The 288,358-nt window shown below is 39.7% G+C and overlaps 9 protein-coding genes across 13 annotated transcripts in view; 1 reads left to right on the top strand and 8 right to left on the bottom strand.

Moving 5' to 3' along the window:
* The window catches only part of tprg1 (tumor protein p63 regulated 1), a 17,361-nt gene extending 14,037 nt beyond the window's left edge, over positions 1–3,324 (bottom strand). The window contains exons 1-3 of the mRNA XM_030049522.1: positions 3,184–3,324; positions 2,692–2,875; positions 1,713–1,804 (exon numbers count right to left, since the gene is read on the bottom strand). Of these exons, the coding sequence (XP_029905382.1) occupies positions 1,713–1,804; positions 2,692–2,871 (272 nt within the window). The 5' untranslated portion in view covers positions 2,872–2,875; positions 3,184–3,324. The remainder of the gene's footprint in view (positions 1–1,712; positions 1,805–2,691; positions 2,876–3,183) is intronic.
* Positions 3,325–28,577: 25,253 nt separating this feature from the next.
* On the bottom strand, positions 28,578–207,908 carry lpp (LIM domain containing preferred translocation partner in lipoma). 3 transcript variants are annotated; one of them, XM_030048859.1, is made up of 13 exons: positions 207,268–207,908; positions 197,638–197,859; positions 180,510–180,604; positions 156,154–156,200; positions 127,172–127,371; positions 108,245–108,348; positions 104,309–104,431; positions 82,078–82,671; positions 66,813–66,918; positions 55,526–55,695; positions 36,847–37,025; positions 34,111–34,231; positions 28,578–33,261 (listed from the first exon to the last, which is right to left on the bottom strand). In XM_030048859.1, exons 5-13 carry the CDS (start codon positions 127,365–127,367, stop codon positions 33,133–33,135), a joined length of 1,722 nt encoding a protein of 573 aa, XP_029904719.1. In that variant the 5' UTR covers positions 127,368–127,371; positions 156,154–156,200; positions 180,510–180,604; positions 197,638–197,859; positions 207,268–207,908; the 3' UTR covers positions 28,578–33,132. The 3 variants fall into 3 exon arrangements, with proteins under 3 accessions (XP_029904719.1, XP_029904718.1, XP_029904720.1); XM_030048858.1 differs by lacking the exons at positions 197,638–197,859; positions 207,268–207,908 and adding an exon at positions 186,205–186,276; XM_030048860.1 differs by lacking the exons at positions 180,510–180,604; positions 197,638–197,859; positions 207,268–207,908 and adding an exon at positions 178,331–178,420.
* Positions 197,961–214,911, top strand: bcl6aa (BCL6A transcription repressor a). Of its 3 annotated transcripts, XM_030048854.1 has the most exons (10): positions 197,961–198,146; positions 206,260–206,352; positions 210,681–210,852; positions 210,959–211,180; positions 211,273–212,238; positions 212,781–212,962; positions 213,089–213,256; positions 213,382–213,512; positions 213,717–213,854; positions 213,980–214,911. In XM_030048854.1, exons 1-10 carry the CDS (start codon positions 198,119–198,121, stop codon positions 214,121–214,123), a joined length of 2,244 nt encoding a protein of 747 aa, XP_029904714.1. In that variant the 5' UTR covers positions 197,961–198,118; the 3' UTR covers positions 214,124–214,911. The 3 variants fall into 3 exon arrangements, with proteins under 3 accessions (XP_029904714.1, XP_029904716.1, XP_029904717.1); XM_030048856.1 differs by lacking the exons at positions 197,961–198,146; positions 206,260–206,352 and adding an exon at positions 208,264–208,300; XM_030048857.1 differs by lacking the exons at positions 197,961–198,146; positions 206,260–206,352 and adding an exon at positions 210,331–210,534.
* Positions 214,912–216,309: 1,398 nt separating this feature from the next.
* On the bottom strand, positions 216,310–218,382 carry smx5. Its single transcript, XM_030050553.1, has 5 exons — positions 218,269–218,382; positions 217,928–217,995; positions 217,546–217,576; positions 217,371–217,430; positions 216,310–217,159 (listed from the first exon to the last, which is right to left on the bottom strand). The coding sequence occupies exons 1-5, from the start codon at positions 218,269–218,271 to the stop codon at positions 217,034–217,036; spliced, it is 288 nt and encodes a 95-aa protein (XP_029906413.1). The 5' UTR covers positions 218,272–218,382; the 3' UTR covers positions 216,310–217,033.
* A 1,413-nt stretch (positions 218,383–219,795) lies between these two features.
* Positions 219,796–235,253, bottom strand: inpp5d (inositol polyphosphate-5-phosphatase D). The gene is made up of 27 exons (XM_030050170.1): positions 234,972–235,253; positions 233,329–233,392; positions 229,999–230,134; positions 229,751–229,895; positions 228,970–229,110; positions 228,763–228,853; positions 228,446–228,523; positions 228,165–228,242; positions 227,925–228,048; positions 227,713–227,819; positions 227,117–227,219; positions 226,362–226,558; positions 226,159–226,276; positions 225,958–226,054; positions 225,360–225,498; positions 224,839–224,947; positions 224,566–224,654; positions 223,614–223,695; positions 223,436–223,525; positions 223,216–223,326; positions 223,030–223,109; positions 222,846–222,933; positions 222,615–222,761; positions 221,351–221,417; positions 221,049–221,264; positions 220,473–220,918; positions 219,796–220,177 (listed from the first exon to the last, which is right to left on the bottom strand). Exons 1-27 carry the CDS (start codon positions 235,109–235,111, stop codon positions 220,131–220,133), a joined length of 3,330 nt encoding a protein of 1,109 aa, XP_029906030.1. The 5' UTR covers positions 235,112–235,253; the 3' UTR covers positions 219,796–220,130.
* A 1,611-nt stretch (positions 235,254–236,864) lies between these two features.
* Positions 236,865–239,985, bottom strand: gpr17 (G protein-coupled receptor 17). The gene is made up of 2 exons (XM_030050171.1): positions 239,906–239,985; positions 236,865–238,191 (listed from the first exon to the last, which is right to left on the bottom strand). Exon 2 carries the CDS (start codon positions 238,181–238,183, stop codon positions 237,164–237,166), a length of 1,020 nt encoding a protein of 339 aa, XP_029906031.1. The 5' UTR covers positions 238,184–238,191; positions 239,906–239,985; the 3' UTR covers positions 236,865–237,163.
* A 1,640-nt stretch (positions 239,986–241,625) lies between these two features.
* myo7ba (myosin VIIBa) lies at positions 241,626–263,301 on the bottom strand. Its single transcript, XM_030049449.1, has 47 exons — positions 263,284–263,301; positions 263,055–263,156; positions 262,803–262,955; positions 261,995–262,179; positions 261,448–261,569; positions 261,176–261,318; positions 260,958–261,071; positions 260,640–260,793; positions 260,456–260,532; positions 260,254–260,373; positions 259,641–259,783; positions 259,301–259,511; positions 258,127–258,262; positions 257,856–258,025; positions 257,594–257,734; positions 257,279–257,437; positions 257,080–257,172; positions 256,664–256,758; positions 256,483–256,567; positions 256,182–256,400; positions 255,603–255,812; positions 255,249–255,461; positions 254,980–255,144; positions 254,573–254,854; positions 254,254–254,414; positions 254,013–254,139; positions 253,809–253,928; positions 253,523–253,696; positions 252,969–253,196; positions 252,675–252,842; positions 252,424–252,541; positions 250,478–250,604; positions 250,170–250,336; positions 249,068–249,246; positions 248,853–248,974; positions 248,517–248,671; positions 247,544–247,697; positions 246,644–246,799; positions 244,304–244,409; positions 243,982–244,095; positions 243,781–243,868; positions 243,570–243,676; positions 242,736–242,921; positions 242,360–242,476; positions 242,126–242,209; positions 241,891–242,010; positions 241,626–241,775 (listed from the first exon to the last, which is right to left on the bottom strand). Exons 1-47 carry the CDS (start codon positions 263,299–263,301, stop codon positions 241,680–241,682), a joined length of 6,684 nt encoding a protein of 2,227 aa, XP_029905309.1. The 3' UTR covers positions 241,626–241,679.
* A 2,494-nt stretch (positions 263,302–265,795) lies between these two features.
* sap130a (Sin3A-associated protein a) lies at positions 265,796–278,628 on the bottom strand. Its single transcript, XM_030049450.1, has 21 exons — positions 278,512–278,628; positions 277,654–277,781; positions 277,269–277,534; positions 276,323–276,490; positions 276,081–276,207; positions 275,850–275,965; positions 275,624–275,748; positions 274,747–274,894; positions 274,544–274,634; positions 274,092–274,196; positions 273,814–273,955; positions 272,013–272,131; positions 271,120–271,419; positions 270,842–271,013; positions 270,483–270,581; positions 270,014–270,375; positions 269,652–269,897; positions 269,441–269,566; positions 269,204–269,307; positions 268,339–268,452; positions 265,796–267,333 (listed from the first exon to the last, which is right to left on the bottom strand). Exons 2-21 carry the CDS (start codon positions 277,763–277,765, stop codon positions 267,175–267,177), a joined length of 3,201 nt encoding a protein of 1,066 aa, XP_029905310.1. The 5' UTR covers positions 277,766–277,781; positions 278,512–278,628; the 3' UTR covers positions 265,796–267,174.
* Positions 278,629–284,581: 5,953 nt separating this feature from the next.
* The window catches only part of amotl2a (angiomotin like 2a), a 9,012-nt gene continuing 5,235 nt past the window's right edge, over positions 284,582–288,358 (bottom strand). Inside the window, exons 6-11 of the mRNA XM_030050275.1 lie at positions 288,319–288,358; positions 288,022–288,218; positions 287,787–287,888; positions 287,488–287,663; positions 287,027–287,209; positions 284,582–286,798 (exon numbers count right to left, since the gene is read on the bottom strand). The exon at positions 288,319–288,358 is cut by the window's right edge and continues 256 nt beyond it. Coding sequence (XP_029906135.1) covers positions 286,713–286,798; positions 287,027–287,209; positions 287,488–287,663; positions 287,787–287,888; positions 288,022–288,218; positions 288,319–288,358 — 784 coding nt within the window. The 3' untranslated portion in view covers positions 284,582–286,712. The remainder of the gene's footprint in view (positions 286,799–287,026; positions 287,210–287,487; positions 287,664–287,786; positions 287,889–288,021; positions 288,219–288,318) is intronic.

The raw sequence follows: 288,358 nt of genomic DNA on the forward strand, positions 1-288,358 counted from the left end.
AACTTTCATTAAGTTTCAATAAAACATCAATAACCTTCCCATTCAGTTTATTTCTTAAATAATGCTAAATAAATGCTAATGCACTATTACTGCAAACATGGACACCAAAGGACAAATATCACTGAATGATTTACAGAAATATTACTGTTTATTGTATTTTTAATGCAGATGAAGTGAGCTCATCTACTAAATATCTTATCCTCCAAAAGCAAGCTACCATGTTCAGCAAAGAAAGCTTTGAGGAATTTCTCATCCAGTTGACTTGTACGACATTACTCACTCGTCTCCCTCAGGGAAATTCAGCAGTGTCACAGAATTTCCATATAATGCACTCTTTTTGTTGCAAAAACCCAGCCCTAGCTTCTGTAACCACAATAACTGTGGGCCCAATGTAGGACAAATGTTAACGTGTGTTGAACAGAGCTGCATAAATGGGATGTATTATTTATTATCACATGGCCAGCCTTTTAAATGTTTCCTGAAAGCTTGTGCAGGAGTGATATAACCTGACATCTGCAAGTACACTTGGTAAATGTCTTCCAGTCACTTCATTTTGCTTTGTGTTCAGTTCAGTTATATCATTTCCTCTGCCTCGACTGCTTTAACTGAACATCAGGCCCAGACTGATATGGTTGCTTTGGGTTTGATGAGGGCATTGATGTTTGGGTTAAGGGTTAATTCAAGAGGATTTTTCATGAACTTAGCTGTCCGCCTGAAATTATTTGACAAAATACTCCTCATGTCTGTCTCATTGCCTTACTTCTATAAATCATTACAGCTGAGATTGTTTTGTCCTAAAATAGTAAATATCTTGCAAACTAGAGTTCCATGGTTACACAGACATTTCCTGCAGTAACTTTGTTGCTTTGATATCCTACGTCTCTTCAATTTGGCCAAATATGTTGCCAAATGTGTTGATTCATTATGTGCCTGAATTTAATGACTCCATCATAAGGAACTGCCCTTTGATCAGAAACTCCCCCCTCAAAAAAAAAGGCTTTTGCTGATCATTACATGAGTAGAGAGTGACAAAATTCCTATTCCCCTCCTCCCAGTCAAACAAATGCCACATACAAGAAGCACTCTGAAAAAGTGGACTTCAGACAGGATATACTTCTGAAGGAGTGGAAAATCAAAGCAACGGCTAATTGTGAGGCTTGTTCCCAGTAAAAAAAAATACATATCCTTCAACTCCATGGCGAATAAAAGAGACTATAACTAAAGGCAGCAAGTGGCTGTTGCAACTTGTAGTCATGCACATGTTAGAAACATGACAGATGAATAACTCATGACGCTGTCACTCACTCTGCATTTGCAGTTACATGCTGCACACACTGGGGCTGAATGACATGATGAAAGACTCACACTGCAATATATTGTGATGGTGATGTGGTTCATAATGCTTGTCTAATGCATCATAGTTTTCATTCTCACTAAAAAATGTCTAAAATGATGATGTGGAGTTTTTTTTTTTTTTTTGCTGCATATTATTGAAACGACACAAGTTTTCTTACGTCTCTGTAGCACCACAATACCTCATTTATGATAGTCAAGTGTAAAGCATTTTTTACCTTTATCAAAAAAATGCAGCTCCTGTGACTTGGTTATAGCACCTGGTCATATTGCAGTTTCAATAATATTTTGAATAATTGCCCTACTGCACACTGATATGAAAATTAAGCAGTGTATGGATCATGCCGTCATGAACTCACTCTGCCATGAGCCAAAGACTGCAGATGCTGCCATCTATCTCTTCATCCACCAGAGCTTTAATGTCTTCAATGGCCTGATTGAGTGTGCCAGGCTGGGGAAAAAAAAACAGAGACACGAGTGTCACCATCTCATTTTCCATTGTCACAATCACAGCACATAAACAGCAAGCCTTAGGTGTGATCTTTCAGGTAGATGCAGCTGAGAAACAATGCTCGAGCAAAAGCTCAAAGCTGCTGTGTGTCTAACAAAATAACAATAAACAAAAAAAGGCCTGGTTTACTAAAACAAGTACAAATGAAAAAGCTGCATCTGCACCTTCCATGCATAAATCCAGGGGTAACTTGCTTATTTGAAAATACAACAGCAAGCTTCGGTACATAATATTAAACACACCCCACACTTATTGTCATCAACCAAAGCCTTGCCTGTTACAGACAAAATAATTTAGACTTTTATTTTTATAACAAGCTGTTCTAAACCTATACAGCATTTTAACCTTTTGATACCCAGTTCAAGAATTCAAAGGGGGCGAGGGTGGGGGCTCATACCAGGGGGTCCTGACAGTCTTACTGAAACTTGAGCCTGGCTGCTGAGCTGGCTTGGCAGTATGGGATGTTTGACAAAGTTCCCATTGCTGATCTCCAAACATGCATGTAGGTCTAGAGTAAATAGGCGGTGGCATATCTGGCTGACAAATTGATATTAAATCTATTACTTGCTTTTCGGTTAACAATTTCATTGGCTTGGCAGCTGCAGTGCTCTGATTTGTTTTACTGTGGGCATGGCATGGCTATGATAAGAGTTATTAACTGCAGCAGTCCTACTGTTGTAACAAGCCTACATTAGGGATGCAACTGACTGAATTTCACACACAGGCTTGGCAAAGTGAGTTTTTATCTTATTATCATTATTATTTACACAAAGACACTATAGCAGCTTGGGTGTCCTGTTGTCAAGTGACAATGTGGAGGTTTTTACCCGCAGGACGAAGAACCTCCTGAGCTTGAACTGGTCCAGCACTGACACCCCGCTGCTGTCCTGGGGCGGGGCGCTGGGTGGTGGAGCGGGGCCGGAAGGCAGGGGCTCCTCCTGGGCCTTGGAGGGGCTCTGTTGATGCTCCTGCTCCACGGGGAGCACTCCCACCTCAGCCTCAATCATGGTGCTGCAACACAAAAATCAAAGCAAAATCGAAACCATGAGGTGAACGACACCTTCTGACACATTTTGAGGGGTAAACCAGCCAAGTAAAGCCAGCGTTAAAGTGAAATGCTACGTCGAAAAGCTTTAGGCCTACGTATTTTAATAAGGAACTTCAACTTCCCCACTGTCGACACTTCTCTCTTTGCATGTGTCGCGTTTTCTCGTTTCCACACCGGAAAGCGACACCCGAATCAAAATACTGTGCTGCAGGTGAGCATTTCGCTTGACTTTGACGCCTCTAGTTAAGTGAAAAAGGGAAAGTTTACTCACCATAAATCGTCGAGGGCGCACGAAATGATGGAAGCACGGCAGTAGCAACAGGTGCATAACTTCCTTGTTCCGTCAGATTTGTTTAGTCAGGCGTAGAGGGAGCAGGGCTCAGCTAAACACGCGGGCTTTTCCTTTACTGTCATCTGACAGGCAGGAGGCCAGGCCACAAAATCAGCCGATAACACACACTGTTATCTTAAAAAGACAGCTGGTGGTTTGGGACTGGCTTATTAACAGTATTCACCTATTCATGTCCATTTCTATGACCTCTTTGTAAAACTTTATATGTTTTTTATGTGTCACAAAACACTGTCTGTATCCAAATAGGAAGAAAGATGCTCTCTGAAATTCGTCAGGCAACATTTGAAAATTGTGTCCTCAATATGGTGTAAAGTGAAAAATGAACTATTTTGTAATGCCTTCAAATGACTACAATAATAATCCGCAGTCTAATGTGCTTAACTTTAATACCAGCATTCAATATAGAGGAGTAGGAGTCTTTTTTTTTTTTTTTTTTTTTTTTTTTTTCTTTTGGGTGCATCTAATTTTGGAACAAAACCCCTCATTTCTAACTTCTAAAACAGAAGAAACTTGGTAACGCCTGGGACTGTTGCAAATTTAGGCAGAGCAATCTGACATTCCTCCGTCAATGTCAGATATTAAAATAGTGCCAAATGTGGGCTATATTACTTTTGTGTCCCAGCCCTGGATTAGCTAGTGCTTTCTCAATTATGTGTCAAGTTATTTTGCCCAGTTTTAGTTATGGCAGGGACGAGACACTGTCAGTGCAGTTTTAGTTCCATTTAGGCAGATATTTTACAGCACCTGCTTCATAATAACTGCAGAATTCATCATTTTAATCTTCCAATAGTCCTGTTTAACGTAGAGCTACATTTGCAAACAAGATCATTATTGAATATCTAGATCTTGGTTTGGGTTGTGCTCCTAACCTCTTGTTAAACATAATGAAATAGAATAATAAAAATATGCAAGGTTAAATCATAATTGTGTGTACCCAACTTCACCAGTTTTCTTTCATCCTGGAGGTCATGAACTCGATGACCCTCAAACACCAAGACTGACCAATTTAGTGCCATTCATTCACCATTTATGAAGGATAAATTCAAAAATGTTAATGTGAGGTGACCAGAGATGGTGTATCAGTATTCCCATGAATATTATGTTGAGTTTCAGTGTGGGCCTGCAATTATTTTAGTTCAGAATAACAACAACCACAGCTTAATCCCAAAGAAATGGTTCACCATTGAAGGTTGGGGATAGGAGTACCCAAGTGACTTCGAAATGTTGAATCCACAGTCAGGGATTTATAATCTGAGTGAGATATAATAGAAATAATAATAATAAGATGTAATAAATGCAATTACTCTGGCCAATGGGTAATGCTGCATTCAAATAAAAAATAAATGTCATCTAGGTTGTATTTTAAATCGAAGTGAGTGCTGTGGAGAACATGGTTAACTTCACCAACAAATGGGTCTTGTGCAACCCACTATTCATAGTTGTTCATGACAGCTTCAGCTCGCTTCAGTGTTCCTTTCTCCAGATTATGCTCCTGCTTTGACGTCTTTTCCTAAAATACCAGTGCATGATGTTCGTGATTTAACCGGACAATAACATAATCAACCAATTGTGGGATGAACTGGATCGTTGAAAGCGAATTAGACTCTTCCTCCCACAAATCCTTGAATAGCATCACCATTTAAACGTCAGTCTGCGTGTATGCTAATGGTTTCTGACATAGCATGCTGCAAGGCCACTCGTTCCCAATCGCAACTCTTTCAGGGAGCTATTCCTATGGCTTGTTGGAAGTTCAAAACCAATCCAGTTGTAATCTGCAGCCATCAAAGAAATGCTGACAGAATTCAAAAGGCATTCTTTTAGCACGGTTGCTTAGCTACTCCCACGGACTGCGGGCTGAGATTTTTCATGGTCTTTAGTGTTGTGTGAATGGCCAGTAGCTTTCAGTCCAGATTTCATTCGCTTTTTGGTACGCAGTCAAGTAATTACCGGTACTTCTAATCAATCTAGAACTGCTTTTCTTCAGCGATTTGTACTTAGTAATGAATTTTCTGAAAATTCTCTTCCCTCCCAAGAAGGACCATCACTGCAAGACACTGGGAATTTGACAAATTCTCCAGGAAATCTACAAATGACCTATATAGGCTTTCTTCTGTGGCACTCTAATGTCTAAAATCTTGCAGGCAAAGTCAAACATCACAGACAAAACAATAAATAAGAGCATTATTTAATCACAGTTATGGTGTTAGTTTAATATAAATATGCCAGCACGATAGCACCATATAGCGCTGGATTCCTGCCACTACCTACTTTACGTAAACCAGTGAACTTACAAACCCTATGCCCCATGATGCATCACATCATTCGGAGAAGCGAGGATAAGAATAATCCATATTGTTGTATCTAGGCCAAGTAATCAACACTGCATAACTGCAAATTTTCACCGTTGCCAAGCTGTGGGGTTTGAGTTGGTATACCCTATTTTCAAAGCTTATGCATCAATCTCCCCAGCACATTTTTGAGCTCTCCAATGTGCAGGTTTGTCACCAATGGCATTTATCATTAAATAATAATAGACTAAATAATTCATGTCATATAGTTGGTCTTTGTTTGAGATGAAAGTGCATTATAATCACGTGGTAAGTGGTGCTTCTCCCTTCTCGCAAAGTGCAGATAATGCTCACAAGTAGCTTATTATTATCTTAAGACCTTTTAAGTCCTGGCTTATGTTAGTCTGTTTTGTGTGCATGTTTGCTGCGGTAGCATATCCCTATGATGTTACGCTCTCCCCAGATACAAGCTCTCGCTCTGTAGCTGACCGTGCTCTGACCTCACTGTGGAGGGGGCAAGGGCAAAGAGTTTCCTTCTGGGATCTATAAAATATTCTATGTCATTATTTTATCTGTGCATCAAACTGCACATCCAGTGTGCACGAGATTTTCTAGTGGGTGTTTAGCGAAACGCAAAGCAATTATTTTTCTTGAATTCAGGTTCATTGCACTCTTCTGAAAATGCAACCTCAATGAATTCGGGCCACGGATTCCTCTGTGAGATGACATCAGTTAACTTTATAGCTCAAACATACACACAAACATGTCCAGGGGCATCCAACCTTCATCTCCAATGTTCTTGGTGGATGGAAGTAATTCAATTATGTCCCAGCACGTTTATGTTTGTTTATCCATATCACAGTGAAGCCTGATTTAACTCTCCTGAGATATCACACAGGATCAGCAGATGTTGCATAGACCCCTGTGACCCCGTAAGTTCCACAGTCATGATCTGTATGTGTGTGTGCTGTTGGTTGCTGAGGCGTAGCAGCACTGGCAGCTTCTTTTTCCCCTGCTTAGCCCGTGAGTAATGCTCAGACCAGAGCGTGGGGGGGTTGGGCCATGAGGGTTCATTAACTCAGCAGAAGCCTGATGAGCTGGAAAACTCCTAACCTTCAGTGTTTTAGCCCAGCAGAAGCTCCACAGTTAGAGTATGCTGGAGAGGACTATCATTTTAACCATTGTGACACTGGCAATTTGTGTGTGTGTATGGTAGGATGTGGTCAGGGTTGCACTTCAGTCTCGACCAGTGACTTATCGGTGTAAATACGTTTAGACATGAGTGTGTAGAATAAATGTGCATTGTCCTTCAGTACATCTGTATGATTCTCCAGCTTTGACAATGATGCCTGTCAGCCTATATGATAAGAATAGACTCATTGCACATATGAAACACTGTAGAATGAAAGGAAAAAAAACCCTTTCTTGTTTAAGTGTTCAAAAAGCAGTGACATAAAACGATATTTTTGGAACAGTCAAAATGATTTTCGTACTTTCACTCATTGCATTTCAGTAGCCATCAGAAGTTAACTTCTTGCAGGAAATTTGAATCACACTTAATTCTTTCAGACAGTAGAGTGCGTTTTATGACGTTCTTGGGTTGACAGTGATGTGGCGTGGGGAGGCTGCACATATTGACCGTGAGCTGACCATAGTGTTTACTGCCCAGAGGATCCACTTCCAGATGATTGCAAACAACTGTTTGACTTGACCTTGGCCAGTATGACCAGCAGTCCAAGAGCTGACCTCCCAGGTTTGGTTCACAGGCATGTTTTAGGTCAGTGATGGAGTTTCAGGTGAATATGTTGGATGCCTGCTGAACCTTAAGTGATATTACACACATAAATCAGTGTGACAGGTGGCTTTTAGACCTCAAAGATGAGATGTTCAAGTCCCTGACCCTCTCCGTCCAGGTCCAAGTTTGAACTTGACTTGAAGAACATGGCCTCTTATTTTGGAGTTCAGAGATGGCACGTAAACCACAGCAGAGCGCCACCGTGACAGCTGATATTACACCTTAAAAGGCAGGGTCTAGGAAATAAAAATATTAATAGTATTTTAAATGATTGCTTTGTAAAGAAGGTTATTTGACATATCCTCAAGAATCATGTGATTAATTTCCAATTATCAGTGTGCTTTAGTTTGATTAAATAACAAATTTGATAAAAACAAACAAACAAACAAACAAAAAAAAACAGCAATTAATCAACATGACTATCATTGTCCTCGGAGTTCTGCTCGGTGGAATCGTTCAGTATTGATTTACAGTATATAGTATCAGATTAGTGTATAGTTAGTTATACTATATCACTATATAGTATGAGATTATTTACATTTACAGCACAGAGCATGTAGGGTCTCTCAGATAGTGCAAAAAGACACAGTAAGCAGTATGATAAGTAGGTTTATGAGGCAGAAAACTATGCAAAGTCTGAAGTTACGCTGTTTTTTCAGGCATTGTGAGTGGTGCAAGATTGTGTAAATACCACTTAGATAATAATAAGATAAAATGGCATTAAATTGTAACAGTGGTAGGGATGCAGAGAGTTCAAACAACATTTTGCCCCAAATTTCTTCCTTGTGCCCCACATTTAAGCATGCAAAGTGTTTTTCCCCACGGTGCTAAACCTCAAGTGATCTCCATGAGTTCAGTTTTGGTGCAAATATCACACAGGGCTAAGAGCTGTATGAGTGTGTTGCATTCAACCTTGCTTTTGAGTTTTGCCTAGAGGGAGAGATGATGCAGCCACTAAGTGGCAGTGTTGTTTCAGTGATAATAAAACAAGCAGAACATGGAGATCAGGGCCACAGGGAGCAAACTCATGTTCTACATGTGTGATTACAACGTGTTTAACTCAGAAGCCAACCTTTGACATGCTCACATTGTTAGCCAACATTAAGCAACCTGATGGAAAATATTCCAACAGGAGTAATGTAGAAGATCCTATCATTTCATTTTATTCTCACTTGTGAATAGAAATAGGTTCACATCAACATGCTTGTATGAGTTGCTCTCTTTCTCTCGTGCCATCCTGATTCTGTCTCATCTTTATCACATCACGTCTGGCAGTAAAATATACAAGCACTCCTGTCAGATGTCATTACCAATCCAAACTGTTTGTCCTGAGCATCTGTTTTCAGCTTCTCCCCGACATGATATGTCACCCTGGACACGACGACTGCCCCTGCTTGGCTCATCCATGCAGCAGAAGGCACTGATCAGATATAATATGAATAATCTTAAGTTGTGACATTTCTGACTCATTTGAAAAGCAGTTTGTCCTTGAGCTGAGTGAGGTTGACACTGAAAAGTAGCCAGAAATGTATTTCTTTGAAACCTGGCAGTAGTTGGATGATAAAAGCCAGATTTGAGGGAATGCATGACACGTGGAAAGTATTACATCTACTCTGCCCTTTGCCATCAAGGTGCCTATGAGCAAGATTCGTGTGCTTTTTTTTTTTTTTTTTCAAAATAGTAATTATCTGTTTTTCTGCCACCAGCCACCTCTGCAACAGTTTTAAGCTATATAGCACAGTGTACATGTTAGTAGATTATGGGAGCTTTACGTAAGGTGAGTAACATTGCCAAGTTTTCCTGGATGAATGAACATATTCAGGCTGTTCTGGGCTGCCGTTTTGATGTGTTGCAACGTGGCTATACGTGATGCTGAGGTATCACTTGGATGTATGTGGAGTCCTCAGGGAATCTGTCTTACATAATAAATACAGTCACTCCCCAACATCAAGAGCTCTGCTACAAAAGCATGTGATACAAACATGTACATCATCTCTAGGCGTCAGCAATTTTTCATCTTAATTTGATTTAAAACTAAAATCTCGAGTGGAGCAGCAAGATGAGCCATACTTTGCCTGATTCCAATGATTGTTTTGTCTTTGGTTTGCCTGAAGTGAAACAGCCATTCAGGAATCCTATAAACAATGCTCCACCTCCAGTTATACAAGTTCATGACTACTAGAAGAAATTCACGTATTTGTCATGCAATGCCTGTAGGAATACAGTGCATTTTCTGCTCTGCCGCAACATCGCTTTCTGCTCCAGTGACATTCCCTTGCCTGTTTGTAGGGGGAGAGCGCAGCCTTGTGATTTATTGAGCTTGATTACAAGACGGGCAGTAATTCACTGCTTCACTGCCATCATTAAGTATATAATCCTGAAATCCTGGGGAAAAAAGCCCTGAATAATTTTTATTGTTCATTTCCTTGCATTCTGTCATTGCATATAGACATTAAATAAACAGGGTTTGTCTGCCACTCACAGGGCCCAGCTGGTGCGTTTGCTTGCAGGGCCTATGGTAGGCCCAGGCTCCGTTATTTGACAAACTTTTGTGTGTAATTGCGGAATATTAAATCAGCCATGTGTATGTGGGGATGATATCTCTCATATGCCTCCATGTCTCCATCACATCATCGCCCACAGTGTCACTTCTAAAAGAGGAGAAGGCAGCAAACACTTCCTTTTCAAGTGATGCCTTTGGAACGAAAGACAATATGAGAGAGAAACGGAGAAAATGAGGGGAAATTACAACAAGGTAACCATGCAAAAGGCGCCGGGACTTGCGGATGATGAAACAGAAGCCCACTTTAGAATAGAGAGCCTGACAAATCTTACAAGTCCCCAGTTCATCAAAGACGATCCACGAGGCAAAGCCCCCTCCCCCTCATTTTTATGCCCTCACGCAGTCTCTCATCCCTGCAGGAAGGCAAAGTTTGAAACCAGATAAGTAGTTCACCCCATTTACCAGCAAGGAAACACCTTGATTCCCCGTGTATTTGTTCAATGTATCTGGGTGATGTTTCATCCAGAATTTGTGTCTTTGCTTGTTTTTAAAAAGGGTGCGCAATGGCTACTAAAAATAGCTCCATTGACCCACTTTTTCAATAGGACTCACTAGCATTGTTGAAAAAGGATAGACCACATCACTTGAGACCTTTAAAAGATACATCCAGTCACGCTGCTGTCAATAAGAATATAATTTTGAAGTTATAGTGACACTACTTGCATCATGCTTTTTAGCTGAAATGGTCAGTCTCTGTCTGGTTTCAGTCACTGTAAGAAGGCTGTGGATTGCTGTGGCTTCTCTGCTGCCCTTGATGCTTTTTTCATGGTTTGGGCTAATTTGGCCGATGCTGCTTCTAGGAGCACATAAGGAGAGCCTCAGAGAGAGTGTGCTTGGCTGTGGCAAGGGGAAGACCTCTAGATTTTCTGGCTTTTAACCGGACTGACACACAAGTGAGCCCAAGTCTCCTAACATGTGAACTTGCCTCTGTCTGAGCTGGTTGGGTGACCAGCAGCTCTGCCCGAGGAAGCGGCCAAAGAAATGGATGGTGTACAGTGACCTGTGTCCCCTGTGCTTGACTGGGTATTCATTTAGGGCACTTTTTGTGGAACACTTTTGTTTATGTGTTGTAGTGTTTTACTGCAAACTCTTCACAGGTGAACAAGCAAAATCTTATAATAGAAATTAAATCACAAGGAAAATTAAGTGGACTGTGCTTTATTATATGTTTGTTTTATTTCTATTAAACCCATTAAAGGTTCATCTTCAAATGCCTCTTATGATTCCAATATGCAGCAGTGCATTAATGTGGTAAATAAATCTGTTAAGTCTGTATTACTGAGTAATCAACATAAATGAATGGCTTTTCAATAATAAAGAAATACTGAATTAAACCTTTTTTTTTCCCAAAGTGAGCTGCAAGTCATCTAATGGAAGCTGATAATAATAAGTGTGAAATCCTGGACAACTCCCCTGACACCTTCTTGTAGATCTGAATCCAGACAGTGCGCTCTGAAGTGCTGCACTTTCATGGGAGAAAAAAAGAGGCCTGCTCCTATGGCAACAGAAAATCAGTTAAATGAAGACAAACAGGAGGCCTCTGAACCTCCACCTACGCGTGTACTAAAAAACACAACCTCCTTTCACAAATCCATCAACGCGGTAACTTTGTGGAGTCGCTGAATTCTAATGGCGGGTAGCACGCACTGCTTAAATAGGTCACGACTGGGGAATAATTGTATTAACCGCTGTAAATAGAAATAAACAGGCAAAGTGAAGAACAGTAATGGTTTGTCATAATCTATTCAGAAGCTTTCTTAGAAAATGGTGGAATCGTCTTTAGGGAGGCACTCACTGTCACAGTTTAGCTTTTTGTTAAAAGTGCCATCTGCTTAAGAACGCCAATTATCAACAGAGAGAGATGATGTGCAAGCATATAGAGATGGCAAAAAATATGTATACATATTCATATACATACTTACTTCAACATCAGCACAGATATGTATAGTTATGTCTCTCTCTTTCTGTATATATACATAGATAGATATAGATATAGATATAGATATTGATGTAGCTATAGATATAGATATAGATATAGATATGGGTGTAGACATAGATATGGCTTGAGGACTAGAAGTTTAAATCTGATAACTTTTTTCAGAAAATGAGCCATAATGTTGTACTTTCTTATTGGAATAACAGATAATCAGACTTTTTTTTGTCTTTGTCTGCTACATAATATGCATAAAACAGACATTATGTGTCCTCCTTAAAATCAGACAAATAAAGAGTGGCACATAGGGGAAATAAGGAGGGGTGGGGGGGTTCATTCCTAAAGCAAAGGCAACTGCAGAAAGTTATTTAGTGAGAGCAGTCCAGTTCACTCTCTCTATGTTTGGCAGGATGAGCCTCCCCACTGTGCATGAATGTCATGACTGGGTCCGAGACACAATGCCAAGAACAAGCTGTTCTCCAGGCGGCCCACAAATATGTGTAGCAGAGCTTTTTACAATGAAAACAGCAGGGAGTTGATCAATTCTTCAACAGGCCACAAGTGAATCCAGCTGGTCACAAGCACATCCACGCACACACACACACGTATACACAAATGTACACACATATTGCTTGGCAGTGTTATTGTTGATCTGTGTTCTTCCCAAGTATCACGTGAATGCTAAAGCTGCTAGAGTAAACTGTTTGACTCCAATTTCCTGGTTTAGTCTCAAACAAATCCCTTCCCTCTCCTATCTTGGGAGATACATTTACTCGACAGCACACTCCTGTTTGCCGGTCAAGCTGCTCTTCTCTGGCTGGCGTGTGCAAGGTATTCTTTAAATGTTTGAACAGATGGCTCCCAAGAAGTCTGGAGGTAAAAATAAAAACATGTGCGTGAGGCTTGAGAGCACAGAATGCCATCTATTCTTCATCCCTTATCTCCACTGGGATCTGAGCCTGGGGGCTGATGGTTTTGGAAGCAACACAGACGTGTCCAAAAACAACAGCCAAACGGTAATATATAATTTTGAGGTCCTCTACAATATGAGAGCATTCCACTGTAAGTGCAGAATTGTCTGTGTAAAATCCTCACTGACAAAAAATGAGCCTCAATTGCTTTCTTAAGAGTTTACAATGCAAAAAATAAACCATATTAAAGCTGTCATGCACTAAAACTGAAAAACTGACGGTGAAAACGTGGCTGCAGTGGTGTTCTCTGACATGCACAAATACATTATAAGTTGTCTAATTCTGTATATGAGGACAAACACATTTTGTGTATTGTAGAGCATTTTCAGTGCCGCTCCTCAGCTTTAGAATTAGCCACAGCCGTGCACAGCATCAGTACGGGCTTGGGAAGAAATATCGCTGGCTGCGCTTGAGGACCAGGCTTTTCTTCCATAACCAACATCAATTGGCTGCCCAAAATCCACCCTGGAGAAAATCATTTGACAGAAACGAAACATAGATCTCTCCAGTTTTTTTTTGAATGAACGCCTGGGGAACATGCAGGATGAAGACACAGAGCGAGGGGTGACATGTATAAAACATGAGGAGAGTGAGGAAAAAGAGGGCTGTAATGAAAGGTGAGCGCGGAGCACAGTCAACCTTAGAGAGCAGTCTAAATATAAAGTACATGTCTGATTTATGACCTGTTAACCTTTTAACCTGATGAGCTTAAGCTTCCATAATTCAAACAAAAAGTCAAGGGAGACTTCGGTTTGCCACTACACACACACACACACACACACACACACACTCAATTCATTGCTTTCTTGTCCTCAGAGAAGATTTATTAGCTCACATTCTTTCAACTGTACACAGAAAATAACACCTGCAGTGCATCTGACTCTGTTAACCAGATGATAACATTTCTACGGTCCAAGATATGCCTTGAAAAATGCACCTGCCTTCCATTCACTGTCAACAGAGCATTTACGTCTTATGTTTTGTCATCACAGATCCACAAAGGCTTTGTTCTTTGGATTCTAGTTTTGGGGATACAGTTATTCACAAAAATCGATTCAGCTGTCTAAAACTGTAAGAAAAACATGTGAAATCTGTGTCAGGATGGATTTTCCCATTAACTATTTCTGAGAGCAAGAGCAGGGCATTTATAGTCATTGTTGGAATTCCACGTCAAACCCTTTGCCACTCATGAGATAAGAGAGCTGACAGCTACATAGGAAAACACATTACTATTTCAGCCAGCATCGCCGCTTCCGTGCAGCTCCGTAGCCATTTTGAGTCGTTCTTTATTCCTGCTCTTAATTGTTAATGATTTCTTCAAATGCAAGCCGGTATCACTCACAGTTTCCCTCACAAGGTGCCACATTCCAAGATGTAAATCTAAGATTAATCCACAACTTAGGTTTCCACCGGCAGTCTGCACGGATATTGCGAGAGCAGGAGCGTGCCCAGAGCATGAGAGCGTGCCGTCTACCATGCAAACCTGAACCACATACGATATCTTCAAATGACTTTGATCATGTAGTTCTGAATCATTTACCAGCAAGTTGGGGAGCATGTGAAACACGCATGGCCAGTGAGAGATGAGATGGTATGTGCCAAAAACACAGAAGCCAAGGCTTACTCTGAAAAGACTCATCAAAATTTAAGAGGAGGCGGTGGGGGCTTCAAATCGGTGGAAGCACACAAAGACATGTCAAACCCTCAAAATGCACATGAAATAATCTTTAAGAACTTCATAAAACTGTGGCAGCAACAAAGGCCAGTTATTATCTTGCTCATAACAGGGATTAAATGTATTGATTTGAATATATACAAGCATGCTAACTATTATCCAAAAATTCTGATATCTATGTTGATTTAACAAGGGGGAAATAGAAATTGTGTGTGTGTGAGAGAAAACGCTCTCTGCTTGAAAGTTGAGCTATCAGCACAAACATATGCTTTTGCAGGACACTTGAATTCGTGCTTTAGGTGACCAAATACACAATTTATGTTTCTTCAATGAAGATTGCTCGCACTACAATGTCAGACACCTACAAAAGTCAACAAAACTCATGTAACAGGCAGGATTACAGCTGGAGATAAACAGTAGGAATTTATGCTAATATTTAAGTTATTGGTATGTGTCGCAGATGCTGAGTTTTTACACTTAAAAATAAATATCTCACATGGCTCACAGAAATCATAACTGTGTTTCTGGCCCCATGTGGAGATCGTCTAATAATGCAAAGAACAGTAGGGTACCTATCAGCTGGTGACAACACCTTCTTCACTATAATTACCTAGAATAAGGACAGTTAAAGAACTATATGTTGCTAGGAGACTGTTGCTGAAGGAGCCCAAAGAAGGCATTAATACTGACCTTTCGAGCGGGACAAGGCACATGAAAATTATCGAGCATGTTGTTCATGTCATGCATCATGGATTTACATAAAGTGAGAACACCATGCACTATATGGACAAAAGTATTGGGACATACTTCTTAATCACTGAGTTCAGATGTTTCATTCAGTCCCATTGCCACAGGTGTATAAAATTAAGCACCTAGCCATGCAGTCTGCTTTTACAAACATTTGTGAAAGAATGAGTCGTACTAAAGAGCTCACTTAATTCCGGTGTGGTACTGTAATAGTAATGTAATAGTAATGTAATAGGATGCCACTGTTGCAAAAAGTCAGTTGGTGAAATTTCTTCCCTACTAGATATTCCATGATCAACTGGCACACAATAACTGTGTGCTGGGAGCTTCATGCCATGGGTTTCCATGACCGAGCAGCCACATGCAAGCCTTACATCACCAAACATAATGCCAAGTGTCGGATGGAGTGGTGTAAAGCATGCTGCCACTGGACTCTGGAGCGGAGGAAACCTGTTCTGTGAAGTGACCAATTCCGCTTCTCTATCTGGAGGTCTGATGGATGAGTCTGGGTCTTGTGAATGCCAGGAGAACGTTCCCTGCCTGACTGCACTGTGCCAACTCTAAAGTTTAGTGAAGGAGGGATAATGCTGTGGGCTTGTTTTTTCTGTTCCAGCACGACTGTGCCACAGTGCACAAAGCAGGGTCCATAGAGGCATGGTTGGATGAGTGTGGTTTGGAAGAACTTGACTGGCCCGCACAGAGCCCTGACCTCAACCCCATCCAACACCTTTGGGATGAACCACAACGGAGATTGTGAGCCAGAGCCTCTCGTCCGACATCAGTGTCTGACCTCACAAATGCTCTGCTGGCAAAAAAAAAATTCCCACGGACACACTCCAAAATCTTGTAGAAAGCCTTCCCAGAGGAGTGGAAGCTGTTCTAGCTGCAAAGGGGGGACCAACTCCATATTAATGCCTATGGATTTAGAATGGGAGGTCATAAAAGCTCCTGTAGGTGTAATGTAGAGGTAGCCCAATACTTTTTTCCATATACTGTAGTGTAGAATCAAATGGGTCATTTATGTTTTTGACAAAAAATGAAAATCAAAGTCAGCAGGTCATTGTCTGGTATCAGCTCCTGGATCACTCTGACTCAAGGTAGATAAAAACAAAGCACAATGTGGGTCTGGCTCACAAGTGTTGACATGAGTGCATTATTTCACAACTGTTGATGCTGGAAGGTTGATTTAACGTACCAGCATGAAATTTGAAGTGCAGTGTGACGCAAATTTGAATCAGTGTCTACTGTAAGCATTCAGTGTTTACGTATTGTATTATATTTAGTGTTGTAGTGTTCAGCACCTTCCTTCTAGTCTGTAGGCGTCACCTGAATGAATGTTTGTGTGTTGTGTGCAGGTCCTTCTGTAGCTCTGTTTCCACGGCTAGTCTGCTATTAGCCTAATCCCTACTAATGCCTTGCCAGGGATACTTTTAAGTTGAAATGTGGTGTTGGCACTTGTATGGCTCATTTGCACATGCGCAAATATTCTTCATTTGACACTTTATACTTGAGTCTCTATACTGTTAACTAAGCTACCAGTGACAAAGGCAATCTTTGTGCAGAGAAAATGTATATACTGTTTTGCCAACCAGAACAAACATGGCACACGGTGAATGAGCCGTGTTCAAATTCAGGTTTAAGTTTATTTAAAGCTCAATATCACAGCTTACAAAGAGGCTCAAAGGGCTTCACATGCTGACAAGTTTACAACAAACAGGACACCATTCCCTGACTTAATCCTCATAGCGGGCAACCAAACACTCCTTCATGTCCAGACAGGTGTGCAATAGGTATCGACTCAGTGGGAAAATTACCAAAGCAATACGGTCATATTACAGAGGGAAACATACAAGCAGACAAAAATAAGACAACAAAAGCAGCAGGGGCAACCTCAACTGAGGCAGGCGACAGCTACAGCAACGCAGGACCATTATCGTCCACAGAGCCACTGATGAACCCATGTCAACTCTGAAAGCGCTAATGTCTCATATTGTGTTAAAATGTCCTTTTTAGGGCAGCACTGGAGTGTTAGTATTGCAGCAGCAAGAAGATCCTGGGTTTGAGCCCCGGCTGACTCGGGTCCTATCTGAGTGTGGTTTGCATGTTCTCCCTGTGCTCCTGTGGGTTTCCGCCTGCTAGTCTGGTTTCTTCCCACAGTCCAAAGACATGCACGATAGGTGAATCTGAGATACTAAATTGAATGAATATGCTTTTTGAAGACCATAGTCAGACTAAACAAAAGTCTTTCATGATTCCAAAAAAAGCATTTATTTCCGAATACCTTAACTATTTTAAAGCCAGTCACTGAAGTAGAGGGAGTAGTGAGAATTTGGTCAGTGGCATTTACATGGTCAGGGCTAACAACAGAAAAGCCATGGACACTACCATCCTGGACCAGAGCTGCAGGTAATGTTGCTGCCGCTGTGCTCCAGAGATGTGTCAGCTGTGTCCTGGGATTATGGGAGTTTGGCCGTATCCATGTGAGCATTTTCAAACCAGGTCACTTACTTGTCTCAGTGACTAATACTGATGCTAGAAGATCATGCCTTTGGCCTGAGGCTGCTTGTGAGTGAGTGCCACAGGCTTGCCTGGTGGAACTGATGTGAACATGAGAGAAAAATGCAGTCAACTTTCCTTGTCACTCTCAGATGGATTTCTTGATGGATTAATAAACAAGGTGAGGTAGACGCAGTGAATAAGTAAGACAGTATCATTCTATTTGTGAGGGATGTCAGGTTGGTAGTTTACTGACAATAGTCTAACTATTTCATACTGATGTAACTGATGTGGGGCAAAAATATTTACAGCTACTTTTCCAAAGCTCATTTCCCAAATCAGTGAATTTGTGACATCCAGCGACATGAGATATTGTAAAACTGCTTTACCTCTCCTTGGTCACATGGCTGAAACACAAAAGTGGGTTCACATACTAGAAAACCTACATTCCTGTCAAATAACATCAGAGTAGAAGAAAAAAATTGGTATATATTTTTAAGTGCAGTATGATCTAAAGAAAACGGGCAGAATCCTCCAAAGCTGACAAATATCTGAGAGCAATAAGTTCAAAAAGACAGAAATAAATACAAATTGAAGTAAAGTTTGAAATGGCATACGAAGTCATGACATCTGGGTTAATATATTAAACTATGAATAATCTACAAACTACTGATAGATTATGTTAGCTGGATAGTGTCCACAGGGCAAGTGTGAGGTGGGAAAAACATATGATGAAAGATATTCACATTCAAACATGATCCCTGATGTAAAGGAAGCTACTTAAAATATTCAAAAATGTATCCATATTTATAAGAAACAATGTATGGGTTTCATAACTTGGCTGTAAAACCAAGTGTTTTGAAACATGAGAAAATGATAGAGTCCAAAATACAGACTGTCAATATTGGTAAGAGGAACCTCAACATATTTTTGGAAAACAGGCTGACAGAATAATGAATTTCTCTGCTGAAGATCCATGACCACGTCTAATGTCCTCTTTCAGTCGTGATTCATTCAGAGAGAATGGCCGGATGGTCAAACACAGCTGCTATAAAAAGCCTTTGAGGCAGCTGTTTTTCTTTACATAATCATTCATCTTGCCCACACCTTTGAACACAATTGAACGGGAAAAGAGGGAAAGCAGCCCCAAGCCTGGAAAACTCAACAGAAAAACAGCTATGACGCAATTCACCGTAAAATTGCTATTGCTAAATTGATATTTTCTATCTTTGCAAAACATGTTAAAATCTGATTGTTAGGAAATCCTCTGCAACAAATCTTTGATCATTTCTTTCACTTTGCTGGACGGTCTCAAGGCTGTCTTTTCGCTAAAACGTAGGAATAAAAATTCATAGAAATGTGAGGTCAATCTTAGAGAACTATAAGAGGAATGCACCCATATGCACCCATAATGCTGTGATTCATAATAATACATCAGAAGATCTACAGTATCAGCCAAAGACTGAATAAAACACTGGGAGGTTACCTCTGTTTTGATTACTCATCTTGTTAAAGAATATGCTCAATATTTTTTCTCAGACGAAAGCCAGGCATCTGTGTGACAATTATTTTGCTTCGATAATAGCACACTGCCAATGCCTTTTCACTTAATCCACCCGGTGAATTGAATTGACTCAGTCGTGATACCACACACAACCTGTGACATTCAACTGTTTACACACATATGTTTGAGTGGTAATCCACAAAATCCTCTCCCAATCCCCTTAATCAGAGCTGGGTGATCCTGAGCAAAATCCTCAACAAAACACGTTTGTCTAAATCACTCAGAAGCACTCGATGTCTCGTCAACCACAGAGCTGCCAAGGTGAAGATGCCATGGGAGCCTTCTGGTTTCAGTTTTACCATTAGCTGTCAATCATGCATTACACAACGCCACTGGGAAGAACAGGCTTGTGGAAGTCATACAATATACAATATACTGTACATACAATATTAGACTCCATGCAAGCTGAAGGCCTCACATGTACTTTAAGAGTTTAACCATGCATTATTACAGCACACAGGTTTGAAAATGTGCAATTAGACAGACGGTCATGATATGATATTTGAACATAATAGATCAGGGTGAGTGGTGCCACTGAAAAGTATAGCCTCACTTATTTATTTTATGGTTTGATGGGCAAAATGTTCATTTGCAGGCTTAATTCTTCACAAAAGAATAGCGGAAGTAAAGCTGCTTCTTGCGTTGGCATCCTTGGGCCAAGTAATTCAAATTTTAGTGTCAGTTTTCAGAGGTGGAAGTAACAAATTACACTTACTCACTGTGATTGAGTTTCTTTTTGTGTATTTTTTGAGTGTTTTTTTCTTTTTCTTTTAAAGCCACTACTTTTAGTTTTACCTAAGTACGTTTTTGGGTATTGTAGTTTTATTTCCATTAAAAAGTTGCACTATAGAAACTGCAGATGAATTTTAGACTCATCGGGCAAAAATGTGGAATAAGTGTGGGGAAAAAAGGTGAATAATATCAGACAATGAGAACCATGTAGACTCAGCCGTCTTATTATACTTGATGTTTATTCCACATTTGTCAGTTGAGTCTATGGGGTCCTCACTTCAGTCAACCCTCTGCTGTTTTGTACAATGCTTATTTAAAACAATGTAGTTTGAAGTGTGTACTTTCAACGTTTTAAACTGCATGATACAGATCACACCTCACAGTTACAGTTTTGGAAAAGTTCGCTCATTAACTGTCATTCTGAGTGGATTTTAAACGAGCTACATTTACCTCAGTAGATTTTACAGCAGTACCTTTACTTTTACATAAGTAAAATATCAGTAAAGTAACCGTGCTTCTATTGCAGTAGTCTTTCCACCACAGTCAATTTTGTAATTAAATTAAATCACATTTTGTTTGCAGCAAGCACATCAGTGAGACTGGCCAAAAACGTAAGCTGTTTGTGTAGGCCACTGCACTGGGTTACCATTCACCTGGTACCACTGAAGATTTGGGTGCAGTGCAGAGATGCAGAGTCCATGTTTGACATTGGGCTCCATACATTAAAATGTGTGGAGCCCAATGTCAACATGTCCATTGACAGAGTATCACAGTTGTTTGTTAAAGGGGGTGCTGGGAACAGCGTGTGAACTCTGTGACGGAGCAGAGGTGGAGAAGTTCAGGCATTAAAACTCTCTCTTCTCTAGAAATTCAAGCCAAAGAGGAGGAGTTGGATGAGTTTGGAGTGTCTTTGAGCAAAACAGCGATGGGGAAGGGAGGGGCGACAAGTTTGATCTGAATAATTTATCACTGATGTTTCGACTGCCTTTGTTCTAGATCCAAAGGATCCATGTTTTAAGCTTTAATAGCATTTGTGGCTGGACTTATTATGTGTGATCAAATAATTCTCAGTCCTGGGATTAAAAAATAAGTATTCTTTCCTTCTTTCTTTTTAGCAATGTAAGTTATTGTGGCCACATGGGTACACCCCATTTCCTTCTACCCTTCACCCTCTGATTTCATATTACAAAAATACATAGATGCCTCTTGGGTATTTCAGTGACTACACACTCAACAAAGTCGTTCAATCATTCATTGGTTTAAACATTTACTTTGGTAAAAATTCACATTGTTAAGGCTAGCTGTTTGGAAACAACAGATGGTTCCAGTAAGATAGTGAATTTTCCTTGTTAATTCTTAATCTGTGCAAAATTTCTGAGTTGAATACAGAATGGTGAAGGGTGTTTTACAGCAGGTTGAAAGGATATAATCTAAAGATGCGTCTTCATCTGCATGATGTCAATATGTTTTTCCCCAGCGTATTAAGATGCAGAATGACAGCAGCTGCAATTAAAAGCAATAAGATGACATTAGCTTGGGGCTTTGAGATAACTGTGGAAATTAATGTAAGACGTGTTCAGGTGAAGTTATTGCATGGGTGATATGTCAGAGAGAGAAACTGAGATAAATAAATGAAGCAAAACCCAAACTGATCAAGGGACCTTTCACTTCATTTTTTCAGGGACCAGTGAAACTCTGTGATGAAGGGACTTTCCAGCACTAATTATAGGACTCTGAGAGAGAATGTGGGGCCGATGAACGCAGCTTCATTAACAGCTTATGAGCTAAGAGTTAAGAGAAAGATTACTAGATGGAAATATATGGACATCACTGAAGGGACCGGTTGTCTTGAGCTTTGACCTCAGTGCAAAGGGCTGGTGAAAGGTCTGCTATCAAGACATGGATTTGCATCTCTATCAGTTTGTATGTAGGTACAATTGATAAAAAGATCCCTCACATGCAGGTTTGTCAAGAAACAGATGCATCTACGCCACAACCCTCGTTTAAAAATGGTTGTAATGCACTTCCTCTGAGCTGGCTGATTCCCAAGTCTGAAGCATCATTGTTGAATCCTGTATCACACAATGCTTTTCAGCTAAGAGCTAATGCACCTGATTGTTTATTCAGTACCAGAATATTTTATCCATGTATAATAATTATTTTTGCAGGCTTTGGTTGATTGCCACAGCACACTGACGGAGGGCGTCTTGCCTGAAACGTCTGTGCAGCAATGAATATATTATTATTATTGTCCCGAACCTATTTCTATTTCATAATTTGAGGATTCAGCACTCAATATTCAAAATATTTGAGTGTGGGCTGAGGGTGCTTTTGAACTGTTTATGTTTGCACCACGGCATAATTTATGTCAGTAGCATCAAAAAGGAATATGACTCAATGCCAACTGTAAACCCTCGACTTTTATTATTACAGGAATATCTTGGCACCACTCAATGACCCCAGAAACTGTCAAGGAAACTAGAAAGTGGTGTTTCATTTGGCACCCTCTGTCTTAGCATCGGGGTATATCCTCAGCTGGCTTAATCAGTTGGCTTGCCTTAGTGTGAGAATGAGAGTTCACATTGAAACACAAGGTTTTGCATTAAATCCATTGACGAATCTCTGCCTCTTACCCTTAGGTCAAAAGGTGACAGCTCAAAGAGCGTTTTAAATCATGAGAACTGCTTTACCTTTCAGTGTAGTGGAAGCTACGCACCTACACTAAGTCGCTAAAATCTGTGGATTTATCGGGATCTTAAAGTTTTCCCTGCGTTGCATATAAATCAGCCATCATTTGGTCAGACTCAGTGGTTTCAGTGTGAGCTTGACTGTCAGGCTGTGGCAAGCAGGGGTGTGGCTGTGTAAAGCGGCAAGGGGCAGCCTGATCAGACAATGAACAGCACCTGATCCCTATTAACTTCACCACGGATATGCCCTGTGAGTAAAACAGCTCCTGCTCACATGTCTGAGGAGTTGAGTCATGATTAGTGTGAGTCAAGAGTAATGTGCTGACTGACAATAAACTCTCATGCGTTTTTTGTTAAATGGATGAATGAACTGGAAGAAGCAGTCTTAAAGTAATGCTGAAAATGGTTTGGCTTCTGTGGGTAGCATTTCAAGTTAGCTTAGCATAATGACTTGAAGTCTATGGGAGCCATTAGCCTAGCTCCATCAAAGTGAAAAAATAAACCTTACAGCAACTCCAAAGCTGTCTTATTTACACAATGTGTCCCATGACATGTATTTCAAATACACATAATGCACTAAGTAAATAAGACAGCTTTAGAGTAGCTGTAAGATTTATTTTTTCCACTTTTTTCATGGAGCTAGGCTAATGATTCCCATAGACTTCAAGTCTTTATGCTAAGCTAACACAGAATGCTACCCATTAGAACTGAACCACTGTACGTACAGAGGTGAAAAGGGTATCAAGCATGTTGTCTCAGTCTGGGTGAGTCGGAAAAAGGGTATTTTGCCAGAAATATTGGAGTATTTCTTTAACCATTATTAGTGGGTTTCCAGCATAACAGCAATGCCCAAGAGCCAAATTTTAATACTTAATTGCTACATACCATCTCAGCTGATAAGAATCTGTCTCTCGTGTCGCGTGCTCATATCGAGAGTGTGCAGCTTTGCATCTACTTTGATTGGCTACTGTTCAGTAGCTCAATATCCTTGCATAAGAAAACGCTTCCTTGTTATTTACTATTACTAATTTAAGAAAACAAATAATTTATTCAATATTTGCATTCATTATTATTACCATGGCTTTTTATCGCTGGTCTACAATAGTGCAGCTGTGCATTTTGTTTAGCAGTGGCTCTCAGCTGTTCCAAAATCACGGTAAAACATGGCCTTTAGTGTCTCATTGCGTAGTGGGGGTGGGGGTGGGGGGTGTCCTGAGGGGAGGGAATCCAAACAGCATCAGTTTGCATAAAGAGCAGACTCTGGGAACGCAGAGAGAGAAGCACCCAACATGTCATCCAAATGGGAAAAATTGAATTAGAGTAATTAAGGCTGCAGCGTCACCATTGTCTGTGTTGTGTGTGTGTGAGGGTGCACAGTATCAGCCTTGTCACAAACACACTGGCAGAGATTTTGTGCATACATTGTATAAATATAATTTAATTAATTACTGTTACTGGATCTCATAAATATTAAAGGTGGACCTTTTGCAAAGCATCCAAATTAAAAGGCGCTCTTCAATTTAGTTAGTAATTAAAATTTAAATACCTTTATTTTAATATTTGTGATGAAGAACTTTGATTTTGGTGTAACACTGTTATTTTATATTTTCAGATAACACATGTGTTGATTTAAAATATTTAAAATATTTGGCTTAAACAACCTGCTGTGATTCACAGTGTAATTGTGAGGATCTCTGCCAATCTGGAGTGAACGGTATGGTATCCAGATGCTCCAGAGCCCTCACCACTGCTGGCAGTGGTGCTCACACACTCGCACATATGCCCCGTATTAAATCAATTACCATTAATTTATTTATCTCTGCCAGACAGTAGATAGTGGCTTCTGCTTGAAGTGGCTCTGTGATAAGACATGTCAGCACGGCCAGCACAGTTCCATAGTTGCAGCTGGCTCTTACATAAATGATGATCAAATGGCATGACGGCCCAAATTTCAACTGTACAAGCTAAGCTCTTTGTTGAATAACCTATGTGACAGCATAACTCATCCTCTTTACACTCAGGACAGCTGCTCTCACTGATGAATGACACTTAAGCAACAGAACATGGCAGCAGATATGTTTGTGCTAATAACCCCGTAGCTGAGCTAGCTTAATTTTTGTCACAAGCACAAGTCATAGATCATCGTAGTCATGATGTTACAACATATTGTGTTTCATTGCCTTACGACAACAAGAAATCCTCGAAATGCGATTCCAAGCGTCATTACTCACTTGTATTTTCACCTTTCTATTCTAAAATAGGTCTCTAAAAGTCATTTGTACAGTAGCTGTCACACTATTATCTTGAATCTGGAGAGCTACAGTTACTGACTTGTACCTGAACTGTCGCTGGACTTAAAACAACACAGCACTCTCTAGTTAACTAAATTAAGCAAAAATGAAAAAGGTCTCAGACAGAACTCTCCTAGTCAATGATACACACACTGCAAAACTGGACAGGAGGCATTAATTCCCCATAAAACCTCACTTTTATAGTTCTACAGTCAAACATCACACCCTGTGCATTTTCCACAAGGTTTGAAGGTTGCATGAATGCAACTGAGAGCAGCTCTAATCCACAGTCCATTTACAATACAAGCACATAAGGCAGAGCACAGTAAAAGCACTTTCCCTGTGTGACTACAAGTGCATGATTACATGTGTGAAATCATGGCTTGGACTATTCTGTTAAATGCTGTGCTAGCCTGTGGCCATTATTTCTTCAAGATTATTATTTCCACTGACTATAGAGCATGGACCATTAACAGTGGCAAACAGTTTGGAGGTAGGAGAGGAAATGGCATTCAAGACGCCGAGACGCTCAGCTGGGACTTCACCTCAGTCAGTTACCAGCTCTGTCCTATGGTGGCTATGAAGAGCAGCTAGAGCCATGAACCGTGAGCGGGGGCCTGGATTAGCACTGCTGACTGTGTTTTTGTACCAGTGGATGAGATATGAGTGTAGTACATTTATCATAGACCCTTTTTGCTAAGGGAATGTCCTCTGGAAACCCAACATTTCATGCCAAACTGTAGGATTTCTCTTAATTTCAAGTACATTTGTGAAGGCTTAATTTTTTCAGCCAATAAATGAACTTTTGAACAAGTAGGAGGTTGCATAGTAATTGCGTAATGCCACCCTTAACATTTAAATTGCCCTGTTTCTGCAGCTTAAATGAATAATGACCAGGCTTTCAGTATGACAGGCCCACTATAGCGCCAAAGATATTAATGAGAGCGTTTGATAGGAGGGAAAAGGAAACTTGTCTTTGTCATTATTGCTTTTCACATGCTTGATTAACCACCTGACAAGAGCCAATTTCTTTATACATCGCAACAAGTGAGCAGGGGAAGACCAAGTAGGGAAATTCCAGATGGTGTGTGACTGAAGTAAGGCATATCGTGTTGAGTGAACGTTAGAAGACGCACGTGTGGTGGCATATGGTCGTGACATAAATCAGCCACAACGGTGCAAATATAATACAGCCTGACAGCTACTGATTGTCAGTCAAGAAGCACATCCACTACAAGTGAAAGTTGGACAGATCCTAATTTTGAAATCTGCCGTGTAATCATGTCACATAAATGTTACATTAATAGATAATGACACTGTTAACAATGTTGATTGTTCATTCATGAATGTGTCATTAAACATTCAGCATTGTATGTCAATCTGTAAGTGCAACATTAACCCCGCACAAAGAAAAGTGGGAGCAACAGAGTAATCTGCCAGTTTGGAAAAAGCTCATCGTATTTGGGCCTTCTGGGTCAAGGTCAGTGGACAAAGTTGCAAACCAGTCTCTGAATAATGTAGTCAAAACCAGCTTACAGTGTGTTGCATGCCAGCTCCTGTCTCTCTCACAATTTTATAGTTTCTTCCATTGTATATACTGTAGTATTAAACCATACATGTTAATGTTTTAGTAATAGTAACACTTAAAGCAAGCTAGAGACAGCAAAGCCTAGTGAAGGCCTGGCTCGGAACCTTGAACTGCACGGGCGCCTTAGCTGGTGCATGGGCGCTTACAGCTAATTGTAGAACAAGAAACACTAATAATGGTTTCGAGGTCTAATGCAACGTGAGCACTGGGACGGCGTGGATTTATGTCTCAGAGCTATCTGTCTAAGTTCTACCGAGGCAACACTGACTCAGTGATTACATCACTGCCTTTAGCCTACTCAAGGACGCGCAAAATCAATGCTCTTGATGCAAATGCACAGCGGGAATTCACTTTAAAGCTAATAACATTAAGCTCAGAGCATTGCAATGTCGGCCCATATTGTAATGTTATGTAAATCTGACCATATGACAGCTTCATTTAAATTGGAGTGCACAAGATTATGCATGATAGTGGCCCATTTTACTCCCTCATGCTCATCTGCTTCCTGGTAAATAATTCAGGCCATAATTCTGTGTATTAGAACAAGACATTCAAAAATGCCAAAGCAGGCCCCGAGAGACTTTACACTGGAGTTTTATGCAGAGGAAGAAATTGGAAGGTACATCTTGTTGGCTGGAGGGCCCATCACTCATCAATTTGTTTGTAAACACCAGATTTATGTGCAGTAAAGCAAGTCCCCGGCTGAACTGCTGCAGGGGCTCTCTCTCTCTCCATCTCTATCTCTCTCTCAGACACACACACATGCACCGATGCACACACATGCAAAAATACACTCACACACGCATAAACACGCACACACAGCATAGCCTCCAGTAGATTTTGAAAAAAAAAAAAAAAAAAAAAAAAAAAAATTACTAGGAAATCTCCACATAGCTGGCCTGCCAAAACCTTCAGTTTACTACCAGAGAAAAAAAGGGGTAAATATGTAAAAAGCAACGCTCTGCAGTCCAAAGTTCATATTAGAGGTTGAACAGCAGCATAGCTATGTTTAAATGTTGAGAACATAATCACTGGTTGTATTTACTTTAAGCATCAGGTTGGCAGAGTGTGTTCCCCTCCAGTTTGAAATTCTAATAGGGATCACTTGTCAGTGATTGAAGTGATTGTGACAAACAGTCTTCTCCCTCTTAATTTTTGATATCAAGTGTACATATAGACATTTTAGTTTTGTCCGCAGGGATCACTTTGCCCACTTTTACATTTTGGATTGCTATTTCAATTTCGCAATCTGCAGAGAGGAAATGAAATGCTCAGTGACTTACTGCTGAGTTGCAGCACACAAGTAAAGATGACAAATGGAAAAGATTAAATCAAGCGGCTCTTAGAAGGCGACAGTAAAAAAGACTTTCAGGAGGCCTTTAAATTATTCTAACAACTCCATCAAGCTGATCCCAGCAGTAAGCATACTTCATAGTTGAGTGCATTTGCTGATCGTGTCCACAAAAAGGGGGTGACTGCGCACTGTATCTCAGTGTAATTAGACCGTTGTCCCAGATGTGTGCTAAATAGACTATTGCAAGTGTAGGATTTCTATTAACCAGGTGATTCAAATTCGTCTGAGGAGCAGTGGGGACTCACAGCATGAGACAGGAGGAAATGAATTGGAGCTGCGTAAGCACGGGGCATCTGTTTGCACTGAAGAGCTTTTTAAATGACTCTTGAAGAGATTGAAGTGGCCCTGGGTTACAGTTGTGCAGGGAAAAAAAATCACTTTCATGTGCAGGTATCTGCTCAGGAGATCACTCTGAGGTTGTAAGGTAGAATATGGAGAAGACAGAGAAAAGGAGCTCATTACCTGGGCAATCTGCCAAAGGGCAGTGTTAACTGGCAGCAAGGGATGGGGCATGCGGAGGCGTGGGTTTGGGCAGAGTGGGAAAGACAGGTTGATTTTCATATTCTCTTACCTAAAATCACCAACAACACGGCAAAAGATTCAGAGCAGACAAGACCGCTGAGACATGATGCTATTGCAAAGCTTTTATTGAGGAAAGGGGAAACCAGCAGTTGACTAAATGTCCCCTCCAAAGATCAAAAAACAGCTGAGATGAGGCGGTTTACCACAGCAGCAAATGGCCAAGATCTTTCAGGTGAATTTCACACTCAACACCTTTTAAGACACTCTGCTGCAAGGTAAAGCACCATACCTGACAGAAATATCTAATATTTGGACATATGGTTGGCCTCAATGGCAAAAAAAAGTATCCTCTTTGTCTACTTTGGTAAAAACAAGTAAACAAGGCAAAATCATTGGGTGAGGCACGCTGAAATATGTTGAAATGTTTAGCCAAAGGCACTTTTACAAGGATAGGTAAAATAAAGACAGTAGACAACACAAATAACAATGAACAAATGAACAAATCATAAAAAGGTCTTAAGTCTCATTATTTTGAACAGACTTATGTCAAATATACTCAAAGATGTGTGAAGTTGTTGATGTCCGTATATTATTTGGATGGTCCATAGGAATACTGAGAGTTGAGGATTGACAATAAAGCCTACAGCAGAAGTAACTCCGTTTTCAAGGGTATGCTTTGTAAAAAGGTGTTAATAAGCCATTTGTGAAACAGTGTGAAACCGTAACTTTGACATTTTTGCAAGACATTCATGAATATTTGTAAATGACTCATAACCCATTTGAATGCCTACTAGTGCTGTGCAATGTTAAACACAATTCACTGACTGACTCATATTTACCATGTTTCTGCTTGCTGTTTAGCCTACTGAGCAGTTTGCAGCTGCTAATCTAAAAAGTGAATTAGGAATTGTAAATCAATGAGCATTGACATGCTAACCTGCTAACCCGTTTTCTGAGGACATGGGCAACAGCTAGTATGTCTCCGTACATGCCTACATTATGCCTCACAAAAAGAAGTTTATTTTTTGATATTTCAGTAGAACATTAAATGAGCAACACGTTGTATTTTGGATTTGGCAACATCTCATTATTGAGGCGAGCTACAACTTGAAGACCTCTGGTTCAGAAATGTTTTTTCCTGAAGGCGAGAGGCTACTATGGAAAGATCTTAGAAAGCATTTTCAAAGTGATTTCTGCAATATATGTGCTCTACATTGTTATGTAGATGTTGTAAATCCATAATACAACTCAAAATATTTCCCCACTCTGTCACTACATAAACTCAATGAAATGCAGTACTAGAAAGATTTTCCTGTGCAGCGGTCATGCACTACCAATCTGACAACACGGTGAATATCGCTGCTAGCACAATATTACAATGGCATGTTTTCTTTTCCTGCAGAGTAAGAACTAACATCAACATTGGAGATGTAGCTGTGAATAATGGATAAAACCCTGACTACAGTCAACTTGGAGACGACTGCCTCGGAAAAGTACCTGCATTGGAATTTTAAATGAGTATTACTGTACTACTGCTGTTCAGACACTCTGCACACCTAGTCACTTTGACAGCTTGATTTGTGTCTTTTTATTTGTGTTCAAATTTAGGCGCACCTTTATCACCATAATCCAATTGACCAAGTACGTGAGCTGGCCCTTTACCAGCCCTCAACAGAGAGCGAACATGAACACGAGAACTCAGCCACATCAGGAGCAGCATCAGCGACCTAGTGATGCTGCAAAAAGATATTTTTAACTATTATCTGTTACAATAGTGAGTGCTGACTTTTTATGTTGCTAACAGCCACTGGAAATCATCTGTCTAATACCAAGACTAACACTTTATTTTACATGCACTCCCCAATCCCCCAAGTGAAGCATGTATAAACAGCGTATAAACAGTTAAATAACACTCAATACCACACTGTAACATACCAAAGCACATATAAGGATATTATTAACAAATTTAGAAACATGTATTTAACAGTGATTTCACAATTTCCGCATGCATGAGAACCAAGGCACTCCAGGAACTGTGAATTCACTGTATGTATATATTACTATTATCCTTCTATGTGCTTAGTATTGGACTACAATGTGACAGAGAGCATCTGCTCACTGTTTAGCTGAACTGGGAGTCATGAAGAATATTAGCTGCATTCAGATCTGTCCTGAAGAAAAGATATACTCTGTACTGTTTAGGCTGCCTGACCAGGTGAAGGTACATACATTATGCCTGCAAAGGTAGCAGTGCCATAGCAACCAGATTAAAAGGTATTGAACAAATGGCCCACCCATTCACCTCCAGCTTGGACACCTTGTCAAAATCAAATGGAAAGACCTTGTACTGTACTTTCACTGGGATTTGATAAATGCCAATTATGGTTATATTAAACACTTTACTATAGCTTGATTAAACAGTTCCCTCCATTTTCATGTTGAAAAGCTGCACCAGTGAAGGTCTTGTCAATGTCAAATTACTATTCACTCATAATTCATTAATGGGCTTATTAGCACACCTCATTTTACCATCTTACTCTGCTCATTACATTGCCATGGTCAACTTGAAAACAAAGACTCTGCTGTAATTGGTCTAACATTCAGATCACAATGGGTGATTTTTTTTGCTGTTACTTTTTACTCACTTTCTTTAATGCAAATGGCACTGAAGGCCAAAACCATTTTAGCAAAAAAACATAACAGTAAAAAATAATAGATCTGTGCTTCATTGCTCCTTTAGTTTGGTGATATCACGATTTCACATAATATTGCCCAAAGTTCCAGTTAGCTGTGCTGTTCATAATATACCACATATTCCACATGTAAGAAACTACTATAGTAGGGACTTGCAAAATAATTTGTCTTGCAAGATGTGATCCATTGTCTCTGCCAGGCCAACGAATCGGCCAGCAAACGCTCTCTTAACTATATTGTGGTAAATTAAAAAAAAAAAAAAAAATCTTGTGTTACTGATTTCTGCTGTTGTAAGAAATTAATATATAAATCAAACTTGTGCTGTTATTATGAACAAAACAACCAAAAGAAGGGTTTGAGATTCTTTTGTGAACCAAACAATTAAATCAGAGTAATTTTGGGGAAACAGTCGTGGTCCCTTCTTTGCCCATCAATTCTAGGACATACACTTAAATGTAAACTGCATATATAAAAATAAAAGATGAGTGTCAATGGGCAAAATCAATACTGACATACAGCATAGTGACATACAAAGTCACAAACAGTATCAGCGGCATGATACTTTTTTTTTGATAAAGGACACTTATGCTTGAATCTGTACAGTTAAAATATTTCCTTATTCATAAAAATTCCACATATTCTTATAAAGTGTCGATGCAATTAATATTAAAATTGCATAGCCATCTCATATCTATTTTCTCTAAGAAAGATTGCTTAGAATACAATAAATGATCTAATCTATGTAATGGTAAATGGAGAAAAAAAAATGATATGACAAGAAATTAAAAAATCCATCAAGCCAAATGGTTCACTTATGTGGACATGGTGTTTACCTGTTAAAGAAAAGAAAAATCCTTCGCCAAAATAAAGAGTGATTACACTCAAAAATTTGGCTGTATCTACTGTATGTTTATGGAGTGTCATAATTAGTCTGGAACTGACATAAAATAAACAAACAAACAATGTCCATCAGAGCAAATTGTATTAGAGGATACAGCGGGTTTATCATAAAGGGAATTGCATTCAACAGCTGCCTACTAACGGATTTTGTCTTTTGACTCTGAGGATCACCGCATGCAGCTCCCGTAGTCCCAATCAATAGAAGTAATTTTAATGATTAAACACAAAATAAGTATACACTGTAAATGGCGTTTTAAATTAAACTCTTTGGTGTTCAGTTGGAGCACTCGGAGACGTTTCGCTGAGCGCCTCTCAGCTCTGTTGTGCAAGAATGAGCTTCAGTGTGTGCTTCTGCGTGTTTTGCGCATACATATATACATTTATATTGACTGACTTTGTGTAGTGTATGTGTATAGGCGCTGTATGAACACTAAAGAATAAAATGAACTGCATATTCTAAACAATATACGCTCGCAATTTTTCTAAATACTGCTAAAGCTACAGTCTCACACACATCCGTTTTTACTTTACTGTACCTCTTGGCTAGATGTGTCGAACATATTGCATGGTTTGATGGAATCAAACTCCATTTTAGATCATAATAGCTGATGAGCAGGCAAGATCCGGGCCTCGTACGGGTTCATACCATTTTCACCCCGCCTGGAACATGCAGTCTGAAGACGGTTAATATGCCATGGAATGAGATATAAGGCCACTGACTGATTATGCATATTGGCTCTGTTAACTGATGGAATAGAAGTGATTTCACACGAAAGCAGTCAAAATACAGTCAGCCTCTATAGCAAGCCGCTGTGATTGTACCAGATCTGCAAATACATACGTATGTGCATACACAATGCTGCATCTCGTTATTGCAGCTATATATATATGTGTATTTGGGTATGCTCAGGAATGCATGTTTTGTGTGTATGCTTGAATGCTTGAGAGAGAGAGAGAGACAGAAACAGAGAGGGAGAGAGAGAGAGGGAGAGGGAGAGAGAGACAGAGAGAGAGAGATGGGGAGGTCATGGGGTTAACACAGTGGAGGTGACCAGGCGCTGGGGTTGTTCAGAGGTCAGTGGTAGCCTTGGCGGTGAGAGCCTGGATGCGGCTGGTGTTACAGTTTTTGCAAAGGACATGGCCATCCAGAGGGTAGCAGCCCTGGTTATCCCCCTCAGAGAGCAGAGAGCCACAGTCCTGCAGGACACAGAGACTTTGTGAGGCTACGCATACAAACAAAGTCATTAGCCACGCTCACGGATCATGTAATCATAAGCTCACTGTGCTTACGCCCTAAATGAGACATTTAAAGCTGTTTGAGAACTATCATCATATGTCAAGTTTCAGGGAGCTCGCAACGGAGAAGCCTATGAGGATGAGGTAAGTGTTTTGTTTACATACCAGCTGATGAGAATAAAGGGGCCCAATAATCTTACTAGTTTATGTGACCTCTGATTGTCAGACATCAACATGCACATGTACAAATATACACACATTCTGTCATAGTAACACTGATATAGGCATCGCTTGCCATTTGCTCATTTTACAGTGGGATGACACACGTGCACATGCACACACACACACACACACACACACACACACACACGTATGTGCGCACACTGAATTACAACTACATCTACTCGTGCTACCCTAGTGACAAAATTCTTCTCTTGTTGAGCCTTTCAGCTGAACTAATCTGCTTTGCTTTCCTTTGCCCTTTACGTCTGCCAAACACTGTGTACTCATATTGGCATGGCTCTTTGACAGAGTGACACGTTACTTCTCTTTTAGCCAGGCACGTAATGTCTCTGCACTGCTTATCGTCCAACAAGCAACGGGCTGACAGACTGGTTACTATGTAAGTCCATGAACTCCACAGAGGAGAGATGGGTTGCTATTTTGAGCAGATAATAGGGAGATCACACATCTCTCTGCAAAACTGACTGGAGGAATGGGTGTGTCTGCCTCGGTGCCATGCCGTAAGTTTGATGATGCAGTGCGCAACCGCTTGAAGTTCAGTTTGGCTTTTAGTGAAACCACACGTACCTCACAGCGGTAGCACTGCACGTGGAAGTCACGATCCAGGGCCACAATACGCACAGTCTCTTCCTGGCCTGGCGCTGGCATTATAGGCTCAGAGCACACACAGCAGCGCGGAGCAAACTTCCTGCGAGAGAAAGAACCAAAGAACAACAGGAATCATCTTTAGAAATTCAGTGTTACGGCAAGATACTTTGAAAATGACCTTCAGAGACATCAAAGTGATTTTTTTGTATTGAACTATTTTAAAAGGAAGTTTAGTGGTTCACTGTTATTCAGTATGTTGTTGGCTTTTGAGACGGTCTGCCAAAAAATTATTTTGGCAGAATAACATGATCTGTGATTTGAACCCTTGCATTCATGTGTGTTTTTTTCCGTAGGTTAGTGAATAAACCACTCAAACATCAATATGGCCCCATGATCTCAGTTTATTATTGTCTTAAACATTTCACTTTGCGCGATGAAAATTGTATTTGTAAGTGCAGACCTTTTCGACTCAAAACATGGAATAAGCACGATATTTGATGGTTGACTCTCCATTATTTACACAGAGGTAGTGTAAAAAGATGTGATGGTAATTCCCCTCTAGCACATCATTTTCATGAAGAGGAATCATGAAGAGAGAAGATGTGAAATGCTTAGGTATTGATATGATTATGCCCAGAAGGAGGAGTCATAATGTTGATAATGCATTGAATCTAAAAGTTAAATGAATCCATGTCTCCTCATGGCATGAATAAAGAGCTAGAGAGCCTTTTTGTTCAGTTTCTGAGTCTCCACAATTCTCATCTTTAGACACATGATAAGGAACCTTTAGACAAACTGATCAAAACAAACAACCTAATTAATTTCATGCTTAATCATTCAACATTTTTTTCTCCACTGAATCTAAACAGTCCTTACTTCAGTCAACCTTCAATTTTGCACACAGCATGTTTAAGTTTAATATACTTTAGGAACAGCTAAAGTAGCATGGGGCTCTATTAGTGGGGGTGACAAACACAAAATATCATTAGTGGTCCTAACTGTAAAGTTTTCATGGCTTTAAATCTGGTAATTTTGGAAATACCTGAGAGGGAAGAGGTCTCTCTAACAATGGGGTCAATAAGGATATGAGAAGGACACTGAGGTTTCAGGTCCTGTCAGGTGACTGTAGGTGGGGTCGACACTTCTTGAAATGACATACTCAGTGAATGGCTGGGAATTAGGAAGTGAGGGATCTGTGACTCAGGGAAGCCACAGCCATAGTAGCCAGAACAGGCTGGGTCAGACGGAGCTGTTCCTCGACACAAAAGGGCTGCATTGTTGAGGTCACACTTGTCATGTGGAATTAAACAACAGCCCAGTACAGCTATTCCACAAAGCTATGCACTTGCCAGCAGCAGGCTGTTTACTTCTGTTTCCCTTCTGGTCACTGAGTAAAGTAAGGTGACTGTTATGCAATCGGTAAAATGTAACACAATGACAGAAATTCCTGTGAAATGCAGTTTGGGGCGCAGTTAGATCCCAGAAGGTTACTGTGCTTGTGAAAGTGTTTTCACAACATTTCCTGAATAAAAAGTAAGACCCCATATTGAAAACATCTGCACATTCTCTCACTGTGTCTTACTCTAGCTGGTGTTTCAAGGTTTGGACTGAATATGAAGTCTGAGGTGAACCCAATGATCTTAGTGCTCATGTATGGATTGTAAAGCTTTGGGCACTTTTGTGTAGTGGAATCTATAGATCTGTAGATTAGGATGTTCTGTTTGTTGCAATGAGGAAATAAAATTAACCAGTGACCCTGTATTTCATTATTTTTATCTTTTAAAATGTATTTACTGGTATTTACATATTGATTTGTTTAATTGTTTATGTAATGTCAACTTCTTTTTCTTTTCAGATGCAAAGCACCTCTATGAGCTCCCGCTGTACAGATTAAACACACTCTCAGGATCACAGTTAGCTATAGTTGCACTCCATTTCGATGTGCCAGCTTGCTGCGTCTTGCACAGCAGTGAGGAGAAAACAAACCGTTTAGAAGGAGTGTGAGCGGAGCTGAACATGCTATTGGCTATTGAATTTCATATTGAGTGAAAACAAACAATAAATCTACCTGAAAATTTCACCAATTTAAAAATTTGAAACATTTTCAACCGAGGCTATTAGGCTACTTCCATAACAGTTTAATAAACAAACAAACAAACAAAAAAAAAAACACCTACACATAATAGGCACAAACAACAACAGGTGTTTTGCAATAACACTGTGTGTCTTCTTCACTTTTTGAAAAACTGGTGTAGCAGCAACAGTTGGGAAAAAGAAGAGCAGATACATTTTGGCATGTAATCTAGTACATTGGCACCTTCAGTAAAAGTTAGTTAAGTTAATTAAGTTAAGTAAAAAATGTAAAATAAAATAAAACTGTAATGATAAGAACATAATAAGACCAGTGAAACAAAACATAGCAAAGGTAAATAACCCGACAAAGAAAACATACATAAAAAATTAAGCACAGGCTAATCTGAGCAGCTGTGTCTTTCACTGCTGTTTAAAAGTGGAGACAGGTGAGTCCACAGGTGAGAAGACCGAGGTAATCTGCTGCCGGTGTGAGGCTGGCTCTGACCGCGCAACGCTTTAAAGGTTACAACAAGAATTTTGAGGTGAATTCTGAATTTGATTGGAAGCCAATGCAGAGGAATCGAAACAGCTGCGATGTGAGGAAGATAAAAAAAAAAAAAATGAATAAAATATACATCTTACTTGTGAAAGTCCTCGATGCAGTGGATGTGGTTGGCAGCATCCACGGTGAAAGGGATGCCATCCAGGCTGCGCTGGCACACCACGCAGGTGAAGCAGTGAGGGTGGTAGGCCTTCCCTGTAGCCCGCAGGATGCGCTCCATGATGGGCTTACTGCAGATGGTGCAGGTCTCCAGGGTGTTCTGTGGACACAAACATACAAAGAAACACAACAACAATTACTGACCTTGAAAGTAATGATTCTGATGCACTAACTGCACTTGTTGATTATTACTATTTGTGTGCATCAACAAGCATAAATTAGCATTAAAGCTTGTTTTTTCTGCATTGTATTATTTGATCCTGTGTTAAATCACCTTTAAAAACACATTTTTGTAAAAGACTTTTTTTTAGGTGTTTAATGCAGTGTAGGGATTTTCAGTGCCCAACACATCACATACACATAACCATTTTAAAAAATCTTTCTGTGGTCGGGGGCTTTTCTGTTTTAGTACATGTATATTTTAGCTCCCTCAGTTGACCACACTTGTACTGCATGCTTTGATGTTTTTTTCCCTTCTTTTTAACTAGTGTTTTACTGTTTTATTTGGTGTTTTATTTTTTTATTTTATTGCAGAACACCTTATAACCTTGTTCAGAGAGATGCTCCATAAATAAAATATATCACTGTTATTATTACCATTACTCCACTCAGAGTTTGTAACGGCAGTCTTTAAAACTTTCTGTTGCCAGCATTAGAGCTCAGGTGGCTCAGCTCCCATACTGTGTGGGTCCAGCCTATACAACAAATACACTGACACTAAAAACCTTTCGCTAGGCTGTCCTCAAATGCCTCTGAAGCTGAAGGAATCTGATTAGCAGTTCTCTCGAAACACAAACACAGTCATTTTTCAACTGCCCTCACCCGCACTCCATCCACGCATACGTAAGAGTGTGAGCAGTAAATATTTCCACTTTGTGATGACTGCAGGTTTTTTGCAGCCAGGCAACTGGGCAGCCGGCCCGCAGGGGGACGTGGCGGCCGCCTGCCTCTGACTTATCTGTGGCATCCCTCTTCTTAATATCTACTGGGAGACGCTATTTGTTATTTCAATATTTCATAAATAACGATTGCCTCTCTAAACAGCAATGCAATTACAGGGGGATGGATATATCATGTGTGGGTGATCAATGCGAGGCCTGATGTTGCTGTGTGCAAGCTGTTCAGGCATTTCCTGGATCTCTGAGTCTCTCTGCTCTCTGTTCTCTCTCTCTCTCTCTCTCTCTCTCTCTCTCTCTCTCTCTCTCTCTTTCACTCTCTCTGCGCTTGACTGGGCTAAGAAGTGCATGGTTCAGCTGTTCCCATTGGCTCCCACAGTAGTAGCAAGCCGCCTCAGTGTTTCCAAACACAGCTCGGGGTGTGTAGCAACACTGTGCTGCGTCATCTACCGCCTCCCAGATGCACTGCTAGGCCCTGTCGTTTAAAATGACACTTCTGTGACCGCTCAGCCGAGGTAAACACCCAACCATTCCCTGTCCAGCAGTATGGCTGGGGAGCATAAGCACTGACATTTATAGTCTATATGGTAATGAGTGGAGCGGCTTTACAAGCTGAGGTTCATTGCGACTGCAATGCAAAAACGCGCTTACATAATTCTGTGTGTTGTCTGAGTGTCAGACCTCTGCTTCTCAGGCCTCCTCACCACACTATTATGTGTCACGGGGCCATGGAGGGTGAGAGGCCAACAGATGAGAGCAGCTGATGTATGACTTGGGGCAAGCTACTGTAAAAAGTGGTTTTAAAAACGGCCATTTCTTCAAAGCACTCCTGGAGAGGCATTATTTCATGAAAAGCAATGTGTGCAGACAAGCTAGACTTTCTTATTTTTTCTCCAAGACGATAATAGAAATAAACATTATTCCCAGGGCAACATTTGTGTATAAACAATGTCCATACTGCAATCCTCCTCGATCCTGGAAGTGGAATAAAGCCTTTAATGAGCTTGCTACACTGAGCCCTTGAGGTTTGCCTCACACACACACACACACACACACACACACACTCAAATATACAAAGATACAGAGGAAGAGTGAGAGTGAAAGAGAGAGAGCATGTGAGGGATAGAGAGAGAGAGAGAGAGAGAGAGAGAGAGAGAGAGAGAGAGAGAGAGAGAGAGAGAGAGAGAGAGAGAGAATATGTTTGCAGCCTGTGATTCTGAACAAGAGGTTCGGGCCATAAAGTGCTATATCGCCCTCGACTCTTACTCATCTGTCTGCATTTCCACTTACTCACTTATTCTCATCTGCCCTTCATCTGGGAATACCTTGCCCTTGTTTAGCTTAACTAGAGCATGTGATTTCACAGCACACACTTCCTCCAGGCCATTGTAATGAGTACAGTACTCAAAAGACAAAATTTCTGTCTCTTTCTGGTGGTGAAATTCTGTGACCTCAATATCTCTTCATTCTGGTCAGATTCTGTTATAGCAACATTAATTAATTTAAGTGTGTGCTGCTTTTGGCACAGGGTGACTCATTTTGTTTAGTATTAGGTAACACTGAACACTGAATTAGCTGAGTTACACAAACTAAGGTCTGACATCAAAACAGCCAGAGACGTTTTTACCGAGCTGCAATTTGTGGTTGGTTAAAACTCCCAAAGATGGTTTAAATATTCTGCAGGAATCACTTTCTGTGCCCTCTCTGTAAGAGATCTAGGACCCTTGCAATCTGCCACTAGAGGGCTGTATATGTCTGTAGATGTCCGGGTTTTGCTTTTCCCCTGACTAAATGTGATGTATTCAAGCATATGTATTCCTTTTTTTTTCTCCCTCATACATTTCTCTAAGTGTTTGCCCAGAAGGCTAAACAAATGTCTAGGCAGATGAGGTAAAGTGAATTTAGGTCAGACAGCCTCTTGCTGAACTGGGGGTGAGTGGAGTGCGTTAAAGTCAATTGTAACCCCTTTTTTTCATTGTAAGCTTTCTCAATTCTCCACGAAGTGCTCTCATGATCTCTCTTTGCGCACCGACAGCAAACACATTGTGGCCCGCACAGTCCTGCCCAGCATCCCCTTGATTTATCAGCTGGCTCCAAAACAACGTTTGACACAGCTGTCTGTTGGAATGAGGAGTGTGATGGCAAACAAAGCACGGAGCAGTGAGTTAAGAGGGCCCCCATGCTCTGCTCTTTACATGAGAAACTGGCCTGATAGACTGTGTTTCTCAGATAGAGACAGAAACGCAAAAAAGGAAGAGTTAAGCTACAAAAAATGCACCTCAAAAACTCATTGAGTGTTACAATGCAATTTCTTAAAAAAAAAAAAAAAAAAAGATAGTAGAGAGATAATTTTACTCGTTTCCATTGCAAATCATCTTGTTTCAAGAATGTGGGTGAATCAAGAGATATTACCTTGAGAGTTGAGTGGTTTGCAATTCTATGATTTTTTTTTTAAACAAGAGAAACTGAGTTAGAAACAACTGATTTTAATTGACCCATTAGGCATATTTTCTCATTCATTTTTATAAAAGAAAACACATTTTTCATTCAAGCACATTTTTTTTCAGTGCCCTGCCTGTTATCACCAATGACAGTAAAACAATGCTATAGAGAAAGACAATACCACTGTAATCAACCAGGTCCACTGTTATGTCAACTTCTGTCCACGTAATCAAGTAGAATCATTCGAGACTTGTAACAGTAGTGTACACACTAGAAGGCCTAGGCCTAGATGGTCTCTGTCCTGTTTCCTCTCCTGCAGTGTCCTCAATAAAAGATGTCTGAAGTAATCTAGTCTCTGGACTGTGTTTTTTAGTGTGAACCACTGCTGCAAGTTTCAAGTAAAACAATTCTGGAACAAAAGTGTATTTTAGATGTCGGCAGATTGAACAGTTAACAGCTGGAAATCTGTGTTGGCATACTGCAAACTTCAAGCTGTTCTCAACACTAGCTTTACACCTACTGCATCTGTTCTGACTTCACATGGCTTAGTGGGACTGACAGGAGGGAGGCTTGGGTTCAGTAAGAATGCATGCAATTTTTGTCCTGGCATGCCGAACTCTGAATGGGCCAAGTTTGTAGATAATTTGATAAAAACTGCGCCCTGACTCTCCCAGAATGTGCTGGTCTGTGCCCTGGCCATGCCATGTGATTAAATCAAGTATACCAAATTCCCGGAAGTCAACTGATATTCAACAAGTGCTTATTTCAAAGATCTTAATTTCTTCTGCAGTGCATCAGTGACTAAGAGACAATGACTTGGTCATGAACCATGAATCAAATAACTTACCCTCCTACTTCCTGAGGGAAGGTGTCTTTTTGACTTAATGAACCTTGAGAAACAGCTCTCTGTCTTTTGTTTAAAAAAGATAAACAAGTAGAAAAAAAAAAAACAAAAGAAATCATATTAACAGTTACCAGCAAAAAAAATAAAATTAGCTGCTAGGTTGACAGTGAATTTTCAATGGAGAAGTGATATGAAATAGGGGAACCACATAAGGGAGATAAGGGAACTACATAAGGGAGAGGAAATTCTGACATAGGTTGTAGTGCTTTTACTCTGAGAGTTCAAAGGTCACAAAGTATAACACCATACTATACACTGTAATCTTTCACTGTGAAACCCATGTGACACTTGTGGTCAGTTTATCTTTAGGTGGTTTTGAAAGATTGATTCAGTCCCACTTAAACAATATAAGGATGCACTGAGTGGACCACAAAGGATTTTTTGAGTTTTTTTTTTTAAACCATCACCAGTATTCATGTCTTTCCTTACAAGGCCAAACAATTAAGTATTTCAGCTTACTTATTAGTCAGCATAATAGTAATAACAGTTGGGGGTGGCAGGTACAGTGGTGGCCTGGTAAGCGGAGGGTTCCTGATTTTATCCCCAGCTCCTCCACACAGTGTGTCCAAGTGTTCTTGAGCAGGACACTGAACCTCTCGCCACTCCTTATGGACAGCTTGGCACCTTGGTAGCCTCTGCCATCAGTGTGGAAAAGTGTGTGTGAACGGGTCAATGTGAGGCAAACACTGTAAAGCGCTTTTAGTGGTTGGTAGACTAGAATAACACTATAGAAATGCAGCCCATTTAGTATTTAGTATTGATGATTCCACATTGTGCTTTGACTGCAAAGTTCAAGAGTCAATCTGACAAACCATCTGAGCCATTATTTCAAACATTCTCCATGAGGAAGCAGCAGACTTTCAGCTAGTTACAGCTGGCTTGGCATCAGCTTGTGTTCATACATATTTAATAAGTAGATTTGGCAAAACTGTCGCGAGGTCAATGTTTAGGGACATCTATGCCCAAGTCTGGGCCTTAATTCTAGAAACAACTTCCAAGTAAGTATTATACATGAGAGCAACAACACTGTCACAATGATATATAACTTACACAGCTGAAATGTAAATTTAAGCCTGCAGAAAATATACTGACTGGAACTTGGAGGCTTTGGGAGCTATCAGATGAGTCAATTGAAATTCTATGTTTCTGACAAGGCAGAGTGGTGTTGTTAGGGGTTCAAAAACAAAAACAACAACAACAAAAAAGATTAATTTGTTTCACACATTCTTAAGCCATGATTTGGCTTAAGAATGAGGTCTTGGGCTGTGAAAAATGCCAGAATTCTGCTGTGGCTAAGGAAATTTGGGAGCTCATTAAAATCTTTGGACAGTCACAGAGACACTGTGGGAGCACCACCCTTCCCTGTTCTATGGTGTGTTCAGGGCGCGGAGGTGGAAAGGTGTGTTTGTAAGTGAGTGTGTGCCTGTGTGCACATGTAGAGTACTGAGCTCCTTTAACATTGGTTAGGTTCAGCGATCATGGTCCTCCAGCAACGTTCCAACTCATAGCATGAAGGTTAACAAGTGACCAGCCCCTGCCATTTCCCTCCCTGCAGTCTGACTCTAACCCTGGACACCCAGGAGGAAACCCCAGCCACGTCTCTTGACCTTCAATTTCGATTTAAATTTAATTTCATGTCATATCGGTAATTGCTTTCCAGTGACCAGCATTCCCTGGCATTCTGACTGTCCATCTGTCTGTGTAGATGTTCACATGTTACGTATTATAGTAGAAGCATATTAAGTTGGACTTGACATGACTGTCTGACTCCCTTTTAAAAAAATTCTCAGTCATTCATAAAAACGTTATATAAGTCACTGAGACGCCCACTCAAATTTCCATAACATTGAGTGCCTGGGTCAAAACAATGCTGCCTAGATGGAGATGATCGAGGTGTGTGTGTGTTTGTTTGTGTGTGGGTGTGAGAGTGCATGTCATGCAGAGGAAAGTGACTCTCCTAATGCTTTGGTAACTCCCAGCCTATTCACTCCAGGGACCAGTGACCTTGAAAGTATCTGCTGTATAATTCACAGACAGAGCATTTGTGACAGTCATCTCTGTGCATGCCAGTCAGCCAGGATGAGTGTGCTGAGGTTTGGTGTCTCTGACCTGGAACAGCCCTGCTTCCTCTGAGTGTAAGGTGCTGGTCCCCCACTCAGCTCAGCTGGAGAGTCTGACTGTCTGTATAATAAATTCACAGTGGGTTATGGATGACCAGTGCATGCTGGAATGGGTTGGCACCTTGCCAGAACCTCCTATCTTGATTTGTTTTTTACATTTAGTTTATATCTCCGGCTGGACAGTTTATTACCAAGCCTGCCCCTGACTCAGCCTTAGACCTGCAATACTTTTTAGCAGCAATGACTGTTACTGGCTCTGCCTGTGTAGCTTTCTATTCAGTTCCACTGAAACTTAAGATTGCAACATTTTGACAAACTAACAAAATGACACAAATGTCAAATGAAATTTAACTATTTATGAATAACACTATTCTCTTTTGTGCAGTTGCTATAATTGCTCACACAGATGTATATTATTATAGTCCCCAAAATAACTTCATACTGAAGCCAACATGAAGAGACAAGGCCGACACGCAGATCACATCTTACTCAGACCTATCTTTTACCAATAAAAGGTGGCATTGGAGCTCTGATCTCTCTCCAGCTTAGGCAAAGTGGCTGGCCTGCCTGTCTGCCTCTCTGCCTTAAATTCAGCTCCACAGCAGAATGTGACCCCTCTGGACTTTGGGCAATGTCTCCTACTCTGGTTACAGAGAGAAACTGACAAAGACCCAGGCAGTAGTTCTCTCATGCCATGAGTTAGAGTGACATTGTGGTGGGTCAGCATTGGGTCACACATATTTTTCTCCTGCTTGCTCCTAGGGGGAGGAAATGTGCTTAGACAAAAAACATGAGGAAGGTTTAGAGGGCCCTGTATTTGGAATCACTTTCTCCACTCTTGTCCAAACAGTGTATTCTAATAACAAGGCTCCTGCGATTCATTTACTTGCTTGTAATGGATAAGACAGCTGTATATACTGTAGTACAGGCCAGTAATAAGAAATAATGACCTGCTTGAGTATAGTGGGTTCACACCCACTGTACAGTACAATTATACACACACATAATTGTCTTGGCAAGTCTGGAGAAGTTCTAAGATGTGAAATCCTATTCAGGCAAGTGCTATCTAATTGGCTCACTCCTTTGAGGAATTAGACCGAGTTAATCATGTCTGAATATACAGAACTCAATTAGAACTCTGCAAGCTAATGCAGACAGCCATGAATATTTGATGACGGAGTCAGCAGAAAGCCGGGCCTCTATGTGTTCATAAACGTGCTTCAGACGACAAGTAAAATGAGGGTGGGTGTACCTGCCACCGCCACTCATTGTTGTTCCCAACACGGCATGTGCATGGCAGCTCTCCCACCATGAACAGCAGCTGTGCAGCAGCTCACAGACCTCCACAACCACAGCAGCATGCTGCAGTGCCACTACAATGAACATATGGGGGCCCTGATCTCACCACTCTGGCTGCAAGCCTCTGGATCTGACTACCTGGATATCCATCATGCAGAAATGACAGGTGTGTGGGTGTTGTGCAGTCATCTCTAATTATAACCATACCATTGTCAGGGAAGCAACCTTATAATCTTTATCTTCCTGCATTCTGTGACTGGCTGCACACAGCATTGTGAGAGCTGAGGATCCCAGACTCTGGCTGAATGTACAGTATTGTATCCTATATCCCCTCTCTCAATGACAGCAAAAGCTCTAGGGAAGTTCTTAAGGGGTCCCCCACTGCTAAGTGGGAGAATACTAGCCTGGCAAGTTGTGCTGCAGAGGACATCCATCACCAGGAGCCCCCAATACAGCTGGCATCATGCCTATCGCTTCTGGCTCCTCTGCCACCCTTGGAAATATCCCTTTGCTGTTTACATTGTAGGATTATGGTGATGTTAAACTCACTTATGCAGGCACATTTGCAGCAAAATTTAGAAAAACTCAGTTGCATGCAAAAAAAAAAATCATGAAGACTAGGGAGCCTGTTTATCTCATTCTGAATGGTTTGGAGTGGGATAAGTGTAAAACAGTCAAATATTTGTAGGAACCCTACATTTTGCACTTATGAATCATAGCTTGAAACATCAAATGAAAATTCAGGTCTAATTTTTATACATGGTAACTTCACTGGACTTGGCATGTGGAAAACAGATTGTTTTATTCTACAGCCTTTGACATTCTGTGAATTTGCACCAAAATGTAGTGAAGATCTCACACATGCTGTATTGCATATGAAACTATCCTCCAGTCCTGTAGACATAATCCCCAGCAAGAAAGACTGCCCCTTGTCTACTAAGCATTGTCAATTCATCTATCTGGCCTTTGCTGAAGAAACCTGGTTTTACTTATCCCTGCCACAAAACTACAAGCCAATATCTAAATTACCCTTAATTTTGAAGATCACAAAAAAATCTTCGCCAAAAGCTTCTCAGAATAGTTGAGGCTCCAGTCTACTGCTGAAATAGCCCTCCTCAGAGTGATTAATTATATTTTAATGTTTATGGATGAGGGTGAATACTCCATTTTAGTGTTGTTAGATTTGCAGCCTTTGACACAACTGACCACACCACTATGATTGACAGGCTTACACAGTGAGTGGTCATCTCCAGTTTGGCTATAAATCGGCTCTCTTCCTGTCTTACTAACAGGAAATTTACAGTTTCAGTTGGTCCTTTTATATTTTCATTGTACATGCTCCCCCTGGGGCATGTTATTTGCTGCTTTGGTTCCATACTTTATCAATGATGCACAACTCTTTGTGTCTGTCAAGCCCAGCGACATCACCAGAGAAACCTCTCTGTGTGACTGCCCGGCCACAACAAAGGAGTGGATCGCTCACAATTTACAGCAATTAAACTCTGACAAAAATTGAGAACAGTGTTCGTTCAGGAAGGCCATGAAGTCAAGCTCAGCTCACAATCCCAGATACATCAGCTGATAACAGCTAATCTCAAGCCAGCCAACACCAGCTGATGGCTCATCTGATTCCCTTCAATGCATTCAACTAGCAAATCTCATCCAGGGTGCCTTTTTTAAGCTGCTTCAGCCTGCCTACCCCTGCTGCCTCCTCTGCAAACCCTTTTGTAACCCACCTCCACCCCAGCAACTCCTTTATTTGCTCTGTCTGACTTAGTCAGTCTCATTGCTGTTGTCATTGATGCTTGCTCTGTTCTGTACCCTATGGGGGAGGTCTTTGCTGCTGCTCTCCCCACCTAAAGGATTCCCATGTAGGCTCATGGGAGGGCAGAAAGGTCCCAGAACAGAGTCATACCGCCAAATATAATTTAATGCAGATGGCAGTCAACACCAATTAACACCACCTCAATCAGTCAGTGTCCTTGCCAGTCTCGTAACACTTTTGGTGTAATTTTTAAGCTACAACTTAAGTGTGATAAACCTGTCAAATCACTGGTCAGTCAGTCTTGCTTCCCCCAAAGCAGAAAAATTGCAAGAATACATTCATTTTCATGCTTTCATGTTCATTCATGTTTTTATCTCAGTCTTGAGTACTGCATCGCTTTATCCTCGTATCTCAATAACCCATTTAGAAACAGTTTAAATGCAGCTCTAAGGTTACTAATAAAAAGCCAGCGAGGATCTAACATTTCTCTAGTACCAGCCTTGGCACTGGTTGCCTATCAAATGAAAACAGATATATGCCATTCCTGGGGGAAAAAGAAAAAACTAACAAACAAACAACAAAAAGGTTGTTGCATATAATGCTTCACATAACATAGTGTCTGAATCCAAATCCAAAGCCATGCTGCCAATGCATTTGCCTAGCTGTGATTTTTTGATTGGTATTACCTGAAAAATATGGTTTACAGAAATTAATACAAATGGAGATATCTGTTTTTGAAAATGAGCTCTTTAAATACAGCATTGATTTTAAGATTCTTGTAATCACAGAGAAGGAATTAAATGGTCTTGCTCCAAGCCACATTACTGATCTTTTAACTCCACTAAACACTGCAAGGCCACTTTGGTCCCCTGACCAAGGGCACCCACTTACTCCGTGCTCCAAATCAAAGTCCAGAGGACACTATGTGTTTGGCATAATGGCACCCAAACTTCAGAGTAGCCTTCTTTTCATTCTCAGAGCTGTAACCTCAGATTTAACCTTTCACATGCATGTTAATACCCATCTATTTTCCCTTTTTTATCCTGGCCGTTAATTGATTTTATAGTTTCTTAACTTTTTATTCCGTTTGTATTTATTTGTATGTCATTTTATTCATTGTTATTGCTCTTTGGTAGCACATCCACAACTTTTGCTGTTACTCTATTATACTCCATTTGTAAGGCACTTTGTAACCACTGGTTTAGAAAAGTGCTGTATAAATAAAGATTTACTCATTCATTTACTGTGTGTTTTGTGTTGTACTGAAAATGCCTGGCAATGGATTGGTAAAACGAATACAACACAAAAGGCTGTTTTCTCAAGTCAAGTACTGGCTGTTGGGCTATTATGCAAAGTGAAATTCACAGTTTGGACTGAAATTGGGTCTGCATCTGAAAATTAATTACACAAAAGGCAGGTAGCCCAATGATAAGTGAATAGAGATAAAGATGGCTATTTAAATGGGTGACCAGCTTGACTACCATCAGTACTTTGTGAGACAGACAAACTGACAGAATGGGTGAAGCTCATCAGCCATACTGCCAATCATGATCTTTTCCTGGTGACTGGCAGGTCAGGCTTTGCTATGTGCAGTTCTTCCTTTACAATAGCAGAATGGGAAATAATTTGAGGAGTCTAGTCAATGAGACCAAAAGCCATTTATTTTAAATAGCAGAGCAGCTATAGTACAACACTAGATAATGAACGTAATTACATTCAAGCAACTTGGCGTCCATGACCTTGGTGATCTCTGAAATTCTGTCAAAAGAGGCAGAAGCAGATTAGGTTTTTTGTGTGGACAAATCCCTATCTCTTTATTACTGCTCTTTCAATATAAGGTTCCGCTTCTGACGTGACCTTGTGTTACTTACAATGGTCTTATTACAGTACACTTAAAGGCCAACTATGCAGTTTCAAAGGGGAGGGCACCCCACCTTGTTATGATGTGGTAAAGAATGATGAATGCCACTCAATTATCAAAAGAATATAACTCAGAAATGCCTCGGGAGTTCAGGACAACTCGTTTACCCCACCATAACCCAAAATATAAGAACATTTCACTTCATTGTTTATGTTTTTGTAAGATTAAAGACAGGCAATTAAAAGTGTTATATTAATTCTGTGGGCTATTTATGTTGGCATGAACCTGAGGGGTTTTATGCCTCCTCTACCTCATCCTTAACATCAGTGAACGAAGTGGTGTGCCCTTCCATTGGAAACTGCATATAGTCTGCCTTTAAACGGGCTGTGCAATGGATGATCTATATTCACTGGCAAACAGGAATGTGGGCTTGTGATTCTGGCTAAGACGGTGAGCCAAACGTGTCTGCAACTCATATGGGTCTCAGTTAGGCAGACTGGAAATATCTGTTACCAGAAAATTACCTGAAGTGAAGGGCACCTAAAATGACCATTTAAAATAAAATAACTGGGTAACAACCTGATTGCAGAAATGCACAGAGCTTTGCGAGAAATGAATAAGGAAGGGTAGATACAGGCAACAGAGAATGGACTTAAGAACAGTAAGCATGATACCCTCTGTAAGTAATTAACCCCAATGACATAGAATCCCATTGCCTAACTTCTTCAAAGACCAGCTGGGCTATCAGCAAGATGAAGGGTCTCTCTTGCTCTCTCCACTGTTAACTAGGGGATAATATGCTCTTCTTGTTAGAAGCAGACTTCCTGAAGTGAAAGGAGAGAGAAAATTACTCTTCATTTCTAAGACTACAATTTCAAATAGATGTGCTGGCTTCTATAATCCCACTGATTGGGAAAAATTCCATCTTGAACTCTCTAGAAGGTGGAATGACTGCTGCACCACACTGTAATGACTTCTGTTTGCTCCATGCACCTTTTTTGTTGCAAATTTGTGAAAAATATCTTTCTGTGTCACAGACACCAGATATTTGCTTCAGGCAGAAACTATATCCATCACTGCCTTGAAAAGCTGACATGAAGACAGAGTAAGTTTTTCAGAACTGATAAATCTAAATATTTTGTGATATAAAAGTTTGCTGAGAGGACCTTGACCAAAGAATCGAATGAAATAAATTCTACATTAACTCCAGTCAATGTTCCTAAATGCCTATGTGGATGAATCCGGATAAAAGCATGCCAATTTTTATTTTTGTTTTTATGGCAAATATACCGTAATCAGGTGCTGCATGAAGCCGTATCACATGCACCATTCATGATGCATTCTCAACAGATCAAATGTGGAATAATGGATTTTCACATTTGAGATATTCTAAAATAGAGAAATTATTATCAGAGGAAAGGGGCTAGGAACAAACAATCATATATTAGAAGTTATTTTACGCTGCATGCGTTTTGTTTTTAAGTATGTACATACACATTGCTACAAATCCAGTAAAAGCCATTTTTAGTTTGGCGAGTGCAGTACCTGGTCAATGTGTTAAGACTGTTGTTACTAAAACCACATAAATGAATGTCCTAGACAAACTCACTTGAGTGAAAATGCATTTTACATTTTAAGGTTTCAAGAGCTTCCTCTGCTTTATTCCAAACTACTATGTGCTCGCCTCTTACCTGGACTTATTCATCAACACACGTACATCTGATACGTCTCTAGCTGGTGAATTGATAGCAATAGCTGACACATCCTACACTGAGTGTACTCTCTGCTTGACGAATTAAGGCACTTTCCGTCTAAAGTGGAGCACTCTGCCTAAATGTTTTACATCTCAAACTGCCTCTCTCAGCAGGCTTTGTCTGTGATTGCATCCTTCCAGAATGTAAAAGCCCCAAGCCTTGAACTTTCTGCACCCTCTTATGCATTTAAAGGAGTGACTCAATTAACAAGGGATTAAGGTAGCAAACAGTGGCTGTGTTTACATGTATAGAAAATTTTTGGACGTAACCAAGTAACTAAACTGCCATGGTTTTGGGTCAATGCATAAAAACACTATAATTTGGTTAGAATAACTTTTATAAGCTTGTACTACAATTATAAGACACATAATTATGATAATACTTTTACTCTGATAACAAACAATTTCCTATACAGTTTACTATAACATATAAACATCTTATTCATTGACTTGCAGGTTTAGAAGGTACATTTTGATTTCGGAGATAACCATAGTGTCAGTGAGTACTTACTATTGCTACTGGATCATTTCTTCTCCATGTATCAGAAGTGGCCTACTGCTCTGTCAGAGAGGACAGGGCGGCAGGCAGCTTCATTTTTTCTTACTAGTTTACTGGAGGACTGTTCTGTCTGCGGGCAGCAGACCACATGTGGACAGGAGTGTTCTGTGAACCAGTTTATTCCAGGCAACAGGGACACTCATTTGCAAGGTATCAAAAGTGCATGTGAACTGCCCAACGTGAGTGAGACTTTAATGATGGTATGGCTAATAATACAGTTACTCTCTGCACAGCAATGCTGTAAATCCTCAGAAGAAAATGTGTCTCTTTATAGTTTTCTTGGAAAACAGATGCTAAACATTGTCAGACTGCTGTCTTTCAGTAAGAATGACACTGTGATGGACAAACTCATTCACTGGGTCATGTTTGTCTGCATAAAAACTTTCAGTCTTGTTAGCAGTATAAACATGGAAAGGAGTCTGAGGTAGGCAGTGGGACAACCCCGGGCTATTGCTTTACATCAGGCAGTAAAAAAAACAACGGTGGCATGACGCTGATGTCACATTAACACGATTACAAACCACTTCATGCAAAACGGGACATTAATTGAGCAGCTATAGAGTTTATATCTATCACGTTGTATTCAAAGAGGCAGAGATAAGTCCTCTGTGGGGGCAAGCCAGGGAAGTGGAGAGGACAAAGGCCGATTGGTGCCCCGCAATTTGCAGGCAAGTGATGTGACTGAGGTCGGAGGACAGAGAGATAGCAAGGTATAGAATAAGGAAAAAAGATTGGTAAAGATAACTGAGTGACTTCCTGTACATTACTAAAAGGAATTATACACAAACAGTTTGAATGGTGCAAATCACCCAGAGGAAGAGACGGAACTTGCAAATGTAAGTGCCGCTATTGTTCTACAGAATATGTAAAGTCCTTGCCAAGATAAAGGACTACTGATTGTCTAGCTTGATACACGCCGGAAACATTACTGGATGACAATCTCTGTGGCATACAAACTGTATTCCTGCAATTCCTAGCTATTAGATTAATATTTTGCATACTATCATTATGTAGATTCTATAGACAATATGTTTTTTTTTTTTTTCAGGCAACTGCTCTGCCTCTGTAAAACATGCCTAAGGATGTTACATACAAACCATTACAAAAAGTACGTCTCCACTGACATAACAGTGATAAGTTATTTACTAATAATATATTGGCAATACAAATATAAACAAGGTAAAAACAGCTATTGTGGTGCAAGTTTGTAAAGATGTAAAAGGTATATCTGGCTTATGTTTTCAGTAATGTACTGTATATCTGTGTTACTGTTTTTAATCAAGTATGCATGTCAAAATTTAACCAGCTTCTTTCAAGAAGGAAAACAAGTGGTGTTTGAGTTTCTATCAATCAGCTTTGACTGGGTGCATTATGCAGCTAGGAAAGTGAAGAATATTATTGAGTGTTACTGTAACAGCCAAACACTGATGAGATCAGTACAGGAATCTAAAGCGAATAAACAAACAATGCATCGTTAATGTTAATTTGCTCTTAGAGATTCCTAGACTGACTGACTTGCAGCCTAACTTGAAGTTTTCCTCTTTCTCACTGGGATATGACATTTCTCTTCAGAGACTCAAGTCTCGCGTTCATTCTCTAATCGTACAGAGGCGTATGACCCTGAGGATGGGAATAAAAGAAGAAGAAATTACTTTCATTAAGAAATTCAGATTTCCCCCATCCTTTTGATCTTGTGCCAGAAGAACATTTATGCTGATGAAATGCATAAATAAAGTTCTTAAATTATCCCGTTCCTCTTTAGCGCATGTATCAGAGTTGGAGAACTTCCAGACAAGACAACTACAATCACCGTGAGTGCCTCTGAAAAGAGATGATTTAGGGGATGGCCTGCCACAGATTTAATGTCATGTAGCTCAGCTTTAAGACTTTACAAGTAAAGTGCACACGAAGTCATTTCTTGCAAATGATGTGAAAGAAAACTTGACTGTACATGTGTGTGCCAGAAGAATTAATTGTACCAAAATGGGCAGCAGTCTCACCACCTGAAATCACTTCATTTTCACTGATCAGGCATTTGTTATAGAGATGATTTAATTGTACTCAGATATTAGTTAGCCTAATCAGTTTCTTCATTTACTGTACTATGACAGAGTGGTTTTCGACAATCACTATTGTAAATGTCTGTTTTCTGGTCAACAAACCAGGAGTTTGTGTAAATACTCAGATGTGTATGACTTATTTTTAAGCTGCCCAGGTCACCATGAGCCTCCTTCCTCCACCCACCAAAAAAGAAGCTCTAACCTCCTCATTAACTAGCAAGCTGCACCGGCACATGCCCCCAAAGTCCAATCATTCTCTCTTCAAAAGCCTCTAATCTACAATCTGGAAAGTGGAACGTGTGTGTTCAGTAGGCAAATAACTACCTGACAACATTTGTTTTAGTGTGGCTCCTATGTGTCTCTGAGGGCCTGAGGAAAAACCCTGACGATTTGCATATCCTGTAGGCACGGAGCAAAGATATTAACATGGACGCTAGGTTGGCACATTTTGTCTGCTACAGTCAATTGCCTATTGTTAATGTTATTTTCTCCAAGTGACCGGCATAAGTAAATACTATGGCAAGAGGTAACAACAAATATTTGAAAATGACACCATCTACATTTTTAAAAGTACTTTTAAAGGAGTATCAAAAAAGGTCATTATCTATATTTTGTGCATTCAAAAGATTTCAATCAATACATGCATTATGGTTACACTGAAGACTAATGTTCAGCTGAAACTCAAATCTACAAGCCCAGGCATGCGTCCAACTAAGATACTAAAAAAATTTTCCTGTAAGTTTAGCACCCCTGCTGCTGACATTATATGCTGTAAATATATCATTCTGAGAGGGCGTTTGTCCCTTCTCGATGGAAAAAGGCAGTTGTTGTTCCCAATCTTAGAACAACTTCCTCCAATGCTGATGAACTGAGACCAATCTCTCTAATTGCTCAACCCTGCAAGCTTTGTGAGCAGTTTGGAACAGACTGGAAGCAGACTGAGAGACATTAGTCCCAAACATGACCCTGTGCAGTTTGGCAGCAGAAGCCAAGACTCTGCAACCTTCTCAGTGGGCTACATGTACTGTACAGGGTCCAAAGTTAACAAGCACCAAATGTGGGTAAATTTTAGGTTTGGCAAAAAAAAAAATATGTTTTTTCTAAATTCCATCACTCTGTCTCCAACCCCCCTAACCCTAACCCTTTTTTTAGTCAAATAATGTATGATGCAGTTTTATGGCTGGTAAAAAAAAATATTTTTGGCTGGTAAATTTTCTCAGTTTGCGTGCCATTGACAGATGAGCCAAAAAGTTAATTCTAATGCCATGGATCTGCAGCTTCATGACAAAAAGTTTGGTACTTGACTAATTTTTGTGTCTGAGAGGACATGTGGTGTCCAAACTGTCTTCCTACAGTAGCACTAATTAACAGCACTCTTGACTTCAAGGGCCATGTCAGCTCGATGGATAACATGACTGTACCCAAAGACTTACACCACCGCAACAACAGACCCTAAAGAATTTGGAGATGAGGGTGGAAAACACACCATAATGTTCTTCAAAAATGTGACATCATCAAAATCTTAGAGGTCATCATAAGAAAACAGGTTAACATGAGTTGGCATACTCCCAACTTGAACGCCATCAAGAAGCTTTTGTAATGATAATATTTATAATAATAATGTAATGATAATATTTATAATTCTGTAAGAGTTTAGCCTTCCAGATCTCAAAATGATCTGTACGTGCATGAAATGTTTGGTTTAGGTCTCTCACACCCTAGCAGTGTACACATGCGCGCACACACACACACACACACACACACACACACACACACACACACACACACACACAAAAAGTCTGTGGAATTACCCTACACAGAAGATACCAGAGAAATCCAGAGGTTTGCTCAAGCATTCAGCCTTTGGACAGGGAGGCATGCACAGCAAAACCTGGATTTTACCAAAGTCTTTTCAAATCCCCTTTTAAAGACTACCTGCCCTGACAGTTATAAGGACAACTATGACCACTGAACTAGAAAATGTAAAAAATAAATAAATAAATAAAAAATAAAAAATAATGAAAAAAGGCAATCCCAAGTCTCAACACTCCGCAACAGTATATAACAGTAAAACTAGTAATACAAACACTATCTGTTTTACTCCTTCTAATGTCACGACACAGTCCTATGTTGTTTAAACAGTGTACTGTCTGAGCATTAACGTTGCTGAAAATAAACTGCTACAACTACTGTGATGCCGCCATATCCTACAGTTGAAATAATGACAAAATCATTTTCTCAAGAAACGGAGGGAAACATTTCTGCAAAAAGAAGTTATCTTTGAGGTTTTGCAATATGATGGGTCATCCCTGTCGTCTAATAGAGCGAGGAAACATTTTCATGTCTCTTTTGCAATACGGCAACAGGAAAACATGCCACAGAGTTGTGTAAGAAGAAAAGAAAAAGAAGAAAAAGAAGTTCCTGAACTTAAAATATCTTGCAGAGTTCCCTGGGGCTCTTACTGTCATTCATTTCCTGTAACTGGTCAGATTCATGATAGAAAGTGTGAAATATTTTTACTGTAAGAAAGCTATAAAAAGGAGGAGAGAAGGAAAATGCTTATTTGTCATCCAATCCACAAAAGAGTATTAATATCATTGTATAATCCCACATAATTTTAATAACTCAAGTTCATAAAAACTGGCTGTCTGCTAAACTAATGTATCTGCAGATGAAGTTATGGATCAGCCTGCTGAATATTCTGCAAGTGAAAACAATGTTCCTCTAATCATAATCCAATTTACAGATGACAAGAAGCGATATCTGAAAACCCTCATTTATAATAAGGGAATGAATGCATCCCTGATGGCTTATTAATATGCAGTTTTTAAATATGACAGTGTAAATAACTCTGAGCCTTCAATTCGGACCCTTGGCTGAAAGCGTGTCGGCTGTAAGGAAGGTGAGCAGCAAAGTGGATGTGAGGAGACATATGACTTACAATATAGCACGGCTCACAGTACGCCTTCTTCTCCACAGCGTAGAAGGGCTTGCCACGCAGCTTGGTGCTGCAGGTCATGCAGACGAAGCAGTCAACATGGAAGACCTGGTCCATGGCGGTGCATCCGGTGCCTTCACCCACTACATTCTCTCCACAGCTGGCACAGCGCCCTGGGGAGGGGAGGGGGAGAGGGAGAGGGAGGAAGCGGGAGAGCGGATGGTGAACCCAGCTTCTCAGTGTCAACAAATCTATATGGTCATATCGCATACATCAGTAAAACAATGATCAAATTGTACAGACACAGTGGTGGCTGAGTGACTGAGTCTAATGCCTAAACATATTATAAAGAGATTCTCCAAACAAGTTGACCATCTATTAATTCATATTTTGTAAAGAGAGCAAGATGAATATCAGGTGTGACACTATCCTATCCAGTGAGACATGCCTGGTGATGACAAACTGCTCACCCTGATGAATACAACTTACAGCATCAGTCGTATAAGGCACTACAGCAATAGACCAGTAACGCTCAGAATCCATCCACTTCAAAAGTATTGGGCCTCCACAAACGGATGCACATTTCCAAGTCAAGTCTTCCTTTTTCATCTGAATGAAAATTATTAACCACAAGGAGACAGATCTCATCTACAATCAACAAACATGAAATAAACCCGTTAACCTCTGTCAGACACAAAGAGCACTTCGAGTTCTGAGTTTATGGCATTTTAAAGAAAATCCTTTCGCTCAGATCGTTGTGTCACACTCAAGATAAAAATTGGGAAAAAAATGTAGATAAGCTTTCACCATTTTTATTGTCATGAATAGATGTGTGGCTATATATTTGCCACTAGCGCTGTTGATTACGATGAGCCGTGCGATCACCTTGCGACTTCTGAGTCAGTTGCAGTTAAATGCTACTTTTCCAAATGTTAGAGCTGCGTTAATCCTCATTTCTATTTCAAACACTGGATAAGGATGGATTAAATACTATAATTATGCCACATTAAAGAAACTATATACATCACAAAAGTGTGACATGGACGACATCTATTTCAAAAAGTCAGGCTTTTAATGATAAAAAGAAAACTTTAGAAGTACAACTCAGTCTTTGTAACAGGGGCACAAGTGAACTGATATTGCGCCAGAAAGAGCCTGATTGCATATTGCGGGACATGGCATTTGGATATCTTTAATTGAGTTGGAGATATCTTTAATTGAGTTTAAGATGTCCTCAACTCAATGCAAGTTATCTTCAACCCAATTAATAACACTGTCAATTTAATTAGTGGTATCTTACAATAATACGGTTTAAAAAGATATCTGAGAATGTTTTATTTTTTACACATCTGAAGACAGATGCAATCTTGCAAAGAGAGTATGATATATTTAATTAATTTAAGTTCAGTTCTATGGATCATTTTTGTTCTTTTTCATTTTTTGCTTCATCTAAGGCTGATTTTGCGATGATTGACACTCTGTATGTTCTGAATAGAGCAGTTCAAGCGTGTTACAGACAGAGGCGAGACACTAACCAGGGGAGATACAGTATCTGATGCTTGCATTTCCACAGTTCCACTTGCTGTTTTCATATCAAAATTCAAACAGAGTGTAAAGCCGAATCTGTCTCAGGTATCAGCAGAACTTTCGGAAGTTATACGTTGCTGAGATCAAATATCTGCTTGACTTCAAGGCTCGCTAATGGTATTCTAATCTCTGACAACTCCCATTATCTTATCGCCAGCCTCATTGTCGAGTGAGAGAAAGTTGCTTTAAGAATGACTGGATCCACAACTCAGCCAGTTCCATTTCAAATTACTTATTGGGATTTTGGTTATTTGTGACTTGGCTGATGGTAAGCTGTAGTCATGGGAGTCATTAGTCACAAGGGGTGTTTTTACATAACAAAAGGCTTGAATATTGCTTTTCAGACATTTGAATAGTAATTCTGAAGCATTCCTAGCACAGCAATATACTGTACATTCATTTAGCAATTGCTGTCATCCAAGGTAACTCATAGTGCAAACAAGTTTACATAAAACCCGCTATCCGGTTTCATCTGTTCCCACAGCTCTATCCACACCTCAAATATGGCTGTGTTACCTACTGTACAGGGAGGCAGATTAAACAAACTAGTGAAGGCACGTCTCAGGGGGACATGTGGGTGTCAGTGGAATCACAAGCAGGGTAATCACTTCAGAGAGCCAGAGGGAGGGGGAGAGAGAGAGAGAGAGAGAGAGAGAGAGAGAGAGAGAGAGAGAGCATGCCGAGCCTGTTAGTGGCTTCAGATCACAGGCCATCTTCAGTGAGTGGATGAGAATGCCAAACATGTCCCACAGGGCTCCCACTTTAAATAGCGAGAAGGAAACCTCTCGGAAATCCTTTTCCTTTTGGCGGTCTGTGATCGCAAGGGCCCTCAGGAGCTATTTGTGCGCCATAGTGTGTACACACAGTAATACCCTGACACACACACACATACACACATCCACACTGGCATAAACACAATAAAAACAAACAAACAAAAAAAAAAACAGGCTGTCTTCACGCCAGACATGCCACACATGTCGATGAGTGCTGTGTATACAAACATAGACATATGTATCACATATGCACACCCACTGTCATGCCATGCAGCATGCACATGGTCAAGATTGCGCAACAAGTCAAAACACACACAAGCAGGCCTATGGCTTCGTCAGCTGACCCTGAAATCCATGCATACTGTCTGTAAATAAGATGTTTTTTTAAAATACAAAATCCCATAATAATGGCAAGAGTCTGCAATTTTTTCCAATCCTTGCAATACTTTCACATGAAATGGTCAGACAGACAGAGTGGAATAGGGGAGGGATGCAGATATAAGTGGAAGAGAGAGAAATGGGATGCAAGTTTTATTTTCCTTTCTTATTTTCTTTTTATTGAGTAAGATTAATAAAAGCATAACAATTTTCCATCAAAAAAAAGCCCTGCCAAATCCTGGTAGGACTGACATTGCATAAGCATGGCCAAAATCCACCATGCAAATTTGAGAAAAACCTGAGACTCATGAGTAAAAACGGTAAAATGCTTATATATATAAGCATGAGTAAAAACGGTAAAATGCTTATATACGTGTCCAGGGTCCTGCTCTATGCATGATGGGATATGCTCCAGCACCATCGCGACCCTCACCAGGATAAGCAAGTATAGAAAATGGATGGATGGACTATTACACAATTAGCTCTGAAGCACACTTCTGCCTAGGGGTGTGGGATGTTAAAATGTTTCTACAAGGGGCGAAAACTTACAATTAGAGACATGCTTGTTTGAGAAGCTGTAACTTTTTGTTTTTCGAAGTCATAATACTGTACATGATAATAGAAAGGAGTGCGGTGCCTTTTATAGCGCTTCACATCAATAATTTCACGCAACTGAATCGGAAGTAAGCATTTTCAATTTTGAGACACGACATCAATGGAGTTGTTGAATAATACAGGACAGCAATTGAAGCAACATCATATTTACCCCTGTGGAAATGATCCCAAATACTTTCTAACTATTTCAACTGGGCATAAAGGAATCATGAAAGGACCCACTGTTCCCTAGCGTCCCTTTGCGCAGGGAATGGAACCAGAGTCTTAATATCAAAACTTCAAATAGTTCCTGTATAACCAATGCAATGGTGACGGGGCGGGAGGGGGAGTTCATTTACACTTTACACACTTTCTTTCCTTTTATTCTTCAACCCTCAGAAGTGTCTCTTCTCTGTTACATCGAAAGTCAAAAAGGAGGACTGAAGAGAAAATCTTTTTTTCTTTTCTTCCTTTCTCTCTTTTTTTTTTTTTTTTTTTTTTTTTAAAAGAAGCACATTCCCTGTGAGCTATGGAGGCTTAGAATGGTTAGACTATTTAATTGGATAAAAGGAAAAGATTAAAGAGGCCCTGACTCTGTTCCATAAATAATTGATTTCTAATGTATTTGTAGTGGCAGTGAGACGCTGTTGTTTGGGAATGGGGGATGTTGAGTGGCAGAACGCTTCAGATTTCCCTCAGTCTTTGCCTTCTTTGTTTTTTCACGCCGTGATATTGAAGCAGCATGAAAGGCAGAGAGGGAGCACACTTGCGGCTCAATTTGATCTTACATCGTTGGAAATCAAAGATCGTGCATGTAAAGAACGATCGCAAGGAACTTTTTGGTGGGAGACCAAACTTTTCACACTGTGTTACTAAAGAACACAATTCTGCTGGTGCAACCCTTGCAAACCCCAAAGGCAAAGCCAACAACTATAGCTCGTATCCAAAACTAATAAAAGAACCACAAAATCCATTTTGGGACTTCAACTTAAGTTTTCTGCTTGGATTAAAATATCTGATAGGTGTGATAGTAGAAACACAAAACAAATTTAAGTTGTGCATATGCGGTTTTTGAATATCAACTACACAGCCATGTGAAAGGGAGTGGAAAAAAAAAGTACTAATACAGATTTGGCTCCAACAAATTATCTTGCTCTGTTTCACAAGTATATTACTGGGCACTTTTTTCAAATAAGAGTTTTTCACCCCTTAATGAAAACTAAAATACATTAATTTGCTGTGACAAGTTTTTAAAGGCAGACCAAATAAAGGTACAAAGTTGTGATAACTTGTTTACACTTAATTATAGACACAAACAATAGGTCACTGAGTGTTTAAAAGCAGAGAATAAGTCTGAACACATTAGGAGTGCAACTGCCAGCTACTGAATTGCTAGAAGCCACAATTTGTGCCCTGTTTCATCCCTTTCCCTTCTAGGTTAATCTAGTATATTGCTTCAGATTGCCCTCCATGCAGTCTGACAATGCTCTGGCCTTCAGTTGCCTTGGGATGACAGGGGAAATTGCTGTCATCGCTGCATTTCAATCTCTGAATGCCTCTTTCCTAACCCCTTCTACCCCTCCCTTAATCTCATTCCCAATGTCAGCAAATAGTGATCTGCAGAACTGCTGTGGCAATGGTGGAGGATGGAGGATAGGCAACCCTATGCCACTAAGCATTACTGCTCAGCCTGTCACGGCCTGAGGCAGCAAAGCGAGGGGGACTGAGTGTAGGTTACATGTTTTAGAAGCAGGTTGGCAGGAGAGACATGGATGGGTGCCAGGGAGAAAGCAGGGCCAGAAAATTGGGTGGAAAAGAGAGAAAATGGAGGGAAAAGGTGAGTGTGTGTGGAGAATATGTGGGTATTGTGTGTGCACGCATGTGTTTAAACATGTATGTGTGTGCTGTGTATTTATCCATTGTTGGTCTGTGCGCATGTATGCACATATGCGCGCTTGTGAGTATGACTGCTTTTGCGTGCATGAGCATGCGGATGTCTACTCATTCCTGAGGTCAAACGCTCACTCACAAATGAAATCTAGCAACGTGAGTGCCCGGAAGCCTCAGCTGGGCTCGCACGGCAGCTGATCTTGCAAGCCTCAGTGGAGCTGTCTCAACGAGGCAGGATAGCAAGCGCCAAGCCTGGCGGGGGAGGATGGGGGGAGGGGTCACCTCACGTGAACCACTGCCAAAAAAGCAGGCTGCTGTCGCCGGGAAAAGAAGCCCCATGCTGGCACACTACATTCAGCTGAGAAACTAGAAAGCAGCATTGCGAGGTCAGCTGCAGTGCTGGGACAAGATAATTATAAAATAAACTGGGAAGGAGGCCCCATATACTATGTTGAGAAACTGCTTCATGCTGAGGGACTAGACTCCCTGCCCAAAATAGTAACAAATATAATTAAGTATTGAAAACACTATTAATGCTGACCCATGTGACCAATTACATGCAACATGATGACATGGCAGAAAATCTGCTATGGTCTCATTCACAAAACCACAGCATTATAGACAGTGTTTAGCTACTGCAATTTAACTCAGAAAAAAAGAAGGAAAAAGAGCTTTTGGAGAAAACCCTTATGCCAACAATGTAGAAGATTAATTCTGTCAGTGTAATTAATCATGAATACTTGAAGAACGGCTTCACAAACTGTGAAATTTTACCAGAAGTTAGTAAAAATGTGTCTTGTATTCACACCCATACTATATTCCCTGTAATTCCACACTTTTTTTCACACACGGCTGTGATGACAGGCAGCTATGAGGGTATGCCATGTTATAATCCACATTACGGTCATGTAGTGTAATCCACTGTAGGTGGTAGAGTGATTCATGGGATTTTAGACTAGTTGCCATGTCACCAGACTGCTTCATATGATGCCTTGCTGCCCCTGGCTGGCAGTGACCTCCTTCCAGCAGCATTATGCTCCTCTGTCTCATAGTGATGGCTGCCAGATACATATACACACAGATCAGAGCACAGGGCAGCACAACAAAGAGCCCGCACTTTGTTACTGTTATTGGAGGGAACTCCTCCGGGAGGCAACAAGGTCCCAAAGCTAAAGGGCCAGTCAATAGAGATACTGTTCAATCCCACTGTGTGCTTGGGAATATACTCTAAGGCAGGTTAATATTTTAGTGAACCTGAACTAGGTAGAGGAAAGGCCAAATCTAACTGTTATGACTTCATATTTTTCATTTGCTTGTCAGTCAAAATGTATGGCATTTACCAAACATAATTTTACACATAAAACAATGAGTGCTATATGAGCAATCAAGTTACTGTGCTCCAGAGCATGTTGATATGAAACTCAATTTATTACAGAGTGTGCTTTCTCTGAATACAAGCCCTGTAGAGGTCAGGTTTGCGTGAAGTCATGCAGTAATTGGAACCAGTTATACATATTGGGATATGACTGGCCATAGGCACTGGGAAACTGGGTGGGTGAAGTGCTGCCTTTAAAGGCAACATAAAGGTTTTACTCTGACAAACATCCCATTTGTTATGACATGTAGGAGCAGATCTAAAAGCAAACTCCTAAGAGGTTGCTGTGGGCTACCTGAGTAATATGCAAATGTATTCAACCAGAGTATCTTAGACAATGCACAAAGCTGTCTAAACTGAAACCTTATTAATACATTAAGTCGTGAGGCTTTATTGTGTTTTAAAGAAACAGAGTCATCTCCGCAAGTGCACTGCATGCTGTACGAACCTCAACTTTTTCTGACCCAATTACCTTGGCTGATCTGTTCTGACTCCTCTGGCCTGTACCGTCACTGAAGCTACACAGCCATTTGTAACTCTTCCAAGATTCTTCATGAACATTTCATGTGAGGTGTCTTATAAATTATGAGGGCTCTTCCAGCTGACATTATGAGGAAAAATGGCAAAGCCTCCCTTTTATTCTGTAGCTCTTATCATAAAACAAAGACTTGCTCAAAACAGGAGGAAAGGCTTTCCCGACAGCTCAGAGTTCTGCATGAAGTATGCTCCAATGAATCCCTATACTAATTTCCAATGACTATCTTCTACTATCAGATAATAACATTACAAAAGGATTCATGCCACTCCTCAAAAATCTCTATGGAAAATCATTCTGTATAAATATTGATTGGATATTAAATTTTCATACCTTTCTTAATTCTATACAGTAGAATACTGAAACTCTGGAATGACATGAACGAATCCTCAACTTGTCATTTTGGTATTAAAGAACAAACAGGAAAAAAGAAAAAAAAAAGATTCTCTGCAGCAGAATGCACTACACTGCATAAGTATCATCATCACTAATTGTAAATAATGCAAAGCATCTCATCCTTTCAATTATTCAGCTTTATGTCCTGGTTTTGGCTGACAGAAATGTAGTGATGACAAAATATTGTAAGTTCCTGTGATGCACAAATGCCAAGGCATCTGCACTGCAAGCTGAGTAGCTGTGTCTTATTAGATTTCCACAAACACAGTACACCTACGCACAACCTAAGTGGATTAAATATGACGGATGATGACATTTGTAGAAAAGGCTCTTTCAGATTCCTCAAATCTAATCTGGAACTCTAAATCAGGACTAATCAGTTGCTTTTCAAAGAAGCTTCAATCAGAGGAAGAATTTTTGGCATACAAACTGGGTTTCTCTCAAGAAAAGCCTCTCTTGTAGTGCATCATTTTCAGGTTTTTACAGCTTGAGAAGGGTTTGCATTTAAGAGCGGGTGCTGGATTGCTTATGTCTATTTCGCCATGGAAAGTTTCATCAAAGACCTAGCGAGTGTAATTGCCGGTGTTGTATAAAACACACTGCAGTTGCTGTAAAACATGAATGGCACTGCATTATGGCTAAAGGAAACTTTTCTTCTGACATCACAGAGCCAGAGTGTAACATTAATTCAATTCAATTAACCCCCTCTGGACCAATGAAAACTTGCAAAAGCTGTTTGAGATTAGAAGCTCATCAAAGACATTAGTGACACCAATAAAACTTGGTTATAGGAAGACAATGATCCAGTCCAGTAGCGAGCCAGAGATCGCAGCCCCACTTTGATTAATCTAGTTAATTACCAGCCTTAGGGTTTTGACAACTGCTAGCCCTCTTCCCCCTCACACCCCTACAAAAAGAGGAGGCTTGTATGCCATCAGATTCATTGTAATTACAAAATTCTAATGCTCTGGGACTAGTTCTCCCATAGCCCTGGATATACAGTAAAGTATAGAGCATTCCTGACTGAAGCAATTTCTAATAGTACTGTGGTGACTATATGTACATTATTCAGCAGGGAGATAGGGGGCTCTGTGGATTTGCAGACAAGCTTGTGCTTGTGCTTGAACTTTCTCATAATGAGTCCCTCCAGTCACCTCAGACTTTCACTCCTGCCCTTATCCTCTTCCCATCTCTCAGTTAATTCAGCTGTCGCCTTGTTTAACCACAAGATGACCCTTTTACCTCACCCTCCACCCCCCCGCCCTCTCACTGCCATAACAGCCAGCCACTGTCAGCTGGGGAGGGACACGTTATCCCTAACTTGTTCTGGCTACCTCAGCTCACATATGACCCATTTATCAACTCTCATGTCCTTGTTTTACCAGCCCTGAGCCAGTGAGCCTTATAGTTGGCAAACACAAGTAAACAACTGCATGCATGGTATGGCAGGACACAGAGAGCATGCCAGGTCTGCATCACATACACATCCACCAAAAATTAGGCCACCAAGGCTTTGAGGGCCATTCCTCTGCAAAATGACTACCCTCAGCTTCAGCCAGCAGATCCATTTGACCTATGTCTAATGTGAACCAATTAAGGTCTTTACATCAGTGCACACCAATGTGAAGCTGAATATCTCTTAATACCAGTTAAATACATCTCTCTGTAACTATAATACACCTACACATGCTATCATGGCTTGGCGCATGATTATGTCCTGATATAAAGCCTGTTTGAAAGTCTTATTGAATCTATTGAGTGGGGTATCTAATGGGCATGGCAACAAAATCCGGGGGCAAAGGGGATTAAAGGATAGAAAGAAGAGCGGCAGAGGGGTGGCATTCTCTGGGAACAGAGGATAGCGAGTGTCTGGGGTGAAAAAGGTATAAAATATGAAAGCATAGAATACTCATCTTATGAATCCTCTTTTGTAAAATAGATTTAAATCTGGCATTTTGTTTAGCCCCAGCAGTTCTAATTTGATTCCAAATGAGAATAAAATTAAATGTCAGGTGCTTGATAAATAAGAAAGAAATAGTACAAAAACACTGCCGGACAATCAAAGAAGAGATGTTGTTTTGTCTAGATCATGATGTTTCGTCTGTCCAAGGTCTCCAGCTCTTATTCTCATTACAGCCAGAGGAAGAGTCGTGCCTTATCCTTTGATCACGCTGATATAGGCTTTGCACTGCACCTTGAGGACTGCATTTCAGGCTGGTGGATGCACTGCCCCATCTTCACCACTTCCACTAACCATGTAAATCATGGCTAAGAAAGACCAAGACATGCCTGTATCATACACATCCTCACTGTGGAAAGCAGTGTGTGAAAGGTGTGATCTTCAAATATCTTCTCTTAAAACATATCCTCCCAAGCCAATGTTCTTGTGACATGAAACTAATTTAGTGGGTCACTGGATGGGCTGATCTAGTAAAATTTATGCCAGTTTTATGCTATTAACCCACTATCCCACATTGTTTTATTCAGTCTTCATTACCATAATGGGGTGTGGCAAGATTTCAGCAACATAAAATCTTTGGATCCAATTTCTCAGGAGGAATTTAGGAACCCATTTGTTTCTTTCGACAAACTACATTTGGTTCCCAACCCCGTCTTTGAATATCACTGCTGCACAAAATGTTGCAGTACAAAGTGACAGAGTGAAGGCTTCTAATGAGATCAGACTACCACTACTAATGTTTACAGAGCTGGCTTTACGGATGCTTGTGTGTGTTTGTGTGTGTCTTGGCAAGCCTGCGTGTGTGTGTCTGCAGAGCTTTTCCCAGTATGAGTGTTATATGTGGATCAAACTATGAGTCAGGGGCTAATTTTAGCCACTTGGGCTACTCTCACCTATGAATGCTGCGGTGTGAAGTAGCTGTTGGCATATACCAGGTTTTAAAAAAAGAAGCCTAATGCACAATGCACATAAAGATTGTGTTCATTTGGATTTATGTCATTTGGTAGTAATCCACTGCACAGTCAGGTATACACTTAGTGCTCGCTCTGCCTATATATATTTTGAGAATCTAGGAAAATGAGGTGTTCATATTTGGACAATGGAAAAAGGAGGCTGCCATTTTTATTCATCTGGTCCATTGTTCTAAGATATGCCTGAAGATCTGTTACTAACTGGTTAAATGATTGGCTGTGGGCAGTAAAGCTTGCAAAGGTTGAAAAGATTAAAGGCCCAATAAGTAATCAAAAACTCACCTTTTGTTATGTTTATTTCATTGTGTTCAAGGTTTTTTTTTTCTGTCTGTAACTGACTGAACTCTTTTATGTGGTTTGTATTTTGAAGCTTAAAATTTTGTTTTACCTTTGTATTGTTTAAAATACCATACCAAATTGAACTTGTATTCTAAATTATACCTGAGAGTTGCAAACAGATAATGTGTCATGTGTACAGGGACAGGAGCAGGGGGCAGGAAATTGAAGGTTTATTTCAAATGAGTTTGATTCAAATCAGTTTGATTCTCTTGGATAACACATCATGCTGGCAGGGCTATCACTACAACACTATCATAGCAGATGTGGCTTGTTAGCCCCCTGCATTACCTCCCTATAAGCTAAACCTTAATAATATGTTTAAAAAAAAAAATAGGATAAGAGCTTTAACTGATATGGGACATTATTTGTTTCATTTTCAGTGGCTTAATGTATTGATTTAGATTATACTGAACAAACATACAAGCTGCTGTTGTAGCAGTTCTGAAGTATTATCAGTCAAGGTGAATGAAATGCGCCCCTTGTGTTTCTCACCAAAATACTCCTCAGATGGAGGGTTGTCCATATCATACAGCATCTTTTTGGTCAGGCGCTCCAGCTCATCTTCAGGGTGGGCCGCTGGGTTGCTGGGTGCACCGCCCTGGAAAACAGAAATGGGACATAGCTGTCATTCACAAAAACTACCAGGGTAATGAATAGTGGTTCCCTGCTTTTATTGTAACCCTGCTAATGAACATCAGTAGCAGCCAGCTCTTTCCACCATGTCTTTAGGTTTATGTGGATCAATAATTGTGGTACAGTTCCTTCTAAAAATGAGGAGACTTCAAGCTGAAAACCTCTAGAACATATTGCTTAACAGAAAATGTTCACCTTCAACCTACAGATCCATGAAAACCTGACATAAGTAAATTAGGGTGAAGCACCATCTCAAGGTTAAACAAAATGCTATCTCTTTAATTAACATGCAATTGATGGTCTTCAGTCTGGCTTTTCCCGCTGAGATATCTGACCCTGGCTTTGGCCCCAGTGGTGTGCAACCCAGAAGGCTGTGCTGCATATCCTTCTGTGCAATACAACTATGTGGAGAAAGCATTGTGACCCTGACTAATCCTTGCATTTGGAATATAATGATAACGGACGGAAGGTAAAGAAGAAGAAAACGTTAGAGGAAATCTTTCCCAGCTACTTTTTAAGTCTTTTACATCTGGGAGATGGGTCAGGAGATAGTTATTTAGCTATACTATGAGCACAAAGGAACTTTGGGTGTGAACCGTGTTGGGGTCTAATCCGTAAGAGATTTTAGAGGGATGACATAACTCTCTGAAGATGCTACTTCCTTCCTTTCCTTGTGAGCCTGCCCTCTCTCTTATCATACAATCTCTGACATCTGCCTGCTGTGTGTCGGTATGGGGCTGACGTGTTGTGTCTGACATTTTCTGCCAATCATCTGCAGAGCCAGAGAATACAGCTCCCCTCCCCCATCATGGCTCACAGCACAATGCTGTCACAGGTGTGTGTCCTTTGCAGACACCCTCGAAGCCTGAACTTAACTTAGCCTTGCTGCGTGGCAGAGCTTTTTCAGTATTAGTGACACTCAGCTGACCTTACCTAGACCTAGGGCTGGTTGGACTGCTTACACAACATTTGATTTTCAATACTGCAATACAGACCAAGATCTGAGCTGACCTTTGAGGGGTTCCTAATTGTGACATCAGGGAGCTGGATGAATGTGCGCGACAAGTCTGGTTTTGTACTAATTCATCCATGGCTTACGATGTCACATTAAAAAGTGAGATTTGTCAATAGCGGATTGATTGAATAGCTCTGTAGAGCAGCAAAAATGTTTTCATTATTTAGAGTGAAAGACACTAATGACAGATCCTGTCAAACATCGCTTCTGTTATTATTGACTGCTAGATTTGTATGTGCTTAATATTGCTCATATTAAGTACCAGTAATGAACGCAGCAACACAGTTGTCATAGTTTCAACTAAATAGCATTCATTTATTTAACACAAAGTTTTTTTTCTTCTTATTTCAACCCCCTATTCACAGCACATGCAGATTTACATTTTGTCTGGACAGCATCACAACAAACATGTAATGGTGTACTCTGTTTATTTCTGGAAACAGTGAGAAATGCTGAGCTGTGCTTACTGTCCACAATGCATCAACTAACGTCGAGAACTTTATGATGCATGACTTTTGCTGGGCAAGGCCGGGCTCAGAATGCAGCAGGCTGATAATAGAGGCCCATACAGTAGGCCTCATTAACTGGGGTATCGACACATTGAACGTGCAAATCTTTCTGCCATGCCAGAGTGCTCTCGGGAGAGCAGCTGGGCCGGGACTCCAGGATTCCTTCTTGGCACCCTGAACCTACTCAGCCACTGAACCATAATAGCAGGATCACATCATGGAGGATTATAAAGAAATGAAAGGAACACTCCTCAGTGGTTAGATATTCCCCCTTTGTCACCTCAAATTACATTACTTCTTTTTAAAATATTACACAATGGCCAAATGAAGTACACCTGATGAGGGATTGAATTCTAATACAACAAGCTTGGGTTGCACAAAAGAATGGATAATTTTTTTTTAAAGTCTTTAAAATATTCAAACACCTCAAAGAAATGCTCTTCTTGTCAACATTCTACTCATTATGCCAGTGTTGTTAGTTTGAGACAGTGAAGAGGACGATTTAACACTGTTAATCTTAGCTCCACATCAAAAGCACATTGGAGAGGGAACGAAATGCTGCTATTACCAGAAACAGGCTTTTGAGTTTAAGCTTCATTTATACCTTATCCACTCTTTGACACCCTGCAGCAATGCACTGCCAGAGAGTTTAAAGCACCTTGTTAGGGAGTCTTTTGTGACAGCACAGAATAATTTTTCACATGAATAAAAGAGAGAAATTGCTTCCCTGCATGCTTTATGATTGCTTCGCAGTTTCTGTTCAGCTTTTCAGAGGCAACAATGGAACTATACAGCAGCTATACGTGCTGGAGACATGATTTTTCAGTTATGTCTAGCTCAATTCAATAAATTGTTTTCCTACACCTTGGGGACACTCTGTAGCTTTTTCATTTAAGTTAGCACTAAATTCAGTTGTGACTGGGTTAACAGCTGTACCAATTTTCCACTGCTTTCCCAGTATGCCGAGGCTTATAGTTTCAGGTCATCGGCCATCTGCTCAGTGGCAAAAAGCCTATCAGTTGTAATACCCCTGACAGACCTCCTGATGGACCATCAAAAGCTATCAGTTTGTCAAATGATTTTCAGAGCATTGCAAATGTCAGAATGCTAAACAAAACAATAACATCTACAGTTTAAGTGGCCACTGTTTCATGCAACCTGATCCAAGATGACAAAGAGAGGTGAGTAGACAGAGCACAGTCTGGGAGCTGATTGCTGCCCGACTGCCACATCACTGAATAAAGCTGTACGCACCACCCACTGTGGAATTGGCATTGTGTCAGAACTGATTAGGTGAGGAGTGGAGGAGGGCTGGTGGAGGGGGCTCGGTATGTGCTCTCACCTGATGCCCTGACAGCACTTTGTCCTGCAAAGAACCCAACCTCAGGCTCTGTCTTCCCCGCTTCAATAGCAGTGATGGAGAGTGAAAAGGAAAGACAACTGTTTTCAGAGCATGAGATCTACCCTTTGTTGCTGCAACAAAGGGATGCACTGAGAACAGGAAGCAAGAACTATTTACATATTGTCACCTACTATATTGCCGAGGTAGGAAATCTTACAAGCCAGTGGGATAAGACATGGCACAGACAAGGCATGGGCAACTTTGCTTGACACAATGCAATAGAGACTAGCTGAATACAGTATGAAAAGAATTTGGAGATCTATTCCTACTCTTCTTTGCATCCACAGATATTGACAGCAATTAAAATAAGACACTGTCCAGTAAACATGTTTATTACTTAGCATGCACATTAACTTTTGAGGAATCATGAGCTGTATTCCCAAGTTTAGGTCAAGAGTTTTTCACACACTCTAAAACGAACATGTGATTGTGTTTGATGGTGAGGATGAGCACCGCTGCATAAACAGTACAAGCCACTGAGCTGAAATTAAAAGCTAAAGGGAAAATGTGCAAGAACTGCAGAGAGAATACAATGAAAGAGAGCTGCTCAACAGAACTAATCTCTGTCTACAAACCTAAATTCACCTATCAGCTGTGTATTGCATCTGTTTCACTTCCTGTGCATGCAATATCGCACCTACAACCCAAAACGATTGTCTTTTTTTGTACAGTAGCTTAACATTTCCTGCATGATCAGCACAAGCTGAAGAAAGAGATAATCACTCACAGACATATTTATCCACAGATTAAATGATGATGGACTTTAAAATACAAATGCTCTTTAGTGTCAATGGAGCTGAAGCTTTAACACAGGCTTTTAAAAGAGGGCTTTACTCAGCTCACAATCTGACATCCTGGCTTTTTGTCTACCTAAATCACAATGGCATTATTTGAAAGGGACAGAGCTCTTGTGGGGGGAAATGGCTTATTAAAATAATACTAATAATAATAACAATAGCTGCAAATGGACCATTTCCTTTGTTTGGTGGGATTGAAATTTTATTGGATTGGGACATCTAAAAAAAGCATTTGTTGTCACAACACTAAACGAGTGATTATAGCAGCTTAGGCGACTCAGTTTTACCAAAACAATGAATGGATTGCTGGATCAGTCACACAATCCTTTCAGTGAGTGTGTGCTTGCGTGTGTGTGTGTCTGTGGGTGGGTGTTTTAAGGAGGGGGGGAGTAGGGTGTCGTGTGTCTAGAATTTAACATATGGGTTAAAGAGTTAAAGATGCTTTTGAAATGTGTGTATTAAGAGACATCACTTTATTCTGGATGACTTTATTTTTTTCTACATAGTATAGACCCCTCCCGAGCCATCCTCCTAGACCCCGCGCGCACGAGACAACAGATTGTTTGCTTCATAGCGATAAAGTAGTGCTCTTCTACAGAAAATTTTCAAGTGAAAATTATTATTGACATTCAGTCTTAAGTTTAACCACATAGAGTTACATCCCATACACAACTATGAACAGCCGTGTTTGATGACGAGTGCAAGAACATGGGTGGTATTGCACTGCCTGCATGACATATTTCAAAAACAAAGTGGTTTGTCTGGAGGGAAAAAAACAACAACAATGTTTAAAAATCTCTTTATGGTAAGTTTGATGTGCTGCTTTCATGGTACAGATTCCTTGTAACTTTTTCATCTCCCAGTGCTTTCTATTTTTGGTAATTCGCATTTTCACTAATACCATTTATATCTGGCTGCTGTGCTTAAAATACAACCATGTTCTAGTGATTGTAAAGTATGGACAATAAAGACATCAAACACAGAGCAATGAAAAGATTAAGGAATGAGCTCGCTGTGTTACACTGCACATAGACGCACAAGGCCACTGGAGAAAAACAGATTACATACATGATTGGGGAGTAAATCACAACATCTACAGGCATGAGTTATTCAATTACAAAAAAACTGACAACTTTTACCCACTATAATATTACATATGCTGAAAAAGTGCAGTAATCCTGTTGTAGACACTTCGAAAATGAACTGAAATAACCTTTTGGCTCAGCATTATTTCGTAAAACTCTGATAGTTGAAAATAACAATAACAACACTGCTAGGATCTATACATTAAACACAGCATTTTATTTCATACACTAGAGATTCGGGGGTAAAGAAATACCAAAGTGACTAAAGGGCATCACCTGTTAGTTGGTGGGTTCATGTAATTCTGTTGAATAATTTACTGATCGTGATGTTAAACAGGTAATCAGTAATCTGTAATGCACTGCGCTTTGAGAAGAACTATCACAACACAGCAAATTAAGCTCAAGGCCACCTTCTGAGGAAGCACAGATAAAGTATACATTCTCTACAAACAAAATAGGTCATGCTGTTTCAGCTCCAATTAAATGCTGAGAAAAAATAACAGTGAACTGTAGAGTAGCTGTGTACAGAGCAGCAAATGATAATTAAAAATTAAGCAATTCCATAATTGACATTTTCCACAGCCGTCCAAATCTTCGGTGCAAATTGAATTCATATAAAGGGATGAATTTCAGACTGTTCAGAGAAATATAATGTATGTAGACGGGCCTTTCGATGTTTGCAAGATTGTGCGTGTGTAAAAACTAGGTCATCTGTTCGGAACTGACACATCCCCCTGCAAACAGATATGTGAAAATCTGAGAGTGTAGAGAGGGGTGCCACAAGCAATCTTGGAAAAAACAAACAAACAAACAAACAAAAAAAACAACAACAACAAATGACTGCACAAATTGTTGGGACAGGGATAAAAACTTAGTTGGCTTCTCTTTATGCACCATTACAATTATATAAATGTAGAAAACACCATATTACACAGGATGCAGGTTTTCCTGGTTTGGGTGAGAGCTGAAAATTTTCGCTTGCCGTTTCCTCATGCGGTAGCATAGATCTATATTTAAACACATGCGGTGAACATAATGAAGATTCACACAGGTTATGTCTTAAAATCGATGTATTGGCACCCTGCGCTTCCTTTTTGTAATACACAGTGTTGTCAATCTCCTGTATAATTTAGCCTGCAAAGCAAACCATGATATATCTTCTCCTTTCCGTCTAAACAACTACATGCAAACAATGGTTCATCTGAATGACACCCTGAAGGTTATCTCTTGACCAAACACTACCACGGGGAAACTGCAGCTCCCCACAAAACACAAAGCCTAATCCACTGAGGGATACTTCCTTGATGAGAAAAAAAAAATCTTTAGAAAGTGCACACGTTTCATGTACTTTGAGCCAAGGGTGGATAAGAGTTCTTCTGTGGACAGGAGGATGTTGTTTATAGGTCAGAAAAGAATCCAGTTTCAGCATCGCTCCACAGACAGAGGACACTTGATTATGTGCAGGACAAGTGGGGCATGAGGTGCTGCCACTAACAGGCGACCATTCCCAGCAATAACCAGCAGGGGCCGCTGTTATGCAGGTCTTTTTGGCTCCCAGGTTCCTGGCTAAAACAAGACTGTACCTCCATCTGAATTATCATCAGTGGACAAAGTGGTTATAGATCAATACTTTAACGCTGTCAAATGGGGAAGTGACCAGTGCTTTTTTCATTAACCAAAGTAAGCTACACTATTGGATTTCTTCCATTTCCTCAATTATGTGCCTTTTAAACTATCACTAAACTAAGTGAGAATTACAAGGTGGAACATAGTATGAAACCTAACTTAAAAATCAGCGTGTCCAAATGTGTTCACTATATTGTATTGCTGAATTCTGATGGTTGTAATTATTTTGAATGGTAACTTAAAATAAATTTTGGGGCAGTCAGGAGGTGACACAGCCGACTATCACTCAGCAAGCCACAGTATCATAAATAGACCAGACTAAGAGCAGCAGAAGAATCTCAGTGCTGCAGGATAAATCTGCATCAGTAAGGTGAGATGGACTGAAAGCAAGAAAATAAACAAACTGCTCAGACATTTCAGATTTCCAGAGTTCATTGAACTGCAATGACAGGTATCGATCCAGGTAGTTATTTACTAGCCATGTTGTTCCTCTCAGAGGAGCCACAGAAGCAGAGGATGGCAGCCCCTTATTATTTATGAGTGGTTCTTTGACAAACACTTGTGCTCCTCTGAGGGTTATGACTGACCAATGAACTGGCCGATGAGGCCAAAGAAACTTTTGAAAAAAATAGGATGACAGCACCACTGTTTAAGCATTTGTCTGTGAGCACAACAAATTGAGTGATGTATTGTAAAACAACATTACATAATCAAAATGCTAACGTAATCTTTATTTAACATAAATTCACATTGTAACGATTGTAATAGTAATCATTTGTGGGATTTGTCATTGCCTTAGGACTGTTCTGAGGCTGGAAGCAGCAGCAGAAGGAAGCTGCTGGAATGGTAAAAGGGAAACATAAGGAGGAGATCCACTTTTCCATCACTGACCTCAAGGACCAAGTCAGACTAGTGAACTGACCTTTACTCTGTCAAGCATTCAGTAACCAGATCCAGTGTGACCAGCGGATAACATTTCATCCAACAGCACGGCTGTAGGCACTGTGATAATTGGCCAGCATGTACATAATGCTGTGCCAGTAAATCTAACTGATAGCTTCCACAAGGTGTTACTGCATGAGTGCTGTGATAAATGATGGAGATATTATACACACAAGACAAGGTATGTAGAAGTCAGCTATTGATACCTGCCAATGAATTTAACATCCCAAACTATGCAAATCAGTCAAGCAGCAAGAAAGGGTGACTGTCATGCCTTGATGCCATGATAGCCATTTTGTTTCAAATTTAACTATTTATTGTAGAAAACAAAAAGTACACCAGCCAATGCCAGTGAGGATCAAATGATAAACTGCTCGGCCTTGTTTTTTCTGTCTCGTGTGATTGAATCTCTGCTTCTGATAAAATTTGAATGCAATCACGTCATGAATTTTAGTTTATCTCGTAATTTAAATATACATGATTTTTCCCCCTTAATTTTAGTAGGTGGAACAGACAAGGCTTAAATCTATTGTGTATATTAACCGCATAGACCTGTAATAATGTAATCCAATTTAGCTTAATGAGCAGCCAATCAAATTAACTTTACGCTCCTGTCTTCAATTTTCCATTAACCTTACACCTCAACCTTAACAGTACAATCATGTGTACACAGCAAAACAGGAGGGCAGAGCAGGAGAGGAGAGAGAAGTTCTATAATCACCATTATATGAAGCCAAAATCACATCAAATGCAGTCATTACAGCTTTTATCTCTAACTTGCAATATGAATTACATATATGTCCTAAGCGCTACACCAAGTGGCAGCCTAGAGGGGATCATGTGTTCAGTTGTATGCATCTATCCACAGCTAATCTCACATACTGCTGTGCCTAGCAGTCTCATTTTTTGAGCACAGAAATGACTGTTTGGCCTAGGGGTGGCAAGTGATCAATAGCGCGAGTTTGGAATCTCGTTATTTCTTTATTTATCTATCTTATTTCTTTCTGCTCAGGACAGCTAATTATGTCTTGTTGCCACAGATTCAAATGTGGTAACAATCATCTCTTCTTGCCAGAAATTCAGAAGTTAATGTACCTGTCGGGGCACATTTTGTTTTGTTTTGTTTTGTTTTGTTTTGTTTTGTTTTGTTGGCATTTTCACGTTGAAATTGACATTTTACATTACTGGTCTTTTGGCATTGTTCCTGCCCAGATTTGCACACCAAGGTAAGACGACTGTGGCTTGTATTCATCCAAACAAACATTACAGCATTGTGGTTGTTTGAAAACATTCAGTAATGTCAGCCAGCTGCTGAACAGCCTTTGCTGGATCTGTCTCCATACAGCCTGTCTACTCTGATTGCACCTTGATAACACACTCTGCATATGGTCTCCCCTTCGTTCGACTACTGTCATGCACACATGCTGGACACACAGCCTGCCCTGTAGTTCCTGTTCGCCACCCACATGCCCCAGACACGCCTGGCAGAGATCTGCACTCCACTGAGTCCACTCTTCTAGTTTGATCATGAAATTAGTTTCAATCTTCATGTCCTGTATAAGGTATGTGGGTAAATTCAACATAGTCCATCCAAAACACCTTGCTCACTCAAAAGTAAAATTACAGCATGCTGTGTTAATTTACTCACGGTGGCGATATTTCAAATTGAATTCTGTTTGTGAGCCTAAAGTTTAATGAGTGTCTTTCTTATTTAGACAGAAAAGATAAAATCCAACCATTTCTCCAAAAAGCAAATTGTGCCATTTAATGAAAACCTCAGCTGGTGAGACAGTTTTATTTCATCAACATACTTGCCACATGTCTTTGATAAATGATAAGCATGTAATTCTGCTGACTTATGTGTGCATTTTGACTGAGTTAGCCTGAATTGAGAACAACATTTTTATAACAGAAGTTCATCTATCTATAAAAAAAAAAAAAAAAAAAAAAAAAAAAAACCTCTTCCTACTTTGGAGAAATAACTAATGGCGCAGTTATGCAGTCAAAATCAGCTAATGCAATTTCCTCAGTCAATGCTGGCCAACAAGTAATACTTAATTCATGGCATATATGATGCACAAGGTATTTACCAATGCTTCATGTGGTGTTATATTGCTAAACACAAGTGTTTACAATGAACACCGGGGTAAACTGATAAACAGCTGGTGCCCGATACAAACAACACCCTCTTAACACCTTCATAATATCAATAATGATGCTAATGTGCATCTGTGGATTTACAGAATAGCTTGTGTCCTGTTGGTTTAACAAATAAACTATGTGCTATTTATTATGTCACCGAGTAATGTTATTGCACAAATATTGCTTTACTCAAGCCAAGAGGCAAATTTGGGTGAAAAATCATACAGACAACAGGCCCCAGCAGGAAAATAAGGCACAAACCATCTCTTGCATCTGTTGTAATGTATAACTTTGCTTTCTCACAAATAAAAACAAAGAAAATATTGAAAGAGCACAGCTGCTCATAAGTGTGAGAATCAGGGTATTCATGTTTACATATAAGTGAGTTTGCTTATTCAAAATAATGACTTCATTTACTTTAAATATGCCATAAATACAGTATAAATTATATTGGAAAACCACACTGGAATAATATTTTATTAGTATCTCATAAAGCTGCTCTCTTATTGCTTGCTTCCTAACCTCCCAACACACTCTTAGACACACACACACACACACACACACACACACACACACACACACACACACACACACACACACACACTTAGCCATGTCCTTTTTCTGAAAAGTAACTGCATAATGCATAGATATTGTCTCTGCTTTATCCTTTCAAAGAATCCTCAGAGCTAAAAAAACAAAAAAAAAAAAAACAGTGTTACAATACGGTACATACATACATACATGTGTGTGTATGTGTGTGTGTGTGTGTGTGTGTGTGTGTGTGTATGTGGATAATGATAGACTAACAGCTACAGTTTCAAGGAATTCTAAAGGTTCTTTTATTTCATCTACATGCAGCCAAGGGGAAAATCTGAAGACTGCTTGCTTGTACAGTTTGCACAGACCAAAGCAGACAAAAATATGTGGATGAGCTGCCAATCAATGTAATGGCCTGTTGCTACTGAGAGACAAATGGGATGGGTTAAGGGGTCAAAAGAGGATAGTGAGTGCAGGGATAGTGAGTGGGAACAAGGGCCTCCATTGTATCATATCCATATCAATCACTAGTTCAAAACAAGCTGCTCTCTGGAAGAGGCTGTTTTTGCAAAAGGCTATTTCACAACAACTGTAAAACACTTGAAATAAAATAAAATAGAAAACTTCATTAATAGGGTGTTATAAGTGTGGTTTATTTTCAGAATCTACACACACATTAGTAGAGACCACAGGGTTGCAGGCCACATGTCCCTGCAATGTAGAAGAAGCTGCCCTCGGCTCTCAGTGTGCAGTTAAAGCTTGTAACTTTGCACCAGGCAAAGAATCCTCTCTTGGTAATCTATAGCAGAGCTGGTAACTCTGCACTGAGTCAGCTTGCTCTTTAAAGGACCTCACATAGGTCCTGAGTCCCAGGGCATCCAGGGTCAATCACCTTTCTTATGCAACTGACGTCAGTACCTGATATGCAGTGAACTCCACTTTTCAACACTGGTCTCTTTTTTTAAAGATGTAGTGTCATTTGAAAGCCGTTGCTTGCAATATTCTGATATACAAATGAAGACATAGGGTATAATTAGTGAAAATAAGAAACATAAATTCTGTGTTAATATCAAATGCTAGCTATATAATATAATTTCACATGCTACCAATGATTAGCACAACAAAGGCTGTTTTGATATTTCCGTTCAGGTGTATGGATTTGAATTTGGTGCAAACATGGTGCTTAACATATTCTTTTGGAGGAGCAACATTCGCTGGAGCTCCTCAAACATGACTCTGAGTTATGAACAAGGGTCCACACCAGGTCACAAACATAAAGGGGCTATTTTGGACGCATGCTGATAGCACCATATGCAAATATTCTTGTGCAGGTCAGAAAGCAAAATGGCCAGGACTGGAAGGCAGAGACATGTCAGATATTTAAACATGTTTGACAGTTGAAACCATCATTGACCTTCTAGGGGGCTTTAACTGGCTGCAGGGATTGAGCAGTTCAAAATAATCCCCCCCTGTCAAATGTCACTCAAGCTCAGAAATAACAGAAGTCATCATCCAGCTTAGCCTTCCTCCAATTTCGGAAAAGACGGAGAGACTCGTGGAAATTGGTATGTTAACCGGCAGCCATGAAATCTGTTAATTTTTTTTCTACAATAGAGATCAAACACTGGTGGATTTGGGTAATTAAGTGTCCTTGAAGCCTGTTGATGTGAAAAGCCCTTCTTACACCTTCACTTTACGTGTGAGTAAGGATCCATCTGGGGTTGGGTGTTGGAGAGAGTGGGGGAGCAAGCTAATCAGAACCAGTCTAGATCATAGCATTTTGTCCACAGAGTTCATCTTAGACTTCTAATGACGCTGCCCTTCGATGAATACCCTTAATTATGTGAAATGATCTCCATAATAAAGTCCTCAATCAAAGTCATAGACCCCCTACAGAGAAAGTCCCGGGTATTACATAAATTTACGATTAACTCCAAGTGACTGGACCTAATTTTTTGATAATTATGAGAAATATGTAAATAGTTCCTTTAATTGACTATGTTTTGGTTTATTTGCACAACAGATTAAAAGAGGCACAGCCCACTTCTAGTAAGTAGATTTAACACCATTTGTGAAAGGTTATGGGAATGTCACGACATTGGGTCAACCAGACTGACGCTGATAAAGGCAAAGTTGACAGATTTTGCTTTCACTCTAATCTGGCTTTTATAGTGTCTCTGGTCTATTTTGGCATTAGTGCATGAAAGATCTGCTACACCGGACACAAATAAACAAAAAACAGATTAGAGCTAAAATATAGGGAACTGACAAACAACTGTTAAGGTTTGGCCACAAAAGCCATAGGGTAGGGTCAGACGGGATGCGTGACAACACAAAGTTATTTACGACATATCATCTAGCTGGAAGTATATGTGCATGTGGAGCATCAGACTTCCCCAATATGCTTCAAAATGTTAAAATAAAGCAATGGGGGAGGGAGGCACTCAGCCCATTATCTTACTATATCCTTGGGAAAGGAGCACAAATATATACTGTACGCACTATATCCACCAAATTAGAGATTTGCTTTTATCTGAAATCAAAGAGATGCTCACAAATCTATTAAACGCCACCTTTTGTTTTTAATAACGCATCATACTGGGACCAAAGCAGGCTTTTCAAGCAAAATGTAGACTTTTGTTTTGAACAAATATAATTAGACTTTTTTAAAAATACTTGCTGCAATGTTCGAGCTAATTTGTATTTAGTAAAGTACAGTCCTTGAAGAGCTATTCCCAGAGGCTGGGAGGCCCGGTTTGTATTTTGAACCAGCATAAAATCCTTGAATTAAAGAAAACTCAAGGGCCTTGCACTTTCCAGAGATTGTTGACGGCTGGATGTATTGAGATTAGAATATCTGTCTCTATGGCATTGCATGCTCTATTCAAAGGGATGGCAGTATTTTCTAATTCTTCTCAATAATCTGCTAAAAAAAAAAAAAAAAAAAAAAAAAGTCTGGTACTGGATCCAGGGGTCCTGCAATGCTTGTGAATGCTTGGGGCTGGGCCTATGAAAGTCTTATTCCTCTTCCTAAGATTATCTCTAGTGCTCCAGTGTTGTTGTTTTTTCAGGTATAATAAAGATATTTTTGAGGCACACAATGTTATACATCTTCTTCCAGTGGATTAAATAATACATCTATGCTCTAGTTCAAGAATGAACAATGAGATCCAAAAGCTGTTCAAAACCTCTTTCCCTGAAAAGACTTGCTGAAGTATGCCAATCAGGAAGGGAAAAAAACTCAATATGACTAGTCAGTTGAGAAAAAAAAATGCCTCTGGCATTTGAAATAAACATCATTACAGAGGACACTCAGTCAAGGGTATTACCTTTATGAAATGTAACTTATTTTTATCATTGACTAAATGTTTTATCTTAAACGAAACAGTTAAAATGCAGATTTCATCCTGGTCATGGAACAGTGGACTAGCTTTATACCCTCTCTCAGATAATTGCGATGTCATGGGAGTTTGCTAATCTTGCCTACATGTGTTTTGCGGATTTGGAAAAGGCCTATGACCGTGGTCCCAAAGGTACCCTGTGGGAGGTGCTGCGGGCGTATGGGTTGTCAGGCTGCTGCTGTGAGTCATTTGGTCTTCATGCACCAGGACTGAGGCTTGACCAGTGGCCAGGGTGGACTTTCCAACAGCTTTGCACAAGTGCAGTGTGATCCCTCGATTACTGAAACTCACCCTCTGGTCCCATTATTTCAAGATAGGAGCCACCAAACCCTGTCTGCCAGACCGAAGGCATTCAACATGGATTACAATCAAAGATACCATTGCTTATTTCACATATTTACAAATCACAATCAAGACTAGCTGATAGTTAATATCTCCCAGTTGAGTTTTTTGATGAAACCTGATAACTAATACTATGAGGCAGCACGGGTCTGTCCTTGAGCAAGATACTGAATCCCTAACAGCTTTTGATGGGGAGCTTGGCACCTTGCATGGTAGCCCCTGCCATCAGTGTATGAATGTGTGTGTGAATGGTTGAACGTAAGGCAAACATTGTAAAGTTCTTTGAGTGGTTGGCAGACTATAAAATCGTGATAGAAACACAGTACATTTACCCTGTAATATCGCTGTTGTTGTGCTACACATAGCTGATAACAGAAAGTTGCAACTTATATTTGGGTGGACTGTACAGTAACTTCTTGATTGTGATGGGTGGATGCATAAAAAACTAATCTCCTCTTTGGGTAGAGAATGAGTGTTGTGTCAAGGAGGGTTGATGCCTAGAGGACAGAAAAATAGGAAAATTATCCAGCCCGAATTTTGTTTTTAATATTTTAGGATACTTAATTTTGAGCCCATAACACTTGGAACCATAGCATAAAAACATCCAAAATCCTTCCTCATCTTTATATCTTTACATTCTTCTTTCCAATAATTAATTGAAAAAAAGAAATTGTATTTTGATGCTATAACTCTGGTGTAGATACACAGATAGCATAGAGGATAGATATACAGGTGAACACAGACTCTGCCTTTTATAAGACAAATGAAATCAGATGGTGTAAACCCCTACAGAAAAGATGTGTTAAAAATTCATGAAGGTTAAAACAACTGTTTATTCTGAGCATTTCAATAAAAGACGGTAAGCGGCTCCCAATTGCATTGCCACTGAAGCTGCTAAAGCACATACTTAAGCGTACTGCACACACAAAGCTTTTCAAACACACACACACACACACACACACACACACACACACATGCACAAACGTGTATTTCTAGATTATTTTTGCAGCAGTTCTGCCTTAAATAGTGTAAAAAGACTGGAAAGATGTTTCAAAGAGAGAGTGAGTGACAGGGAATGTCCATTAGCTGTCTGACCCACCTGATACACATGTTCAGTGTATTATATTGTATGTCAAGCCTTTACACATATAGAGAGATGGTTCTAACAGGAACTAAAATCTTTGTCTATGTGGTAAAAAATGTGTCTCCCTACTAAGATTGCAATAACAGTAACACCAACTAAGATTAATGGCATTGGTGGCAGCTGATCAAGATTGCTGCGGATAACATCTGTATGAATCATCACATGCTGAAAACTGTTCTTACCTTTGGTGGAACCACGGGTCCAGGGGAGTAGGGAGCCAAACTTGGTGGGACATCTGTGATGTAGGTCTTCTTAGGGCCAGAGGGCTGATACCCTTGGTTGGGAGTGGGCTCGGGTCTCCAGGTGCTTGGGCCTCCTCCATGGGTTACTCCAGGATACTGCTGGTCTTGATAGGCACCCTGGGCCATGGGAGAAAAGCCTGGCTGTGGTGGTCCATAGGCAAAGTCAGGACCTTTGGGTTGGGCAGGCATATATTGCACCTGTGCAGCGTTGCGAATAGGCTGCTGGGCAAAGTGCTGGCCTGGGGCTTGATGCTGTGGGCCTGGCTGAGCAGACCTCACCTGAACATTGAAGGTGGGCTGGCTTGGGGTGGAGGCTGTAGCATAAGAGGCTGCAACGGGCTGAGGTGCCATCTGGCACTGAGGCTTAGCTGCTGGGCCAGCAGAGGGAGGGGGAATGGAAGAGGCTCCCCCGGGGGCCTGGGGTTTGGGAGTAGACTTCTTGGTCGCAGTCAGAGGCGGCTGGGTGGGAATGACCATGCGCTTGTAGCCCGTAACAGGAGCGTTTGGAGTGGTTACTGCTGGGGCACCAGAGTTCTGAAAAAGAGCAACAAAATACTATTGTAGTGAAAAAACATCCAAATTTCCATACTGTTCATAGTCAGACATTATAAACATAATGTCTTTGGGCATGCATGGACAAAGATATTCATATCATTCTCTTCGAAGCAACAGCAATTTAAACTACAATTGTTATGACTTCCTGAACATGAAAAGATTGTTCAAAGATATAGTAATAAAATAGCAATGTGAGAGGAAATTTCAACAGCAACAGTATGAACTGAGGACCTTGATAAAAGAAATCCTGGTTAAAGGGTTTCATCCTGTGTTCACAGCTATTTACTGATGGGGCAATTTACACTCAAATGATTATCCACCTTGCCTTCTCAGAATCAATTACAAGGTTACCTAAACTGCAAGGGCTCTGCTCTGTCTTGACTAGGGCCACCCATAAGCTATGGCTAATAAAGTAGGAAGGGAAGGGATAAATTGTTTGGTAGAGGACGCCATGACAGCAGATTGGCAATGGCACATGACACTTGTGCTGACTCTAGCTGGTTGTACAGGCAAGATGTTAAATCACAGAGATTTGTGGTCCTGGTGTTCCTGGGAAGAGACTGCTGAAGACCAGCAACACAACACACTCCTGAAATTCTCACCATCACAACAACTGTGGCACTTTGATCTAATGTCCAAACGTTAGCACTGATACAGAGCCCAAACTACAGCAAACTAAAGCAGCTGATAATACATTTAAAAAAATGTTTTCCTCTCATGTCAGTGGCTTTTGCCCCGAGTGTCTCCCGTGAATGTAATAATTGTTTTTCACTACCACTACATATCGGTGTCAGACTTTGAGCCAGTCTAAAAAGGGTCTATCATTAACCTTGGTTGGTCTTATTAGGTTATTGCCTGAAGCCAAAAATCAGAGTCAATTACTAATTTTGCAGCACTAGGGGAACAAAGATGAACACTTGTAGTCTTTAGACCCTTTGTAACTCGGTTTGATGAGATGTCTTCTAAATTGGAGCAGAGCAATAACTCCAATCGATCTCCCTTAACTGTTGATCAAAGCAGGCTGCATAGAAATGGCACAAATGGCAATCTTTTGTAACATATTCCCTTGTAATTTCTTGCTTAAGTGGAATTTAAAAAAAGAAAGGAAAAAATAATGTTCTAATAGTCAATGATCATAATGTATTTAGAGAAACAGAATCCCAAGTGCTGGTAGAAGAGGTGCGTGCATCAAATTTGTCTAAATCCCATCTTATCTAAGTCAGAGGGGAGCCCCTAAGGAGCCACAAAAAGCTCCAGAAATATTATATGCTCCAACTCTGATTTCTGTCTCAGTGATTAGCGCTGATGTTTATTTAGAAAAAAGTGTGTCTGTCTGCATATGTATGGAAAATCTCAACTATGCCCTTTAGGAAGTGAAATTACTCAATTTAAATGTTTCATGGTTTTTAAATACTCTAGATTATTAATTTATCTTTAAGGCCTTAAAATCCTACAGTAACATTTACTTAGCAGTGCACTGGAAATGCAAATAGGCCCCTCAAAATAATTACATTGTCATGGTACATTTTCCACCAATTACATTAAGAGAATGGATTCAGCCCTTTCTTAGGTGATGAAACCAAATGAGAGGATACAATCTGCAAAACCTGCATACAGTGGAAATGATTTTTACATTATCCAAATTACTTTATAGTTAATCTAAGTTGGAGCAAGGTCACATGTTTTCCATCTTTTACTGATAATTAGAGTGGTAGGATAGCCAACTGGGTATACTGCAGGAGCCAGGTTCAAGCCCCCTGTTGGCAAGCAAGTCACTGAATCCTTACCAGCTCCAGTGGAGTGGGTCAGTAGCTGAACCATCACTCTTAGACTTCCTCCCCTACCGTGCGAGGATCAATAAAGTGCCACATTATCATTACTACAACACCAGCAAAACACTGAACTTTCAAAACCTGAATCAGCTAAGTAAACACTCATGGGTGTTAGTAACACTGAAGAATTAAGTGGAATTAAGATACTCTGTCATGAGCCACATGTGTGCCTGAGTTGGCTAAGGTTTAAATTTGCTCTGTCTCGGTCTCTACTTTACAACAATATAAATAAATAAAAAATCTGAAGCTGAATGGACTGCCATTTCCCTTTAAAAAACAAACAACAATTCTAGTGCTTTACATGCTTGCCAGCTGTTAATTACTTAGCATATAATGTGATATGGGTATGCATTTTGCAATGCCAGTCATGCATACAGAAAACACATTGAATTTTTAGCAACACCACTTACTGAGGTGACAAAGGGTTTGAATGGAAAGACATTGCCAGTATTTGTATTTACACTCTTGGATAACATCATGACTTTTGAGCAGTGAAATTGGCAGGCTGGGCATAGAGAACAACACTACGCAATGATTTATTTATTCTAATGCAAATGAAATGCATTGATTATCATGAGCAAGTTTTAATCTGCATGAGGCAGCTTTGTATGTCGGCAGCTCCAAATGGCAACAAGACTGTAACGGTTTGAATTTTGAAGACACAGCTATCATGTAACATGACATCGAGAAACAAAATTTCAGTGTTAGCTGCTCAAGTGTTCTCATGTGCGCACCACTGAGTAGAAACAAATCTTATTCAGCTACAGTAGAACCTCTATTATTCGAACCCCTTGGAAATGAAGGCACTATAGATCGCTCAAATTTTGGTTAGTTGAAGCATGCATAAAATGTACCAAACCTTTTGGAAGACAAAATTCTATTTAATTAAATACATTATTAACATGTTTCCAAAAATTTTGTGGTACAAACAGCCTTTAAACCACATGACAAATATGTAGGCCTGCCAATAAAATTACAGTTGTCCACAAACACTTTGGAACCACAGAAGCATCAAAGAAATCACTTATTGTGGCTGCGGTGTAACACACACAGACACACACGCATGCATGCAGGAACAAACTACCCGATGAATACTGGGGAACAAATAGCCTTTAAACCAGCACAAACATTAGGCCCTACATAATAAATATGTAGGCTTGCCAGTAAAACAGCAGTTGTTTGCAAGCACTTTGTGACAATATGAAATCATTTGTGGTGGCGGCAGTGGAACACACACACACACACACACACACACACACACACACACACACACACACACACACACACACACACACACACACACACACACACACACACACACGAACACATTAACAAACTGACAAATGAATAACAGGCTAATAGACAGAGTTACAGGAGAATAATACTCTAACAACAGCAGAATTAGATCTGTAATCTACTGTATTGTAGGAGGTTGGACAGTAGAGCCCAACTTGTAGTAGGAAGGCAAAAAAATGAAAATGGCCGTGCCGTTGTCCGGTGTTTCCATATGATCACGGATAAGATAATGGGGTCCTACTGTATTTTCATTTCTCGCTTCCTGTTCACAGAGACTTTGTACAAGTTATAATATCTGATACTGGAATTTGATTTGGGCAAATACCACAAATCTATGGTGACTAAATTAGAAGAGATGGAGCACTACATGCATGGGTGTATTTTAAATAAAAGTGCTGTTTGGTGTTAATCAAAAGTGTGTAGGTGTGTGATAACAAAAATGATGTTTGAGTGGTTGCATGATTTAATCTTCATAATAAACTTTTTTTTTTATGACAAACTGTACAAATGGGGTGACAGGGTTTGAGGAGGCTGAAAAAAGTCTGAGCATTACACTGTTTAAGCTGTGATTTACTTGGTTTTGTATTTTTACTGCTTTAAGGCTTTAATGATTATGTGTTATTTTTTATGCATCAAACATTTGTATGCCAAGTAAAACAGGAGCTGTTTATTGTATGCACTGATTATAATTGAAGTGGTAGGTCATTACAAATTTATCATCCGTGTAAACAAAGTGACAACGTTAACATGTGCCATTTGCCATATACAGTTGATTTTCGTTGATTGCATCGAAATATTTTGTTTAATGAGGCTGATATTTTGCTGAACAAAAGTACAGTACATACATGACTTTGATACAGTAGCTTTCCTTAATTAAATATTACTCCAGATTAAAAAGTTATCAGCTTTGCCTACTGACAATAATGGCAGTGCAAATAATTACTGTCAGTAAAAAAAAAAAAAAATTGACAAAGGTATTGGGAGCTGAAAGACTACTGTTGTGCATGTCTGCATGTTTATACCTACCAGCACATTGTTTATGCAGCTTGACATACTTCATATATCATGCCATACAACAAGTCATGCACACAAATTAACCATGATTTACATTCCCCCCTACAGAACAGCAACTCCCACCAAAGCTGGAAATCTTACTATCATAGACAATTTAGATGTGCATAATTCTACAAGGACCTATTAAAATCCTAGTCTCTTTGCACACACAAGCACATGTACAGCATAACCAAGTACAAGGCTCAATGAACATGAGGCCATCATAGGAAATTCACAGAAATTGTTGAACAACCTCACAGAAATAAATAATAATAATAAAAAGAGCCTGTTAAGCATGATAACATAGCTTGGACATTGCCCTTAATCACTCATTTTGTGAAAACATCTTTCACAGATTTTAATGGTGATTTCAAGACATATATTGGAAAAAGATCTTCTGTTGGGCATTTTGTAATACAGCCTCGTTATGCTCAGAAATAATAAGGAGAAACCAGATGACGCCAATTACAGGAAAGAACTGTATGAACTATAGTAATGACTTCAGGATATGGGGAAATGTCAAAATTGTTGGCGTCTTAATTGATCAGTGTGGTATGGAGGGAATGCTCAGGCTCTCCTTTTAGAAAGACCTTGTGGCAGAAATACCCCGTAAGATCCTGAAACAGCACCTGATAACAACTAAAGAATGAAGCAACATATTCTTCACCCTTACATTCACTGGCTCGCAGTGGCACGTAGCAGAGCATCTGTGACATGTCTGTGAAGTGAGCTAGTATTGTTTATACAGCTTTGAGGGCAACACAAAGGCTGCATAGGTGCACAGTTTGTTACAGGGCAAAAATGTTCAGTGTTAACAGCTACTGTGAGCAAAAACATCCCACTAAAATTTTAAAAGTACAAAAGGATTTTTAAAGGATTTTTTTTATATTTTGTTAGAGACATGTATATGTACACTGATTGCGTTGTAATGTGTGTGTTCATAAAGGGAAGTATAGGGAAAATACAGCCTGTTAAATTTAACTGCAGAGCGAGTTAATGGCTGCAGTATGCCAATTCTAACAACTGATGTTGTGTTGAATCTCTGTAATATGTTGGCAAACCGTCTAACTGGCAATCATGGTTTACATTCCCTCATTTGTGTATTGACCCTTTAATCGCACATAAGGCTGACATTTATAAGATGAAGTTGAGTGAATGGTGCTATTAAAATGTTACTCCTCATCAGAAACTTGACGTAGCAGTGATTTGACTCTCGCCCATGGTTTGAATTACATTTTGAAAACAGCACATGTATGCCAGTTGTGTGAAGACTGCAAAAATGGCGAGTAAATGTAGCGACTATTTCTTCCTCGGCCCTTCGCACTACAAAATGAACAGGACCTAAAGATACACATGCACCATCACAAAACACATGTTGTAAGTGAGCGGTGAATAGCCTGTTAGATTTGTCATGAAAGGGTCTGGTTTTCATCACTATATGTATGATTAGGTATTTAATAATGTTAGCTAATAAACCATTGGCAAACCAAACCAAAATCGCAACACCTCACTTCCATTTGTGCATCCTTGCTGGTTAAGAGGACAGGTTTTCTAGGCAGCAGTTGACAGAGAGCAAATGATAACAAAGGGCAGTTACCGTATTCTATACATAATGAAGGAAGACATTTGGATTAGCTTATATGGACTTCATGGTGGAGTAATCTTGCCTGCTGAAAACCTAAGATGGAGCTTCTGATAAAAAAAAAAAGAAGTCCAATTACAGTATATAATAACAAGCTGTTTCCACATAGGAATACTGCTTTTTTCAAACCTGGGTGGTCTTAATTAAATCCTAAAAGATTAACAAAACAACAGAAATTAAGAGAAATTCTAGTTTTCAGTTACCTTTGGCTTTAATTGATTAGAAGTGTGGTTAAACAAAAAAATCATATAGTTTGCTGTAAAGATTATTCTGGTAGATCTTACTAGGTGCACCATCGTCATAATATTAATATCAGTGCACAAGCGGCAATCATTCTTCACAATCCCAGCTGTGGACTTTGTTATAGTTTCGAGAAAATAATGCACACAAACACACACACACACACACACGCAAACACACATACACACAAAATACAAACACAACACATACAGTTTTAAATAAACTTTTCCCTAACCCCTTCAAAAAAGTTAACCCTCACCCTACACTCTAATTCAGACTGACTTTGCAAACAACTTAAGTGTGAAATTTCACAGAGAGTCTCAAGAAAGCCTTTTGACACATTAAAAAAGATTAGGAGAGACTATACAGACCTTGGAGGGCTGCGTAAAATTGTTAACTTTGCATTTTAAACCACAGGGGTGGAGGATTTTTTTTTAAAGCAAGCTTGGGGAAAACCCCTAAAGAGGGAGAAGTTCTGCATCTTTTCAGATTTGTACTCATCTAAGACCTTGGATATTTTCTCCAAACTTCCCCGTACTCCTTATTCATACAAAGCCGCTGCTCTTGACTGTTGGCTTTACTGTCTTCGGTATCTGTCCATCTCAGCAGTTATGACCAAGGAAGGATCCCCAGCCAACACTTAAAGACTCTCTAATCTTCCCCCATTCTGGTTCTCGTGAATGAAGCAACGCACAATCAGGCACAATAGACACATTAAACACATTAAACACAGTCCCTTAGCCTCAATACAGTCATGCAGTTGTGGGTATCAGCTCTCTACTTAAAAATAGTTCCAGATAAGGCACATTAAATATGATTAAACAATGACTCTCTGAAATTCAGCAAGACCTCCAGCTGTTTTGAACTATCTTTCTTTTGCAGATAAAGTGTGTTAAACACACATTCAGAAGTTTCTGCCCTGCGTATCTTGTGAAGATCTGTTTCGTTTTTGCTCCTTTAAATGACAGTTGCATGACTACCCCAGTCAAATACAAAGTCTTTAGCAGAAATGCTTCTAAGCAGGTCATATAAATTATATAAAATATTTAATGAATGCCTTGTATCTCTTTATCCTGAACTACTACCTACTTGCTACCAGAAGCAACAAAATCTGCTTTCTCTTCTGTGAGAAAGTGTGCTTTGTGTAAGTAGTATCATGATTTTTAAAATGTTTCAGTGCTCCTTCTTTGGCTTTAGCCTGCAAGGTATTACATTGGTAGAAAAAAGAAAAATAGAACTAAATTAACATGTAACTGGACAACGGGTAAAGGACACACAAGGGACTAAATTCATATGAATTCTTATATTATATTATTATTATATTATTATTATTATATAGTGATACAGCCAATAATACTTCTACAAGCACTACTACTACTAATAACAATAATGTTGGTAATAATGTCATAACTTGAGTGTTGGTGATGATTTGCAGCAAAAATAGATGATGCTGTAGCCATGGTTCAGTTAAACCAGTGCATACCCACTTTCACTGGGAAAAATGTTTTATATCTGCCAAATGTAAATCCTCCTGAAATATAAAGGCAGGCAGGAGGCTTTAGTCTAAACATTCCCTCTTAACAATATCTACAGGCCAAATCCCAGCGGTATCACACTTCATTGTGAAATATCCATGTATCTCCGCAACAACAGCTCTCACATCTACAGCTATCTTTGCTGACACGTCTACTCTTCTAGAAGGGTGGGAGAGACAGGAGTTGATATGTGAGAGATAGGTAATGAGCCTGACTATAATCCACTGAGTGAATGCTATGTGCCTGATCCACAAAGTACTACACATAACATATATATTTTTTCTTTTATATTTTTTTTAACACGTCAATATCCTTGTACCTTTCATATAAGACTTATCGAATAACACTTTGACATTGACTCTGGAATATTTCTGTGAGCTTGGAAAGTTAAGTTGAAATTTCTGAACATTTCAGTATCCAGTTTCAATTAAACTCATGTGGGTACAAATGTTAAAATTTAAATATTTTCTGCAAAATTCATCTGGTTGTTTCTTTTGAGGATATTACATCCTAAGAGTTTTGGTTCAGTCGCTTCTAACACTGGAAGAATTGCCAACAGTCACAAGTACAGAATGAGAGGTAAATATTGACATAGATAATTTATGTATAGTAAAAAAATGTTTGAAGAAGATAAACAGGCCAAAAAATAAATCAAATAAATAGATACAGTTTGTAAAAATGATATAAAAGGACCTCTATTTGAATGTATAGGCATAATGTGACACTAGCTGACAATGTAATGCAATCATCATGACTGAATAAGTAGATGTGCAGTGGTCCTTTTACCGTGTTACTTGGTGTGTCAAAAGGTCATGCACTGCTTTAACATACTCTTTACTTTTTGCTCTACTCTTTATTCTTTAATGGTTTGCGACCGAGATGTTATGGACTCTGTTATGATAAAATATTCAAAGAACATTTTTGTTTTTAAGTCTCAAAAGAGTACAGATGTTAAAAGGTCTTCTTCCTTTTTGCTCCTACAGAGAAGGTATTCCATCCTATCTGAGTAATACATCAGCGACACGGCAGACAATGACTACAAACACCCTCACATGCAGGGAGAGATGTGAGAGCACAGCGTGAGCCAGGTGCAGTGGCATACCTGCAAAGTCCCACTTACTTAATATGACTGCTGCAACTAATGATCATTTTCATTATCGATTAACCTGTTGATTATTCTCTAGGTTAATGCATTTAGTTGTCTTGTCCATAAAATGGTGAAAAATGTTGATCATAATTTCCCATAGCCCGAGGTGACGTCTTGTTTTGTTCCAAACAACCACAACCCAAAGATATTTAGTTTACTGTCACAGAGGACTGACTGAACAAGAAAGTATTGCTATATGAGACACTGGAATCAGAGAATTGTAAAATTTTCATGTTAAAAATGGCTCAAAATGATTAATTGATTATCAAAATAGTCAGCGATTCATTTAATAGCTGGCAACTAATCGATTATTCGACTAATCCTTGCAGCTCTACTTGGCATGAAAACTCACCAGCTTTACCACCAAGACAAGCCCAAGACGATAAAGTTGAACATCCAGTCCATGCTTCAACATTCAGAGTTATGTAATCCCCCTGAAAACTGGGTTTCATAATAAAAGTATGTAATATTGCTAGTATGATGTAATAACATCATACAAAGTAGGGCGCATTACTTACTGATGCAACTAAAAAATAATTTTCTGGGCTTCTGTGTGAAAAAAGTCCTTGAGAGTCACCAATAGTGGCACTTCTGCAGGCTATCTTTATAACAGAGGGGAATGTGTGTTTTGCAGCTATCACACAACAGAAACTCATTCTTTAATTCACCTCCTGTGATATGACAGGCCAGAGCTGCCACACATCCTGACTCACCCCTGTGCTTGGGCTTCTGTGCTCTCATGACCCCCTCCTGCTCCAGGAGGTCAGATACTTTGCTTATGTCAATGTCATCAGCTTCAGAGATGGGCAATCGTAACTCTTCTCTCAGAGGCTGTGTGTGTATGTGTATGTGTGTGTGTATGCTTGCGCACGTTACAGAGAAGAGGGATAATGTGCAATGACAGCAGTTGATGGTAAGCCTTTTAGCATTGTTACTAGGACGGCTAACTTCATGATGTAAAGAGGCAGGTTACATTGACAGTCACAGCTTCCTGGCTCAAACAAAATTTGTCATTGGCTCACCCTGTTAATAAAAGACAAAGGGGTGATACTATGTGGTTTATTAGACTAACGAACATTGACGGAACACATTGAGCGCCTACGGGCATGCTCCTCTCTCCACAGTTGGCTGCCCCTGTCAAAACTCAGAACCTGCTGCGAGATTGACCTTAAGGTCAACGGGTGCCACTGGCACTGTGGCAGCATCTCCACTCCATGCAGCAACACAGCAATCAGAGAGCACGGCATCATAAAAAAACAAACAGAGAGAAAAAGTTAAACACCACAAAGCCCTATAATTACTGGGTTGGAGTGTCATGTTCATGCAATTCTGCAACCCCTTGGAGATAGGCCACATAAACACATGGTCACACAGCCATGTAGACAGTGCCCTAAAGAGTAAAATATCCATTGCAAAAAATAGCTGCCTATGGCCATGACCTTTTATCAGGAATCAGCACGGCTGGCCAGCATACCAGTCTCCTGCCTGTGACATGGGCAGAGGATGTATAGAGGCTGGCTGTGACTAATGCCGACCTTTCTGTGTTTGCTGTCATTGTCTGCGAGACAAACATGACATTTGAACTCCCAGTCTGGCTTTGAAATGCGCAGGCTGTGAATTTGTTTTGTTTACCTGTTCCTGCTACCGCATAGTGATAGCTGCCAATAGCTGCCACAAGCCATTAGCATTCCACTATGACCTCTTTCAAAGTTCATTATGAACCATAAGACAAACCGGCGTTGAAGAATAAACTATTGTGTGCTACTAGAAATCTACTGATCACCTGTGTACCACATTTATTAGAAATGTCCCACACCTTAAAGCTCAAGGGAAATTGCCTTGGCTAGTGCTGCTGCATCTGAAACAGAAGAAGAGGATTCCTCTTATTGCAGTAGGACAGTAACTTATCGTTATCTCTAGTTTATCTGAAGAGTATTACCACTCAGTTTATGGTCTCTAAGCACCTTTAAACATTCTGTCCAGATGCTGGAAAGCAGAGGAACTAAATTTTAAAGCCGATGCACAGTCTAGAGGTGATATAACATCAATAAATACAAAAATGATTTTGTGAACTTATGCAATATTTTTTTCTCTCAAGTTTCATAGCCAAAAGAGCTTCATATTGCAGGGGTGCCTCTTCCCACACCACATGCATGTAGATATGACTTCACAGATTATTGAGTGTGTGAGTGAGACTGAGAGAGAGAGAGAGAGAGAGAGAGAGAGAGAGAGAGAGAGGAAGAGAGCATATTGGTAACAGGACAGCTGTTTTGGTTGACAAACTGACACAGAATATGTTCAATAATCAAATGTCTAACCATCTAAATCATTGTTCTATTTGTGTACAAATAAACTTAATCAGTATAAATGTCATCCAGCTATATATATATTTCATAAATATTAGTTTGTATATGTAATTTACTGTAAGATCATAAAATAAAATGTACAGTATGTACATGCGACGACAGATTTGTTCTTTTTACTAATTAAATTGTGGAGATTCCTCTTACTGCATCAACAACTCTACAGACAAAAAGTCTCCATGAAAGTAAATCTATTGAAAAGAGACTCACTGAAAAAAAACAAACAAACAAACAAACAAACAAAAAAAAACACCAGATATTTGGCTGTTTTTTACACACATACATCTCAGGACAAATACAGTAGGATTCTCTCCTCGCACCTCTCCTCAAAACAAATACAGCAGGATCTTCTGACACCTGAGGCATCAACCAAATATAACCAACCAGGCACATAGCTTTATGACTGTACCATTAAAATGTTTACACAGCTTTATACGGATGAACAAAGCCACTTCAAAACAGGTAAACATGACCTATAAATGACCTCTGCAACTACCCGCAGGGGGTATATCAAAGAGCCCGAGTGCCGTTGTGGTGTGTTGTTGGTCTCAGCAAGCGTTAAGAGTGGGAACATGTAGAGTATTAAGCATTACCACTTTCTGCCAGCTGCATATTCACAGGGGTATGGATACTGATTGAAAAAATAATGTCCCTACTATGCTGAATAATATAGATGAAAACAGGACGATTTGAGTCTCTGCTGGTATTGCAATATGAGAAAATGAACATTAAGCCCACTAGGTTGGTCTAAATTGTTAGTCAGTCTGCCCACCATCTGGATGATATTTAGTATCTGTGCAGTGCCTTCAGAAAGTATCCAACTCCTCCTTATTTTTTTCTGCATTTTATGGTGTTGAAGCCTGAATTCAAAATGGATTAAACAGAGAATTTTTGGCAACCATCTACACAAAATATACTATTATGAAAAACTGAAAACATGTTTTTTTGTTTGTTTGTTTTTGAAACTGCAGAAATTTATTGAAAACAAAAAAACAGAAATATTCCGTTTAAAAAGGGATTTGGCTTCCTGAGTAAATACTTTGTTGAATCACCTCTGGCAGCAATTACAACTGAGTATTCTTGGACAGGTCTGAACCAGGTTGGCACATTTAGATTTGGGAGTTTCTCCCATTCTCCCTCGCCGATTTGCTCCAGTTCAGTCAAGATAGATGAGGAGCATCTGTGAACAGCTATGTTCATTTCTTCACGTCTTTCCACAGATTTTTAACAGGATAGGTCGCTGGCTGGTCCACTGTAGAATTCTTGATTTGGCTGTCTGCTTCAGGTCGTTCTCACTATCACGTCAATTGAAAGTCTTTGACACTCACATGCAGGTTATTCTCGTAAATGTCCCTGTATTTGGCTACATCCATTTTTCCTATCCTTACAAGTGTCCCAGACTGGCAGAAAAGTCCCCTCACAGCTCAAAGATGCCACCATCACATTTCATGACACACATGGTGTTAGATACTGTAGGTGATGAGATGTGCCTGGTTTCTCCTCCACACCGAGCTCAGCATTACAGCTGAGGAGATCAGAATGGGCTTCTGGATTCTTTTGCCTCTCAGTCTCAGTTTTTCTTGAGCTTTTTAGTGCCTTTTTCAGGTTTGCCTTCATTCTGGCCATTCTCTCATACAGACCTGATTTCTAAAGAGCTACACTGGTGTTTCTAACATACACAACACATCCCACATTGCAGCAAATGAACTTTGGTAACAGTCGTCTCTGGGCTCTCAGTCACCTCCATAGTGGTGGTGCTCTTGAGAATGCACCAGACACAATTCTGTTTTTGAATCTTCTTCAAACTTCATGGTGGAGTTTCTGCTCACCTGGCATGAACAATCATCTGCGGGATCTATTTGGTTTTCCCTTTAATTTGTAAAAACTTAAGTGTATTATCATCTTCCATTATACAAGGTATAACAAAAAGGCCAAATAAATAAATAAATAAATAAATAAATTATCCATAATCCATCTCAAAGCCGCCATGTTTTAATGTATTTTACTGCACTACTTTATCCATATGTATCATGTAATAATAATGATAATGATAATAATAATAATAATAATAATTTACAAAGTTCTTTGACAGTCACAGCAAAAGCAGAATGCTCAGAAAGGAAAATAACAACAGAAAGCTCTACAGAAAGGCCATTCAAGAGCAAAACAAAATTAAGGTAAAATCAAGATAAGGTTAAAAGAGAAAACAAAAGATGCAAAACACAGTAGAGAGAAAACAGCAAGGTGTTGAATAATAAAGATGGTAGAAGAAATAAAAAGGCAGTAGAAACAACAACAAACAACTAACAAAACAAAGCAAAAAAAAGCAAATACAAATTAATAACTACAACTACAACATTAAAAGCAATAATAAATCAATTAAAAAAATATAAAAGATGACATCACATAAAGGCAAAGTCTATAAAAATGTGTTTTGAGAAGTGATTTAAAAGAAGTTACTGATTCTGCGAGTCTTATCTCTGGAGGCAGGTCGCTCCAAAGCCGAGAGCCCCTGATGGCAAAAGCACGGTTGCCTTTCATGTTTTTAAAGACTGCTTAGGACCTCACACATGAGGCATGTCATGATAGCATGCACTGGATGAAAGGACAGGCAAACCAGACCTTTTAATTAATCTAGGTGATCACGTTCTCAAATGTGATGCTGATACTGGCGTGCTCTTTTATTTTGCTACCTGCTGTGCAGCGAGCTGAGGCAATGATGCAGTCCACGCTGTGCACTGCCATGCCTCCTAAAATGTTGCAGCTAATTGATGTTTAGTAATTCATTGCATAACAACAGCTAAGAAATGTTTATGGATGGAATTCTTTGATTTCCTAGAAACTCACATTTCAACACAATTTAGCACACGATTAGCAATGCACTGTATGCTAAATTCAGTTGTGCAACCCTCACAAATATGCTGGCACGCAGACTTGGATTGTGAGAGTCATGACGAATGCTCCTGAAGGGGAGGAAGAGCTGACATGGTGAGGCAGCCCCTTGAGCTTGAGCGTCATGAGGTGAGCAGCAGAAAGGTCAAAAACCCTATCATGCTCTCATGGAGCGACGATACAGCCAGGGCGGTCTGCAGTTTGCTTTCTCCCCAATCGTTCAACAGACGCCATGATCAGTGGGAGACTGGGGAGCAGGCAGCAAGGGCCTATCATCCTGCCATGTTGTGACAGCGAGTGCCATCCTCATTGCTCTGCCGGTTGAGAGATGGGAGTGTCACGGCATGGCTTGACTGGCACAGTGTGAAGTGAGGCCTCCTCGGGGCACTCATGTGGAAGGATCCATCTCAGCAGCGTTGCAAGCACTCGGCTTCAGCCAAACTGTGTCAGTAGTCTTCAATATGTCCGTCTGCTTTGTAAGGACTTGATAACAAACATCCAGCCATTTGACAGCAAGTAAAAATATCAACAAACAGACCAACATGTGCTTTGCTGGTGACATGGAGAGGCGACATCAGCTTACTGCCTTTCTCTTTGATATTCCTTTTCATCTGGAACAAATCAAACATCACCATGCAGTACCTGCCAGTAACGTAAACATAAACTCAGACTGTATACTAACATATTGAAAGAAACGGTAGCTGTTGTGGGGTGAATTTACAGTAGAACTATTTGAGAAATAAATACTTGTGACTAAAAGCAGACAGGCATTCCTCAGGCAATTACACATTTTCAGAGCAATATGCGGCTGGCTCCTTTTAGCTACAGTACATCTGTATGCAAACAGGGATTTCTATGTTCAATTTTTTGAGCTGTCACATGTTTTTATTTCCTCTATTGACAAGTTTGGGTCAGCTAATTTAAGAAAAAAAAAGTCACCAATACAATTCTGTAACAGGCTGTATTTTGTTTCTGTCCCTCTGAAAAAGTGTAGGCAGGGAATGGCATGTTCCAAGCATTATAAAATATTTCAATATTTGTTTCTTGGTGTACTTAATCCACTTCAAAAAATCACTAAATGGATGCATGTGACATTGTGAACGTTCTTAACATACAGGACAACCAACTAGCCTTACATGCCCAGACTTTATTCATGTGATCTAGACAATCACAAAGCTAAAGTAGTCTCTCAAGGCTGTATGGCTACAATGGCTCACTGACTACTCACTGAATTGCATTAAATACTACAGTGAATACACAAAATGTATGCATAACCACAAAAGGCCCATGTACAGGTCACCGATCCTTTCCTTAGTAACACAACACTGCCCAACATCCTTTTCCATGCCATCTTTCTAGACAGCACTAACAATTGCACATTTCAGCTTCCTGCATGGATCAACACAAGCAGGAGATGCCTTCATCGCGCTCCGATGACTGACGGTTAATTGAGGTGGAAGTATGTCTGTAAGTGAGTCACACGTCTTTGGTCCCAGAAGTTCTGGCACTGCCAGAAGGCAGCCTGGTGACAACTAGCTCTCCTTCCTTGAATCCATCTGGAAAGATACTACCTCAGTTGAAGTGTCCCACATAACCCCAATAATATAAAGTAGCTCTGCACAACTGGGTAACTTTACCATCAGGGTACATAGTTTTGGGAGCTGAGATTTTCAATATTTTATTTATTAAAGTGCACATTATCATTTCCCAGAGTGTGGATGAAACCGTTAGCAAGAGCCTTTTAATTTCAACTTAAATCTTATCACACCAGATTGAATCAGATCAGGACTAGTCGCAACCTTAAACGGTGAAAGTGTATCTGAGTTTCACAAAGCCAGTCTCTGCGTAATGTGACAAAAAAGCAAATAAACAAAAAAAAAAAAAAAAAAAACTTGATTACAGAGGAAAATGCTTATAAATATGTAGTACAACAGTGCATTATAATTCATGTGACATTTTTATTTCTTCATGCACTTTAATACTTTTGTTTCTAATAAAACAATACCATTATAATACACTGATACACCTAAATAACCTTCCTTGAATACTGGGGTGAATCATTATTAACAGCTCTGTTCAATGTGTCTTTATTCTGAGAAAGCATAACGACCTGTTAATCAAGTATTAATCAGGTATAATGATCTAGTTACAGAAGAAAGGATAGCAGCTGTTTATAACATTTATTGTAAGTAGATTCAGAGAGCAGCACAACAACATAAGGGAAATGATACTTACAGAAACTAAAAGGGGACACTGTTTACTCTTTGTCACTGACAAAACCTTAAGAATCTGTCACCAAAAGCTAAAACATCTGAAAGACAGCTTGCATGCAACCCAGGAAGAATTGCACAGATGCGGTTTATGAGGAGGTATTATACAGGCACTACAAACTCAGAGATAGAGAAAAAGAGAAAAAAAAAAGAGTCAGAGAGAAAAAAAGAGTGAGGGGTGGGTGTGTTTAAAAAGTAACACATCATACAAAGCTGATGGCCCGAAGAGGACAAAGCAGATAAAGGCCCAGATGAAGATAGTGTAGTTGGAATGAATCAGTACAATCAGCTACTATTACAAAGATTTTGCCTCAGACACGTAATGTAGTGCCCAGACATTGACGCATTTGCTAATACAGCCAAAAAGGCTTAATAGTGATTCACTGAATGGGTGTTGTTACTCATTTGAATCAGAGTTCATAGAGGACAATTTAAAATTGGGACCTAAGGCAGAGGTCTTGTTTGACTCTGATTAAATAAATATGTTATTGACTGATTAAACAAATCATATCGTAAGATGTGACAGAGCTTGTGTAGAGTTCAACAAACTAATGCACATTAATATTCCTGAGGTCTGAGAGCAGAGTAAAGCAATTAGTTCAACTGTTAGAAATCACTAATTATACTTCCTCCATTAGCATCCAGTGATAGCCTTTCTCACTGCCATACTTAGTTTTCATGTTATTAATGATGACCTCGAGGCACATATCCCAGATAGGAAAATATAGATATTTTTTTAATCCTGATTTTGAAATGCGATTGACAAAGCACAACGTAAAGCCTCAAATGGAGGTTGTTGACTATCTGTGGGTGGGACGGTGATGAGATTTATGATTGATTACTAGAAACACCACAGAGAGGTCAGTGTGAAACCAGAGGTCATGGCAGTCGACTGTCCTCTAGCCTCCGCCATAGCAGTGCCACTGCTCTGGTGCTTGATGAGCGTACTATTTTGACACTCATCTGCGCCTCCTTGTTAACTTCCCCCAACAGATCTGATGTGCTTAGACAGGCCTGCACTGCACATTAGTGGGCTAGTTGGGCTCAGATTGCAGTGCAACACACTCATAGGCGTTAGCATGAACACGCTCTCTCTCAGTTCCTCTGCAATCACCACTGTCAGACTTAAAACAGAGAACAAAAGGGTTTCTACAGTTTATAACAGGTGATCTATTATAAGATTCCAGCTCCTTCCACATGAAGTCTAAAGCAAATGATTTCAGTATTAGCTTACTATTAGCTTCTCTTCTCTGACTGAAAGTATGCAGGTTAGAAAACAAAAATCTGCATCGCTCAGCTCTCTGTGGCCCTTTCTTAGGAAAACTGTACAGATTGTTTTATTTGTGTATCATCAACTCTAGCCTTTATCTCTTTATGTTTTAAGCAACAGGATCATACGTCCATGCCACGCTGCAGTGTGATGTAATCTTTCATTACTTCAGTGCATTCATGATCCAAGTGTAATATTTCCAGGAACAGAACAAAGATAATAACACTATTTTAAGGTTTGACTTCATATTTGCTACTGTGGGATAATGCATACAATTTGTAACAAACATAGTTAAGCGTGTCAAATAACAAATGGCATCTAAGATGGAACTGGGGAGAGAACAAATGGGAATTATATAATGATCACATTTCATTACCCACTGTTATGCCAGGGAGAATACCAACTAAAGCAAACAAAATTGTTTTGATGTCTGCAAACCGTTGATGCTGGCTGAATGTTTGCAGGAATGCTACTCAGATTTTTGTGAATGAGCAACAACGTCCAGTTCAATTTCATCTGGGAGGCAAAAACACAGAAGGTCCCTTTGCCCCTTCCAAACTTCACATCAGAAGGAAGAATCCACTCCTAGAAACTTGAAAGGGAGAGCACAGGGTGGCCTATTGATTTTCGAGAGCTGGCTCTGTAATTGCTTGCACGCAGAAAGCTGTAAATCAAGACTACTCGTTACTCTTTGCTTATACAAGCGGAAGATTACAGTGCAGCAGTTCTGCCAGTGCTGGACTATGAAACCTGGCCCGTTACACAAGACTAGCGTTATGTTTTAGAATAATGCATTGAAAGAGCCTCAGCAAGGACTGACAGGAGCAGCTGGATAGGGGAAAAGGTCAACCAGAGTTAATCAGCTAGAATCAGCATCAGCTGAGGAGAGAGAGTAATACTGTGTGTGTATGTTTGTGTATGGGTATGTGTGTGTGTTTGTACAGACTGGTAATACAGCAGAATAAACAAACAAATGGAAAGCTAAACCGTCCCTATGTACAAAAACATCACAGACAGAAGGCACACCCAAGAGCTAAAAAGGCACCATAATGCTGTCAGTGACAATGCTTTGATTTATAAAACGTCATGGTGAATACACCTTATGACAAATTACACAAATAACAAATCTAATGATACTTGTACAGTCTTGTGACGCACAGGTGGTGTGATGTGCAGCTTGTTGTAAGTAATGATAAAAATAAACATGCAGTCACTTTGACCCCCAACAGGGAAAAGGCAGCCGTGCACAGGTAGAGTACAGTCCTTCACCCGCTCATTCGCAGGCTTGACTCTCACAGAGCTGCACAGGTGCACATCAATTTTTCAAGTCATATAGACAAAAGCTTTCAGACTCCTTCTCTAGCATGTACTGCTCACAAGGTTTTCCCGACAAAGATCTGCACTTACACTATATTTTATTTAGGAAAATTTACCCTGTATTTCAGCAGAGCTCTGGTAGCTTCAAATCCTAAAAAGGTGTTTGCTGTGTGTGCATGTCTCTGCATGTGTACTTGTCTAAAGTGTGTATGTGCATGTGTGAGTGAATGTGTATGTGCATGTCAGTGCATTTGTAGCATGTATGAATACCTGTGTGTGTATATCAGTAAAAAAGTGAGAGAGAAAGAAGGAAAAAAAGAAAGGGAATGATGTCCTTTCAGAGTCATGTAACTGGCTGTATGTATACTTTCACATTCATCTGCTCTTGATCAAAACAGAATTGCTCCTCCAGAGTGAAAATTCATGACCCTGTAACCCTGACAGCTACCTGTATGCATACAATATATGGAGTGGGCTACACATAGGAATCGCAATATTTTCTCCCTTTACCTTTCTCCACCGTTCAAGGAATAGCTTACAAATTCTGTGAAAAGCAAACATAATGAGTGAAAGAGGGTTACATGGCAAACTAAACTAATGTCAAGTAACCATCATGCATTTTTTTCTCCAAAGGGACAAACTACAAGGAAAAGCACTGCCATGATAAACCAGAAGATGCTGTACCAAGTGACCATGTCACCCCACCGGTCAGGCAAAGGAGAGCAGCAGAGGCAAAGGGAGTAAAAGCCAGGCCATCTGGCCCTCTCTCTGAGGCCTCCTCTTGTCTACCTAATCATGTGTGGTTACAGTAACAAGGCCCCAAATAGCAGCCTCAAGTTCTGCTTTTATGGAGAGCAGAAGCCACCACAGACAGCTGCTGACTCTTGGAGACTACAGGCCCCCATACATTACAATGTCTATATTGTACACCAGATTGTTGCAGTCTGATTGGTCACATAGGTGTTTAACCTTGCTTTATGAGCCCATAATGTCATGTTATTATGTTCTTCGCGTCAGTAACCAGGGGCACGTTCATTTGCCGCTACACTAACCATTCTAGAAATCAACAAATCATATTTCACTTATTGCCTTTAACATCTATCATTTCAGAACCACATCCCTCACTTCCTTTCAATCTGCATCCGCTATCTTTTCAGCGTGCGGTGCAATAATTTACCCTTTGTGTGTTTACTCCAAGTAAGCCTGCTTCATTTTATTCCCGCTAACCAGAGAGCTAGGAGTCAGTAAACCAATGGGCGTAAGCACTTGCAACCAACAGTCTACGTGCAAGGCACAGACAAACACTGACACTTTGTCTACCACATCTCCTGCATTTTGCTGTAACTACTTATGAGCCTAACTTAGCTGATCTTGAAAAATCAGATATGTGCCATTTTGCCTAACTTCATAAGCGTATTTTAATAATCTGAAAAAGACACCAGTGGTTAACCGATGTGTGTATTACTGTGAAAGATAGTGCATGGTTTCAGTGGCATACCCTTCCCCTCCTGTCAGACACAAATCATTTGGCACACAAAAAGAATAAAGAAATGAGTGGATATAAATAATTCTGATATTACAAGTGCGCAAACAAAACATTTAAAGCAGAGCAGCAATATTTGGAAGTGAATTTCAGGTTCCACTGTCTGGCCTCCATCTGTAACTAAACTATTATCCCGGTCAATAATTAACAAAAGAGCATGAGCGCATGTTGACGCCACAATAGTTAATATACAGAATGAATCCTACATCAGTCTTGAGGATTTTCTTTACTGCAGCATGAGTACATGGGCGATGCCAACATACAGTATCCACATCAGCATCATATCTATAGTCCTTGCAGAAATCGTCCTCCCAGGTATTATTGCTATAATATCTCACAGGAGATATGATCTGCATGGTGTCGAAACCCCCTCAGAGCTTTCCTACTCCAAACACAATTGGTTAGTTTTTTTTATCTGCCTGTCCTACATTTATTGTGTGTCAAACAATTTAGTTAACTGCCCAAGGCTTTGACTTTTTGAAGTTGCTCTTAATATCATTTAATATCGACTAATGATATAGGTCAAGACTCATTTTGTTATTAATATACAACCTTTTCAAAAAAGTGCAACTTGCTATTGTTTCCCGCACACACCTAAGTTGATAATTTGGTCTAGAAAAAATGATGAAACCATTTTTGACGTGTTGTTTTTACGCAGTGCCACGGATCTTCCTTGGTTCTACTAACAAATTCCTCTTGTGATACATTATCGACACACTTGTGCCAACTACCAATATTTGAGTTTTTAGCTTCATCTGCTTCATCTGAGGCGTATTTGTTCCTTGCCTTTAGGTATTTTAACTGGAACTGTTATGTCGTGTTTATGTTGCAGTCACAGATTGAAACACTGAAACACATGACTGATTCCTGCTTTTCGGAATAAAATAACCTTGCCTTTTCCAGGGTATTTCTTTCTTCTACAGTTACAGATATTATGATACAGCATAGCTGATTATTTTACAATATATCGCATATCACAGAATCGTCTTCATCAGGATACCATCATTATCGTGGGTAAAATATCATTATTGTATCATGTCACCTGTTACTGGTGATTCCCACCCCAGCTGATATTGTACATCAGTTCCTTGTTTAAAAGCTACGTGCATCAACTTCACACAATCCAAGGCGTTGTTGAATTTTAGTTTAGGTTTATATGCTCAGTGTCAGGAGGTTAAGGTGTAGTTTAACTGTTCAGAATTAGCTGGTGTCTTACTTGTGTGCTCCGTGGCTTGTAGGGTGAGCTGCTCTCCAGGTCTGCCAGGATACTGGTGAGAGAGTCAATCTCAGCATCCAGACTAGAGCGCCTCTCCTCCAGGGTTTTCTCTGGTCCTTTCATCTACAAGCAAACATCACATGTTGCAGTACAGTGAGTGAACCCAAGAAAACATGCTGTAATGCCACTTACTTAAGTTGCTGCCACTCGCTGCAATCAGAAAGTTAGGGACAGATATTCATCCTTTGCCCTGTGGGAATCACTCTGACTCTGTGCTGTACTGATGTATTCTCTTCCGCTTTACTATTCACTTCTTTCCACAGTACTTACAGGTTGCATTACAGTTTCTGAGTGCATGTTTCACCTTGACCTTAGACAATCCTTTTGAAAGCCACACATCAATAGGAGAGACTCCTCTCTGAGAAAACTGCAGTGAGGAATAAGAGGCAACGCATTGTCTCAAAGACAATTGTACTAATGCAGTGCACTATTCACCTCCTGCTTTTCAGTGAACTTGGATTTACAGTATATTATTCCTCATGTATTATTTATCAAGTGCTCATCTAGGACTGTTTCACACAAAAAAGTTCAATTCTTTACTGAAATTTAAATTGACAATTAGTACAATAAATATTTTTATTCCATTACAACTGGACACTGTAAATGACAATAATAAGCATTAGGGCTGAACAATATGGTAAAAAAAAAAAAAAAAAAAAAAATCATATTACGATTCATTTTACATATATTGCGATTTCAATATGTTTCACAGTTTTAGAAGGAATGATCATTTTTGTACTATAATGCTGTGATTTGCACCGAAAAAACATGTTGTCTTAGATATCAGAAAATACCATTTTTTGGCCAGGGCATCTCTGTGGCACCATAATATTTTCTTTACAACAATGTTTTGTCATACATTTCAACTTAAGCAAAAAAAAAAAAAAAAAAAAAAAAAAAAAAACGGCAACAGCTGCGATTTGGATATTAAACTTGACCATATTGCGATTTTGATAATATTTCTTTATTTTATAACTTTCAGAGGAATTTGGAATGGTTAAGAATCAAGATTTCTCTGGCAGTCTGATACTTCACTTATTAATTCATCATATCTTCCATATATATTCCATGTCTTAATGTCAACATATCAAAAAAGCACACAATTTAGCAATAAAACTGTTGCACCAGTGAAAGGAAAAATAGGAAAAATGATTTAACCATTAGTGACTTTAGGTTTTCTACACTCAAAAATTCCAGGGAATTTCTCTATGCAATGACAGATATATTTTTAGTCCTCTGAACTATGCTGCAACTGCAAGAAGACTGCTTGCAATTGCCTGCGGGGGCTTTTGAGTTGGCTGGATCAGTGACTGCTTCTTATTCTAATGTTATGTGTTTGGATTACCTGTCACAATCTATTACAGGCAGCGTTTGCCTCCATTTGGAGCAGAGCTGCTGCTTAAAACATCTAAGGCAATCATGAGTGGGGTAAACAAAGCAAAACACTAATGGCTTGTCTCAAATCAACAAAAGAAAAACAGGCAAAGTTGTTTAACAGTGATAACGAGGAGGATGAAAGGAAAAATTGCAAGACTGAATTGCATATCATTGTGATGTATTGGGATTTGCTGTTTAGGGCTTTATAATGTGGACAATAGCTATGAATGTACAGTAGCAAAAGAAAACTGAGGCCCCAATGAGTGCTAGCTGCTTTTGTTGCACTCTCCCTTTCTACTAAACGTTTCACTATTAGTATGTCATGGCACAGATGTCATTATCAGTCATAAAAAAGGACAAAAAAAAAGACAAAAGAATAATGTGACTTGCCTAAAAGGCAGAGACCTGGGCCAAGAAAATATCACCTATTCCATGTTGTATTAATTCAGTGCGTGTAATTTCCCTACTGATGCACAGAGGGGATGGTACAAAGACATTTCAATTGGATATCAATTCATTTCTCTGAAAGGCGCCTACAGTAAGAGAGGTCTGCTCTGGCTGCAGGACACATAATTAAGATACCACGGGTTTATTAAGGAATTAAGTTTTATTCTTAGGGTGATTCTAAAACCAGCACAATAGGAGAGTGAAAAGTTGTAGATGAAAACAGTAAAGTACATTTCAAAGTGATGAGGCGCTTAATTTGTTATATAAGTACATGCCTCAGATGTTATTCAATTCAACCGCCTTTACTGTATGAAGAATAGGAGTTGGTTATAATAAAGAGAGGTAAGTGTGGAGGGAAACTACTTTTTTTTTCTTTCTAGCCATCTTCAGTTACAGGAAATATATAAATATAGTCTCGCTAATATTTGATTATTGATGTTTGCTTGCCCACTCAGGCCGCTTCCTCTTAAAAGTTCCACATAAGCACAGCAATTATTTAACATCCCATTCTCATTCATGAAAGATGCAGTGATTTATAATAAGCAGAAAGGTCCTACACACTTATTCTAACATGCTTTATCTCCCCTAAAGACAATCTGGAAACTTTTAGTATCCGGTTGAAATGAAGGATAATTATAAAGGTGTAATGATGCTATAGTTAGGCCATTATAACATGATGAAAAATAAATGTGACTGACATAAGTGACTGCATAAAATGAACTACGAAAAAGAATTTATTTATGTAGATGTAACCCCTATGCCCTCTGCAGAGGCGAAGTGATTGATATTCAGTCAAAGAAAGCTGCTAACATGAAGACATTTTCTCATTTTTTTTTAGGATTTATATAATTTGCTCTAAATGCTCTATGGCTGTCAGAGGGTTGAGGGATGTGGTCCTGTCAAAATGTCAGTTTCACCACCTAGGGTTTTTTTTTGTTTGTTTCTTGTTTTGGGAGGGGGGGTCATCATGTCCAAAGCAGAAGCATCTAACATTCAGGGTACAATCCGCTTAAGTACACTTTTCGGGCATAAAAAAATGCCTACTATGAAAATCTTGTCAAATTCCATGTCAGATAGAAAGTACAAGCCAAGGATTGTCGGCACAAAAGCCTCTGTCTCCCTCTTTCTGTCTTGGTCTCTGCCACACGCACTCAACCACATGCAGATCACACACACATCCCTCTTTTTCCCATCATTATGGCCGCTTAATGTGGTCTGATGAAAATGACTGACAACGATAATGATGCTATTTTGTTAGTTTTGCATTATCATGCCATTATTACACAATACCACAAAACTGGAAAGTATGGTTCTCACTGGACGGTTCAAAATAATTTTATGACTTTGAGACTAGTGCATAAGACCAAGGGAACACACATCCTTATCCCCAAAAGTACAGCATCCTCTTGTCTACGTGTGTGGGAACAGCAGTAAACTCAGAATCACAAACACTGGGTAGTTCATATAAGTGATGCAACATTATCGTCCTCAAGAATACTTACAGATTAAATTAAGATATGAAACAAATCAGGTCAAAAGAGAGATGAAGAGAGACTTTTTGTGCTGAACAAAGGGACGTGAAGCACGTGGTGGATTTCACACAAGGCGTCACAAGTGCACACAAGTCCTGAGAGTGTCAGTCAAATCACAGTCTGGATATCCCGTGGGGGGGGGTTAAGGCCTGTGGGTATCATGACCAGCTATTCAAGGAAAGTGACGGGGGTCCACCAATAGGTGTCAGCCTCTATGTTTCATGTGTAAGCACTGTCTTCAAACTGAGCAAATAAAGTGGATGTACTGTATGGTCACCTCATTTGGAGGGGGCTGAGTTGAGGCTTCCTCTGAAGCATTCAGAGCAGGAAATTACTGCAGTTGGCCACAGCTCAAATGGACAGACAGCTCAGCTAGACCTGGTACTTGAACTCGGTGTCTTGCTCTCTGTGATGCCTCTTGGAAAGTTAACCAAAAAGAAAAAAAAAGAGAGAGAGACAGGCAGAGAGAGCCAGAGAGAGAGAGGGAGCAAGAGAGAGAGAGAGAATAAGAAAATCTCACCTGATACTCATATGAGTTCACTGGTGGAGGAGGAGGAAAGGAACCTGGGGATGAAGGCAGACCACTTGACTCTTCAGCAGGTGGCGGAGGGGGAGGGTAGTCCACTGGGATGTAGATGCACACACGGCAAGAGAAACAGAAAAAAGACAGTAAACACTTCCCCTTTTTTGATCCTGCTTTCAAACGGTCACAATTCCAGAGAAACAGCCCCTATACTAGTGACAATAAAAACAAAACATTAATAGTGAGCTAATGAGGAATCATAATTTATGTTTCAATGAGTGTGAACTCTAAATCAAATCAGACATTCAAAAAGAGGCTATATGGTGCATCATTGTGTAATTTATACATTGTCATCATTCAAATGAGACAAGAATAGAGAAAAAGGGACAAAGAAATGGGAACTCATCATGCCATACCAATGGACTGACACACATAATTGCAACAATTTGGTTAACTAAGAAGTCCTAATCTGGAGTAAGCATGTGTTTTTTCCTGAGATTGGAAATGTAAATGTTGTGTTACAAATGGGTTAGACTAGGTGTTTGTTCTGCCAGGAGAAGAGAAACAAGCCAAATTTGTAGTTCTAGTCCACACTAATCCAAGGATTGGATCCAACCACATGTTTCAGACAGGATAAGGAGTTACGTGCCAAATTAAATTCTGATTTGGCTTCTCTCGGCACAGGACTTAAGATTGAATCATTTGACCGTGTACTTCTAAGTACCAAACCAGACATGAGCTTTGCAAATTAAAGGCTTTTATGAGACGTAATGGGAATTTGTTCCAATGCTAAGACTTTGATGAGTCCTGTTCAGAAATTCCATTTGCTTTCGATGGCTTTTATCTGTTTTCATTAGAATCTAATTGATGTCATCAGTGTAGTTTATCCAAGTCTACTGACCAAATTAATTAAGCGTGGTTTGCAGTTGCCTCAAAATAAAAAAAAAAAAAATACGCCCCCCCTCTCCGAAAAAAAAACCAAAAAAAAAAACAGAGACACAGTGCTGCATGGTTAAAATCGGACACATGTCTGCGTCTTGAGCATTACAAGATTTCAGAAATTATGAGCAAGGCATTAAACATTCCCTCTGGGTGCTTGAAGCCTCCATGTGAATTGTTTATATAATAACCTTGTGACCTCCACTAAAACACAGTGTAACAGCTCTTCTAAACCTCTGGGAAAAGAAAATAAAATCTGCTGCTCAACAAGAAGACTCTACCACAGTTCTCCCTCCCCTGCAGCAACACTTGCTCCATCATACATCCTTTTTTGCCATAATATAAGTCACTTGTAAGTTGTGGCTTACACAAAATTAAAACATTAAGTTTCATGTACATTTCTCTCTAACATCAAAGTTGCTTTGGATTTATCATTTCAGGAAACATGAGAGTTGTAAATGTTTCAGAGATGCATGTTTTATTGAAAAGGTCTTACAGTAATGTATGTGGAGCAGTGGAAGGCAAGAGCTGGGACTGGATAGGGGTCATTAAGCTTCTCTGCTTAAAAGATAATTCCAGTTATTTTCAAGCTGGGCCATATACTCCTAGATTTGCCATCATGCTGATTGATTCTGATCAAAACTGAGTCAGCTACTTCACTGTACAGCTTTTCCTTAGACTGTGCCGGCTGCGGGTCTTTTGCCACATTCAGGTCATACTGGAGGAAGCAGAAGAAAGGAATCTTGTTGCTTCAACTTTCAAGCATTCACATATTTAACTCACTGGAATGCCTAAACCCACAACAATTTGTAGCCTGACTTTAAAATAAATCATAAACAAACTACAGAAGGCATAGCTCATTTTTTGTTTGGAGGGTTGATTGTATTAATATGAATACAATTGATAGTTTTGTTTTTATGACCTTGGACTTCTGACATCTTTGCAATACCTGCTACGTTTATGTGATGACACACTTTGGAAATTCATACTTCTCAACTTTTCCATGAATGGAAAGTCTTGGGGCGAGAGCATGGGCAATGTTTTGATCTGGAAAATCTACTTGATCAAAACACTGCCCATGTCAATGTCAGCTAATAAAATTATTACTTGTTGGGAGCTTAATACAGTGCTTTATCATCGGTTGCATTTTTTTTTGCCTCATACCTGTGAAATCCTTTGCTGCATGTGCACACACCCAGTCCCTCTTTTCAAATGTTGGGCATGCAATACAATTTTCACATACCTATTAGGAGGCTGACATGTGTATGAGAAATTTATTACTGAGATTTATCGTATTTTTAGTATTTATGAGAAATCAAATGTGACCTGAATGCCACATGCCACATCAGAGTACTTGAACTTTCTATTTGGTAACCAGCTTCCACTGCTTAAAATAAGTTTCAGTGCATAGAAAACTGTATGTACAGTTGGTAGATTTCATTGTAGTGTCAGTATCACTGTACTGAAAAGAATATATTACGGGTGCCTGCGGATTTGATGGTTTAAGGTTCACTTTGCTCCACTGGACAGTATCGGAGAACAGCGATGCCTGCAAACTGAGGCTTAAAACTCCACAGTGAAGTAATTAAAAAAGAACATCAGAATGAATCACAATGATGATCAAAACTAGGAAAATCAGATGCTACTTGAAAATAGCCAGGACTGTCTTTTGAGATATGCAGCTCAGGCATCAGAGGCCAGTCTATCCATGAGTGCAGGTATGTGGCCCTTTTTTTTCTATGGTGTAAACACACCATAGAATAGGATAGTAATTGCAGTGAAGTGTGTCTGATAAAGTGAGAGCCATCAAGTGTGGCCTGTGAGAAACAGCAATGGAGATGCACTGGTAAGGTCCTCTGACAGCCACAAATTATAAAAACACAAAAAGAATTAGAAGCAAACAATTCCATTATTTAAATGTCTGTGAAATTATTCATCAGACTGAGAGGAATAGGAACGCATCATGCAAACAGGACAGCTCTGCTCCCACAAGCTGCTGGAGGTCATGAGTTGCTCAACATATGACCTCCCAATAAACTTTCAGTTTATTTCAGAGTGCGGATACACTCTAAGGGCAATTTTGCTGATGCCAACAGATAAGCTGTTAATGTGCAATTTATTAAAGTTCCCAAAAGTTTGGTCGAGAACAATTTCACAACTTCTGATACTGATCAATGCACACATCTGCCCTTGTCAGACTGCAAAGGAGCACAGCAAACTCTGTATACTTAAGGGTAGGGACTGCAACCAAGCTAAAACAAAAATTAGGATTGAACAATATGTCAAACTAAAATAAAAATGAAAACAAACTTTTGTTTAAAACTAAGTAAAATTACACTAAAATTACCTTGTCTATTTGTAACCTATCCGAACAAAAACAAAGTTACACATGGAATGTTTTTAGTTTCGCTCTTTTTGTTTATGTGTGATGTGAAAAAAGGAATACATTGTGGGCAGAGCATGTATAGCTACTTTGACTGAATGCTAACTATGCCACGAGATGGCAATGTCCTGTAGACTGGCTTGTTAGGGTCCCATGGGTATGGGTATCACTTGCTCTGGGAGGAAGTGCCCGTGTGGCCTGTGCCATCTCCGTTTGCACAACTTGTATGAAAAGTGGGACTATCTTGAGCTAAATGGTCTGCGTTCAAAACACAGAGTGTACTAGTGCATTTTATTGTACAGTACAGCATGAGCAGGCCCATATTTAAGATGGGAGAGAGAATAAAGAATCATCAAGAGGCCATTTTATGACATTCTTAGCACTATGACAGAATTGGCAAATTCTCCCTTAATTTGCACCAGACAAATGTGCCTGCATCTGTCAGGATGAAGCCTAGAAACCCTGTTGGACCAGCTGACTGCACCGTCCTGGATAGGGAAAATTAACCAACCAGAGTCAGTGAGAGAAAAGCTGTGCCCTCCACTAAAGAACCCAATTTCTCTCCTTTAAATGAGGAAACATCTCACCATATGTCTGCCTATCTCTCCTGTTATTTTATTTTACTATTATTTAACAGTAAGGAATAACTACTAATTGCTCTGGTAACAGAGAATCAACAGGGATACAGATTCTTAAAAAAGTAATGGTGGTTATTTCAAATGATTATGTCTTCCAAACAAGTAATCTCCAGTCTTGGCGCTATACTGACTACTGATTACTGAGGATTTAAGTATTAGTAGGTGTCACTTTTTGGTAGATATCTCATTTGGAACAAAACTATTAATGCCAGATTCCACCATAATGGAAATTATATATTTGAATATATACTACAGGAATAAAATGAGAAAACACATTTGAGTAAGCAGAATTTACTGTCACTATTCTGATCCCTTCAAAAATGATTAAGATTATGTGTATAATTATTATTCTCAAAATTATATATTCTCAAAATTACATTTGATGAAAGATCAGTGCAGGTAGTTGAACATCTGGCCTGACATGGACAGTGTGGGACACCGACGAGCTGTCACTACTCGCCCGGACAGGCTCCGTTCTTACTGCTGGTTCTCACTGGTTCTCATGTTTGAATTCGTAACACTACTCGCTCGTGAATCATATGAATGCACACTGCCCCTCAACCTGCGACTCCATCAGCTTCAATCCTGTTTGTGATTCATTGCAATACCCAGTGGGCACAGTCCCCTCGTTATCTGCATAACAAGGCAAAAACGATCAAAAGAGCCTAGAGATTCTAGAAATAGTCTCTAGAGTCTGGTGTTAGCTATACTAGTAGTTCAAAAGATAGTGAGAATTCTACATTGAGTATTGTATATATTATTTGAGAACAACACTACACCTACAACCTAACCATAAAAGTGGAGAGCAATGTAGTCATGACTCACATCACACCCGAAAGTGACATTTAACACACTTTTGTCTTGTCTATATGAGGCCACTGAACTTAACTTTAATCCAGATAAATTAAAACAATCAACAATGTACAATTTGTCCAAACCTCTCTAGCTAGACTTGAGAATGGAACCAGAAGGACTGTTTAACTGGGATCACTGTGTTGGATCTCTGTAAGACGGTGAGTTGATTTTTAAGTCCTTCTACTTACATGCAATATTACAGTAATCTGGCTTGTTTCCTTGCTTTGCCAAAAAGGCTAAGGTTTTAATTGTCCCTGCTATTTCTAATACAAAATAGGGTAAGTCTGTTTCATTCAGAGCAATAATCCAAGGCAACAAGTTGGCCTATTCATGTCAGGAAATCAGAGAGTAAACGATTCCTTAATTTCCTTATTTTGTTCCAATAAAAAACTACCCCCACTGTCATTTTTATGTCCTATAACAAATGCCTGCCACCATTTCTCCATTTTTGTCTTAAATCACTTTTTTTTTTCATGAAACCTCTGTTCAAATATATTCACACTTTGTAAACTGTGCTGAGACTTGATACATAAAAATGCACTTTAAACTAAAGAAATCCTGACTTGTGTATGCAGTCTTGGGTTTGCAGTGTGCAGTATGATATAGATGCACCACCAATCTCATCAATCTCAACATGTATTTTAGCAGATGTTTTTGTTCAGTGCTTAGGCAGTCATGTTCTAAAACTGTACGAACAAGGCTGAGCGAGCATGGCTTCTGTGCTGTGAATGAAGCTGGCTCCATTTGTGACAATGGGGAGTTGAAGGCTCCAAGTGAGCACTAATGAGAGAAGCAGCAGGAACACCTACTTGATACGACAAATTCCCCTCTCTTTATTGGGCAATTACTTTTAAGTAGCTGCTTTGTGAACATGGAATCCGAATCAGTAATTAAAGTCATTTGAGAGGCCATAAGAGGTATAATTGGTTATCGGGAACGAGAGTATTGTTAGGAGGATGATAAAGGGGTAGAGATGGATCCAGCTGAGAAACAGGGAGCAAGATTAAACACTGTTTTTCAAGTGAGTGATGCATTTATGTACAAAGTTCTGTATGTGACTAACGATTAGAAAATGTAAAACTCGGCAAGAGCTTCTTATACTTCAATGTACATGTGTAATCTCTTAGAAACTCTGTATTGTGGTGTGAAGTGGCATCCCCTTTGAATGTGATAACAAATTCAGTTAGCAAAACAGCGACATGGTACTCATTGTTACTGACAAAAATCTTACAGACTTCAGAAATAATGTACAGCATTTTTTAAATTTAACCTTTATTTAACCAGGCAAGTCATTAAGAAAAATGTATTATTTACAATGGCAGCCTGGCAACAAAGACGGCCTGGCATTTTTTTCCCCCCTGCTGTTTAAGAAAAAACGGTTTTAAGAAACCATCCAAGGTTGCAGATGTGAATTCTGTAAGTAGTTCCTCTATCCTGGGCTATAGTGCAATTGCTGTGGATTAGTAGATACTTTGGGGGAAGAAGATTGTATACTGACAGCTGAGCATATGTTTACAGATTCAAATGTGCACAATATTATCTAAACTGCATTTACTGTGTGTGTGTGTGTGTGTGCGTGTGTGTGTTTAGGCAGTGTCCATCTGGCCTTTTAGGACTTAGGACAAAGCTTGGCACGGAAGATAACTGCCTTCCTCAGAAATGTATCGAACAATCCAGAGAAGGAAACATTTTTCAATGCAAGAGTACAGGATGACACTGAATAAACCTCAAACACAGGGAGTCAGTTTACACCCTTCACTGAAAAGAGCCGCACGTAATTTGCCTGTGTGTTTGGGTGCACAGCACATACATTATCTCCCCCCATCTGAACTTGATTTACTACTGGGAGCTTGAGTTGTTGGTGTTTGTTACCGGTCACATATACTGCAGTAGAAAAAAAAAAAAAAAAAAAAAGTGCAGGAGACCAGTGACAAGTGGGGTCCACATGTGTCACATGATGCTGACAGCAGTGGCACTGGAGCCCCCAAGCAGGGTATTGGGATGTTCACTAAACAAGGAACTTCTCCAGTACCTGAGCCATAAAAAAGCAGCCCAAATACAGTAGTTTTTTTTTTTTTTTTTTTTTTTAATCTTTATTCTGACTGGAAAATTAGCAGTTAAAAGTAATCTATAGCTTAAAACAAAATCACTATTTAGAAAGACAGAAACAGCTATACTTTATTCATATCCAGTAGCAAAAACCTATAATCCCTTCCAGACAAAACGCACAAAGTGTTTTAAGACCAGGGTGTCATTTTGTATGTTTTATCTCTACATAGCCTGTTCCAAATGTGCAGTGGCAGAGGGGTTGAGAGCACATTGTTTTGACATAATTATGGAGCAGTTTTATTCTACCTTCCGCTGGAGAAGAGCAGCTGAGCCCTGCTCTTAATTAGCAGTGATATGTATAGAAGAAGAGTGATTTATGACTTCATTTGGTTGGAGATGCAAGGAGTGGATTTGAGGTCTTTTGAGATACATTTGTTTAAAGTTTAAAGGGGCAGACCAAATTGGCTCCTGCTGTTTAAAGTAGGATTCCCATGAGATGAGAAATTGAGCATCAGGATAATAGAAGGATTACATTATTGTCTAAAACCAAAGAAACAAATACGGCAAAGAGGTGAAGGGTTTAAAATCTAAGCCTTATATAAAGCCCACAAAAAATGACATGTGAAACAATGGACTGAAAGTCTGCGCCTTAAAATGCGATGTTGAGTAAGATTTTCTTATGACTTAAAGGATGATTCATCAAAGGCAGAAAGGGGAGCGCTGCTGTCATTTCTTTTTGACAAATGGGAGCATGTAAGAGAAGCCTCTTTGATAGAAAATGTAGACAGTCAAGTGTCATACCAAACTTCAGTCACAACTGCTGTGTACACTCAGCGAGGCAGAGTTCATGGCATGAAAGCTTTCCCAAGTTACTCTCAGGCATCTATGGTAATGTAAGAGCTGGTTATTCTACACCAAAAGTGTCAAAGGGCAGGTGAGGTAGCGGGCTTTACCGTTAAGTTTATCTGAGGACGCGGGACACCCACTGGACCTGAACATTTACCCTGCTTCTCTTTGCTAAATATACTAGTAAAATGTTCAGTCAAATTATCAAAGTAAATCACTGTGACAAGTACCGATCCGGTATAGTTCCATGGAGCTGTCGTGACAAATAAACATCATTTAATTTTATTTAACTATGATCTCAGCTCTCTGGCTCCCTTGTATATCACTTAATGTTTTCGGCAGAGTATATGTAAGCTTTAACATTAGGCTAGTTGATGTAAATAACTCAGCTGTCATCAAAAATATCAAATATATGAAGCGTATATACATTGATGGGTGCATACAACATTAGAGAGAGAGAGAGAAGGAAGATATTTATATCTTATTACCAAACACTGCAATATGGCAGGGAAGCATATGCAAACAAATACATGAAAACCTTGAAGTATGTTCTCCCATTGCATTCAAGTTAAAGGTTCTTACTTAAGAACGAAACTTTTACTTTCTTTGATTATTTAGAATGCTGCTCAAAAAAGAACAGACATGATTTGCAGAAAATGATTTTCATAATACCACAAAAAGATGGATTGCATCCAGACATAGAGAAGAGAAGCATCTCACTTCCGGCTACCTAACTTAATGCAACTTGTGCTTGAACTGTCGGATTAAAAACCAACAACAGACAGAATGTTATACTATGTAAAAAAATGATGTGAATAAGAACAAAGAAAACAATATATAAACTTTTAAACAAACAGATAAAAAAATCACAAGGTTCCGTTATGCATACTTTACACACTGCAGACAAAGTACAACAAGTAGTTGAGCTCTGTGCTCTACTTAGATAAAAGTGGCCTTTGTATGTGCTCACAGCATATGCCTGTGGTTTCTATGGGGACACTGACACACTCATTGGTGGATTTCCTGTAAATTCTCATGGTGACACCCATGTGGGGACTCTGACATAACAACCGGTAGTCAGTTTGCCTCTGGGCAGTCAAGCAGGGAGGAATAAAAACAGCTTATGCACATGTTCAACACTTTTGAATTGCTTTGAGCAAACAATTAGTGGGTTTCTGGTAAGTTACAGTGTGAGAAGTTAAATCTAAAGCAGCACTTCCGAGATGTTTTTGACCTTCACTTGATCATCCTGCTACATACAGTAAAGCTATTAGGCATGATAATCAGTGGCCAGACATCAGAAGACAATGCAGTTTCTCACTGTCACATAATGAATTCATGACATAAAGCTGTGCGGCTTTGAGGTTTTCAGAATAAATTTGATGTACAGAATATTAAGTTATAGATGAAAAATCAGCCACCTTTATGTCAGCTGAAACACTAAGCTGGTAAAGATAATAATACATGACATTTGATGCATGTTAGCTCCCTCCAAAACAATCAAAGTGAATGGATATTATTTCTTTTGAGCTCCAGAATTACCATAATATTATTCCACATAAAAAGACATTCAAGTGCTCTGAAGCCATAAAACTGCTCTGGATCCAAAAGTCCAGTATTTACCTCATTATTTCCTAGATTTCTACACTTCTTCTACACTGCACTGAGCAAATACTGTCTGAAATACTGAAATGCTGCAGTAATATTGCAGTCACTGGGACAGCGTACTCAAGTCCCAGTAAAGTGGCAAATGGGCAAAATGTGAGTCTCACTTTTTAACTTTTATGTGTGTCAGTTCTTAGCCAATAAACATTAAAATATTAATTAAAAAGTGGAATGACTTCCTCTCAACTCTATTTTGTCGCAGTAGCACAAAGTAGCTCTGTGACACTTTGTTTTTTAAAAAAAAAGTCAGCAAAAAAGGCTACTTCTGTTTCAGGGTGCATTTTGTAATTTCTCACTTAAAAATACTTGAATATGCAACATGTTATATTTACAGCTGAAAAACTCAATTGTGTGACCTGACAAGGAGCGCTTAAAAGCAGAGCAACACTTTAGCCAGAGCACTGTGGGGCTACCAGAGCGCTGGGAGTGGGGGAAAGCCAGGAGATAATGAGGTAAATATTGGATTTTTGGATCCACAGTGGAATTGTCTGGCTTAATAACACTTGGATTATGCTGATGAAGTTATTTTTTTGTAGTCATTTGAACTCTATTTACTTCAGTTGTTTTGGAGAAGGCTGAAAGTGTTTATTCACTGTATGTTATGTTGACGCGCAAACTTCAACAATGTTTGAACTGGCATGAGGACAGGTGAATAATACCAAAAATATATGTACTTTGGGGTGAAATATTAATTAAAAACCGCAATATTCTGAATAAAGCTGCTGCTGACACTTCTCTTAAGTCTGATTTTGTATTTCCTCTTTATACACAGTGAATCATTTTCCTTACCCTGCTTTGGCCACAATGCATGACTGTTTCAGTTTATTCATGTAGAAACTATTTCTCCCCTAAAATCTTTACTAAGATCATTCTTAACAGAATTTTGGAGCAATTTCTTTAAAAATATAACAAAATTTTAAATGCTCAAACAATATTGCCATGCAAGAGCTTCAGAGTTCTCTCAAAACATTGATTGGAAAGCCATGCACAATTAATTGGATAAAGGGTGACCCAAAAACACAGTTTGCTGGCATCAAAAGAAAAACTGGTATATCCAAACTGCTTGATTTAGATGGGTAAACAACTACTGTGCAGTTTTCATTTGTCCTTTGAAGTTAAGACAGATAGAAATCAAAAGTGTTCCCTCTGAAGGAGAGTCAGTGGTCTACCTCAATCCCAATCTGTCTAGGGAAGATGACCTGTGTCTTTAACCTCATGTTTTACAGGGTGTTCTTATACGGCCGTTTGCACAGACACGGAGAAGTCCCCGAGAGCGCCCAGTAGATACTTATTAGCCATTCCCATGTGTTGATCTATGCAGACAGCTGCATAGAAATCCAGTAGCACTTGTACAAGGAAAACTACGGCAGATCAATTTCTATGACTTTCAATACAGACAAAAACCAGCAAGGGAGAAAGTGAGCTATTAGTATGCAGTAGGGATGTCAATTTCTCTTTCTTGGATGAATCTCGATACTTTCAGTTCAATATAGGAAAGATATGTTCGAGCAGGTTGGCGATTAGGTACGATAACATTCATTGTTTATCTGGTCTGATATGATACGATTAAATCCTCAAGATGCCAAGCCACGCCAGCATGCGCCGAAACATGTCAGTCCAGATTTCAATCAGTAATGCCATACACAAGCCAATAAAATAAGGACGTTTTAATCTTTTTCCTACGAGAAAAGTGCCTTGGATTTGTTTTTGTGTATTGAGCTACATAATATACCAATGTTTGACGGTCTCTGGAGTTTGAGGGCACTGAGTAAATGAACATTGGTGTTTCCAATACAATACATACTTTCAGCAAGAGATTTTTCAGCATTTTTTGGATTTCTGTGTTTTTGGTTTCACAGAGGTGAGAGAAAGGAAGGATGGCAGAGAGAGAAGACCGACATGCAGATAAAGTCCCAGGATCCGATCCAGGACATCTCGAGTCGATGTGTACTGTAACGTAAGAACTACTTTTTTTATTTATGGTTGGCACTGCAATATCTGCTATAAAGCATATGCTCAAATCAAATATATCACAAGGTATGTATGGCATATGTTATTTTAAAAGTATATATGTTAAGTGTTCACACTTATTCACAAAGAAAGGGGGACTTGATGTGCAGAAGGAAAAAACTAACAAAGTCACAATTATTAAAAACTACACTTCAAATCCAAAGACACTCAATAGAATTTGTTAAGAACGTCCTCTAACAAAGTTTTGCATGTTTAAGTTGGCATAGGGCTTTTGCTGCACAACTGGTCCAGATTTCAATCAGATTCTCTAAAACTGAAAAAAATCAAACTAACATATCTTTCAAGTTACGTTTAGAGGTTGCAGCAAAGGACCAGCATCAAGGAACTATGGACCATTTATTTCTCTTCATGCCATCCCTCATTTTCATAAAGTAATCTTGACTGACCCTGTTCCTACTTGTACCCTATCAGATCATCTTAAACCCTGACAATCTAAAACCTGATCTGGTGTAAGAATTTTGAAAAGCAATGTCTCTGTCTAAGACCTATATGTCTTTCACTTCCTCCTTCTGGGGCTTTAATCGGGGCAAGTTCTTCTAAGAGACCCCACTAACTGTGCGCCGCCCCCATCTGCACTGGCCTCTTTGTCCAACCAGTAAACATGGCCTCAGGCTGCTAATTCTGCCCCTGATACAGGCACGGCATAGACAAAGATGCTGTGCCAAATTTACTTGTCCCTAATTTTTATGCTAATCCTCAATTTTCCAGACTGTCCCCACATTTGATATAAAACAAAAAATAAAAAAGGAGCCCAGATAATCTGCTCATAAAGACATCTTATCTGCTGATGAGGAGAGATGTCTGGAGTTGGCTTTACATGTTTGCCTGTTCATAAAGCTGACAACAACCAATCTTTAACGTCATTACAAAAATAAAGTGTTAGCCAGCCCTTGGGAGTATTACAAATACAATATTATTTTTATTAATTCAATTGATTTGCACCGCTATACTATCCTACCTGTTCAACAAGGAACACATTGCAAACATGAGCTCTGCTTGTGGCCACAATAATGCACGCTCTTCAGGTATAAAATAGCCATCACGTTCAATATTCATATTTCAGTCAACACAGTCACTGCAGCTGACTCCAACAAATTTTTTACACTTAAGAAAAAATAGTACACATTACCTAATTTAATGTTATTACCATCACAGTCAGTGACAGCAGGGACACGCAGAACAACTTCTGCCGCAGTAAAAGTGGGATTAACCGTCAGTGACACATTCAACAATCAGTTCGGTCAACAAAGCTCTGCTGAACCGTCTAGTCTCAAGTCAGATAGTCAATTGGAGAATAAGATGTTAGAAAATGCAAGTTTGATGTTGTTCTCTTCATAAAAGAACAGTAATGTACCCATCTTTTAAGTTTGTTCAACACAACCCCCTCCAGCCCCACCCCCCCTAATATTGTTTCATTTAATCCTCTTAATGCCTGGACAAAGGAGAATTATGAAAAATAAGATAGCAGCGATGTGTCTAGATTAAATGTTGGGATTACAGGGCTCTAATGGTAAAATAAATCATATAAAAATGTTCAACTAGATATGAAAATGCAAATGTATTTTTTGTTGTTGTTGTTGTTGTTAAATTGTAGAGAATCAGTGTAGATGGCAGGTTAGCACTACAGCCAAAAGTAAAGATCGAAAGTAAGTTTTAAGTTTTAAGGTTTTGAGAGTGCATCGTTCTTTCATCTCCTTAGGCTTTAAGCTACAATTTGAGTTAGTGTATCTTTAAATATGATGTTGATTAAAGTTTTTTGGTTGATAAACTGTATGTTTTTTTCTGTCTTTCTTTTTCCTCACATCTATGACTTCTAATATCACGGATTTCTTATTTAGGAACCCACTGAGAGTTAATCTTGCCCGAAACTGAAAGATTTCAGTTTCTCCTTCTGAAGGATGTCTGTGTGGCTGTGTATCTGGTGAAAATTCAAACTGAATGGGAAGCTCTGCGCAGGAAAAGGAACAACACAGCTTTGTTTTGCACATCCAACAACACAAACATAACAGGTGTATTTCCTTGAATAAATGAAACTGGCTCAACAAGTGTGACTGAGTACCCAAGTCAAGACTGTAGGACTGTTACATTCTGTGCGTGCACTTTCTGTGAACCAGCATGATTTTCTGTTGCTACAACAGTGAGTACATATCGCTGCCGGTGACTCCTCACCTATGTGTCTGTTTGTTGACTGTCTTCTACTCTTTTACTTTACTTTTTTTTTTTTTATTAAATATGTTTTCAGCCTTGGCTGGAAATCAATTGCTCCTTGCATGACTGTAATGATTTTAATTAACTTGTTTGTGGAGAATCTTTTTTTCCTGTAAGCTTTTGTTCTGCCTTGTCAGAAACTCTGTATTTAAAATGGGTGTGGATTAAGTTTAATTACTAATCTTAAACAAGTAATTATTCACCTACGTCTCACCCATTTTCACCCATCTATCACATCTCTGTGAAGCTCTGTGACTTTTGATACAATCTGCAATCAGTAGCATTTAGCACTTACTCCAGTGTGTTAACCTTCACATTACAACAAGACATTCAAAAACTGGCTTTGAGAAAAAAATATCTAGTTGCAGAGTAGTGTTCCAACCTTTTACCACAGTATTCTTTCCTGATATTATGCGATGTTGTGTCTCGTCAAGTGTTCAGAATATAGATTATAAAGCATGTGGTGCTACATTATATTATCTGCCAGCAGAAAATAAATTACACATTCAGAAAGTCACAAAAAGTGTCAGCTGCATCCCAACTGCGTGGTAATTAACAAAGTGGGAGCAATTCTAAACAAATTGTGCTTTGGGCAACTGAAAAATCAAGGGTGCTGCTGCTTTGTATCATTAGTGAACAGAGCTCAAGAAGCAGGAGTTTATTAAAAAGTTTCAGCAAACTACCATCTGGAGTGTAAGGCAGGTAAAATTAAGGAAAGATGGCTACCATTCAAACCACAACCCCCCATGGACGGCAGTGTTTTCAACCTTACAATGTTCTCTCTACTTGCTGAATTTCATAACCGTTTCCCCTGTTTTGGAAATCGAGGGCTCTCAGGGGGCTTGGGAGTAGAGACAGAGATATGGGTAATGCTCAAATTACAACACACACACACACACACACACACTAGATACATTGTAGGGGTGTATTATAGGTTTATGGTTTCTTCTGTGCGTCATGGTTTAACTTTGCCATTTCACTGGCTGAACATTTCAGCACAAAATACTCTCTTCACAATAATAACGCCTAATTCCAACAAGTTAATGGCAGAATAAAGACATTCAAGGACACACTTCACATGGTGGTGTGTATGTGTGTTTTCCTGATGCCACTTTGAACATCTGCCAATATTAAACCTCTATGCCTTTAAAACCACAAAGCTTGGAAGCAGTGTCAAGTGTCTTCTTACTTTTCTGTGTTATTTTTTGCTACTGACTCAAAAGTAACTTCCTGTTTTTTCTTTTCTTGTTTGTTTTTTTTTTTTTTTTTTAAATTGACTACATTATTCTCAAACTTAGCAAAGGGAAGTGGTTTTTCTTTCTCTTAATTTGCATACATTTTCCTGTTATTATGTTCTTTTGATTAAAACCTTTTTATATTTTTCCTCTTTATTTCTGATGTAAAAAGTATATCATATTTCAAACCACAGTGGCCTTATATTTTGGGGAAAAAAAGTTCTAAAGGACATTGAGCTTTGTTAAAGTGAACTGGCATTAAAGCATGATCTGATGATTATATTGTCCACACAGTTAAAATATTTGGTTATATACAACACCACTTCGCTGTTTGCTCAATTTATTTGTAGATGAATTCAGTCATCTTAAAATTTAACCTGAAATGCTTTTTTTTTTTTTTTTTTTTTTTGTAATTATTTGTTAGTATTTATGCAGTATTTATCATAACAGCTTTCAGATCACTTGCAATCAGACCCCAAACACTTACAATTCTTTTGAATACATGAAAATGTAAAATGTGGGGGAAAAAAAGTGCGGAAAGCACACTTGCCCATGTGCTTATTGCACAGTAAGTACAAGCACTGGCAACTTCTTTTTTTCTTTTTTTCTTTTTTTTTTTTTTTTGTGAAGAGAAAACCAATAGTCCCCAAGGGATCTAAACTAAGAAGCAGACACCATAACGCTTCCTGAAACAACACTTCAGAGGAAACTCCAGAAGTAGTACAGCATGTTTTTTACAAATATGGCATTTCAAAAAGTCTTCAACACGAGTGACCGCAGCCTCCACAGAAGACAATTCATTTCACAAAGAAGATTTTAGTGATAACGTTTGAGGCCCTCCACGGCCGGGCCCCCTGCCACAGTTTGGAGTTTTTATCTCTTTATGAGCATCCTCACAGCTTTGGGTCACAGGGCAAGACGCTGCTGGCTGTTCCACTGTCCATGAAGAAATTAAAATATGATTTGGCAGTCAGCGTTATGGCCCCTTGACTCTGGATCGGCCTTCCAGTTTCTGACTGAATGGCAAAGTTGGTCTCATCTTTTAAATCTAAATTAAAGACACACTTATTTAGAGTTGCTTTTAATTGATTTTAATGACTCAATTACTTTGTATTCTACATCATTGTTTTATGGTTTAATACTTTTTCTTTTTTAAATGTCTTATTATTATTATGTGTTATTGTTTTTATCTTGCGCTATTTTGATTTATCTGGCTTTTGTACAACACTTTTTAACTTCTTTTGAAAACTGTGATATAAATAATTTAATGAATTAATTAATTCATTAAGCCCTTAACAGCAACTTGCAAGCACATACCACTTCCTTACTGAACTGGTCCTGTAGTCGTTATTTGACTCACTCAAGTGACTGGCTAACGCTTGAAGTCCCACGTGTAAACACTAAACTGCTGTTTGTGTGCTTTTGTGCTGCACACACTTGGAACATCTCACAACACACATTAAAACTTCTATAGGTCAGTTTAAAACCATAATTACAAACTATACAGCTCTTGAATGTGACTGTGTTCTGTTGTTTGTTTGGTTATTTGTTTTCTTGTCAATTTTTTTGAGTGCATTTATTCTGTTTTTAATTGTATGCGCGACATCATTGAAAATGAATGAGATTTAAATAAAGGTTGAACAGAATAGAATAGAATTGAATAGAATTGCATGAATCTGAGGTCAAAGGGCAGATATTTGTTGCTGGTGTGATTATGTGATGTAACTGCTTATACAGTAACTAACTAAGATGCTCTGATCAAATCACTGAACCTGCACCTTCTACTGGCCATACTCTCGGTAAGATCTTCGGTAAGATTCAGGTTTCACTCTGTTCACACAAACCTTTCACACCCTGCAGCTTCATATCCTGTTAATATGAAATAAACCACCAGACAAAACCTTCCTGTCCACCTGTGGCATCCCGTCCACAGCTAAAAACTCTGAAAAGGTGTTTTGTTCCTACTGGACTACTGTTACATTTAAACAACAGTAAGAGGAAAAGTAAAATGTAAGTATGACGTTTACATGACAGGGTTTCCAACACATTTTACATTTCAAAATTCCATACTTTTCCGGATCTACATTTCCAGACATCTCGGTAGATTTTTTTTTTCAGGCTGATACATCAGACTGCTGATAACTAAATGTTTATCAGGCCTATAAATTGTTTCGGCCTAAACAATGATGATATGACCAGAGCAAAGGAGCTCTGGAGAGAAGCTCTGTGTGCTGTTTTCTGTGTGACTTTGAAGGCCCGTCACACCCATGTGTGATATAGCTTTATCTTTGATATTGCCTTAGCTTTAGATTTCAGATGCTTTGCTAACCGTTGTGAATAATTTGGATAGATTAGCCACTTATCTGAAAATCTAAACTGGAGGGAGCAGTCACTGTTGTCACTCTCCAGGCTGTACATCCGCAGCGCAGAAACCCGAAACAGTCGAAAGGAGGCATTTGAATTGTTCCGCGCTCTCTCAATGTAGAACATGGCTTTTCCAAAATGAAAACGCATGCTGATTTATTTGCCGTGATTTTACATTACACTTTTTTCACATTTACCCATTTTAGAAAAGTGTACATAGAAACAGTAGTCTGGAAATGAAAATGTATTTTCCAGACTCCTTTTTTCAAATCCAGATTAATCTACTGAATGTAGCCAGTCTTCAAATGATTGTGATTCTTTCTCTCTGACAAAGTACATGTATGAAATGATGATTAAGGGGCCGCTGCCACACATATTTAGTATCAGACATTTTAGGCTGTTTTGCACAGAGCAGCATGAATTTTCCTTGATATGGTCCTCTGTCTGCCAGCTCACATTATTGTCTTAGGAGGCTAAATGTCAAGCAAGTGTATTTCAGTTTTGATTGAAGTTAAATGTTGAAGTTCATTGTAAAGTAGAGGGGGTATATACACCCCTAATGAGCTAGACACCCATGACACACCCAGCAACCACGGCAGAAGCTACATTTTAAGCTACTACTATAGGTAGGTCCGTTGTTTCCTCACCAACATTTCAAAAGATTGAACCATGGTTTTCATCCTCTTTATCTATTATGTTGCACTGAAACTGGATATTACTGTACTGGACAAGAGCAGGACAGCAAATTTAGGCGAAGCTGGCAGAGAATACCAGCAACGAAGCATTAATCCCGAACTCACACTGACATAAATGATGGCATGTCAGACTCAGTACAGGGTTCCCTATTGAATTGATTATGTCATTGCCCCTTTCCTGGTGGGCTGCATTTTGATTCAGTATGTCTATTGATCCTGAAGTTGCATTGACATGAGTGATATCTCATCAGACTCAAGGAGCGTATAAAGAAGGAAAAGACAATCCGTCACACATACGTCACAGCGACAGCCGCTGGTGCCAAACTCTGGTGCCACCTGTATTGGAGGGAATGGGACGGGCACGGAAAATCGAACTATAAACTGCTGTGCCTCTGCTATTTGAAATTACTTTGCAAGCACAATCCTACTGTAATTAAGATACTCACAAGCATATATATATTTTTCTTGCACACAAATTAGCAACTGCAGTTACAGAGAATCGCTTGGCAACAGCTGTTGTAATAGTAATATACCAATAAGGGACTCAATACATCACTAAAGTCGGCAAGATTCAAATTCTACTGGCAGATACTTTAATGACCAATAAATGTGAAACTTCTACTCAATTAGCACTAATTTGACCTATGTTACCCTGATGCTTTTTGTCAATTTGCTGTTTGCTTTAGACAAACCAGCCAATTGTAAATATCTAGTATCCTACAAGATTATGACAATAATCTTTGGGTTTGGGTTTATCTTTTTTTTACAGTATGTTTTCAGAATAATGAACTGGTTGCATTATGACGTTTATTCTTGTCTATGCAATTTTTTCATGTGTATGGAAATCGGTTTGAAATCAGTACAATACGCTTCTGTACCTTTGCTTATTGCACACTGCTAGTATTTAATGTGACATTAGATAGATAGACAGAAAGATGATGACAAAATGATCATCTAAAGGTTTCATTTGATCTGCCTGAAATTAGTTAGACTGTGTGTTGTTCCTGTGCTGTTACCTCCAGTGTCGGGTTGGCCAGGTTCTCCCAGCTGTTTGTAGGGGTTGAACTTGGGCTTGGGTGCAACCATAGGGGCAAATTTCTTAGGCGCCTGCTGCTGGGAGATGGAGATGCTGGCGGTACCCAAAGCTGGAGTAGTCTCCATCCTGGCAGCCACCTGGCCCGTCTGATCGTTATTGTTCGTCGGGTTCCACATGGCTCTGGTGAGGAACGACAACAGCTTCTTAAAACAAATGTGTTTCAGGGTTATTGGCCACTCAAAATCAATAGTAACCACTGACACACTTGGATTGTGATGTTCAACTGCTGGTGCACGTGCAATTGTTTGAAGAAATGTTTGTTAAAAGTCATCACATGGTAATGACCATAGAGATAAGATCCAGCACTGGTTTCACAGCATTCATGTTCTTTTTGAGGACAAACTTAAACTAATAAACAAATGTAATGTTGCTTTCACTTCCTATGATGCCACAAGTCCTCTGCATGCACATTCTGTTTCTGAAAATGATGTCACCATGTATTTCATGAAGTGTGGGATGATAGTGGCCTTCTGTTACCCTGTAAAATTCCCTGAATATTTACTGACAGTGCACCATTTGGCATATGGCAAGACAATTATGTGAAAATATGTGTTTTGCCTGTTTTGGACGTTGAAATATTCTGGTCTGAGCAGGATACTTAAAAGGCTAGCTACTATAGGACATTTAGGCCAAAAATTCTCAAATTATATAATGGACATCAACAGGATGAGGCGACTCAAAAAAATTAGCTCCACAGTACAACCTTAATGCCACAGTATTAATCTTTCCTGGAATCTTAATTCAGTGCCAACTGCTATGATAAGGAAGCATTAATGAAATTGATATCTAATCTCTTTCTAGATGGACAGAGGCAGCAGTGATTTTGCTAAGAAGCGAGGAAGCTACAAGGCCTGGACAAAAGCCAGAGGTAGTTACCGCCTGATGTCTCAGCAGTGAGATCTATTCCAAACAGCCTCTAAAATAACCCATCCAAATCCATAGCTATAGCACACATCCCACCGGTGACCAAGAAACAGATATTTGAAGGAGTACTGAGCATTTCTTGCAAATCCATGGTCCAACTGCTTCCATGCTGTCTTTGTCACTATGTAAAATCAAGGAGACTAAAATACTAAGTCGACTGATATGTTGCTCACTGAATGAGCCCAACTGCAGCAGTTCTTGGTACAGTAATAAATCATGTGATAGATTATGATTAAAACAAGCATTACTACAGTGGAGAATATTAATGAAAAACAATGTAAAACTACATAGAACTGATGTTACATTTTGATATATAGCAAGTGACTCCAAAAAAGGAGGGACAGATACCCTGTGTCACTTTTGCAAAACATTCAGAAAAACATATACACTTGTGTGTGGTAAAGTGTTTCATGTATACTGATTCACGGTCCTAATTAAGAAGTTGGCTGTATGTCAAAAAAAAAAAGAACTTTTTTGCCAGATTGACTTATTTTCTATTATAGCCTCCAGTGCAGGGGAATCATATTTGCAGATCTGGCTCTCCAAATATGCCTGCTGAAAAAGTCCACTACTGACAATCTGAGCTAATTTTTACTAAAAACCCAATTTAGTTCAGATCACATGACTGGTTTTTGCAGTAAAATGTCGACAGGCTAAACTATATATACACTTTGTAAAAATTTCACAGAAAAAATACTTCTGCATTTGTCATGATTTGCATTTGCATGTTTTACTTTTGCATTTGCCATGTCCCACTGCTTCTAGGGATTGGTGTAGGGGTTATTGTCTCTACATGTAGCACCAATCACAGAGACATATTTAGATCTACAGTTGTCATTTTAACTATGATGTTATTCTTTTTTAGCACCCTGGAAGATTTTTTTAAACAAAAAACAAGCAACCAAACATGCACTTCATGTTTTGACATATATTTTAATTGTCAAAGTGAATCTGTCCCATTTTAAAAAAGTTTTTGTACAGACAATATAAGGATATCACTTTGAATTGTCAAAAAGTTGAACGGGCATAGTGGGTTATTTCAAAAATGGCAAATACAGTTTGATGAGTGTTGGGTGTTCTTTAAAATTGCAAAGATGTTGACTGATAAATTAGATGGAACGAGGAGAAATCCTCCTTTCTGAAAGAAATTGCCATCTTCATTTATTTATTCACCAGCTTTCTTTTTTGACACACACACAAAAAAAATCAGTTCAGCAAAAAAATCCAAAATGTGATATGTAGAAAAACAAGAGTGAGCATATCGATATAAAAGCCATTTTGACCAAAAAGACTTTCTAACAAAAAAGTATTGAAAGATCTTGTAATGCTGATGTAACAATGATTTTCAGTGTTCATGCCGCTGCCAAAAACAAGGATCCAGATCAGTGTTTTGCAATGAAAGAACTGTGAGGAGAAAAATAACAAAATAAAAAGAATATAAATTTAACGAACTCAGACTGAGGCCATGTGCAATGCACTCCAACTATCTTAGCTGCTGTTTTAAAGATTGTATCAGAAAAAGATATTACAGGCAGATATATGGGTCCATTTGAGACATTAGATGCATTTGATAGATGATCAATATTATAACTTGAAGTTTTCTGGTTTATTAAGTTTTAGTCTTCATTTTATTGGTTGGCTTACTTGTCCTTTGCACAGTTACAGTGAAAGAAACACTTGCAGAGCACTGGCTGAGGCCACAAACATCCAGTATTTCACCATCACATTCTGAAATCACTTGAAATATTTGAACTATTTATATGGTGTGCTTTTTCCCCATCCTTCTTTTTGTTTGTGTTTGTTGCTCTGTGTTCTGATGTTTTGCTGTTTATTATCCTCAGTCTGACTGATGCAGGGTTTACATTCTTTCTCTGGAGCACAGCAGAAAAGCCCACGCACAATCATCTTTTAATATCTGCTCAAATCCCTGCTCCTCCTGCCGTCACTGAATGGTTCTTACTTTTGATATTCCGCCGCTCTTAATGCTACAATTCAGGCGCGTGCTGGTGTCTCACACCCACCTGTCCTTTCAACGCAAAATGCTTTCATTTCTTGATGCTCAAATGGCTAACGAAATAAAAGATCAGTTGAAAGGAGGGGGAAAAAAAGAAGAAATGATCTTAGTATGTGTAACTAAGACACACAATACAGTACATATTGAATGGAAATGTTTCAGCACCTGTTTACATTCCTTGATTTTGCCAAATACTTCACACTACCACATCACTTTATGCTTTTCTATACTGGGCCTTACAGCGCACAGTAAGCCCATTAAACTGGCTTGCATGTTTCTGAGGATCAACTTTCTTATGGTATGTGCAATTTGAGGAAAAACATACCTGAACCAAAAACATCACCATCGACCCCAATATACACCACACAAGTGATTCATACATTTCTAACATAAATAAAGAATCCTAATTGCTTTACCGTCATAGTTACTCGAAAACCTTACCTAAAGAGCAATCTTTCTGCACTTCAAATGAAAAGGATCCATATTCATGTAAATCAAACTATGGGGAAGAGGCCCTGCAATCCCTGCAATCCACTGGATCCTGCAACTACTGGATCTATGCATTTTTTTTTCATTCTTCTCTGTGCTTTTAGATGTCCTTTTATATCTCACGTAAAGCGCATTGAATTGCTGCTGTGTATGAAATGTGCTGTACAAATAAACTTGCCTTGCCTTACAGGACCTACAGCTTTAAGTTGTGAGCCATAATCTTGCCTGCACATGAGGATCATCTAAATAAATACGACCATGACCTTTGACATTAAAGGCAAACAATAGGAAAACAACATTCAAGAGGCTCAGGATCCCTACACACAAAATGGTGTAGTCAAAAGAATGTAGAGAAAAGAGAAGTTGTCATCCCAGTGAGAGGATAAAAAGTTACAAATAACAATGAAGGACACATCCAGTGCACAACACAACAGAGTTTCTACATCTCTCCCTGAGCTAGCAATCATATATTGTCGTCTGCTTCCATGACATCAAATGGACTATGCATCTGAAAGCAAGAGGACATTTGAACAGATTCTGACAATTTGTCAGATCACAACATGGCATCACCCCTTGACATCACAGAGCGCACAGTCTGTCAAAACAAAGAAGGCACTGGGGCCTGATCGTAGAGCTCAGGGGACTGGAAAGAAGAAAATCCACATCCAAGGCAGCTCAGGAGAGGAGTTTGTAAAGATGCTGCTGTTCAAGTTCCACAGAAACAATTAGTCAATAAACAAGACCTTTTCCTCAAAAGGTCTTGTATATTGATTATAATCAATATGGCTCATTGACTTATGCAGAAATCCCAGTGTTCACCAGAAGTAGCTCAGCTGCGTGTTTTTTCTTTTACTTTTCTGTCTTTGCTATCAGAAACACTTTCATTTCAACTCATGCTGCTATCTACAAAGGCTCCACACAGGCAAGCACCACAGCTCTGTCACACAAGGGTCATTCCATCATGCTCCATCATTTTACACTTCTACAAGTCCACTTTTTCTACCTACATATATTAATGTACCATTTAAAACCAACTCCAAAGGTTTTTAAACTATTTAAATGCCAGTGTTATTGTGTATTTTCTCTATTGACCATACAATACCTGCGAATGATCCCACCTCTTGATGGTCACCTTCTGAAGAATGTTTTTTCTCCACATTCCTTTTGGTTTCAATACTTATTCATTGTGAGCCAAAGAGATAGCATTTCTACAGAGCCCAAGAGGTGAAATGAGAAGAAAAAATATATATATTTCGAGGTGATAATTTACTAATTCATGGCCACAAGGTATAACCCTCAATTTAATGAACTCTTTTGCACATTTTTGTTCATTCGTGGCCACAAGGAAAGTGTGCAGCACTCTCCCGTTCTCCCAGAGGCAGACTACGACTGCCACGGACAAGGCTTGTCCCTGCAGATCTCCTGCTACCTGCTCCCCAATAGGAAGCAGGTGGCAGATCCAAGCCCAGACATCCTTGGGGACGCCCGGTTACATGGGAACGAGTTTACTAAACTAAGGGAATGAGTTAAAATGCGGGGCCATGAATTAGTAAATCATGGCCTCAAAATATTTTTGTTTTCTGCTCATTGCACTTCTCAGGCTCCATACATTTCTACATCACATTTTATTTATTTTAATTTTTAATATTGTGGTAATGTGCTGCAACATGATTTTTTAAAACAGTGGTAAGTATAAAAACACTGTTATACTGTAGTGATATCGCAAGGCACAACACACACTTTTATGAATGGCAGGCTATGTCATTCCTAGGTGAGAGAGCTGATGGTCCACGTTCATGGCAAAGCGTTCCTTCTCAAACAGTATGGGTTTCAATATACATGTGGCTTATTTCCTGTTTGATTTGGCACACGATGCAGGATAGGCTCCTGCCCTGGAATACCCTCATGCCTTTATTTGATGTCTTTTATCTCTTCCAATGGAAAAAAAAAATGGATAAAAGGACCAACTTCATATGTACACTGTTAGTATTTGTTAATGAAATAGAGCCTTGTGGAAAATCTCTACAGTCTAGCTTCAATTTCTCTTGTCCTTTATATTTACGAATTTGTGAGAACATTGTTGATTTTCAGTTTCTCAGTTGCTTTCACAAATCGCACCGTATTAGAATCAGATCAGTGATTAAAAGAAAGCGTGCTAGCCCATTCCAACTCATTGATGTTGCTTCAAAGGTTGATAATTATTCATCCTCAGTGAGCCAACATTACACACATGTATAACTTGAACGTTTTCTATGTTCACATTAAAATTAATTTATTTTAATACATTAGCGGCAGTTACAGACTGTCAGTTTAAGCTGGTACTCAAGTACAATGCACTAAAAGCCACTTTTCAGTGCTATATCAATTTGTGATATAATTTACTAATTTCCTATCCACCCTTTTGTGCTCCCCCCTGCCCTAAACACACGCATGCCCACACACACACACACACACACACGTCAGTATTAATCTCTATCTGTTACACCTGTATTTTGTACCACTGATTTGAATGTAGCTGCATCACACCGCAAGTAACACCACAGCACTACCAATTACCACAAAAAGATGGGATCTTTGAATAGCTTTTAGACCACTGTGGTCGTGAAGTAATCACGATGGCACAATGAGCATTAATCCTGTGCTTTAAACATGACATGCGTTTTGTTTATTTGACTTCAACTCAGACCTCCGTGAATCCACTTATGCCACCGAATAAACTAAATTATGCATTCACTTACTTCTCCACTGTATCTGCTTGGCTATGTTCTGCAATAGATGGAGAAAAAATTCACATAAGCACACAGATACAAGTAAGTGCATACACCTCCACACACACACACACACACACACAAATGCATACACACAGCTCTTAGGGATGCATATGGCACTGGCTGAAAGCACACATGAGGTCCCCCAAAAAAGTTACATCCTCATTGAAGACTCATGAATGGAAAGGCAATTCTGATTGCTGGGGCAGCTACACGATGACTCACAAAGCTGTGACACCATGTTTCACAGTTTGCTTTATGAGGGCATGGCAGTCAGGCTGTCTTCTCACAGCTGTTCCACTCCACTTTTACAGCTGTCATTGAGGAACTGCTGCAGGTGTTTCTGCCGCATTAATCTTTCATATCCACCGAGGAAACTATCGAACAAAACCATCCAAAGAGGACCACAGAGAGTACTGAATTCAAACATAAAATAGCAAGGTTCAGAGATTTTTGGAAAAGCCTAACATGCTTTCTAGTAAATGTTCCAGGAAGCTGCCAGACTGAGACACATGTAGGAAACATACACAAATAACATGACTAGAAGTAGCAGTCTTCCTGCGGTCTTCAGGGTCCTAGGCCTCCAAAATGCCGCACTAGCTTCTAAACCGTCTTAGCATACATATTCACGCAAAGATTAAAGCACTACTGAGTCCTGTTACAGCAGAGGACGCAAATCTCCCAACAGTCTGCTTAACTGGCTTCACGTTCAATCTGGGGTTATGCAGAAAAGGCTCTCCTTGGTTATTAGTCCTTACATGGATCTCTTAGTTATTCATGTAATTATTTCTGCCATGTCAGGGATTTTCATAACCTCAGTGCTAGAGACAGTATAGCTACTGAAATTGTATTACTGTGGTATGCAAAGTAGGGCTAAGCGACATGGCCTATGAATGATCTTGCAATATTTTTAGGCAAAATTGCGATATACGATATTTACCTCAGTATTTTGAAATCTCCTCTAAAGCACTATAAATGCTTGATTTACAAATCAAGCATTTATAAATCAAGCATTTATAAATGCTTGATTTAACCCTTTGACACATACAATCACACCACTATGATGATTCAATAGTCCCTGTGACATATGTCTGCATTAACACATTCTTGTTTCTATTCATTAGTGATTTCTACTGCCAGTCTGAGTCACTTCTGAAAAATTATTATTATAAAATAGAGAGAAAATGGCGCCATCAAGCCATATAAAAAGCAATAAAGAAAATAGCAAGTACAGTGCCAATGAAGTATACAGCTGCGACAACCAGCACTGCAAACACAAATAAACCATAACTAATTTCCGTTTTGATTAGGTGTTTTATACCAAGGAAGCAAACAATACTGATGTCTGTGTGTGTGAGTGTGTACCTGTGTGCAACTTGTTCCACAGTCTCACAGTTCAATCCACTTGGCAAAGAGTTTGTTTGTTTTCCCATGACCCCAAATCAGTTTAGTTCAATCTTTCATCAACATAAAAAAAGCCAACTCAAAAGGCTGCTTCAGGTTCTACCGCATATCCCCACAAAACTAGCGGAAAGTCAAAACTGAGGTTGCAGCATCCGTAATTGCTGTTCAGAAACTGATTATTTTCAATACAACTTTACACACCGGGTGCTCATGCATTTACCACAAGTTGGCTACGATGTGAACTTTACAGCGAGGTCGTGACCTGGTGCCAGGAGAAAAACTGGCATCAGATGTCCTCCACTAACCAGCCAAGTGTGTGTGACGTGTGTCTGCGTGTCTATGAAGGGGAGAGAGCCTTAGGAGAGAGCGACAGACATGAAACACCAAAGCAGGTCTCATGCCAGCGTTAAAAAAATTACATGACTATTTGTATTCAATGTTCACGATACAGTACATCCCACACTGAGCAAACTGTGATGCATTGAGTACACTCGATATATCACTCACCACTACTGCAAAGGATTTCCTGCAGTATCTGTGAGGGGACCAAAAACACATTGATAGGTACACAATACAGTACTCAGAGGGTGGCCCACAGTGTTCGGAACAGTTTTCCTACATACATTTCAGCACTACACTACATTTTCTAAGTGTAAGTGAACTAAAACAAAAGGAACAGGCAAATCCGCTATAAGGCCTATAAGGCCACATAAGGCCTTGCAACATGAGTAGGACACACTTAAAACTGCCCGTTCCTTGGTTCACCAGGCACCAATCAAAACAACACTACAAAAAGACACTGCAGAGATGGAGATATCATACTTTGGAGGGATGTGTTTTTATACTGAATATAAGGGCGGTAGGTGATCAGGATTAGCACTCATGCTTCGTGACGCAACATGCGGACGCTCAGCCGTGCGGATAAAACAGCTTTAAAAATTAAAGGTTCCCATCTGCAAGAGGCTGCTGCCTAGTCCTCCCAGCATTGGACTTGCTCTGCTTTAAAGAGCTGGTTGAATGGCTGAACAGGCTAATATGACATTACACAGACGAGAGCGTGCTCCCCACGCTCCAGTGTTTGGAAACAGGGAAGAGCAAAGAGTTCAAGTGGTCATTATGGATCCTGAAATGTTTTGTGCGGAAGGGTAAATATTGAAAGTGCCGGAAGTTTGACACCATGCCATGTGTTGACATATTAATAAAAGCAAAAGGCTGCTTTGGACCTCTTTCAAGTGTTGAAAATTTAATATTGGAGGCGCAATACCAGTGTCAGGGCATCAGAGGACAGGGCAAGTCAAACATCATGTTCTGAAATGTAGCCACAGCAAACAGTACAGCTACATGACAGGATTTTATCAACACAAGCTGAAGAGCAAAGATTATGATTTTTCCCATGGATGTTAATCATTCGGTGGCCTCGGTATTTAATTCCTCAATTTACGGCCAGCCTTACCTCGGTTTAAATTTCAGGTGTTTCACTACAGTTGATGCATGACGTCACTGAGAAGCAATGATTTTATCTGCACATCATTTATACTTATCTAGCAAGTATTGCTCTGTACACAAGACAAATTTAGGAATTTAGTGCACACACAAGTGTGCGCTAGTAAGTAATTAGGTATTAGCTCCCTCTCCCTGTGAAGGGTATGGATTGAGTTAAAAAAAAAAAAAAAAAAAACATCACCATCACCATCCAGTCCCCCAAAAGGGTTAAATCAATTTACTGGTTTACAAATACAGAATATTGGGTTGATATCTGTGTTTTTTTTTTTTTTTCTTTTTCAGTGTCGCATATCGGTATGTCCATGTCTTCCTTTTCCAATACCAAAGCGGCAATTCTCTACCTCTTTCTTATATACAGTGTGTATTTTTAATATTGTTTGATTGCCTTTTAATTTTGTTTGTCCAGACTTTTTTTAAGAGATTCACACTAGTAGTAGTTTTCTCATTTATGTTTTTTTGTTTGTTGGTTTTTGCATTGTAAATGTCAAATTTAGATCACAGATAAAGAATGTTAGCTATCAGCATCTTAAGTTACATGTATAGTGGAAACAGTATTGGCCCTTAACAGTCAAACCCAAACCCCCGTAGAGATGAGGTTTGGTCTGACAGGTGAGGAAAAGTGAGGATGAAACTTCTTATATAAAGATTAATATTCTAATTTTTTTTATTTGGGTTCAGTTGTAATCGACAGAATCACACAATGCAATGCACTTAAGGTTACAAAGCCACAATCAACAGCACATGACTGGTTGCTCAGTTGCTTGTTAGTGGTATGAAAAAAACATGATAAGGATGTTGGTACAGTGAGATTTTCTCAACTATGATAAGTCATCTTTGAGTATTTATAATCTGTTTGTAGCTGGTAATTTTGGAAAAAAAAAAAAAATGTTTTCAACGGGACACTGTTCTCGGGGGCGCCTGGTGGCTCAACATGTTGTGTGTAGAGAAATACCTCGCCTTGCAAAAGGTTAAGGGAAGTCCGCACACAGCTTATGCTCCATAAAAAAAAAAAGATTATGGAGAATAAGCTGTGTGCGGACTTCCCTTAACCTTTTGCAAGGCGAGGTATTTCTCTATTGACTGTTTTTTGGTCCGGCACCAGCCATCAAAGGGGATTGGCATGAAAATTTACACAAACTCTGCTGTGTGCACATCATGTATGAGGCTAAGCTGCAGCGGCCTGGGTTCAAATCGGCATGTCGTCCCCTTTGTCTGCCCCGTTTTTCCTGTCTCTCTCCACTGTCCCTGTCTAATAAAACAGACATGCCCAGAAAAAATCTTTAAAAAAAGAAACATGGCACTGTTCTGCTTTTCTCATCAAGATGGCGTACTCACATGATCAACCAAAATCATAACGTGCAATCATGAAAATCCTATGTGTGCTCAAGTTTCACGCAGTGGGCTTTCCTCTGTTATCGGCCGGTAATGTTACTGCATATCACCGGCCAAGTTAATCTATTCACTGTGAATAGTGACCGGTAGGCAATACATTCATAGCAACTCAGCTTCCGAGGAAGAGAGGCTTTTATCAGACGGCTGTTGGCCTCCCCTCTTCCATTAACTGTTAGATGTCTGTTGTAAAATAACAGCAGATCTATTCTGTCCGCTTCTGTTTTGACGCCTAAAAATCGAAACACTCTCGGAGTCCAGGTGTCAAGGTGGTTTGAAGCGTGTCGAAACGTTGGCAGTGAGTGCCATGCAATTGAAAACAGAGGATTAGATTGGAAAGCGGGTTTGATGTGTCAAAATCACTCCCAGTGCATTGAGGCCCTCATGCTCAAGGATAGTTTGTCAGGGAGAAACGTTCATTTTCACAAAGGGGATTACCCAGTCTGAATGGTCTACATTAACTGATTAACAGTGCTTTTTGGGGATCGTTATACAATACACTGCTCAAGAAACAACCTCTTATTCACTGTACTATTAATTTCACTGTAGAATTAAATGCCTTTCCTGTACCTCGGCATTTGCCAGAGGCCAACTTAACCTTGAACACCAACAAAAACCAACCTGATTTCTGCCATTCCTCCTTAACTTGAGGTCACCCAGCACAATCCTCGTGCCACCACTGGCCTCTAACACAAACTATCCATCTAACACAAACTATCCATGACAACAGGAGTGAGAAAGCCAACAGGCAAAATCACCTTTTTGTGTCAAAGCAACAAGGCTCAAAGCTCAGTGAGGGAGAGGGTTTCAATCACAACTAATCCTGTCTGCCGTGCAGCTAGGTTCTGTAACCTGACAAGAGATGGCTGATTCAAGCTTGACAGAAGCGAACAGGCAGCAAGTGCTCCCTGGAGAGACAAGAGCAAACTTGTCGGGTAGGTTACAGCAACGGCCACCAACGGTTACTTACCTATTTCTGCATCGGTTCTCAAACAGTGTATTCATTGTGTTACATCTATCAACAAAAGTGATATACACAGGGCAATTTGCTTAATTCATAATCACATACCTCAATTATTTGCAGATAGGCCCTGATAGTCCTTTAAACAGTAACTTGGTGTCAGTGAAGGTCCACGTGGCACGTTGTCAGTTTTGAAACACAGAAAGCCCTCCATCTGCGAGAGGCCAGAGAGTTTCCAACCTACTTTTACAAGGAGCTATCAAACATTCGATGTAAAGCCTCTTCTAATTAGGCTAATTACAGAGACGGATAATATGAGGGTTAATCAAATGATAAACATGGCAAATACCGATTTGTTTTCCCCATTAGCTATTGTGAAGACTCCAACCAGTTGATAACCATTACAAATGAGATTTTGAACTGTGACTACTACAAAGGGTAACAATCCCCCCTACCCCAACACCCAGAGCGAAGCAGAAGAAAAAACAGCCCAGAACAAGGGGCAAGAAATGAAAAGGTAACTCCACTGCTTTCACTTAACTGTTTAAGCACCATCTAAAATTAATTTCTCCTTCAAAGTAGCCTCAAAGGTATGAAAAAACTTATCCTTAATGAATGTCACGTCATTCTTTATCTGCTGATTTTACCACTTGAGTTACAGCATGTCTAAAAGAAGTAATATATTCAAGCCTGCTAACCATTTTGTAATGGCAGCACCATCACTTAAAAATTGGATGTGAGTGTGAATGGCGAAAACCCTTGGTAAGGAAATAGACTTTTTTTTTTTTTAATATGCTCTCTAAACTACTTTTGTACGCAGAATGTACAACTATCACTTATTTGCTGAATGTTAGTATTAGAGCACAAAACAACAACTCATACCTGCATGACTCTTGCAAAAAAGCACCACTTATTCTACTAGATAATAGCTATGTTTCTTAAAGTATCACTTCAAAACACCATAACAAGACTTGCAAGACTTTTTGAACAGCTGTTCTAGTAGTTTACTTGAGTTGTTGGCCTTTGCTCCCTAATGACAGCAATGCAACTTTTCTGTAAATATGTGAATTTGACTTTAATTCTGACTGACAGCTTATATTGGCATGGGATATATCAAATAGAATTCGATGGCTTGCATGACTGGAGTATTTGCTCCTTGATACTGCAAGTGGTAAGATGCGACGTCTCAGGAGTTTATCTCATCTGAGTCTCAGGAGGTTACTGACTGACAGCTGTAAATATATCACAACACAACCTTATGCATCTCCCGCATAACTCTGGTAGATAACACACTTAAAAAAAAAAATATATATATATTTGCATCAACAATAAACAAAGCCAGCATCTGCATGGTTCATGTTTTCAGCAAATCAATATGACGACAAAAGACAATCTACCCTCATCTGATTGAGATGGGTAACAACCGTAGAAGCATACGGGATGGATGCCATGCACGCCACAATTTCAACTGAGAACTTAACAACATTAATTCTATTGTCGAATAAATACATATATCACCACTGAAGGCAGAACTAAGGTAAGACAACAAACTGAATTGTGGTTATTAGAATAAAAAGAAAACTGCGAACTCTATCTGGCAAGAAGATTGCGCCTTCAGACGCATTATAACTGATGTACAATACTTGCCATTTAAATTAAATGTGTGCTGTTTTATTTTAAAATTGTCAGATTTAACATTACTTATGCGGCAAAGAAAACTTGAGCTTAATTTACTGAGCTGCGCACTTATCTCCTCTCTCACACTAGTGTCTCTCTCTCTCTCTCTCTCTCTCTCTCTCCCGACTTGTAAAACGCAACTGAAGGGACGTGCAGTGTTGTGGAGAAAGGAAAACAAATACCGCAGACTTTTTTCCCCAGTCAGTTTTCAGAGCGCCATACCACAGAAATTTAGCCAATATCTCTCAAAAGGCATTGTAAAGCCACTGCAATGAAACTGCAGGAATGATGGACAAAAAATGCGCCTGATTTTAGGCAAGAAAGAGAGGGATGATAAGGAAGTGGATCGGTTTGGACAGGAATAAAAAATTCAGTAATGCAGGCACGGCGTCTCAAACCACAAGACAATTAATCAGGTGTGACAGTACTTGAACCATATGAATGAATGAATGAATGAATAAACAAAAATAAATAAATAAATAAATACAGGCTGTATGATCGGCAAGCCTACATCATAAATTGTGTTGGATATCCTGACAGGGTAGGACGTAAGGTAGGACGCATATACACAATGTGCTTTAAGAACAAAACAAAAAAGGCGAAGATAAGGACAAAACCTCAAAGCTCAATAAAGCACCTGCATGCATTATTTGGTGATATGTAAAAGATATATAGATGTTAGATACTCTTATCGGAGAAGGTACACTGATGCAATTGATTTTTGATTAATAGATGAAATGCAAAGTGTAGCAAGTTTAACAAGACTAAAACCACAAAAGGTTGTTTTGTTTTTTTTCCTATTACTGATTACTATATAGTTCTTATTGAGATACAACAAAAGCTTTATTTAGAATACAGTGCTTGCAGGCTGTAGATACCAGGTGCTTCAGCAGAGACCGCTACAGAGAAATTGTTGATCTCTTGGTTGTCAGTAACTGCACACAGATTCTCTCAGCAGTTTAGACCATCACCTGAGCTGATTATGTAGCCTACAGTTTTCCTGTATTACATTCCTTTATTTAATCTTATGCAACCCATTTCATGATTACTCTGCTTGCTCAGAGCTTTGAGGCAGTCAGCAGAAATTACTCATAAGAACCCAGACCATATTTTTACATATTTCTCTTGATCACCATATATTCTGAGTCCATAAATAGTGGGGAATCTTTTTCAACTAATTACAATTGTAACTTTTAGTTCTCCTATGCCCTCAAGTAAACATAAACAAAATAAAACATCAAAACTAATAATACTATAATAATTTATAATAATTTATCAAGTAGAGGTTTACCATATTGTAGCTCACAGACCACAAATTTTTAATTATGTAATTTACTGTCGTCTGCTTAAGTGAAAGTATCTTCAAGCTTGAGTAAACAGTCAAGGAATTCAAACAAAATACATCTTAATTCTTCACAGTGGATATCACTGATGCACAGCAGTGTGTAATGCCTGGTTCACGTGGCTAATGAGCTGTATTATTCAAACAATAAATTAAAAAAAGAACACCAGCCTACATCTGGATTTTCAAAAATTGTCCCACTAATAGATATTTGCCGTTGCTTCTTTGGGCGCACTGTATTTACCTCTGCGTGTGGCACAATATTTGATGCGTGTGTGTTGTGTGATTTGATTTGGGCTCCAAACTACCCTGCTGAGCTGTAAGTAAAAAGCTTGGGAGAAGATTTGTCCTAGCCTCTAAAAACGCCAAACGACTGTGTTGTGCCTATAATAGTTTGTCTCAAACTTACACTCAATTGTAAATCCAAAAACTATAGGGGTGACAATGAAGGGGCCATAATTCAACTCTGGCCTGTAGCTAGACAAGTGTCACTCTCGGATAGGTAGTTAATAAGCGCCTTTGGTTTTTGGAATGGATTCAGGCAATGTCAACAAAATAAAGCTTATCTGGAAGGGAACAACACTGAGTGAGAGGAGCTGTGGACTTGCCTTGAACAGATAAAACATCACATCAAGCCATCATTAATTGGCCTCATCTGACAGGCATTGTCCTAGAGCCTCTTATCATACCAAGGGAAATACTTATCATACAACAGGATGACTTTTTTGCTGTTGCTACCTGCACAGGCTGAAATAAAAAGATGAGCATGATACCATCTTCAGCCTTGATGTTTTAATCACTGCTGCTCATTTCTGAAATTAACACTTGAGGTGAAGAAGTAACTCTCAGCAGGGTCTGCTGGTAAGCTAATATTGGAGTACCCCCCCTCTTCTTTGTATTAACATGAGATAACTTTTGAAAAATTAGTCTTTGTGATGGAGAAGAGCAGTGAAAAGTGAGTATGCTTGTTGGATTGCAGAAAATACTGCAATATAGCTGGGCGTTTCAAGGACAGTAGTCTATGGTGAACAGGTCTAGGTGATAATTAAGCTGACTGGGGTTTCTCTGGAATACACAGGGACTCTCTAAAAACTTTCTAAAGTGTAATTTAGGAAGAAATGGATAGACTGGAATCCTCATCTAGAAAGAAAAGTATGAATTGCAAGAAGACACATTTTACCAATGGAGAGAGTTAATTATGATCCTCAATGCATAAACAAGTCAAGTGTCTGGCCATACTATTGTAACTACTTGTGCTGAAGCCGTCTTGAGCGATGAAATATAACGAAAGAAGGCAAACATGTAATTTGGATGATCAAAACTGTCAACTGTGTGTGTGTGTGTTTGTGTGTGTTGGGTGTAAGGAGTGTAAATCACTTTTGAATACATGTTTATTATAGGGGCGATTGAGCCTGACTGTTATCTCCCTGCACTTATAATGAGTTTTAAAGTGCATCCATATATTTGTGACACCACTAGTATGTGATGTCCATGGGCAGTGCATGTATATGTGTAACTTTTAACCTTTGGAAAAGTCTCTGATTTCCTAACACTAGGCCTAAAATCAATTTTGTGGCTCAGGGAATAAAAAAAAAATGCATGTATGAAATCATCTGATTTAAGCCATACTCTGCCATTCATTCAGTCATTTTATGCAACAGAACAGAAAGCACATCCACTAAGGACACTTTCACATATATTCATATAATTTGGGCCCTCCGCCAGTTGGTACCCTGATCTGCTATGAACAAAATGTAAATGAGCCGAGGTCCGGATGAATCTGTGCTCTTAAGACTGAATCAAAGTCTGGGAGGATCAGGTATTGTGATATGGGTTGAATTACAAAAATAACAACAGATGCGTATTAGATACTTTCGCCTCATCCTCATCTGAAAGACAGCAACCATTTTTTTTTTTTGCCTATTGCAGCAGCTGATTCGGTTCAGGCCTACTGCCTCCATACTGTTGGGAATGCAGGTTAACATTTGCATATTGCAGAAGCATTTGTTAAGTCGCATGTTTAAAGAAATCATCAGTATGACAAAATAAAAGCTCTGACAAACATCTTTGTCTTTGATATTAACAGAAAATCTCTATTCCAATGCACACAATAAAATATATCAAAAGAAAACAGAGTAAGAGCTTAAGACATCCGATTGAATTATGAGAAGTGTCCCATGAAGGGAAACCTTCTGATTTTATGTGAGCAAAAAAAAAAAAAAAAAAAGAAAGAAGATTTTTAAATGATATGACAGTCTAGACTCACTTACTGTGAGTCTAGACTGTCTTTTTTTCTTGCCATCGTTGTGCATGAACAGATATCATGTGCCAGGAAAAACAGGTGTTGACAGTGCTGTTGTGGAAACAGCAGGAATCAAATGTGTCAGCTCTCCTTACATTTCTACATTCATAACATTAATAGCTGCATTCAAGCAACAGACCACAAAACAACACAGACATCTCTACGATGAACATATCTTCACAGAGGAGTGTGTTCACTGATTTATTGAAAACCTGCACTCATGAAAAGGAGAGAGTGTGTTGCACCCATAAGTATTAACTTTTAAACTGTATTAAATCATGATTTATCAATAGATTTTATTGCACTAAACTTTAACCCTGCCTTTGTTTTCACATTTCACTCAGTTGAGATGTCAATATTGACAGGGGTGGTGTCTGCTTTCTTGTCCTTCAGAATTAAGCTGAAATGCTACATAACCTCAACTATGCAAGTTTTCTCAAAGGAACAGAAATTTGAGCTTCTCTTAGCCATAGCATAGCATTGCTTGCTATCTGTGTTATTAAGTTAACACAACAAATTGGACAATAATGTAACATTTGTCTAGAGGATCAAATGAATTCATTATTAATTCAAATTTGACACATAAAGTAGTAAGGATTTTTTTTCTCATCAAAATGTGGACATATTTGTTTTGTTTTTGACTGCAACCAAAACTGCTCCTACTGCTCCTACTCCCGCTTTCAGGTTTACGCTCCCTCCCTCTGCCATGGAGCGGCGCCTGGTGCTGCCAGCACAACAAGGCCCTAAATCACCAGCTAGACCCTTCTCTGCTCGGTGGTGGAACGAGCTACAAAACTCCACTCGAGCTGCAGAGTCCCTCTCAATCTTTAAGAGACGGCTAAAAGCCCAGCTCTTTAGGGAACACCTACTTGCCTAACGGATTGTGTAACCCCAATATTATAATAACAATAATCCTCCATGCACTTTATGCACTCTAGACATTCCCTCTTTGCACTGCCTTGTCGGAGCTATGTGCTTTGGTCCAGAAACGGAGGTCCGTGGCACTTTATGTTGTTGTTCTCTCCTGAATAGATTTTGTGGTGTATAAAATCTCATATGTATGTTGCTTTGGATAAAAGCGTCTGCCAAATGTGAACTGTAATTGTAATTGTGATTGTAATTAATTTACTTGGACTTAGGTTCAAATCAGTAATGTTAGATTTACTACAAATTTAAACTGTGCAACACAGCTTCAGTCTTTGATTACTTGTTTTAACCACAATTTAATTTACTTCACAATTTTTAGCTTTTTATATACATTTCACTGCGCTGCTGTGTACAAAAGTGCTAATTAGTAGGCAACAAATTGAAATGATTCCACCTAGTTTTATTTACTACCACTACTGTGACTGAGTCCTTATTCTTACCATTACAGCTGTTGACTGACTATTAAAATGGTGGTTTTCAGCTTGTCTCTGAAATCACAAAATGACCAATTCATTTACAAGACAGCTATGATTGATAAAACAAGCAAGTGACGGTGTTGCGTTAATCCAAATTAGTCTGGGATAAGGTGCTTCTTTACAAAACTGTCTTCATGCAATCGTTAAACAAAGATTCCTCCCTCCCAGTGGACTTTGGCCATTTTAGCCACCTTAAACACCCCACCCATTTTCACATTGTTCTTATGATAAAATAAACTATAAAGAGAAAAAACACAAGTAGCTTGCGCTTATCAGTCAAAACTGATGGACTTGGACAGCTCACAGATCCATTTTGAGGCATTGCTCCAGAAATGGAAGACAAAAGCAGCAAGATGGTAATGCGTGTGTTACCTAGAAACATACATGGGTAGGATGAAAGACTTTTTTTTTTTTTGGCCATGTCTTTCCTCGCTGTTATATAACATGCATAAGTCAACCATCAATTTGATCAGCCCAACAATAAACATGCAAGGCCAGTGCAAAGGAAATACACACCTGTCCACCTACAACAAATACTATATACATTCTTTTGCACAAACCTACACTGAAAAGACTAGTAATTTCACTGCCAATGTTGCAACTGGGTTGCATGTTTTGGATTATTCAGTGTTGGGCATGATGGAATCTATAATGTGCAATATGGACTCTGTGCAGTTATGGCGTCGCAGAGTGAATTTCCCTCTGGATAATTAACTGTATCACACTGATTTAGAAAAAAAGATTAAAAAACAAAACAAAACAAACAAAACAAAACAAAATAAAAATGCCTTCCATACGCCTTCCCTCCATACAACCTAGCTAAGGAGTTGTTTCCCATCTCACTGCTATAAAGAAGCTAAGCTAAAAGTAGATATAAACAAGATGTTTGTTGGCAATAGGCCTGCTGTCCAGAGGCACTGTTAAGCAGAAAATAACAGCAGCTGAGTGACAACACTAATTGAAACCAAACTGCGGACAGAAGAGCGAAAAGCAAGAAGTAAAAAAAATAAAAGTAACAGAAGGCATTATCCCCACTGTAAGGATGGGGTAAGAGGATTTCTGGATTTCTCACAGTCTCTGCCATATGCTATACTGTAGTTACACCTTTCCAGTCTCACTGGCCAGAAATGCCTGAGTCCTTAAGTAAATAAAACCTCATCAAAGATCTCCAGAAAAGCCTAGGGACCTTGGTAAGCTGTTATCAAACGTAAACATCAAGTGAAATTTGCTAAACAACAGCAAATTACTGCTTTTCTGGTGTTTTTAGGACTCTTTCTCAAAATACCCGGTCACAGAAGTCCTCTCGATTTAGAATTCTATGGTGGTAAATTGAGATATTTCTCGCTGAGGTAAGTCTGAGATTCCCAAATCTTTTCATATCACAGGTATTGAGCTGTTATTTTACTGTTCCACACGGCTTATCCCCTACTGCCACAATGAGCACTATACATCTATCCCCTTTTTCAAACTTCTATTGGGTTTTGGCTTGGGTACATAATCCCTTCCCCGGCTTCCTCACTGGCAAAGCCACATAGAATCAACTCATCAATAACACTTTGTTTACAGAATACAGATGACTTTGCTGAAGAATCCCCTTAGTACAGCGTAGGATAAAAAAAAAAAAAAAATACGTGAATGAATGTAAAACTAAGCTTGCGCCAGTATCAACTGAGCTTTTTAAATACTTCAGCTACAATTTAAGGAATTGCAGCAGACAGAGATTTTGTATTGCAATTGTGTCCAAATCGTCTTGATTTGGGGCTGGCCCTGTGAAAGAGGCTGACAAAAAGCCGGGTTGCATTAGCTCTTTGTCTTAAGTCACAGGCATAGCTTCAATTATACACTCCTTTCTCAGGAACAACAGGCCCTACGGTTTGGCACCCACATCACCATTTCCCTCACCCTCTCTACATTCTGCAGCACCGGACTGCAGGACCACAGATACATAACAATGAGAAGCTTTAGGCCTATAACTTTATCATGTCACACAGAGCAAGGGTTTCCTCATACTCTCCTTAAGACACACAATACCAGTGGCTCAGCTTGCAATAAGGCCCTCAGTGGCAGACTGTTGCTTACTCCAAACAGCATCAGCAACACTGAGTGTGAGATTCATCACCGTTCGATTATGTACATTTCGGTGGCATAGGAAACGGTTGCATTCTCACCAATATGTCACTTTAAGAATTTTTTTCTCTGCATAGCAGCACTGGAATGATTTAGATACACCCTTCAGTAAATCAGGGAGAGAGATTTTCTCCCACAGCAGATGAGAACTTTAGCACAAGGATTTCTTACAGATTGCTTTGACAAACACATTACTGCATGTTTTTTTTTTTTTTTTTTTTTATTTAGTGTCCTCAGTAGAAGACAGAAATGTAGGCGACTATAAATCTAGAAATTGGCCGCATTTGGACATCAGTGATTCATTCATGGATCACTTACTTAGAATTTGTCAAACCTCTGTCTAAATTATGAGGAAAAACAACACACTGAAATCCTGCTTGGCGAAAAGCATCTGTATAGCATCAGGGAGGTTGTCTTAAGTGCCGAGGCCTTAGGCCTGTTTGCCAGTTGTTACCACACTATTTAATCTTTCACTTCTGTACTGCTCACTCTGCAGCACTATGACCCTTGGTGACATTCAAAGAGGATTAATTGAAAAGCAAACTTCCACCCTCGGTTGTTTTCGGAACACTTTATCCTTAATTGACTGATGGCTACTGTTGTTTATCTGCTGCTGATACTTAAAACAAACCCAAACACACTCAGTGGTCCATCTATAAAAACTAGTCAGGGTATCTATGTCAGGCTCCTAATCATTCTGGGGCTGTCTTAATCTAATCTGTACAGCTTAAGCACGCCTTATTTACTTGTTTTCTGCATGTGCCTTGCCTTATGGAGGGTGATCACTGTGTATCATCCTGTGTGTCATCCTGAGCTTTGTTTTTGCTTTTATACATGAGGAGAGCTGGTCCATTCCCTTGAATGTGCTAATATGAAATTTGTTTGTGACTATCAAACATGTCTGCAGAGCTACTCGTTTGTACAAAGTACAAAATGGCTCTATCATATGGCAGTTTAATACAGCATTACATTCTGCTCAGTTGTTTAAGTAAAGTAGCCCCACCCAGCCTAACAGGACTGCCATTAATTGAAAAGGTTTGTGTTACAGCAGAAAAGGAATTTGCATGTCTATCACATGAAGGTACAAAAACTAGGTTTTCCCAATTGTGCAACTCATAAGATAACAGGCTCAGCCATCCGGTCTGTGATGGTGTGAAACAAGACAGACAAACTTACTTTTGACAGAGCACTTCCCCTTGGTACATCTGTTTGTGATAGTATCTTTAGGACAGATATCACATGCAAATAGGTAATTACAGACACTATGGGTTATAGTCTAGACCTGAGTATTTGGGCATGCCTCACTAACTGCCATAGACAATTGGCCCTTATCTGCTGGAGTTGACAAGGCAGAGACATTCAACTTCGCATGGTGTAAACCACTGAAAATATACTCCACCTCTACTGTTGGAAGGAAGAAAGAAAGAAAGAAAGAAAGAAAGAAAGAAAGAAAGAAAGAAAGAAAGAAAGAAAGGAAGGAATAAAGGAAGGAAAGAAAGGAGGAAGGAGAGAAGGAAGGAAACAAGAAATGAGAGAAGGAAGGAAGGAAGAAACAAAGGCAAAGAGATAGAGAAAGAAAGAAAGAAAGAAAGAAAGAAAGAAAGAAAGAAAGAACCCTTGTGACATGAATGCATTGTCAGCCTCTTTCATCCAAATGTGCCAAATTTGATTTTAATGATGTGCACAATCCCATGATAATAGATGCCACAATAAAGCAATCACAGTTCTTTGTTAAACAATGCATATGAATGTAAAACACTTCAGGCACCATGTAAGGTACAGCTGGGAATGAACCTTTGTCATCCCGTTTTCCTAAGCTAAAAGTTGGAGGGTGAAAAGAATTTTTTTTGTTCTTTTGATGTGATAATACCGTACAGTATCATGGCATGTGACAGACAAATAAGTGAAACCATTTACCATAACCTACTCTCATTACCTACATATAGCACCAATTGACAAAATAACAACCGTGAACAATGTGGTGAACTGCTATTATCATTATCGCAAAAAATTTGGCATGAACCTCTTGGGAATGACAAGTGTTCAGAGCAGCAAAATAAAAGTGAGGTGTGAGGTTTTATGAATGGTGTATTTAAGGCACACTTTCAGATACACTGGAAGCCTCTGGCAGTGATGACAAAATGGCTTTCACATATCTTAATAACTGTCAAGTTAAAATAGAAAGATGTCAGTTGGTTTCTGTCAAGACCAGGATGACAATGGACTGACATGTCAAAATATCTCCTTTCACGACTCATTATGTGCCATTAAGACCCAATCCGTCAGTCAAAATGTCCCACAAGAAAAATTACATGAGTCATAAGTGCAATAATTTTCTATTAAATTGCATAGCAGATAATAGTTTTACAGAGAGACAATATACAACAACAGAAACATTAATGCTGTTGTTAGGCCTGTTTTTTATTTATTTATTTATTTATTTAAATTAGACACCAATGAAGCAGAATAAGGGCTTTGGGACTTCATGACGTGGTTTCAAGGAGAAAAGAGAAAAAGTGGTTTTAAATTCCATACTCACAATTATAAGGGATAACCTACAGGACAAATTTACTAACCTACATAAAGGTTACATAATGGTCTCGGCGATATATGTTTTTGAACAGGACTGATTATTTCAAGAAAAAATCTTTTTGAAAGGTCATCTGAGTGATTTCACTTGACTTGACTTTTCTTGCTGCATTGTTTGTTTTGGGCAGTCTGATCTAGCCATACTTGGACAAATAATGTCACAGCACTTACGTTCACATTCACAGTGACAAGAGGCTCACCACAGGCTCTATTAAAGTCAGTCAAATGTTCTGATTCACATCAGAACATTTTTCTGTTATTCCCTTTGTTTTGTTTTGTTTTCTTGTTTTGTTTTTGTTGATTGTTTGATTTTTGAGTAGGCGAGTTGTTGAGTTATTAAATTTGCAAAAGAAAAGATTAAATCACTGGGTGAGTCTTGCCTTTTAATGAGAGGAATCAAAATATTTCAAAACATCTTAATTTTGTAGAAATCTCCTTGGGGTTAACATTTTAAACAGTGTAGTGACACAGTAGCAGTTTAATAGGTAAAAAACTATTATTCATGTATTTAACAGGGTCTGTACAAGTCACAATAAAAGGTCAGACTTTGACACTAAAGAAAATACTACAGTTGAGCAGTAGAGAGTTCTCAGTTTTGAAAACCATGAGCATGATGTAATAACAAACTCTGCTAAAGATGACTAGCACAAATTGTACATTGGGCTACTTAGGCATCAAAGTAAAATGCGACAGTTGCCGTTTTTGTAGAAAAACAATGATAGATAAGTATTTGGGTGTGGGGAATAACAAAACTGGGACAGTTGTTCATAAATGTTACACAAGAAGAATGTTGAAGAATGTTTCCTCTGTTTTCCTTGTATTTCTCTGTTCTCCCTTGTCTGTCTCTGTGTGTGTGTATGTGGTGTGGGCGTGTCTGTCTCTCTTCACCACCAGCTTCACCAGCACACCTGGCCTGCATTCCCCATCAGCTCAAAAAGCCAGGTACAGCCCTGAATGTGACTCATTTAAACTGCTCTGAAAACTGTGCCAAGATGCAATAAATTACCTATTGGCAATATATTTTATTACCTTAAAAATGAAATGTGGAAAAACAAAATTCTGGGATACTACTAGCCTGGTTTCCAAATCCCATGAATCTTGCAGTAATTCATTGGGGTTTCACCATATTTCTATCAAAAATGATTTACTGAAGTCAGTGCTTGGCCCACCTATGGGCGAACACCACCTGTCAGAATTCAGCCAATCACAGTAGGTTAACTGACTGGGTAATCAGGCATCACACACAACAGCTAATTTTAGACTGACTGATTGTTCATCTTTCAATTAATTTTTTTGTCACTGCCATTACATTTCTCGAGAACAGAAGAAATCACCGAATTCAACTTGCTGTCAGTAACATCACAACTGTTCACGGTGGTCGCCATGTTTGTTTACTTCGCTTAAGTCAAGGTGTCATCAGAGAATTTGCCAACCGGCCTATCAGGCATCTTGCACAAATTTTGGTCAAATCAGCCCCCAGGAATGACAGTAGTTCCAGATCTCAAAAATCAATCACCAAGTACTAAAAAAAAAAAAAAGAAAAAAATGTGGGCGTGGCAATTCACAAGGTCTAGATCCAGGCTATGATGTTTACAGAGTCAGCAAATTTCACACAAAAATATCCTTGAATAGGATTGTTTTTTTTTTTTGTTTTTTTGGGGGTTTTTTTGTCCTGGAAGCTGTTATAATGCCAAATGCTTGCATACTGTTAAGGCTGTCCAATTGGAAAATGTCCAGCAGGGAAAATGCGAAGATCACAGCATCAGAATCAGAGTGAGGAAAGATGCTTTCACTAAGGCACTGTATATATCCTGCATGTTAGTATTAGGTTGCATTTAAATGAGTGACTGCTGGATGAATGGAAGAGGAAACACAGAGAGACTATGAAAATTCCTAAAAAGGAGGCCATAACATAATTTCCCTGGTGCATTCCCCCGAGAGTCCAGTAAAAAGTACAGGATCTGTCCATTCATATAAAGCCTCTATATTCAAAACTGAGTCAAGAAAAACCCTTTGGCAACAGCTCCAGTCAAGACCAAGAAAGAGTTAAGCATCCTAAATTCCACAGCGAAGCAAAACTGTTCTTCAATTTCAGCTGGCAGCCAGCCGCAGTAGTCATTCTTCGACTTGATGTGTGCTTCAAGAATCTGGCCTGAACAGACTAACTGTGAGCCAGGACTCCAAACAAACAGTTTGAGAAAACAAGAACCCTGCTTGGCAAGCAAAGTTTACAGTGCCACTGTGCCCCAGTCTTGTAGGATGGATCCTGTCAGGACATTTCATTTTGGTGTGACTGGACAAATTTTAAACACAACCATCATGCAACTACTAAGACGACCCTTCCTGAAAATAACACCACACAAATATGTTCAAGCATTCTTAGTATCAAATAACTCTCACTTGAAAATTATATCCTAGTATTTTTTTCATTTTTTCCAAGTGTCAAACAATGCCAAATAGTGCATCTGTGGTTCTATGCTTCTTTTTTTAAAATTCTGTGTACTGCAAATCTGCTTGTTTGCAGAGTATCTTAACATGAGTTAAACAACACTCTGGATTGAATTTAAGCTTTTTTATGTATTGTGAAATTCAAACATTGGCTCCTATAATAGTTTTGAAGTCATCAGTGACCTTTAGGATAGTGATCAGACTAGCCTGTATGAAGTGCAAAGAGCACAAATATCCCCATTGTCCTCTGGTTTCAGAGATTCAGAGCTGTAGTTTCACACTGGACTGGTTACACAGCTCCACACAAGCAGTGAGATAAAAACTTTTAGCAAATGGCACTGGACCACAACTTTTTTGTTTTTTTTAATGTGCGCACAAAAAAGTTTGCACATCTGTTTTTCTAGTGCAAAGCATATATGTGAATACATGCATGTAGTGGTAAATCCAGATAAACCATCATTTTGACCCAAAAAATCAGTCTTATATTCACAGAAACACTAATTTTAATCTTGTTTTTCCTTGGACAATTACATCCTCATTATTTACATGACATCGATGCTTGTTAATGCAACATATAATATGAATTTGGGCCATACCAATTCATTCCAGACATGGTTAAACTCTATTCTGCAAATATAAAGGTGGCTAAAACGGGTGTAGGTAGTTTTTAGCCTCCGCTACACACCTGCTCTCACCTCAAAGCTAGTGGAACTTTTTGTGTACCTAATCTACCGTGATGCTCAGCTCAAGATGTGCCTTAAGAGCCCCAGTTTTACTGAATGAACCATCGAATGAATGAACGTGGCTCAATATATAACAGCTTTTTCTTCATATCCACTTAAAGGAAGCACTCTTGTAAACCATCTTGAAAACACTTTGTACTGCAGTAGATGTTTTTTTTTTTTTCAGAGACAGTGAGAGTGAAAGGTTGAATTGAATCAATAAAAATAATGTATTTTGTTCTGTGACTCAATTTACTGACTTTATTGCAAAACCCAATAACCCAATGATTTATTAATTATAAATCACAATGAGTATAGACTTTGAGAAGCTATAGTTGTATTTTATTAGCTAAACACGTCTGGTAGAAATATTTTACTACTGTCTGTAAAATTATAACTAGCAGGAATGATTTAAAAAAATCAACAATGTACTGCAAATGATGAAAAAATAGCCTCCAAAAGATCATGCCACTCTTTCACTATGTAAAAATTAAAGTGACTTTGCTGTCACTGATGACCCTGACACCTACTCTAAAAGAAAACGCAAGCCCATAGTTTCCATGGCGATATTCTATTCTAAAAGAATCATGGATGGTGAAAAATAAAAGCCACTGGCCTGACTCTTTTGAACAATACATCCATCTAACTGTGCAAAGATGATAGCTAGTACCATCCATTAGCAGATGTTGAGTTAGTGTATATAAAAAGCTGAAATTAGCCGGTATTATTAAGCATTAATCTTAGAAATGAGCGCTACGACTTCTTTTATATGGACAAACTGTCACTCGAGGTGTTTTTCAGTTCTGTCTCAGAGGGCAGAAGTAAGCTTATTGTTACTAGAAGAATAAAAGTGTGTTAATGAAAGCCGTAGCATGGAATGAAGCTTCTTGGACCACCTGTTCAACATTTTCATATTCAGCAAATAAGAGCTCATGTTCCCATATGAACAACCTCACCATCTGTTTCAGGAAAATAAGAAATTTCTCTGTTCAACAACAGTGCATGCTTTAGTAAACAGATACATAGACCTCGGAGTTTGTGACATTCAGTGTGTGCGTCTGCACGTTATGCCTATACCCTGCTGCTACTTCCCTGGCATTCATTCATTCATTTAATAAATGAATAAATAAATAATGAAACAAACAAACAAAAACAAAAAAAAAACAGAATCAGAATGCTGATGCACATAAATGATCAGTGTCGTTTATGGTACAGCATACATTTTTTGTTACAGGCCCGAAGGGAGAAAAAAAAATCAGGTCTAAGCTGTGCAATGATCCTTTAAAACAGGTTGGCCCAGAAAAGTAAGCATGACTAAAACACAACGGCAAATAATCTCTTAAATCAATTAGACCGGAGAGTGCTATCAGTGCTATTTAGTGCTATCAGAACATGCAAACACAATTTTGATGTGGATGTTAAGGGAGTTCTCTCTGAAGCTTATCAGAAATGACACCAACAAAGAGTAGGCTAATGAGCAGATAAAGACAAAGAATGAATGTAGGCTTAACTGCTATACTAATATTCTTAACATACAAACTTACTATATATCTGATCCAAGGTTTCTGCCAACCAGCATGTACTTCTCATTTAAAATTGCAAATCATTTTTTCATACCCACTAAATAATTTCTCAAATGCTGCAGTTGATTACAGAATTAAGCCATGGGCGTGCCATAACTATGCTACCTAACTGTGACCCAGGTGGTAACTAGTCTATAGAAGTTTTTTTTTATTATTATTATTTTCATTCACTCTCATTTCATTGCTGTTCAGTGAATCTAATATCAGTTTCAAGATGTTAGCCTGCCTTAAACAAAGTCAGGTTTTTCACATAACACCTCAGACTAAAGCAAAGTGAAGAATACTTTATTTGATTAAAGATGGATAGTCTTTTACATCATGTGTGCTGCCTTCATGAACATGGCTAAAAGAGCAAAGTGGGACTCAAATTGAGATTTGTGCATCATGGAAACATTTACTGTTTGTCATAAAACACCCTTCTGCCCTCTGACCAATTCTCTATGACCCAGATGCAATGACTGGACCTGGGAATTGCATCTATTGTGAACCGTATGTATACAAACGACATAAAACTGTTGGAAAAAAAAAAAAGAAGAAGAAGAAGAGGAAGATATTGAAATGTTGTTGCACAAACTTGCCCTTGGGTAGCAGAAGGGGCATTTGCCAGACATCTATTTTGAAGTGTCCGGCATTATCTGATGATCCGGCTGTAGTCTCCCTACTTTACTATCATGCTTAAAGTAGAGCGGAGTGTTTGAAAAGTTCTCAGAAACACAGAAATAAACCAATTTTCATTCACTATTCTCCACTGACACATTCCACAGCGCTCATGCTGCACTAGCACTATAACAACACAGTGAAAAAGTGCTCTGAAATGCAGGATAATTAATTAATTTGGCAAATAAGGAGATTATAGGCAAGATGAAAATTAAGTGAAAATGAAAAACTATCAAATGAATTAACAAACAAGTAAGCAGGTAAAATTTGACTAACTACTAGTTCTACACTCAGGTAAACTAATTGTTATAAAGCGCACATTCCCTTACTTCGACCTCTGCCCTGCTCCTTTGTTTCTTGCAGATCCCATGCTATTTTTGCAGAATAAATGAACACTGATGTAGTCTACATAACACAATTAAAGTTTATCTACAAAAACTACAAAACAAAATGTTCTAGGTCAGCCTCTTTCCAAAGAGCCCTGCCTTAAAAATGAAGGAGATGGGCAGGAAAGGAATTATAGTAGTCTTCATGGAGGTTTTTCTGGTCTGTGACTACACTATAATGACAAAGGAGAGAAAAGGAAGCAGGAGGATTTACCCAAATTTTCAGCACAAAGAGAAGCCAGGGACAACAGGATCAGGCACCTGAAAAGAAAAAAAAAACACATGATTGTGTAGCTCAAAAATATAATTGGCAGCACATATGTAAAAGAAAGTTGTGTGAGAGAGATAATAATGTTGGATTAAATGAATTTCAAGTAACAGTCCATTGATGACTATTTGGCAGTGCTGTTGAGGTAATTAATTCACCCCAATGCCATTCATTCCCTTGTTTACTTAAAGAAAGTTACCATTAAAGTGAGGCACTAACTTTTAAAGTGAAACACTAACTTTTGACTGCAGGGGATAAATTCAAAAATTATAATTGTGACTGAAATTTCTATTTCTGGTGTTGTGAATGTCCTACATTCTGTTTAGATACAGGTAAGGGTGGGGGTGGAATGATTTTTGTCTCCAGGGCCCAAAGATGTGTATTCCTCTTGCTGAGGAATGCTTTTGTTCTGATAAATTGACACTGTCAGTTACCCACATTGCCACAGTGTGGCATATACTATAGGGAACAGTAGTGGGAACACAAATGCTACATACGATTGGCATCAGTCAATGTGACAGTTCCTGTTGTTGTTGTTTTTTTTTCCTTTTGAGGGGGGTCTATTTTTCTAAATCTGAACTTCCAAGACTAGGAAGCAGGAAGGAATAGGAATTAATACACCTACACTCCCCTTCTCCCCTTACAGTGGCAAAAATCTCTTTGTACTCACATCATAATTACTGGTGGGCGCCAATATGATATTGTTATCCATGCCTCCTTCAGACTTTTTGGCAAATGTAACAATGTTTTGAGAACATGCAACTGACAAGTTAGTATTTTTTAAACTTCACATCAGTTTCTTCACGCTGTGCTAATGTTAAGGAACAAATATTGCTTGAAGTGACATTTCTTGTTCTAGCACATGATCCCCCGAACAAAAAAAAATGTCAGAAGCAGTATTTTCCACAAGCACGCTGAATAGCCAGCCACAGAGGAAAAGTAACCAGCAAGAGGGAGTCTGGGGACATGCTCCCCCAGGGAACCCACGCTGATGAACAAGCTCTGTTTTGCTGGCTTTTTATGCATTCTGACAATTTAATTCCATTCAAAATAAATGTCTCAATTATTGAGTAATTTTAATGTGCTTACCTCAAAAACCATATGTTTTAGTTTACAGTTTTAATTACGAGTTGTCGTGTTGAGTACTGAACGCTGGTGTATACTTTTAAAGTAGGAACAGAATACCACTCACTAAAATGTATAGATGTGTGCATTTGGTGTATTTTTTTAGTTATTTACTAAAATGAAACAATTCTTGCAACTGTAATTTGTGTAGTATCACATCTTGAAGACATTTTAAAAATGACCTGATAGACATACTGCAAAGACTTTATTAAATCCACTGTTTATGTAAATATTCAGAATAAAAATGATTATGCATGTGTGCGTCATTCTGGAAATAAATAAAATGTGTTACATAAACATGAAATTCCACACTGATCCATTATTGGCAGAAAAGAAAGAGATTACAGTAGCTATTAGAGAGATGGATGCAATTGCTTACTATCTCTGCGTCAGACAGACAACATAATTTAGCTGTGATTCAATTTAAATATTTAAGACTCTTTCCTGGGTCATAATTTCTGGGCCACATTTTGTTGAGTCCCATCAAACTGGCAAATAGGAGCACTTGTGTTCACCTTATATCTGAGTGATGGTTAATTTTACACATCATTGACAACTGAAAAGTGTCAAGTCACTGTCTGGCACACAGTGTTACAAACACAAGCAGTGTGGAGCAGAGAGGCGTGGACACAAGCCGATCTGATGCACAACCTTTGAAACTTTTAAAAACCAGAAGGAACTGTTAAAAAAGTGACCAAGCTGCAGTCAGTGATCAATGATTCGTCCAGTGTTTGTGGAAGACACCAGACAGAGTGACTCAAGAGGTGATCTGGTTGTGACTCCTGAGTTGCACACCGTAGCTAACCCAACAATTTGAAACAGAGACTTAGAGCTGAATCTTGTTCTAGCGCTTTTACTGGTTCTGAGAACTGATGAGGGAAACTGTTTCCCAGGGTGGTACTTTCTTGCGATCTTCCCATCTAACCTAATATATAATATATATATAATAATAGTCCAGGCAGAATAGGACAGGAAAAGGGCAAATTATTCAGAATGAAATTGCAGTTTTAAGAGAACAGAGAATGTTGTAATTTTACCATATGCCTGATTGTCATAGATAGCAGAATGGCAATGTCCTCAGCTCTTTGAAAATTGCTGTTTCTCTGTGTTTCTGTACACAGTATCATTGAATTTGCCACTATGCAATGATCGTAACAGTTTCACTGCTTTCCTTAGCACTACTGTATCCTGTGCCATCAAAACACAGGTGTACATTGTCAGTGTCTATTGTTTTCAGTCCTATCATGTCAGTTCTGAGATGTGGAGAAAAATCCATTTTGTGGCAATGGTGGGAAATATGGCCACCACAGCTAATCAGTGTAAATAGTGCTTTAGCTCCATGGCTGAAAATGTTCACGGTATGGTCAGGTTAATATTCAGGCTCTATTCATTTATTTATTTATTTATTTATACAAAAATGTGACCACAAAATCATTACCTTGTAATCAAATTCATTGTTGTAAGTCTTGGCTTTGAATTAGAGCAACAATATGCAACAGATGCAGTCATTCTGCAAAATCATACATCAGGAAAAAAAAAACAGGTTTTATGATTTCACATCTGCAGAAATCAAATTGTCATTATCATGCTGTTACTGATCAGTTGGTACAACCTGATAGCAGCATCCTGATAACCATACATTTGTACAAGACTTTTCTGTCTATCACACAAAGTTTCAGAGTATGTGCACATAAAAAACTGAACCCACCCATGACACCTTTCCAAACAGTGATTATTTTCCTAGTAAAATATCAAAGTAAGTAAGCAGGTTTTTAAAATCACAGCCAAACTGCGCTGCTGGTGAAATACAGCTTATACAAATCTAGCCTGGGAGGACCCAAAGCCTTGGCCAAGTTTGTAGAGCAGTAATATGACTGCCCTAATAAATTAAAGAGGCTCCGATGAATTACTCACGGCCTTAAGCCATAGCCAAAATCCATAGCTGAAAATGATTTCATTGCAGTGACTTCAAGTACACCACAATCTCTTAAAGAATGCATCAATTCTGAAAATCACTATCACTGAATACCACAGTCTAATCTGGACATCCTTGACCTAAACACAACTGTATCTAATTAACCATGTGTTGCCAAAGAGGACAAGAAGATTAGATCAGGACAACTGGGCTATTCATAAACACTATAGGCCTGTGAAAATTTTCAGGCTTTTTTTTTTTTTTAAATATTCAAATAAAATGAGCCAATTTCATTCAATGTCAAATCCATTAAGATAACTTAGGTTGAACTATTTTCAGTTCCATAGCCCAATGAAAGAAGACAAAGAGATAAATACTCAAATTATCTAAGCTATTAAACATTCAGATACAGAGCCATGTGCTATCAAACACAAGTTATCGTCCAAGTACATTAGACCATTAACACAATTCTAAAGACTTGCAATCTGTCAAAGAAATGTAATTTAGGCACTGAAAAGGTCTTTATGCTCTAGGCTGTGATGGATGGGTTTCCAAGAAGCTATTTTTTCATCCAATTAAAATAAATCCTTAAAACTTGAATGCAGATCAATAGCTTCAGACCTGTATGCACAAACTGGGTAAAGTAAAAGAAAAAAAACAAAAAACAATTGCTTACATTGAAATGTAGTGTGACTATAGCGTACCCTCTTCACCCTTGCTACAGAAAGGTTTGAGTCTTGAGTGAGTCTTACTGCTGCACTGTAGAGAAATCTGTTATTTTTATGGACTATATGATGCGTTTGTCTACTCATGATGCCTTTTTACATCTAAAGAAAGGTTGACCCAAACATGCTTCTCATACAGATCCTCCAAAGCTGAGGAGTACTGGGTCCATTTTCTCTGTAGACACGGCTTTCTAAGTGCTCCTTGAATGGACAGGTTGATGGGGCCTTAATGTTTACAGCCTGAAAAGGTAGCCCAAACCAATGAAAAATACATATCCCTGAAAACACCTTGGCCTTCTCTCTGGGCTTTATGGTGTATTTATAACTGCTTCTTTACAGCAGAGCAAAGTGAAAGGCATGTTCAGATTAAATTAGTGCAACTTACCTTTTCTAAACTAGGTACAGTAGTAATGGGCTTACAGGAAACTGCCTGAGGGCAGATTCCAGCGCAGGGAATACCCAAAGCCAGGAAACAACGGGCTCATCTGACATAAACCTGACCTGGCTAGCCATTCATTAGAGGTTCAGCTGGACCGAATACAGCCGGCTCTTACTTAAGAGGTGAGTGGGCGGCAAGCCGGATGTAGAAAAATGACCTTCAAAGCTCCAGTTCAGGATTTTTGAGTATATCAATTATTGATGTAAATACACACAGATTCATGAAGGGCAGAATTTGCTGAAGGAGAATAATTTTACAATTTTCATCTCCCACTACAGTTCAAAATAAAGATCCCTATTACAAATAAATACACCTTACTCCGGGTCCTTGCATTAAGATTTAAGTCAATACATTTGAGAGTGTAGAGTGAAAAAAATTCACATACTCAAAAACACAATGCACTGAAATAAACATAGAACTCCAGCTGTGGGGGAGCAGCAGGGCCACCATGGAGAATGTTCTCTGATTTTGGATGGACCTTTAATACAGCAGTGAAGCTGCATTTGAGTTCATTCATGAGGGATGCCATGTATTGTTGTATATATTGTATAGTATTATGAAGTATGTATAATTTTTCAGTGTTTCCTGGTGTGTTTCACTGGATGTAACCGGGTCACACAGTGCGTTCGCTAGTTTTGAAACATTGATGTCCCATCGACTACTGGAGGCTTGCAGAGGAGGCTTAAATATTTATGGAAAATTTTGAAGTGACCTTTTAATCTGACAGTTGAGAAGTCAGGAACATGTTAGGAATATTCAGAATTCAATTTAAAACTCAGTATCGTTTTCATGGAGGTCGGAACCATGCAGGTCTAACGTCTGTGTCTCTATGTTAGGAACACTGGAAAACCAGTCAGTCACAACTGATGAACTGAAAAGGTGGTGACACTGCCAACAGACTGCTCTGCATGCAGGCTTACTACTATTTCTGACAACACATCAACAACATTTAATTTAAAGTGGTTATCCGTAAAACTCTTTTTGGCAACATTTTTGGTGATAAGCAGTGATTTCAGTACTGTTTTTGCACTGTGCTTTTTAAAGAGATCACTTTGTCTGTGTAGCCATTGTGGATATAACTGTTTGTGCTAGCTACCCAGCTCTTCTATTTATTACAAACAACCCACATTTATTACAATGGATCACTTCCTGTTCACCAGAGCATTTTTCCACCGAAAGGCCTACATGTCTTACATTTGGAACAGCAAACATGAGGGAACAGATCCATGCTCTACAACCTGCATGTAGTTGATATTAGTTGTGTACGATGCCACACAATACTGACATAAGTTAGGTGAATGGGTCCCCACACACATATTTCTATCCAGAGGCTTAATTTAATTCTGCATTTTTATTTTTTGATCAGCAGGCAGACCCAGACGTCTTGGCTTTCAAAACCCTCTTCAGTGTGCTGATACACTGTATATCTTGCAGCCTATATATCACAGCTGCAGGCATTTACTTGACAATCATGTTTCACAGATACAACAGCAAACATAAAAGATTCAGAGATAAATTAATTGGTGAAAAAGATTAATACAATGGACATTTAGCTATAACTCATTTTATTCAATCACATAATAAATATTCAAGATTCAAGAAATTCAAGAAATATCTAAATGAAAATATGTAAAGTAAGTGCCAATTACGTCAAATTTCAGATCTATGAAGAAAAGAAAAGAGTCATTGCATTAAATGTATTAATATATTGCTACAACACTTATTGTAGTACAATCTATGTCTCTATCTTGTGGTGCTTAACAGAAAATCAAAACCCAGCAAAAAATCAAAAGAGATCCAGCTCTACAGGCTTGAACGTCTAAACATAACATGAGAATGAATGGTGGCAGTATAAAAATGGTAATCACATTATGCTAATAATAGTTTATAATACTAAAGCTATGGCTACGATTTTTAAAGAAACTGTTTGACTCTAATAAATCAAGGAAAATCAGAAAAGGGACAAATTAAAGTGTCAGGGACGTAGCTAACCTAACACAGTGACTGGTAGGTATGAATAGTCTGTCAAAAATATTCTTCACAGACTTTCAATAACTTTTCAAAGCACCACATCAAATCTCTATTATGGATTTCAAGTAATAACTGTGACCAAAATGTCAGAAAAGATTTTAGTGAATATGATTCATAAAATCATATGTAACTGTAAAATTAAGGTCATTTTATCTCCAAGACAATAATTTGCAATGCTCCAATGCTTAGGATGTCTGTAGTTTGGTCTGTGGATGGTGACTCTCTCATTTCCACTCCTGTATCTACAGAATACAACAACCTCAGTATTTAGATGGCGGCTTTTCTTTTTTTCCATAATCTTCAATTCTGCTCACTACCTCGCTTATAATTAAGAAGCATATGATATTCATAACTACAGTATTAGGATAGAAAGGTATGGCTTCTGAGGGAAGATCCCCATCCTCATAAACCTTTTTTCCTGATCAAAAAATTGTATTAAATAATTTTGAAATTATCCAAAAAGAGCATTTTGAAGGAAATAATCTAATATTTCCAGCTTTATAAATAGTGATTCATGCATTTCAATTATGTTGCAAAAATTGAAAGCTGAATTGACTCACTCAGTGCACTCACCATGTGATCCACATGCTCATTTGGTGGAAAATACACTGACTTTTGAAGAGCTTCTTTTTTACATCAGTGCTTATTTGAGTAGAAGCCTTACAGTACAGAATTGATTGCATCACTTATCTTTGGCAAACCACTCATGGCTATAAACTGTCTGTGATACTGAACCTTACTGCAAGTGCACTGAATGTACAGGTATATAGTAAATGGTTTTTGGGTCCTTAAATGTTTTCTGAATGGGATTTTTTCGCCCCATTTTAACTGAGGGCCCCTTCAGAGACAGTATGTATAACATGCAAAGTGAACAAAAAATGGCAAAATGTGTTTATGGCATGTCAACATACAATATGTGAGAGAGATTAAGTAAAAATATGATATGGGTTGGTGAGAACGTGCTGCACAATAATGCACATAAACTCAGTGCACATAAAAGCACACACACAAAAGTTTTGACTGACTGGGAGTATAAAGGCTGGCAATGGAAATGTCCCAACATCGCAGCTGCATTTTGTATGAACCTCATTCGGTACTGACTCTGTAAGGTACCAAGTGGAGGGAGGAAGCGGTGTAGCGACCCAGAAGTGTGCAAAAAGAGAGAAAGAGACAGACAGCATCGGTGGTAAAGCAAGCTAGACAGTGATTGTAAGTGAGTGACTGGTGTATAGTGACCTTGTAGAGGCAGGTCAACAGTGGTCAAGTATGGAAACAGTGAATGAAGAAAGAGAACGAAGCAGCAACAAACAAACACTTTGCGAAGGTTCTCAATCACCTCAACCACAAGAGGCTCTTCATCATACAGACACACACACTAACACACAGGACCAAACACATGATCCCCTCCAGGCTACAGCTGGTGGAGACAAAAAAGGTATTTTATAATTGTAACATTGTCTTCAGTGACATTTTGATAAATTTTAGTAGGAATATTAAATCATTAACACAGTATCATATATCAGACTGAACTGTTGCATGAATGTAGCACTACTATGTATGGACAATGTACTCTGTAACCTTTTGCTTAAACGAGCAAAAGTTTAGTAGGGCTGCACAATCAATCATTTATTCCTTCTATCATCATAATATGAGTGTCCAAGAAAAACTTATTGCAAGGGACTGCAATGAGTAACTAAATTTAACAACTCAAATACCATGCTATTCACTTTTGAACATGCAAACCACAAACAGATTCTGGCCAATCACACAGGACCCACCAACCAGGATTCTGTCTGATTGTTCAGAATGTGGGAATATATGTCTTTCTTTTTATTTTTTGGTTTTAGTAAGAAAAAGGCATAAGCCTTTTATTATCTGGGTCAATTTTAGCAATATAATGGACCAGAGACACTAGAACACCAATGTCTACCACATGTCATATTGTTAGTGCAGTGTTCAACAACATTATCACCTATCACATATTCTCCAGATATTATGCAGGCCCATTGTGAAGTCATATTCAAATGAAACCATTAACATCTCCATGCAAAGTCCTCTAAATGAAGCATTTTTGCTTGGAACAGAACCTGAAATAAGCACAGACTTCATAACTGGGAGAAACAAATATTCTTACAAATATCCTTGTTCTAAAACCATCAACCTACAGTATATAGAGTTAAATATAAAGCTACTTACAGCAAACGAGAAATAACTGTTTGGGGTGTATTTGTCAATGCTTTTATCATTGAAAAAAAGTCTAAAATTTGACAGGGCTAGAAAGCTAGTCTAGCAAGTGCAATCCCTGGAAGGTAGTGAGACAGATGTACAGCTTTGGTTTGTCTGACTCACTGACTTGATTCTACAACAAATGAAAGTTGGTTGAAGGGATTTTAGAGATTATGGTATGCCCTCATAAAATTCAGCATCTCATGTGCTAGATCTGTCTGATGTCAAAACCAAGTGACCTGAGGCCCGATGCGTGAGAACCCTCTCAACCTCAGCTTAAACCCACCCTACAGCTATAACCCTAAAAGGTCACTCTAGCAAAAGGATCAAATGATGATAAGCAAACTGTGTATATAGGCTATGCGTCAACATTGAGGGTGCTTGCCCCCATGATTCCTGATCCACAATGCACGCTGGGTCATATACAATTGGATAATCCATTAATGAAGCAGATTCTGGGGTGACCTGCTAAAACCCAAGCCATAGTCTCTAACCTCCTATGTACTTAGCTCTGACACGAGAATAGGGCAAATAAATGTACATGTGGAGTGATAAAGAAGCTTTTCTCTTCTTATGCACTGACAAACTGACAGTGTGCAGCAGCCCCTTCCATCTCTCCCTCCGCCTCCTCCCATTCCCTTTTAATAGCATTGGCAATGCTTTAAAGTCTAAATCTTACTGCATTAGTGCCCATAACAGCATCATAAATCTTTAGTTTCCATTTGGTTAAGCCTTGGCTTTTTATTTTTGTTTATTTGTTTTTATATCCTGCTTGGAATCCAATATAGGTTAATAAGTATAAGCAACTGATTGACATTATAAGCAATATCTGACAGGAGGAGCTGAGAAAGTACTCACATTGAGTGCAAATATAATGATGTCTCTTAAGCAGCAATCATTACTTGGTCAAAACCACCAATACATTATATTCATACTCATAATCCAAACATCTTCATTAACACATCATGATATCATGATATTTAAAAAATGCTGTACATCATAAATAGGGTAATGGGCCTATGTATTTCCTCGGCAGCAATCTTTTTAAGCTACATAAACCAATGCGGATTGGTGCTTTTGATTCCACAAAGCACTAATTAGATCCCTGCTAATTTCATCTTATCATCTAAATATTGTGGCAAATTAAAACACTTCAATCAAGTGATTCTCTCACAATCGCTCATGCATGTAGGACTACCAAAAGGTCATCGTAATCAAAAGCCTATAGTTAGGGGGAAACATAAACTACATATATATGTATATGTCATCTAACTAATAACATATCAGTTACTGTGACATACAGTGGAGCCAAGAGGTTACGTATGCAAGATAAATGCATGAGAGAGTAATTCCACAATGGCTATCACCACAGTGTAACTGTATTAACTAAACACTGATTGTTAACTACAGTGGAGGCCTACTTTTTGTAACATATTAACAATGGACAGTTAGGCTATGATGTTCATTATTACAGACCATATAAACCAATAATTGTATTATATAATAAAGCTTCTTTTACCTTGTAATTTATGGAAAGTACTGTTGTATCATGCTGGTGCAGTAAACCAAAGATGAGGTTATAGCTTTCAAATGCAGAGAAATTAAACTTCAATGTGAACAAAAGCACAAAATCCCTCATCAAATAAAGCTTTACACTGGACAAAGTTTCTTACAATATTCCCTGACATAAAGAGATAACCAGAAATATCAGTGGGGTTGCTAATGTACTAAAAGTGAAATCACAGGTAATCAAAGGCAGTGGATAAGTTATTGTTTTGAACTAAATAAGATTGCTAAAAATGCTCTGTGAGCTACAAGATGTGTCTTGTAGCTCACAGAGTGTCACTTCCCACTACATGACCATCATCTAACTATAAGTTAGAAACTGCCACAAAAGGGTGGCCCGCTGTATACAGACTTACAGTACCCTCAAGGAATTTTAGCTAGGTTTGTCCAACTGAGATTTACAATTTATTTTTAAAGGGAGACTTTAAGCAGCACCAATACAAGCCCTGACAGCATGCAGCATTGCAGAAACTCACCATACAGTTGAAATCACGTAAAAGACAGTAAGGTACAGTGTGGTGTATAAATTCAAAAGACAATCAAAAACATAAAAATAGAAACAAAGTATAAGCTCTCTTAGAATAGTATCCAGTTAGCAAATTCACAGGATCAAAACCTTTTTAACTCTTGAACAAGACAAAACAAAGGCACGTCCTTATTCATCATATTAAAAGGCTGACTCTGAGTCAACTCTTGAAATTATGAGTCAGATACAGGCCTAGTAATTCTCAAAGCGTTTTTTATATATACAGTACAGGCCAAAAGTTTGGACACACCTTCTCATTCAATGCGTTTTCTTTATTTTCATGACTATTTACATTGTAGATTCTCACTGAAGGCATCAAAACTATGAATGAACACGTGGAGTTATGTACTTAACAAAAAAAGGTGAAATAATTGAAAACATGTTTTATATTCTAGTTTCTTCAAAATAGTCACCCTTTGCTCTGATTACTGCTTTGCACACTCTTGGCATTCTCTCGATGAGCTTCAAGAGGTAGTCACCTGAAATGGTTTTCACTTCACAGGTGTGCCTTATCAGGGTTAATTAGTGGAATTTCTTGCTTTATCAATGGGGTTGGGACCATCAGTTGTGTTGTGCAGAAGTCAGGTTACTACACAGCCGACAGCCCTATTGGACAACTGTTAAAATTCATATTATGGCAAGAACCAATCAGCTAACTAAAGAAAAATTAGTGGCCATCATTACTTTAAGAAATGAAGGTCAGTCAGTCCGGAAAATTGCAAAAACTTTAAATGTGTCCCCAAGTGGAGTCACAAAAACCATCAAGCGCTACAACCAAACTGGCACACATGAGGACCGACCCAGGAAAGGAAGACCAAGAGTCACCTCTGCTTCTGAGGACAAGTTCATCCGAGTCACCAGCCTCAGAAATCGCAAGTTAACAGCAGCTCAGATCAGAGACCAGATAAATGCCACACAGAGTTCTAGCAGCAGACCCATCTCTAGAACAACTGTTAAGAGGAGACTGCGCAAATCCGGCCTTCATGGTCAAATAGCTGCTAAGAAACCACTGCTAAGGAGAGGCAACAAGCAGAAGATATTTGTTTGGGCCAAGAAACACAAGGAATGGACATTAGACCAGTGGAAATCTGTGCTTTGGTCTGATGAGTCCAAATTTGAGATCTTTGGTTCCAACCGCCGTGTCTTTGTGAGACGCAGAAAAGGTGAACGGATGGATTCCACATGCCTGGTTCCCACTGTGAAGCATGGAGGAGGAGGTGTGATGGTGTGTGCCTTCAAAATTGAAGGCACACTGAACCAGCATGGCTACCACAGCATCCTGCAGCGACATGCTATCCCATCCGGTTTGCGTTTAGTTGGACGATCATTTATTTTTCAACAGGACAATGAGCCCAAACACACCTCCAGGCTGTGTAAGGGCTATTTGACCAAGAAGGAGAGTGATGGAGTGCTGCGGCAGATGACCTGGCCTCCACAGTCACCGGACCTGAACCCAATCGAGATGGTTTGGGGTGAGCTAGACCGCAGAGTGAAGGCAAAGGGGCCAACAAGTGCTAAACACCTCTGGGAACTCCTTCAAGACTGTTGGAAAACCATTTCAGGTGACTACCTCTTGAAGCTCATCGAGAGAATGCCAAGAGTGTGCAAAGCAGTAATCAGAGCCAAGGGTGGCTATTTTGAAGAAACTAGAATATAAAACATGTTTTCAGTTATTTCACCTTTTTTTTGTTAAGTACATAACTCCAAATGTGTTCATTCATAGTTTTGATTCCTTCAGTGAGAATCTACAATGTAAATAGTCATGAAAATAAAGAAAACGCATTGAATGAGAAGGTGTGTCCAAACTTTTGGCCTGTACTGTATATATATATAACAATTAAAAGATTCAATTCATTCACTATGTCAGTTTTTGGCCTATTCAAAAGTTCAGAAGAAACTTAAAATAAAACAGAGAGGCTCATACAATGTTAAGAGCAACTTGGAAGCATTTAGAGGCTTCAGATAGGGTTAGAGGCACAACAATAAATGCCTGTATCATCAGCATATAGATAAAAATTTACTGCACGCCCCTTCTGTTACAAATGTTGTTCACTAATCATCTCACTGCGACGGGTTATGAAACCTTAACTTAGCAAGCATTCCAAAAGAATAGCGTCATTAAAATGTTGACTGGCATTATTTAAAATCATCACTGAAGAACGTGCCACTGTGCTGTATCTTCTCACTGTGCTTCAAAACAGCTCAATGGGACACTTGATTAGCCTTAAATAACCATGACATATTCCTAATTCAAAAACGGGAGACTAAATCTGATAAGTTTTTAAAAAATGTTTTCTATCAGGCTTTAATGACTGGCTACACACACGTTACAACTTGTGATCAAACAGGTATTTTTCCACCAACTTTGCTCACATATGAGGTGAGCTAATGTAGGTAACAAGTTGACTCTTCCCAATGTGTGATTACAGAGTGAGCCTCCGATTTTTGAAAAGGAGATATGGTTTTTAAAGGGTTAAACCATTGGTCCATTGAGCTGTATTCAAGCACTGTGAGAGGATGCAACACAGTGATATGTTCCACAAAATCTAAAGAAATGATGCAGGGTGATATTTTAATACGGTCTGTCTTTAACATCTCCTAATTTTTTTTTTTTTTTCACTAATTTAGTCTCCAATTGAAATTATGAATTTTACCCAGACTTTCTGTGAATAATGGCATAGCATGAAGTACACAGTAGTGGCACGCAATGGTGTGTATAACTGGCATCATTCTATGCCAATTTTATGCCACTCAGAGAGTAACCCCACAATGTTAGATTGGAAAGCCTGACAAATTCCATAAAGGTCCCGTTAGATGTTACAAAGCTTGTAAAAATGCTAGCTAACCTTCCCTATAATTGCGCTATCCACTCCATACCATTATTTCTATCATATAGGAACAAATATCCAGCACTGGAGCTTTGGCATCCAGAAACTATAGAGGCATTTTGGCTAGTTTGGCAATACCTAGCTGTCTACTGTCAGCCAGTCCATGGAGAATTAATTATGCAAGGATACTGAGGATTCATTGAGACCTGGTTGTATGTGACATGACTGTATGAAAACAGATTAGATAGAAAACAGATTGGAATTTTAACTATGCTTGTGTTGACAACCTGAAGGAGATTTTTTTTTTTTTTTTTTTACAATGCATTAGTCAAATTTCCACAATGCTGGTGATTATCATTTGGGTAACTTTATAACAGCAAGTCCTTTGTTAAAATTATACCAAGAAAGCAAGAAATGTAATTCTTAGAGAACTGGACCTTTAAAATTACACACAGATACCATATGATGGTCTTGTGGGTAATGAAATCTTATTACTCATCAAGCTTTCATACACACCAAAATACATCAAGCAATTCCCTTAGAATCAGACAGAAACATACAATCAGAGGCAGCCTTGATGAATGGATACTCGAAGAGGGGCTACTGTGAGGTTATGTGAAGAGAGAGAGTCCCAGGTGTAACAATGCCAGAACAAGGATAGTGACTTCCAGCCAAGAGAATGATTTGGGTCAGTAGGTAATTGCATTCCTGGACCACAGGGGACTTGTTGGCAATTAATCCTGCCAGCAAGCCACGTGAGATATGCACACGTTCAGTGTGCCAGTAGACTGATAAATGCTGCTCAGTTAACTTAGCTCTGTCAAAGTGTGATATGGTGAAGTTGCTACTGCTGACACTTTGTTAGGTAATGCAATTACAATGACACAGTGAGACTCTGACATTCAAAAAATACTTGAATGTACTTGGAAACAGCGGCCTTCTCAGAATGGGATCGAAAGTTTCCTGCAAAAACGACTAACTACGATTTTTGCATTGACCAATACAGGCCTAAATCTAGACCTAAATAAAACATTATCTTTTTCAAAACTGATATCCTTGAACAGCAGATTTCAACCCACAGGGTGACACCTAAATATTCAAAACTAAGTAAGGCTAAGACTTATATTCAGCAAGATTTTTTGTCATAAGCGTACCAATGCCTACCTTTCTTCTTCATATTTAAGTTCAATAGCGAAACCCCTGCTAAGTTAAAAGGCAAATTCACAATGGCTACTCCTGAAGGCAAATAACACCAGCTTTAAAGGGTCATTTACATTCCTTTCTGAACCCATAACACTGCTGGTATATTTAATATCCCATTATAGCTCCTTACAGTCATTTACGATCTCCCTTTTCTCACCATTGTGCTTTGGAATGTGAACACTATTAAGAGATGTTTAAATCAATTCATAGATGTGAGACTGAAGGTAACATTTTAAAAATATTACTAATTAAAATATTAAAAGGAAAAACAAATGGTTAATGAAATTAATATTAGATATAGTACATTAAAATTCAGTATATCTGAGCTTTCTTTCACATTGCGAAGTAAGTCAATGACTACCTGTGTTGTGCATTTTTTAAAACCTCAACACTGTCTACATGAATAATGAAGTCAAATTTTTGCTCTCCTAATGATTATGAATATTATTAAATTAAGCTGTTTGCATACACAAGAGACAGAGGTTATTTTAATATTCCCACATTCCTGGCATCTTTGACCAGAACTTGCCCTCTGAGTAGATTCATTCTTACTTTGAATTAGAGCTAGGGAATAAAACAATAATTAACAAACAATAATTATTGCAATATATTATCGCAAAATGTTTTTCTTCAGTATAAATATAAAGAGAACCAATAATATACCAATAAATTTCAACCTAATTAATTGACACATAAATATCCTGTCTAAGACTAGCCAGCTTGCACCAAAATGACACACAAAATAGCCAATCGCATTACAGGAATAGAGAAAGGACTGGTTGCATGCCCGGTTGTATGCCCGCTTTGAGTCAGGTGACACACACACACAGGAAACTGCACAATGTATTGTTTTCGTAGACTGAAGGAGATTAGCATAATGAGCCCTCTCATTCTCCAGATTTCACTCAGAGGCAAAAACTAACCTTTAAAGTATCTGCCCAGCCATTTATTAAACCCCTAAAAATTACCTTGATTCATCAATATTTTCATCAATATTTCACATATTCATATTTAGAAGTTTTTTCACTAAAACACATTTTGTCAGGCCTTAAAATGGCTTACACATAACTCTACACACTCTACACTGTGTCAATTTAGTTTGTGGGGATTTATGAGCAAGCAAATAGTCCCTGATATGTCTTGTAGCATTTGAAAAACACCATATGGACATATTAACAAGTTTAAAATCATGAATTTCATCAGAGGGGGGCTTTAAATGTCACATAACAATGATTTAATATGTATTGAGATATTATTGATATTGAATGATTTTATTGTGTTAACATTTTGTAAAGTTGTCACACAAGCCCGGATCTGTGTGTAGTGGGATGTTGGACCACTCTTAGAGACGTTATTTAAGAGATGAATGAAGTGGAAACGCTTCACCCTCTGCACTCAAGAACTTCCCATAACAGCTAAATGATATTTTGATCTGGCGATAAAAGCTGATGAAAGCTGAGAAAGACATTTGAACACCCTTCACAGAACCGCCAAGGATGGGGCGACATGCTTATCTCATGATATGATTTGATGCGCAGTATGGGGTTCACCGTTCAGTGCTACCATGACATTATTCCATAAGTAAGTTAAATGACGACAAATTAAGGCTGTCAATTATGTCAATTTCAGAGCCAAAAATGTTTTCAGTAATGGTGCTGGCTTGCTAAAAGGTAAACAATTAAAAAAATGTATCATTATTCAAACCAAACAAAATTTGAATGAAGTTGTTGTGAAATGGTGATTTTCATTTTATAAATCTTATGTAGGTTTAAATCATATCCAACATTTTATGATCTGAGAAAAATGCTGAAAGACACACATGCACAGAGTAACAATAACAACTGACTGAAGTAAACCATCTCACCACACACAAAGTTGTTTCCTGAATCAGAGAATCCACAATACTTCATTCTAGCAGCTGCAATGAAAAATGGGTTTTAGAAGCCAAAAGCCTCTTTCTCAATCTGAGAGATCTTACTTCTTCATTTGTTCTAAATTAGTGCAACATGTTTCAATCACATAACATTGCAAATTGAATTTAATGCAAATTAGACCCTGTGTCAAGGGTCTAAATGCATTTCCTGGAGAAAGTAATCAAACCTCTTGACTTTTTCTGGGTATTGTGGTGTAACAGCCTGAATTAAAACGGGTTACACAGGCTCTCTGTCAATGATGTACACAGTGACCCATTATGTCAATGTGAATGTTTTTTCATAAATGTTTCAAATCAATTCAAATGGATGCCACCGCGTTTTGTGAAAGTAAGAATTCAGTCGAGTTAAACTACATCCAAACTCCTTTGCATGTCCTTGACATGTCTGTGCAACGCAAGTGTTACTGTGTCCAGTGCAGCAGACTGTAAAAGAACAACACATGTCTAAGTTACCAGAGAAGTGCATGTCAGAGCAGAAACACCAATGATGAAGACCAAGGAGCTATCTGCAGAATTCAAAGACAAAGGTATGGGGAGGAAAAGATCTGGGGAAGGACATGAAACAATTCACAAGCTGTTGCAAGTTCACAAGATCACAGTAGGTTTTATTATTATCAAATAATTAAAAAATTAAAAAAAAAAAAAAAAAAAAAAAAATACAGAATTACCCAGACATTTCCAAGCTTTTGTTGTCCAACCAAACAGAGCAGCTGTGCAAGAAGGGCTTTGGTAAAAGAGGTGACCAGAATGCAAGGACCACTCTGACAGAGCTAAAATTTATTTTGCTGCAATGAGAGATCTTGCCAAAAGGACAACATCAACCACAGCACTTCGCAGATCTGGACTCTATATGACAGAGTGGTCAAAATGAAACCATGACTAAAAACAAAGGTCATGAAAGCAGCCAGCAGTATGCAAAAAGGAATGTGAAAGACCACATAGAGTGAGGCAAAAGATTCTGTAGTGTCCTCTGTAGAGTTTCATTGACAGAAATCTTGCATATCTCATCGCTCAGCTAACGCCATGCCCACCACCAAACATGGCCTGGACAGCATTATGGTATGGGGTTGCTTTTCGGAGGATCATACTGGTAGACTTGCAAGAATAGAGGAAACAATAAATGCATCCAAACACAGCCACATTCTTGAGGAGGACCTGCCTCAGAGTGTCAAAGTTGGAAACTGTCTTCGCTGCCAAATTGTCTTAAAAAAAAAAATTCTCTCAGGGAGGCTGAATACTTTCATTTTCTGAATAATTTAATTTTCAATCATTTTCCAATATACATCCACCATTCAAAAAAGTCTAATCATTTGTCAAAGAGAATCAAAATTAGGATGTACTTATTGTTATGGAGGTGACAGACTGATTTGTGTCTGCCTTTTCAAAATTAGGTCACTGTCTATGCTACTTTCTTTTTTCTATTAGCATGCTGTTAAATTTTGTAGTGTATTGGAATTTTTTATGTAATACATATATATGAACCCCAAAAAGGCTGTCATGGCACTGGCTCATAAAAATAAAAAAATACAAGCTCATAAAGAAAAGGAGAGTACTGCAATTTTACACATTAGTTGTGTTTTACACACTGCTGCATATGTTATCTCTGACCAGTGGGTCACGTAATAATAATTCATGCTTGAGACAGTAAAGTAAAAGTACACTGTACATCATTTATTATGAATGTATGTGTTCAATCTCCACTCTAAAACTCTCCAAAATGAAAAGCTGATCACAAGTTAAACAAAAAACAGAATGTAATCAACCTCTTAAAGTGATTCTCCTTAATAAGAAAGATAATCTCCTCCTCCTTAACTTGAGTCTCCTCAGCTCGGTTAGATCCTCAGTGTAATTGCTCTTGTTAATCATGCCTTAATTTGTTGACAAGATTCATTTGGAAGACTCACGCAATCTGGAAGATGCAAACATCTTGAAATTAAGGACAGCAAAGTAGAGTGAGGCCAGATTAAGTCACTTAAAGAGTTTTGCAGAAGCTGCCAAAGACTAAAGTAATACCATGATCAGTGTCTGTCAGCGCTCATTAAACTGGCATAGCTACTAAACTAACAGAAAACACTCTTGGTATTGTGACTACTAACAATACTGTATAAACTGAATTAATAAGAAACAGCTACTGAAATGAACATAACACAAAAAATCACCAGTAATTATGCAGTGTTTGATATAATTATGAACCTAACATTTGTTTAAACATACAAGGTCAGTCTCAGGATGAACAAAACATCAGCTACAGCATGATCTGACTTTATGGTTAAAGCTGAAATATGTTACTTTCTGCACGTTGTCGCTTTATGGTGACAAATTACAGCAAGACAGGGGAGCATCTGGGGTCGCAGAGTGAAAATTATTTACTCAAGCGTTGAAATTTGAAAGTAAAATACATGGGATGTAAATATGTTAATGTGACAGCAGGTTCATAGTAACTACAGTGCATGCTGCTGCTAGTACTGTGTATTTCACTCAGGTTGTCCAAAGATTATCTTCAGTGCTGCACCAGCTAATCTCTCTCTATCTGTGTGTTTCTGAAATTGCAACTGGAGCATCTGTAGTTGATTAATTTGGTTTTCAGTGTGGCGCTGTTTCAGCACTCAACCAGGAGAGATGCGACCCGACAAAAACTGATACTTTAGACATTTCTCTACAGCAAAAGAGAATCAGCAGCCACAGCAAACACGCTCAAACAAATGACAAGATTTCACCAGAATCAGTTTGTAAGGCAGAAAATAAAGTTAAAAACAGTGTCCAGGTTGAAAATGGCCTCGTTATGCTATACGTACTACTTCATACAGACCTCATACAAAACCCTTTTTTTTACCAGGAATGTTTATATGTATTACTGAATAGGAGAAAACGCACAGAATTCACAAGGGCTGTCCCGAACACCTTTTTTTGGTCTTCAAAGCTTCGGCAGCAATTATTCGATAGTATTTGAAGTTACGTTACGTCAGGTTGGGGCTTGCATATGAGGAATTTCCACTCCCCACACTGTACCCTGTGCGTCATGGCACACAGAGAAACTGTTATGGTGGAATCTGTAATAGCACTGCACCACTGAGGTGGAGTGGAAGAGGTTAAAAAAAAGTATTCGAATACTGATTTTGCTGTCAATTGTCATGGCAACAATCAAAGCTTTGAAGCTTCGACACATTCAGGTCAGCCTTAGAATCCACAGTATCCTAATGACTGCTGCAACAATTAAATAAGCAAAGAAAGAGTCGAGCAACAGTATTGTTATTAGATTGGAGTTAACATGCAGCAGTGTTCATTAAAATTGTTAAGAAAAAATGAAGATTGACACTTGGAAGCTAATAGGATGACAACCTGTAAGGCGGAAAAGCTGATGCAGTCCATATGTAATTTAAGATAAAAGCCATTAGATTATCACACCACACCATCATTAAAGTCAGCAGGGTCAGCCCTTACGGCTAAGTAAAATCGTTTACCTCTTCCCTCTACTTGTGAAGTGTGCTCGAGAAAAAAAAATGTCAGGCATCTGCCAGTATATGTTTGAAGTGTGAGAGTATGAGCCAGGAGGAAGGTCAGAATTGTTAAGGTGAGGCTATCAGTTAGATTGAATATTTAGGAAACCAAAATACTACGACCCACAACCCCACCTCACCCCTGGCACACACACATAAACACAACCACAGACACTTACGCACACACCTACAAGTCCCTCACAAAAAATACCACTAAATTACGTGGTTGTACATATTTCCCATTATAAAATTCCTCATTTATTCCATTCTATAGTTCAGTTGTTAGACAATGCATTTTTAACACCATTTGTTTTTCACCTTATACAAGCTCATATCACTGAAAAATAGCAGTGTACATGATCTCTCTCAGGGTTATGGAATTTCTCAGCATGGTGTTAAGTTTCCAAACTTATTCCAAACTTTCTTACCACTTCTGGTATGTATGTGTGTTGCTCCATATTTTAAACGTGCAAATAGTTGAAATCATTTTCCTTTATTTTCCGTGCTTTCCTGACCTGTGTAGGAACCAGTACATTGGTATTGTGACTTGTGTGTGGGGTTGGCAATGAGCAATAAGCTGCTTTAAATGTTCACTCTCTGAAGTTCATACAAATAGATATACAGGTTTCCCTCAAGTTTAGCCTACCACACAAAGCACATGGACACAGTTTTCAGACTGATGCAAAAATACAAACCAACAGATAAAAGCACTGCAACAGTTGCATTATACCTTACAATTTCCAGCTTTAATAAATAATGACATATTATATACCATATTAGCTGCCAGGTTAATCATGCAAGTTAATCTAAAAAGCCTAATGCATTTTTCAAATGTTCTTGATTTTGAAACAATAACCTGAAGGTGATAGGCCAGAGGCATTGCCAAACATCATGTCATGATCCCTGTCTGGCCTCCAGTGTTTCTCTGTGTTTCCCTGCCTCCTAGTCTGTCTCATTAGCCTGTTTGCTCTGCCATAAAGCCTTCAGCTACGCCAACCAACCATGCCACTTCAGGCCACGCCAGCCACCTTCCTCATGCTTGCATAAAACGATTGGACTATAAATCGATTAAATCCCTTAATTCGGATTTATGTATTAAATCAATGTACAAAAAAATGCTTCATCGTTATATCGAGATTTTGACTATGGATGTTATAACATTATAAAATCAGTTTCCAACAAGCCAAAAAATTCACTCATTTACACAGAACATGCATGCACAATAATGCATGCATGAATCACCAATCACATGATCATGGCCGCTAACATTCCCATCAATTAGTAGCAGTAGTTAGTAAAAAAAAACAAAAAAAAAAAACAGGAAAAATCTAGATTAAAATCGTGAAAAGATTTTATTTTTTCATTTATATCGCCCAGATCTAGTTTGCAGCCTGTTGATTAATAAACTTCCATGTTACACCACACCTGCCCACCTGAGTCTGCATTTGTGTTCACACCTGAGCCACATGACACATTATCCCACTGGAGCCCAGCTCTGTTCAGTACTGATTAGAGTTGCATGAACTAACAATTAATACTTAGTGGGTTACAGATCAGGCATATGCTGCAATATTAACATCTGTCACTCTGATGTACAGTATGGCCATACTTCTTCTGGATCAGATGGATGTCTTATGAAATTTCAGACTTGCCCCATCATTCCTGTCTTTTGCACAACAAAACCATGCAGAACACTCCACCCTTTCGGTGTTTCCAAACAACAGTAACCCCTGCCGTGTTTAAAACACTTAATAACTGCAGGCTAACAGCAAAACAAGGTCATCCTGTTGACATCTACTATAAATCAACAAGGAGCAAACATATCAGAGGAATGTTATAAACCATCTCACAAATTTAGAGTAAAAACATCATGTGGTGGGGTCGACTGAGATTGAGAATATTCTGCATAAAGCTTGTATGACACAGAAATAAGTCAACTTAATACTGTGAGTATGAGTATAGCAGACAGTCATTTAGCGTTTATGCTATGTATCAATCGCTGCCAAGACTTGGCGGACAGTAATTTTCACAATTGCTAGCCTCACCGTACACGAGCTAACACAGTACAAAGAGCATTAAAACAAAAGATGAGCACAGAATGATACTCACGGGTTCTCTTTGGATTACTGAAGCATACAACACTGACTAACTTCACTAAATGGTAGTCACTTGGAAAGATCCTCTCACCCCCAGAAAGCCTTATGCTGCTAAAATGACTCACATCCCCTCTTCCAACCTCTGTCAACCATCATGAGGAGGTAAACATTTCCAAATATGGAGAAAATATGAAGAAAGTATTGAGGGCAATATCAATTGGGCCTGCTTTTAGCTTGGAATGCCATATTTTGTGAGCCAGAGTCACTCAACAGAGCCAGTTCTGTGGTGCATACCTTTCACTAGGAATAATAATGATGATTGCAGAGAACTTTTCACAATTGATCTGGGTTTGTTCTGACCTAAGAAGGGTAACAGTGTCAGCCTGCCCTGCATGCTCCATTTTTAAGGGTAAGTAATCAAAAAGTGAAGAAGACTAAGTTAGTCTAATGCTGCAAATGGTAACTCATTGATCACTGCAAAAATGTAGGGAAGAATTACTATGGTATTATAATTAAAGTTTGACAGAAGATTATTGCATGGCTCCAAGTATCACTGAGAGGTGTGATAGAGTTATAACTAGATGAAAAGTTATGCTTTCAAATTATATCATTAATCATCACACTCTAGTATTTACTAATTCCATGAACCAAGAGGTAGAGTTGTCATTTATCATGGGGCAGTGTAGTGGACCACCACTATAACCATTTATGGTATCATTGTGAATTGTAAAAAGAGTTGCCAACTCTGCACCGTTTATGAAAGCGGTGCAAATCTCACAGTCGATTTATTTTAGTGTGAATGTATGTCTAGGGTAAAAAAAAATATGGGAGGCATTCACCCACATGTTCAAATGTTCAAGTAATCAGGCACATCGTTTACTTCTTTGCTCATCAAACCACCAGGGCAGGATTAACAGGTGAAGATAGCCCATTTACTGTGGGAGGCTGTCCTGCCACACAGAATATCTTCAAGTGATTAAGAAGGTATAATTAAAGTTTGACTACTTCCCATGAGTGCAGCAGGTCAGCGGAGGTCATGACAATATTAACAGCAGCTAAGAGAGAACATTAAGCAGCACTGTCTGGACTGGATATGTAGTGTGGCATTCCTTAACTTGAGAGTGATAGTTTTCTGTAACAGGAGAACCTCCTTCACCACAATCCCCATGAAATGGAGCTCATTTAGAGGATTTCAATTTTGGAAGTCTTAAACACTGGAAAATATTAACCATACATGTTCGCACATGATAAAAAAATATCTGTGCAATTAAAATGCTGTGTCTGTTATGAGCACAAATGAGCATTTCAAGTGTATGAATCTAAGTTATATGTCCTCTATCCTTTATCGTCTATCTGTCTGTTTGTATTTTTCGTTTGTTTGTTTTTAATGCTGCAGTGCCCATGATAGGTTACTAAGTGTGTCTGTCTCTGGAAGATCCTGTGACGTGCTGACTCACTAAGGCTAGGCACGCTGGGGCAACCCATACAACCTGCTTTCAACCACTTGTCACAGAGCTGTTCCACCAAAGAAGTTTAGGTTAAGTGTCTTGCTCAAGATCTCATTTGCAAAAGTTTTTGAGGGAGGGTTGAGCAATACTTCCTACATTCTATGTCCATATTTCCAGTTAGTCTGGGAATTTAAACCCACAACCTTTTAGTCATAACTTCATATTCGCAAACCATCAGGGTATTACCGTCAGACATGAAAGCACGAAACCAAAGCAATTCCCCTTTCTAATGTGGTCACAAAAAAGCAAGGCCAAAATGTATTAAAGAGTGCAAAACCACATTGTTTTCAGCCAGTTTCTTCCTAGTGCACAATCTCAAAAAATTCAAAGACGCGAGGTGGGGAAAGAGAGCAAATAGGGGGTTTTGCATGTGATAATAAAACACTCATCTCTGCTTGGGTGTTGTAACAATTTTCAGAGCAATCTCATAGCATTTCTAAAAGCATTTGGCACAGCCAAAGGCAAAATATCATCTGAAATCATATATCACCAAGGTGTCGCCAAAAACTGCAATACAGCTAAGGTTTTAGCCTATATTTATTCAAAAAGTTGAAATTAAGCACAGAACTAACGCTTTTCAGATTATGGAAGACATCTGACTGTGTTCATAGCTCAAAAATGTGATTCAGTGCTGATTCACCATCTTAAAACAAGTGCCGCAAAGTACAAGAGAAAGTGCCATACCTTTTCTCCTCTCTGGATATATGGCCTTGTAGATGAAAGTCTTCAGTCACTTTGTCTTCTTATTGGCTGTAGAGATGCACTTTTATGTGTGAAATCTGTATATAAAAAGAGAACTCTGTTTTACTTGTCTAGGGAAACAGAATGGACAGGCCAAAGGAAAAAAAATGTGTTAAATAATCCATGCATATCAACATGTAGGATTTTTATGACTGTGTCATTCATCAGTGCAAGAAATGGACCTGAATGAAATCATGAATGAACTTGAGAGTACCTTGTCATTATGCATTTTTGCTTATTTTACACCAGGTACCTGTCACATTGTTGGAATATTAATTTATTGCAGAATATAATGTAAGAGAAAAACAAACCTGAAACTGCCAATACAGAAAATATTTCACCATAATGCAACAACAAACTGGAGAGGACAACAAACAGACAAAAAAGTAAAGGAAAAAGTTTTTCACATTTTCTGTGAAAGTATGACAGTATGCTGTAACTATCTTAGGTTAGTCACTCTGCCAAATTACTTCATTATATAACCAACTACTACTTGGATCAGCTCACACCAAACAGTGCAAAACACACTGCTCTATCACGGTTTCTGTTTCTTTACTGTGTACTTCAGACACCCGTCACTTCAGTGGAGAGGGTCTGAAGTGAAGAGGCATCCACGGGTGCTCAGCCTGGAGTGTGGACCTGGAGCATCACAGGTGGGACAATTCCCCTTACATCAAATACACAACAGCACACAATAGCACAATAGAGGAAACTATTCCATATTAAACCAACCCATTATTGTCTTCCTGTATTTTACTCATGATGTCATGAGTAAAAATTATGGACAAGGCCTTATTAAAAAATAGTATTACAGTGTATCACCATGGTATTCTAATATAAGACTATGTAAGCATTAGGCTACTGATGTAGTACAGCAGTAATGAAAAGCTTACTTTAATGCATTTTTTTTTCTTTTTTATATGTACAGTATTCCTCATTCATATGTGACACATTTTTTGTTTTTCAACTTTGTGACCAATTTTAATAAATGCTTGCTGGCAAGTTAACTATAATGTCTTTTTAGCTAACCCATTATGATCATGTTAACAAAACTGATTTGTACACAGGCTGACATTAAATAAGCTCATAGCATCAGATGAAGCCCATCTTGGGTGAAATGCTGGTGTTGGTATTCTGTCTGTGGACAATATACTTCTTTATTCTTATTTTGCTTTGCTTCAGCACTTGTTTTGCAGAGAGTTTGACGGGGATGAGCATCTCCTTCTCTCATCATTTGCAAACTTCCACTTCTCTGATGGACCTCCTTTAGAGAACTGGATGGTGCAAGCTATAATTGATAGGAGATTTCTGACACAACTGCAACGCCTCTCTAAGACATAAAGCACATGACATGCACACTATGTTCTTCAGTGCACTGAACTTGTAATAAAAATGCAAACATGTAGAATTTCACATTTAAAATAAATACCATGCCCGTGCTTTCCATCAGAGCTGGCTGTCAGATTGCTGATTATTCACTCCTTTCCAGGCAGCTACTTTTTAGCAGTAATTTATGTTTTTAATGAGGGTTTTTCTCCTGAATCTGATTCTCATGTTGGTAATAACAGCCAAACTGATCTCTCCATTTTATTTCACTTGGTTTTAGTGCAGTGCTAGTGCAGGATAGAGGAGCTTTGCTTTTTTTTCAAGCTGTCAGGGGAAACATAAAATTGCCCAGCGCTCTGATGTGAGGTGAACATGGGTGCCATGCCACTCACAGAGTCTGTCATTGTCCAACTTGCCAGTTCAGTTTGACTCAACACATTAAAAACTAGCAACTATCAAGAATGATTGAGCTAATTCGGCAATAACCTGTGAAAATGCTGTTATCTTCAAAATAATCATGGCGAAGTGCACTGTCTGTACACACAGACAGCCGGCAGTTGTTTTGCTGCTAGATACATCTTCCCTTTCAGTGAGAACATAGCATATATGTGACTCTGGTCCGCTAAGATAAGGTGTTTCATCTACCTACTGTACTTTACAGCCTATGGTGATCAGCTACTGATAAGTGTTGAGGTCACTTCTTATCTACCAGTGCAACTACTAATTTAATTGGACTTGTAATTAAGACATATTTTGAATGCAATAATGCAATCAAAATAAAGCCTCTTCATCAAAAAAATGTTTGCTAAGCAATCATGTCCCAGACCCTAGTTGACTACTCAATAACTTTGGCTGGTTTCTCAGTGTTCATGGAAATCTCCACACTATATAGGTAGATACTATAAAGAGTGCTGTTTTCAAACTAACACCCTGGCTACACTGAACACATAACGTATGCGGACCATTCATGGAGTGGATGCTGCAACACGGTGTTTCCACTGTAATCAATGAAAATGGCTACAACAGGGGTGAGAGCAGTGCGTAAGTGGCGTGTTTGTACCGCAGAGATTTTTACGTGAGGTGTGCACAGCTCTTTTCCACAGAAATGGGTCATAAAGTGTACACATTTTTTTTAATTAAACTACCAGTATACAGGAAATTATTCTGGCTTTGATCACCCTGTGGCCATTTATTTTGCCAGTACCAGGTGGCATTTGCTTAGTAACCCTTACGTAGCCTACTGCAGTCTGAAGACACAATCCCAAAATAAGCGCCCAACATCTTCTTTTGCCTATGACTCACACCACCCTACTCCATGCGAGACAAACTCCACTGCACATCCGCTATGAAAACGGTCCATGTTACATGTTCAGTGTAGCCAAGGCGTGAGTTTAATAAGAAGGTGCTAAATATCCAAGCGGTGTCTTGTCAGGCTTGTCAGTCTTGTCATGTAATTTTGCAATAATACCTTAGTATTTGGGTACTAAATGACCATGTAAAAAAAAAAACAGTGAGCAATTTATGGTAACACTCAAGGAAGTGCCACTGTCAAAAACATCCATACCATAATGATGTCATGACATCATCTCTAGCGTTCTACTCTAAAGCAGCGTGTTTTGACTGCAGGAAACTACTGCTGTTCCTTCCAGCTATGAGCATGCTCATTAAAATATGCCATGAAACAGTAGAACAACTTGACTAAACCTACCAGGGGGGCCAGGCTCAAAGGCAGTTGAGGGACTCTGCTTTTAACTTGAACATCATCAATGCTGTCAAATGTGTCCTTTTTAGCTAGAGAGTTTAAAGACAGTTCTGTTTAATGTTGCCCGAGTCAAAAATGTGTGGGAACGACACGGATGTATTCGGTTTGATGATAGAGCTCTCAGGGGACCTTGATGTTATTGATTTGAAATTCATATCAAAGTCAAAGTTTGAATTCAATGTTTCATCAGGAAAGAGAGATTTTTTAAAAAAAATCATCCTGCTACTTTTTTGTCTGAACAATGTCTTTAGTCTGGACGAGAGGTTCTTAAACTTTTTTAGCTGGGGAACCAAATTCTAATTTCAGACTCCTGTACTGGGACCAAGGCTCATTAAAACTCACTCATTTCCCACTTGCAGTGATGAGACGTACCCACAAACCATTTTAGGTCCTGACCTGTAGTTTAAGAATCAGAGCCTAGACATCATTGCTTCAGTGGCATGAAATGTATTCTTGACAGGGAAAAAATATCACAGCCATGTAAGTGCGGAAAAAAATCTAGATTACTTTTCAACAGCAATTCAGGCACAAAGAGGCAGCAGACAATGTAAGGCCATTTATGCCAGGTGTGCATTTGTTGGCTATGAGATGTTGGCTATTCACTTGCATCTTAGGTGACCCACGCAAATCCTTGTGGCAAGAGGGAAAGGCAATGGTATCCTCCTTGGAAATATACAAATACGTAGAAAATACACACTCGAGAGCTCAGCATTTTTGTGAACACAGATACACACATCAAAGACTGTGATACACACACGCACAAACACATACACCTCCACCCTCAGAGACTGCTACCACAGACACAATTTATAAATACGAGATTTAGATTCTATTTATTAATATTTATCACACTCAACCTCTGTAAATTTGTAAATGTGTGATTTTAATTTAACGAGTGCCTTTTATTTTTCAAAAGCTGCACTTGCACAAGTGTCACTTCTTAAACATTACTATGCTAATACTGCTGTTTTGTTACACATTAAACTGCCATTAATGCTGTATTCTTGTATTGCTTTTATTTATCTATTTTATTTTAACTACATCAGGAGCAGCCATGAGAAATTTCCTTGTACCTCAGTATAATGACAATGAGGATCATTCAATCCACCCAGTTCAATTCAAAATCCACTTTAAACAACATCAACATGGAAAACATCCCGTCTATGTCCATCCTTCTGTCCTCCACCACAACGATGCTTGTGTGAGAGTTGCCTCCAACATGCGCCAACCAAATTTTAAAATATAAAGGATATTCTTCACAGTCGAGCAAATAGTGGGCTTAACCACGGAGGACAATAATCTCAAACATTTGTCCATTTTCATTTATATCTGTACTGTATATACTCTAAAGAAAAAGCCACTGCATCAAAGCCTGTCCTCTCACATGGAATGTGGTCAGGATTTCCTCTGAGGATTTCATGGGTTTATTCAGCCACAATGCATGTAAACAGTCAACAACTTGAGGCTATTTAGCCTTATAGCAATGACACAGAAATAGGATAAAGTTGGATAGGTGAAAAAGTCACCTGCAAAGGATTTCAAATACAGTAACTTGTTATAAGTTAGAGCCAGAAGTAACCATCATGTGCACTATTTGTAAGGATTAACTGTGGCTGCACACAGGCAGTGGTTTGCAGTTTTCTGCTCTCTTCAAAGGTCTGTAGCTGAATGCCAAATCAGAGCTGAGAGGACACTGTAGGCCTGCACTGTAATGTGAGTCAGTCAACTGCTTTGTGGCTTACAGCACAGCAGTCTAGACAAACGTGTAACGTGTAACTACACTGGACAGGATATTGCCAAATATGAAGTCTCACGAATTCAGCAGTCACAATCGCTGACCATAGCTGCAATAACTTGTCTGCTAAAATAACTACATTCTGCTTAATGCACCCTCATACAACAACGTCGCGAATCCGTGCTGTGGTAAACAAGCGCGTCAATGATAGTTCAAGCTGGTCTTTTTCTTTAATGACAGCAAAGGTTGTTGTTTTATCAACACGAGGCACCCATGTCCGATGCGGGGCACTTAAATCAACGCTTACGGTACTACTGAAAAGAAATTTAACTGCCAATTTCGCTGCAGATAACTAGCTGCCTCTCATGTTTCCCCCAATGGTGACAGTCCGTCTTCCGCATTACTCAGCGGCGGACCACTTGGCTAAAAACAGAGGCAGCAGGGGAAGCCTACAGTCCACCAGCACATTCGCAAAACTTGAAAGCTTCACGGTGTTTCCTCTCCTCGGCGCTTGCGTCAATGTGCTTGAAATTAAGTACAAGCCAAGCAATAAAAAAAAACATTATTAGTTTGCGTTTTTTGTGCGCAATTCCAGCCGAGGCTACGGTGCGAGTCCACGCCCTCATTCCCAACTCAGTGCGAGCTAGCTAGCGTTACAGTAAAATTCATATTATGTCCTGAGCAAGGCAGAACAAATTGAAGCCTCCAAACAGCAGGCTATCATCCAGGAAGCACTTATACCATCCTTTTAAAACACAACTCACAATCGCAGAGGTGTTGGAAATGTGACAGAAGAGTTCGATAGTTTCCCTTACCTCGCTTTCTAGGAATAAGAGAGTTTCAAATCCCACAAAAAAGTGAAACTTCTTGATCCAAATTCTGGGAGAGTAGTAGGCAGTGACGTCACAGTCTGAAATTCCAGCCGTCTCAGTCAGTTCAGATATTTGCCCATGTAAGGCAGTAGGCCAGCAGTATCAGCAGCTCTTCACTTGCTGCGTTTATATTGTCATGTAAACACGGTCAACAGTGGAAGTAAACCATCATGGCCATGGCAATCGATCACCACCACAAGAGATGGGCATTTCCTCACCAAAAGTTGCGTATTAGTGGAGTAATAATAGTAACAATAACAATGACAGTGCTGGTAATAACAGAAATAATGATGATGATAATAATAATCACGATAATAGCCATACTGATCATGCTGTAAGTTAGCAGCATAATAAAATGATTCCTGCATTCCAGTGCCTTTCTTTATTGATCTTCTCGTACAGGGTTAACCCCATAAGTGTTTTCTCTCATGTCATGTCAAATCATCATTATCTGTAATTCACAAAGTGCTTTTGATACTGTATTTACCAGTGTCTTGAAAAAAAAAAAAAAAAAAGGCTTCCAACTGCAAAAACTCCCACTCTGAGGCACCCAGTGAAGATCTAAGCATATTAGTAGGCTGCTGTTTCTTATAGTAACTGGTACTTTTTGTTTCCTTATGTTTTTTTTCCCCTCCTCTCTTGTTTGTTTCAAGATTCAAGAGATTCAAGATTAACTTTATTTTCCCTTCCACAGGGAGAGCCAGTCACCAGGAAGAGCACTCATATTCTAATAGCCATGTGAGCAAAGACATTGAAACATAAAACATAAAACATGAGTAAAAAAACGAGTGCAAAGATAAAGTGCTTCAGTGCTTTGAGGCTATAAAAGTGCATTGTGGAGCCTGATAGTAGCAGGTGTATCATTTGACTCATATAATCAACGTTAATTTCGCAATGTTATTTTAATCAAAAAATGTTTAAGTCTCTTCTTGCAAACAGAAATTGTGTTATAGGTGGCTATCAAACAAAGGACTTTGATACTGGAGGATTCTAGCAATAGAGCAGGTTACAGCTGTTCCTATACTACCACAAAAAACATCCAAAGCACTGTGCATTGTGTGCATAACTTGAAACAGATTCAAATTCAAACACTACATGTTGCATGCTGCAACACTCCCATGCTTGTCAGGCACTGTTTATACTCTGAAACCATGGAAAACAGTGGGGAACTGTGCTTGTTAGTGTCTCCATTTCAGCTTAACAGTGTGATTGCTTCTTTTCTGTAACCTGCAGTTACTTGTTAGTTTTATTCATCACACATTTGAAATATTAAGACCATATGAGCAGGTATGGATCTTAACAATATTTGACAATGGTGAAGGCTAGAAGTCTGGCTTAAACATTAGGCCTTGATCACACAAGCAAGCAAGAAACTTGCCTGCTTGCACAACTGAGACCAGTATTCTCCACTGACTAACAAGAGAAAATAAATGAATAAAAAATAGCTGCTTCACAGACGTGATGCACCACTGGCCATGTAAAAAAAAAAAAAAAAAGAATTGAATCAACAACAGCGTACTAACTTTTCACCAGTCAAATGATGGTCAGATGATGTGACAAACCAGACGAGGGATTGTTTACTTTGCTTGTCAGTGATCAAGACTTTTTTCCCCCTCCTTTTATGATGCCACAAAATTTGCAAGCAATGTGTTGTGATTACATGCGTGAACATGGCTTGAGTGGTCCTGTTTTCATCATCACTTTTTCCACCATCTGTTGAGGGGTTTCCATACTCCTTGGTTTATAGGTTAAATGTCACAAAAATACAATTTGTTTCAAATGAATAACCAATATGAGCTACAAATAGCTCCATGAGTGTTTGGAAAGTGACACAGTGACATTTGTCATTTTGGATATGATACTATACAATGACTAAGAAGTAAAATTACAGACTGCTAGCTTTAATTTAGTGGTAACACTTAATATGATGGCCCTTGTAATAAGTGTTAGTTAATGATGCTTTATTAAGGTTAAAAAACTTTATTATTCATTTATTAGCAGTTAAAGACCATTGATGAATAGGAAGTTTTTAACCTTGTTAACATGTCCACGTTGTGTTTTGCAGCAAACATATCAGGAGCGAAATCAGCAGTCAACACTATGACTGAGTTTTTCCACTTTGAAACTGCTGTGTGCCAACCATAGGCTCCAAAATCTGCATTCAGACAGACAAGATTTATGACATCAAAAAACTCAGGAACCAATCCCATCAGCTGACGGTGTGGTATACTTTCCATATCATTAGCATCAGACCAAGCAGTTGCAAGGCTAGTGCTGGTCATGTTTTAGTTTCAAAAAAACAACAAGGCCACCTTAAAATGGCTGCTTCACATGAACAATATTAGTGTAACTGAGAGATTTATTGAAAAAATATTTGGATATATTATCAGATAAAATAGAAAGTTACAAGCTGGTGTGTGACAGGGCATTCTCATTCTCAGGTCATCATATACGATGCCCCTTTATATATCAACAGCAAAGACAACTTTTGAGACGCACAAGGGTCTGTGTTTCATGTAATTAGGTTTAGGCATAAAAAACACTTGGATGAAGTTAAGGAAAGGTCAAGTTTAGGCACCCTAAATGGAAACTGGACATGGTCTCATTCACACACAACACAGTCATACTGACACCAATGGGTGCCTTTGGCTTCTAATGGGTGTCTTAGGGGTTGGTAGCCAATACAGAAGGGCATGACACCCTGGGAGAGAGAGTAGGCTGTGTGTGAGCTATTAACTAACACTTACTGCAAGGACTTAAATATAAAGCGTTAACCAATTTAGGTTATTGTCAGGAATACTGAATGAAAGGATAAACTTTAGTCCCCAAACAGACTGACACAAACAATTATCTAAGGTAAACCACCACAAAACTATTATAGTATTATAACAGAACTTAAAGACTGACATAAATAATTGCAAATGTTGTATCACAGTACTTTTATACCATCTGAACTCCATCCAGTCATCCATTTTCTACCATTCTCTAGCGACTTATCCAGATCAGGGTCACAGTAGCAATAGGGCGAGCATAGCAGGTCATGTTCTTTTCCCAGCCCCCTCCTTCCGGGTTTGGGGGGATTCCCAAGTGTTTTCAGGCCAGCTGGGAGATGTAGTCCCTTCACTGTGTCCTGAGTCTACACCACAGAACTTGAATGGAAAAGACTGGTCGTTCTACTCTGTTGACATTCTGTGGTAAACTAAGGTCTCCTCCCAGTTGGTTATACCCCCAAAGGAGGGCACCAAGGATGTACCTTCAGTAGACGCCTGAACCAACTCAAACTGCCCCTCTGAACAAGGATCTTCATCTTGGCTGCTAGTATCCATAATCTCAATCTTTGAACACTATCCAATGCTTGTAACCACAGCTGAGAGTCTGAATGACCAGCAGATAAACAGCATTACTTTGCGGCTCAGCTCTATCTTTGGCACCTTGGTTTGATTGAGCGCCTAGATAACCGCAGCTGGAGCACCTTACCAACACTCTGTCGTATAGTCATTTTCTGCCTTATGTGCGTGCAAGATCTCAAGATATCTGACCTCCTCCGCTTGGTGTGGCCAACCCACCTGCTAACTGGATAAGGCAGGATATCTTTTCCAAGTGAGACAATGGCCTCTGACTTGGAAGCACTCACCATCATGCCAAGTATTTCACACTCATTTGCAAACCACTCCAGTGATAGCAGAGGCTATAACGCCAGAAAGAAAACCTCAGCCGCAAATAGCAAAGATGCCACCATAATGCACTCAAACTGTCAAGAGCTTAGATGCACCTTATCAGAGTCCAATGTCCACTTAGACAATACTTGGACTTAATGCCAAGAACGCGAATATAGCCTTCTCTCCACGCAATGCCATACTCCCACAGCTCCACTCACAATTTTCTGAAACCAAAAAAACAAATGTAGACAGGATTAGGAAATTACCATGTGTCATCAAACATCTGTGAGATGGTAAAAAGCTAGCCCACTGCCAATGACCAGGACACTTGGGTCTTGAATCTGAAGTTAATCAGTCAACTGAGGGGTCCTTTCCACCACCTTGGCATGGGCTTTTCCAATGAGGCTGACCAATGTGATTCCACAATAATGGGAACACACAGTCTTCTCCCCCATCCTGAAATTGGGGACTACCATCAGTCCAGTCCACACAACACTAAAAATATATGTCAATCACAACAGCCCACAATATCAAGAGCCTTCACGATTCTTTAAATATTTCCCAAACAGCATCATTTGGCTAATGGGCAAGAGTTCAGAGGTTGCACTAATACTGATACTTTTTCCTTTCCAGTACATCAGCCATTAGGTTATAGCAATCAGAACAAGTTGGAATCGTCTCCAGTCCCATATGACCCTGAATAGAAATAACCAGGTATGGAAGATGGATTGATGGATATGGATGGATGTGGATCAATGGATGGATGGATGAATGATAGGGCTGTCTTATGTGCTTGCTGCCTGGCCAACTGTTTTGCTGCGTCTCATTGCTCAGAGCTGCAGCTGATCTTTGATGCAAGCAAACTACTGTTAAATGTCCAATAAAAGTATCATGTTATCTTTCCCTGACCTATGTGGTTTTTGCCATGCAAAGTAGACTATTAATTTGCATGGTCTGGATTTTATGCAAATACGATAACTGCTCTTTCACCTTTGATTGTGTGCCTATAGCTGTATTGCAGTGATGTTAGTCAAAATCTTATTGCACTTTCTGACCTATACACGAAAGAAATTAAGAATGATATAATAACACATTAGTGTTTCTGAAGTGGTGTAATGAAACACATTTAAAGCAATTAAAGCTCCGTCATTCTTTTAGAGGCCTAAACAAAGTCATTCAGTCTGAGCCATATCTATTCAACAATAATTTTTAGTTTACTAGAACTGATTACATTGTGCTGCAAGCAGTGTATAAACTTGTTTTTTCACCATGCATGAAGAAACCATAAACAGCACTTGAAGATCAAGCACGCTGATAAACCGAGCGATTTCAGCTATTTCAGTTTCATCCATGGATCCCCTCATCAAGAAGTTCCAGGGCACACTGAAAAGGTAATCTCATTTGTAATGTGTGACAGCTTATTTGCAAGTGTGCGTACTGGCAATTTTTTAATGGGCCCGCCAGTGATTCTTCTTCCACTCTTAAAGCTGATTTCAAAAAGACACCCTGGAACAGTTAAGAAGACATTTGCCATTGCCTGTGAACTCAAGTTATCAATCAAGCACCAATTAACATGCTCAGTGAGTGGAAATCAACGACTCTTTGATGTTCAGGAGCCAGGGAATGGTAATTATGCATGTCATTGACATGACAGTTTTCAATTTATCCTCAATGTACAGCATCATATAAAAAGAAATATACACACGGGGCCTACCACAACCAATAATTCAAATTGGTGAGCTGTTTGAGAATGTAACTATGTCATGTTGTTTGAACTTTATTGATGTAAAATATGTAATGACAGTCAATAGAGAACAGCATAAACTGGCCAGCAAAACTTTCATTTTCATCTCATAAAAGTTTTTAAACAACACATTTTTCTGTGACAAAAGCTTCAGTTTTTCCAGCATCGGAAATCCTGTTTTATTTGCTGTTTGTGACACTGTCTTCTCCCCTACACCACTTCCTCTGAAGTAGGTAAACCTCATACACTATACAAAAGAGAACAGCTGCACACTCACTCACACAAGTACTCTTTTACAAAAGGGAAGCACGTGTTTTCGACCTACGTGCCAAATAAGCAAATGAAAAATGTTTTTTTTTTTTACTCACAAAAATTGTCTTTCTACAAACCGTCAAGGTGCTCATGCAACTCTCAAGGTATCAAAGAGCAGTTTTCAGGAAATGATGGCTGATGACATTGGCGATATCATGCAAGGTAGCTATGTTGTGATCTGTAAATCAGCAGAATTATCAAATATAAAAAAAATGAGCTGTTGTTAATTGGAAGATAATATTATTTGATATCTCACCATAATCCCTAAGTTGTCGGCAGGCAAGTCCAGGTGCTTTTCACAGAAACAACAACAAAAACAACAACAAGAAGTTATTTGCAGAAAAAAACAACAACAACAACGACAAATGTGTTTGGGAACTATGCATGCTCTGTTAATTAGAGTTGAGATAGCAGAGATTAATCTTCAAGCACAACCACATTACTGAAAGTCACGCCAAATAAGGAAAAACAAAAGTACGAGACAGGCAGACTCACTACAAAAACAATGTCCCAAAGCTACTAATCAAACAACTCCTGATCTAGATCTAGACCTGAGATTGCACTAATGAATTCTAATTCTTATGTTTTAGCATGTAAATATGTATTAAAATGGTAGACAGAGACAATCCCTGCCTACAGCAAAGGTTTATAAATTTCAGCATAAATGATCCGTACTTATGAGCTTGCTGCACCTTTGAAGAGCTGTTAAAGCAGCAGGATTTTGCCGTTGTATCATGAAATCAGTTTCAGGGTTTGTCATTTAAAATGGCACTTGTTTTTTCAATAAACATCAACTTTTTACCCCTGTAGAAAATCAATTCAGATGACTATTTTCTCCAGCAACAACAAAGCAGTTGAGTTGTTAATATATTATTGACCATAAACCTAACTTTGGACAACATGTAGCCTACGGCCACTAACTGTGCATATGGGCTTTATTTTTATACAGTATAGTTTCAGTAGTTGGACTACACAATATACAATTTGATATAAAATAATAACATAAAATTAAAAAAGCATGTGTTTAACCTCAATTATTGTTCCTACCTTACCCGAAACCTGTAAAAGAAACATAACTACCTCCATAAATCAAAATACAGCCAAGGTTTAGTCTCTTCAGTTGAGATGCAGCATTCAGGAAGCAGATGCCTGCCTTAATAGGCACAATATTTCCAAGTATTGGATGCAGGGGAGGTCAGTAGTGCTTCATGTGAAAATCAATTACCATATGCAGTGGTGTATAATCTGGCTTAGCTGTGTGGTGTGGGGCCATTTGGAGTCCGAGTTTTTAGGCTTTCCTTCATACATTTTACTTCACAGTCATTAGAAAAATATTGATCAAGCTGGCCTTGACCAGTTTGAAGACATTATGAATTGTTGAGTTGAGTGATACTCCTCTTTATGAAACAAAATGATGTTCAACTAAAGCCACAGGCATGCACTGTGAAAGAAAAAATCTTTCTATCTATTTATCTATCTATCTATCTATCTATCTATCTATAAATTTGATGGGTGGGTGGAGGGTGGGTTTATTTATTTTTGCCGAGTGTTGTTTTTATTTTTAATTATTTATTTTTTTGGAAGTTTATTCATTCATTCGTTTGTTTGTTATTTAACTGGGTTAGTGCTTCTGACATTCTTTTGCAAGGGAGACCTGGCCAAGAACTACACAAGTTTTGAACAGACAAACAAATAAGATACACCTAAAAACAGACACAGAGAGAGAGAGAGACGGAGTGGAGAGCAGAGCAGTGGCACAGCTTGGAAGAGTGAGACGACGTGTTCAAAGCAACAACTCCCAACAGATTCATCTTGCCTAGCCCTAACTAAGGCTTTGAATTCAGTGAGAAAAATCAGTTCCTGAAGTTTTGTTTTCCTGCTGGCTGTTCTGTGCAGAGGATATGGACCATAAACCATAGTGACTTGTACATTTACAGGATAATGCATACTGTACATATCTGAGAGTATTATATTAAAATGTATTCAACATACATAGCTACTGAGGTGATGCAGTCCATCACAACAAGTCCCAAAAATAAACTGAAAACACAAAAACACTAAAGCCAAACTTCAGCCTCTATTTTTATGAAAAAAAAAACATGATTTACCTGAAAAAAGAGACAAATAATACCCAAGCACCGATAACAAGGTGCTATATTTATGTTTATCATGTTAGAATGCCTGTAAAGTTTGATTGTTTTTCCCTGCAAAAAACATGATCAATAATTCATACTTTTTGTCTTAAACAGTACAATGACAAAATCAGTACTAATACAAAATGAAGAAATCCTCAAATACTTGACAAGGTTGAGACTATACCACGTAAAAGTATCATTTTCAGTAAGTTTTTAAGACTCTTGAGTGTAAACTTGTTCCTTCAAAGACAAACTATCAAATTGCACGATATGTCATTTATGTAAACACATATCTTTTGAAAACATAGCAAGTCATAACATTTCTTTTGACACTTGATATTTTACAGCCTCCATGTCTTTCGGTGCACAAGGCAACATGCTGGAACTAAATTATGTCACAGCAAAAAAGACAGATACTGCAGTTTGTAGTACATCCATGGAGGCTTACACCCACTGTTCAGTGTTTGATGACATTAACCTTCAAAACGCCTGACACTGAAAGACACTGATAACAATGTTACAGAAGCCCATCCAATACACCAGTTTTGGGCGAGTGAACAAAATTTCCTGTCTTTTCCCTGATGATGTTTGCATGGACTCTTCAAAAGCAATAAAAATGTAAATAAATAACATACAAGCCCTTTAAACAGTTTCCTTGCCTGTTCTCTCTTCAAATATTTGTTTTGAATATTCGTATATTTTGTATAAATCTACTTTCAAAGAATCATCAACAAACCAAAACATGACATATGAAAATCACACCTGACCTCCAGTCAGCAGCAGGACAGAGATTTTCTACAGGATACTGCAGATCACAGATCCTGTATATTCCTATTATTAAGCTTTCTGTGTGGCTGCATTAAAGAAAGAAAATCCTAGAATGTGCACAGACAGAGCTGTCAGCTACAATTATCTCTTACATGTACCCTGTGTCTCACAGAAGTATATTTTCCCTTCACTCTATAAATGCCAGCTAATGCAAAGCATGAGATTACGCACTTCTGACCTTTATTAGAGCTGATAGCAGCAGCCATGGATAACAGGGAGCTCCAAGCTGGCACAAAACAAGGTTAATAGTGAGCTAGATTACAGATTTCCATGATAGCACGTAAGTAAAAATGACAAAGAAGCATTATCCTTTTACTGGAATGATAATTACCTGCAGTGTGTTCTCAGAAAGGTTATCATGTACACAAACAACCTGTTATTGCTCCAGGAAACTGAATCACAGCAAATGGTTACTTATGAAAGTTCGGAGACTTCAAACCCGTAAGTAGGTCAAACAGTTCTAATGAATTTGACAGGCCTGTTAGATTGATAAATTAATAATCTATACAGTTAGGTTGCATCACATCAGAACCTCCTTGAGGGACACATTTAAAATGAATGGGTCATGTTTTTCTTGGGAAAGTAAGTAGGTGTATGCAGTGGCGCATGGTCACCGGTCATGACATGTCTATTTTGTACATCCTGTGATTTACTGCGTGGTCAGGGCCAGTCATGCTGTAGACAGGGAGGGCACTCTGAATTGTTGATCTTATGTTTCCATAGGAAAGGCCAAACTAGCAATATGATGTCTATTAGGACTTTAAAAGCCCAAATAAACATTTCATTAAATCAAATCAAGTTCAAATCTAGAAGGTTGCAACAAAAAATGATCCCTTTTAAAGAATTTACTTGATCCCTCTTTTGTTAATTTGACGCAGGCCGAAATTACATCAGATGACAGCATAATCCAACATCATTATCAACATCAAAATGTGTTTGACGCTGTTTGGCCTGAGGCCGATGGCAGCAGAGCCTCTGTAACGGGATGATATGGATTACACTTTGCAAACCGAACATGCCCCCACTCGTTTTTTTTTATATGCTCGCCAGCGATGAGTTGAACACAGTGATGACCGCATGTACTGCACTGCTGCAGAATAAAACCCAAATATCCCTCTGATGATTAAGGTCACCCATACACTGCTCTACACAAGCCGTCCTCTTAAGCAGCACACAGCAGAAGATGGGGCCGACGACTTGAAATTGAGCCAGTCTTGATTTCTTTATTGTTATCCATCATTAGCAATGCCCAGGTCCTTTATATTTTACTGTGGCTGGTGACAGTGAGCGGACAATGCAGTCATCAAAGTTTTCCTCATAGGGACTGACCTGTTGTCGGCTTTCATTAGTGTGTCAATTCAGAGGTTTAAGCTGCTTCATGAGAAGTTTATCCCTGGATCATAGGGATCTGAGGGCTCACTGGTCATTTGCCATCAGTACCCTCAGAGCTCAGATTGTTGGGACTGTTTTATTCGAAAAGATGATGGAAATGTGTTGGACTAATTTGGGTTTAGCTGGATTGGCTGAATATTAGTCCACTCATCCAGTGGATTAACCCACAGTTGTGTTGACCACACTGTAGATTCTGCCATACAGACAAATCTACCATATACCTTATATTTTTAAATAAATTTTATTTTTTGCAATGATGTCAACACAAACAGAGACGCACTGGTTCTCATTGCCATGCACAGTAAAGTAGCGGGAGCATCAAACACTCTTAATAGTGAGAGCTTTGGGACTTCTTACCCAATACGGTGAGCTTAACTGCACAGACAGCATGTGTATTCATTTAATTTGAGTTCAGCATCAGGCGTCAAGACAAATCATACGCTGATGCAGAGCATTCAGCATATTGCCTTTACATTAACAATATGAATTCACATGGAAGGATTAAAACATGGAAACAATACTTTTGCACGGTGTCTCTTTGAAGTGCTTCATAGATAGCAACTCTTTTGCACTGCATTCAAAAAAAGAAACGACACGAGTTGATTACATGAGATTACACAGGAAATATGTGATAATACTGAAAGTTCATGACCACATAACTAATGTAAGATAGGGCAGAAAAGATTAACAGCTTTTTTTTTTTTTTTTTTTAAATTGCTTTACTTTTTTTGGGATTTTACTCCTAATTTTCTCTCTAACGGGCACATTACTGGCCTTCCTATTGGCTGTGCCAGGTTGACATGACAGCTGGTGTGATGTAATAACACCCCCTCTGCAAGACAAGTTATAAAGAGCAATATCTAGTTCCATGGATTGAGATCAGCTTAGGTAGATTAATGCTCTAGGACACTGAAATGTTTGTTGTATAAAAGCTCTGTTTATAAAACAATGTGTCATTGCTGTATGTGAAAAACTCTGATCTGGCAGATGGCCTGGGGTCCAAGAGGTTCTCCACATTAAAGCCAATGCTAGTCTATGGTATGTGTTCCCGTGGCTCAATGGGATTTTAGACTCTTCTTCATTCAAATGTATTATATATAGAAAACTGGGATTATTTTACAGGCTGTTTAATCTCTTTTTTCCAAAACTGAGCCTGCCTGATGGTTTTAGCATTCGTGGAAAGTGGAGCGACTGAGTGCTACAATCAATGAACGCTAGAGTGCAGACGGCCTATCAGCTTAGAGAGCCAGTGATGCCCTGTGGACCATTTCACTAACATGAAGCGTGCTCAGATGACTTGACTCACTTCAGCCTGCTGCCGTGCCGCTTTTCTAGAAGCGATCCCATCCTGCCGAAGAACGACACCCGAGGTTTCTCCACAGCTGCTCTGTCACCGCCAGACAGAGATTTAGTGCCCTTTTGCATTGAAGACAGCTTCATCTCTCTAGCTTTAGCTGTCACTCAGGAGGGTTTGAGCACCAGTCAGACTCTGCATTCTGGATCATCTCGCCACTTCCCAGAAAAACACCTGATAAAAAAAAAAATTAAACAAAAAAGCCTGTTTTTTTCTTTGCTTTTCTTGTTTTCTTTTTCTTTTTTTTTTTTTTTGCGGTGCTCCGGATCCTACTAACGTGAGGCAGACAAACTAAATAACTGAAATAGGTGACTGACACGTCTGAAAAGACATTTTGGAAGCACACCAGAGGCCTCCTCGCTTACTGAGCTTGGCTGAGAGCTGTGAACTCAAGACTCTGCACTGCCTTGTGATTCCCACTACAGATCCCATCATGCCCCACTCCTTCCAGCAGAAAAAAGGTGAGACCTATTTGTTTCTTGATTCCTTTATTTTATGTTTCTCAAGAACTGTTTAAGTTATAAAATGACTAAACCTCAGTGCAGGCAAGATAACTGAATGAGGAACTTAGATTCTCGGCAACCCTTCCACACATAAATAAGTTTTTTTTTTTTTTTTTAAGTAAGAATTCCTGAAACATTGTACTTTTAATTACTTTGGAATCATACAAAGCTGCATCAAAGATATAAAGTGCATTAACTGAAGATTTGTTGTCCACATTGTTTCATAGAAAATATACTCAAGCGGCAATAACAACACCCAATAGTCTATCTGTAAACACAATGGTCTTGATCATAATAAATCATTAATGTTCTGTTATCTTGTGTACATGAGACTAACAGTTGGTATTGCAATGGAAACTGACTTGATGTGTAAATTAGGTAAGTATATTACAGTTATATGTCAACGGCAATAAACCTCCTGAAATGAGCTGCATTCTCCTTCTGATTATGGTTGAGGCATAGACAACAGGTATGTGTGCTACTTTGACAACAAAAGACTCTAATACACAATGATATATAACGACAGCCAGCGATGTTGTAACTCCTGGATTTAAATGAGCTGATAAGCAATATATTTTCATAAATTTTCTGTGATGAATAGTTAATATGTGAGATTAAATCAATACACTTTGAATCCCATGAAGTCCCAAATCTTAATCTCATAAACATTAACAATAGTAAGCCTACAAAAAAACATCAAAGCCTGCGCATTTAAAGCACTGGTTGAAAAGGATCTTGATAAAACAACTGACATCTGACAAGCAAATGCAAGCGCTGAATGCATTTTGATGCCATCAGAAGTTTATCTATGCAAAAACGGGAAAAATAGACTTATGTCTTGAGCTAAGATAAGACCCAAGAGATTTTTTTTATTTTGAATCTTTTTTTTGTCCTGCCTTTCAAGAATCTTTCCATATCTGTACAAAAGATACGAAAAACAAAAATTGAAGTAGAACATAAAGTTAACATTGGTCAAACAGATTACCCCCCTTTACTTTTTCACAAAAAAATAACAGAAGAAGAGGTTATTTCATAACCTTTAACTGCTCAAAGTCTACACACCTTTTGAATTTAAATTCAGCAGTCTAACTAATACACACATAACACAGACTGAAATATGTGGTTAATTTCCCTTCAAATTCACAGGTGATACTGCCACAAAATGTTTGTTGTGTCATGCGAGCAAAGCACAAACTGCAACAGATAAACTGACAAGTGTCTTTATAATGTATGACAGTTTGTGGTTATGCCACTGTGCAGAGAGCTCAGACCTGTTGTGTATACAAGAGCTGTCATTCCGTTATTATATGGAGCACACGCTTTGTTTATGCAATCACCACTTCAACCTGCCATTTCTCGGGCGGTACAGCTGGTTTTCATGGAAGCACTGGGCAAGAGATACAGGAGCTTCACTTCACTGTACTGCACCTACTACACTATACTTGAGAAAAAAAAACAAGCAAATCTCAAATTATAGCTGTTACATTTTTGACAATAGTAATACAGTGTGCTTAAAAAGGATTAAATAATGTAAACAGCTCTCTACCAACCAGCCAACCTGGATATATTTCTTTGTTTGCAAATTTAAAAAAAATGAAACACACCATTTAAACTGATAGCATTTAAAATTTTAAAACTCCTTGATGTACTGTATATAATTAGGCTGTGTAAATGAGACCTATGTTTTGTGTAAATTCATTAAAACCCCTGAAAATATTTGTTTATCAGATCCTGGAATCCACGACACCGGCCAGAATTTCAGTGCTCACAATTTTATTCAATTATTTATTTATTTTTTAGGTAGAGCAGTTGATTTCAGGGGCTTGGTGGGATTGCTTTCATCCTAGCCAAATCCCATGTTTCCATGTTGGATTTAAATCCATTTACTGCCTTGGCTGGAGGACACCAAAAAGAGCTGACATGAAATTGCACCTATATACTAATGGATGCTGCCTGCAAATGGTTGATGCAGATACAGTTTCCTCTGTCCAGATACCAAAATATGTTGAGGGCAAATGCCAGATTTTTTCATGAAAAAAAAAGTGTATGAAACAGCTCATCCGGATTATACACTGAGGCTGTACAACCACAGACACTGAATTCACTGAATCTCGCATCTGAACATTTTTATATATATTTTTTCAAAAGCGATTTAACTGCAGTGGAGCTGGTCTTACATCTTTGGATGCAAATTAATTACATCCCATTCTCTTGCTATACAATCTATTGAATACATTTGCCCAACTAGCTATACAGACTTTTTGGTTTGGTGGAACAAACTGACCAATGCTCTATGCATGGTTATATTTACATTTTGGAAATTTTGCTTGAACCCATCCAGAGCAATGTGTAAAATTTGTCCATCACCATCAAGTTAGCCTATTACATATAACCTAATATTAAAGAGATGGAAGGGGTGGAGGTGCTAATACACTGTTGCTGCTTTGCACATGGTTCTCATTGAACCATGGCCTGGAGGTAGGTGTGTGCAGTTCCTGTTTAGCTGGCCCTGTACACCAGCACCAGCATTTTTGCATTGGATACAGGCAGCTACTTTGACCTGACAGAGAGCAATGTAACACGGGAGAATTTGATATAGTTGAAAAAGAAATTGGGCCACAGTGAGCTGGATGAGGTGCAGGGGCAAGAGAGAGAGAGAGAGCGCGCACAGCGAGTGCAGCCAGGAGGGAGACGCAATAGTTAATTCAGGGCAAAGACATCGGCGTGGACAAGGAGCTGAGCTGAGTCCCGAAAAAAGAAAAGGATTTGACAGCTGTTGTGTGGAGTGTAATGCTACAAGAGGTTGTGGCAGCGATGTGGGCTTCAAATGATACAGACACACTAAAACATTCCGATTAACTGAAAACGTTTTTTCTTGCAATATGTTATATCTGTGTTGTTTAAATTCAATTAGCCCTATACCCAGAGCCACTTCTCATTGGTGCAGTGAATACTGTGTGTTTGAAATCACTACAATGCTCGGTCAAAAGAATTCAAACTGGTTTGGCAACTTCAGACCTTGGTCAGTTGGATTTCCAAAACCTAAATAGCTGTTGACAATGGAAGATTCCACCAGGACAGTGAAAACGTAAAGGTTATCTCTATTGGCAAAACAATGCAAATGAACCACACTTGAAATTCAATCTGAATGCTTTGTGTGTCATCCCTTATTCAAATGAAAGGCTCACATGTATTTGTACTCATACAGTAGCCTGCTCTCTGTCCATTTCACTGTGGCCTCAGTTTTACATTAGACTAAAATTTTCGTCTCTATCCTTAATAATTCATCCAATATCTGTCAAATACCAAATGACATGAAAATGTTGAATCTTTTCATTGTCAAACACAGGCTATCAATAAACCCAGTGGTTTGGTGATGCAATGAATGAGAGATCTTTCTAATATCAATTCATAGGCATGAAAGCAATCATGGCTTATAAATCTAGCACCTTCTGCAGTAACATACAAAATACTTCAAGATATCAGTGGTATTGTGAGTGACCTTTGTGTATGCTTTATTGCAACCACAACTTGTGTACTAGATTGGAAGATTTCCAGTGTTTCAGGGATTTGTTTTAAAAGAAAAAAGAAAAATAGAAGATATTTTGGGTTTTAATTTGCCTATGCAATTTGAAATCAAATCTCATGATCCCTGTATTTGCATCACTGGATGACTTCTTGTGAAATTATGCATTTGTTTGTGTTCTCCTTAACTTTTGGCTGTTATTATTTGAGCACTGAACATAACAATGAAACATGGTGGGACATTTTACTAAGTGATCATTATCACAGTATGGAATAAAAATACTAAAACACATTTTTTGCGTGTCTAAACAGTAATAGTGACAGTGTAATACTTGTATAGGCTTATTTTCAAGTATGAGTATGAATGAATGATGATGATAATATGAAAAGGATACAATGATATGAGTCAGGAGCCTAAACTCAACCCTTACTCTAGCATTTAAAAAGCTTGATACAAACTAATGGCTGTTGTAACAGCAGTGAAAGAACGGGGTTGACCCAGACAGATGACTACTATTGGATATCATTATAAAGGGGAGGTGCAAAACAAATAACACTTGTTTATAATTTAAATCTGTAATAATGTGCCCTCTCCACCCATGGAGAGTACATACTATCAGAAGACCCAAATGAATTTGTACGGAGACATACTATAACAAGGCTTTTCCTGCTTTGAAACTACGGTGCTGATGTTGTCCCAAATCTAACAACTCCTCCTCGAGCTCCTGCCTCTGCTGCCTGGAGCGTGTGAAAACAGGGGAAAACAGAACAAACACTCATATTGTGGTGATTTACGGTTAGGATGGTGGCTATAACTGCATGCTGGCAGTGTATGTTCTCATGTTTTGTTGAAGCAACTGACCCATCATCCACCAGATGGCATACTGACAAGGGAATGTTTCTGGTATGCATGGAAAATTCCATCAAGTTTAGGCTGCATTCCTGGCTCCTCTCAGCTGGCCTTGAGAAAGCCCTGAATCTACATGCTTTGATTTGACTAAATTGGAATTCTAGCCCACTAACACGTCTCTGCTCTGGCTCTAACCTTAGCATGTAGCTAGCACGGGCAAGCTGGTGAACTCAAGGTTATTCACACAGGCACATTGGGGAAACTTACTCCAAAGTCTTTCTTGTTGAGATAACTGATAAGGCAGTATGTGAAAAAAGGCAGTCTTTCATAGAGTTTTTCATAGGTGTCAAGCCTCATTATTGACCACCATGAGTATATTTAGTAAACTTTTAACTCCACGGCTGAAACACTTGCTCAGTGACCTACTGGCTGACCTATAACAGATGCACAACTATTGACCGTACTGTATCAAATTATTTAGGAAGAGGAAATGTGATATAATAGAATATTCTAAAAACAGCTGAGTGGATTTCAGTGCCAAAATGATCACATTCACAGTAATATTAACAGCCTTACATATCCACTCTAATTAAGGGGTTCCCTTTGGATTAGAGCGAACCTTAGCAAGCTTTTTATCTCTTTTAGTCTTTACTGTTGATCATCTCTCTGTATGCCTAACACTGTCAAGAGGGATGAAAACAAACTTCTCACCCCACTGACTGTGCAAAGCGAGAGACATGCATGGCAGCATTGTTGCAAACAGACATTAATGCACGTCAGAGTGTAACTTGTCTGTTTTCCCAATTAATTAGAGGCACAGAAGAGCCAAGGTTCCAAATAAAGTGCCCTTATCATGACCTTCAGACAAACTTCTGAAGGGGCATCAGGGACTTGAGACTATGTATTTAATTGACATTATAATCTATGCAAAATGTACATGTTAATGATCTCTGCAAATGAATGATCAAGGAAAATGTATAAATAATATATACAGCACTGCTCGAAGTACAAAAAAAAATCGTTTTTTTCATCCATTATATAGCCAGAGCACGATTTCAGACTTGTGATGCTGTTTGACATAAAACAACTTTATTGTGGACAAAAGAATAAAAACGCTGCTGGGATTCAAGGAGTTAAAAAAGTGAAACTTAACAATATAAAAAGAATTTCTTTTAAAGAAAGGAACTAAAAAGACCTCTGTAGCTAACAGCATTATCTGTTTGGTGTTACAGCTTGGTTGCATCATGCCTCTCAGAACAAAACTCCACACTCACATCTTTGCTGACAATGAACACTGAAGTTGGCAGAAATTTGCTGTGAAACGAGACAAAAATGTGCAGTTTATGAAAAAAAAAAGTGAGGCAACCTCCGGGCCTCAGGCTTTTGTCAGTGGGCATTTCTATTCAGTGACCTATCATGCACCAAGTGTAGGCAGTGATGCGGCTTAGAGATGTTTCACACTGTGTCAGAGGTGTACAAGATTTTTTTTTCTTTTCTTTTCTTTTCTTTTTTTTTTTAATGTGCACCCGTAACTGGGCTGTGCAAACTTGAATCAGTGTCACAACCTCTGTTGGCTGCGACTGTTTTTGAATATCCAACCATTCAAAGAAAGAAACCAAGACTTGAAAGTGGCCACCTATAGTTTAATTACAAGGCCTGGATTGAGATCAAGGATTATTGACTATTCAAACTGTGACAATGAGCTGTGAATGACACCTCTAAATTTAAAATGTGGGGTATTGATCAGCTACCCTGTGCTCTTTCTCTGCCCCATGTAAGTGGGTCATTTATTTTTGCTAAGAATTGGTTGAGTAAAAGTTTGCCAAGGATTTGCAGTAATTATCTCATCCTTCTATAGCTGGGCACAGCATGGGGCCTTGGTAAATTACACATCTCTCTCCTAACTCCTGGATGGTTTATGGCCGTGCATTATGCATAACTGTGCTGGAGCGCCTTAAACATCCCCCAAGTGGATTGAAATAGAGTTGACGCTGCTCTTTGTTTGGAGCTCAAGATAGTCTTTATTTGGCAGTGCTGAATCGGAGATTGCTGTAAAAGCGTGTGTCTTAATTATTTTGGAGACTTTTTTCCCTATTGGTTTCTGAACACCTGGAGTGTTTTTAGTGGGATGCCGGATCCAGATGGGCGGATGCTTGGGCAATCCAGAGGGAAATGTCTTTTACATTAGAGCAGAGCATGTCGTCACACAAAGGCTAAAAAAAAGAAAGAAAAAATTAAAAGGCTCTGCATCTTATTCACATGGATGCCTGTTACACATTCTGTCGTGCACGTATGACAAAGATAAAGGTTCTTCCACCAGTGGCTTCTCTGGTGTTAATAAAGACAGCAAAACTTAATGTCATTGCCGGTTATCTATCAGTAGAAGTTGCTTTGGAAAATGTTACTGTTTACACTTGCCAGTGCAATAATGACAAAATCTTCCAGTGATATTTTTATATGAATATAAAAAAAATACAAAATAATTAAAAATGTTGTTTATCTCTTTCTGAAAAATAGGACTTGGGGAAAGTTCCACAAACATCTCGATGGTGTTTGAAAAAGGAGAAAAAAAACATGAAGATAAAGAATGATCAGTCTTTTAAAGTTGAAGCGGTGTCTTATTGCTCATCACCAAAACAAAAATAATAGATTAACTGCTCATGACAAGTTTGCAAGGTATTCTTTGAAGACGACACAATGGTACATGCTGTATAAAAAAAGGTAGTAAGTGAGGAGTGAGGTCTTTACAGTATCAACCTTTCGATGGTTGCTCTTACACACACACACACACACACACACACACACCCACGCGCGTTCACACAAGCACACGTGAGAGCAGACCAAGTGCTTCTATTGGATTCCCCTGCTTTAGAGGTAAATCCTGCACTTAAACCATGAAAGAACCTGAGGAAGTGCAATCAGCCTCTGTTCTTGGCCTGCACATTGAGACTTAGCATTACAAAAGACAATTATCTTTAGAGCAGCTCTTTCTGTCTTCACTTCTTCCCCAGGATCGTTTTTTTTTTTTTTTTTTTCTGATAGAAACGGAGTCTGATCTCTTAGGATTTTCTTACACTGTGGTTTTCTTATTTTATTTTATTTATTTTTTTTTTATTAAAAAGTTGTGTCACTGTGTAGTTTGACAAATCAAAACCTGAAAATGTTCTAATTGTATCATATGAGTGTCACAGGATCATGTGGAAATCCAGATGACACAAGGTGCCTTTTTGAATAGGAGATATGAGCCATGCACTAAAGACAACATTTTATTTGAATATTTAAGACACAAACACTGTTGGTAACTGCACACAACTTTCAGTGATACGTTCTGTTACAAAATAATGACAGAAAGGCACGCAGACAGTCACTGTGTGCCTGTACGTCTTTACACAGTTACGCATATCAACTATATAATTAAAATATTTCATTCATGCTTCATACTTTGTGCTATCGCAGCAATCAGGCTAAACAAATCAAATAATCACACATTTTTAACTTGTTAGGGTATTGCATAATTGTCTTTTTGGCATAAAAAAAAAGGTCCTGTGTTATTTTGTGTTATTTAAATACCGAGGATAAATTCTATAGAGTGAAGAGGTGACAGTTTTAGGTCTGCCAGGTCTCACACTTTCACTGTTCTGCATCATTTGTTCTCTGATTTTTTTTTTAAAAAAACTGTATTTATGATATTTTCAGCCCAACAGATGCTGCTCCTGTGCCAGGGAGTCAACGGAATGAGAGAAGAGGGGGAATCGGTGGTTTGGAGCCACCACAAACAAAGTTTCCAAGGTGAGTCAGTGAGAGTTGACTGCTTACTCATTACTCATGAAATTAATAAACCTTTTCACATGCAGTTAATTAGTCAGTTAGTAAAAGACAGATTTGTTATGAATACCAATGGCCAAATGATGCCCATTCACTCTCGCCCTCGCATCTATGAAAGCCAGTGCTTAGACAAAACACACCATTAAACTTAATTTTTAATGCCACTGCTCTGCACTGAGGCCTACTTTGCTATAAGTTCAGAACCAAGACATTGCAAAGTAAAACAGAATACTGGTAGGCTGGGGGAAAAAAACTCAGTTTATTCTTGCCCAACTCCGAGAGATGATGCAACACAGAGTACACATGCCTTAAACACAGAAAAAAAGAAAAGAAAAAAAGGGGGGGTGGGGGTGAATCACAGCAATGCATTCAATTAATTTTCCAGGAATTTTTCACTTTGCATATCCATGGTGAAAAATAGTGTGCTTTTTGTTTGAAATATGCACCTCCTCTGACATGGACAAGTGTGACAGACACCTTTCCTGCCCAGTTAATCACAATTACATAACCATGAGGCATTTATTCAAAGAGGAGAAAAAAAAGTAAAGTAAAATAAAATCAATCCCTTTTGAAAAAGCAAGTGATAACAGGACACCGGAGTTGGGCTCAGTGTTGTTTCTCGAGAAGCTGGGTTGTTTATAGCCAACTAAGGAAGTATGGTGATTCAAGTTATGCAAAGTGTACTCAGACACATGCTGGAGGATACTCTATTAATTTCACCCAGGTATTTATGCACTTGCCATAAAATCAGCCACTTCAACATGTTTCTGCTCGTTCTCAACTCCTAATGTCAGACTATATCCTCTATTTAGAATGAAAGGGAGATTGCTCAACATAGCACTGATGCATATTAGATATCCTATGCAGTAAAATACTCACAGCCACTGTCTAGGCTTGCGCTTGGCTTCATGCAACAAGTTCTACAGTCTGGTCTTGAAGTCAATGCGATCGCACCCACAGTAATTCCCCCTCTGCCTTGTTTCGGGCCAGTCAGTGCATGGCCACTGTGTAAAAGGGCTCAAAAATTATATACTTTAAAAAAGTTGCGGTCGGGAATACCTCTGAAGGAAATATATATACATAAGACAAGCTCAGCGGAGAAAACTGCTTATTAAAAATCACGTCCTGAACCTGCCGAGTGCCAATTACGCTATGCATTGAGTTCAACTGGAAAACCAAACAGCTTCGCAAAGCGCGTCCAAATGACCTGCATTCAACTGACAGCTAACATTACAGACTTCTCGAATAATGAATTTGATAAGCCTGCCTTTTACAACAAACCCTCGGCGGTGATTCGCAGCATTCCGCATCTATGAAGTCAGCATACCTGAAGGGAATGTGGCTACAAAAAAATGAGTTCTCGATATGAGGAGGAGAGAAAAAAAAACAAGAAAATATCACATCGACCTGTCCGTATGGGCCTAATTAAGATCTCCGGTTGTGTGCTGCACATGTAGGGTCTGTGTGTTAAAAGCGAGAAAAGGCAACGAAAGAACACATTGCTTAAGTCATGGAATATAAATTAGTTCTGAGAATTTAGGGGGCTGGGTTTAAGGAACCGGTGACGTCGCCAGTCCGACGTCCTGTGACTGGAAGCAACCAAAAAAGCGGGGGGCGCCGCTCATAATGTGACACTTTCTCTCATTCTGCTGTAAAATAATACCGTTTTCAATCCTTACTGCAACGCTGGGTTAGCGCTGTTAATGCGCTAAAACTCGCCGTCTATAATATTCATTGAAATAACCGTTCCGTGAAGAAGTTGTTTCAGCCGGGACGAAAAAAACGTCTCTCCCCTGCCCTGGGAAAGTGGTACGGTCACAGGCTCAAATTCCGAGAATTGAGCTCGTCTGATTCTTAGAACTGGGGTTCTTAGAAGTGGTGATGCAAGAAGTTTCTAGGAAAGCGCTACCAGGTGATTTTTTAAATTCCTTTTTTCCTCTAATTTGGCGCGAACGTGTTATCTACTGTGTATTGCCAATGTTTTAGACTTACCTGTTTCTCCGAGTGTGTGTATAAAATATTTTGTGGAAGCCGGGGTGGTGTTGCTTGTGTTTGGTGGCAGTTTCAACACTGGGAGTCTTAACTGTGGTACTCTTTGAGTGGCTTCTCCAGTGACAGTGCGCGTACTCTCTTGACAGATCATCTGCTACAATGTTGCGCTAGTACTCTCTGTCAGCCTTGAAAACAGTGGCACCGTAGCCTGATACTCGTTTACAGTGTGGTGACAGCGGAATCACGTTGTAAAACTGTAACAGCGACCGAGCTAGATAAGTAACATTGCATAAAAAAGAGAGAAAAAAAAAAACAGAAAAGAGGAAAAAAAGGGGCCAGGTTTGTGTGTGTGTGCGCTGCTACGTTGTCCAGACTCAGAGTCAGGGTTTCTACAGTACGGGGCTCGGATGGATACACCAGTGTCAGTGCTGCATCTTGATTTTTAAAGCGTACTACTTTGTTAAACACACACACACTTAAAAAAAATAATAAATCCCGTGAAGGCGTCTTGTGCGCGCTGTCAGACTAACTTTGCTGGCAGCGCGTCAGTCAGCGGTAGCCTCAGGTTCAGGGTATTTTTACTTCGTGTTCGCTGTGACAGTAATTTGCTCTAATGGAGCGCAAAGGCTGCGCTAAACCACCCGTCTTACGCTGCCGTTACATTGTAGCGGAAATATTGCAGCACAGTGTTGATGATGGGTTATTTTTTTCCGCTGTGCAAGAAACATCGGCGCACCAAGTTGTCTCATGTTTCCACTGTGACTGTCGAGCATGATGTGCATAACCTACTCTTTGACTGCACTGGGGGTTTAACTGTAAGATGCACACTGAGTTGGCGTTAGTCTGCCCTTCAAAAAGTGTCGCCTCGTATTTTTTTCTTCACGGGTTGTTTCGTGTAGAGACTATTTTTGTTTGTCACTTAAAAGTAGAGCGTGTTTATATACCAAAAAAATGCATTAAAATCAGGCACGCGTTATGTGTTATTAATTAGTATCACTGTAGATAGAGGAAAACTGATTGGTCAAGGTTTATTCTGAAAATAAGTGCTTTTGTTTATATTGATGGCTGTTTATTTTGCGATGATGGCTACGACTGGAAGTGATAGTTTAAACACCCTTTTATCAGCAGTGTCCCAGTCTGTTTTGGCAGAGGTCTATTCTTGCACGTTATTTTCGGACGTGTCCAGTTACAGACTTCAGTCTTGACATTGACTAAGAGATACTGCCATAAATCAGCGTGTGTGTGTGTGTGTGTGTGTGTGTGTGTGTGTGTGTGTGTGTGTGTGTGTGTGTGTGTGTGTGTGTGTGTGTGTGTGTGTGTTTATGTGTTGTGAAGTTTGACTCTATTTGAGTTTACAAAATGTTAGCTATTTACTGGCATCGCAATTATTGCTCCGGAGAGGTGTTATATCTTATTGGCGAAAACAAGGCTGGGGGTGCCTCATGATAATGTGTTATCAAGTCTTAATACATTCAACAAGGAAAACTGTTAGAAATATAACCTTGCCAGTTGCACCGGGTTATTTTGAACATTCACTCTTGGCGAGGACATCTTGTGGTGGAAAAAATACATTAATAGTTAGGATGTTATTTATGTGACAGTTTAAAAAAAAAGTTTGGTAGTCGCAAGTATTATCTTATTCTAGCATCTCTTGATAGGAAATCAGATACTGTCCCACTGAAGTCAAACTCTGGCTCAACTTTTCTCCCTAAGATACAGCCCGCGCGTAAGAGGCTGAAGCGCATTTGATGATAATTTAGGTTGATACAAATTTAGATTTTTAATTTATTTACATCGACATCATAAGCAGTTTATATAGAAATTATGGTCATCGCCGCCCGAAATGCTGGAGTGTTTAGAAAATGCAGGTGCGCTCTTTTTAATCCGTGTCAGTGTCCAACGAGTGGTTTTTCTGATTAATAAGATGGTTACAGTTTAAATGTGTAATATTTTTTTCTCTGTCCAGATCCAGCGGGCTATACAACACTTTCCGTTTTTAAGCAGTAATAACTACTGCAAATGTTTAACCTATCAACCAGTGGTTGAACCTGAAAATAAGAGAATTGAATTTAAAATGTCTAGACACTGTTTATTTAATAAATGGCGCCGCCTTGTGGCAGAAGAGCTGCACGGGTAATAGATTATTTTAGGAAGGTAAATAATCTTAACCCAATTAATTTTCTTCAAAACTACCTTTACTTGAGATTTAACACATAAGAACAATTTGCTGTGGACCAAAAATACACACACTTCCACCAAGAAACTTTTCAGTGAAATAATCTGTGTTTTTCTATTTCCAGAACTTGACAAAATGGCTTGCGCAGCAGACAGCTGCATACAGTTCACACGCCATGCAAGTGATGTTCTGCTCAACCTGAATCGGCTGCGTAGCAGGGATATTCTCACAGATGTCACTATCTTGGTCAACAGACAGCAGTTTCGAGCACACAAGACCGTTCTCATGGCTTGCAGGTGTGTGTTTTATTTAAGTCAAGTTGATATGAGCACCTTTTTTAGCAGGTGTTTTGAAGATGAAGTGACTGATATTTCTCATTCCTTTATTTTTTCATGGCTGCAGTGGGCTGTTTTACACCATCTTTACTGACTCCCACAAGTGCAACCTTAATGCTATCAGCCTGGATCCAAAAGTGGACCCAGAAGGCTTTGCCATTCTCCTGGAGTTTATGTACACCTCCCGTCTCACACTGAAGGAGAGCCTGATTATGGCAATCATGAACACAGCCATCTACTTGCAGATGGACCATGTTGTGGACACCTGCCACAGATTCATCAAATCCAGGTTGGTAGTTATAGGTTGTTGTTGTTGTTTTTTTAAATCGGCAAAAATCTATGATGTCTGTGCCGTGTTTAACTTTCTTATCCTCTCCACAGTGATCCATCTGCCAAGCTGCCCAGAGATGAATTTTTGGTCAGTCCCTTGGTTTTACCTCAGGATGTCCATGCTTACCGGCCCCATGATGTTGTTGACAGTTTGCACAGCCGTGTAGCTCCATTCAGGGATGGGAGGCCCTATGGTGCAAACATGTTCAATGGCGTCAGTAACCCCAGCAACTATCATCTCTATGGTCAGTTTCCTATGTCCGGATTCCCTTTCCCTCTCTGCAAGCTGACTGATGCCAAAAATGCTTTTGCTGACCTCTCAAAGGGTGGTATCCACCACAAGCATTGTTCTCCGCATGACAGCACCAGCACCATCAGGGCAGAATACACCAGGGCAGTTGGCACTAGCTCCTCTAGCATTATTCATGCCGCCACCTATGCTTCCAGGGAGGTTGGAAGAGATGACGAGATGAGGAAGGAAAGCCATGAAGGCATTGGTCAGTCTATCGGTCTTGGTGCGAGAAAGCGTGTGTTTCCTGTGTTGACTCTCGAGCAGCAGAAGGAGACAGGTAAAGAGCATGCTCCTCAGGCAGAGGAAGACATGATCCATCAGCACTACCCCCTGGGGATCTCCTCTGCTGGACGCAAGAGTCTGATGAGCAGCCCGCAGAGCCCCCTCAAATCAGACTGCCAGCCCAACTCCCCCACAGAATCAAGCAGTAGCAAGAATGCCGGCCTGTCTCAAGCTGCCCGTGCGCAAGCCCCGCAAGGTACACCAGATCCCAAGGCTCGCAACTGGAAGAAGTACAAGTTCATTGTCCTGAATCAGAGTGCCAAGGAAGATGAGGCCGGGCTGCAGGATCCTGGGCTGCGTTCCCCTCAGCGTCTTGGCCTGCAACCCTACCTCCATCCTAGCGATTCGGAGAACCTCGACCCACAAACCACAACCAAGAGCAGTGAGCACAGTGAGGATCTACCTGTGCCCCAGGCTAGTCGCCTCAACAACATCATTAACAGGTGAGACTTTTTTTTTTCCTCTCAAATGCATGCTGCACATCCATGGTGGTGACAAAGCCAAAGGCATAATCACTGGTGTAACACGCATGGCTTCATCATAACAATTCAATTTAAAGCACCTTGTTTAAATACAACAGGGAGATGTAAGCTTACCATGTAAATCCTAACCCAGATTGCACCACACTTAGACCATTAGACACTGGCAGCATTTTGTGATAATTTCAGAAAGGATCATAAATTAAAGGAGTATTTCACCAATAATTATGGCCAACAGTATTTGTGCTATTTTTGCTCTTTATAACTCACTGTGTTAGACACTTGCGCCACTTATGAATTTGCACACCAGCCGATGGTAATATTCCCCAGCATTTTGGCCTGAAATATTTACCCATATATTTTTATCTTATGCATAAAATAGCCTAATGTTATACTGAAATTTACTGTTCTACATTTTTGACTGCCAGTGGGGTGCATGCACTGTAACCTTTATTGCCATCTTGAAGAATTGCATCTGACTTGGATTATCTGTTTTATATCCCCAGAGCACTTGAGGGATCTCAGAGAAATGGTGACAGTCACCCTTCACACTACCTGAGCCATTTGAATTGCTCGTCCTGTGGCTCACCGTCTCCACAGCACTCGGAGGTCTGTCCTAACACCTCCGGGTCCCGTCTAGCAGAGGAGATGGCGGAACTGCATTCAGAATACTCAGACTCCAGTTGTGGTGAGTTTATATTTACACATACATTAAAAGTTGAATATTAAATGCCGGTGACTAATGCAAATCAACAATTATCATCTACTATTTATGCCTCAAGGTTAATTCTGTTTTGCGATTTCTCATGAACAGAAAACGGTACATTCTTTTGTAATGAATGTGACTCAAAGTTTGCTGAGGATGAAGCCCTAAAGCAACATATGCTTCAAGTACACAGCGATAAGCCATACAAGTGTGACCGCTGCCAGGCAGCTTTCCGCTACAAGGGCAACCTTGCCAGCCACAAGACTGTCCACACAGGTACGCAAACTTTATCTTCATAAACGCTCAATCTTTTTCTTGATCTAAATGAAGACTGCTTTGCCAAGACTATGCTCCTTTGCTGCTTTATATTGAAATGTTTTGTTTTGTTTTGTTTTTTTCAGGAGAGAAGCCGTATCGCTGTAATATTTGTGGTGCTCAGTTCAACAGACCAGCTAACCTCAAGACCCATACTCGCATCCACTCAGGAGAGAAGCCATACAAATGTGAGACGTGTGGAGCTCGGTTTGTGCAGGTGAGACCTTTAAATAATAGTTAGAATTTAGTTTGAATTTAATTTTGGCCTGGGAAAGAAATGATAACATATAACGATACATGTACGCTCAGACATAAAAAGATTACCACCTAGTTCCCGCAGGAGTTAGCAGCTGGTGGTAAAATGTTTGGAATGTCCCTTTTTGACCAATTTCGTTTTGTTTGTGTCATTGCATGTTTTTAGGTCGCTCATCTACGGGCCCATGTGTTGATCCACACGGGTGAGAAGCCATATCCATGTGAGATCTGTGGAACACGCTTCCGTCACCTACAGACGTTGAAGAGCCACCTGCGTATACACACAGGAGAAAAACCCTACCATGTAAGTTCTCGTTATGCGAGAAATTAAAAATGTTACAATCACCTTAATTCCTGCTTAATTAAAATGGGCACTTTGCAAGACTGGGAAGTATCTGAAAATAATGTCGCATTGTTTCCCTTTTTCAGTGTGAGAAATGCAACTTGCACTTCCGCCACAAGAGTCAGCTACGATTGCATCTTCGACAGAAGCACGGAGCCATCACCAACACAAAGATCCAATACCGTATGTCAACGACAGACATGCCGACTGACTTGACAAAGGCGTGCTGAGCTGGAAGAAGGGAACAGGGGCGATCTTGACCTTGGCATTTGAAGACCCCAACTTGTACAATCATCCAAAATTGTAGTGCCACACTGTGTTCATTAGATAAAACAAATAAATTGGCAGTGTACGCCATTTTAAACGGGTTTCCACTACATGTGAACGTAGAGCCACATATGGCGTCTTAGTCACTTTATTGTTTCTATATAGATATGAATATATAGTTATGTTGGGAGTGTTTCTAAGCTTTGAAGGTACGTATATAAAGCTTTATTTTGTTGAGAAGGATGGAATGTAAACAATCCATTTTTTGAAGAAACCGTATTTTATATCAAAGAACTTACTTTTCTGAAAGTATTGAAATTTTGATTGACGGGTGGTACATATATTTTAAGATAATGGAATTTCCGGCTGTATAAAGAGTTGTCTATACATTTTTATCTAGATGTACGTACATGTTACACCATGTCAAGTTGCCATATTCATGTGAAAGGAAAAAAAGTGAACATTTGACATTGTAATTGGATTTAGTCTAAAACATATCAAGATGATTGCTGCTCTTTGATGAGGATGTGCATGAGGCATTGCTATCGTTGCCAATTGTCAACATACATGAAGCGAGCAACTGCATAAATATTGTGACATATTGTGTAATTATATCAACGGGATTGCTCTCTGCTGGCAGAGCCAATCTGCAACTTAAGTGTTGAAATATGCATTTCAAGGTACTGCTTTGTTATGACCAAGAAAATATTTTGCTTCAAATGTATTTGTATAGATGTGATTTTTTTTTTTTTTTTAATTTCTTTTCATAAGTGAAGGTTTACAGTTTTGGTCATTGTTATAGAACCTACAGTAAAGTTGTGTACGTGTCAAGATTTTGTTTGTATATACACTGTGTATTCAATGTGCCTTTATCTATGGTGACTGAATTCCTCTTCATTCAGCCCAGCTCTATTAAGGTACAACTCAAGGACACCACTTGTCCTAGATTCCTGTGTGTGTGTGTATGTGCGTGTGAGTGAGTGTGTGTGCGTGTATATATTTTTAAATGCTTGTCACCAACCTTAAAACATGCAAATTCATCGTTGCTTGAGCTGTAAATCTTCAGGACTAGTTTTTGAATTGGGCTTTTTTAACTGCATTAAAATTATTGTACAATGTTATAGATGTATGAATGTAAAATAAAGGTATTGGATTTCTATGTATTAACACCGGAGTGAACGCTTTACTTTGGAGTGAGTTCCATGTGGGCTTCAAGCGCAGATGGATGTTATTTGTACCTGCAGGCAGCTTTATCGTCATACCAAAACGATATGACGAACATGAATATTGCTTTGCTGAGATTAGACTGCCATAAAAAACTAGTGACCATGGATAGATAATCACTTTTTTCGACTTGAATTCCTTGAAGTCAGATCACTAGGACAACATATTAACGTTTGATCAGGAGGCAGTTCCAACCACTGAACATCTCAGGGTCACTCTTGTGGCATAATCACAACTTAGATCTTCAAAACTTTACTAGATAGTTGCCACTGAGTGTGTGATTCGTGGCAGCTAAGGGGAAAAAAGATGATCAGCAAAATTAAGAACTGTCACATCTTGACATTTCCCATGATACTGACCAAAACAGAATCCCTAGAAACTCGGGAACTCCAAATTTGGAGTGCCACAAAATCCAAATTTCTGGCCTTGCTCCTGTTTATGCTCTTTAAAACTACACATTGAACTGTAACGAAACATATTCTCTCTCAAACATATGCAGATTTTAAAAAATTATTGATTATTACTATATGACTAACTGTCCACATAAAAGACTGAAGGCGCTTGAAATCAGCGTTGTCACTATCTTCTCATTCAAGAAACTCAGAAAATAGTTTTACCATATGGATCCTGTTCCCACTAACAACTCTCAGATAACAATGAGAATATGAGCCCAATTTCCCCTTGGGGATCATTAAAGTATTTATGATTTCTGATGAAGAAAAGTTTGAATTTATAGCATGTACAGGATGTGCAAAATGCACTGTTTTGTTTGTTACGTTCTATAATCACCATTTCCGAGACGCTGCAACCCATCTGGAAGACTCGTGAATGTATTCCTTTAAGATGCTGTCAAATCTGTATTATAGTCTCTTATATTTGAAGCATCACAATATTCTGCCTATTTGGATCACTAGTACAAGGGATGCAGGATTTCATAGTTTTTAATTTCTCATAAATGTAGTCACTTACAAAATAATAGTCTCTTCCTGAATCACAAGTCATGGGAATTAAATTTAATCAATTTCTCTTGTTGGAACAAAGACAAGCCCATAATTTCAAAATCCAAGCTTTCAAAACCTTCAACAAAAACATTCCCACACGAAAGCAAATACACAAAAGATGGGTAAAAACAGGGAAAAAATGCCTTGCAAGTCACAATACCGTTAACATTTTTTTTAGTATGTCCAAATGACAAACAGACAACTAAAAAAAAAATTCAGTCACCCCAAAGGCATAACTGGTCATATCATTACAACAGAAGCTACAGTGCATATTGCATGTAACCTAAAACATCAAACAGATTTCTGTATCACCTGGGCTCTGTGGACTAAAAAAAAGGAATAGCTGGTGCTGATTTATCAGTGTTTGACAACTCAAAAAAAAGTATCATGTTTTGTGGGGGCCCAAATACGGATTGTGAGGTAGGCAACATTCCCAGCAGTTTTTATTTTGCCAAGTAGAAAACACAAATGCTGGGATTGTACTTTCAAAGAGTATGAGATAATCAGATACGGCCTAATGACAACAGCTGCTGGGACTTTTGATACCCAATGTGGTTTAAATTAACGTAACACAAGAGCTCAGATTTTCATACACCCCACCTCTGACCTCCCCCAACCCTGCATTAAGTCCCACTGTACTGAGTGCTATCACTGCTTCTGTTGCATGGCTTCTTTCCGCGCAGCATCTTGCAGCAGCTGCGTGTCCACCTCATCTGCAGGCAGCTGAACGTACCGCACCACAGAGCCACGAATGAAACAATTTTTCACCGACAGCTGGAGGAAAAGTAAAAACCAACATGAGCACCATTCAAAATGTCAACATTTATCCCAACAAAAGCATGCAAAGCAAATCACCAAGTACAAACACCTGTAGCTCAACATCTCTGAATATATTCCTTGCATCCAAAAAGTTGATTAAACTCACATCAGTGCACAACATTAGTGATTATAACGAATATGTGAGGTGACAGACAACTGAACCTACCATGTGTGGATATTTCTCTGGATCTGTGACACTGATGTCTGTGAGCTTGATGTTTAGGTACTGAGGAATACAAGAAAACAGTGACGTCAAATTCAAAACACTGCAGTTCAGAAAATGTGAGGTTAGATGGAATTGTTCAAGGTATGAAAATAAAGCATGACAATTTATTTTTTACCTGATCAACAGAATGAAGCGTTCCACAGATGCTGGAAAACATATTGTGAGGTGGAAAATTAGCTTGAAATTAAATTGATGTGTTTTATTTCAGTTACATCAGCACAAAGCAGATGCAAGGGGAGCCACTGGACTTCACACTGATCATAGATCATTGTGTTTTGCGGCATGAGAAGATGATTTTCATTCATTTTCATTTTTAAGACACAACAGCTTCAAATACACTAGAAACAGACTCACTCACTTTTTTAAAACTCATGTCTGAGCCTCACCACCGTTGGCTGTGCCTCCCTCGGCTATAAACTGCGCTGATTGTTATAAATAATGGAGGCTACAGATTTTAGCTGTGCGTACAAATTACGCGGCAACATCAGAAAACAAACCTCAAGTCGTTTTTGAGCTCCACCACCACGTCCTTCCCCACCAGAGACTTGAAAAACGAGTAGAAAAGCTGAAAAACAAGAGTGCAATGTCAGCCAACCACATGAAGTAAGCAGCTTACAACAAGACAGTCGATTTCATTAGTTTATCGTAACGTGAACGACAGGGTAACGTTAAATGTGGATTACGGAGACGCAGGAAACGACTGGCTAAATGTTGTTAAGACGCCGAGGAGCCGCTGCAAAAGCTGCGTGAGAAACTCGACGAGTCGCCGTGTCTTGCAGCAGGAAATTTTCTATAATATGGGAAAAACAGATTCAAACATTCAAAGTAATTCCCTCACCATTTTCGCTGCTCTCTGTGGTGTTTCGTCTGACGTTGATGGCGTTTCACATGCGTAATATTTCTGTGACGGACCCTGGGCAAGAGGCTGCAATGACTCACCCGGATCACAAGGGGGAGCAGTAGCAGGCCGAGCCACCCCTAGTTTATAAAGTCACTTTCTTTAATGCCCGCTACTTTATCACTGAAGAGCTATGAGTTGTTGTTAAACTGCATTTTTTATTATTACCAATCAACCAATTAGTCAACCACTGTTATTTACAAACTGTGAGATTGTTGTGAAATGGTGACCAAGAGTAAGTTTTATTGTAATTAAAGGGAATTCTGCCACCATAAAGCACAAACGCTGTTGTGAGATTCAGCACCAACTACTTATTGATTCAGGATGTATTTTTTGTAGTAAATGTGGTGGAAACTACTTATTGGGACTAATCTACAATGTAGATCCAGAAACTCAGACACATAACTTTAAATATCCTCTGATATTTGTATATTATTAGCAATCATCAGCATGGATTACGGAAGCACACTCCTAAACCTAACATTCAAGTTGTGTTGGGCAGATTGAAATCACTTTCACTGGGATACAGCTTTTTTTTTTCCCCACAGTTACCTGACTCTAACTTTCTAATCTTGCTTTGTGAAATGCCCCCTGGTTTCAGCCCAGTGGACACCCTGCACTGGTCCACTGCAAGTGTCCCTTATTAAAGTGGCTCAGTCCCAGTCCTCAGGGTCCAGAGCCCTGCTGGGTTTCATTCCAGCTGTGTAATCAGAGACCGATTTACCTGGGATGCAAGGTGAATTCAATTAACCAGCAGGTTGAGAGTCCCCGTGGTTCTCGGGGCCCAGTAATGCTTGTTTTCTCTCCTACCAGCCAGGTCATTGCAGCTATTTGCATTTATCCCGCATCTCAGGTGTAAAATAGTCCCTGATTAGATGGCTAGAACAAAAACCAGCAGAGGTCTGGGTCCTGAGGTGTGCAATTAAAAGCAACTGAGGAGGGCCCTCTGCCTCAAGTGTCACTGGGGATTCGCCAGAGGATGTTCAATTTTAATCTCTCCAGGAAGTAACCCGTTTAACATGTACTCAGCATAACACAGTCAGCTCCTTAGTATGGTGATTGGACTACCAATGAAGAGTGAAAAAAAACCTCACCAACATCTCATCAATGATACCAAAGTGCAGCTATCCCGGTAAATGATGACAGACTGACATATCTTTTCATTCATAAGTGGTTAGACCAAAAATGCACAGGAGCGGATTTATTGATGAACAAATTTCTATAACATTAAGTAAAATAATCCAACAAATCTACCATGATTTAAATATCTGTTATAGTTTGGACAGATCTGAGATATGATGGCGTGCAGTTCTTTTATGCAACAGCAGGTGGAAGCAAATGATCATAATGTTACACTGACAGACAGCACATTCTCCTCTGCAGACCGACAGAAATATTTATTTACAGTCCAGCTGGCCTTCGGTGATCACATAGTGACTGAAGGAAACACAAAATAACAACAGAGCATAAGGAAGCAACGGCTTTTTAATTTATTCGAGCGATTAATGTACACCATTAAAGCAAACATTCACATTTCTGTGCAAGAAAATACTTGTCGGTAATCAAGAAACATAACAGAAATATATGCAGTATGTGTTTTTTGGTGAATGCTGAATGGAGATGCAGTTTGATCTTGTATCTTTAACATGCATGTAAAGGCAGGGTGTGTGTGTAGGGGAGAGTGAGGGGGGGTCAACTGGCCACACTGGCCTAGATTTGAAGCCTTTATTCAGTGTATTTTAGATTTCTCAGAGTGCAGGGAGAGAAGCTGCTCAGCTGGTGCTCAACGCCAGAGCATCATCTCACTTCACAGAACGCCCCATCTTTGATGCTTGAGTCTCAGGATGCACTGAGGACAGACAAGGCCACAGAGTTCACAACATCAGGTAAAGACAGCACGAGTCTGAAATATTCTACATGTCATAGCATTCACAAATGTCTTAATGTCATCAGTATCGCCTGTGTTTACCCTACAATGTCATGTTAATAAGGCTCATCAGGGCCTTATCACCTGCTAATGTTTATTACAACAACCTTAATATAAAGCATTACCACTTTTTCTGTACACATGAAGCTATATATCTATGTATCTCTGTATCTATCTATTTATCTATCTATCATGTGAGCTGCAAAGTTTGCCTTACTCTCTTTGGGCTGTGGCTGGCCAGACCTCGCTGGCTGTCGATGTTTGCTGGGGAGCTCGGACGTGTCTCTGTAGTCTCTGGCTTTACACGGCTGTGGCTCTGGCACGCCTGGCCGGGACTTTATTGGCAAAGGAGGCCGGTTGTTGGCCATCCCCCCTTCAGACCGGGAGGGCACCACTGGTTTCTTGAAAGTTGTAGGGTGCAGGGTGGTGGGACCTGAAGGCTGAGGTTTGGTTTCCGAGCAGGTGAAAGATCGGTTGCGAGGGGTTGGCACTGGGGGACGATCAGGATCTACATCTGCCGGTTTGGAGAATGCAAAGGTGGGATCTGGAGGTGTTAGATGGTCCTTCTGCTGAGGCTCTTGTTCCTTGCCCCGAGCATGTGGCTTCCCCATGGCGCCATACAGTGGATTGTCAAACATCTCTGATGGCGTTTTAATCTCCTCTCTAGGAGACACAGAATTAGGTAGCAGAGCTTCAGTTTCACACAGATCTTTCAGCTGAATTGTAACACAGTGTAATATAGTAGACGAGAAGACACTCCGGTTTTCATTGTTTGAGATTTGAAGACACTTACACAAAACTAGATGGTTTTCCTGTGGGACTGTGTGTGGCTGCATCGTGGGTAGTCTTTCTGGATGAGAGGTTGCCCAGGTGCAAGTCCTTACTCGGCTTTCCAGCCCCTGCTTTTGGTGGCATGCTGTAACTCCAGCCCTTATCTATTATCCCATCTTTGAAGAACACGTCCATGTAACTGGGGTTAGTGATATCAGTTGCTTGGGTAAGGCCGGATCTGTCAACCAGAGAAAAGGAGAAAAAATTACACACTATTGCCATGTGAAATTGTGAAGTAACCCCAAGACAAAAGAAATATCTTACTGGTTGAGGTTGTCGCCTCCTTTGCATTTTGAGGTCGCAGGATCATCCTTTTCAACTTTGATGAAATCTGAAGGCAGAATAAATTAAACAAACAATAACTAAACAAGAATCCAGTCAATAGAACACAGACGTCTGCCAACATGCCACCTTGGCATTTGGAAATTACACCTAAGCTTTCTACGTCCTCTTGAGGCCGATTGTCCCAAAAAGCTCTTTGATGGGCCTTGTTCAACCTCTTTGACAATATTTGTGCAAATACTTCAAGTACTTTTTGAGTTATCCTGCTGACAAACTGATGGGCAGACAGAGGCAATCATTAGCAAAAATAAAAACAGCACAAGAGCTGCCCCTTGAAAAAATTCAGGTCAGTATAAGAGTGTTTTATTTTAGATCAGGGGTTGGCAACGTTTTTTGATACCAAATGCCAGTTTTAAGTTGTTTTGTTAATCAGTGTGTTACATCAGCATTAACATTAATTTTAATTATGACACCACATGAAAATCACAACCTCCAGCAGATATGTAATTTTATTCCATCATATGCAACATGCATGGCAACAATGGACTTTAATGGTTCACCAGCAAAGACGATTAACGGTGTGTTTGGAGGGTGAGCATCAAAAAAGACGGTGAAGAAGGTGTTTGCTTGCTTCCCATACCTGGACACTGCATGTTTGATGGATTCTGCCTTGTCTGCCTCATCCTTAAAAGTTTTCTCTTGTTTTGTCTTAAAACGGCTTTTAATACTCAAAATTGGGCAAATATATAAAATACACAAGGCACTTCGCTCCTCTGTGCACGAGGGCTGAAATGCCCGAAACTTAGCAAGCGGGGCTGCTATCATCTACCAAGCTTGAACTGGCATGCGAGTTTGCGTTTCCTAGTACAGCAATGTAATTTCAAATTGACTTACATTCATTCTCTACAGCCTTTCGCTAAAGTTAACCATAACTAACTTATGCCTAACCCTCACTTTGACTTTGACCTTAACCAATGAGCCACAATGACCACCCAAAACGTAAAAAACTCTATCAACTGGCACTGCAGACACAATTTGAGCACAAGGTTGAGCCATTCGGCATGGAGATGAGAGGGCACTTCAACATTTCCTAAAAAAAATCTTGCACACTCAGTGTTGGTGTGCCATTGGTTAATCTTCCATGCTTGACCGATTGTGGTATGTGTATCAAAGGTTGCTGAGTCCTGATCTAGATGATACTGTTCTGTTTAGGTTTGAGAGTCATGTACTGGATTTTCAGACTCACCATATAACTTTTCTGTCTGCTTGCCCTCGGAGGTGCGTAGCTGGATGCCCCCTGTCAAGGTGCCTGTGCTCTCCCCATGGTGAGTCAGTTTGACTTGAAACTCTGTGTAGCAGGTCTCAGCAGCTCGCAGTGCAACACAGCTCTCACCTTGGAAAGTAGCACAACAGCAAGAGAATATTCAGAGTCTTGCTCGGCTGACTGGATTTATATCACTGTGTGTAAATGAATTACCATAAGACTCGTCACAGTCTGTTGACTTCACACAGATGAGGATGTGCTGGTCCAAAAGGTACTCTGGGTCAGAGATGATGGGGATGAGCTTGAAAAATATAAAAGAGAATATATAATGATTTTCATACACTACAAGAAGACAATCAATTTGTACACTGAAAACTCTCATTCTTTCTCATTTTACCTCAACTTTGGAGTCAAACCGGACTTTTATTGACCCATCAGTGTGCTCTGTGTTCTCTCCTTCTGTAGTCTTCACAGTTTCTGTGGACATTTAGATTAACGTTTGCAGGGTTCCTATAACTTTCCACATCAAGACCACAAAAACAAAATTCAACATGATATAATCATGTAAAAAGTTGAAACCTACTCTCCAAGCAGCTGGAATGGAATTCAATGAAGAACTTGGTCTTCGATTTTGTCTGTAAGGTGGCAACACAGTTGATGAACTGTATCCCACCTTGAGACGCACTATTTGGATCTGGGAAAAAGCAACAATAAGAATTAGGACATCGGACTACAGATTTTGGGGCAACGTGTTTGGAAAATGTGTAAATGCATCTGTAGTGAGAAACAGATGGTGAAAGTACCCTGCTTTGAGACAAACTGTGAGGCCACTCCGACTTCAAATGTTGCAAAAACTGGTGAGTGGTCACTGGTCATGATGTCGTTAGTGCACCCTGCAAATTGAAAAGTTTGCCCAGATGACTGTGTTTGACCAAATGTCATCATAGAAAGTTACAAAATCGTTCATAGGAAGTTACTCACCATATGACTGGCAGACAACATGAACCAGAGGGTATGACTTCCGCAGGACACGATCACACCATGAGGGCAGATTGTACTTTGTCTGTGGAGCAGAATTCAAACATAAGAACCCTTCCCAAGAACCCTTGAGCACTGTTTTCTCAAATCAGACCTTACAGAGACAATTTCAGCAACAATGGCAAACATTTTAGTTCTGCCTTTGGTGTCATTCAAATCGCTAGATAGTTAGATGTTACTAGATAAGACTTCTTACTTGCAGCTAAAGACGACAAATGCAAATGTATCTCGCATAGGAAGTCTGGCTGAGGCCTTTGTAGAGCGGAAACTGTTATTTTGTGCTTATACAAGTAAAAACTCATCAATCAATCATTCAATCAAAGTCTTGTGCATTATTTCATAAAAATACTCACAAGATGGTAAAGCATTTTTCAGTTTATGCATTAGTAAAGCTGCAGTCTCTAAAGAGCTCTCTATTTAACATATTATTTGACGCATCATTTTATTATATTGCTTTTATGTGACAAGCCTGATGTGTGAGAGGGAGGATGTCTTGATCACTAAAGTGCATGTGACTAAACTAAAACTGGGCTCAAATTAATTAGTTTTTGATTGAAATAGGATCAAGCATGCTTACTGGTCTGGATCAGCTTAAGATAGCTAATACCTTGAGGCTCTCCATAGCAAAAAGTTGGGAAACTTGTTTAAATTACCCTGGTGCCTGTAGATAAGTTACATTATGAATTTGCCATGAGCCAGAGCATACCTTCACACTGATGTTCTGACCTAGATCGCTTCAAGCAAAAAAGCATGTTCTGGGTCACTTGAGATCTGTGTTCAAAGCTAACTTGGCCACCAAATGCTTACATATGTTGAGGTCATTTTTACTGTCTCTGCACCATGGGGGTCACTGTGACCAGACAGGGAAAAGACATCTGACAAAACACAAGCCTACCCCTGTGGCTTTGGCCTTTGTGTAGGCGTACTTCTCTCGCGTGTCTCGTTCAAAACGATATGTGGGTGCGAAAGTGATATCCTCTTCATCTACAGTCAAAGAGAATAAACAAGACAAGTGTTTTCAACATTTTGACATATGGTGACAACTGATGAATGCAACAGAGAATGTAGGGCGCCGAGAAGCTGTAGTGAACGTCAGTCACAAATGAAAGGAATCACACCTATCTGCCTAAGTGGTGGATTTACAGAGGAAATTTCTGCACGGGCTCACCAAAATGCAAGAAGACCCTTCCCTCATCCCTTTCCATGTTGAGCTGGTCTTTGCAGAGGAGTTCCCGGTACTGCTGCTGTTTGATCTTTGTCACAATGTGCTCTGCTTCCTGTAAAGGGAAACAATGCAAAGTAGTGACTCTTCCTGCCTAACAATGTTAGCAGCTGCTGTGTATAACTGCTAACAAAGAGCACACTCTTTAAGTGGTACATGTTCTTTGTATTTTAGCATTGCATGTTCTCTAATTTATGCTCTGCACTCAGGGTAGATTCAAAATAAATCTGTCCCGTTAAGTATACACAACACAATAGCTGCATGAACGATGTGTACTTTGTGTCATCCTGCCCGCAGTGCCTAATAACTGTGCCATTTGTAACATAGTAGTAAAGCTGCCAACATAGCTGGAAACTATCAAATTTAAAGTTAGGCTGTTAGGATGTGCTACACCATATCATCTGTTTTCTTCATTTCTGTCATTTGTGCATACTCTCTGTGATCTCTCTGTGTTCATCACAACTTACTGTCGATGGAAAATCAATCCGATAGTTCAGATCACCAAGCCAGAAGAGGTGGGTGAATCGATGTGTGATGTCAAAGGGATTCAGTTTTTTGTCTCCCAGATTCAGGAATCGCAGGATGTTGATGTAGTTCTGATTGCGCCTGCAAAGAGGACCAAGATTATTGCCCATGCAAATTATACAATGTGGTATACATGCACATTTATATTTTTTATTGCTGTTTTGCAGCACATTCAGTACGGGGATACTGCATTTTAAATACTGCTCCATATATATGCTGATGTTACTGCTACAACAACCCCTTAATTTTTTTTTTTTTTTTTTGTGGTCAATTTATCTATAATCAGATTTTTAATTAATTAATTAATCATCCATAAAATGTGAAAGACACTGTGAAACACCTATCCCAAGCTAACAGAGGCCAAGTAAAAATTTAAAATTGCTTATTTTAGTCTGACTAGGAGCCAAAATAATCAGTTTTTATTTCATAAAGTGTTTTTTTAAAAAAGCAAGCAAATCTTAACGTGTGTTTTCTAAAGTGATTATCCAAATTATAATCAATTAATTTTCTGTCAGTATTCTTACTGATTAAACTGCTCACCTGAGCTTTTTTTCACTTCCTGAGGTCAGGTGACTGTTGACAAAACCAAAGGATGTACCGTTGAACATGAAGGACACTCCCACTGCTCCCTTGTTCCCTGGGAAACAAACATCACGATGAGTTCAGATGGGGATTTATTAATTTGTCATTTCGTGTCATTCAGGTTACTGGAATGGGATGGGGAGACATGGAATAACTTACCCAGTGTGTTGGCGATCCCTGTCTTTACACTGTCCAAGAAAATGTGGGAGATTCTGTTTTCATGCTCGGGCTTTGCGAGCACCACAATCCGGATGTTCCACAGAGTGTGGCTTGCCACCTGAACGTTAGAGGATGAGGATTATGTATTATGGCACTGGAGATGTATTCGGTCATAATGTGATGTTTCTGACAGTCTGACTCACTGGTTTAAAGCTGATATTTGTGATGTCCCTCAAGACGTTTTTCAGTGTGTCTGTCCAGTCCTTCTCTCCCAGTGGATCCTCTTGAGTCCCAATCACATAAATGTCATGCGGGATGTGGTCAGCCGTGTCATCACGAGTCTTCCCTTGGCCCTTACACTGAAACCAAGACTTGATGTTGCTGGGAGGACTTGCGTTCCCTGTGGGCGCAGAGAGCAACCTCAGATCTGACATGTGCACTGTCACTAAAGTATTTATCATTCATGACGACAAGCAAATTCAAACATTTAGCTTTCATATGTAAGCACTAGCGATGTATGATATTGTTGGCATGTCATCAGTATGGGCCTGAAATGTACAATTAATGCCGATATGACACGCCAATATGTGAAATAGGTCAAATTTGCCTTGGTTGTGGCTGTTGTCAGGTTTGTCTCTGGGAAAGCATCAAGCCTGTTTAAGTTGGATGAATTTTACAGTTTTGTTTGACAGAGAATGTATTTAAAAATGGCATGTTTTACATAATCTAAGTTGAATTAGTTTAAAAAGCATTATATTTTCTGTCTGTGTCACAGCAGGCATCATAATATGTTAATTCCACTACATGAGAGACTTGATAGTCTCTGAAATTAGGTGGAAAAAAACATGGGCCTATATCAGTATCGGCATCTGCCATCAACCAAATGAGTTAGAAAATATTGTCATATTGGGTATTGGCAAAAAATCCAATATCATGCATTTCTAGGAAGCATTTTTACCCATGTTCCAAGTGCCAACAAAGACTGTGATCATGTCTGGCTCAGGCTTGTCAGAGTGTTTGTTCTTCATTTGTTGCAGAAGCTGGCAAAATCCCTCCCTTTTCTGGTGAAAAGAAAAGAGGAACAAAGATATAAACAAAAACAGCAAACCAGACATAATGTCATAAGCAAGTGTAATTCAGCTTGTGGTAGAATCTGATGACACTTGTACTTGTATCTGATGAAAATGTACTTTACAAGAATACTCTTTGTAAAGGGTCATTTTAATATAGGGAATAATCCTCACTTGTACCTCATTTTTTATTTATTTATTTATTTATTTTGTTTGTTTTTTGTTTATATATACATATATATATATATATATATATACACACACACACACACACACACACACATATATACACACACACACACACACACACACACACATATGTGTACCTATATATATATATATATATATATATATATATATATATGACAACATTGTTGTTTAATCACAGATCAGTGTGACTGAGATCTTTAACCAAATCAGGAGGAGCCTCATTGGCATTTGTCTGTTAGATGAAGCAATGCACATTTTCCATTAAAATGATTACCTTTGTGTCATCAAAGACGAATTCTTTACGCACAATCTTCTCTTTCTCTGTCTCCAGCACGATGACAAGTTTGGGATGCATTTTCTGGGATTTCACCAACTGCAGGACTGAATAATTATAGTACACTCACAAAACCTTTGAAGTGTTGCATGTGGACAACAATATTTAACAGAGACAATGGAACTGGCGTCAAGCACAATGTGATTTCTTACTTTTATTGTGCACAAAGAATTTGTCTTCAGGCCCGTCTTTAGACTTCTTGAAGTAAACTTTCCCACTTTCGACATCCACTTTGAGGAACATCTTTGTGGAAATCCCAAGAGATTCTGACTTGACCTGAAACAGTCAAAGAGGAAACTGACCTTAGTCAAATATATGACTGCTAGGAATTGTAATGTTTTAATTTCATTTTCCCGCAGTGTAATACAATGTTCAGTTTAGACAATAAGCACCTCAAAAGTAACCGGTGGTATCAGAGATCTTCTGTGGCCTCCATCATATCCAACAGACTCAAACACAGTGGCTTTAGCCTGAAAAAAAGTGTTTTTTTTTTTTTTTTTAATTAATTTTCACAGGACCACAGCGTCAAACTAACATATAGCTAACTTTCACAATTTTTTGGTGTGAAACAATAAGCCAATCAATAGCTAATGTCAATAAATGGTTAATTAGAAACTGTCAGTTAATTATGTGTATTGACAATGAGTATTGATTATTCGCTATGGTATATTACCTTCTCTTCTATTGAGTAGAGCAGCTTCGTTAGTTGTTCAAGCCTAAAGGATACAGATTGGCCTGAATCGGCAGAAATCTAAAAATGGAGGAAAAAACCCATGATGAGAAGTCATTGTTGTTGTTTTTTCTGCATGTGTGTTTGCTAGAGAGAGGAAAATAATATATTTATAATAGTTCTGGTGAGCATATGTATTTTGCTCAGGCATGGATGAATGAAAACTTTAGAAAAAATCAAAGTCATTATTTTCTCTGGCCTGAAATATGAAAAGATTAATGATGCTGTTAATCAAATAATGGATCAAAAGGTCCACCTACGTGACTCCTCAGACGTCCAATCCCTGGGGAGAGCTGTTGGTCCAACAGCCTCTGAAAGGCTTCCAGAGTTGGCAGCGTGCGTGAAATTTCACTGCCTCACAAAAAGAGGAGAGCATGGTAAAAGCAGGCTTAGGACGAATGTCGGAGTAACTGCTGAATGCTGCTGTCAAGACGCTTGGCAGTCTGTATGGTGTGTTTTAATTGTACCTGTTCAGACTTTTGCAGATTGTCAAGGTGAGCTTCTTGAAACAGGGCAGGTTGGGATTACCGTTCTGTACGTGTTCAGCATCCAAGCCTATAGAGGTCCTGAAGTATTCTTGCATGGCTTTTTGATGTTCCTCTGGTACTCTGATTGCACACCACAAGGTCACATTGGACAATGTTATCCCATGCTTCGCAACAACATTGTTTCATAATGCTCTTGGTTGTCATATGGTATGGCATATGGGGTTGCAATTTTCTGAACTTAACAGGATGATGTAGCTATTCTGTTATTTGCCTCTACCTGCTTGGTCATCATATCAATATTACTAGTGACTATTCATCAAAAATCTCTGATGTGTAAATATCCTAGGAAAGCACCAATAGTCTGTGCTGCAATATCATCAAAGTTATTGTACTACTTGATTTTGTGATTTTATGCTTGTACACTATTTTAAAGAAAACATTTCAGCCAGAACACATGCACTAATAATTGTTGCATAATAACCACAATACCCTTCAGGATTTTCTTTAGTGTGGTAATAGATTCACTGCTGCTTCAAACCATGTCACATTACTGGTGTACCCATAATTATAATAATCTCTTACCTCTTAAAAATCTCTAATCCTAACCCCAGCCCTGTATTATAGCCACAGTACACACTACACATATAGTACCAGAGTATTATCAAAATACATTAATTTATTTGCAAGAATAGCTCTATTAAGTTATTCCTTTGTGTCCTACATGACTGCAATTGTTAGTTTTCTGAAAATGTGATCATACCCTGACATGTCCACATGCTGCAGTCTCTGCAGAAAGATGTCTGATAAGGACATGCCGACCTGTTCAGAGCTCTTCGAGTCACCATCTTTCACTTCATTGGGCGCAAAGTTCCTGGGTGGCAGTTGTGGTGGATGGTTATTAGGCTCTGCAGAACAAATTTCATAATAGGTTTTAGCACGCCACAGTTGTTTCAGCACATAATCTGACGGTGGTTGCCATGGCAGAAAGACGTTAGATTGTGTTTTGACCTGGCTCCTCGTCTACCTCCTCCTCCTTCTGGACCGGGAACTGCAGGTGTGTGACAAGACCCATATTGGGGCTGTAGTATGCCTCCACCAGGTCAGACAACACAGAGAAGAACCTGATTGGTACACCCTCAGATGCCTGTGGAACAGAGCACAGCAGACAAATAACTCTGCCTCTCTGAAGCTGGCAAAAAGCAGACCTCATTAAGAGCTGCTGGAATGTCATGTGGCATTGTGGCACTGGAACAGTTTTCTCTCTCAGTTTTCTTTCTGTAACCAACCAGACAACCTCAATTTCCTGGTAAAAATAGTTCAGTGGTATCACATAGGTGAAGTGTCTTCTACCGGGTAGGAAAATATTTCAATATATGTTGTTCTAATTGCCACTTGTTATGAAAATTTTCACATCTACTGAGAAATAAGCTTAAATCATTAGTGAGTGATGTCTCCATGACAACTACAGTATCCACCAGACTTAACTAGTTCCTGACCCCTCTACACAGAGCCTGTCAAGTTCAAGGACAATGAAAACAGAGGAGAAAATTGTTCCAATCTTAAAAAAGACAGATCAGTGTAGCTGGCCAGGCCCATCGGCTTAAGCTTAAAATAACTACATAAGTTGCAGCGTTTGACACAGCATTACACCAAAGTCACTGTCGACTGCACCGTCTGCTACTTCTGCTTCTTTCAGAGTAGAGCAGCACTCCTGTCTTGGCCTGTGAGAAAAGCCATTTGAATTATGTGGTGCATAAAAGCAAAACACACATTTTGGAACATATCTGAAGCCGTTAAGATACCTTGTTTTAAATGTTCTGCAGACAAATTTTGGTTGGATGAAACCTCCACCTGTTCCATCAACATGGTAACACTTTATATTAAGCTGGTTGCAATAAGTGTTAGTTAATTGGTAATAAGGTCCTTATAAGTCCTTATTAAGATGCTTATTAACATTATTATGTATTAATAAGAATATATGTGTTTATAATAGACTTTTTCAACAGCAGTCAGTTTGACATGAAATAGCAGGGTAAAAACAGGTGTTACTGATGACATTAACTAAGGTTCTGCTCCATTTAACTGCAGCGGAGCCATTCCAGTGAGGCAGCAGGAACAACACTAAGTTCAAGTTCAAGTTTATTTAATATCCAGTATCACTGTTTACAGTCTAAAAGGGCTTTACACCAGGACTCTGGCTCTGTTAGACCTAAATGGAACTGAACCTCGATTAATATAATCAGTAAAACCTGTCTTTTCATGTCAAAATGGCTGCTATGAAAAAGGCATCATAAACATGTTTGTTGTTAGATTATAGGACATTTATAAATGCTTATGGGTTAGACTGCTTTTGGACGACAGGGCTCTGCTGATGATGTGGAAAGCACCACCACGACGGCAGATTTCACTCCAAGTACGTCTTGTAGCAATGAAAAACACCACATGGACATATTAACAAGGTCAAAAACTGGATTTTTATCCGAAGAGGTGTTTAGCTGCTAATAAAGAAATAATAACTTAGTGGAGGTTCAACAATTACATACATTTAACTTTAATTAAACTTGTTTATAATGCTATTATAAATAAATATAAGAAACTTATAAAGCTTTTCTCATCTATAAGGAATCTATAAACTGTAAACAAGGGTCTTAAAAGTGCTGTCTGTCTTATAATCAAACAATAAACACACTTGTATAATCTTATTAACATTTATTAGTGTAAAATAGCATCGTATAAAGGACTTATAAGGCCCTTATTGTCTATCAACTAATGCTTATTACAGGATATTAATATAAAGTGTTACCTTTTTCAGTTAATTCAAGTGAGTATGCAGTAGTCTGAAAGACATCCAGCTCAGATCCCATGTTATTTAATACAGATGTATTTTGAAACTGCAGTTTCTATCAAAAGTTTTAGCGAAAACTGTCTTCTAAAGATCTTTGAGGGATTTCAGTCAGAATTTAATGCACTTCATGGCACAGACTGCTCTGTTTTATGTAACAAATGGCCTTGTCTGGGAAACCAGCTCTGGTCAATTTTCAATCAATTTTCATTCTTTTAGACCTTAGACTGACTTTTGATACCACTGATCATGCAGTTTTAATTTACCATCCAAGCCACAGAGCTGAACTGGTTCAGCTCTGACCTCTCTGTCATAAGTAACTCATCATCATCCTCAGCACATTTTATCTGCAGGGTTCACAGGTTTCAAATTTAGACTTCATCTTATTCTCCTTGTGCATGCTCTGCACAATGTAAAATAGTGTCTCTTTTCACTGTTAAACATATAACACTCAGTTATATCTAGTAATCTGGCTACACTGTCACCCACTGTGAGTGCACTATAAATAATAAGAACATGTTGATATTTTGCAAGAGTGGAGAAAACCAAAGTCAAACTGTTCTTATCATCTCTTGATGTGGAGAAGGTAATCTAAGACTTTATCTTCTCGCGGCTAAATTAGTGTTTCCCTTGATTCCTGCCACAGTCAAAAGTCCCTCTCATGCCTTATGTAGAATGGAACCACAAAGGTTTTAACCAAATGATGGCAAATATAGAGACCACATCACCGCAATCCTTTCCATCCCCGAACTCTACACTTGCTGGCTTTCACTTTCAGAACTGACTAAGATTTTACTGATCATGTTTAGTAAATGTAGCTAAGTCTGGTGCTTAGCCATATTTGAGACATTTTAACCACATATGAACCAGAACACAGCCTGAGAACTAAGCACTGCTAGTCCTCTCATTTAAGTATTTAGTTTCAAGGAGGAAACTGAAATGAAAGTTCGTGCCATCTGAAGCAGACTGTCTGCATGAGAAACCTACTGTTAGTCCTCCATAATAGCCTGAGGAGGAAGTGTTACACATTCAGAGACTCTGGAAGTAACGCAGTTAATGTTTAGCTAAGCTGACAGCTTTTGCTTGCAATAAAAATTTCAAGCAATTGAACTGCTAATACATACTGTAAAGCAACAAAAGTTGTGCAATTAGTGAGACTGAGAAAACAGACACGAGGAATATTTCGAATGCAAATTTTAAATGGTGCAGTTTGCATAAATTATATTGTTTCATATCAGTTTTGATGAGATTTATCCAAGAAAACCTGTACCAACCTGTAAAGTGTTATTTTAGATATATCAGCTTTAAGTTAGAGTATACATGTACAGATGCAGCAGGATTTAAGATGGGTGTCAGCCCTTAGCTTTGGGGAGATTAGAATTAAAAGCTGATGTGGTGTGGCACATGAAAAATGGCTTCAACTATCAGTATTTGACAGCGATAACACTATATATTGCAGATATAGAACACTATATCTGCAATATTGTTTGACCCACCTGGACTGAAAGCTTCTTTTCCTCATTTGGCAGGATTCTGTATGTGTACACACAGTTCTGGAATCTGTTGTTAAAATAATCAAATGTACATGTGTGTCAGTGGCATATTATGTTAAGTGAAGAAACATCCTGGCTGACATATTCAGTAGATTCGATATTTCCTTATTAAGTGCGAGGTGAGCATCAGGTTGTTTTGGGCAGCAGTTCAAATGAAAGCTAACCGATGTAAAAAGATATAATCTGCAGAGGACAAAGGGTGTTGCTCTGTGGGAGCACAGCATGCAAATAAGGAGGAACTACCCATGCGCTGGAATGTGATGTGCAAACAAATTTATTGCAGTATGATAAAATGCACAAATCATAGCATGCTTCTAATGTCCTTGTAATATGAGTTAGTTAAGATGTAATAAGGCCATTATAAGTCCTTATGAGATGCTTATAAACATTATGTGTTAATAAGACTGTATAGGTGTTATTGATAGCACCATAAACACATTCACTGATAGATTATAAGAAATTTGTAAGCACTTACAAGAAACTTGTTAACAGTTACAGACTCCTTGATAACATTAATAAAAGCCTTATTAGCTTCTTATAACTGTTACACTGTTATAACTGTATTAACAGTGTATTAATAGCATTACAACCAAATTTATCGAGTTTAACTAACTTGCCTATTACATCATTGTTAAACTTTTCCAAACCATTTTTATTGCTTTAGTGAGATTAAAAAATTTATTTATTCATTTTACGCACATACTAACAGTTAACTAAGCTTTTGCAGCTACCAGATTCAAAGCAAGAACAAAGACTTAGTAAGGTAAATAAATGCCCTTATTAACAGTTACGTGCTTACTAATATGCACTAATAATTACATAATAGGAAAGTTAGTATGACTCAATAAATGTGTTTGTAATGCGATTATAAACAATTATCAGAAATTCATAAGGCATTTATTAACATTATTAAGCAGCCTATATTGACAAGCGCTTATAAATATCTTATAATCTAATAATAAACGTGTTTATGATGCTACACCTTTTTCACCGCAGCCATTTTGACATGAAATTGTAGGGTAAACACAGATGATACACAGGGGAGTAGTTAAGGTTCAGTTCCATTTAGGGCCCTGGTGTTGTTGCTGCTCACTGGAATGGCTCTGCTGCACTTAAATGCAACAGAACCTTTATTAATATCATCAGTATCTCCTGTGTTTACCCTGCTATTTCATGCCAATATGGCTGCTGTGAAAAAGGTCTACTAATAACTGTTACATATTCTTATTAACAAATAATTATGTTAATACGCATCTTATAAGGGCATTATTACCTGTTAACAGCTATAACACTGATATAAAGCATTAGCACTTTTTATGTACACATAAGGCTATCTATCTATCTATCTATCTATCTATCTATCTATCTATCTGTCTGTCTGTCTGTCTATCTATCTATCTATCTATCTATCTATCTATCTATCTATCTATCTATCTGTCATTGTCAATTTGCATTGTACTTTGTGCTGGTTCCTTGCACAAGGAACAAGAAGGAGGAACACCATCCACCATCAAATTTGCTAAATGCTACTGTGGTGAACTGTCAGCTGCATGAACAGTAGATAGAAACAAGTAATGTTTACTTACAAAACACACAGGGCATACGCGCCTTGTATTGACTCACTGCCACGGAGAAGGAAGCTTCCATCCCTCGCTGCTTTGGAGAGGAGATCCTCAGCTTTGGATCGAGTTATATTGCCATGGTACCAAGGTTGATATATTGGCATCCTGTTTCTCACTCAAGAGACTAAGGTCAAGACTTTTGCATCTGCTCTCGAAATGTATTACAACAAAGCAAAGTAGCCTCAGTGTTTCTCTCTGGCTATTTTCATCTTTCTTTGTGTGTGCGTTTATGTCCTTGCTCTCACTTGTTCATCCTCTGTCTCTTCCTGTTAGCTGGGCGAAAGCTGTAAAAGGAAGCTGCTACCAACACAACGCTGAACTTCCTCATTTGAAAAGTTTGAGAGGAGGGCCCCAGAGCCTTCCACTCTATAATACTACAGAGCACATAAAACTGTAAGGGGGGGAAACGGCTTTCAGTGGAGGAACCTTCATCACTCAATTGTAATGATTAACCAAAATCCCCATGAGTAAAACTGCAATTGAAACTGTTACTCTGTGCTGTCCAATAAAAAAGGCAACTTATTTGCAGAAAGTCTAGCTGACTTGAAAAGGAAAATAATTGCAAAAAGTTTATAAGATGAGGGCAATAAACTTTCTGTCTACTGGTTTGGAGACATCACACAGACGTTTTCAGAAAACATGGCCGATGTGTTACTGCACTCTATTTAAGTGTATATTCAGGAAATACAAGTTTAGAATGGCTTGCCATGTTCATGTGATGGACAGGAAATCTTGCACAAATAAGAGAAGAGCTGCTTGCAAACCACAACTCGCGTCACATGATACGAAAAGAGAACTACACTGTGACAAGTCTTGGAGGTTTCTATCCTGTGTCTGAAATAGGGTTACCACTTTCACACCAAGCACATCACATCGAAGCTCGGGCACAATGCTACAGAAAAACATATACATGCTGTATGACCCAATGAGGATTAGACAAACAGAACACAGGAAATCATACTGTTATTTTCAGCTGTAACATTTGAATTGAATTGAGTTAACATGCACTTTTACCTAATTTATTCCCACATTGCATAGAAGGCATACAGCATGTTATTAATACAAGAAATATATTGAGAAATAAAGGCATTTGTACAAAAAATGAGCTTCCGGAGCATACAAAATTCTCAGCTACTATGGTTTTCTTGATGGAATGACTCGGTATTAATAGTTAAAATGTTAAATATTTACAACTTGAGGTCACAGAGAGCATTTGTGTCATTTATAACTGCTGAGAGCCACAGCTTACTATTCTTGGAGGCGTGCTGTTCTGCCTCAGTCATCACTTCATCTGCAGATGTGTGGCAAAACTGCTTCACAGTAATACAGAATCGTTAGTTTTTAATCCAGTTGTGCAATATCATAAAAACACCCCAAAAAATGCATAGTACAGAATAATTAAGAAGGTGGATACAAAAAACAATATCTACAATGAACACGTAACACAGACACACAAATATCAAAAGATTTGTCCAGCAGAAGCAAAGCAAATGTGATATCGATGTCAAGCGGCCTGTTGTCCAATTGTAAAAAAAAAAAAAAAAAAAAATCACACTTTGACACATTAAAGCACTGTCAAAAAAAACAGGTTTCAATAAAAGATTGCATTTAAAAGCTAAATAGCATATAAGCATTTATAATATTTGGCACAGGATACAAAACATAGCAAAAACATATTGAATGTGGACAAAATATGTACATATTTTTGTTTGATTCATCTTTTGGTGCTATTAAAAAAATTCCTTTCCAACATCAGCATGAAACCTAACATTTATAAGCATTGGGTTTGTAGAGTGAAGCATACAAACATTATGAGGAAATTCAATCATTCACCCAATTCTCAACCCACTTGATACTTGCTGGGGTGGCAGGGGGCTGCAGGCTGTCCCAGCATGCATGAGCTGGAGGGCAGGAAGTCCATCACAGGGCATATTAGAAACACTCAAATATTCAATTCAATCAGCATTTTTGACTAAATTTTCTGTCTTATACCGCTAGTATTGAAATTTCAAGGCTTTTCCGTACTTTTTTGAACCAGCAATAACACAGTACACTGCACCTTTGTTTGCATAGGGCTCTTTGCTGTGCTTTCAGTCCTCACAGCTATCAAAGCTGCAGTCTGAAAGTTGTTCCAGCTGAGTTCAAATCTCTCCACCTCAAAACTCAGACTTGGCACTCACAGAGCTCTCGTGTGTTCCCTTTAACTCTCCGCTGGTGGCTCCTGACACCCCGGCCTTATCTCTGCAAAACAGCCGCGTCAGTGTGCCGCGGAACTTCTCTGCCCCAAAGAGGTAGACCAGCGGGTCCATGGCACCGTTCAGGCATGTGAGGGAGGAGGTGAGGCGGTTGGCCAAGCTCAGGCCTCTGCGTGTCTGGCAGGAGACACTCGGGTGGCTGTAGCCCAGGATGAAGGTAGCCCTGCTGACGTGATACGGCAGGAAACAGACCACATAGATGAGCATGACCAGGCCAATGGTCCGCAGGGCCCTCAGTTTGAGGGCTGGCTCCAGCCTGGAGCCTTGATTCAGGCTGTAGATGATGAGCAGGTAGCAGGACAGGGTGGCGAGGAAAGGTGGGGTGAAGGCCACAGCCAGTGAGATGAGTGCATTGCGTGATGCCTTCTCCCTGTACAGTTGCAGGCACACTGTCATGCCATCCACCTCCGCAGTCTGGCGGGTGACCAGCAGGGGTGCCATGGAGACTGTGACCAGGGCCCACAGGGAGAAGCTGATGATATGGGCATAACGGGCCCGACGAACCTTAAGCGATCGCACAGCGTGAACCACAGCGAGGTAGCGGTCCCCTGCCACACATGCCAGGAAATACAGGCTGGCATACATGTTGACGTAAAACAAAAAGCCAGCCGCTCTGCAGGGCACCTCCCCAAAGGGCCAGTGACCCCCAGTGAGGTGGTAGGTGGCCCTCAGTGGGAGGATGATCACATAGGACAGGTCTGCCACTGCCAGATGTAGCAAGAAGACGTTAGCTGGGGAGGAAGTGCCACGCTGGTGAGAGAAGATCCAGAGCGCCAGGCTGTTACCGTTCAGGGCCAGGAGGAAGACCAGGATGTAGAAACCTCCAAAGAGCATGTTCTCAGTGGTGTTATCCACTGCTGCACAACTCTCCGATGACTGATTGAACAGATGGTAAGGAAGCTCTGTTGTTGGAGACTCCATTTTTATGGCTGAGGAAAGAGACACATATCAGTAAATTCTGCCTTACATATCAACATATGTATCAACATATAACATAGGAGTTCAGGTGTAATTAGAATCTTTTTTGCTATTTGAGGGTCAAAGGAAGTGTTTGTTTTTGAGTAATCATCATGAATTGATATTGTACTAATAACGAATCACTTTCTTTCTATTATTTTTTCCAAATTGACACCAACTCCAGGGGGCAATGTCTAGCAACCTCCAAAGAAAAAGTGTCTCTGGAGTTGAGACTGGTCAATAATCAAAAGACTGATTACCTTTTGCCATTAAAAAAAAAATTAAAAAATTAAAAAAATAAAGTATATCTATATCTATATCTATATCTATATATCTATATATCTATATCTATATAGATATATAGATATAGATATAGATAATTGTGCTTTTTCAATGTCTGAAAAAAATTGAGACAATCTGCAGAAGTGACTACCCCACCCCTCATAACTCCCATATCTCTGGCAAGCTCCAGCAGACCGCTCCTCTTATTGTTTTTATTTCCACAGCACTGGTATGACTTACAAAGTCTCAAATCAATTATTTAAGAACCAAAAGGGTTCACCGCCCTGTTGAAGGAATAAACTTTGGAATTTGCAAAGGATCCAAGAAAAACGTGAAAAGATTTATCAAAGGGAATAAACTGTCATTCCACAGATGATGCAGCTGAGGGAAGTATTAGGGGAGGTTACAGAATAAACAATGTAATCCAGCAAAAAATGTGATAAACATAACACTGCATCATTGTAGGGCCTCTTAACAGAAAATGGGACTGTCCTAAAAAATCATATAAACAATGTAGAGGAGGCTGAAAACTTTTCTTTATCTAAGTTATGCCTCCATTTTACAAGCACACTACCCAGAGACAGTAGCTCTCAGTAGGCTCTTTTCACTTTCTGTGTGTGTGTGCGTGTGTGTATGTGTGTGTGATGTAAATCCTGCACTGCATGTAACTGTGGGACTCACAGGGAGAGGCATTTCTCAGCTCAAGCTCCCACCATTCAGGAGCTCAAGTCCTGCAAAGAAAAGGTTGCTATTCCAAGGATAACAAACTAGGAGCCGCGCACTTGAATGCAAAAGCTTCCTCAAATACTAATCCCTGGGGCCTAATCCTGAAGAGACAATCCCAAAAATATGCCTTGATCACAATGATCAGGGTAAAAAAATCTGTGCAAGCATTCACATGTGGAGAGTGAGAGGAGGACACCAAGTGTCTTGGCACTGTGCTTTTTAGAAATTGCTCAAAACAGTTCATTGTGATCAAATTTTGACAGTTGTGCAATCCTCTAATGTTAACATTTGTCACAGATGTAAATGTAAAATTTAGAAATGGGATAATATAAAATAGCACTTTACCAACATGATTTACCCACTGATAATCATCCATACACTCTCAAAAAGCAAATGACAGATTGATGCATGCTTTGCAAAATCAATCAAACACTAGAGCTGTTTGAAAGTTCACATGCCAATCACAATTGAAATATAAGAAGACTGTTTATTGTTGAATAACTAATACTGAATATCTTGAGATTTTTGTCAGAACCTAAAGTTTTGCTGTCAAGGACAGATTCCTTGGTAACAGACTATTATGTGCTACTAGCAGATAAAGGAGGGAAATTTGGAAATCACAAATTTTGTAAACAAAATTAAATGCATCAAAGAGCAGACGTAAGAAGACCTACCCACCTATTCAGAGCTCTTCAAATAGCACCCCAACTTGAAGGAAGGTCGGCCCTTGAAGGAGCGGCTCAGTTGCTGGCAGAGTGGACAACAATTGGTGCAGGAGCAGAGAGTTGCGCAGCAGTTGTATGTGATGCAAAATGAAGACTGGGAGTCTCGAGGCAGAGCTGGAGTAAGAGCTGGAGCGCTGACAAAAGGAATGCTGTCCTATAACCTCCTTTCTCTCAGTCAAGATGTTCTTGGGAATGAGACTGTAGCTCTTTTTGTGTCTCAACAAATTTGATAACAGAAAGGGAGTCCCAATGGGAGCCTTTCGTTTGAACCTTGACCCCACCCTTTCTTCTCCATCCCCTCTCCTCAGAGGGCCACTTGTGCACTCAACAATGGCTCAAGTCAGAATAAGTGGCACATTTTAGCAGCAGAGAAAAGAATGGCGAGCCTTAGTTGCAATGAGTCGTTGGGTATGACTCCATGGAAACGAGGCCTAGTGGTGTACCCACTGCCTTTACCATGAAAACACCCTCCAACTTTAAGATAGAAGATGGACTGTGCAGTTAACTGAAAAGTTTATGACTAAAGTCTCAGAGATGATCATTTGTAGACCGTCTGTTTCAAAGCTCTAAAAAGGGCCCCCACTCCCCCTTAGGATAGCAAGTGAAAAACAAGGGGGCGGGGGGCACATGGAGGAGACAGAGGCCCTTGTTGGTTTCTTGCCTCCTGGGGCCATGCTGAATTGGAATGCCCAAAATAATCAGTCACATAGCCATCAGACAGATGTGGAGAGAAGACCCACTGGCAAAGAGAGGATAATATTTCTTTCATACATGGAGATCACAGCTGTGTGTCAGACACATCACCCCTTTCTCCTCCCAATGGCATGTAACATCGATATGCAAATGGTATTCTGTTGCCTTGAATGAAGCCACTATCTAGGCAGGACTGTGGAGAAGCTTTGACATCACTACCCTGTTAATCTACTGCCAACTACTAATTGGGACGGGCCCCACTTTTGTTAAGCCTCCCCTCTGTGTCTGTTGTGCATTTCATAACCCTGAAGCAAAAACACTGCCTTGTGTAATCACTTGTTATCACAAATATACTTTTCTTCCTGCTTCTGTGAAGGTTGAATCATAAAGACCTTTCTGCCTAATGTGGGATGATTTTGATAAAAGAAATCAAAAAATGAAAAAAAGCATGCTCTCATCATTATAAGCCGTTGAACTCAGATGCAACAATGTTTTATTTTTCAATTTTGGCAGCGAAAAAACAATTTCTCGAAAATGAATGACTCATTAAATACTTTATCATCTGAAAGACAGTATCATTTTAAGTTCTCAAGATGGTACCGTTTCATAACGATAGAGCTGTTTCATTGTTCAGAAAGCAGAAAGACAAAAGACTTGTGAGGAAAACACTTGTAGGGCAAGAGCAAACGGCAACAAGATGTGTTGTTCAGATCCATTTGTGTTACTTGTGTCAGTGCTAAGGAACCATTAACATTAAAGAAAAGACATTTACAACAACTTTGCTTTGCACAGTGAATCAGTGTCACCTCTTACATGTAGCCTACTTTCTAAAATCAAAAAAAAAAAAAAAAACTCTTTATGCAATGCCATGCTGTGTGTGTGTGTGTGTGTGTGTGTGTGTGTGTGTGTGTGTGTGTGTGTGTGTGTGTGTGTACGTGTGCATATACATTACATCATACAGTGTGTTTAATTTATTGGTACAGTTACAGGACTGACCACAAGTGGCATTATGTTCATGCTCCTTCTTCTGCAGCTCAAATGTTGAGACGCTGGGTCCTGGTTTGCAGCGCCCTCCCCTCTTTGAGGTACATATTGACGTAGGACGTTATAAGGTCGTCCATCTTGTAGCCCTTTCAAGAGGAGACACCACAAGAAAAGAGATTAAGACGAGGACAGAGTGTTATTGTGACATTTATCAGTTCAAACTTCATGTGTCTCTGCCAGATCAGCGGCTCCATTTCTTACCAGTGAAGTTTCACACAAGAATTTGCTCCCCTTGACTAAATTGCCAAGAGTCATGTGGAAGTAGGTGCTGCCGCTGCACCAGTTAGCGATGCGGTTGAATGGGTGGGTTGCCAGGATATCCTTAAAAGAGAAAATTGTTGTTTACTTTTTATGCAGCTGAGATATTGTAAGAATTAGTTCACTAGCATGTAGAAAATCCTTTGTAACTGACTATTGAAAATTGAATTTTTTTAACCTTGGTTTTAGGGTGTATGATTGTGACTCCTTGTTTGCTGATGGCAATCCGCACAATATCTGGGAAGTTTGGTTCTGATGTTTGCTGAGAAAGGTGAAAAAGAAAATGAATGTCTTTATTGTACTGTAATAATAAGATTTTGCAAATGTGCATGGTGCTGCCTACCATTCCAAGAAAAAGAGAGAGAGAGAGGGAAATATACAGATAAACCAATGCACTCATTTCAGTCCATACCTTCACGTCAAAGAATGCACAGCCAAACGTCGGCCACCGGCAAACCGCCTTCAAAAACCCCACCTTGGCATCTTCAACAGTCATGCCGGCTTGTTTGTTGTAAGTGGCAAAAATATTCTGGAAATCAACAAAAAGGAAGCATTACAGTGTACACCCTTTGTGAGATACAATGCTTTTGTTTCATTAAAGTGACTGCACAGCTATTAATGAAGTTTATGAGGTTCTAACTCCCCTAGCCTTAAGACAAACATGTGAATTGAGATAAGAATCACCAGAGGGGCATTTTTGTGTTGTTGTTTGTGTGTGCTAATTCAGGACCCTACTGTGTGTAAAACTGACAGTCCATTAAAATGCCGTGAGTAGAGGGCCCTCTCACCTTCTTCCACTCATTTTCAGACATGGCCTTCAGCTGGTCATTTGGCACCAGCTCCTTCAGCATCTTGGGGATCATGACAAACTGGTTCTTGTCGTTGTTGACCTTCACTCTGAAGAGCAGAGCCCCAATGTTGACCATATCCTCCTTGGTGCAAACATGATACCCTCTCAGGTACTTAGGCAGCTCCTGGAAGCCAGAAGAGATGGCTCAAGATTTTTCTTAGACTGGAGTTTTGAAAATGATTTTGAACGGGGACCCAGTTTTGACCTTATAACCTGATAATTTGCCAAAGTTAACAAAGTTGTTCCTTATGAGAAAATCAAATAAAGACATTTAGTTCTTGTCCAAATTATTTGATAGGATCTCATTTATATGTGTCCCATAGTGTTACATGTGAAATGTGTGCCCCTGAGGAACTGATTGGTGCATTAACAAAAAAAAAAAAAAAAAAAAAAAAAAATCATGTGACACTCTTATGGGTGACTTTGGGTTCAGAAAAAAAAACACAGCTGGCAAAATAGGTCACCTTTATGGCCTCAAATAACCTATGCATTTCCTACATTTAAAATGACATTAGGCAGGATAAAAGTGTTTCCTTCACACTGATAATCAACTCATACTTATGGTTTATTTGGGACCAAATTTTACAGATCAGTTCAGTTCTGCTTGTGCTGAATACTAACATAAATGTCAGGCAGGAGTTTATCATGGGCACTGTTGTCAGAGCCTTGTGACACACATTATTTCCATGAAAAATATGTGGCTTTATCATGTGGGTGTACTATACATCCTTGAACAATGCGACACTTGTTGAGCCGCCACATTTAAATGTACCTGAGCGTAATGAAAGATAAGGTCAGCCTCTGGATCTCTACCAGGCATCACATTGAACCACAACTTCCTCATGAAGAACACAAGGTAGGATATGTTTACTGGTCCCCCTGTAGTACAAATGCACAAGACGAAGACAAATGGGTTTGCTGAGGGTAAACACAAAGGACCATTAAATGTCACAATTGCATTCCAACTGGATGATCTGCTTTACCATCTTTGACCCTCTTGGCTTTCTTGGACCAGTCGGTGATCTGTCTCAGACTGTCAAAGAAGTAGTCTGTGTCATTCAAACTGAGAACCTGGTAATAAACACAATCACAAAATTGTTTTCAACCCAGATGGCAGAGAAACAACACACTAAAGAGTATACATTTCAGAGTTTTGCAGGATGTCAGTGAGTAAAAAATCCAACCTTGTCAGGTGTTTTGACAAAAATGCTGAAGCCTTCTGCTGAAATCAGATTGAGTTGCTTTGCAATTGTCCGGATGAGGTCTCTGATCCTGGTGCTGGTCGCCACCTCAAATATCTGAGGAACGAGGAGGGGGTAGATCAACATGGGACAGTCAGTGGAAATGCCATCTGTGTAAACTAAACAAACTTCTTAAATAGCACAGTTTATTTAAATAGCACTTCTAGGCATTGCAGGGATACATATTTGACCTGGAGTTGCACTCGGTCGAGTTGACCATTGAGATTTTTCTGCCAGAGCTTTAGAAACAGCTCCATTATCATACCTCCTCTGAGTCATTGGGAAAGTGAATTTTGTGGAAGATCTGCGTGCTGTTCTGTTGGATGGCATCGACCTCCACCTGGTGCGGTGGCAGCTTCCTGGGCTCCATCCTGCACCAAGACAGCACAGACTTAGACAAATCTTTTTTTTCCTCCCAATGATAACATTTCTGAATCCTCATTTTGACACTAAGGCCCAGATTCATTACAGGTAACGACACATTACATAACCAAAATGGCCAGATCTCGGTGCCAAATGTGTCTGCACCTGTTAGTCATGCTTATGTAAATTACATGTAAATCATATTATTTTGGCTAAGAAATTATTAATTTATATGAGGCCATGCAAAGACTGTGCCCATTCATAACGTGTATCTTTTTTTAACACCTTTATTTACCCAGAAGTGCGCTGAGCACAGATGCTCTTTTTCAGCAACGCACTGCTGTACACTCACACAGTTACACACATTCACACCTGAGAGCTGCCCAGTACAACCACAGTTTCCTCTAATGGGTACTGAGCAGCTCCAGTGGTGTACATGGGGGTTAAGTGCCTTGCTCAGGGGCACATCAGCCATGCGTATTGAAGGAGGGGAGGGTGCTGTTCATTCACTCCCTTAGAGCACATTTTTCCTGCTGGACAGGGGATCGGACCAGCGACTTTCCAGTCACAAGCCCACTTTTCTAACCTACACTACTCACAAAAAGTTAGGGATATTCGGCTTTCGGGGGAAATTTCAGGATGAACCTAAAATGCATTATAACCTTTACAGGTGAACTTAATGTGACCTTCTGTAAACTTTTGAATGCACATGTCCAACTGTTCAATGTTTCAGTACTTTTTGCACAAGTTGCTGTTCTCTAACAAGGAGTTTAACGGCAAAATTCACATCAGGTGTTTGATGCTCCAGCTCATCGAGGTCGTATCATTAGGGAACAGCTGCTGGAGACTGGGGTACCTCAGATGGAGTGGCCTGCACTTTCTCAGACCTGCATCCCATAGAAAACCTATGGGATCAGCTGAGTCGCCGTGTAGAGGCTCGGAGCTCTGTACCCCAGAACCTCAATGTCCTGAGGGCCGCCCTTCAAGAAGAGTGGGATGCCATGCCTCAGCAGACAATAAGCCGACTTGTGAACAGCATGAGACGTCGTTGTCAAGCTGTAATTGATGCTCAAGGGCACATGACAAGTTATTGACATTGACATTTTTTGTTGTGGTATATCCACCACTGTTGTTGGCTTTTGTTTCAAGAAATTGTTTGAGATGAGGAAATCACCAGTGTATGCTTCTACTTAAATGCCCTACTTTCATGATATAATATCACTGTAGCGTGAACATTTTACATTTTCCATAAATTTCACCCGAAAGCCAAATATCCCTAACTTTTTGTGAGTAGTGTATATCCACAGCTGCCAGTGGGATGGAATAAATTCACTTGCTGCCAATACATTTCACTTGTTTCAGGATTTTTTATGGGAGCAAGTCTAAATACGCTGACACAAGGCAGAAAAAGGCAGATAAGCCAACTAGTATGAAGAAAATGACACTTGATTCAAGACAATTCTGAAAATGAGTTGATTAACATTGGAAACAAGTGGAATTATCTCATCCCGCTGGCAGATTCTTTCGCTTGTTTTGACTAAAACAAGATTTTCAGGCTGAATATGAGACTAAATGACTAGTTAAGATGGAAATTTGTGCAGTTCAGGCATAATCACCAGGAAGTCAGTCAAACAAAGGAGAGTTTTTTCCAGCCTTGACTCTCAAATCAGACCGGAAATCATCAAAATTATGGCGGGTGCAGGAGTGCAAGGGAGCCAGCTGTGATGGATTCACTTTGTGTGTTTGGTGGTGAAGGGGGATATTTGCATGAGTGGTGGTCTTTTCCAGCATTTCTTTGCACCACCATTTTTTTAAACAAAAAATTTCCTTGTGGAGGAGCAAAAATTGTGCAGACTGCCCTCTCAACTTCTGAGAGCCAATGAGAGTCTCACACATCTTTTAAATCAGTTTCAGTTAGATTAAACAGTGCACTTATCACACAGCACCTACCCACTGAGAGCTTTGAAAAACAAGGCGCCACAGCCATGACATTTACTCTATCCTTCACGCCAGCAGCGGTGTGTGTCTGGCAACTAGCCATGGGAGAAATGCCTGGACTGTTGCTGCCATGTGCTTCACTGCGTGCAACATTTGCTGCTCTATCCGTTATCCTGTCACTGCTGGCACAAAAACTCCACGCTGATTTTATGAAATCAGGGCAGAGGACAGGCTTTCAACAGACACTGTTCACCTCATGAACTCTTCTGTGTGTTACCACGGCGACACTAATATGGTAAGCTACCTCAGTGAGCCCTGCAGCCGCTGCAGACAGTCCGAGGCCAGCGTCTCTCTGCGCCGCGTCTCCAGGAAGCGTTGAGTGTGTTTGAGGAGGGACTGACTGGGAGGAAACAGGCCACAGCACAGCCACAGCAGCTGCCAGCCCTGCTCCAAACTGAACCTGGGCAGGACAGAGGGCACAGGGGTGAAAGGTTACAGGCAAGAGTTTTCACTGCATCAAAGCATTGATTCTAAATTTCAACTGCATCAGCATATTACAGTGTGACAACTAACAGAGAATGAATTGCTCTGACTTTAACCTAAATCAATTCATTCACGATTCTTAAAAGAAAAACACAGAAAGAGAGCGAATATTGTGGTGATCCTACAGAATACTATGAACGACAACTTTTTGGCAATGTTTTTTTTTTTTTAAGAATGAATAATATTAAAGTAAACCTGTTGTCTCATTACTTTCACATTTCAGAACAGTCTTAACATTATTACATGTGTTTATTTAATGGATATGACATTTTGGCTAAAAGTACAGAACTGAATTGACTTGTGAATCATAAATTGAATTGAATCTCTGTTCAGCCAAAGATTATGACCTGTGGGAAAATATAAATACTTATTGACAAAACAACATATTACTGTGGTGAAATTTAAGCAGATACATCTCTTAGCAATCACCTCATTTTTATTCTAATAAATTATTACTGATCACTGCACTGAACAAGAGAGTTTTTTTCTCATTGTGCACAAGAGCAGTGAGTATTTCCCTCGGTCACATTGACGTAAACCATGACCTCTACCCCAGCCAGCAAGACATCTGCACTCTTTAAATCCCAGAGCGTCCCCGTGCAGTAAAATATGACAGTTAACATTACGACAGTTATAGAGTTGACACACAGCATGCACGTACCGGTTGTTATTGCTGGTCAGCTGCTTCATGATCTGGCAATAGATCTCATCCCTGAGCGCCTCGTTCTCAGTGGCCGGGCCGAAGATCTGGTCGGTGAGCTCGAGAGGATTCTGGATCTGCTTGGTGGGGTAATCTCCCATATACTTCAGGATAGGTACACACCGGTCAAGGAGGAATAATCATTCTAGCTATAATAATCATCCCATAACATAACATCACACAATGAGATCTTTGATAAACAGTCATTTGTAATATGGATATGATAACAAAGCAGCAACTAGAACAGGCAGATAAGATCAGAAAAAAAAGAAAGAAAAAACAGCATTTATACCATATCATGATATTCTGACATCTTTGTTGTTTTATAACCCTGCTGTTTTGCTGCTGTTTTTTTTTTAATGTAAACTATCACACAAAAAAGAATATCAGCATTTTTATATATTGCAGCATTTTTTTTAACTGAGCGCCAAAGTTATGGAATTCCCTACCCAGGGCTGTAAGAGATGCAGGCTTATTTTGAAGCGACAGTTGAAAACATATTCAACATTGCGTTTAACCAACTGTCACGCTTCCTTTGTTTGTCTTTTATTCTGTTCATTTGCATATTTTATTGTTTTTATGTCTTCCTATGTTTTATCTCCATCTTTTATACATATTATAAACACTGATAACTGTTCTTGTTTTTTCTGCCTCTGTTGTTTGTTATTCAACTGGTTTTGTTGCACAGTATTTGCACTTTAATTCTGCTGTTTTTTCACTTCATTGTAAATTGCTTTGTGCTACACCCCCTGTATGGAAGGAGCTATGTAAATAAATAATGTTCATTATTATTATTACTATTATTATTGTTATTATTATCATAAAATCTAGGCTCATATCACAATGTAGACTGAAACGGTTTATTCCTATGCCAAAAGGTGCAGTAGTAGAAGGTGGGCAGGCTGTTGTGTGGTTTAATGACGGCAGAGGATATCGGTGAAGGTGAGGCAGGCTCTGTGGCTGAGCTCGGAGTTGCCCGCCAGCCTCTTGAGGAGCGGCTGTCTGAGCGGCTCCCTGGAATGAGCCCACAGCCTCTCAGGGGCCACGTTCTTGGAAATCACCTGGCGGTTCACATCCTTGGTGGATTGCCTAGGTATCAGGAAACGATCATTTTCACCTTTTAAATCTAAATGGAAAAACTCACTCATTAAAGACTTGCTGTTTGGTTTTCACTGATTTTAACTGTGGAATTCCTTTATTCTGTTTCCTTCTTTCTTTCTTTCTCTCTTGTTTTGAAAAGTGCTATATTAGACAGGGCATAACCAGTTACCTGAAATACTCGAGGGAGAATTCTTTCAAAGTGAAAGGGGCCAGTCTCCCCACTGTGCCCGTCTCTGTCTGGGTGGTCTGTATCATATTCCTCCTCTGGTTAGGAGACAGGTTGATGAGGCCCTGAAATGAAGATACACACATCAGCTGTAATCCAGCTCAGGACGGGCACACAATAACTCACTGGAGAAAGATGTGTCATATGCGTCTCCATACCATGACTTCATCTGTGGGTTTACTGAGGGTGGGTAGGACCAAGATGGCCTCTGTGGGGATGGCTCCTGTCCGCCCCCGCTCGTTTTGGCCCTTTATCCAGCCGCGCCCAGGAGAATAGTCATCATCTTTGATTATGATAATGAGCTCTCCTTTCGTGAAGCTCAGGAATGTGGGATCATCTACACAGCAAGACAAGATAACAAATAAATCACTGAAGAGCGGCCAGTACCGAAAAAGCAAAAATTAATATTTCAGCTGTGGCAACGTGAGAAAGAAACACGGGTCATAAAAATTAAAATCTAGGAAAACCTTCCATGAGCTCTCCAATTGTTCTTCAAGAGCTAATCTATTATTGGAAGGTTTTGCTGCATTTAAATTGTTATCAGATGTTTTTCTTTCTCATATTGTCACAGCTGAAATGTTATTTTTGCTTCACTGAGAACTAGTCACATGAGGTGAAGGGAAAACTCTGTCTCTCCGATTTTGGTTCATGTTTTAACTTAGCTGAATTTACGTGCTCCTCTGCGGGTTAAGAAAGTTCTGCAATCTTTTTAAGACTCATTAGGAAAACTGAAAAATACGCAGTCATCGAGCTAAAAACAAGACTGTTTTTCTTAGTTCCTGAAAAATTGCCGTTTTGGAGATGTGTGGTTTTCCACTGACAGTGGCAATCTATATCTACACACAGCAGCTATAGGCTCCAGTGTTAAAAGGAACTGAAGCTTTCTAGCAGAGTTTCAGGAGCAGGACCACACCTCGACCGCACCTCTTCTAACATTCCTATAAATATCCAAATAATCCCCTCCTACTCTTTCGCTCTCATATTCTCTGCCCCTCCCTCCAGCCCTGTTTCTCTCTTTACTTCTTGCTCCTCTCTCCGTCTCTCTCTTCCTCTCCTTGCTTTGTATGGGTCTGTCTTGCCCAGGTGCTACAGTGGATTCTTTACCAAAGCTTCCCCACACACAGTCGGCAATTCGGAAGAACTACAAGCAAGTTCAAGCCTCAAACAGCCATCATAATCTCATCAATACATCAATTTAAATGCCTCTTGTTGATGGCATGGTTCTCGCTAGTGAATATCCTTCTCCTAAGGTGTCCTGACCTTGCTTGCTGACTTCCTTTAAGGTCACAGCGTACTGAGAGCGATCCCTCAGGCCACTAAGGAACATGTGAACGAGCTCTGCCATGTCCTCAGCCATCGATCCGCTCAGGGTGAAGTCTCCTTTCAGTGTCAGGAGGCTCACAGACTGGACAGACACTTTACCCTCCCTGGGGAGAAAATGCATTACAATCAATAAACAAAGGGTTCAAGGCCATCTAACACAGTCCATCAAACTGATGTTGTGTTCACTGCAAACTGGCAAGGCCGTCACTTCTGTGATTTTAGGCCTGGGAAACAACCGTCTTTACCTTGTGGTGTTGACCCCAATGACTTCTGGGAAGGAGAGCTCCACCAGCCTCCTCTCTCTCTCGTCCAGGAATGTGATCCCAGTCCAGTTAATGGCCACAATGAACTTGCTCTTGGGCAGAGGAGGACCTAAACACATACATGGAGTAAACAAGCCCCAAAAAAAACATGATCTCATGTGAAATATGAGATATAATCCTGCTAGGAGATTAGAGGTGCTGTGTGTATCCCTCAAGCCAGCCTGGAGGGGAAGCTTAAGCAGAGCAGTAATGTTTATCATCAAGTAGCTCTCACTTTACATCATGGACTAAACATGGCAGTTAAACATTTTGGCCAGAAGGAAAACGGCACAAGCTGGTCCTTGGCCCTGATCTAACAATAGAGTGCATCGATGTCAGGGTCATGCAAAGTCTATGCCTCATTCTACTAACAAGGATTTCTGGGCTCTGGGAAAACAAATGAAATCACCAGAGCAGGGCAGAGCAGTGTTGTGGATGGGAAACGTAACAGTGTGGCTTTGGAAAGGACAAGAATGTCAAAAAAATGCTACTGTTTACATAGGATGACATGGCATCAACTTGGCAATCACTGATTACCTAAAAACTCATTTAAAAGCATAATGATACTACTGGCTGTGGCCGGTAAATTAAACTTGTAGCTTGTGCACCAACATTGCAATCTGGATTAAAATAACATGTAAACAACTACAATTTGTATACTGGAAATTCTATTAGATATGTTAAAATACCAAATCACATTTATATACATTTATATATACCACAATGCTGTCAAGTCTCTCTCCAATCGAATCAAATGGTGTTATTACAGCAAAGGAAAGGGGATTTTAATCTGTGTTGCCACTTATGTAGCCAGTTTTAATTTGATTTGGAAATTATCTCCGCTTTTAGTCATCGAGGGATTCATTCTTATAAGAAAGAAATTGCCCTCATGCATACTGAACACTGTTTGCTCACAACCTAAGTGGCACACTGAAATCAAATGAAAGAAGTGATGTTGTTCCTAGTCCACTTCTTCTCTAAATCAACTAGTTTCCCAGAGTCTTAAGCCCACAAGAAGAATGTGTTTATAAATAGCCTTGTATATTCCAGTCTGACATAGATTGTTAAAAAATGCTAATTGCTGAGCAGCGCCTGGTCGAAAACAGCTGGGCTTCACCACTCATCATTAAAAGTGTTTGTCTGCACTCTGCCGAGGAAGCCCTTAGTGCAGACATGTTTGTGCTGTGCATGTTTTATGCCCTGCTTTGATAAATCAAGATTTCAGAAATCAGCAAATTCTATGCGGTAATTCCTATACTTAATGCTTAATCCTCACTAAGTCATGTAACTAATTTAATGTTTACTTCTTGCTCAAGAACAAACACTCATGCCCTTGCAAACTTACACAAGATCCTATTCTTGGAAGGAAAAAAAAAAAAGTAAAATGTTCTATGGCGAGATTTACTGATTTAGTTAACACTCAAAGCCTAAAGCTAAAACTCAAAGAACTTGATGATGAATTTGATTCACTATCAAAAAAAAGTATTCCCTGTTCTTTTCTCCCCCAAGAATCAGGTCCTGCAAAGTTATGGATGCTTGTGGTTGTCAGACAAATGCTGATGAATTGCACCCCTGTGTCTTAAAGTCATGCTGAATTGAAAAACAAAACAAAACTTTTTCAACTCATTAGCTAATTTTCCATGCCAGAATATTCACCTGTTTAACAATAAAACTAAACCAAGGAGCACATCAAATGAAGGAAACAAGAGTCTCTCAAAATGACGTGTCACTGTTAATGGTAAGTTGTATAAGTGTATTATAGTCCAATCTGGGAATCACAGGTTTTATTGCAGGCGAGAAATTCCAGAGTCAGTGATGATAAGAGAGTCATTGATGCTTTCAATCATCAACAGAGAAGCTAGAAACATGCACTGTGACTGGAAACGTACCTGAAAGCTTGACAACTTCGAAGAACCTGGAGTAGAACATGGGCCACTTCTGACGGGCGTAGTCGACCACCTCTGCCTTCACACGAACTGCCTTCTCTCTTGAACTAACATACTGGCCCTTGTATGGGATAAGAACATCAGAAAGAGCTATTAATCTGCTCTAGGTTTTGTTAGAGCAATTTTATTCCTTGGAGAAAGTGGACAAGTTATTTTCCTCTGTGTTGCAGCTTCTGAAATGGGATGTGACTGACCTGAGCGTGTGCAGTGCTGACCATCTGCAACCATTTGGCCTCTGACTTGGCCTCCAACAGAGAGCTGTTGATGCAGTCCTGAACAGCTTCCTTTACATTTTCTGGACTGCCGTCTGTGCCATGTTGGATGTATAAATGTTTTGCTGCAAGCTGTACAAAATCATCCTCCTGGGTGAAGAAAAAAGGGCAAAATAGACCATAAGGATAGGTAGAAATTTTGTTAGGAAAAATAGTTCTTCAGTCTGTATCTTCTTCAGTGTAAATCAGCCTAATGAACTCTGAACGTAACCGTACCCGTTCACATCGGTACTCTCCAAACTTCAGACCGTGGACAACCTGTCTGTAGATGAGGTCTGTGCTGATGCTGTCCTCTTTGCAGTCATGCCACGGAGTGAAGATCTCCTTACGGAAGCAGAGGCGCCAGGGAGCATGCTGTTCCTGCCCACCTTTTCTCCGCACCTCCTGCTCACACTGGGAGATGGCATCCATCACATGCTCCCGGCCACTGCCCAGAGCCCACACCTTCAGGAGATGTGAAGGAAAGAAACATTAAATCTCCACTAGGAATTCAGGACCTGTCCTAGAATTCCTGTTTTTTCCCCTACAAAGTCAGGGAAAATGGGATAATGTAGGAATTATGGCTTGATAACATCACGTTTGTGTGTGCCAGTATACATTTTCAGTTCATCTAGAGCTATAGGGCAAATTAATGATTTAAAAGGTAAAACAATGTAATTTTCCCTGCACCGAAAGCAGAGAAATTATGCACAAGCAGTCTGTAGAAAGGCACAAAGGACCACAGGTACACCAGTATAGTCAGTAGGTATGCAGATGATGTAATTGTATACCTTTTCATACATGGCCACATACAAAGAAAAGCCAAAGGTGTCTTTGAGTTTGAGCTTGTGGGACAGGATTTGGCAGACTTCTTTGGAGGTAGACGCTGAGTCAACAGGCAGGCTGAGCGCTCGGCCGTCCATCAGGGTCACAGACACAGTCATGGGCTTTTTTGTCTTGGTTGCCTATTGAAGTACAAGGAAAAACTGCCATGTTGTGAAATGGTCATGGGAGGTACAGCATGTTCACATGTGTTAATGCCTTATCCGCAGGGGCAGCTTGTGTCAGTCTCAGTACCTGCAGCTCCAACCAGCTTGGAGGCTCCCCACGCACTCCATTCATCACAGTGCGCCGCAGCCTCTCAGCACAATAGGGAGCATAGCCTCCAGGAGCAAAACGAATGAAACTTTGAAGGTACTGTCAAGTCAAAGGACAAACAGTTATGAGCAAATTATCAAAGAATGTATCTTAATGGTTGTGAAGCTGAATGAGCGAACTTACCTTACTGAAGCGCTCGGTTGGAGGGAAAATGCCCACACAGAGAGACAGCAGGATCCAACCGCGGAAGTAGCTGCTGCGGTTATCATTCTCCTGAAGCTGCTTGCAGATCTGACAGTAAATCTCATCTCTAGGGAGGGAACAGACACATTAGATGGTTTATTTCTTAACAAAACAGAAATATCCACACGCAAAACTCCCTGTGCACGGCGAATGACTGAATTATGAATTATGATTCTGTAACCTGAGATCACGTCTGACAATGCCATATCCCACAATGATGTGAAGTTTTTCAAGGGACGTCATGGGCCGGTCTAGTGTGGGTCCATCTCCGATCGTGACCTCACTCTCCTCATTGACAGTCTGCATGGTGAAAGGTTTGGGCGAATCAGTCTGATCCTCTGACTGTAAGAAAGGTGATGACATTGCTATCAATATATTGATAAGGGGGTTAGAGTAAAAAGTTAACAGCATACCACTGCAATAAGGTGTTTTTGCAGCCAGGAGACACAAAGTCAAACCATTTGAGAAATGCTGCAGGCTGCATCTGGGCCACACTTTACCTCCTCCATGATGACAGATGGCTTCCTGGTCCGGGCAGAGGATTCTGGGATTCCATTTTCTTGAATGGTAGATGGCTTTCTATTCCTAACCAGCAGGTCAGTGAATGTGGATCCTTTCCTGGCTCGGGGATTCGCTTCCGGTGCAGTGTATGTTTTACGATTTTGTGCCATCTCATTGGGCACAGCGGAAGCCTTCCTGTTTCTTGTCAGTAGGTCTGTGAAAATGGAGGCCTTTCTGTTTTGTGGTGCCTCCTCAGGCACTTTTTTATTCCTCAGCACCCTCTACAAAAGACATGCAGCAATGGATCAAAATGCCTTTTAAAGCTTGCAATTAATTGCTGTTTTTCTACTTGGCAATGCAATACTTCATGAGCCATTCTCTTGGAAAGTTTTACGAGGATATTCACCTGATCCAAGCCCACCATGTGGCTGAGACGTCTGTCCTTTCTGGAGACCAGGTCCTCTGGGAGACGGTGGTCTTGCATGGGGATGTTGCGGACCTGGACCTGCTTTTTAGGCTCAGGAAGATCTCCCATGAACCTCAGAATGATCCACCACAGTGTCAGTGAAGCCTAGTGATAACACAATGGAAAATTGCATGGTAATTTCATGAAATATGAAAACATAAAAGTAATTAAAATTGAAGTAATGAATTAAGGCGGTGTAAGAGATGCACCAGGACGTCTTCTTCGTCCTCGTGGTACAGCAGGGGCTGTCTAAGCCTCTGGCGGATGTGGGTGGGGGTGGCGGCACCCTGGAAGTACATTGAGGCAAACTTGGAGAAGGAGTACTCATCCAGATCATCATAATCTTCCTTGGGAATGTCCTCCATCATTGGCAAGTCATCTATGTCTATCTCTTCAATCACTGCCCTTTTCTTCTCAAATTTCTGAAAACAGATACAGACATTATGCTGTGACTCTGTCATGCAACATGAAACATGTAATAGCCACCAGGGTGTTTGATTTCTTAGTCTTCAAGCTTCATGTTGTATGTTACAACATGGACATCTCTATTTCACTTCTCTAACCTCAAATCCAACAGGTGCCTGCCCCTCCTGCCCTCCAACCACAGTGGGGAGGAAGCCAAAGATAGTGTCCACCATTTCCTGGTCTGTAATAACTTCTGATTGGGCTTTGGCCTCCATCTCTCTTTTCTGCCTCAGCACATCCTCCAAGCGTCTCTGTCTCTCAAACCTGGCCAACTCCTCTGCTTGTTTTTCCTTGGCAGAGAGGTACATCTGAGGGGGAAGAAACATACACTAAACATTGAGAACTCAGAAAATGTAAACTTCTGAACCAGAAGGCCTTGTAAAATGTCCCACTTTTTATACGACCCAACCAACAAATAATTCTTTGTTCACAGAAATGCCTTGGGGGGACGAGGATAACTGCATACATGCACTTGAATAGCAGCACATGAATAGTTTGGGTAGATGAGCAGTACAGTGTCTCGTTCATGGACAGACTTTGACAGTAACTGATTAGGGATGGGATAGTGCTTCTCAGGGACTTGAACCAATGACCTTTTAGTCACAAGCTAATTCCACCAACAATTACCACCCACAAGTTATTATTACAATGATCTTCTGGTATGAAGTTCAACTTACATCTCTTTTCATCTTTCTGAGAGCCTTTCTTGCCAGCATGCCCCTGGTCTGTGCCTGCAGGAGGATCACAGCATTCCTTTTGCGTTTCCACTCTTTTCTGGCCAGGAAACCTCTGGAACGAGCCTGGAGCACAATGACCGCCTCTCGCTCCTTCCTGTACTGGTGATGCATCTGGCGAGAGCGCACCTGTGCTTGCAGCCGAGCAAAGCCCAGTTGGACCTGCAACAAGTTCATAAATGGAAATTTGTTTCAAGTTGTGTGCACACTCTCCCACTGATGTACTTTCACAACGACCACCCACCACTTTGTACAGCTTTCTGCCCTTGTGTCCCCTCCAGTGCTTCTGAATGACGAGGGCCGCTGCCTTTTTCCTCAGGAAGTTTCTCCTACAGAAGGCAGGAAACATACAGACTTCAAGTTGCACATCACATGAAACACAGTGGACAGCACAATTTACTTTTTCTGCCCTTTTTGTTTCATACCTGTGTTTGTAGCCTCTCAAAACTCTCTGGATCAAGAGTGCTTTCTCATTTAGCTCTTTCATACGCTCCAGTTCGAGCATGGTATCATGGAAGTCCTGAGAGTGAGTAGAAAGATAATATACCGCACATTTTCAGTTTAGATAATACAGAATAGGTCATACTTTATTTGGATAGCCCAATGTTGATACTAAAGTTAGTATAAAGTGATGGGCTAGGGTTATTCTCTGGGTCAGGGTTACGCTAAGGTTGGTCTTAGGATCATATAGTCTGTACAACTGAAAAAATACACAAGTGAGTCTTCGCTGAACACCTATTGTTTTGTCATCTGATAATTGAGCATCATCATTACATCAGTCAAATAAAGTATTACTCAAATATTACATTTCAATAACCTTTAAAAGGTAATACTAAATCACCTTGAGAAATATTTTTGTCTTGCCAGTCTTCCAGTCACCTTCTCCTGAGAGCACATTCTCACAAATGCTTTCACAGCATTTCTCTTTAGTTTCCTATTTGGGAAAAGAAAAATCATGATATACATGGCAAGAAAGGTACATCAAGCTGTGAGGATGTTTCACAAAAAAATCAAGCACTACGTTATAACCTCCTACTCACTGTCTTGGGATCACAGAGGGAAGTTTTCAGCAGGACACGGTAACGATCCAGAAACTCATCAAAGGTGTAGCGTATGGGATATCCAGCCTTTCGGATCTTGATTGTTTCCATCATGCCAGAGTAACGGAGCTGACGCATACACAGCTCTCTGTCGAACAGCTGAGACATAAAAACACATACTCATTTTACTTATTTTTTACTTGTCATTTTTTGTCATTTCTGCTTTATTTGATAGTGACAGAAGAGTGAGACAAGAAAGTTGTGTATTTCAAGTAGTTTTGGTTTTGGTTGGCAGAACACTGTCTTCTTCCTCACCATGGGCTTTTTGTAGTCGTTGGGTTTGATGCAGCGTATGAAATAAGGCTGGCAAGCAGTCAGCGTCTTCATCAGGGCGTCCAGGGACTGACGGAATTGGCCAGTCAAAGTTGGCACACGCTTCTTTGTATCATTTCCCTGCTGTAATAAACAGAGATAAATATAACATACAGTAAATAATTGTATTTGTTGTTAAAAAGATGACAGCTGAACATCCACGTGTCTCATGCTGAGGCTCCTGGTCTTAAAATGCTGCACTGACCCGGAGGGAGTTCTTGGGTGTGGTGATGATCATCTTGGGGTTTGCGCTGTTCTTGACTGTATTGGAGGCCAGTTCATTATGGAAAGTCTGTTTGAGGAGACTGCTGGAGGAGGTCTGCACCAGCTGTATCAGATCTGGGCTGAGTGCATCACGGTTCTTCTCAAGAAAACCTAAAATGAGAAAGACATAAAATGGTCGAATAAACAGTAAAGATACCACATAGGCTTTAGAGAAGCAATGATTTGTCCATTGTTGATGTTTTCAGAAATACCTTTTGAATCATAGAAGACCACGCCAGCAAAATGCTGGATTCCAAAATGTGTCTCATAGTTGTTCTTGGGGGGAAGATAGATTTTCCCCTTCCCATGCACCTGATTCATTTTCTGCAACATAGTGGTATCTGTGCCCTACACATGAACAAGAAAGGAGAACTGAAACCTTCTTTACTTTGTCAATAACACTTGCAAAAACCTTCTGCTGCACTGCTCTCTAGGGGTGGAAACTTTCAGGCTTGTTGCACTTCTGGTCCCACACAATCAGCGATCCAAAAGCAGGTAGTTTTCCATTGGCTGCACTCGATTTGTACACAAAATCTGCTGGCGGCACACTCGGCGGGAAGAGTTTGCGCTATATTTAAATGCTGAAATCAGCCAAAGCATGACATGTGCAGCTTGGACAAGGCAGCAAGAGCAGCAGACAGTGTCACAGAAAGATCACAGGGAAGAAAAGCACAAAGCACATGGTTGGCAAAAACAAAGGATAAAAGCTTTTGTTTTGAGGAATATTTCCTAAGATCCAATGCCCCGTGATTTCTAAAATCAGCTGAAAGTTTATATTCTGTTTCAATTAGGCGCGTAAAACTGAACCATAAAAATAATACAGTGCAAAACCAAACCATAAAAAAATAAATAAACTATTAAATACCCAATACCGCCAGGGCGACTGAGAGTTATCTGACCGTGAGTGTTCATTATATTTTGAACTGCAAGATGAAAAGTTCAGTGTTACAAACATTTGTGATGTGTTTTAAATCGTCTAAGTAGACTTTTGCCTTTTAAAGAATATTTGTTGATTTCATATTGTTATCCAAAATCTCCAAAATTTCCCTTAAGTACAAAACAAAGCAAACCAAAACCGAAATTGTGACCCAAAAACCACAATGCAAACCAAACCGTGGGGTTATTCAACATTACAACCCTAGTTTCAATGGTTCACCACTCCTAAAGCCACCTATATAAAAAACAGGCGAAACACTGAATTGAGAGCAGCCAATTAGACCCATGGTGAAAACTACCATGACATCACTGATTGGGTGTGGGCAGCAGGGCAACCGGCATGAAAGTTTCAATTCCTGGAGAGCAGTGCAGCAGAAGTTTTTCGGTTCCCTGTAGTTTAGTACTACATTGCAATAATATAATTTTATAAGGGTAAAGCATGACAGTGACCTTGGGGAAGTTGCTTTCCTCATCAATGAGGGCCAGCATGTTGAGGGGCTTGCCGGCCAGCACATCCAGCGTGCGTTGGTTGTCGTTGTACTCAATGTGTGTCCAGACGATGTTTTCGCGGGTGTACTCCTCCTGCTCCAACTTGAAAACATGCCTGACAAAGAACTGCTGCAACTGCTCGTTGGCGAAGTTGATGCACAGCTGCTCAAAGCTGCAAAAAAAAAAAAAAAAAATCAACACCACAAAGGAAAGACAGATGAATGGACTTTTAGCCAAAAGTTTACCCTTTGTCCAATAGCAGAAGTAAACATCTAACATGCCAGCTGCTGTGAATACCAACCTGTTTATCTTGAAGTTCTCAAAGCCGAAGATGTCAAGCAAGCCTATTGACTGCTGGACGTCTTTAGAGTCCTCAGGCGGCGGCTTGAAGATCACAGCGTTGATTTTGTCCACCACCCAGAGGAAAAGTCTTCCATAAATGGCCTGGGCAAAGATCATACAGAAATCTGTATCAGCACACACAGACATAAACACTAAACAAATGAAACACAAGTGAAATTGATAGTTGTAGAATTGTAGTCGGTTGCACATTAATGTCTTCCTATTGGTAAATCCTTCACAAGTGCAAAAAGGGGCAGATGGCAAATATGTATTTACAAACATGAGAATATTTCACTTGCATAAATAGGAGGTATGCAAAGCTAAAAGGGATGAAATATTGCATTTTAGAAATCTTGAAGTATGGTACTAACTGTTTATTTATTTCATTTTGATGCTCAAATATTACTTCAGCTAAAACAAAATAGAGAAAATACCACACTGATGAACATAAGAATTTCTTGCAATTTCAGTGTCCCGACTGGCAGAGCACTGCATTTGTCAGCTATTTTTCTTTAATGTATAATTACTTAATCTTATGATACTACTACTGTTAATAGTGCTGTTTATTCTACTTTGACAAAGGCGTCCCTGCCGTCCGTGGCCTGAGCGGAGGTGAGCGATTTGGTCACACTCTCCCTGGCGGTCATGAAGGAGCGCTGAGTCAGGCTGTTCTCCAAAGCTTTGGGATCCACCTGAGGCAAAGACACAAACACGGTCAGGGCATCTCGTGTGAGCGCTCGTTCAATAATTCTCTCTCTCACGAAAACCGCGTACCTCCAGAAGCTGACTGGCCATGCTGAAGTGGGATGATTTACGGATGTCACAGCCCTCCAGGTTATTAATTATGGTGCCTGAAATCATACAAGAAAAAGTCAGTTGTTGCCATTACATATGTTGATGATAATAACGTAAATATATGCAATGTACTCAGATATTTCACTGTATGCGTTCTACTGACTTTCAAAGTCCACGTTGCCCAGGTGAAGTATGGCAGCGAGTAGTTTGGAGATTTCCCAGGAGTCATTCTCTGTGAACATCAGGATCTTCAGGGCTGAGCGGAAGTGGGCGTATTCCTTGATGTCGTCCCGTCCCTCACAGCTGGTGCAGTTCCCCTGACAAAGTCATCACTTGGCTTAAATTTAAACACTTCTCTCATTTTGTCATCTGTTATTCATATATTACGCATGTGTCTCCAGAATTCCTGTCTCGTTTTTTTATATTAAATGTCAAATTAACAATAAAAACAAACTGTAATTTGCTTCAAATATTTCAGTACCATAGTCAGATAATTGTACTGAGCAGCATTCCCCAGGGAGAGAATCTTCTTCTGCTCTGCTGGCATTCCCATCAGCATGTAGTAAAAGATGTGGTAGTTTCTTTCCTCTGGTGCCTGTGCAAGAAAAGAAGCTGCATGTTACTCATCACATGCAAACTTTACCGGTCCCACACCTCCAGCCATATTCCTAGAAACACTCAGCTCATCGATCTCCCCACCTGACGACACACACGGGACTTCTCCAGCAGGTACTGCTCAATGCGGGCCCCCTCGATGGCCCCGCTCTTGGTGAAGTTGATGTTGATGTACTTGCCAAAGCGACTGGAGTTATCATTGCGGATGGTTTTGGCATTACCAAAGGCTAAGAAGAGCAAACATTTTCAACAATGAAATTTTAATAAAAAAACAACACAAGAACTATGGTTATGGCTGATTATCGAGGCTGTCTTGTAACTGCTACGTGGCCTTCATGTTGGTGTTGTGCCCTTACCCTCCAAAATAGGGTTGGCTTCAAGAATCTGCTGCTCTATCCAGGAGCGCTGGCCACTCACAGCAGCCAGGAACTGCAGCATCAGCTTGGTGCTCTCGGTTTTCCCCGCTCCCGACTCCCCGCTGATAAGGAAACAGAAAAATAACTGTCATGCGACTAACCTACTTTATATGGCAGGATGAAGTACATTTTGTATCTGAAACAGTTTATCAAACTATCAGGCCAATATCTGCCTTTTCTGAACATTAGATAGCAGCCTGTCCATGTCCTCCCTCTCCAGAATGAAAGAGGTTATTTGCTTACTTTACTTTTTTTTGTATTTTGCTTTTGCAGTTTTCTCTGTCTATTTTGATTATTCAAACATTTCACTGAAAAATACTGAATATCAGCACAAGATATTGGCTACTGGTAGCTTTAATCAACAAATGCATCAGAATCAGTATGGGCCTTAAAAAAACAACATATTAATCCATCATCCAGAGCTAATTTCTTATCCTGAAGATCCCGGCATCTCATCACTCTTGTAGTTAGTAGACATTGGCAGGACCTGATGACACAGCACTGGTTCTTTTGGTGGCGGCGCATGTTGAAAAAGCAGCTGTCTGCAATGGCGAAGACATGCGGGGACAGTTCACCCAGTCGCCGATCGGTGTACAGGTGCACCTGCTCGGTGGTGTAGATGGGCAGCAGCTGGTAAGGGTTGACTGCAACCAGAATGGAGCCTGTGTATGTCTGAACACAGAGAGAGGGATGTTAACTCTCACAAAGTAACACTGTTGACAACTGTGTGTTTGCGTACATGCAAAGGAGTCCATAAACAAGATGTTGTGTGCACATTATCAAGCCAGTGACCACCAGTGAGTCCCTGTTTATTCGAGGCTGCAGTGGTGTAGATAAGCACTCTGAATGGATTAAAAATGGATTAAAAAATTCATATATGAGTTACTATCATGAAAAGCCGCTTAATGCCAAAGTTGGTAATACTATGGCTAAGTGTTTGACAGCAGGACTAAAGAGAATATCAGTTCCAGTCAATTTTGCCCCCAGCATCCACCATTAAAATTTTTATATTACAAAATGGCCCGATTCATAATTGAAGACACAGTGGTGCGCCTTGATGCCATGGCAGAGAAACAGCGGGACATTCTCTTTCAACAGAGGCTCATTCGTCTCTATGGAGACAAACAACACTGTGATAAACTACAGGGCAAAGTCTGAGACAGGGAGCCAATTCACTGAAACGAAAGAGACGGGCGACACAGCATTCCCGCAACAGGTTATGGGCATCATAAATCTGTGTGGTTCTTCAATGTGGTAAGTCAGAGCAATGGAAAAACCAGCAGGTAGAAACCTACATAGATGATGCCCTCCTTGTGCCGCACCAGGAGGTTCCTGAGGAGCCCCGCCTCGTTGAGGTCACCGAGCCTTATCATGTCGTCCACACCCTTCACCGAAGTGGGGTGCATGGGCCGGATGGTGTTCTCTGTATTTTTGTTGATCTTGTGCTCCTGCATGCCATATCATGAAAGAATTACTCTCACACAGGACCAAACAACTGAATTATCCTGCAGCAGGTCAAAGAAAGTAGACTCTCGGGAGTAACGCACCTTTCCTTCATCATCGATCAGCTTCATCTGCCCGGTGTCTGTCAGCTTGACCTCGGCCCCGATCGGCACCCCAACGCCAGAGTCTACCCACACAAAATCACCCTGGTTGTGGAAACACAAGTAGCGATGAAAATAAGCCGTGCTGATGCTGTCAAAATGTCACAAAGTAGCATGAGCATTTTTTAATACAAGTAGCTTTTTTGCTGAAATGATACTGTCTTATTCTTACCTTGCTCAAATGCAGCATGGCGGAAATCTGTATCAAGCCTGTAGAGAAACTGACAGAAGACTATCATGTTAAATCAGCCTAATACATTATTATGTTATGATGAAGCTCTTCCCCAGCTGAGCCTGATTATATTTGCATGTGTTTTTGACTCAAGATGTCAGGAATAAAGTTTTGTTTTTTTGCTTTTAGGAATGGTTGTGTTGGTTATCCAAATGTCAAACTTTCCATCTGTTATTTGTTAGCATTTGTTGATTAATAGTAATATGTGTTGAAATACAGGCTGAGCATGAAAAGCCCTTCAATACGAATTAATTTTCATATTTCTTGTACTTTTTTGTCTGGTATTGTCATGTAATGTGATGTCTGATATGGACCACAGGAAGAGCAGCTGCTACAAGGTTGTAGCTGACAGGAATCCTAATAAAATAATTAACTAATCTTGTCCGCACAAGGCTGCCATTTCCATCCTCAAGTAAGTTCACATGGCAAAATCTGCTATTAAAACCAGTCATGGGTTAATTATATGTATTCGGTAATCAAGAAGGATTTAAGGGTATAGTGTTGATTCTGCCACAGAAGATTTGATATAAATACTATGACAACATTCAAATATTCATCACCTTAAGATTTTGACTAATTATGAGAGTTGATCATGTTTTTGCTCCTGAGGCAAATAAGCCCTAGTGACATAAGATACAAAAATAGTTTTGTTACCTTGACTACCTTTGTGCGCAAATGTGTGAAAATGTACATTGATTTAAATCATGTCAAAATAACAAATGATTACATTCATTTCAGAAACACCTTGATGAATGAATTTGTAAAGGTACAGGTTACACCACATGAGCTTTTCATGTTCTTCCTTGAAAACAATATAGACACCTGAGGCAGCGAAAGTAATCATTAATCAAAGTCACATAATCGCTGAGCTGAAGACGCTGTTTTCTACATATCATACCTGGTAATGTTTTGCTTCAGTGGTCCACCGGGGTCTTTGTGCTGGTGTAAGCCCCGGCAGCTGTAAGGTCGTTTCCTTGAATGAACGTCAACCAGGAAACGAAGAGCTTTACCAGCAAAGCACCCCTTTATGGCCCTTTGACTTTGCTCCTGTTAGGCCAGAGTCACCCAGTGCGAATTCCTGCCAGGAGACTTGGGTCTGTGACAGGAGAGCTGCTAAATATTCTGTAAAACATCACATGGCCAAAGAAGCAGATTCTGATTCAGTTTCATGATTTTTTTTTTTTTTTTTAATCAAACAATAATGCTGCATTTTGAAAAGCCTCCTGTCAAACTGCTGGTTTTTACAGTGGTTGTTAACTTGAGTGTTTTTCCCAGATGAGAGTTTGTCAACTAGAGACTGTTCTATTTACTGTGGAAGACAAATACAATATATTTCAGCAGAACCTAACAGGAGATGCTCAACAAGGGAGGCAACAGCAAAAAAAAAAAAAAAAAGTGGACCAAGGCATGATAGATAGCAGGGCATTACGTAGAACAGCTGCATATGACTGATATCATCTGTGCTATAATTGGTGCTATAAATGAAGGGAATTCAGTCAGACTGCCCATAGCGTTTTCCGTGAGAGTAGCAACACCTAACAAAACGTACTGCTGTTCTTATACTTAATTGAAAGATCTCATGAGCTTGAAAAGAAATCCAAAACTTCAAAACAATTTCAACTGTGTGTTAACTTCATTTCACGACTCATAAATGAATAAAATACATAAAATTACAATTACAAATCTAGGAGGCGCGAACGCCATTTGCCTCCATTCTGAAACACTACTTGAAAATTGTGTACATGCTGTGGGCTACTTTCAACTGCACTGCATTCAACACAAACATGAACACAGGTGGCGGCAACAGATCTCCAAGGCAGCAAGTATCAGAAACTGCGTTCAACAAGTCATCTGTTTGCTAAAAAAGGGAAAATGTCCCTTTAAGACTGAAAGATCCTGACATCACAGGTGGAGTAACGTCAAGACTTTCGGCTGCACTTAGAGGCAATTATGTTGTAAACAGCAGATAATGAGGTGGACTGGAATGTCACGTCTACAGATTGATAGGTGAAGGCTGGAAGTGTGAAGGTGTAAACTTGCTGGTAATACAGAAGTTGATACTCTCCATGCTAGCAGAAGTAAATTCATTATCCGCAGGAAGACTGTGTGCTGAGAGCAGAGCTAAAACTTTTAAAACCGCAAGAGATTTCAGATTGGTATATCAGTTTATATCTGCAGAAATAAAGCAGTCAGTGTTCTCATCCATACAGGATATGATAATAGACCTGATAATACTGTAAGGCAGATGGGTGTGGTCTGTTTGACTAAATCGAGAGGATTTCCTTGGCACACAAACGAACCTAAACAAACAATTCTTACTTTCTATAATGGAAGAAAAAGAAAAAGTTGTTGAGGCATTCTTGGGTGTACAGTGAAAAGGATTAAAAAGAATCTGTGACCCAAACTGATACTGAAAAAAAAGAAAGAAAAAAAAAAAACAGATTACAGGGTATCTTGTATTGTTGAAGTAACTTTACTATAATTACACAGACAAAAACAATGTACAATACCTGGATGTTTCAGGCTGACTTCATCTCATAACGTTATTATCGTTACACTCTGTGAATGAAGCGCCACATCACACAGCACAAAATGTTTCATAGAGTACAAAACTTGAAAAGAACCAGGTCAATGGAAAACCAAAAAGCACATTTACAGTGATTTACATAAATGCATTCCACCACTCTAATTACACAGAGATACTCTTTTCTTTCAAGCACGGTACCTTTTGAAACCAAATGTACATTGTAATCACTGCATGATATCCACGCACTCAGATGGACAGCAGTTTTACATGTAAAGGTAACCCAGCATTATGCATACTCAGTGTGTTTTCATCATCAAATAAACATCTAAGGACACAATTTATCCTTTAAGAGCATTTTTTCTTTGTATATTCATCAATTCAACGTGCCACTTTTAAGTTTTCTAATAGTAATACTTTTTCCTCAATCCACTACGGTCTTCCATGAAACGTTTAGACTGAGTAGAACATATCAAACCTAAACTTGTGGCCGATAGCTAATACATTTTGTGATACTAGATAATCAAATCTCACCTTAACAAAAAATTAAAATAATGCAGGGTCCTCTGAGAAAATGGAGAAGAAGTGAAATTGACCTCTGACCCTATTTTTAATGATAAATTCTATTTTAAGATTTCCATAGTGTTTGGAGAGCTTTCACACGTCCCGGTCCATCTCAGGTACACCAAGAAAATGAAGGCACAGATTGATGAAAAGAGCACAAGGGCGAGATCAAGATTAGTCTGTATACACACCGTTTACTAAAGGATTCCTCTGATACAATTTTGATTTAACCCACAGAGTAATTGCTCAAGTCTTTCAGCTTAGTTTGAACACTTTATCACTGACAGGGCAAACGGGATCTGAGATTTACTGCTCCTGCATTATATGGGAGAGAGTGCCAAATACCACAGAAGTGACACTATGTGATATTTGGAACACTTTCTCTTGGGAAACAAAATGAAGAGGTGAAACAAAAAATGACTAAAATGGTCTCTTGGGCCTTCAAAAATAGAACAAAAGACAAGGGAGGGGAGAAAAAAAACTGAGGGAGCCAGCCAGTTGGCCGATCTAATGCAACCTAAGATCTTCCACACTCGGCACTGTCTTGAATGAGAACCTTCTCTTGATGGGATTTTCTGCTTTTCAGGTTTTGAACCCCTCCTGTCACTTCTCTCCGTCCACTCTCAGGCAGATGGGGAGGGTGCGTGCGATTGTGCGCAGCAAATCATAGCACCAGATTCTGAGCAGCTCCTTAACCCGTTCAGAGGGGACAGCGGTGGCGTCGACAGAGGAGTAGCACCCACTTATGCCCGTTCTTTGCGCTTCAGTTTGGAGGACTTCTTGACAGCACCATTCTTGTTGAGTAGCTTCAGTACCTTGTCTTTGTGGTCAAGCACTTTCATCATGGTGTCTCTGGCCTCAGTCACCTGGTCCATCACCAACTTACAGCGCTGCATGTTACCCTAAGGACAAGCAAAAAATCACTTGAGCTGTACAAACTTTATTATTCTCATTTTTGTTTGGCTTCACCAAAAACAATCGCAGCCAAGGCTGCCCAACCCTGTAGAATTAATACAGGTCATAAATGTAACTGCATGCATTTGAAAAACAATCCCTATAGCTCAACTTTGTGCTTGATGACTGTTTCGACAGGCTGCTGCAAGGCAGGATGTTGTAATCTTGATGTGTGAACAGCATATTTTTACAAGTCTTGGTGAATGAAAAATAGTATTTTTCTTTGGCACTAAAGTCATTCAAATAAATTTCTCACTCAGCGTGGTTTACAATTTGACAGTTCCCTAAATATGGAAAGCAAATGACAATACAAACGCCACTAGTTAGATAGATATATAGGTAAATAGATACTTTATTGATCCCAAATAGGGAAATTCTTGAAGTGCTGAAAAATACAAAACACACAACACTACACAGACACAACTGTTTATTCAGTGACAGGGCTCAGTCTTGTTAGTGATGATTCTACTGCCCAGGAGCGTTTCAATGATAGCGCCGAGTGCGCCATCTCTATCGCTTCCTGTATGCTCCATTCTGTTCATGATTATCAGAGTCAGTTGTATGTTAAGGCTAGATTAAAGAGGACCATGTGGTGCAGCTTCCTGAAGGCTGGGTCATAACAGTGATTGATAATTTAATGTGAAAATTCTTTTAAAAAAAAAAAAAAAAAAAGTTCCCAAATATGCATCCCCACTTGTCATCACTTTAGACAACAGAATCACAAGCCAATTTCATCACGATATGATTATACTGAAAAATGATCCTGAATTATTGCCCAGACCTACCTGTTGGTACAGACAAAAACAGAGGAAAAGGAAGCTCTTGAAAGAATTGAGCCTCACAATACGTTCAGCCGAACATCATGAATCAGTAGCCATGATGCAATGGTCTGTGAAATTGAACAGCCAAGAATTGTACTTTGTAAGTTCCTAAACTGCAGGTTATAAACTTACCTGTATAAGCTCATTAATTCGGTGAAGGTCGTCATCAGCTCCCGCTCTCTTCTTTGGAATCAGGTCTTCTTGAAGGGTGGAGAGGCGGCTGTACACATCATTCTCCAAACTTGACTACAGATGAAGCCACAGACAAACATTGTGTTTTGGTTTGTTTGTTTGACAAATGGCTGATACTCAAGGTTTACTTTCTCTCCAAACAGTTAAAATTATTAAACTCAAAATAAATGGGCGTGGAAAGACCAAAGTGCCCATTGACTGAAAGGACTGGAGAAAAAAAATCAAACAATAACTTGTGGGCAGCATGCACTGCAAAAAAAAAAAAAAAAAAAAAAAAGACAAAGAGGATACGTTCTCTACAAATGATGCAGACATCCTTGAGGCCTATCAGGATCAAACATGTCACTGTCACCTTTTCTGATTTGTAACTGTAGCACTCCTCTCGATTCATTCAGTGTAAATTTGAACATTTCAGAGCGGAAGTTAGATGCAGAATTTTTAGGTTTCATCAAAATCCAACCAAAAGAGTGTGAGAGAGAAGATCGACTGGAGACAGACCAATCCATCCCTCTAAATCATGTCAAACTCAAGACCCAAAGGCCAGATCAGGTCCATGGCATAATTGTATGTGGCCCACAAGAATTTTTAATGTTCTATTAATACTGGCCTAGTTCCATAATTTCCCACAATGCAGACAATACAAAAACCCAACATGCACTGCAACATCCTGCAGTATCAACACCATGAAACACCTCCATGCCCCTGCCTCCTCCTCTTGCATCTTTACAAAAGAGAATGGAATGAATCGGGCTGTCTTGGAGGTTGTCAGCATTTTTTATGTCTGCACCCCGAAGCCAGCACTCACCAGCTGCCTGAGCTGTGCAGCACACAGGTGAATTTTCCAGCCTTGTGCTCTGCATGCCACTCCTCTCTGATTGGCCATATCCTGTAAGGAGCCCTTCTTCTCCTCTGAGAGAGAACAAGAACCATTATGAGCAGGGGAGAGCCACTGTTACACATTCTCATAAGCGCTATTAAGTCACTGTGCATACATGTTGTTAAAAAAAAAGAACTATTTGACATCTGCATACAACCCACTGACCTTTGACCCGAATGTCGCTGTATCTCTGGAAGTGATGGTAGGCAGCTTTCCATGGGTTACGGTAGTGACGCAAAAGGGTAACAGGTGGCCGTGGCCTCACTGGTACGTAACGCACTCCTTCCTCGTCTGAAGAGCAAAAAAGTGTTGAACAAGTGATAGTGCTCAAAAGTAAGATCATATCATCACTATGAGTAGGGATGCAATTACATACCGACATATTCCCTTGGAGGAGATTCGCGCCTCTCAGCCCGGCCAGTGAGGGGCCTGCCGGTGGCCCTCTCCTCGTCTGTGCTATTGGTTTCCACCATCTCACTCTCCTCTGTGGAAATAACATGCTGCTGCTTGCGGGGCTTCTTCCTGGGGGAAGCCCCAGGGATCAGATCTCCAGTAGCAGGAGTGTTAAGGGAGGAGGCCTGGGTGGTGAGGGCTGGTGCTGACGACAAGTTCACATTGGCATCTGCGGGTGGGAGGGTACATATATGCACTCACTTAAAGGTATATTACAGTCTGCGTGATCAATTATGTCCCACACCGCATTGCTCATGACATGTGGGGGGAAAACATGCACTTTACCTGGCTGTGAAGTGTCCATGGGCTCCACCTCCTGCTTGATCTTCACATCAGGACAAGCGGAGCTGGCAGCACATGCTGCGGTGCTGCTGGCAGCAGGCTGAGTGGGAGAGGACACTGTGTTGGCCATTGAGGCAGGAACAGGGGGGGTGACAGCCATGGCTGCTGGCAAGGCAGAGAGCACGGTGGATGGCTGGGAGGGGGGCACAGGCCCAGGGGGGGCCAACATAGTAGGAATGGCTTGGGCGAGGTGCTGAGCATTGGAGGACACAGCCTGCTGCTCCCCACCCTGAGAGGGCAATGCTTCTACTGTAGCCATGACGGGAGGTGCCATGGCCATGTGCACCTCAGCTTTGGGCTTCACACTGAGAGAGAGAGATTCAAAGGATCATGTTACAGACTCATATCAAAACAGTTATCACAGGACGTGAATATGAATGCAGCTGATGTGACAGATGTGAAAGAAGCTCACCCTGCAGGTCTGGGAGATCCTGCTCCTCTCATTCCACTCTCGATCCTGCCACTGTTGGCCTCGCTGGGCTGGGCCGGGATCAGGTTCTTACGAACACAACTGAAACACACAAAGCCAAGTAGGTTATGTTTGCTTAAAGTGTAATCTAACAATCCTGTTTCCATTTTTTTTAAAAAAATCAAAATAATCAATAAATGGTAACTAGGGATTCTGCCTGGTCTATCTTTAACTGGTTTTCATGAGAGTGGCCTTAATCATCTAGAATATGTGACTGCGAATGAATAATATTTTTGTTATAAACCACTAGTGTCTATAAATCAAGCTCCATTAAAAGACAGTGACTCAAGTGCTTTACTCACCCTTCATTGGTAGGCTTCTTGCGGAGGATGCTGGGTCTCGGGGAGGACACCAGGGTGGGAGCTCCTCCTACTCCTCCCTGGGCATGTGCCTGCACCATGGTAGCTACTGGCTGGGTGCTGCTGAATGTGCTGCTGATGGGGCTAGCTACAAAGCCGTCAGCCAAAACAACTCCTGGAGGGAACAGAGCTCACATTACAAACTCACAATTCAGACTTCTCAACATGACATTATTCACATTAACACTGCCTCACTGAGCTGCCATCTAAGTTGTCATTACCAGGTTTCGCTTCAGACTGTGGCTGCTGCTGTTGCTGCTGCTGCTGAGTGACTATTGGTGCCTGCTGGATTCCTTGAGTGGTGATCGACGCAGAAGTGTGCAAACCCTGCACTCCTATCGGTGCAGGCTGAATCCCCTGCGCAGCAATTGGTGCTGGCTGGATCCCTTGGGTACTGATTTGTGCAGACTGCAGACCAATCCGGTCCACTGCCATCAGCTGCATGGGGTTTAGGTGGACAGTGGTGGCCACTCCTACTCCAGCTTGGGTGGGCAATGCAGAACTTGGAGCTTGAGGAGTAACTTATCAAAAAGACAGATATAGTCAGTTATAAAGATAAAGACAGTCAATAAAAATAGATTTTTCTGCTCTAAAGTCATTAAATTGGCAAATCTCTTCAGTGTATGAGGTTTAAGTACAAACTGATGGGTATGAATTGTCTTTCGCTTACTTGTAAAAGTGCATCAGAAAGAGTATTATACCTAACTCTAAACCAAAACTGCTGGTGAGAAACAACCACAAATTAGTCATGTCTGTCTTTATGCTTCATAGCAGGAACATGATGATTCAGTGCAAGGTGGACAACTCAGGCACTTGACTAGGTATGAAAAATGGCTAATCTACTGAATACAATCTGAAAAATGCAGTTCTTCAACTATTTAATCAATATGGCCAAAAATATCCCAAATTTCTGCAGACAATCGGCACTTTAACCTCCTAGAGTAATTTTAGGATTCATATGACTCCCTGTATGTCAAACTAACCAGTCAATGGTATACTAAAACATGCAATAGTCACTACAACAGTTTGCTGTGAACCACAAAAAAATGTATACAGAGTTGAAAAAATTACTCAAGAGAAAACGAAAAACACAAAATCAGCTAGTTGTGCTCACCAGGATACTGGCGGATGGTGGAGACAGAACTTGTGATTGGGGTGTAAGTGTGTGTCAGAGGGTATGGAGATGAGGAGTAGGTGGGCAGGAAATACTGGAACTGCACTGGCACAGATGGCCTGGAAAAGGAGATAATAAAGATTAAAGCAAGCTCAAGATTCATTAGCACCTAAACAAGGAATCTGTAATTATTTGGACATATTAATTCTGTGCATGTAAGTCATGTGCTCATTACCGCTGTAACAATAATTTAAGATAAAAATGCAGCTGCACAATTTATGTATACATTTTTCATCTTGATTGTTTTCCCCAATGCTGTGATCATGATTATTAATGTTGAGTTTGAGAACATTAGGGAGAGATTTAGGGAGACTCACTGCACAGCGTTATGTACACATGAGTGTGCAGGAGGAAGATGAAAGCAGGATGCTGCAGCAACTTTTGCTTTCAGGCACTCACTCTACCAGATTTTGTGATAATTCTTTGGGTGAGTGGTGGGATTACTTTGAAGCTCAACAAATAAAGTTTGCACAGTATCAGTGCTTTGCCCACCGATGCTTCATTTGTGTTGAACAGGAATACAAACTGACAAAAATATATGCTGCACCCTTGACAGCTATGCCTTGTAACAGTGCATGTACAGCAGAGGAACATTAATGGAGTACTTGAACTGATGATACAATGACAGCTGTAACAGAATTAAATACCTACATATGTTCACAAAGTACAAATGGCAGATGAGTCAACTAAATAGTGCCTGAGCTACAGTCTTCACTGTGTCTTCTCCAGAGTTCACACCAGGTAGGAATGTGCGAAAAATGGCTGAACGTGGCTATCAGATGTCAGCATCCGCCTCCTTATACCCACAAAACCTTAGACGACGGATTTATTCTCTGTAGTTGGCTTAGATCATGTTCTCATACCACAGTTCACTTGGAAGATAACTGAGAGTGGTAAAAAGAAGCAGCACTGATGAACTGTGATGCTTTCTTGGATGACTATGTCAATGTAAGACACTTAATGACTGCACTTTTTTTTGAATACATAAAATATTTATTTTATTTCAACACTGACACCGTGGTCTGTTTGTTTACTGGCTATAAAAAGGCACTCTGTGTTGCTTCTACCTTTGAAAAACGCACCTCTGGGCTGTGAGTCACCTCAGCAGGGCAACATGATGTCAGTGATGAGTTAACTTTCGAGAAGCGTTTGAGTGAGAGCAGGGCAGATAGCATTTCACCTAGTATCTTCTGTACTAAAAATCAGTTGTGTGGGCACGCTTTGGACGGTATGAAATGGAAGGCAAAACAGAGCTTCACAGAATTCATGTAGTTTGTAAGCAGCGCAACAAAAAAAATTAAATGCCTCAGCAACATTTCTAACCTCATGTTACACATTTTCATCCAGAGAAGGAAAAACAACTTCCCTCTCTCATTGTTATATTTATGTATGTTGCTATAAATGCTGTACTTTAGTGAAACACTGAGTACTCTAATAAGCTTGGATTTATATTCTGTGAGCGGAGGTTTTGTTTGACCTGAAAAGGCAGTAAATACAGCCTGGGGAAATGATCAAACACTTATGGATTCCCACCATTAAAGAGGACTGCGATCCACGCTGTCAGGTGTCATGGTGTAATCACTTGGTGTGCACCCGAGTTCAAAAAACATTGCTCTCATCTGCTCAAACGAACTGAACAAGCGAGCACTCCAGGGTTCGATTAAACTGCTTCAAACACAGTTGGTGTTCACAAGCCCTAAACCTCAGAATTAGTTCACCAGCCTCAGACATTTGCGCTCACCTGTTGTCACTTCTTGCTTCCATGGTGACTGGGTTGGGAGATGAGCGGTGGCCTGAGATGGGGATGAGGTTCGCCCTCTCTCCTGGGTAGTCAGGCTGTACACGGGGAGAAGTGTGGGCGATGGGCTGAGGGACCACTTTAGCTGCAAACACAAAAGGAGAGTTGGTAAAAATGCGCTATAAATTACATAACTTTACACTGACACATCCTGCTTACGAAGCATACAACAGTGTTTCATCGAGTCACGACAATGGGCTTTGAGTAAAGCGTGAACTTACCGACAGGGATGGCAGAGGTGGTCACTGCTGTAGCATGAGAGGAGTGTGAGGCCATTGTCATGGTAACAATAGTACTACTGGTCATTTGGGTATGTGGCACAGTGCCTAAACATGAGGAAGAAAGACAGGATTGGGTATATGAGAGACAGACAGATGGATAAAACATACAAAAACAACATGTATTATCAAAACAGTGATGACTTTTCAAGTGATATGGCTGCTCATGTGACAGGTGAGCACTGAAAACAGGCTGAGAAATGTCAAAAATGGTAGTGTGCACACATCTACAACAGGCTGAAGAAAGCTAATTCAAACAGAGAATCCTGGAGAGTATGTATTTTGCCTTCCATTCCTCTTTTGATGAGAATTCTGTAAACTATCTCTTTCATTATATGATGAATTGTACATTACTATTGCTGTATGCTGGATACTGATACACAGACAGGCCATACCTATTGTGGTGGTTGATGGCACAGTGTTAGTGGCAACTATTGGTGCCACAGTTGCTGCAGCTACTGGTGTCACGGTACTGAAGATAGATTTCTGTGGGGGAAAATAACAGTTACTTTCAAAGTATTTCAGCCATTATACACGATGTCTTGCCATTGTTTTTATAGACCTCCATAAAGAGGCACTATGTTAAGCGGGGCCCAACCTGTGTCATGGTGTGTGGAGGCTGGGGCTTTGGAGCTCCAATTGCAGGGTGTGAGGGCAGTGTTATACGTGTGGCGGTGTCCCGGGACGTCTGAGGCCTCTGAATACTGATGGTGGCTGGAGGAGGGTGAATAGTCAGTCCAGGGCGCCTGAAAGAATCACAAAGACAAAAAAATACCATCCCATCAGAAAGCAATACAAGCATAGAATGGCTGGCTGAAAACTGGCGGAGGGAAAGGGCCAGAAAAATGGAGGGAAAGGAAACCCATGATGTCTGCAGGTGCTCTTCTCAAGAAAAAATTAAAATATTAACGGCCAAAATTTTAGACAGAACATTAAAAGAATGTAGCCAAGAAAACACAAAATGCAAGGAGTTATCAGGACTTGAGGCAGGAAAATGACAACATTAAACAGGGTTAAGCATAAGTTGTAATCCCATTGTTTAACTATATCATCCAACAGATAGTTTGTTCCATATAAGTGAACATGTACTGCTTCCCGTAGCCAAAAATAAGAAACGATGCCAACTTAAAAAGTGAAAGTTCAGACAATATTTTTCAGACGTTGCAGCTCCAGAATGCACTATACGATGAATTTGTGATTGTGGCTTCGGAAGGTGCCCGTCAAGAGATTTAAGGGGCATTAAAAAAGAGCACTAAAGCAGCTTTTTCCACAGAACTTAAACACAGACATCCCACTGTTTCCAATTTCTTAACACACTATCTCCCAAAAGAAAACACTTTATTATTTAGATATGAAAGTCTTTATGACTGAAATCAGTGGGGACTGAGTTGACTAATTACTATTCCTACTACTTCACCATTCATGATCTCTCCCTATGGTACAGTCCAAAAAAATCTTATCATAATATTACTTACCCATGCACCATGTCTGCAGAGTGTGTGACTGTCGGGCTGATAACTGGAGACTGAGTTCTAGTTGCTGAGATAGGAGCCACAACGGTCGGGAGCACGGCTGTAGAGGTGGTCACTGCAGGGCGAGACTGCCAACACAAAGGGAAAACACAATACGTTTACACACACAATATGTTTAAATGGCCCTCATAATAATCCAGCTGCTTCAAATGGAATTAGATCAGGGCACCTGAATAGTCTGGTGGATGATATGCTGCACTGTGGGCTGGCCGGGACCGGCACTGGCTCCAGACGCTGGCCGCAGGACAGTTTTGGAGCTCGACATTACAGCTGCAGCAGCAGCCCCTACAGGGCAAACAGCACACTGGTCAGGCAACATACATTGATAAAAATTAAAGACAAATGTATTGCTGTTTCAATTTTATCTAAAGTGTTGTCATACTGATTATACCATGCGTACCCCGAGGTAAATGGGAGGTGAATGTCTGAGGAGGGACCGCAGGAGTCCCAATCTGCAATGCAGGGGGACTGCTCCTAATGATCTGGATGTTAGCTGGCATTAGGTGGTGTAGGTTGCTGGAGTGACCCTGAAACACAATGAAAGCCCAGAACATCAGCAATCAACAGAAATAACAACATTCCCCCGTGGTGGGACTAATAAAGGCTTATCTTACACCAAAAGTCATTGCAGAGTGTTTTTACCTGCTGACCGCTAATGGTTGCCACAGGAATGGACGGGGTTGGAGCAATACTGCTCTCTAAAGTGACAGTAATGTGACCAGGCACCTTTGGGGGTATGGGAATATGACCCTGGTTGGAAGCTGGTGCTGGGGCAATGAGACGACTTGGCATAGGTGACTTCAACACAGCCTTAATAAAAGGGACACAGAGATGCAAATGAACTATTTGTTGTCACACCACTGAAGGTTTGGAGTACAACAGAGTTACCAAAAAGGCTAAATACTAGAATTTTATTTCTATATAGTAGCAGTTGCTGAGATGCCTCCATTGGCCATGGAACAGTAAATATGACGTACAATACCTGTACACCTTCAGCTAAAGAAAGACAATATGACTCAAGTCAAATCATCTTCAAATGGTATCTTCAAATGTTTTGCATTATGACATTTGATTGTTGGGGATTCATTATCAATGCTATTTTCAGTCCCCTTGCTCTCTATCTGCTGGAACTACTTTGCTTCGGTATCACTATGCAGCAGCTTCATGAACCAGGTATGGAAAAAAAAACTAAGGGTAGTAAGGGTAGCTGCCGCGTAGTGATGCAGAAATAAATAAATAAAGTAGTTAGCAAGTAAGAGGGCTGGAAAAGATCACCTAATGAATACCAAACAGTGTCTTGTTGTGCATCCTTCAAAACTAATTCGCCACTCAAAGACATCCCGTCTGCAGGGTCAGATACACTTCATTTTGGAGAAGAACACGCCCAGTAAAGCACTCGTTCTCACAATAGGGAAAGAGCTGACAGGTCAAACTTTGAGGATGTACTACTAATGAGTAGCAAGTAACAGTATAAGGGTAGGAACCCAAACCATCAGTTCAATTCTATATCCGTGTCTTTTTCTACCCATTTAGATAATATTATACTGGAGGTTTCAACTGCCAGAGATGCAACCGTGGTCTTCCTCACCTTCATTTGGCCCTCAGTGAGGGCTGCAGGCTGGCCCTGAGGGAGATGTACAGAGGGGGCAGGCACAGTCACAGGCGTACCAGGCTGGATGGGCACTGTCTGGGGCGAGGCTTGAGGCTGGCCGTGTGTCTGGACCTGTGGGTAAGGTCTGACCACCACGGTCTCTTGCTTGTCATCTCTGAAAGCTAAGGTTCCTCCACCCCCACTGGGAGGATGATCCTGCGGCCCATGGTCAGCATCACGACTGTTATCCAAATCTGCACCAGCTGATAGAAAAAAAAAACATGACTTGATGGTGACACATGTTTTGTGCACAACTTCAAAAGCCATCTTATCCTAACTACATCTGACATGCGCTGTGATTCTACAAGTTTAATGACCATACCTTGCTGATTTGATGGCTGATTCACAGGAACCAGGTTTCCGCCAGCAGGGATCTGGGCTGCTCCTCCAGTGGGAGCAGGCAGCCCATGTCTTGAGAATTGCTGGGAACTCATTTTAACAGTTTGTCACCTACAACAAACACAAAGTGGGAAAATAAAGCTAATATCACATGTATTGGAGTCAATTTCGCACCAATTACGAGCCGCACGATATATACTGCCTCCACAGAAAGGACATGATAACAAATGCTTTCAGGTTAATTAATAACAAGCCAATGGTGAGACATAACACACTAGCATGGGGGGGTGTTGCGGGTTACCAGCTAGCAAAAAGTAAAGGATGAGCAGAAAGCGTCGGCTAGCTGATGTTGATAAACGGGATATAACTAAAATATGATGAGATTATCAGGACAACAGAGCTGGACAGTCGATAGCATGGTGTTGAATCGCCAACAACATTACAGGCAAATGACACAGCTGCTCGTCAGTAACGTTAACTATAGCGTAACGTAATTTGTCAGATGTTAAGTTAACCTACAGGTTACCAGCAAGTACAAGAAAGTCCTCTTTGCCACCGTACTCTAACTCGATCAAACGCGATGTGAGCTGGTTGATAAAAACTGCACTGCGGCCACCTCTTTAATCTCGGTAATGTTGGAAGTAAAAAAAAAAAAAAAAAAGAGCTAGCTCGTTAGCCGGCGGCTATCTCTTAGCATGCCAGCAAGCTAACGTTGCACTCGCGAACGCTGGTGCCGCCTGCTTTTCTTGCAAAAAAATCTCAACTTTCCAAAGAGTTTGTTGGCGAATAACACACGGGACTGGCTGAACGAGTGTATTTCTGTGTGGGTGCAGATTTTTACCGTATCGCAGAGTTACTGAGCAATTGTCGCTATTTATTGCAATTTTCCCATTCGTCTTTTCTTTCTCCCAACAACATGTAAGCCGGAAGAACGCTCAGGAAGGAACAGACCTCCCTGTTTCTTTCGACCAATCAGAGGAGAGACTCGCAGCGCCCTGACCAACCGCAGCGCCGGAAATATTTTCACCAACCAAACCCGGGGAGGGAGAGACCAACTCGGAGACGCGGGGAGAGGGAATCGCGAAAATCTCATCGCCACAGATTACTGGATGACTTCGTTTTTTGCATTTCAGCTTGCACATAGCCATAGCAAGTCATTTAGGTTTATAAACGTAACTTCGCAACGTTCAATTCGCGTGCTTTCCCTTGTCGCATCCGGATACGTGACGTAAATAAGTAAATAGGATAGAACCGCCTTCTGCCTACAAATTGATTGGAGCTCCTGTGGAGTGTAATGTGATCGCAATGCTTTGTTTGAGACACTAGGGGGCAGTAGCCAGCCGCATAGGTTAGTGTAAGGGACAATTAAAGCGTTCAGCAGAAAGGAATCTGTAAATTATGATGAACAAAATGTTTAAGGCAGTCTAGTGAAAAAGCAAGAAGCATTGCCATTACCATACCATTACTTTTTTTTATTCATGCTTCTTATGTGATGTCTTTGCTCCTGTGTATTTTTGTTTATATCTCCGCCTTGTTTATTAAGTGACCAGTCAGTTACACATTTCTGTATAGATTTTGTTTATAAAACCCCATATCACATTTATTTGTTTCTTTGTTTTCATATTGTGATGCATCATTTGTATGTGTCCTCTACAAGAATGTGTGTGTTCATAAATATATGTTCAATAATAACAATAATAAAAAAAAAAAGTTAAAGGCAGGCTTGACCTGGTGCAGCTTAATTGAGACAGAACTCCACAGGAGAACTAATTAGCGAATACTGTAATTTGTATGTTTACTATAACTGTGCATGTCCTGGGTGAGTCTGGTGGCATGGCAACAGCAAAAGGTTAATCTGCAACCTGCAATTAATCACATGCAAATTGCACTGTGTAAAGCTAGGCAAACAGCAACAACGTGCATTTTAACCTCACTTTTTAATCTCCATTTTGTGCACAATAAGAATATTTTTAGAATGGCCGCGCAGAAACGGGACTCATAGTTATCATAGTTCTCATAGAGAGAAAATGCAGGGCAGCAGAGTTACACTAGCAGTTGTATTATTGTGTCCTTCATTTAAACTTCTTGTCTGGCCAATTTCCAGGTGTCACTCTAAGATATCAAGATAGCAGATGTGTTTTCAGTTGTGCCAGTTCCCAAATATTTCAAGTATTCATACCTAGTTATCCTGCCATGTAGCCCTACCTCAGACAGGCAGTATGACTTAGAAGCAACCTGGAATTAAACTGCGGGGATAAGTGCCGGGATTTAGCTCAGCAACATGCAATATTCAGCAAGTTTCTAAGGCTTCATTGACGCAGTACTGACAAAGCTAGAGGGACCGACAACCAGTGAAGGTTGAGGATAGACATGAACAAAGGACCACAGGAAAATGAGGTCTCACCGCCGGCTTACTAGAGGTAATAGTCCAAGGCATCTGTATCATGTTACCTCCAGATTCTCAGGGCCATTACATCACCCAGTATCTTTGTGTGTGTGTGTGTGTGTGTGTGTGTGTGTGTGTTAGAGAGAGAGAGAGAGAGGGAAAGAGAGAGAGAGAGAGGGGGGGGGGGGGGGGGGGGGGGGGGGTGCCTGCAGGCCACAGCTGTTTTTCCAAGGTGGTATGTATTATTTTTGTCACTTGCCCTTACAGAGGGTCTCTGCGTGCCCACAGCATGTGATTGGATTGCCTGATGCCCCGGCCGAGGCCAAAGGCAGATAGTTAAACCTTGGCAGTTTTGAAGATGAAACATGGAGTCTTTATGCAGTGAGAGGTGTAGCCTTAACTAACCCCTGTGTTTCTTACTCCACAGTACAAACAGCACATCACATAAGCATTCATCCAGATTTGGATCTGTGCCGGTATTGTACGAGCTGGGATGACAGTCACCCTAGATCTATGTGCCCTAAATGGTTCTCTGAAGCAAGTAATGACATTCAACTAGGGCCGTGTCACTGTGGGAATTAGCCTCAAGATCTTTTTCCTTGCATGCTCCATATTCCTCAGTGGTACAAATTCTCTGCAAGGCTTGAAGTATACGCTTTGGAAGTAGAAAGAAAACAAGAGCCTGCCTTTGACAGTATCTGTGGTAATCTGCAATGGTTATTGAAAGATCACTGACCTTTGCAGTATGTCACCAGTGCATACTTTTCAGGTCACAATCCCACTGAGGGTGAGTTGAAGAGATCTTTACGTACACCTGGGACACAAAGGGTTATATAAAACGTTCTTGCATGCTGAGGCATGAACACTAAATTCTCCAGCTGTGCTCACTCACTCACATACACCTGTTGGTATGTTGCTTTAACTGGGAACTTGTGAAACCCTCATAGCAGGCATTCTTTGGATATTACCACTCACATGGTTAAGAAACCTATCTGGGTTGTCAAGAAATGTGGAGAAGAGAAATTTGTTTCCACAGAAATGTACGTAGGTGTAAGGAAGTGTCTTGATGTCAGTGACACGTTTCCAAATATGATTACCAATTACAGAGGTGCAGCTTGCTGTAGATGCAGGAAACTAATAAACTGGTATTGCATATAAAGGGATTTGTTTGAACATGTAATTTTCCGGGAAATCTTGCCTTACTTGAGGAACAGGCTTTTCATATTTATGATAACTTATCTTGAGAAGTTCTTAGATTATTAAAAATAGTCTGTTAGCTTTTGTCTGGATAGTGAAAAAACACAACATACATTTTGTACATTTGTTTGTACATTTGTTACATTTGTGATGGGCCACAGTTTTCGTCTCTCTGCAATTGTTCACAACTGCACCTTGACTCAGGTAAAGATGACTTGTTCTTTGTGCTGACCTCTTTAAACAGATAAAGCACCAGCTCTTTTTGCATGAATTTTTCAGCCACTTTTCTTCTGATTGCTGTTATTTCACATATTATTGTGCCACTGTGCAGATGTATCATCAGTCTTTGACCTTGTGGACTCATAGCAAACTGACTTTGCATATGCAATTAGCCCACACCTGGCTATTAGGTGTCTCGTCTTCACCACTGACTCATGTGCTGTGGTCTTCATGTAGCCTTAAGATAATCCTCAACTACGTCTCTTTAACGCTTCACCTTCACAGTGCATCTTACTATGTCACTCCAGACACATTACAATTTGACTCAACCATCCATTTCCTTCTAACTATGAATCAGCCTTTTTGGCAATGCAGCTCAACTGATTCACTGGAAACCACTTGACAGTAGTCAGCCAGACAGTGTTGGTGAACTCCTGTGCTTCACACCAAACAAGCCGCAAAACAAGCAATAAATGTGTCGTGGAGATATTATATTTGATAAAAATCGTTTGCTAGTATAAACAGCACATTGTCACATGTCAAATGCCAACTTTTCAGCAACCGAGAAAAATGGCCTTGGTTTTAGTTTCACGGCCAAGTATTTTTCAGTTTATTCAGTGAGTTTAGAAAGGTTTTGTGAACACCAGCGGTCACAGAAGAAGAAGTGAAAATCATGAACATCTTCAAAACTGGAGCTATGCAAGGTTTTATCCAAGGTTTTATCCTGTGTCACACGTCTCGCAGTCTGACTTTTAGTGGGGAGGTTTTGTGTGTGTGTATTGGAAGACACAATGAATAAGGTAGAGCACTCAGCATCCTTACTGTTCAAATATTAGATAGATACTATATTTGCCCCCGTGGAGGAAATTGGTGTGCAGCATAATCACAAAGGGATTTCATCACAACATCACAGAGTCACCAATAGACTCAGACACACATCCGCTATACCTCAATGCCATCGTCCATATGGCAACAGTTCAAATGAAGAGGCGCAAGGGTGCCTCTTGTTGACCACAATGTTGTTTACCTTATCCATCAATCTGTCTCTGTCGATGTATTCTATACTTGGTAATGTGATCTCTAACCATTTACTGGCCATTGCAGAGTCCAGTGAAAAAAGAGATTGCTCATCCTAAGAAGCACATGTGGTTCATGTATCGCACATCATCACATATACTGAGGTAACTTATCATCTCCACTACATGATGACAGTTACTTTAGTATGGGGAGAGCTATCCCAGAGGAAAATGAATAGTTTGCACAGTGTTTCCAATTTTCACCTATTCCATCTTCTACTGGCATGTGGAAATGGAGACATGAGGTGAAGCAGAGGAGGGAGAAGAAACTGGCAGAGGATGGGAGGAGATACAGAGGAGCAGAGCAGGTGTAGAGCTCTTGCTGCTGCAGGGTTACAGGAAATATGCAAAGCAGGACACCTTCATGGCACCATCGGGAACTACTGGAGGCACAAAGCTGCTATCAGTTGTGATATGCAAATTTTACCTAGTGGCTTGCTATCTGAGAAGTTTCTTCATTTGAATAGCATGCCTAAAATTAGAGGACGGTGCCCTGATTTATGTGGAAAAGTAAGGGGGTGGGGGCACATTCCATGACTGCTCGAGGCAGGAAGTTTTGGAATCTCCATGGAAATGAAGGCAAAACAGTGTGCTCCATGGTTATTTTTCCAAGTATTTCTCACAGGCTTTAGTGCAAAATATGCTCAAAAGCCTCCAAAAAGAGGCCTATGATTTCTCTCAGAGTGTCGCTTCTATTGCTGGCTGACACCATTGACAATAGAACTGCTTTTTTAAAAGTACAATAAAAGTCATAGCATGATGAATTATGAAGAAGATTAAAACCACACAAATGTAAACACTGAGAAAATATGAGAAGAACTCATTGTATCACATTATCTCATATAAATCAGCTCTCTATTAACCACATAAAACTAAGAAAAACCCTTTAAGATAAGCTTTGTAATGCTTGAACAAACTTGCTTCACTGAAATCTGTTCTTCATCCAGTGAGATTGGTGTGATCAAGTGAGAACTATTCACAGTTGCTGGGAGTCAGTCTGATGAAATCACGGTGATAAATGCATTAACTCTAAAAGTAATAATTGTAACTCTTGAAAAACTCCAGATGTCTAAAGAATGTATAGATTCCTTGTCCATCTTGGCGGGAGGATGAGCAAAACTCGACTTGCATGCGAGGGCCGCCAGGAATGAACCTCCCTCTGTGAAGCTTTTAAGACGTGGCACTATATGGAAGCACCAATTTCACTTAAGAGTGGGATGGGGGCCCTTGTCAAAGACACGCTGGCTTCACTGGCTGGATGAAATATCTCAGATCTGTTCATTCTGATCATTCTTGCCAGGTCACACATGTCGTTTCTGAAATGGTATTCACCGCTTGTGATGTGACATTCTGGATTTTCTGAGCTGAGAAAAGTGGCACTCGTCTACCACAAATAAAGGCAGCAGGAGGGAGACATGTGTGGCATTTATGGAATGCCATCCCAAACTCATTGAGACGAGCAAAGAAGGCAAAATATTTACATTGAAAGTCAAAGCTTGTTGAAAAATCGCCAGCGCAACAACAGCAGGCAAACTGCATGTAATGGCTGCAGACTGCTACTGATCTAATAAGATACAAACTAATGATGAACGGTACTGATGAACAGCACCATTAACAATTAGATAGATAGATAGATAGATAGATAGATAGATAGATAGGTAGGTAGGTAGCTTTTGAAGTTTGCACTGCATCTGTTATTGCATTAAGTGAAGTGGGCCATATAATAATCCCTTTTTCATTAAACTCTTCAATGATATTAGCAGGACAATTGTTATTGTGAGTCTGGACAAGTTTGAGTTTGTGCACACACTTTAGTGGGTGAAACTGTACTTTTCAGTGGCTTAGCGTACACCAAACAGTGTACAAAGTACAGGTTCCAGTTCAATGACATTGACATTTCTCTGTCATGAGACAGTTGTTTGATTAAGACCAATGAAACAGCTCGTCAGGATTTACACTGTGCCAGTGAATTAAGGGGTAAATACTACAGAAATGTAACATGATGTTCCCGAAAAAACAGTCAGAAGTCTTTCATCAGACATATATTAAGGATTTTAATCTATTAATGTGAAATGGTAAAGGCATATACAAAATTTTCCATTACAAAAGTTCACAGCAACATCAAAATGGGTCAACCAGCTGAAGCAAGGCATCTTAATAGAACCTTTTGTATTTGTACGACATCAGTTATAATTTAAAAGTAGTGTAAGTCTTTGGCATCACAAAAGAAAACAAATACAAATGTACAAATGAAAAAAAAAAAAACACAACTACAAAATATATTAACCTCTCTCACTTCAAACAGCCCTTTATGTAAACACAGTCCAAACAGTGAAGGGCGTTTTAACAAGTAACCCAATCTGACATACTGCATTGACCAGCAAATGCATTATGAGAGAAAATAAGATTAAAAACCATACAGGGGAATACCAGTCCAATGTAGGAATTCACATGGTATTTGCTGGACCTCAACCAATACTCAGGTCTGTGATATCATCTCCACTTGCTCCACTGACAACAAACAGGAGACTGACTTTGTAGAGGTTTTGAGATCTTAACACAAACAAGAATGTTAGATTAATGTTAACAGTTTTGAATGGGATCATGCATCAGGTTCCTAAGGGAATCCAGGACACTCTTTTCTTATGCCTATTTGTCAGTGAATATTCCTTACAGAAATAATACAGCTGAACACTGGTGTTTGGCAGTATTCCCCCCTCTAGGAGAGCAAATCTGAATCCTTGCACTTTCCAGTTAAATAAAGCCCAACAAATCAGTCCGGCATTCCCACAACAGACTGGTCTACATTCAACAGCGTTCACCGATGCTGAACTACAAAAGAAGAATTCAATAGAAGACTGACATTCACGGTGCAGAAGTGTAAGATACTTGAGCGATGGCGAAGAAAGCGTGGCTTAATATAACACAGTTCTGGCGACAACAAATAGAATGGCAAATGCAGGCCAAATATAGTTGACCATTTCCGTGTTCCTCTCGTTAATTTAGACGCTCATGGTAGAACCAGCTATCATGGCTCAGAAGAAATAACTAGACCCAGAAAAGAATCATGTTGAGAATGCGTGCCATTTTAACAAGGGCGAGGGGTCAGACTTTAGATAGCCTTTTTCTTTAACAGGAGCATTCCCTCAGCAAGGAATGTGAGAAGATTAGCTCCAGCATGTCGGCAGAGGGGGTCGGAATGCTGGGCAGTAGCCATCTGAGGCCCAAAACATTAGCCAGGGATCATGAAAACTAGACAGTTGTGAAACACTATCAATTCTCGTAGTCTTTTTTAGACAACATGGAGGCATGTTCTGCAGGTTGCACCTTCAGAGCCTCTAAATCCTCTGCTGAGCTGTCAGCAGACCCCCAGATGTCGTTTAAAAAGAACAAACCATCCACATAGTTACCTTAGGTTGGGGAATGCTGATGCTGAGTAAATTAGTGTTTACTCAAGTTAAACAGAATAATCTTAAAATATGGCATGAAAACAAGTAGAGGATACTTCCAATGACTTTTCAGACAACTGCCACTGGTCTCAGAAAAGACAGTAATGTGGACGCTATTGGCAATTCTGGAGAACCACAGTCACACACAGTCATACACAGTTTGCGTACTTGATCCAGGAAAGTGAGTCATTTGTACGTCAACGAAAAAAAGTTAAGAGCAAGCCAGAAGTGAGAAACTGAGTGGATCCTTTTCTCTATCTCTTCATTCATACAGTCACATCACACTATGAGCAGCAGTTATAAATATAAATACACAACTAAAAAAAAAACAAAAACAAATTAAATGCTCGACATATATGCAAATAAGCAGCCTGATTTCTATCATAAATGCAGAACAGGTACCGTGAAGAATTCAGATTTGTGAGGAAAAGTGGCAAAGTTCAGAATTTTTGAAGTACAGGAAAGCTCAGCTCTCCTCCACAAACTGTGACACATTCAGGATTCTCCTGTGCAGTAACACATGCTGGTTTAGGAGAAACTGCCTGACTCCTAGGGAGATGATGTCCTCGGCAGCTCTGTCCAGACAGGACAGCCACCTGCTCATTCCCTGTGGCCAGGTGTAGAGCGACACGCTCAGCTTCTCAACCAGGAAGCCACTGTCTGCGTTGACTATCATTGTCCAGTCATACGAGCTGTAGTCAACCCTCTTATCCTTTCAAATAAGGATTTCAACTGCCTCTGTGTCTGAGCAGTTGATGTTCTTGAATGTCTTGAGTGGTGCCTTTGGCTCCTCTGAGTTGTCTGCATTAAAAATAAAATGAGCACATTAGAAAAACAGGTTTGGTATGCTAAAGCAAATAAAACTGCATTGCCATTTGCAAAGCTGTTATGGTTTGGTAGGTTTGGTTACAGTTTAAAATAGCAGGGATCAAAGGGCAAACTTTTAAATGAATGTAGTTTCTGATACTAAATGTGGATTTTTTTTTTTTTTTTTGAGGAGGGAGTTGTTTAATGAAACAATGTACACACCGGAGGAAGCTGCTGCTGAGACTGCTTCAGAGGCCACCAGCTTCTTAGGCTCTACCGTGGGCTCAGGCTCCTGAGAGGCCACATCACTCTGGGTGCTGGAGTCTCGGCTCGGGACCTTAGGCACTGCGCAGGGTTGTGGCAACAGCAGAGCAGCACCTGTCTGGTCATCTGAGAGGCTCTTCCCTACACACGCAGTCAAAAAGAGGAAGCTGTTTAATTACGGGCTTACATCTACAAATGTAGACTTCCAAACATCTGCTCTGAGTATTTCCCATGACTATTCTGGATATGCTATTCTGGAGTGAGAGATGATATGCATTCCAGTTTTAAAACATGTTATCTATTTGAGGGACACGAAAGGGTTATCTCCTACTCCTTTTTTAATTTAGAAAGTGCACATTCTGTCTGGCGACACTGCTCTGTCTGCCAGCTGAACTGTGATTCCAAACTCTTGCACTCACCTTTCCCCTCGGTGCTGCAGTCTGCTGTGCTGCTGGCCACAGTGTTGATGGAGGGAACCGACCTGGCCTGCCGCAGCCCCTGTTTCTCCAGCTTGCCTTGTTCCCACCTGGAACGCTGCTGGAGCACTTTGATCACAGCATCCTTCTCCAGGAGCTGGGCATGCAGCACCCGGATCCTTAACACATGTACAAGAAATACAGAATGAGTGCACATATACTCAGTAGACATAAACTGGCATATAACCACTGAACTCACGGAAAATTTCAGATTGCGCACTCAAATGTAGAAAGATGTGTACCTGTTCTCCATCTCCTGGTGTCTGTGACTGGACAATGGCAGGTCTTCATTGAAACTGCTGTTTGGTGAATGCCGGGGTGAGTGTTTGATGATGGTGGTATCTCTGTTAAAGGAGAAACAGAAAAATGTTAACGAATTAACGATTTTCACAAATGTTAAAATTGTTGATCACTAACATGCACTACAACAGCATTTGTTTGATGTTTCCAATGTTTCAAATATTTATTCAAAGGTACCTCTGCGCTGCAGCAGTGGCAGCAGCATCCATGGCAAACTGCCTCATGGTGCTCTCCTCCAGGTACTTTTGCTCCCACTTGGTGATGTCTGCCTCCAGAGCCAGGATCCTTTCCTCTCTCTCCCTAAGCTGTTGCTGCAAAGTGGAGGAGCTCAGCTCTGCAGCCTGGGGGTCAGCTGCCTGATTCTGAGCCTTCCCCTACAAAGCAACAGAGGGAACTTTAGGGTTGAAGAAAAAAAGAATCTATGCTGCAGACATAAATATGATACACAAATCTAAATACTGGGGGTTTTCTCACCTGTTGTGCCCTAAGGCTTTTTAGCTCCTGCTCCAGTCGC

Source organism: Myripristis murdjan, chromosome 4 (assembly GCF_902150065.1).
Source record: "Myripristis murdjan chromosome 4, fMyrMur1.1, whole genome shotgun sequence".
Taxonomy (NCBI): Eukaryota; Metazoa; Chordata; class Actinopteri; order Holocentriformes; family Holocentridae; genus Myripristis; species Myripristis murdjan.

Excerpts from the sequence above, each read along its gene's own strand:
- lpp (XM_030048859.1), bottom strand. The coding sequence starts at position 127,367 with ATGTGGAACCCGACGAACAATAACGATCAGACGGGCCAGGTGGCTGCC. Across the intron at positions 108,349-127,171 it reads TGGCCAACCCGACACTGGAG|TGGACTACCCTCCCCCTCCG; the intron begins GTAACAGCACAG and ends TCTACATCCCAG. Across the intron at positions 37,026-55,525 it reads ACTGTGAGCCGTGCTATATT|AACACCCTGGAGACCTGCAC; the intron begins GTAAGTCATATG and ends TTGTGTCCACAG.
- bcl6aa (XM_030048854.1), top strand. The coding sequence starts at position 198,119 with ATGCCCCACTCCTTCCAGCAGAAAAAAG. Across the intron at positions 206,353-210,680 it reads CCACAAACAAAGTTTCCAAG|AACTTGACAAAATGGCTTGC; the intron begins GTGAGTCAGTGA and ends TTCTATTTCCAG. Across the intron at positions 213,513-213,716 it reads GTGGAGCTCGGTTTGTGCAG|GTCGCTCATCTACGGGCCCA; the intron begins GTGAGACCTTTA and ends GCATGTTTTTAG.
- smx5 (XM_030050553.1), bottom strand. Across the intron at positions 217,577-217,927 it reads GAGCTCAAAAACGACTTGAG|CATCTGTGGAACGCTTCATT; the intron begins GTTTGTTTTCTG and ends TATGTTTTCCAG. Across the intron at positions 217,431-217,545 it reads CGCTTCATTCTGTTGATCAG|TACCTAAACATCAAGCTCAC; the intron begins GTAAAAAATAAA and ends TGTATTCCTCAG.
- inpp5d (XM_030050170.1), bottom strand. The coding sequence starts at position 235,111 with ATGCCAATATATCAACCTTGGTACCATGGCAATATAACTCGATCCAAA. Across the intron at positions 224,948-225,359 it reads GGATTGATTTTCCATCGACA|GAAGCAGAGCACATTGTGAC; the intron begins GTAAGTTGTGAT and ends TTCCCTTTACAG. Across the intron at positions 223,110-223,215 it reads CCATTCCAGCTGCTTGGAGA|AAACTGTGAAGACTACAGAA; the intron begins GTAGGTTTCAAC and ends AAATGTCCACAG.
- gpr17 (XM_030050171.1), bottom strand. The coding sequence starts at position 238,183 with ATGGAGTCTCCAACAACAGAGCTTCCTTACCATCTGTTCAATCAGTCA.
- myo7ba (XM_030049449.1), bottom strand. Across the intron at positions 244,410-246,643 it reads CGGCTGCAGGGCTCACTGAG|GATGGAGCCCAGGAAGCTGC; the intron begins GTAGCTTACCAT and ends GTCTTGGTGCAG. Across the intron at positions 243,869-243,981 it reads TTGTCAAAACACCTGACAAG|GTTCTCAGTTTGAATGACAC; the intron begins GTTGGATTTTTT and ends GTTTATTACCAG.
- sap130a (XM_030049450.1), bottom strand. The coding sequence starts at position 277,765 with ATGAGTTCCCAGCAATTCTCAAGACATGGGCTGCCTGCTCCCACTGGA. Across the intron at positions 274,895-275,623 it reads TCTGCAGACATGGTGCATGG|GCGCCCTGGACTGACTATTC; the intron begins GTAAGTAATATT and ends TGATTCTTTCAG. Across the intron at positions 268,453-269,203 it reads CTGCACAGCTCAGGCAGCTG|TCAAGTTTGGAGAATGATGT; the intron begins GTGAGTGCTGGC and ends CTTCATCTGTAG.